Source organism: Musa acuminata, chromosome BXJ3-9 (assembly GCF_036884655.1).
Source record: "Musa acuminata AAA Group cultivar baxijiao chromosome BXJ3-9, Cavendish_Baxijiao_AAA, whole genome shotgun sequence".
NCBI lineage: Eukaryota > Viridiplantae > Streptophyta > Magnoliopsida > Zingiberales > Musaceae > Musa > Musa acuminata.
Window position 1 is genome coordinate 5,837,501 of NC_088357.1, and position 267,966 is coordinate 6,105,466.

A 267,966-nucleotide genomic window follows, 5' to 3' on the forward strand; every position below is an offset into this window, starting at 1 on the left:
ATCTCAAGTGTGTAAGGCTACACATACAATTGGGATCACGAAACTACTGTTTGACGATAAGGCATCATTAACCATATAACATTCCTTGAACGGATTATTCAGTGAACTCATTCTCCAATGAGCACCTGCATTATATTCTTAGCATCCCCACACAAGCAGCTATACGATCAATCGTCTCCATCATATGAATGGGTATACAGTATATTAGTCTATCCGACTATCTCAATGTCCCTCTCGAATAATCTATGACTAGAAATATTTAGGGTCTATATTTATAGACGAATTGATCTCATTACCATGATCTCATCATCATTTAATTTTCGTTATACAAATCCAATGACATCACAATATATCAAGTAGGCAATATAAAATGAAAAAATATCAATAATAATAATAAACAAAAATACTATATAGTATGTCACACATGCCATCACTCACATGATTGGCTTGTATGATGACTAGCATACACAAGTTAACACAAAGATCTAAGCAATGCATCTTCATCGAGTACTCCCTTGATTATAATATTTTTTAATGCTTTAATCCTTAAACTTACAATATCTTTGTATCACGTCATATTTTTTTTTGTTGAATCTATTTTTTCTTTTCAAAATCTTGCTTCTTCGGCAATGCTAATTGTTATAACAATCATTCATGATTAGGTTTACATGAACACATCTCAAACCTTCTCAAGCATATCTCTTACTATATTAACTAGTAATTCTCTTATAGACTTAGACTCTTATATTATTTCAATTAAGTAGCACGTCACCTCTTCTAAAACCTCTCTACCACTCACTATGCGACACCTAATAAAACAATACCTTCGGCACCACAAATGATGTCTTCGTTTTCTCCTTGGTCAAGTGATATCGAAGTACATCAGCTTGATTGATCAAATGTCACTAACTCTTTATTACCATCAACACAACTCGAGTTACACTACCACAAGCTCTCTACGGCATCATTGAATGACAGCATCATTGAATGACATCTGATCTATAATATAGTTGGTAAGTTTCAGGTTGAAATATATTAGGTGTCTTGTACATAGTTTAATATAACAAAAAATATTTTATATTGAAAAATTAATGGGATAGGCAGTAAACTTAGTTTAATATTATCTTTTGTTAGGAAAAGATACTATGAAAAAGTACATGAGAGCCCCCAATGGCAATGAATATAACCTTTAAATGTATCTCGGAGTCGTTCATGGCTTTGAGAATGTGAAGAAAAATTATAATTGTAAAAGAACATGTTACGAAGATTGATCTTTGATACAAGGAACTCAATTTAGTCCCATCGATATTTATGGATTTGAAAGAAACCGCACAGTAAAGAACAAGAAATAAGAGCTGAAGCTGAACGATAATTGGATGTAAAACCTGTATATCGGCTCTACAAGAATGAACATACAATAATGTTATTTTTGCATCTATCGTGCAGCATTTACAAATTTCCGCTTCACTTTGAGGCGCTTGCTATGATACAAAATGGATAAGGAAACTAAATTAGGAAGCACAAAATGAAAAGACAAGAATACAAGCAGAACTTGCTATGCAGCTAAAACTCGCATGTCAAGCGGTGCCGGTTATCAATCTCTCCTGCTGATCCAACTTTTTTATTTTGAGAATGCCAAAGAGGACTTGCGTCCCGAAAAAAGCACATAGTAGGTATGCAGCCACAGCAGGCACCTGCCCACTCAAAAGATTTATTACAAAAGAAAACGAGGAAAGCAAAAGAATAATTTTCAAATTAGCAAGTGTTCACTCGGGGATTTGCTTACTCGAATGGAATTGAAATATAAGATTGTTGCAAGGTTTACTAAACTTCCAGCAGCAACACCCTGTCATTTGCATACAGAGACATAAGCATTTCTTGTATAAGATAATCTTACAAATGCAGACACTGCAAGAGAAGAAAAGGAGTGCCAAACAATATAATAAAATTACATATAGAAGTCATCAGATTTGAGTAGTGCATATAAACACTGATCATTTTAAGCATAAACAGTAAGTGATAGTTAAAAATAGTAGAACAAGATCTCCAGAAAAAAGTATTAACTTCCTGCTGTGGTATTGTATGCTGATTTACTTGAGAGCACTTTTTTGGATTTGTTCCCCTACTTTTTTGGTTCATGTGGGTGATTCATTCTTTTCCACAGGAAGATCCTTATACAACCCACACAAATCAAAGACAATACCAATCATATATAACTCTACTTACAAGAATTCAAATGACATGCAGATTAGAATGCAATTTTTGGCCCCTTGTTTATGTCTAAGTGTACAAATTTTTTTCTTGAAATATTTCATTATTGTTCAACAATAGAAATCACATAATTTATATCACATGTGGACCTTAATGTTATGTGAAGATATACCAAATCTAAGCTATCACAGAGCCCTCTCTTGAAGCCATGGAAAAAAAAAAAAAAAAGATCCATGCATCAAGGATGCTGCTATTTAGGTGAAGTGATCACTCTTACAATCCATGCATGTAAATCCCTCATATCAGACTTGTGAGAGACCACATCATTGATGCAATTTTTCAGGGGTGATTTAGTCCACTTGAATAGTATTTTCCACATTTTGATAGAGGCTTAAACTATACCAAGTACCCTTTGGCTCATAATCCCTTTTCACTCGCAAGATTGTTTAATGGCAAATTATCGCTTGGAATTATTTTCATCTTAATGAATTTAGTATTATTATACTTAAGGATTGAAATCTCAAACGGATACAACTTTATGTGATTGGTCAGCTTTTCAGTATGGATATATTGGATGGTATAACAGCTTTTCGGTAATGGCTTTTCAGCATGAATCTGAAGGCTTACGTTTCCAATTGTTCTTTGGACAGCAGCGACTCTTTGAAATGCTCTTTCTGATTCCAGTGTTCGCACCCGAAGTTTGAGATCACCTTTCTCCTGTAAGATATCACAACATAGTAAATGGACTTCAAATTGTGAAAAATACTGCCTTGAAGCAACACAAAAGATGGAAAAACAACAAAACATCATGTTGAATACCAATCTTTGAATTATTTGTGCCAACTTTTCCACTCTGTCAGCCTGTCGAAACAAGTTATAGAAAGCACTCGACTGTCTTTCCCATCTTTTCTTAACATCCTATAAGAAAGAAAAAGTTATTAGTTCAAATGTAAAAGCATAACAGCTTTGAGGTACAATACATCAGGCAGTAAGAAGCTTGCCTTGACAATAACTTCGATACCAGCTTCTCGGAACCTAAGCAATTCCAAGGCATACCTGGTTATGAAGATGCAAATATAATCAGCTCTATATGATGCAAAAATCAGCAAATCACAAATTATAATCAAGCAGAACATAATTAAGAAAAATTATAAACCAGACTCACGGTTTGGCAATCTCAGTAATGTCAAATCTCGGATCAAGTCCCTTTCCTATTCCATCTAGTACTGTGCAGACGAGAGTCACAATTTTAGTAAAAGTTTAGCCCAAAAATGGTACAATTAGATAAAAGAATTGTTTCTTGTTTATTACACCTGAAAATGCTCTAACAACAAATGTGAAAGTAGCTGGAAAACGGAAAGGTTGATCAGCAGCAATGGCCAAAAGATCCTCCCCTGAAGATTTAGATCACATTTAAGCATAAAATTTGGCACATAAACCAACCTTTTAGAAATTATGTTCTCGACAATGGGTAATGAAAGCTAAAATTCCACACCCTACAAATTGAAACATCATATGTCTCACCTATTGCTGCCAGCCGTTGCTTCTTCTTCTCTAATCTTTCTTCTTTAGTCAATGCCTTTTTGAAGCCCAGTTCTGTTGTTGCCATCTCCCTCTCTTTAACTTGAGCTGCAAGGCGCTCTTCGAAACTGTGAATATAGAATAACAAAAGTAGGATTTACTTGAGAGTCACACTTTATATGGTTTAATATGCATTATATTTCCTGAAAATCACCTATTAAGAAAGAATTGAGCTGTTCGTCTGACAGCTGTCATATCCCCTGTAGGAACAAGAACACCCATTTGAATCATTGCTTGAAGCACCTGCACACAAGATATTTTCACGACTGACGTTAGAAGTTCAAACAGCTACTGAGCTGGAAGAACATAGAAAAGAAGAAAACACACTGAAGGACCAAGGATATAAACAGTTCATACAAATAAAAAAACTTAAAAAGATATAAAAAGCAATATTCTGCAGATTACCCAAATCTGGTCATTTATAATATACAACTACACATAAAAGCAGTTTTCACTGACAAGCAATGTTCATAATTTCACTGACAAGCAAGGCACCTTGGCTGCCTTGTTGGCTTGGAGTTCAAGGGAGGCGTATGATGCCACCAAGAAGTGATAAGCATCCACGAGAACAATGTCTCACATTAAAGTTTTTTTTCCCCAAACAAGTTGACTTGCAGGAATTGCATCTGTCCCTGGAAATCTATTTCTACAGCTTCGATGCCCCAAAACTTCCATATCTGATACCATAATATCATCTGAATAGACTGGCATCAAAAATTTGGATCTAATCAAGAACTTAGTGGTGAAATTTTCATTTAGAAACAGGTTTTCATCGTTTCATCCTAGAATTTTCTTTTAATATCAGAATGACACTACTCTCTATTCAATATTTTACTCAAACTTGTAACATATGTAAAATGAACAATGACCTAAACAGTCTTCAAAGTCAGAAATGAAATTATGAATACTATGTATATATAGAAAAAGACTACTAATTAGATTCAACAGAAGTTTCTCATGTGAAGCACTTGAGTGATGAGTCTGTCCTTTAAGAAAGATCAAGCTAGCTACTTAGTTGAATAAAAGAAAAATCAGTCATTGAAGGCACTAGAGGAAATTTAGCTTTATATGTATAACAAAATATTCAAGAAAAGATCAAGAGTCAAAGGAATTATATCCTTTTAACAAAAGTCAAAAGAAACTAACCCGGTCTGGGTCCTTCTCATAAATTCCATAGAATGCTTCAAGAAGCCCTTCCCTAATATTGGAGCTAATGCTGCAAAGGTTTGTAGAATGAATACTTGTTACTCAAATATGAGCATTTCAAAAGTATGATTTCTTTCCGTGAAGAGTGTAGAGGCAACAAGAGTTCAAGACACAACCTTCCCATCATTCCAAAGTCGTAAAAGATGAGCCTCCCACCATTTACATCATCCACAGCAATATTCCCAGGATGCTGAATGGGAAAATATTTATATCAATCATGACTATTTACAAAAAATAACAAGTTAACAAAAAATCACTGAAGTTCTATTTGTTTGTTGCATCTAGAAGAAAGAACTACAGCCACATTTCCTATTAAATATTTCACCTTTAGCATGGTCTTGATAGACAGTTATCTGTGAAAAATTTACTGGAAAAGTAAATATGTCAAAAGCACTTACATCTATTAGATCATCAGAAACTTTTCCAGCTTCACTGATCATTCAGTAATCATATTTACCTTTCTCTTAAATTTAGTGTTTTCAATTATCAGTGTCACTTCTGCTAGACAACTTTTGCATTTCATCTGCCACGTCTCAGGTTATGGGAGGATTTCAAATTCTTGGCACTCGAAGTTAAACAACATATTGGGTGGTTCAATCAATGAGGTCTTACTACCTTAGTTGTTGATTAGACCTGTTGAAATTTCGACATAAAATATTAAAAATTTACAGTCCCAAGATAATTATTTACTAACAATTGTATTTAAAATTTTCTCTACTCATCGTGTTTCTGTGTGACATTAAGATATTACAAATTTACCAACAGTCCCAGTATAATTGCAGGAAACTACCACAAAAGTATTCTAAATTTTATATCAATCCAGCTTGTTTTCTAAACTTATAGACCATTTTAGGTCGAATACAACAATTATGTGATAAGTATAATTTCAGCCAAGCGTACCGGGTCAGCATGGAAAAACCCATGGGACAAAATCTGTTCAAGGTAAGACTCAACAGCATATCGGCCCAACCTATAAAGAAAGGATGCCAATGTGAATCAAATCAGAGAATCATCTTGAAACTGCAATCAAGAAAGGGAAAACCTTTTTGGACTGATATCTAGACAAGAATTTCATATTGCACTACCTTTTTCGATCGACACCCAACTGATCTAATTGCTTTATCCTGTTTATCTTTATTCCTGGAACATATTCCATTGTGAGTACCTGCAACAACAAAAAAATATTCTGTTTAATCAGGAAACTAAAAAGAATTTCTCTGAAAATCCCAATGTCTCACAGGAACAATGAGATAACGAACCTGTGGTGTGGTGTATTCCCAGTAAATTTTAGGCACCTTTACGTAATCCATATCTTTGAAGTTTTCAGCAAACTTTTCTGCATTAGCTGCTTCTTCTGTATAATCTATTTCCTGAAGGAAGATACGGGACTATGAGATATATTTATAAGCAAGTTTGCTCTAAGGATAAGCCAGAAAAGTTGTACCAGTATATTATAAGCAGGCACATGAAGAGTGAATGGTATTTTATAAGAAGAGTTGCTCTAAGGATAAGCCAGAAAAAGTTGTACCAGTATATTATAAGCAGACACATGAAGAGTGAGTGGTATTTTATAAGCAGAGTTGTACCAGTATATAGAGTAGTTCTAGAAATGGCACATACCATAATTTGCATCAATCTGGTGAACATCGGCTGCTGCTGTCCCGAAACACCAGTTTCTTTTCCCTTTTTTCCTCATTTTTTGGTTATAAGGAATTCAAGGTCAAGGATTGGTAGAGCTTGGGCTGGATCAATTTGGATCAATGATCAACCCAAATCTCATTTAACTATGTTGGTGTCAGGCTCAAGTTCTGTAACACTCCAGTCAACATCACTTCCCATGAGAATCAAATCCGTGCCTGCTCACCCCACCTCAACCTAGTAGACTGTTGCCAATTGACTTTCCTATATTGGTAAATTATACTGGAGTTTGGCACCAGCTATTTAACAGATTAAAACTAACCGGGGAAAGGCAGAGGAGCATGAGGACCAAAAAAAAGAGATATTTCGTCTGGCTGCTGCTGGCATCTAATAGCCACCGAAAGTAGAACAAAAAGGATCAGGAATCAGAAAGATGAAGAGAAGAAGAAAAATATTAGCAGCTGGAAGGAGGATTGGAGAAGAATTACTCTTAATTTTTCTGTCACCCTGAATTTTTTGTCCTAATTTAATCATATCACTCTCTAACCTTTTAGGTTTTTTATTAAGATATTGATCCATAGGTCATATCTGCACAACCTAGTATGATCCTGATCTGAAATTTGTAATAGATCATGAAACCAATCCATATTCTTCAAACCATGCTGTATGAACAGATATTCAGACTGAAGGGGTTCAATATTTAACTGAACCATCTCGATGCAAATGGATGCACAGGCTCATCCACGTATGCAATAGTGTGGAAAGAATGCCACGGCATCCAAGGGACCAGTGCAATGACTGTTCTGAACTGGGAAGAGAGTATTGTTTTGAGATGGTCTCATATTACTAAACACTTTTGTGCCCAAAAGCTTGCTAACATAGCAAGAACTAGTGGAATTTCACACTGATTGTTAATGTTACGGAATTCTGTGACTATACAGCAGTTGCTCAATTGAATGATAATTCCTTATTTTAAGAAAAGAAAAGAAAAATCAACCATCGATAATACAGAATAGGCGCACGATGCTCCCGCCTAAATGGAACCTGAGGAGGTTCAACATACACAATGTTACCCCTACAAACAAAGAGCCCATTTTCAATGATAATATATAGGCACTAAAACATTAATTGGTATCGCATCATCATCCAGCCTCTTTCAACTAAAGAACTAGAAAGGTCCATAGAAATTTTGTTAATAATATAACTAATAATTATCCTAATATCAGCAAAGTTGGTGCTGAAGTTTACTTTCAACAACTGAGGATTTTAATTTAACTGTAAAACTATGCAAAGGTAAGTGAAAATGTAATTAATTGCTTGTGCTTTAAGCTAACACAACATGAAACCAACTCCAGAAATTCCACTATGTAAGAGTCTAGCAGCACTGTGGAACTTTTCTAATGAAAGTCATATTTAATCTCAAAGGCATGAATAAGGGTAGGCTTATTTGTTATACACTGACCACTTAACATCATTTTAGATGCTCATAAAACGTCACATTTGTCATTTAAAGTAATTGAGCTAAATATATTTCAAATTTGCTTGATATGATTCACCTCTAGAATTGGGAAAATCATAATGAGATAGTTCAGTAAAAGAGTTCCATGATAACTAATTCAACAGTAAAATAACCTGATAAAGGACACTGGCACATTCATCATATATAGCAACCCAATCTCTTCTGGCACCATCTGACTTGGGGTCCACCTTCTGAAGGTATTCAGCTATAACCTGTAACAACATAATATTTACATAAAAGAACAGTTGTGGCACTTTAGCAACTATGTTTAACTATATAGAGAGTCCTCTGGTTTTCCCAACATAGCAAATAAGCCATGACAAAGAGCAGCTCACTTTAAGTAAAAAAATTAGCATATATTTGTTATACGTAATGCGAGTATCAAATTTGTAAACCATTCGCTTTACCGCACTCATCATCGGCCATATGAAAGATAAAGCTGACCTTATTTTCATATATCACACCTATTCATAAATCATAATCACAATCTGGGAAAACTAAAACTTAAAAGTATACAAGCATCCCAAAGCTAAATATTTTAGCTGTATATGGAAACATGGAATCTATTTTTGGTCAATTGAGAAAATCATTCCCAGCAAACTTTCAGAAATTAAATATATACAAAAGTATCATCAAAGACAAAAGAGCATGTATATGTATGTACACACACACACACACACACATATATATATATATAGCCAAAGTGCCTGTTTTATTGTGTCCTAGACTCCTAGTTGCAAGTTGTCACTGTAACATTCAGATAAACAGTTGTCTCTTGTTTATAGTTTCACTTTCATGTGTGTATATATTTCCAGGAATATTTATTACTTTTGGATATTGAAGACAAATGTGTTATCTACCATGTTGGTTATCAATAAGGCATTAGATCCTTGAGCCATGCCCTAACTTCAATCTCATGCCATGCTGCCAGTATAAGCAGCATGTACTCAACAGCCAAGAAGACAAGACCAACTTCCTCGTACTGAGAACAGGCTTAGTAAAAGCATTTTACTCCGTTCTATGGAATACAATTGTTTTATCCAATCGTTTATGTGTTTTTTATTGTGAAATGGAATAGAAACTCTATTGGTAAAATAAGCTTGGAGAAGAAGCATCATCCTTGTTCAAATATTTGAGAGGAACAAATTTTCAGACATACGGACCCCTACGACCACTAGATCATGGATCTGCTATCCTCTAGACACGCAAAAAGAAATAACAATTATAGATCATCCAAAGGAAAATGAAAACATTTACCCTCTCTAACTCTCACTTTCTTGTCTCTTCCCGTACTTTTCCCATCCGTATTGCAAGGGAAGGTTCTAAATATCATACCGTACCGATGTACCGATCAGCTATCGGTATGATACGTACCAAGCTATACCGAACATACCAACATACAAGACACTAAGGTGTACCGATATACCACCCGTACCAGTCCTCTATCGGATCAGTACGTACCACCCGTACCGAGTGGTATGGTACGGTATTGCAAACCATACTGCAATGACAATAGTGTTGACACATAACAACCCAGTGCATGCCAACATCACAGCATTAATTAACAACATTACTATTTACATGTTATCTAGCAGAGTCCAGAATCTAATAATAACATCTAAAAAGGGCAATCCAGTTTATGAGAATTCCACCAGTGCAGGGTCTAGCAAGGGCCAATTGATACAGCCTTCCACTCTAAGCAGAAAGGTTGTTTCTGTGACTTGAACCTTAATCATCTAGATCACATATAAGCAACAGTACCATGACATCAAGGACCACCTTCTAAGAATTGAAAATCATATACTATATGATCTTACACTAGTAATGATGTTTCAAGTGTCAAAAACACATGTAGATTTTCTAATAAGTGATAAGCTGAAGATGAATATGCATCATAACGCTCAATAACAAGTCATAATTTAATAAACACAAAAGATGTTTATTATATTCCAATATGGTTTTAAGCATGGTTCATCTTACCACTCCGTACCGGTGTACCGACTAGTTATTGGTACGATACTGTACCGAGTCACACCGAACATACCGATACATAGTACATGAGGGCATACCGATGTATCGCCATACCGGTTCTCTGTCGGACCGGTACATACCGCCCATACCGAACGGTATGACAAACCTTAGTTTTAAATACTACAGTACAATAACTGAACCATACCAGTAAATTCATGTGCCTATTGTACCTACAGATCAAACATTTTTCAGTATTTTCCTTGTTTGTTTACTTGGTCATATCATACATGTTGGTTAATACATACTGATAATGATGTATTAAAATCTTGACAATGACACCAATGTTTTAAAACCTTGCTCTCAAGAGAGAAATGTGCAAGGAAGAATTTCACCTAAGAATAACTCTCTATGCAAGATATGATGGATATCATTCCCCAAAACATGACAAAACACCAATTCCAGGAAGAAAAAAAAATTGGTACCTTAAAACCTGATTGAAACTTAAAAAGAGTGTTACCAACACATAAGGCTAAAGTCTGATTGGTCTTAATGCGATTATATTAGTTCATAACTTCATATATGTCTAGAAGTTAAAACATGCTAGCATTTACTACATAAGCTGAATAAAATATAAAATTGACAAAAAAACAAAGGCAATGTTGGTGCATCAAGCTATTTCTATCACCTGCGAATAACCATCATATATCCACTATCCACTTATTTAGATGTCATTCCCTATTTATATCTACATAACTTTAAAGTGGATATATTTACAAATACTGAATGGTTGACATGGCTGATGGGGTCTACCATAGTTTATGCATCAAAAAGTGAAAATCGACTCAAACATGCAGTATAGGTGACAAGTTGTTTGTGTATTATCCTATTACAAGCCCTCATTAAATATCATATGCCTTACTGTGAAAGGCATTGAACAGGGATCTAAGTAATGACCAAATAATGTAAAGAATCAAGTATCAAGTAGAAGAATGTACTTTGAAGTTTGAAGTTTGAACAGTCACAAAGCACTAACCCTCAGATTCTTCAGATCAATATCAAATAGCTCCTTAAGGGCAGGTCTTTGCACTTTAATCACCACTTCTTGGCCATTCAAACTTGCACGATGCACCTGACCTGACAATGCAAGAGGAAGTGTATCATACGTTTTCATACCACTTATTCTACATGAATAGATTCCTTGCTTATTAGATGAAAATTGATTACCAAGACTTGCAGCAGCTATTGGCTCATAATCAAATCGATCAAAAATATCATCCAAAGAAGCTCCAAGTTCTTCTTCAATTATTGAGATGGCAGTTTCTGAAGGGAATGGTGGAACTTGGTCCTGCGTAATGCATAGATAGGTTTAGCCACTTGATATGAAGCACTGAAAATTCTTGTAATTCCACAGATTTAAACACCGAGCAAAGGCACAGTAACATATTGATATAACTGAAAGTAGCAGAATATTATCTGCATATATAGCGACACCAAAACATGTCATAGCCCTCTCTTAGAGGTCAGTCACAAAAAAAAAAACTGTACATTACTAGATAATTTGGTACTTCTATAACTAATACTGGGCTCCATACGGAAATTGCAAAATTAAATAAGCTCATAATTAATAAACTGAAAGTAACAAAGATAATGGCCAGAGTTGAACAAAATCAATCAAAAATAAATTGTAACAACACAAGCTCATTGGGATGAGCCAAATTGAAAACAATCAGCTTATTCTGACCAAAAAAGCCAATTCCATTGGATTGAGGCATAGAATCCCATCCAACGTGGCTGCAGACATACTCAGACATGATGAAAAGAGATTTAAAAAGGGAGACCATCTTACTGTGGTGTTTCCAGTGAGATGCACCTATGTACAAGAGAGGGAGGGTGGTAGAGAGAGGGTGGTGAACGCAGGTGAGTGGCATGTTAAAAGATGGAAAATCTTTTTGAGTTTCATTTTGAAGTAATTTGGGAAGTTCAATAATGTGATTGTTAACAATAAAAGTATAATCAAGGAAATATACACAATGCTCTACAAGGTCAAAATTAAAAAATGAACCCAAAACAAAAGAAACAAACATATGTGTGGTATATTTTTTTTCCCCTTCACTTGACAAGCATTGTAATCTATCACAAGCAATTTGTTGATGTTGAATTACAACATAAGTCAATTTAATAAAGCAACAGTACCTGAGAAACTAGATATCACCTACCACAGCTTTGTTTATAAATGGGATAATTAATCCATCCTTCACTACAAAAGGGGGGAAAATATTTTATGATATATGCAACAGAAGTTTGCAATGACCACTTGACTTCACTTTCTATATATCTTGCTTACATCCAACTGTTAACACTGTGTTGCAGGGGATTTAGAACCCCAGAAACAAAACCTCCTCACTAACAAAAGTATGCATTGCGAAAAGGTAAGTATGGTATTATCCAAGGTATGCAGTACCGAATGGTACCGCCCGATACGGGCGGTACGTACCGGTCCGATGGTATACTGGTACGCGGACCACTCGGTATGCCCTGGTGTACCACTCAATACGCCCTGATGTACCGCTCGATACACTGATACTGTATCGTACCAAGCCCGGGTCAAAACGTCGGTACGGTACGGTACGGTGAACCTTGGTATTATCCAATATCCACTATTTCTTTAGTCTAAATTTCTACATAAAGCTATAAAAGAATTGTAAAGTATATGAATGCTAATAACTCCATATCCATTCATGATTGAAAAAATCAAGAACAAAGCAAATTCATGACCATAAATTTGTCTACAGTCAAATATATGAGAGCAGATTACTCTAGTGGGCAATTAGAAACTTGACCTGAAGTTCAGACAATTGATCCACATACTCCTGTGGAAGAATATCCACCCTTGTGGAGAACTGTTGACCTGTTTTAATGAATGTGGGACCTAACCTCAGGATACTTTCCTTTAACCATTTAGCAAGGGCTTTTCGCCTTGAAACCTTTTTCTCCTCAGTCATTCCTCCTGCACATTGTCAAGACATAAATCTTAACATCCAAAAAACAGATGGTGTGTCATAATAACCTGATATCTTTTAATGTATGATCCTCAACACTCCTGTTTTACATGAATGCACCTACCAAAAAGTAGTGCTAAGTATTAAGTGAATTAACTGACAATGACTTGTAAAATTAAATAACATTAAAAAAATATTTATAATTGTTACACTTACACAATAATTTAGAGTGGAGATTCATTAAAGTTCAACTTCATTTTGATTATGCCCTTGATTGATGTGTCTTCTTATGGGCTATAATATCTGAAATCATGCATATATGATTGAAGCTGGCTGTCCTTAATGGGACATAGGCATGCCTCGAGGTTCCATGTAGGTGCTAGCTATAACCAATCTAAAGAACATAGATCTCGAAGACATGGAAGGTGCTAAACACCAATCATGTAGCTGGATTAAAGATAGAACATCTTAGGGTTGGAAGAACAAAAGTAGGAAAAAGGTTTATTGATTTAATTCATCAATATTTATGAATATCCTGGTTCATCTGTTATTTAGTATAGACAAGAAAAAGCTTTTCATCATGAATTACCACTTCAATAAACAATGCTTCGATGATCAAGGCACCAATTCACACCTTTTTAAAAAAATGGCACTGGCACAAGGCTCCTTCTACCCTAGAAGAGTATAGGGAGGGTCAATTTATGCAGTTTCACCATTACAACCAGACAAGCTCTTCCTGTGACTTAAACCAGCCCCTATAAACAACCCCATCTTTTGCTAGGCCATTATTAGACTGTATAAGTTGCTCAAAGAGCCAAATCTGTATTTACAATAACAAAAGAATTGATTTATCATGAGAGATTGGATGACTGCAAGATGATTCTAACATAAGATTCAGAAATTTACCTCGGTAAGAGAACTTCTGGTTGTTAAGCCAAGACTTAAAAAGAAATGCAAAAACAAAGCCCCATATTTCCAAGGTTCTTTGAATTGTAGAATAAGTTCTGAACCTATTCCAACGCCCTCCAGGAGTAACAGAGACCTGCAAGTGTGAGCAAATCATCAAGAATTGATAAACACAAAAAATTTTAATTGATATGTTAATTTTTAAAAATTTTAATTAGAAGCTAACATCCAAAAAGGTACAGATGTGAAGAGAGAAAAAGAAATGTAATTCAATCATTAATTAAGTGCAAATATGCATAATTTGATTGTAATATTAAAAAAAATCATGTTAGCCTATGAAGTTTATGATTGTTTCCTTTGAATACATATTGCCATAAATCTACTGACACCAACTTTCCCCCGAAGATTAAAATGCACCCAGTCATGTAAAAGTTTCATTACAGTATCAAATAGAAAAAGGAAATGTTATTGATGAAGTAAAAACATATAATGATAAGTTGATGTTTTCTTTTCTATAAATTTTTAAGTAAGAAGTATTTTGAAAATGTTGCCAACTAAGAACTTTCCATCATTATACTTGTCATGTTGATCAGAAGTTATATATAGCAGTAAGTCGAATTATCAAATGTTAGTTGGTGATTTCCTTCAGAGCATTCAAAAGGTTTTCTTCACAGCATGACCTGCAAATGGACCATGTATAAGAAGACTCAAAATACTTCAGCATTTTTTAAGAATTCAAATTATACTCATAGGCTCATAGCACATTTAACATATGCCACGATAATGCATTGCAGCTTGACAGATTACATGAGATTGACCATAGATATTCAGAAGTAGAAAGTTCTATACCACCTCATAAAGCTGGCCCATTATACATATAATATACCTCTTGACATCAGACAAATTAACTACATGTATGTCTACCACTCAACAGTAAAAATTAGAAAACCTAGTAGAAGTAGCTTCTGCATAGACATTCATTCTAATTCGCACTTTTTCAGATCTCCTTAAAATAACTTGTTATTTCTGTAGCTCAGAAGTTTTTTAAATCTAAGATTTGGGTGGCTAACAACTTTATTGAAGCTCTCAAATACAGCCCCAAGAATCATTATGGATACATATTAATTAGATGGTTATTGTTCTGCAATAAGATATAAAGATGTAACTAGAAGTCTATAAGGCCTCTTATATATTATCCTCTCTTTTTTATTATTTTTTGTGGCATTGAGCTATGTGGTCTTTGGAACCACCAAGTTACAGTTGATGGGGTTTATGACATTTATAAGCATGTAACATCTTTATATATTTCAAAATTTCAAGAAGGTATAGGTGAGTCAAATTACTTCTTTAGTATCCCAGCAAAAGCCATGGTCCCAAAATCCATTTGTTTGAACACCAGATGACCTTTATGTTCTTTCATTTTAGATTTTTCATTATTTATCATTCGTATCTATTTAAATGAAACCACCACATTGATGTATTTTTTCATTCCTGCCTATACCCTTCCACACATGCCTTCTTTTCTGAATGGTTGTTCTTTCATCTCACCTTGGAGCCTGACATTTAAGATTCAACGAGCCATAGCCTGGTCTTGGTAAAAGATGAGATTGTATTTATTATTAAGAAAAACCACAACATGAGGTTTCATTAATAAGTGAGGGTGAAGAATCATCTCAATTCACTCAATCAATATGATATAGCAGGGTATATGTATGAGAATTGGTGGGGCCCCGTATGTAAACAATTGAAAATGAAATTTAACTTCTATATAATCTCCTAACATCAAAAATAAAGTTATTAATATTAAGTAACTAATGCTAAAGAAATCATTAACCACAAATAACATTCAGATGGTTCAATATATTATACAGATGTATTTAGATTTTCTCTTCACAGCAACAATGACAAGCTTTTATTCCTCATTATGTTAGAAATAAACTATCTAGAAATATTCTTATAATATACAAACATACATGTATACATATATTATATCCTTCCATGTTGATGACTCTTTAGGTTTCAAACTTAGTTTACACCATAATAAAATAAAACAAGGTTCAATTACTTAAAACCTTCACCTGCAAAATCTATGCCAGATGGTACTCCAAAACACTGAAATTATGTTTAGAAACTTTAGTAACATAAATTCCAGCTTAAAGCCCAGTTATAAAGTAAAAGAAAATTGTTGTATTCACAAGCAGTCATAAAATTATGTTTTTCTTCCTAAATACAAACATGAACCCTTCAGATGATGTAGTCTAATTGTATGAAAGACCAGCAAGAAAAATTGAGGTCGCAGACATCTTTGAAGCACAATAGTGGGACTAAACTTTCTCCCAACTCACTACTTAAGCCATTAAACCCGCCTATCTTGAAACTCACATAGCAACACTTTTTTGTATAATTCTCTGGGAATCTGATTTCAAGAAGTCTGAGAGCCACAAAGCATTAAATATCATGTAAGCAAATTAATGGCACAATAACATATGCCAGCCAGCATGAGCAGGTTGAGTCATAAAGCTATTAGTGACCTGTAAATGAAATTGGATAATTTGAATATGTCATCGGTTTATATAATTACTTGATTCAGCACTAGTAGGACACAGTTTTCTCCTGTTCACACCACTAGTGACCAACACATCATCTAGATTGCCTCTTTTACGTGTATGTAACTATAATCCTCTGTCTATGCACCATGTCAAGGAGATGGATATCCTAAACTTTTACTTGTCCAGAGTAAAGGATGATTTTATTTCCTCCATCTCCACAGTTTATGTTATCCATATACAAATATGCAGAGTCTGGGCGTAAACCTACATTCCAAATTTGAAATCTCTGAAAATGAATTTATATTGATTCACTAGCAGGTCCACCTGCAGCAACTGAGAAAACGACTTCTTCTGTACGTGAGCATAAACCATTGCACTAGAATGAGCTAAGGTGATGATTCATTAAATACTTCGATTTCAATAAATTTACAAAACCACTAATGAAAGTGGTACGTACCTGCGGTTGTTCTCCACCCTTTTTGAACCAAGCATCCTCTTTTCCTATATCTTCAACCCTCTTTTTCCTCTTCGCCTCCTCAAAAACATCATCCACTTCCTTCGCTACCGCTCCATTCCCATCAGTGTACACCAAACTCGCACTGCCATTACTTGCCTCATTCCCATTAAGTATCACCTCGATTTTCCCATTCGCACTCCCGTTAACTACTTCCCTGAACCCGTATCCGCTGCCGCCACCGTTCCCATTCCCGTTCCCCACATACCTATCCAAGTCCCTGGAGACCTCAGTGACTGAAATTCTCTCATTGGAACCCGACTGAACAACGACTCGAGACGAGAGCCTCCGCAGTCGACGACTCTGCAACCGGCAGTACCCGGGAAGAGGGTGGAGGCGGCCGGCGGTGGGGCGGAGGAAGAGAAGGTCTTGGAGGATCCGCGGAGCAGATGAGAGAGAAGCTGACATCGATATACTGGTCGATGGATCTTTAGGGATTTGGTAGATCGCGTCGGCGGCAGGGGGCGAAGAGAAAGTGCCTCGGAGGAGACGGAAGAGTCGAGAAGCAGGAGAAGCACAAAGGTTGGTAGACAGCGGAGGTTGGAATCGGGCCACGTGGAAGAATGAGAGACAGGAAGTGCCTATGTCGCGTGCTCCTCGTTGGTTGCCGGATGACGCCTCGATGACCACAAAATTTCTTGTTTAAGAGAGACTCTGTTTCGCGAAACCCCAACGCTTCCCCTCACGGGAACCATGCGGGACCCAATGCGGGTCCCAACATATGGTGCATTAACCTACGAGAAAAGCAAATGCGACATTTTTTATATAGTTGGTTTGTTTCTTCTGTTGTTTGTGGTCGAGCGCGCATCCAACTTATACCGAGTTCAATTACCCTGTAATGTACGAAAAGTCCCTTCATAATCGCTCAGCCAATGCCTCTAACTTGAACTTATACTGAGTTCAATTACTCATCGTCAATTTCTCATGGGGTTTCATTGATACTTAGGCCTGGGTATGGCATTACTCTCATTGAAGACATGGATTTCACGCATAAGTGGGAGATCACTCATTATAACAATCATATCATCATCATATGAAAGGTTATGTATGGATAAGTGAATCAGTACATGTAAGTAATAATTGCTTCTCACTTTATTTATCATCATCCTATCCGACTATTTAATATAGAAGGGATCAACGCTGCCCATCCTTCTTCCATATCTTTCGTCTTTCACGACGCCGCCCATCATGACGCATTCCTACTGCTTGCACTCGTATCCTTTTGCTCCAGTTTTCTTGCTCTGGCATTCCATCCTCAAACACTACCATGCCATAACCCACACCCTCTGAACAGAGGAGAAGTTAAGCAGGTGGAGAACACATGAGCCCACACTCCAGAGAGTCCATCCAACCCAATGCAATCAAGAGAGAGAAGCACGTCTGTCTCAGCTAGCCTCGTGAACCAACCTTACATCAAGTGCCTGATATAATACATCCTCTCCTCTAAAGGACATAATGTCTCATTAAGTGGTTGTCAGTCTTTGAAGGACACACACATGGGACAAAAATCTTCCCCATCCCTGTCTCTCCCACAATGCATGCATGTATGACATCCAGTCACTGTTGGCGAATGTGATGATCAAAAGCTCAATCATGAAGCTGACAAAAATAAAGATGATACATTCATTTTTGGTAGTATCTACTTAGAGGCACCGGACCTAATCCAAGAAACCTGCAGCATTTCCTGCAATGCTGTCCAATATCTCTACTGCTCTCTCCTCCTAAGCTGGTTGGTAGTAGCACTTCAGTTGTGGATCGGAGGCTTCCTGTTGGCAGGAGAGTAGTCCATTCCTGCTATGTCTACGACGTCCGGGTAGGTCTGAGGTTGCCTTGAAACAGGCGGGGCCTTGTGGAGGTCGTCTTGGCTTCCGGTATCGTTCTGTGAATGGCCATGAGATGATGAGCAAAGAGGATGCAGGATCTACTGTTCGATGCTAACTAGAACACCAACCTTGGAAGTGGCCATCGCATCGGTCATGAGTTTCCTAGTCTTTCCTGCATCAACAGATAAGGAAGAACCTATCTCAGAGTCATGAAGTCTGTCCACGGACTTCATCAGAAAGACACAACTATTTTACAGTGTTCTCTCGGAAAAAACTTATTTTCATCAGAAAATAAAACTACATGTTTATGGTCAAGCTTCTTTTATGACGTTCAAATACAGAAAACAAAAGGAAAGCGAGAAGATTTGTGGAAGAGCGTGCATGAAGAATAATTTCAATGGTGCTCAGGCATGTGATTCCTAGGTCCAAGGTAATCTTCATGAAACCCTGGAAGCCTTTGATGGACTTCTCTAACATTGCTTATGGATCTCCTCTCCTTCACACTACCTGAACAATCCCCATGGCATCCACGTAGAAGCGCTCCTTCTTTCATCAAGCTCTTTTCTTCCTGGTATCAGCATGCAGTACAACAGTATTAGTGACCCGGAAGAAACCAACAAGTGTGGCCACTGTAGACGCAGTACTATCAAGAAGCTATCTACTGACATGCAGTTGGTTGCGTAAGGAAGCCACTGATTCTTCTTCCAACAATCTGATCCCTGAACGAGAGGAACAAATCAAAAACGAATACCTTATGGATTTAAATGATCAGCGATAAGGCCTTGAAGGTACCTGTAGTCCTGTTAGCTGCGAGGAGAACCAGAAAAAGGAGAAACATCACTGACACGATAGGCTTCATTGGAAGGAGCTTCTAATCCTAGAAAGACTACGATAGGAGAGATGTGTTTCACCTCCTCTATGCAAGATGTGGAAGGAGAGAAAATGGCAAGGAATGAGTGTGCAAACCTTTCTGACAGTGCTAATATATATATATAAGCTATTGGACCTGATCATCACTGTTCCATACCACGGACTATAGATGTTTGAAAGTCCAAAATCCAAGATATGTCTCGGCAAATAAATTATTGTGACTGACAATTCTGGTTTATGCCATGTTATCTTATTCTATGTTGTAACTGTCACTCATTGAGGAAGGATGTTCCCCAAATATTTGGACCTTGTTCATGTTTGGTCTTCTTATTACAAACATGCTTTTACTAGTCAGATCACAAGGTCTCTTAGACACTGTTCATAAGAGCAACTGGTTTGCTATTCCACATTACATGAAATCAAAACATGTACTTGCTACATAATGTCATAAGATTCTGCAACATACTGTCACGTACGCTTTAATCTGAAAAGATGGTGCACCCACGAATTTAATTTAATGAGGAAGATCTACAAAACCTTGGATCAAGATTTTAATTACCTCCTGCTCCTTGTTAGGTGGGCAAACTTGGTTTCAAGCACTGGATCTTATGCTTGAACATTTAGTTAGTACATGCCCAGCGGAGGTTCCCAATGGTTCCATATCTTGGATACGGTGGGAACGAGGAAGAGCGAGAGGTCAACCACTGGTTTTATTGTGTGAAGTATGAAAGGAGAGATGAAGAGGTGGTGGGGGAGGAGGCCACGCCGGTGTCCATATCGAGGAGGGGCCCCGGAAGGGAGGATGGAGGTGCAGGAGAGGCGCCACGTGTTCAGAGGATGGTCACGATGCATGTCTGTGCTTTGGGTGGCACCGAGACAGCGGTGGTGGCGACCATGTTGGGGATGGAAAATTGCAGCTCCTCTTACGATACAATGACAGCCATTCTTTCCTCTTCCTTCATCTTAATGAATCACATTATAATATAACAAAATAAGCTCAATCATCTTTGGGCTACGATCGATCAATCAATCTATCATCCAGGTTAATGGTTAGTATATGAAGGTTCTTTTCCCGGATGTCAGGAGTTTGATTACTCAGCGAAGCCATACACCCAATTATCTCGAATTGATTATATGGATCTCTTGTCACTCTTTAGAGAAAATATATGATGAATTAAATCAAAAGTATTTGAGTTTTCATCTATAGTTTCTAATAAGATCCTTTAAGGTTTTCCTATTAGGAACAGTAATTGTTTCCTCCATCTATTGAATCATACTTACCCAAATGCCGCAGAATTTCTACACTTATTATACTTTTTTGAGTGAAATAAATGCTACAAAATTATATATTTTCCTCAAAGGTACATCAATCGCCAACATAATTCTATGGGGCACAATATAATGTTGTGAATGGAGACATTTCATGAACTATTTCATGATTAAAAAGTCACAACAAGATTTAGAATTATCTGAAATTAACTCGAACAAGAAATCATCTAAAATTACATTTCAGCGGAACATATCCATGTTTTATACCTAAAATTAAGAACCATAATGTAACTATCTTGCCGACAACAACAAGATTATGATGGGTTTTCTCTGCGAGACAAGCCCTCTTGCTCTCCGAGAACGAAAGGACTGGATGAAGGGATTTGCCTGTCCGAATCTGCCGACATGCCAGGCTTTTGAGGATGGAAATATGGGCTTTCATCTCACCGTGCCGTCCATCTCCTCCTCGTGTGCATGCATGGAGTCAAAGATTCTCCTTTCGAGATCCTTCATCCCTAGCTATCTCCTTGCAACCAAGTACTACTCGACCGTGAAAGTCCCAAAAAGGTTTCAAGAGCTCCCACGCCCGAGTTCCGATGTCTTGGGCATGCTCGAAACAAGTCTTCGATGTCATTCGGACACCTTGTGCTCCAGTGTCCGAGTATGCTTTTGCTTTTAGATGGCTTCGGTTGGTGTTCCCTCCATGAGTTACAAGTTTCCATGTGTACGTGCATGGGAGTGTTCAAATCCCTGTCTTCCTCTCAGGAATGGATCGTAGCATACGTTAAGGACTACATGATATGGTGAGAAACAGCTTGCTGATCCATGTCATGCTCTTCAGCTTTCCAAGATAAATACGTTGCAAAAACAAAGCGATCTACGGAAACAGTGTGTCATTCAAATGGCTAACAAGATTGTTTTCATTTGATAGTCTCACTATCAAGTTGAAGATGGGATGGATGTACCATCCAAGCAGACAAAGTAACAATCTTTAGAAATTTGAACACACGGTTTCTTCAACGGTGAACCAAATGCCAAGAGACGAATAGATTTGAAGCAGCGGAAAACATGCTTGTCGGGGGCATGTTTGATCTTGGATGTTCATGTCCGATTCAATGATATCGACTCATGTTTCTGCGTCTTTTGATCACAAAACACAGCAACGCTACTTACTGTTTATCATCGACAAAACAAATGGTGGTGTGTCATCACAGGATAAAGACAATAATAAGGAAAGGCAGTTATAATTTCTCACCTATCTAACTAATTTTATGATGTACAATAAAATTTCAATGATTATATTAAAATCTCAGTTATAAAAAAATATTTTAAGGATTAATCCTCGTCCACCAATTGGATTTCATAAAGACACTGACATAAAAGAAAATAATCAAGTCATCTCCTCTTCGCCCACTAGACGATGACATGGGGAGATTATAATCTATCGGCTCCTATGGATAATAATCCATGAGAAATCATTTAAATCGATCATGTCAGTCTCCGTAGATTGCACTACATGAGAGGTTATTTGGGTCTATCGCCCCTTTATCGGTCTTTATGGATAAAAGCCCATAAGAGTTCATTTGGGTCTATCGTCCTTATGGATAAAATATCAAGAGGACATCGAGACCATTACAAAGAATCTCTTCGATTGGTTAGGTATATAAATAGACCGTCGATGTTCACCTAAAAGTCAAACCTCTTTTCAAAAATCTTTCACGCTAACTAACTTGAGTATTAGAGAAGTCGAGTCAGAAAATTCCTTCCAATATTGACCTTTATATGGGAACCCATTGAGGAATTGGATTCCACCTTGGTCTAACATTGGGACATATCGGACACTCAGAAACGACTCAAATACCACCACAAAACTATCTTTGATATCTCGATATTGTATCAACCATCTTGTAGGACTACTATATAGATTCATCGAATGTCTCTCCTCTCGAGTTCAAGCTGACCTGACTCAGTCAATATATATATATATATATATATAATGTTGATTCATGTTTAGATTTTGCATGACAAATTTTTCGAATAGAGAATATATGTGATCAAATATATATTGTTGTTTATTTATATTTTTTAGATGTTATGTAGATGAACATAATGGAATCCATTATATCTCAAATCTCAAGTCTGATAGTTTTAACATATACATGTTATGAAAAATATGGAAGAACCAAGGTCGAAGACTTCTATTATGCTTCCTTGGGCTTTGTTAAGCTATGCCCCTATCTCTTATTATTATTTTTTAAAAATATTATTAATAATGTATACTTTGAATTTTTCTAGCCAAAAAAGGTTTTGCGAAGTGCAAAACTCTATTATAACTAGATGTGTCTTTTTTGTCACATGATTATAACTAACTTAAAAGTAAATAAATTTTTATTGAGACATTTGAGCTTATTAGTGTTTTATTGCATAATTAATAGGTCTTAGATTCGAATTAATGTGTGAGGGTCATATATATATATATATATATATATATATATATATATATTAATTTAAGAAAAAACTTAAAAATATAACAAGAGCATAAATTATTCTAAAAAAATAAATATCTTAAACTAAATTAGATATTTATTTATATTAATCGGAAACATAATAATATCCATTTAGACCCCTTCTAACAGTAAAAATATGTTTACTTAAAAATCCACGTCAGTATGTTGATTATATCCATATTCCCAAAGCATCGACCAACAATGCTGAACGCACATTGTTACTTAATCTGTGGCGGGTTTCAGGTCGCGACCCGGATCCGATTCGAAACCAAGCCCGGGTACGAGTTCGGGTAAGACGGATGGACCCGTTTGGCAAGTCATGTCTCATAAATCCCAACAGGTATTCTCATAAGGGCTCTTCTGTGACCCAGCAAACCGTCTCGTTCTCCTCAATCGCCTCGTCGCCGCCGCGTTAGAAGGCCTATTGCCTATCTCCTACGCTCGATCGGTCATGGCGGAACAGGTTGGATTGCTTCTCGTTCGAATGACTCCCTTTCTCCCGATTTTTTGGGAATTTTTTTCCTCTTAGATTCGAAGTCTGCCGATCCACTGTCGCTTTGGGCTCTTCCGTGACCCAGCACGGTCGCAGATTCCTCAGGACCATTTGAAAGGGTTCTGTTTGATTAGAAGGTTTTTGTTTTTTGGTGAGAGTTTCTTCTGAAGTACACTGTCTGGCTGTGGTGTGTTTGGAACGCCGATAGCAATATTTGTGCGCTGTGAGGCTTTGTGTTTGTTTCCCTAAGATTTCTTGCGGTTAAACAATGTCTACTTTCCCCTTCTCTCCAATTGTCCCATAGTTAATTAGTCAGTTATTTTCCATTTTCTTTTTGCTATACTGACTTCTTTTGATTTTGTGTCATACCGTTATGCAGACGGAGAAGGCTTTTCTAAAGCAATCAAAGGTATTCCTTTGGTAAGACGGCCGAGTCGTTGGAGTTACTTAATCTTTGAGTATATTTTCAAATGGTGTTAATATAATAATTCTGGAAGAGCATTGGGCTAGGATTCAAGACACCCAGAGAAGCCATTGAAGGTCTAAAATCTACTTTTCTCGTTGCTTTGATTTAGAGCTGTCAGGCTTGTTTTCTTTATCTTGGTCTGAATTCATACGACAAAGCTCTAAAATAAATTATTCAAATGTGCAAAACATCTTGGTTACCATTTTATAGGAATTACTGTGTTTGACGGTCCGAGGGAAATTCGGTAAGGGGGCCACTCCGCGGGAAAAGGGGGAAAAGAGAGGCTTTTCTAAGGAATTTGTCCATTTTAAATTGAATCCTTTTGGTCTTTTCTAATTATTATTTTGGGGCTGAACAAGTTTGGTAACGACCAAAATCTTCTTTGTCATGCGACTATTTCTAGTTTCGATTGCTTGATGATCGAAAATGCTATTTGGTCATTTGGTTCATCACAAATACAAAGTAGGTGCTTAAGTTATGTGCATTATGGGCTACATTGGGTACTGCAATACTAAGCTTGTCAAAAGGTTATGATTAATAAAATTTAAATACCAAGTTTAAAATAAAGGTCTGGCCTTCTACTTTGGTAGAGGTCAATATATTTTTGGTGAGGCCCTTTGTATGTCGTAGATTCAATGTTATAGATATTGGTCACTGAGTATTTTATGTAGAGCGATCAGTACATGTTAGTATTAGCTTCTATTTAGTGGTTGTTGCCTAGTGTCTCATAGATAACTGTTTCCTTTTCATCTTTTATGAGGTCCATACTATCAAAAATAAAAATAAATACAATTTTCTTCTGAGTAGTTTGAGATCCACATACATTGAATGAGTTAGTTGGGTTTCTAAAAGCCCCGCAAATATGCATCTCGTATTTTGTTTTTCAAATAAATTCCTCGATTCTTGTTTATATCATATTCCTAATCTTGCCCCTATTTTGCACTTTAATCTCTCTGTCCAATTCTCTGTAGCTATATTCAGTTTCACTTTAGGAATGGAAAATCTTTTCTACTTCTGGCAACACAAGTCCAACTTGCGTTTATATTAAGGGTTTTTTCTTATTTTTTAGCCAAATCCTCTTGCTCCCCTTTCTACTCTCTTTCGTTTTTGGCTCTCCTAATGAGATCTGTTGTTGGCAAGGGTCTTCAGATTTTTGTTGACTTTTTGGGAGTAGGCTTTCTTGTTATTTTCTCAGAACTTCCTCACCAAATTTAACTTGAGGTATTGCTATGCACAGGATAATAAGAATGGAGGTACTATGAATAACTACAATTAAGGGAGTTGTACACATTAACAAAATTAAGGGGACTAAAGTGCAAAACATTCTGCTTCAGTTACTTTTTTTATATTAGAAAAAAAGTCAAAAGTAAATTATCTTCATACTATTTTGGTACCTACATAAACAGTTTGATCAATACATTTGTTTGATGTGTTTTTCCTTGGAGGATTCTATTGTTTGCCTAGTATTCTACATATAACAGAAAAACAGAACATTAAGACATGTACTTGCAGGTACTTACATTGATAAGAAATGCCCATTCACGGAATGTGTCAATTAGGGGTCGCATCTTAGCAGGCACATGCCATAGTGCCAACATGAACCGAACCATAATCATACGCAGAAACTACCTTTATTATGTGAAGAAATATCAAAGGCAAGCAATACTTGTTGGCTCTCTGTTTTCTTTTTCCAAATAAATTCCTATTTTAATTATTTTCATTTTTTTCTAGGTATGAGAAGAGACACTCTAATATACCAGCACACATCTCGCCCTGCTTCCGCGTTAAGGAAGGAGACCATGTTATCATAGGCCAGTGCAGGTAGGTCATCTTTTCTTACACTGTTGCCAAGATCCAAAATATAAGGAATTACAGAATCTTTGAAGTACATTCTTAAAACTTGTATGCTGTGATCCTACATCCTGTCAACCCACATAAGGCAAGAAAGATAATGATCAAACACCGAAAATATATTTTTGTATGAAGAAAATAAGATGCTTTTTTTAACCGGTTGCATTGGCCTGGTAAAAATATTATGATAGTCAATGCTGCTTGTTCTTACAACACTCAATGAAGTGATGATTATTAATTTTGTATAGGCTATTGGCAAAGACTGTGAGGTTCAATGTTTTGAAAGTTATACCAGCTGGGTCAACAAGCGGAGGCAGCAAAAAAGCTATTGCAGCTGTATGAGGATAAGGCTTGAAAAATAAGATACTGGCAGTTGGAAGTTTTAATTAGAAAGAGATATACCATTGAGGAACAAACTTTATCAAATTAGCGGAGTTTTGGAATATCCTCTTATTAAGTGTTTCATAATTGTTATGACATCAAGTTTTTGTTGTTGAACTACTTAAAAGAGTGAGGAAACTTATCTGATGAACATTCAGAGTACAGGACATTTAAATATGTATGTGAAGTTGGTTCAGTGGTTTTCTAAGAAATTTTGAAATTTCATTACGGGATGACAATATATCTTTATTGATACGGGATAGTATAAGTTGGTATCAGTTTGTTTTCGTTGTAATGCTAAATATTATACGTCTGTATATTTCAGGTCCCTGTTGTCATGATAAGTGCTTTACATATGTGTAACCTAGAAACATTATATAGTCTTTATGAACATTAAATTTAAAAGGCTTTGGTCAGATCGACATGCCTACTCGTAAGTCGATGAATCCCACAAAAGCTCCTCCATTATTCATTCATTAGATCGATAGTCCCAACCAAATGTTTAATAATCATTCATAAGATGGTAAAACAAAGCCCACCGTTTCAAATGATCACCCACTTTAATTTCTTGGCCACATTTGGATTTGGTGGGTGAGAACCACCAACGTGGCTGAGCACATCGTCCAACCCGAATCTAAGTGTATTAATCTATTCTTTTTGGAGCCCTCCTCCCTACCTTGTTTGGGATTGGGGAAATAATAAGCGTGCGCTTTTCAGTTGCAAATCGTAGAGTGGTATCCGATATACGTCATCGACAATGCGTGGCGGTTCGGCTGTCGGCAAACTTCACGAAGAAACCTACAAATGCCACATAGATATCGCCACGTGCCGCGCCGCTGCAGCGCGGATCGTTTCGTGTCACGTGTTTTGCGAAACGTGAATCGCGGCCTGCAACGTGTCTAGTTGCCCCGGATCGGGTACAAGCTGCTGCAACTCCTTTTCCGGAACCTCACCGATTAACGTGGCGACAAAGCGGCGGGCCCACGAATGCCGTACACAAGCCGCAGGGACCCACATGGAAGTGCCCGTTTCCCCTGGTATCGGATTCGCTTGGCTTGGCTTCCCGCGTTTGGATCCGCTGTGTGGGAATCATGGATTAGCCATTGGAGGTGGCCAAGAGCTGACTGGTTTCAACGGCCGGTCTCGCATTGTCCACCAACGGAAACGAAGGCGAAGAGATGGCTTATATGTGGTGGAGTACCGAGGATCCCGAATCCTTCGTCGTTTTCGCGCTGCTCTATCGCCGTCTCCAGCAAACCAAATCCAAACCAGATCATATTTCCCGGAAGACCCTTCTCGGGAGCGGAAGGAACAAAATCTCTGTCGTTTTCTTTGTGATTTAGTGACAATAATACCCTTTTGAGTTAGTGCGTTTCTGAATTATTCGCTATAAAGAAAAGATCATTGGTATCATCGATTTCATTATAAATCTCGATCAAATCAATTGCTGAAGTAGTATGAACTAATATATCATTCAAGCAAGGAAACATCTATCATTGGTTGTCTAAATATACTCACAGAAAAAGAAGGAAAGACAGAGTGAATACGCGCTATAAATATACTTACATTATGCCAAAATCTTGGGAAGAAAGATGCGATGGGATTTTTGCCTGAGATCTTTCATTGCTATGAAATCCAAGATGACAAGAGACCACTCAAACAAATACAAAATAAAAGCACGGTTGTAGCTTTCGAGATCACGCAATAGGAAGAGACAATTGTTGGTGGCAAACTGGCTCGACCTTATCTTAGATCATCACGCCATAGATTTCTCTTTATATTAAATTAAATCCACAATGTGGCAAAATAGATGTCTTATTCCGTTGGATTCGGCACTCAGCTGTGCCATCCTACTCCTGTCGACTTGTTGAGTGACGATGAAATGGCTTCTTCGGAAGATTTAGGTGTCTCAACATATGACAAGATATGTCGTGAAGAGAATATACTGCTGTCACATCTCCAATGCTGACTCCTTCGATCACTACTATCACATCACTTGTTTTTTTTTCCTAATATAATGTTGATCAACACTATGTTGCCTTTGTGAAAACTTTACCTAAATTTTGTCTCAACTGTTGGTAATATCTTTCTTTTATTGCCGGGAACGATATCTCATGCATAAGAAGAAAAATAAGAAATAAAATGAGAGAAGTGGATATAGAAAGAGAAAGATCAATGCATGATATCCTATGCACAAACTTTGGCGCATAAGACGAGAACAGTGGCAAATATGATGTTTTGAGGACAGTCTGGTGGCAGATATGTAACATGAAACGCTTATGAGTGACGGGTGTTCCGTAATTAAAGGGGAAAGCCACGAGCGGTGTTGCTGCATATGATCTTTTGTATGAAGTATGTTTCCTTCCAATTTCCACCTCCCTGGAAAGAATCGAACAGGAAGAGCTCGAAAGGGAAGGAATTCCTGCATAAAATCCCACACTTCGAGCACCCTGGAAGGGAGTGACCGAGCTCCGATGACCATGGCATTCTCTAGATTTCCAGCTTCTCTCCTCCTGTCCCCTATCGTCGTCCTCCTTTTCCTTCCTCACTCGATCTGCCACCCTTTTCTTGAGATCAAGAAAACGTCCTTACCAGGTATTATATTCTTTGCGATCTCGTTTTCCCAGCACGGTGCTGAATTTTATTGCAGCGATACCGCTGTTCTCAAGGAGAAGATTTGTTGTGCATGTGCCCTCTTTTTTATGCTGAAATAATGGGTTATCTTCTGCAGAATCCCCCTCTTTGCGCCCCTTTTTATTCTTTTTGAACAGATTACTTTTTCCTTGTCAGCGTTCAAGAGTCCATTGGAAAGTATATATTTGTGTGTTACGCATCCAGAGAACATGGTTCGTTTAGGAGTAGCTTGTTGTGTTCTGCAGAATCCCCCTCTTTTTGCACAGGAAGAAAAGAGATGATTTTTATGTAATTTTTTTTCTTTTTTTGAAGTTAGTATTTAAGACGCCATTCAAAAAAATCTGTCTTTTTTTGTTTGACAAGCGTTTTTGTGTGTTAAAGATGCGAGTGGTTCGAATAGGTGCAGGGCTTCAAGACGGCTTGGTTCTACCAAGGAGATTTGTTGCCGAGGTGCCACCTCCCGGCGATCTTACAGTGGATAATAGCTCCTTCATCCTGGCTGCGGCGAGGACACACAGAAAAGATCCTTTAAATGGATTCAAGCGTTACACCGGTGGTTGGAACATCAGTGAAAAACACTACTGGGCTGTAAGCCCTTTAGCTTCTCTTATACCTGTTCTCCTTCAGCTGCTTAATGGTTACTGAATCCTATATTTACTTTGTTTCTGATGGCAGTCTGTGGGTTTTACGGCTGCTCCCCTGTTCGCCATCGCCTTGGCATGGTTCCTGGGTTTTGGGTTGGCCTCGTTACTTATTTGTTGCTGTTACTTCTGTTGCCGCCGGCGGACTTACTCATATTCTCGCACGGCCTACGCCCTTTCGCTTATTCTGCTGATGCTATTCACATGTGCCGCAATGTAGGAAGACATTCTTTTTCTCTTGCTTTCTGATTGTTGCATTGTGATATGAGTTGTTTGTCATGACCTGGAAGTTCTTAAACTGAATTTTGAAATCTACTCAGCGTCGGATGCGTGGTTCTGTACCTAGGTCAGGGGAAGTTCCATAGCAGCACTTACAAAACTCTGGACTATGTTGTGGGTCAGGCGAACTTCACCGTGGACAACCTTAGGAACTTCTCAGAGACTTTGGCTGAAGCTAAAAAGGTTAAAGTCGACCAAGTCTTCCTTCCAACTAATGTCCAGGGTGAAATTGATGCCCTTGAAGCAAAGGTCAACTCTTCAGCAAATAATCTTGCCAGTCAGACATCGGACAATTCTAGGAAGATAAGCCGTGTACTAGATAGCGTGTATGATAATTGCCTTCTGTATTTGAATTGTAAATTTCATATTGTGGAGCTTGTAGTTGGGAAAGACTACATATTTTGATTCATTTTGTAATGCATTTTCACTTTGCTTTATTTTTGTGCCCTGCAGGAGATTGGATTTGATCATTGTTGCTGCTGTCATGCTCCTTTTGGCATTCCTTGGGCTCTGTAAGCATCTAAACTCGGAACAAAATCTTAAGAATTTTGTTTTGCCAACTTGCTGATCTTAGTGTGTTTTATCATGCAGTATTCTCTGCACTGGGACTACAGTTGCTTGTCTCCATGTATGTGAGATAATGTCACCTTCAGTCACTTCTCTCTTGTTCAATCCCTTATCTGCAAAGTTTTTGGATACTCTTTTAATAGTTACTTCCTGATTCCAAAGTCAAATTTTCTCATCTACTTCTCTGCTGATAATGTATGCAGTTTGGTGGTTATTGGGTGGATTCTAGTGACGGGCACATTTATCTTGTGTGGTGTTTTTCTTATTTTACACAAGTAAGTTCTACTATAACTATACTAGATTACTACACCCGCAAAGTTTGTTCATTTTAATTAGAATAATGTGATGTTGAACTTCCTCTTTTCTTGTTGGATGGAGCATTATGCGACATCATAGCATTAACAACTGGGACAGTTGAATGATTCATCTATTCTCCAATAAATGACTTTCGCTGCAGAAAGTATCACATAAGAACTTGTTATGTATGACAGAAAGCAACTTTGTTATCTAATTCTTTTCTTTTTAATTTTTTTACTCATTTGTGAAACCACATATGGATGCAACCTTTCACTTTTGCTTTGTGCATGCACCTTATTTGACACTTATAAACAATTTCTTATCATATTGCTGATTGCATAAGCCATAACAACCGATTGCACTTTGGAGTCATCATTGGTGTAACACCCCTCCCTAGTTAAGTTCCAAATAGGAAATGAGAGAAAAATTCAATTGGTTTATTGATTTGTGTTCAAGTATTTTGGACCACTAGTTCATGTTCATCAAGTAAACAGAGTCCATTATTTCATTGAGTTGAATCACGACAAATGACATCAAGTATGAAGAGGGGCTGATGAAGTGCTTCAGTAGGAAAGGGTTTACCCTATTAAGGGCCGAACACATGTGGCGAAATGGAGCCACCATTGAGCTAGACCTTATGTGCAGCATCTCCAGTTTAGTCTCACATGGGAATTGAGAGAGGACTATTACTAAATTGGTTATCAAGGCTTGACGTGAGCACTATTATTAATTTGGACTCAAGCATTTTGGGCCAATGGTTTAAGTTTATCGAGTCAATTGGTAACAACGAGTCGAGTCGCAACATTAGCATTAAAATATGAAACATATAATGTAGGCCTCATTTCATATCTCATCAGGTGTTACCGTTTGCTTTCTGTACTAGTTATGGCTTGTTTTTTTGATCTTTTGAGCTTAAAGCTCCTTTTGACCATAGGACTATCAAATATGTCACACCCTGTTCTATATGAATATTGGACTATCCTCATCACCTAATATGCTTTATGTGACTAATTGCTTCATTCTCTATGATTTTACCAGTGTGGTGGCTGACACATGTGTCGCAATGAGTGAATGGGTTGACCATCCTCATGCACATACAACTCTAGATGATATTCTTCCTTGTGTTGATGCTGCCACTGCCAATGAGTCTTTGTATCGAAGCAGGGAAGTTACCTTCCAGCTAGTTAGCGTTGTTAACAACGTGATCGTCAATATTTCCAACAGGAACTTCCCTCCGTCGGTGCCTCTGTATTATAATCAGTCTGGTCCACCGATGCCTACACTCTGCAATCCATACACACCTGACTTGAGTAACCGCACTTGCATTTCTGGAGAAGTGGATTTCAACAACGCCTCACAGGTAAAGTAACAATCATAGCAGAGCCTAATCATTTTGAAGCACAGAAAACTTTATCCCAAAGGAAGAAGGAAAAAATATAGAAGGAATTTTAGTATCAGTCACTGTTAACTTGTAGTAGTTACATTCCATATGAAAAACTAATTGGATATGTAAATTCTTTCTTTTACATTGCAGGTATGGAAAGGATACGTTTGCCAAACCGCTGTTGTCTCTGGGTCCGAAGTATGTACAACCATCGGACGTGTTACTCCAAGTATCTATAACCAAATGATGGCAGATGTAACTGTGAGCCGAGGATTATATTACTATGTGCCGTTCCTCACGGGACTGGAAGACTGCAGTTTTGTCCGAGAAACCTTTACTGCAATACACAAGAACAATTGCCCTGGCCTTGAGCAGAACAGCAAATTGGTCTACATTGGTCTTGTGATGGTATCGGCTGCAGTGATGTTATCGTTGGTTTTCTGGGTGATTTATGCCAGGGAGAGGAGCCGTCGCAAGTTTAACAAGCGGTTCTACCCGTAATAAAAGGAGCCTTGAGTTTTCGACAGCCTTATGATTATAAAGTTCTCATACTAATTTGAGTGTATCTGTAATGATATACGTAGTTGATTAAGATTCACGGTGTAAATCATACGATGCAACTTCTAGCTGTCCAAACATTTTCAAGCTGTACATAATAAATGTACATCTTAGTTTGTATAGAATTAGTGATGCTTTGGTCGATCGCGCTTTTTAGTCTGCAACATCTGTTGGTCGGATCTGCTAGAGCAATATGTGTCGAACTATTGAAATAGTCCATGAAGCAAGTTGAAGAAAGCAGGCACTCAGTTTTGATGCAGTAGGCTATCCTTTTGCTAAATTCAAAGAGCAATTCGCTAAACAGGTTCGTCGTGCCATGGAACAATCCTAGCTTTATTCACACTCATATGCAAAGTGTAAAACCCATTCATATGAACAAAGAATATTTTCCTTCACTGACGCAAAACAACAAACACTCTTTTGGTTACATGTGCACCGCCACCTCCTCGATGGTGCAATCGCCGTCCCTATTCGCCGTTCCGCCATGTCCATCCAAGCCCGGGACGTTGACCCGGTGGTGGATGTCGAGGCGAAGCCGCTGAAGCTCCTCGACCGCTGCACCAAGCTCAAAATCGCTATCGTTGGCTTCGGCAACTTCGGCCAGTTCCTTGGCCGCACTTTCACTGCCCAAGGTCATGAGTTGCTCGCCGACTCGCGCACCGACCACTCCGCCACCGCCCGCTCTCTCGGCGTTGTATTCTTCGATGACCAGCATGAACTCTGCAAGCAGCACCTGGACGTGGTCCTTGTCTCCACGCTTTCACCGCAGCACGCTTTTTGTTGACGTCCTCTCCGTCAAGGAGTTCCCGAGGAACCTCTTTCTGCAGCGCCCGCCGCGGCACTTTGACATCCTTTGCACGCATCCCATGTTCGGCCCCGAGAGCGGCAAGCACGGCTGGGCCGGCCTCCCTTTCGTCTACGACAGAGTCCGGATCGGCGACTCCGAAGACGGCGTCGAAACGCTGCTAAATCCACGCCCATCAACACGAAAGGTCACGAAACGCTGCTAAATCTGGTACAGAACACCTGCAGCGATAGCTGCGAGCTCTACAATGGGCTCTTCATATACAACAACCCCCCCACCGAGCTGATCGAGAAGCTGGACGTGGCCTTGCACGCCATGAAGAAGGAGCTATTTGGGCGCTTACATGGAATGCTCATGAAGCAGCTATTTGAGAACTCAGAAGCAAACGAGTCTATTGCGTAAAACTAGAGAACAAAAACTAAATCCGATTCAATTAATAAAATAAAAAAGTCTTAGAATTCATCTGAAATCGCTATCAATTATCCTAACGAATAATTTGGTGCGATGAATCCATTCCGAATGTAAGAAGGTTGATACAATAAATATCATACGGTGGGTTGCAGTGGAGCCAAGCGAATAGCTTCAGCTTTCTCGGGCTCAACCTTCCCGTATCCTTCTGCAAGCTGGGGAGCGTAGCCTGCCATCTTTCTTAACGCGACAATGGGACGACCGTACCCGACATGTACGATTACAGCTCAGGTTGTCGTCGTTCATCAGCCACTGCCATCGACATTCAATGGCATAGGAACACGAGCCCTCACGGCAAACCTCCTTCGTACGACCGTAGAGATGGATGCAGCCAGGCAATTGAAGAAGACTGGTGCGTACGAAGCCAGATATATTAACATAAAATAATCAGGAATATTATCATGATAACTAATTTGATATTTGATACATGAAATATTCGTTCCAATTAAGGTTTAATCTCTATCAGTACGTCAAGATAATTAAGGTTAATTACTAAACTCCATCCGATCATGATCTTTGTACAGATCGAAATATCGAAAACGATATTTTTGCCATTAACATCGCTAACAATGTTTCGATAATGCAGTGGGAATGATAAATTAAGGTGATGTGGGACACCTCATAATCCCAAGAATCACTCCGTATCAGTTGCATCACGGATGACTGTTAGTATGGAACCAACCGGGTGGCAATTAGGTGTGATTGTTGGGATCCGTGATGGCCACTATATCTCATACATTATTATTACCAGGGAATCCCTCCAACTAATCGTGGTCCATCGAGACAGCCTAACACAGCACGGCGGTCGCTGCACGTGTGAGCGGTTACGGATACGACACCTTCGTCGCTAAGCAATTGCGACTCGAGTTCGTGTTATTTTGACTTCGTGGACTGAGTGAGAAAACACGGGCCCAAGCGCGTTCTCACCCCATACGTGTACCTCACAAACGTGACACGTGGATGAGAATGGCAGATGCATCGCCTGGGGCCCACACGGAGGTAATGGGAAGAAGCGAAACCCTAAGTCCGGGTTAAGGAATCGGCCGGATCGGCCGCTACGCCGTCCATCAGAAAGATATGAAAGCAACAGAATAAAACTGTTCTGTTGGCTGGATGACCTGACTGCCACCTGTAACTGAAAGCGACATGACCAAATTGCGTTTGGACCCCTCTACAAGTGCCAATTCTCGTTTTGACCACAAACGATTCCCAAATTACATAAAAGAGACCATAATAAGATAAGGATTTCATGTATGCCCCCATTTAGAGTCAACGCAAATATTTTAATAATAATTTTATTTTAAAAAATAAAAAAAATATATAAATTAATTAAGAGAATATGAAAAAATCATGAGTTCCTCGCCCCACCTCATCTAAATGAGAAATTAGATGGAGATGGAGAATAAAAGATAATACAAGGATGGGAAAATATTCCCTACCTTTTTTGGTTGATATCCTAATCGATGATGATTATTCTTAGATTACTAATTCTAACAATAGTAAGTTTACCTTTGGTTTCTAATTCTAGCGATTGTGACTTTCACATATATATTTTACGGACAGATTGTACACAATCCTCATTTAATAAATAATTTTTTTGATTCAAAAGTGAATAGATCTATGTAGCGATAAGAAATAATATTATAATAAAAAAGTAATACTATGATTTAAATAATTAAATATCATAAATTAAAATAAATTATACATACATTATAAAGCCGAACATCATACCTCAAACATCGTAAAGCAATATATCATCGATATAGGAAGTGACATTATAAATATATAAGAAAGAACTAATTCTCATTCTCTTTCTTTTAGTATTTTTAACACGAACACTATTATCGATAGATAAACGATAAAAAGATGAACGAAACTTATTATTCTATAATGACTAGATCGCTAGACGATTTTACTATTATATATGGACGAGAGCATTTTTGATAATTAAAAAAGTTTGTCCTATCAAAATTACTTTTCTATTGGCTGATAATGACATTAACTAAAATCTAATTATATTTTTAATCTTAAGTTAATTAGATTGTATAATCATTAGTAAGTCAATAATTATATTAATAAATTTCTTTAAAAATCATAGTTGCAAATAATCTTAATGATAATAGTTTCCTAAGGTTTCAAAAATAAAAATTATTCTCAAAATGGAAGAGTATAAGTCCTTTATTAAAAACAAATGCAGAAACATGGTCAAGTGGAAGGAAGGATTTCTTCATAAATCAGAAAATGTCAAGGGGTTGTTTATAATATTTCCCCACATACGTTACCCCATTAATTAACTGCTAAATTCTCAGAATCATTCGCAGAATCTCCCGTCACTCCTCACTCGGACCCATTACAACTGTCAAAAAATATATGCATATTACAACTGTTGACGACCGCTGTGCCAGCTTGGCTTCTTCGACTCTCTCTCTCTCTCTCTCTCTTTCCCATTCCCAACCGTTGTTCCAAACATACCACGTTATACAAACGTCACCCTGCTTTCGTGTTCCTCTCGTCTGTTCGCCTCCCTACCTCTGAAGAGCTTCAAAGTGTCGGCGGAAGAAGGGCGGAGGCGCGAGGAGCCATGGCGGCGTCGGTGGCGCCGGCGCGGCGGTCCATACGTGAGCTGGTGATCCAGAGCGTGATGAGCAACCAGGCCCAGCAGCAGCAGCGGCGGCGGACGAGGAAGAGCCTCTCGTGGGGCGGCGGCGGCGACAGGGGCGGCGCCGCGGCTGTCGGGGACGACGGTGACACCGGTTTTTGGGAGGAGGAGGAGGGCACCATGGAGCTGGCCCAGATCGGGGCCGATCGGACCAAGAACGTACTCATCCTGATGAGCGACACAGGCGGGGGTCACCGGGCTTCCGCGGAGGCCATTCGTGAGGCCTTCCGTATCGAATTCGGCGATGAGTACAGGGTATTACTCGCTTTCCTTCTTGGTGGTTTGTGGTTTCTCCCCTTTCCTCGATCTCCCCTTCCGCTGAAAGATGCCTCCTTCTTCGATTAGGTGAACGGGTCTTTACCAAAGGTCTCACTTTTAGCCAGATCTGTTGTTGCCTATGTTCTTGCGATTGCGACCTCAATGTTTTCCTACTAAATGTCATTTCTTGTCTGATTAAATGTTTTCCTACTAACATACGATCTCAAGGAATCGTCAACCTCAGTATTATGAATCTATCTTTCCCCTCTTCATCTGCAGGTGTTCGTGAAAGATTTGTTTATGGAGCATGCGGGATGGCCTCTGAACGACATGGAGAGGTCGTACAAATTCATGGTGAAGCATGTACAGCTGTGGAAAGTGGCCTTTCACAGCACCTCTCCTCGTTGGGTCCATAACTTCTACCTTGCTGCCATCGCAGCCTTCTACGCCAAGTAAGAACTGTTGCCGTGTCCTCTCCTTTTCTTTCATGGGTTCTGATGACGCAGAAACAACTGCAGCCACCTGAAAACACCTTTCATGTTTACCACAAATCAATCAGTTGCATACAAGTATACGTCTGGGCCCGATTCTCATATCTCGTTGCATCATTCATTGCTTAGATATTGATTCTTGTCATTGTTCTCCAATTTTTTGCTTGTGGGATTTGAGCTTCTGCTGATGTTGGACTTCAGTTAATTAATTAGGATGTCACTTTCGGAAGAAGGCTTTCTTGCATTAGAGAAAAATGGTTGCCATACTAACTCAGGATTTGCTTATGAATGAAGAAAGGTGGAGGCCGGACTGAAGAAGTACAAGCCTGATATCATCATCAGCGTTCATCCTCTCATGCAGCACATCCCTTTATGGGTACTGAAATGGCAAAACCTTCAGAAACGAGTTGTTTTTGTTACCGTAATCACGGACCTCAACACCTGCCACCCGACATGGTGCGTTCAACTACATGTAATGGAATTCATATCACCATACGTTAATAATTGATGCAGGAATGGCACCTGATTCAGGTTCCGAACCGGCGTCAACAGATGCTATTGCCCCTCTGAGGAAGTAGCAACGAGAGCTTCAGTGGATGGGCTAAAACCATCACAGATCCGTGTGTTTGGTTTGCCCATCAGACCTTCCTTCTGTCGTGCTGTTCTTGTTAAGGTTTGTCCCCAGATCTCTCTACACCCTGTAAGTTTTCTCCTGAGAGTTAGTTTAGATGCCTTTGTTATTATTCCCTGACAGGAAGACCTGAGGAAGGAGCTTGAGATGGATCCGAAACTTCCTGCGGTCTTACTCATGGGAGGAGGTGAGGGAATGGGTCCAGTTAAGAAGACAGCAAGGGCCCTTGGTGAATCACTCTTTGACAAGGAGCTCAGCAAACCAATTGGGCAGCTTGTCGTCGTTTGTGGCCGTAACCAAACTCTAAGCTCCACATTACAGACCATTCAGTGGAAGATCCCTGTGAAGGTACCAAAATTCTTAAAGATCCAAGGAGGGATCCAGATTTAGTATTTTCTACCATCCACTTATAATTAATTGGTGATGACAGATAAAGGGATTTGTCACGCAAATGGAGAAATGGATGGGAGCTTGTGATTGCATTATAACAAAGGTATGATTCTCTTCTTGGTTTTGCATCTGTCATACATGACTTGTTCCGAATTCATGTTCCGGAATAATGTTTGGTGTGTTATCAGGCTGGACCTGGTACAATTGCTGAGGCTTTGATAAGGGGACTTCCTATTATCCTAAATGACTTCATTCCTGGACAGGTTTGTTGTTCAATATCAATGTTGATCAGAGTATAACTTGCGACTATTTAACATACTGTTCTGCTTTGCAGGAGGTTGGCAATGTCCCTTATGTGGTTAACAATGGAGCTGGGGTGTTCTCCAAAAGCTCGAAACAAACAGCGAGCCTCGTCGCTCAATGGTTCGGCCCCGAATCAGAGGAGCTGAAGAAAATGTCACAAAATGCCCTCAAATTGGCACAACCTGATGCAGTTTTCGACATAGTGAAGGATATCCATGAGCTGGCACAACAGCAGGGGCCTTTGTCTCAAATCTCTGATTCCCTGACTTCATCTTTTTTACAGCCAATATAACAGGTGATCATTTGTGCAAATCTAACTCAATGCCTTCCAAATTCCAACATCTGTTTAGTGTACAGACACCATTGACATTCTTTGGCCTTTAAGATGGCTTCATTTCCCGTTGGTTTAGGACAAAGATCACACTGTGTGCAGCTTTTAGTGGTTTAGGACAAGTCCTCTTCTGTTGTTCTAATTGGTGTCTATGGTATTCGTTTCTTCTTCTACATTTCTAGAGGTAAATTATATGTGAGACATTTAGTATAACATTGCTTGTTTGATTATTTTTATGTATAGTGAGGCAGCTGAACTTTTGCTCAAGTCAAATTGTTCTCAACTTATTAAGGTGTATTAGTGAGTTGGATTTGTTGCCAGGCGGCTTTGCAACAAAGGAATCCACCTTTGTGATCTTTGTTATGCTCCACAGTGTATAGATGTAATCTTATTCCACATTCAATTACACAGTCAAATAGAACTCCACAAATCCTTCCGGTCAAATTTGTGGGTGCAGAGAACATAACCATATTGGCACTCATTGATAAACCCAATTCCATGGGAAGTTCAATTGAACGATCTGTGCGATGAATACATTGTAAAGGTTTTCTTATATCATACTTTATTAGTTTCTAATTTGGTTCGGATTACTCAAATTCTAATGTGATAATAAATTCAAATAAAAGAAGATGATTTGAATGAGTATGATTTGACTGAATAAAAATTTTTCATACTATGACCAGTAGATGTGGATGACTTAAGAGCAGTGATATAGTTGAAGTTAATTAGGGGAGCTGATGAAGTCTTTCATTTTTCACATTAAAATCTCTCTTAGATGAAGTCCTAAAATGAAGTACAGATTTCTTTTATATGCGAACAATTCTTCTCCTTCCTGTACTACGTAGCTAGTCATTTTTACTTTTGTTCTTCTTCTTCTTCTTCTATTCGACATAGTAAATCGCGGTTGACTTAGAATCAAGTCTTTTTTTTATCTCGTCGAAGTTGGTAATAAAGCGAAGACTTCAGAAGTCCTTTCCGGCAGCACATCTTATCTACTTGTTTAGATGTTTGCTGCTCTGTGGTGCTTTGCCCCTTTCGGTCTCCCTCTCCTTCGTGTACTCGTAGATTTCGTAGGCGACGCATCGCCCAGATGTGCTTTCTGTCTTTCTTGCTGCCAACCTAGAGAAGGCCTTGGACTATTTAACTATTCTAAAAATAACCCCTTTTTTTTTCGCTTTTTCTTGATTAACACTCTATTTTTTAGTTATTCCTGCAGCTCCTTATTTCCTAAAAGAAGAAATTGCTTCTACTCTGGCCATCACCTCGATTGTACGTTTTAACTCTCGTCGTCGTATTTAATCGTGTGTTTGTGTCATCATCATTGTCTGTGTGTTCTTATTGTCGTCTTAATCGGTGTGTACTCACCGATGCCTTTACCTTACACCATCACTAATACCGATGTGATACAAAATTAGAGGGTAAAGTATAATAGGTTTTGAAAGAAAAACTGATGACACAATTTTTTTGATAGAAAACGAACAAATTCACAAGAAAAGTCGACATTACAATCGTATTTGTTAGAATGAGTTTTCCAGATAGAAAAGAAACGAACTCACAAAGCAATTTTGATAAAAACGAAAAAAAAAATAGCTCACCAGCAAGTTTAAAATCATAAAGGGATATATAAAGATCACTACCATAAGGATAATAAACAATGATATAGAACTGAAAGCAAAAGACTCACCACTCAAGGACGCATCCAAGAGATACAGAGTTTAAAAAAGCACTCCAAGAGAGCTTATGCCAATATCCTCGGTTTCTAAATTTTTTTCTAACCCCTAAACACCAAAATAAGTACTAGTGCATGAAACAACCCTTCATACATAGAGAATTTCGAAATTAAGTGTTTTATAGCTAGTAACCAACTTCTTTAATGTATTCCTTGGTTACGAAGACAAGCACCTTAAGACAACTATATCTTTGTGTATGGAATATGCTCATGAGCTGTCATAATTAAGTATACCGAGTTAAAAACTATGATGCACGATGAAAAATATACTATAGCATCAGCAAGGTCTATATGAGCATATTGTAACAAATTAAGCAATCCCGTGTTAATCACTCTCATCATTGTTTTCAATCATGCACTCTCACCCTCATGGTCGCAGTCATTGCCTCTACTCCTAATGTTAGCTCCATGCTCGGAGGCGACAAGAGTGAGAGTGCATGCAAGGTAGGGTGAAATCGATTGATAAAGAGGTTAAAGATAATTTTATATTTAAAAAAATTAAAAAAATATATATTTTTACAAGAATAACTAGAAAAGGGAGCCTTAATCGAGAAAAAAAAATAAAAAATAGGAGGTTTTTTCCTTGGAGAATTTGCTCAATATTTTTATCCACTAAGTTAATATGCAATTAATTTTGCAATATTTATGATTTACATAGGATGAATTATGGAGGCAGGTGGCTGAATTGGACGCAATTAGAAGCCCAATCCGATGTGATGCACCTAATTGATTTTGCTATCGCCGAAAACAAAACGATTCGGTGGCACGAGCAAACCATGCGTGTTTTCCGAACGTTGGTCAAAATTCATCAAGCCAACGTCGCATGCTTGATGAGAACATCGGCCATGATAGAGTTTAGAATCAATCCGCATATGGACGCAGCCAATAGTGTTCTCCTCCTGCATGCTGAGCTCATTCGCAATCTCGATCGATTATAGTCGTGCGACATCATAAACTATACCTGCAAACAAAAGATGAGTCTACTGTTAGCCTTATACGTGTTGTCGAAGCAACTATGAAAGATAAGATGGTTGATGAACGAACGTATGCAGACTACTATTGCAAGTTCATAAAGACTGAGTTGTATAATATTATTGGAAAGTAATTCTCGTGAATGGCGGATTGGTTTTGAAGAGCGTATTTGAAAAGGACAAATGAATAATTTAAATTGTAATCTGAAAAAACAAACGATAAGTTCCATGAAAATAGTTTATCAATTTTTTTTACTTTATATTTGATGGTTTGAAAGAATAATTTTGATATTTTATTATTTTGCATGGACATATATAAATTTCTCAAGAAAAATAAATGTCGCATGATTGAATATAAGAAAGGGCGAATCCCAAAAAAACAGCTTCAACATTTAAAAATTTTATGCAGTGCAAAAAAAATCTCACATAGTATTTTTTTTTACAAATAACTATTTTACCTCTATCTTTATTGGACCCGTCGCATACGTTACCCTCGTCATGCTCGCTCGTAACAGATGTGCGTGAAAGGAGGGGGTGCAAGAGCCGCCACGAACCTATGCTACCCCCCCTCACCTCTTCTTTCCCTTCTCTTTGCCCCGTCGAATATGTCGCTTACAACTCTTACGCGAGGAAGGAGGGGATACGAGGAACTCCACCCTTGTGCGCCTCACCTCGTGCAAGGATTGTCATTGCCTCCATGGACCCAATAGCCCTTGTCAAACCCGTTATTGCCTTCGTGCCCTTTCTTTCCTCGCAAGAGGGCTACGATGCAGGTGACAAATTCGGGGGGAGGAGAAGAATCAGATTGCCCTATCCATTCCTCCCCACTCCGATCATTTGATTTGATTGGCATTGACTCGTTCGATCTGATGATTAGGACGAGTAATGATTGTTTAGCCAACTATGTATAAAATTATTTGAAAAAATATGTACTCAATCATTGATAATATAATATAAATATTTTTGGACAAATTCTAAAAAGCATTTTATTTTTACTTTTTTCTAAAGTAACATCCTTTTCCATTTATTCCGATAGCCCCTTATTTCCTAAAAAAAAAATAATTGCTCGTTTGTCGCCTCCATAGTGCATCTCTCGTGTATCCTCATTATCATCGTTATTATCACCTGTGTGTCCTCATCACCATCTTTGCTTGTGTTCTCTCATCGGTTTCCTCGCTCATGTGCTCTCATTACTATCATTGCGTATGCACTCCCATACTCATTATCATCATTCTCGCCGTCGTTGTTATCCTTGCGTGTACACCTTTACCCTCATCGTCGTTTATCATCGCATCCGCTCATAATATTAACTTTGTGCTTAGAGGTGAAAAAGGTGAGAGCACATATATATAAGTAAGACGACCATGGTAATAGGTTGTGATTGAGATCATAATTTTATTTTTTAAAAAATAAAAAAAATTCTATAGAAATAAATGAAAAAAAGATAAGCTAATAGGAAAAAAAATAAAAATAAGGAATTTTTTAAAAAATAATTTGCTCAACATTTTTATAGTTAATATGAAATTAATTTTGAATTCCGATCCCAATATTTATGATTTAAATAGGATGAATTATCGAGACAGCTGTCTGGGAATTAACGGGCAAAGCCGCTTTATTAATTATTAAGACAACACGTACAATTTCGATCCCCAAACGGTCACCGCTCGAAGTCCTACCTCAGCGTCAGAACCTGCGCATTGTGGACCCCACGTTCTGAGGTGCGCTTGTTGAGTTGAGCGTCTCCACCACCCCAAGCCGCGCTGTCTCGCTGTGCCGTCCATCCTCGAAAGGCGGAAAACGAGACTAACCCATCGCGGCCTCCTCGACATTATTATTCTCGCAGGTTCATCTCTGGCCCATCGCGTCTCCTTTTCCCCCTTTCCCCTCCCTCTTTTTGTCGCCCCCCCCACCTCCCCTCCTCCTCTATTGAGATATTTCTATATAACTAATTATACATTTAGAGAGGCAGATCAAGGGAAGAGAGGGAGGGGGATGGCGATCCTCTACGCTCTGGTGGCGCGGGGGTCGGTAGTGCTGGTGGAGTTCAGCGGGGCGGCCACGAACGCGAGCGCCGTAGCGCGACAGATCCTGGAACGCATCCCCGGTGACCAAGACACGCACGTCTCCTACTCCCAGGACCGCTACGTCTTCCACGTCAAGCGCACCGACGGCATCACCGTCCTCTGCGTCGCCGACGACACAGCTGGCAGTGAGTCCTCCTTCCTCTCCTCCATACCCTTCCGACCCCTTCTTTTTATTGTTTGATTTCCATCGAGTTATTGCTTTTCTGAAGAGGCAAAAGAAGAATGAAAAGGAACCGAGCCTGCAGGATTTAAAATGGGTTGATCGGTCTCATTCCATCAAGATAATCTTTTTCTTGAAATAGGAAAAGAAGAAGAAGAACCGACCCCGGAGGGTCTAGAATGGGTTTCATCATTTTGATCGGATAAACTACGCTGATAATCTCATCATAAATTGGATTGAGAAACCAATACGAATCGATTTAAAGGTAACGGAAATTAGAGATAGATTTGATGACCCTGGCGAGAGATCTGAAGCAACAAGTAGAATACTAAACAAGTATATAAAAAAAAAGCTGTTTATTCTGTCCTTTTAAAAGTGCGCTCTTGTCCATCTAGCCATATCGACCAAAACAAACGTGGGTGTCTCTGTTATTTGTATGAGTCAGAAAGTGAATACATGTTACAACATATTCTGCCAATTTAACATAAAAATATACGTCATTGCCCTAGGAGTGAAACTCATAAAGCACACGTAAATTATTACTATACTATGAGCAGATGTCTCTTGCTTGCTTCTCACGTGAGGAATTGTCTTTAACTCTTCCACAAGAAATCATCATATCTGCATTTTGCGTCACTAACAATCAAATATCCCATAAGGATTTTAAAGTTTTTGATGCAAAAGATGATATTTCTAGATCGCTTTGGCAATAAATCTGATGATACAAATAAGTCTTAAATTTAGGGTGCTTTGATATAATCCTTCTGAAAATTATATTTGTCCATGAATTATTTTACAGGAGTATGCAAAATTAATTATTCAGACAAATGAAGGTAATAATCAAATAATTGGGCTGGGTGGGATCCGTTAAGGTTACATAGGTTTTGACTTGACACTAATTTCAGTTGGGTTAAGGTTGTCCAAAAACCAAGCTAAGACCCACCCAAATGTAACATATATCTATATAATCCAATTCAACCTGCAAAATCAATTTAGTTTTCTTTTATAGATTTTTATTTTTTTGCTGACTCTTGATTAGTTCTCAGAAATGTTTAGATCCCAGGGTGTTAACTACTTTGCTTTTGCTTAGTCTAATTCAAATTCAACATGATCAATGCATATATCATTTTTTATTGTATCCCTCAAAGTGGATATTGTCCTACAGTGATGTTTTTCACATTTGAAGGGGAAACTCGATAGTTTGAATTCTGCTGGGACACTGTTGCTTTCTGAAGTAAGTTGCTTCTTTAGACAATTTTCACTACATGTGACATTTTTATTTGTTGATGACCCATATAGGACGAATCCCTTTTGCATTTCTTGAGGATATTCATGGAAGATTTGTCAAGACATATGGTCGTGCTTGTCATATAGCTCCTGCTTATGGAATGAATGATGAGTTTTCCAGGGTTTTGGGTCAACAGATAGATTACTATACAAATGACCCTGATGCAGATAGGATGAATCGCATCAAGGGTGAGATGAGCCAGGTAGAGTACAACATATGATATTAATCAAGTTATAATCTATGTTATGCATTTTTCTTCACGTCTGTGTTAGTCAAACAGACATTGTTTTAACCGCACAATCTAGTTTGTTTGATCTGCTCAACAATGAATTTCTTGTATTTATCAAAAACTATTTACTTAATGTAGTTTGGTCTTTAATACTACACTATGTACTTAGTGGATAAGCTTAATGTAGTTCTTGTGTTTGTCAAATACTCTCACGTTATTGTTGTTTCTGTCAAAGGGAGTGAGAAAGAGGGAGAAAGGGGAGAGATAAAAGAAAGAATGCAAAGGAGTGAGAGTTATGAGTCAAGGGTTACCAAAATTTATGACTTGTGAGTTATAGTACCAAAAAGATAAGATAGCAGAAAGGTAGAAAAAGGAGTAGAAAGGAGAAAAGTGCAGAGTATAAAAGAAAAGAGGAATGAAAAAAGTTATAAATTTGTGATATAATTTTTTACGTATATTAAATTGGCTTTTAAATAATCTTGAACGCATTTATTCTTTTAATGCATATAACATTTCTAGATACAAGAATTTTGATCATATTGTATGTATGAGTTGTACATATATCAATGTTTAATATGGTGGCATAGGGTTGTGGTAAGTGAATGACCTAACATGACTCACATAATATGGTCGGCATGCTCCGAAAATTGGCTTTTAGTTTAATTAGTTACCATTGACATGGTGACATGGTTACTTAGCATAGCCTTGGCATGAACTATTCTCATGCTAGCTGAAATTTCAATCTTTGTCATATAGCATAATTTTCATCTTTAAGTATCTTGGACTTATTAGCATAAAATGAATCTGCATGGTTGTTTCTAAATATTGGAACGTTTTAAACTGCATCCCTTATTGTAGACTTTGAGTAAGAGCCATGTTACATGCTTGGATCCATATTCACACCCAACAGACATGGTTAGTTGCTATGTTAACCTCTGTCTGTTTGAAATTGAGTATATCACTTGGTGTCCTCATCTTTTTCATTTGTTCATTTTTGTTTTGAAGACCCCCCCCATATATGTTGGTGACTGATTTAGCTTTTCTTTTTCAATTTTCTTCTGTTTATTCTCCTTTCTGCTCTTTCTACCTCTCCTTTTCTCTTTCTTCTCCTCCTCCTCCTTTGCTTTCGCCTATATCTCCTCCACTTCTTCCTCAACCGTGGTGTTAGTGGAATTGTTTTCCTCATCTGCATCTTCCTTAGCCAATGATGCCTACCACTAGGTTTGGTTCAGATCACAATGTCATCCTTGCTTTCTGCCACCCCTTGCTCCTCACTCCGTAACGTCATCTCCATCGATAGGATTGTTGGCTTCACCATATTCTCCGATAGTGACCTCGCCTCCCTTTGTCATCACTAGAGCAAGTTATTCTCTCAAGATTTCATGCATTACATGTCTCTTCCCTCTTTTGCTCCCTTCTCTCTCTCTCCCTCTCTCTCTCTCTATATATATATACATGTATGTATGTATGTATGTATATACACACACACACACACACACACACACATATCTTTGCTTGTAGTGGTCCAGGCAGTGTTGACCAGTACAACATTATAACTAACACTTGGTACCTTGTAGGGTGTTGGTATCATACTAAGAAGTGAGGACAGATAAGATGAGTGTAATTTAGTTACGCAGGCCTGGCCTTTCACCTTGGAAAAGGATGGATAATTATGACCGATCATTCTCAACCCACTCAAAGTTAACCGAGGAAAGGAAATGAATAATTTGGTTCTCTCATCAAATCCTAGTTGTAATTGATTTAGAATTTTTTTCCTATTATTTTCATGTGTGTTTTGTCACTAGTTTTACTTGATGATTCAATGAGTTTCTCGAGTCCAATTTTCAGTTTATTTGGAGGCTGTGAATCTTAATATAATTATTATATATGTTAAATAACTTAACATGTTATTTATATTTGGAGTCATATTTGTAGAGTTCTAAAGGTCTCTTTTTGTGGGCTTTTGGGAATTGATGCAATACCAGAAAACTTCCCTTCTAAGTCATCTTTAGCACACACATATATGAAGTGTGCCTTCGCACATGAATTCACAGGAGTCAGCATGACATGCCAAAGCATCATGCTGGCTGGTGACTTCCGTAGGCCTGGCACGCTATATTTGATCAGGTTTATTAATTTTAATTTGCTAATTATATGCTATTATTTTTTACTGACAACAAAACATAGTGTGGCCCTGTATTGATTACTAGCAATGTCTAATCAGTTCTACCTCTCAGCTTAAATTCTTTGTCTAAATTACTTCTTTTCTTAATCTGAAATTTCAGCAGTGTCCGGTCAGATCTATCTCTTAATGTTTTGACCATTTAATAATTGCTAAATATGATGACTTTATATGAGGCAGGTACGCAACGTCATGATAGAGAATATTGACAAAGTACTAGAAAGAGGAGAACGATTGGAATTGCTGGTTGACAAAACTGCAAACATGCAAGGAAATACAGTTCGCTTTAGAAAACAAGCCCGTCGTTTTCGGAATACTGTCTGGTGGCGAAATGTTAAGCTCACGTATGCAATTTGCCCACCTAAATTTTTTGTTTCCCTGTGGTTTCCATGCATTTAATTTTATGATATCATTAGATTGACTTCTTTTGAACTTTACATTAGCTATGCAAAAATAGAAAGCTAGGGATGATGAGCATGCATTATGTAGATGGTTTTTATGTCACTTAATTGTTTTGAACTTTAAAGTAGAGTTTGTGTTTTCTTCTTCTACGAGAATATAAGACCTTTCCGCCAGACCCAGCACATTCATCACAAATGCTTTCTATGGTTTGAACTAGAAGGATTTGGAATATTCAATTTCTATGATTCTGGTTGATTGAGATTGCTGTTTTTCTGTCCCAGAGAAATGTTTAAATTGGGTCTTCAATTATTAAATCTGTTTTAGTGAAGATCAGCCATAACAACTATTATCAATACAGAGGTGAGATGACAATCATGATGATAAAAAGATGAATAACAACTCTTATTCAACATGTTCTTGATTTATCAGTGCCTCGAAGGACTCAAGTTTTTGGTGTAATAAAACCATATCCAACTTTCAATTTCTACCGCATGCCAAAATGTGCTTTATCAAAATCCCATCTCTTGACTACTGAATAATTTGTCAGTACAACTATTAACTCTCAATTGAATTATTTAACTTTTGAATAGACACTTTACCAACTGATTTCTTTTTACTTGTTTCATCAGCTCTTTCTTAATAAAATATGGTTGCATGAATTCCCCTCTAACATAATGGCTATGTGTGAGGCTACCTAAAAATCGAGTTGCTTCTATTTGGATAAAGTTCAAATGACACAACATACTTTCTTCAGTAACCTATGCATATTTGAAGATATGAGGTAACATTAAGCCATAGCATTGCAAAGTTTATTTTTTCTGCTACTTAACTATTGATTTTTTTATTGTTTTCTACTTCACTTGTATAGTCACCATAATAGTATTCACTTTATAGTAAATAGTTGGGCTAGGTCAAATGGTCTATAATTGATAATGTGACGCTCTATCATCCATAAGTTGTTATTTCATAGTCTTCCTGTTTCTGGCATTCATTCAAGTGCATAACTTGGTATTGTACAGATTATTATTCTTAAGATGCCTTCTTAATGTCTTTACATGTGTAACTAGTCTTTTGTTTATTCTTTCCCATAAGCTTTCAGCTTTTAGTTGATCATAAGTACATTGTCTTACTTTAACAGCTTTTACATCTTGCAGGGTTGCTCTGATATTACTTATCCTGGTTATAATTTACATCGTGCTTGCGTTTGTATGCCATGGCATCACTTTGCCATCCTGTATCAGGTAGAGCGCGTTGTGATTTTGTTTTTACCTTTTTCCATGATTGGTTTAATGTCGTGAACCAACAACTATTGAGCGTGCGCCATGCATTATATTGATTTGAGTTTCCCCACTTTGTGGACGTTGTTAGACAAATTTATTATTACGTGGTATGTGCCTCCGCTTGTGGCAAGATCTGTAACTAAGATGGTGCTCGATACTATTTATTATTTCAGTTCATCTCTACTGGATATGAATTGCAGAGATATCAGATGGGCCTTTTATTTGTGTATCTGAGAACTCTCAGAGCTCTTTCTTGGCTTTTAGATATATGTTTGTCATTATAATAGATAACTATAGCATGCCAATTTGAATAAGAATTGGGATCTTCTACAATCTGCCACCCCGATTCCTACGCCTCATGCACCATCCATACTTTGGCAAGAGTTCAGCAAGCTGTGCAGGCTTGCAAAAAGCTTCACTGGGCATATCTCTCCATCAAGATTGTTCTTTGGAAGCTGTTTATTACGTGGGCGATTGCTGAGCTTGATGCAAGTGCTTGCAAATTACTGGGGCAGGTTTTCACGAGGAAGAAAGAGGACAGAGAGAGAAAAAAATTCTTTGATCTGCCCAATCAGAGACCTGGAGATGGAGATGCGATTGCTTGTTCTTGGAAGCCGACAGGCACAAGCTACAAAAGCTCTGGGTGACATCATGGGGTGAGGCCAAGGCTTTGTTAAGATTAGGAGAATAATGGCCCAAAAAGGTTGCCTGCTGCAGTTTTACCACGGGAAAAAGGAAAAAGAAGAGTGTGGTGCTGAAGACAGCAGCCGGCAGCGGGACCATATCTGAAGGATTGCTCTGGTGGCAGCAATGATGAACCCTAAAACCGTGGATTTGGAAGCATCTAATTCCCATATTCAAATATGGGTGAGTGTTTGTGTGTTCATGGCTCAAGCATGGAAGTTCTTCTTTGTCAGCTAAATCCTCATTGTCTGAATTATGTTACTCATGAGAGAAAATTGGTATGATGAAATTTTGACCACAGCCATTTCCAAACCAATTTGAGGAAGCTGAACATTTTCTCACCTCTTTGGCAGATCACTTCCTCATGTAAAGCTTAGACTCCCTGCAGTATGTTCATTTCCATCATTTGATCGGATGCAGATAAGATAAAATATTTGCAGCTGAGTGCAATGCATCATCTCCTGCAGCCGAGGCCAGATGAGCAGACCACCACTCAGCTTGCACAAAAGCTGAACATGGATGGACATGATCAAACTAGCTAAGTTTAACATAGACCAGTTCTGTCCTCATCAAAGAATCCTATGTTTTTGTTTCTACTCAGCTGACCACAGACGACATCATTTTTTTCTGCCCAGGAAGAAGGTCAGCATCTCACATGGCTCATGCAAAGTGTGGACGGGAGGGAAGCAACATAACCATTAAGGGATGATATTTCCTAGAAACTAAGAAGAGCTTGAGTGGACATCACAACAGCTGCTGCAGTCTCTCTGTAAACTGAGAGGATATGGAATTGCTCAAATCATCCACAAACCTCAGCTTTCCAGAAAGTGGCTGCTGATCTCCCTCCAAAGTCCAGAGTGATTCTCTGATCACAAAAGAATGATGAAGGAAGACAAACCTGCAAATTTTCCTTCCCATACTAGTTCTTGATGGCCATGAAAGGGATAGATTTTGATCCTAGTTACTGTGAATTGGATGGTCATTGTGGCACAAGTTTTCTGATACATTATACAATCTTACGTTTCAATCAACAGAATAGCAAACATAAAAGAAAAAAAATATATATCCAACCATAAAATTAATGTCTTTTCCCATAGTCGAGTGAAGCAAAATTCTCATGGACCATATAGATTTTTTACCTTGTAAAGTCTGAGTAACTTGGAAGGATTTCGTCTTTGCTGATTCTGAATCTCCTTCTCGGAAATCAAGACTGCAGGAGCTCAAAATCAATAGATCTCTTTGGATGTCATGACACAAGAGTTTTCATGTAATGTGCACAAATCTTACTGAAACACAAACAAAGAAGAATTCATCGACTAATGCTGAAATTTCAAGGAGGAATTCACAAAATTCACCTACCCATGGGATGTGTCTGCTCCTGAAGAATGCTTGTGAGTGCTGAAGAGTGTTTCCTCTTTGAAAGAAGTCCTGAATTGCCATCCCTTCCCACAGCTTTCTTGACCCTCTTCTTCTCTCCCTCCTACCTGTGTTTTTGGAGGTTTTGTACAAGAGAAGTTCAAGAAAGCTGTGGAAGGGAATGGCATGGACTTGGAATGCAGCAACTCCAATCCTCCCCATTCTCATGGTTATTACAAGGAGCTACTCACTCCATGCTCAATGGTGTGACCAACAATACTTATAAGATCTCTGTGTGAGCTGTGTCCATTTGTTCTCTAGAAGTTATCATAAAAGTGATTTCAATGTGTGTCTGCTGGAGGTAAAAATAGAAATCAAATTTCCACATATATCCCTTTACATTTTAATTTGACATATATATATATATATATATATCTCCCTCCAAAAGCTAAAATTTGGTATATAATATTATGATTAATCTTCATTATCGACGCATTTAATTTATTAGATGAACTCTAATTTTACAAATGCATTATAATGCTAAATCATTAGTAATAAAGTAGATTTTTTTAACTCAAACAAACCAATATCGATCATAATTATAATATATATTTTTTTTTGAAAAGATAAGCGATAAAGATGAATTTTAGTCTCAAAATCTTGTACCGATCTAACAAAGTAAGCTAGTTAGCATCTTCAATTTAACATGCGGGATCTTAATATTCGGAGAATATAGATTTGAAATGCAATGTTGCCAAACTTGCAAGGATATATATGAAAAAAAATCAGAATAAACAGGAAAGAGTAGATGTGATCTGGAACTTTTGGTGGACCACATTGCATGAATGTCATCTCTGGCCTATCAGAAGCCTTCTCTGTCCTTGGCATGCTTTGCAGAGAGAGAGAAATAGAGAGAGAGAGAGAGAGAGAGAGAGAGTGAGAAGAGTGTCAGAAGAATAGGGGAAGAAAATAAAGGTGAATTATTTGAGGGCCCTAATTGGATCCCTATTGTCTTTGCCACCGAAGGTGTAGAGAAATGCCACAAATGCTTACTCGGTGATGTTTAGGTCTGGATCGACAAAAGGACAAATATTGTGCCGATCACATCAAATGTCAAGTGTCAGATTCGTAGAGTTTATCATCCAATCAAGTCTGCCTTGGGAACAATCCCAACTGTAAACGTGTAGCCACACTAAATCATACTGCTAAATCTATATTCATATTATATCTAATTTGCACCTCTAAACTTTAATTTAGCACGTTCTTGTGGAATCTAAATGCTTGCCGGTGTAATCAATTCTCATCAGTTGAACCTTAGCATAATGATGCTACAACAGCACAACAAAAGATATAAACTCTATTTTGTTTTATACGTCGTAGCTGATGAGTCAATACGGTTTGGTTTGAAGCATGTATGCAAGGTTGTCAAACATGACTTTCCGGTTGGAACAAGTCGATGTATGGTTTGGTTGCCCCAAGGAAGATCAAGTTGAGATGTGTTGCAAGATCAAGTTGAGATGTGTTTTGCAACGCTCCACCCTTTCGTGCATAACTCTGGTTTCTACACATAGGTTAGGGTTAGGAGTGGATTTTTCATCTCGACCACTTTGAAACTCATGTCACTAAGAAGAAGTGATGGTAAGATTAAATGTTCGAAGTATGACCTCTGGCATTGGCCTAGAGATTGACTTTTATATCTGCAATCGAAGGTTTACGATCAATTAATGTCCGTCGATATCTTAGGCTATTGGTCTGTATGCCCTATGTAAGCACTGATCGATTTGCTCAATCCTGTGTCATGCGACATTGCTTCACGCTTCTCAAGCTGCTCTCTACGGTGTAACGCCACCTCGTACAGCCTTAGTCGGCATGGGTGCAATCGGTAGGAGATGCAAGTGCAGACGACTGTCTCGTACAGGTTCGAGGTGTTGCATTGACGTAGCACATCATGTTAGCATGAAGCACCATGTCGGCTTTGACGTGACAGTTGATTGCAGTCACGGGGATAATACCGGAATATGCTCTATCAACTCCATTCTAAATTCCGTCGATATCTTAGGCTATTGGTCTGTATGCCCTATGCAAGCACTGATCGATCTGCTCAATCCTGTGTCATGCGACATTGCTTCACGCTTCTCAAGCTGCTCTCTACGGTGTAACGCCACCTCGTACAGCCTTAGTCGGCATGGGTGCAATCGGTAGGAGATGCAAGTGCAGACGACTGTCTCGTACGGGTTCGAGGTGTTGCATTGACGTAGCACATCATGTTAGCATGAAGCACCATGTCGGCTTTGACGTGACAGTTGATTGCAGTCACGGGGATAATACCGAAATATGCTCTATCAACTCCATTCTAAATCATATCATCGCATTATGTTGGTCGCACAAAATCATAATTGTGATATTGTATGATCAATTCTGTACGGAAAAGAAAAAGGCAAGGTAGGATTATAAAGTGGATGCAAGATGATGGATCACGTGGAAGAGATTCGTGTGGAGGAAGGGTACGACGGATTGCGTGCTTTTAACTGATGAGCCCTATGGAGCATTCAGAGAGCTGCCCATGGAGCAGACGAAGGAAGAGCGCGAGGGAGGGGGCAGACGCGGCCGCAGTGGTCACATGGAAGCATGTGATGGCACACCGCAATGTCCGTCGCGGAGTTAATACGTGAACGCGGGTGCGGGCTTCTGGTCCCCATGGCGGCGGCATGCCATCCCCCCGTCTCCAGTCGGTGGTGGCGGCACCCCAATAGGCCGTCCCTTCCTCTGCCGAACCGCACTACATGGCAGATTGAACGATGGAACGGTGACAGCCCATCTATTTGTTGAAGACCGGTAATGGACAATAATTGGGCCCGTTGGACTCGTTGATCCATTGTATTCGTGGGCCATTTCTTCAATCTGTAAACGATCGACTAAATCTAATTACATTCGAACACAGTTTACCCTTTTGGAGTTCACAATAATTTATGATCTTGCATAGAATACATCCCGATCCGGTGATTAATTTTGATTATGCGACTCTTAAGAGGATCGAAGCGTCCTAATCATTTTCTTTTTGGGTTGGGAGGCCCCCATTGTTCTTCGTGGGCCTCGATGGGCCTTAGGGGCATTTGGATCCTATGTCGTCTGGCACGGTTTTCGGAAGATGAGGAGGAGGTTCACGAATCTTGAAGAGAATCGGGCGGTTCTCTTTTCGCACGGCGCAAGTTTGGCCGGCTCAATGACGCAGCGGATCCCAACCCTCGTGCGAGGCAATGGATGGGCCGTTATTATGGTTTCACGCGGTTTCGTGGGATGCGTACTTCCTACCACGCGGAAAAAGGCGTATTAAAGTCTCTGTTCATCTCCCTCTTCCTCCTCGTCAAAGCCCTCCATTCCCCATGCCTTGTCCTCTCCATACCGAGCGGGAGGTAATGGAGTTCCTCCTCTTGTTTGCCATATTCGTCTTCACCTGCGGCCTCATCAACTGCCGCCGCTTCCTCCCCGGGTCTAAGCTAATAGCATGGCTTTGCTCATTTCTGCCCACTTCCTTCTCATCACCAAAGCTAGCAGAAAGAGCAGCGGAGGAGGAGGAGGAGGAGGAGGAGGAGGAGGTTGACGATGAGCTCGAAAGCATATTCTCGACCTTCGACAAGGACGGCGACGGCTTCATCACCGTGAAGGAGTTGGAGGAGTCGCTCGGGCGGTTGGGCCTCGCTGTCACAGACAACGAGGTGATGAGCATGATGGAAAGAGTCGATGCGAATGGAGATGGCCTCATAGACCTCGACGAATTCCGCGAGCTCTACGCCGAGCTGGGGAGAAACCAAGAAGGAGGCCATGAGAGGGGTTTGGTGGCGAGAGAAGAGGAAGAAGAGACGGATTTGAGAGAGGCTTTTGACGTCTTCGATGGGAACAGAGATGGGCTGATTACGGCGGAGGAGTTGGCCATGGTGCTGAAATCTCTGGGGCTGAAGCAAGGGGCAAAGTTGGAGGACTGCAGGGACATGATAGGGAGGGTGGACAGAGATGGGGATGGCAAGGTGAACTTTGATGAGTTCAAGAAAATGATGAAGATGAAAGGGGGGAAGCTCTTCTGATCCATTTGTCAGCTCCCTTCCGCTGCCATTACCAGAACAAAGCAGACATCTATGTACAGATGTGATCTATCGCTAACCCATGTTCATCTTCTTCTCTGTTCATCAATTTTCTTCTTTACTCCTTGTAATGAATGCTCACTTCTCTCAAGATACGAACAACTTGTTATTGCGACTTGAATGGAGAACGGATTAACATGCTTCTTCTTCAGAAACATGACAAGCTTTTAGTCTATCCAATATATTTTACATTTCAGAAATCATTTGTAGATTTCACATGACCCACGAATCATGTGCTGCGAGATCGATGGTTGGATTAACTTGACAAATTGAACTCAATGACTAAATCTTCTAAGCTTGTTGAAAAGCTGTTTGAGCTGACAGATCTGAGGTCAAGAGCTGGATACATTGAGGAGACTGCTCAAAACACAGGGTCTCTTTATTGTGTCAAGTAGTTTGTTTGATTAGTTCACTAGAACACTTGATGCTGCTGTGGCGACTAAATCATTGAATCAAAGTAGTCTATTAAAATGGTTTTATTCTGAAGTGGTCAGATTGATGTGGAGTTTATATAATGTTGCTGTCAGAAGACCATTTGTTGGCCATCAACCAATTCCCAGGCCTTGGCATTACCATGTCTATATCCTTTGCTTGACTTTGTCCAAGGTAGGGTCAAGGAGGCCGGCTTTTCTTTTGCTTTAGGAGAGAATTGATTCCTCCTCAGAGTGCGATACTTTTCTTCGGAAGATCAATCCATGGAATGAGTGAAGAATAGTTGCAAGTCCAGAAGAACATTGAAGGAAGTCACGTTCTTTGTTGAACTCAACGTGAAACCAGTGCTGTATTCTTGGAGAATCCATTCTAATTTGCTTGCTATACACTGATGGATGGATCACAATATAGCCTACGAGAATATCCAAGATCACAAGTTCAAGCTTATATAAAGCTTACAGATCTTTTGATACTAAAGTTAGGCTCTCCGAGTGGATTAGATGATACTAAGACGATAAAAAATGTTTATATCATACCCAAACCCTTTTTCCTCATAATAACTACAGAAAGAGATCTATTGGTGTGACAGGACTTTGGGAAGGTACAGCTGACAACAAGCATCCAGACCTAACAATCAACCTTGAGCTTGTTTTCCATGTTTAGCACGAGTTAGAACATGTCTTCGTCAAATTCCTTCTGAATACTTGAAAGTTTCCATTCCCATGTTGTCTTACATGATGACACCTTGACATCATTTTCGCAGTCGATATGTGATCATATCATGTACTTCACACGTAGAGACGGCATATCTGACATAGTTTGAAGGTACAACACAAGTCAATTTCGTGTCAAACAATCGAAAAGCAGCCTTATCGCATGTCATTTTAACTGTCACTGTGCTGTGATAAAGAGAGGAACTGCGGGAACGAAAGAATCATATTGTTAGCTCTTTGTTTCTTCCCAAAAAAAAGGGCAAAGAGATCATAATTATGCATCAAATGGTCAGTATCTGCATAGACTTCAGACCGATTCGTACATTGATTTGAAACGAGCCACCAGTTATCATTATGCCATGCAACAACAGCACCATGGAAACTTCTTTCTTTCCCAGCAAGTGAGCTGCTTTACTTTTATTGCACTCACGGTGGCGTAGGACATGGTTTCCATTGGGTCTCACACCTTTGTAAGATTACAGCTTATAAAACCATGGCCGTGTCACCCCTTAACGTAGCTTCCATTAGTTTGATGTGGTAGATACCACAAGCATGCTGTGGAAGAGGAAGAACATAGCTTGCTAGCACAATAGTCCACTTGTTATACTAAATGGTATGAGTAAGTACACTGATTCGCTGGTTTATTCTTAATGTATTGGGTACGAAACATTCCAACGAAGCAGACAACGTAGCCACAAAGTCACAGGCGGACATCATCCACCATGGGAGACTTGGTAGGCGACATTGGTTCCAAGGGATCTCCTCCACTGTGCTTTGAACAGGTCCCCTCGGTCATGTGAAGATGACCTTACCATCTCTTCGTGCACAAGAAATGTCACTAAGTTATTAGTGTAGGTTACGGCTTCACGTCTTCTGTATACAGAATCATTAAAGTTGATCCATAAGCATCAGAGAAAATTAAGAATCAAATTAAAGATCAAATCAACAATCAAACTACGAAGCTGTCGAGCTTCCTTTCGGTTAAATTCCTGGTTTTATTGCAACCACCGGTCTTCAATTAAAACTGAAAGCAACATTTCTTCTAAATTTACCAGTTTAAAGTTTTTTAGTTATCTATTTTAAATGATATTTATGTTTTTATTAATTTTTCATGTATATTTTTCATATTACTTTTATTATAAAACTTCAAACGAATGGATAGAATTAACAGTGACAAAATTTTAAGACAAAATATAATAGTGAATGAATAATTAAGATTCGTCGTTTTGACTGATCAAATGTGGTCCTCTCTGATTTATGTATTAATTGGTATCGATGTATCCATATATATGTGCATCAATATGTAACGGAGAAAAAAAAAATAAAGGAGGGGAAAAAGGAAAAAGAGATAATAGAGGAAGACAAGACAAGGAAAAAAAATAATAGAGTGGAGGAAAAAAAAATAATGGTAGGCAGTGATCCATTATAACAATGATTTTCGGGTGGCGCACTAATGGACTCACGTTAAATCTATTAAATTATTTTTATTTAGTTAGATCAGTTCAATCTTATTTTTGAATCGATGGAAATAGAAACGATGTTTATGTCTAAATTAGCATATATTATCAGTTTAGTACCAAGTCAAGTAAAAAAAATAGTTTGTAAACTGGAAATAGGAGAGATGTTTATGTCTAAACTGGAAATAGTTTGTAAGGAAGTCTCTTGACTAAAAAAAATATTTTTGATGTATTTTTGCTAATATAAAATTAATTACTGAATTATCATATATCTTAACTCAATCAATTAATGTAACAAAGGTTCGTAATTTTGTACCATACCGAAGTTTTGATGTTAGCTCAGTACGATATGATAATGTATACCGAACGATATACCAAATGATATACTGCTCATTATATATATATATAAACGGGACGACGCCTCAACGACGTCGCCCCGCGTGAGATGGAAAAGGCGACATAGTCTTATATATATATATATATATATATATATATATATATATATATATATATATATATATATAATTTCGTTTTGTTCGATAATGAGTGGTCCGTTTACCGATCAACTGATGGACCAGTACGTATTATCCGTATCGGACGGTATTATTCGAAATTGTATACGTTGAATGTAATACTTATATTTCTAAGAGGACTATATATGTATATATATATATGTTTGGCACAAATCTAAAAAAAAAATATTTTAGTTTACTTATTCCAAATTACTTAACCACGGACAAACGAGACCATACCACAGTTAAGTTTTGAGCGTAATGACTCGAGTGACCTCCAAAGCACCCGTAACCCCGCCTCCCCCCGCGCTCTGTGTTTGACCACCTGACTAAGAAATGACATATAATGACTCGTTCCTTTCTTCCCTCTCCATTACTCTATTCCAGTGTCGTTGGCCGCTAGCGCGGACCTCCGGGAGATCATCGGGCGACCACTGAAATTGGTGGTCGTGGCGAGCGAATTCGGCACCGACTCTTGGCGTAATCGGATCGGTGACGGTCCGCAAATCACCACTGCGCTACCCTCTCGCGAGCTCTCTGTCATGGAATTGGGGCCGGACGCCGGCGATGACGGCTACCGGGTTCAGTCATGACGATCGCATGTTTCCTTCTTCTGATTCTATTCGCGCAAGCATGCGGCCAGCAAGGTAATTGAGCATCACATCTTCTATCATACATCGATTTCCTTGCTTCCTTTGTGGTTATAGAGAGTCTTGGTGTCATGTAACTGAACGATGGTTCAACTTTCATGTGATTAACCTGTCGATCAAGTCCTGTTTGAGTTATGGGTAAGACGGATTTCAAATCTTTTGGGCAAGGTTTAGTTGAGTATTTATCAGTTTATGTTTTCTATAACAGCAACTTCACGATAATTTGGAGTTATCCTTTGATTGCAAATGAATATTTAGCAAGTTGGGCTGCTTCGTTGCTATATAGGTCTATGTAATCTGAATTGATGCATCTCGGGAGGTAAATCAGTCGCGTTAGCTATCTACATTTGCAATATGTACCTACTCTTGTTTGAGTTCGCTGCAACTGGAGCTTCAAGAGTCAAGACCTGTCATGTACTTGGGGCCAGGTTCAACATATCAAAAGCTACTGGCAGTACCATGTGCCAATTAGTTCCTAAGAACGTAGTTGTGGACGCCATATAAGGGGTACTTTCTTCATAGTTCATAATGACCTTCACAAATGAATTCTGTCATCATCCTGCTTCGCCTCAAGTTTCTCACTGCCATTAAGCAGGGGAAAATGTACAGGAAATGAAAAAATCCAAAAAATTTCCTGAAATGCCATAACATTTCGAAGAATGAGGAGTTTCTAGTTGTAATTTGAATGGTAATGCCAATATTACTTATTGTCCCAGAGTAACAAAATGTTTAGCTTTCAGAACTGCTTGTAACTCTCTCTACCGAGGACTGCCATTTCATGGCGGGGTGGTCTTCTGCCATAGCATGCTCTTGTATCAGCCAACACATGCAGATAACTGACTTGGCCATATTTTAACACCCGAAATCAGGTTGGTGTGAGGCATGCCTATGCATTTTTAGGGTGAAATATTTCACGACATGCCGACATGTGCTGATTGGCACCATATTCCTTGTTTTCTAGTGTTATGCAAAATAATGATTCAAACAGAGGATAATTGCATTCAGTTTTTACCTTTTCGATGGTGATCTAGATTATTATCTTCTGTTGCTAACTTCTTTTTTTCCAAGTCCCTGTGCTCGAATACTGATGTAATTTAACTCACAAGTTAGCTGCTAGTGCATCAATACATGCTTTCGATATAATGGATACATCATGACTAGAAGTCTGCACATACCCCTTCTATTGATCAAGACATGCTTGTTTTTCATATTTTGAAGATTTATCTTGTAAATTGTTGATACCATGTCATTAAATTATTTCAGGAACTTTCATTTTGAATATCGCAACCAATGAACTTTTGCAATTAGCAAATTCTAGGTCTGTTCCTAAGCTTTACCTTCTCTCTTCTTGCCACTTTGTAGATGATGTGAGAATGGATTTTTCAATAGTGGTTGTAGTGGAAAAGGTTAGAAATGAACTTCTGTTGTGGAATCAAGGAAACAAAATTTTTCAGAATTGGTCTGGTGACCCATGCTCTCCCTCTCCATGGGAAGGTTTTACTTGTCAAATGTTAAACCATACATTTACTATAACACACCTGTAAGTGCCTTCATCATTCCAATACCGCAAATGTCTTAATATTCTGTTCTTTCACTTATTTTGCTTCTTTACTGTTGATGCCTTCTTATCATTCTTGCTTCCATGCTGTTATAGTCAGCTTATACTTTCTTCATATTACACAATTTTAAGACATCTAAATTTTATTCAGGAATCTCTCATCAAATAATTTGCAAGGGTCAATTCCTACATCCATCGGTGACCTATCAGAGCTAAGAGAGCTGTATATCTCACTGCTTCCTGGAATCATGAGTTCATCACATAATTTTATTTGCCTTGTTCTCTGCTCTGAATCATCCGGTACTTTCTATATGCAGGTATTTGGAGGATAATAACTTTACAGGGTCTGTTCCAGAATATTTCGTGTCACTTCACCATTTGTCAAATCTGTATGTTTGTTAATATCTTTATTCTCTTGCTTCTTCTTATATTTACTTTGGGTGTTTGGTTCACCAATAATTGTCCTTACAGTTGCAACATGTCATGATGCTTCACCCATATGGTGCTTATCCTCTCTTTTTCTGGAGATACAATTATCAAATGAAAAGCTTGACTTTTTGCATTTTCCTTTTTTAGGTCCATAAAGTGCAACCCACACTTAGACAGTCAACTCCCTCCTGGTTTATCAAGAAGGAATCTTACCGTAAGGTATGAAAATCATGCTGATTTATGTTCATATTAATAAATTTGATGGTTGATGGTAATGTATCTTATATGTTCATCTCAACTGTGGTCTTCAGTTCCGGAAACTGTCTCAGGAAAAATGCTTCTGAAACAAGTTCTTCTCAACGAAGAATTTATCTGCTAGGAGCTGGAGGGTCTCTTACTTTCAGTCTTGCATTTGCTATTTGTTTCAACTGTTTCTACAAACGTGCCAATCACTCTGATAGAAGAGATCACCTGGACATTAAGAGTATGTCTGAATTCTTATCTTCTCAGAATTGCTGCAGAAATTATTATGTAATAGGCAAAAAAGTTGACCAACTATGCTTAGGGAAAGATGTCTTACCTTTAGTGTTAGGAAACTTTATTTGGCTTTTAAATTTTTTTCAGGATGTGTTTAAAATTGTCTACCTACTAATATTTTTTTAGGTAATATGTTTAACTACTAATAATTACCAATTGATAGGTGTCTTCTGAGACCAGGCACTGGATTAATACAAAGGGCCATTGGAATATAATTTCTTTGCTCAATAATGAATTGAGATATGTTTCTAAGACCCATTGTAAACCATATGTTAAGAAAAAATGTGAAAAATCTTTTAAATGACTAAAAGCCTCTTATGAAAGTTTTGTTTTTCTTATACTTGCATAGTTTGTGTATGATTTAAACAATTTTTGGAATGCAAAATTTGTAACATAAAGAGCTAAGTGGAATAACTCATTAGTAATTCAATTGTCTCTATTGTTCCAAAGAGTGTTAAATTTTTTATGATGTGAAACATAGGGTTTCTAATATGATTCGTCTTACCGGTCTGTACTGGTGTACCGATCGGCCATCGGTATGATATGTATCGATCCATACTAATATACAGACATATGGTACAGTGGGCCATACCGATAGACCGATATGTACCACCCATACCGGTCCTCTGTCAGACTGGTAAGTACTTCTCGGTGCGGTGACTCTTACTTCTATGTTGGGCATACACCAATGTTGATAGGATTTTCTTTACAGATAGCTGATTTCATAATCTCCTTATATTTGAGTTTTCCTTTTATAAATAGCTAATTTCATGGTTTCCTTTTATAAATGCAGATATAGTTTTCTCAGAATCAAGTGTTGATGATGTTTCAACAAACCTGGTAGTGCATCAGTTTTCTCTTAAATATATCGAAAGTGCCACATGCAACTACAAAACCTTGATTGGAGAGGGTGGATTTGGAACTGTTTACCGTGGTATTCTCCCTCATGGTCAAGAAGTGGCTGTAAAGGTTCGATCAGCTACATCAACTCAGGGAACCCGTGAATTTAATAATGAGGTAAAATAGCTGTCAGTTTCTTTCTTTTTCTTTTTTACTATAATCATTAATCTTATGTTTGTAATTCTCAAAAAATGCAAGTTTGTCTGAGCCTAGCTGCCACTTTTATGTTCATCATTCTCGTATACACTTAGTATGGATTGTAGTTGACTTGTCTCATAGCTTGGAAGTTCAGTTTTGGAAGATGCCACTACTATATGTGGAGCTCAGACTTTATTGCCTGAAATCAACTCCAATTAGCAACGCCAATAAATAATGTTATAGTCTTGTTAAAATCCACTGTATCAATAGTTTCTAACTTTCTATTATATCCTTAATGGATATCCAAACCAAAAGTAAGCCTCTCTACTCTCTAGTCATGTGTTGTTTCCACTTTTCGCAGGTGAACCTTCTTTCAACTATCATGCATGAAAATTTGGTGCCGCTTCTTGGCTACTGCTCTGAAAATGATCAACAAATACTTGTCTACCCCTTCATGTCAAATGGTTCTTTACAAGATCGACTATATGGTATCATTTTAATGAAAAACACTAAGTTCTCTGTTCTTTAATATATATATATATATATATATATATATATATATATATATATATATATATATTTCTTTTTTACTATTCTTATATCTCAATTTCTAGGGGCATCAGCAAAGAGGAAGATTCTCGATTGGCCAGCTAGGCTTTCTATTGTGCTTGGTGCTGCTAGAGGCAAGCATCATCCTCTGAATTTGCTTTCTATTAGATTGTTCATATTTGTTAGGAACTGTTATAAGCTATATATATTTTCATAATTTGCTACAATTTCCCAATTAAATGCCTACTGAACTGTAGAAAAAACAACTTATATGTTTAAAGTAATTTATTTCTTTTTTTTTCTTAACTTGAATTTGTGCATTGAAATATCATCTTGTGCCTGTTGGCGTGGATGCTAAGTAGCGCCAGTTGGCATGAACTGTAGAAAAGAGAACTATGTACCACACCAACAAGGGGATGTTACTCGGAAGACTGAAACCTATGATGTGTTTATCTACCAAGGACTTTGCCTTCCACTTGTTAGTTCCATATCAATCCCATGTTGGCTAATACAATACCAGTTTGATACCATGTTGACACATATGATGACCAGTGTATTGCTTTAGTGCAATTAGTTGTGCTTGACCAATAAAAAAGTTTCCACTTAATATTTGTCTAAGCAGGTCAATACATTGTTGATCATATTAAAAATAATATTAACCCAGTACGAAGTCATACGCACAAATAAAATCAACAAATTACAATTCAACTGTCCATTATCAAATAACCATTTATGCATTAATAATTTAATATGACTAACAAGTATAATATTATGCAAGGTTCACAACACTGGTCTATATTTAATAATGACCATACACTAGGCTAATATACTGATATAGTTATATTGACACCCAACACTGATCGGTGTTCATGGTATACTGGAAAGTTATAATGAAACCATTGATCATGGTATCAGTCATATCCAATATGATACTGATTCATATTGATATTTTCCAAGCCTTCAAGGTTGGTCCATTTTAGTTTATATCTCATACTTATAGTTAAAAACTGTTCAGAATTGGCTTCAATCAATCAATTGGATATTAGCAGATTTTAGACAATTTTAGCCATTGTTTGTAGTATTGACTGATCTTAATGCGGCACCCTGATGTGGTATAATCTAAAATCAATTTGATTTGGCTGTATTCTGGCCCATATAGCCAGAAATTGATCAGCATTTGCTATATTTGATCAAGCTCGACCATCATTGACCAATTTTACTAATTTAGGTGATTTGATAGATTCAGAAGAAAAGGTAAGAGATGTTGCTACCGGTGTTTTTGTTGTTCCATGCAAGGTTCTTTTTGTTGTTTTTTCAGTTTTTTTCCGGATTTTTTCAAAATTTGTGTTGGCACACTGACACCAGTCTATACTGATATGGTACAAGACTGAGCCCTGACCGAGACACTACTGACACAAAATTATGAACCTTGATTCCATGCTATAATATTATATAACATTGTTACAATTTTTGTATATTTCATATGTATATACTGAAATAAGAGTTCATAGGGACATTCTTTTTGTCAAATTATCCTAATATAGATCTGCAAAAATTTTGACTGTTTTGCATTTATCATGACTCTTATGCACACTGTCACTACTAAACTGCTCAACCTATACATAGCTCTGGTGTCAGATTCCCATTAAGCACCAAAAATAGAGTTGTGACATGTTTTATCTTTTGATATGTCTCAGGTTTAATGTATTTACACACTTTTTTTGAGCGATGCATCATTCATAGAGATGTGAAGTCCAGCAACATTCTTTTGGACCATAGCATGTGCGGTAAAGTGGCAGACTTAGGTTTCTCTAAATTTGCACCACAAGAGGAAGATAGTGGAGCTTCACTTGAAGTAAGAGGAACTGCTGGATATTTGGACCCAGAGTAAGTTTGCTAATGATGTCTTACATATACTGTTTATGCTTTTGCATGTTCAACTTCTAAGTGTTGTGATATTTCTAGTTCTTCCCTGACTGGATATACTTATTTGATGACTGCTTGTACAATTTTGGTATCAGAAAAATTACATGTATCTACTAAAGAAGGACATGCGAGAAAATTAGAAAGAATGCCAGATGATGTTTTGAGATGAAAATCAGGCAAAAAAGGAGTGACCAGGAAGAAATAAGATCTTAACTCACACGGTGAACCAATAAAACACCCACAGGATATTGGTACATATCATGCCAAAACATGATATGACATGGATGGCACAAAAAGGAAAATTTAGAAGAACAAAAAAAAGGCATGAAGAAAAAGAAGGTGGATGGTTTGTCATCTTTGAGAAAATAAGTAAAAGAACAAAACAGATCCATATCTATTTTGCAAATGTGGAACCCAGCCAGATGTTGAGCAAGAGAGACTGAGAGGGGAGATTGAGAGGGGAAGAAGGGGGATAGGGCTTGGGCAAGGGATGGATAGGAGAGAATACAAAACACATAGGAAGAAACTTACATGTTATTGGTTATGTTTCAATCAATACTGCTGGAATACTGCTTGTATAGGTAGAACTTACAAGTTATTGGTTATGTTTCAAACGGTACTGCTTAAATCCTGCTTGGTATAGGTGGTATAGAAAAGCACCAAGCTGTATGATTGGTGCATGGTGATACTGCCTGGAGTAGGCTGCTCCACATATCAGTACTAGCTTGGACCGGAAAATATTTGCTGTTATGGTTGATCTCCACATTCCAGAAGATATTTCTTGCTTTCTCATATATTAGTCAACAGAGACAGGTCTATAAAAATTTCTGGATTTAACTCTCCAAATAATGTTTATATTTTAGCATAACTGGTACTTAGAGCAAATATAATAATTAATGTATACCAATGCAAGAAGGCAAGAACTCAATGTCAACCCCGAATTTAGTGAATCTAAATTTGTGTTGTTTCTTCTTAACATTTATAGCTTGAGACAATGGGTTCCATATGTTCTTGTTTCGGTTATTAGTTAACTACAAACCCATAAACCCAAACATGGAATACCAGCACCTTGTTTTGCTATCAGAAACTTCACTAAGAGATTACTAGGCAACTGATTGTTCTGAAATGAATTCTTAGGAGAAAGGTTCAAATGGATGACAAAGTGACAGAGAGTATATGGTGCCATTGTGGCATTTGAATGGGCTATATGATTCCATTGAAAGGAGAATTCCATTTTATCTTAAAACTAAAAAACAGATTAGTGGGAACATTCCACATTGAATAATTATTAAGTGTAGTCATCAGCAATAACTTGTACATTTCAAAGGAAAGCAATGGCTCCATGACACTACTGTCCTATGTAATAAGTTGTAAGTGTCCAAAGTTGTCATTACAGAATTGTAAGCAAATATACAAGTGCATCATATTTTGTCACCAAACTATGTTCTTCTGTAAAGCAATTGAACTTTTGAAGTTTCTGTCGTTAATGTTAATTGAAACCGACTTGTTTTTCTTTATGTCTGGTGCCAACTTGCTTATGAAACATTCAGCTGACTTCTTTGTTGCATAAATCTCAAGCTTCTTCCTGGTCAACAATAACACATGAGCAATGACACATCATAATAGCATGACATTAGCAATTTAGCATATGGATCTTTTCTCATGGCACTTGAGATCATAACTGGGTTATTGCAGTTCTTTGCTAGATGGCATGCCCCTGATGTTTTGTTTAACTGGAATGTTGTATGCCAGTATTTTTTCTGTTGTTACTACTTACTAGTATTGTCATTATTATGACTTGCATTTTTTTGTTTCTTTCTGCTTTATCACTCTTTGCTGCTATCTTCTTGTTTCAATCATTTTTTTTGTTTCTATTGTATTACTTTTAATGTGATTGTATATTATGCTATTCTTTTTCTACTCGTACATTGATGTTGCCTTTAGGTTTCTTTTTTTTTTTTGTACAATTGGATTATTTTCTTTTGTACAATTTTTTATGTAATCGTGACCAATAATAATTATCTGTCATTCTAGTTTTCTAGTTATATTTTTTGCACTTGAAACTTTTTAGTCATTTCACTTAATTTTATCTGATTTCTTGAATTTTCACACCATTACAACTTTTGCTAATATCTAACATAGTATTTTGATCTGACTTTGATATTGTTTTTTCGTTATGTTTCTTGTTTGATCAACTATCTGTTAGATTATAAGAAAATTGTTCATTTATTTTTTATTTAGATATTCATGGGATTTTTTTATTTTTTAATGATATCTTAAATTCATCAGGCTTAGGCATGAATGCCTAGGTGGCCTAGTGTTGCCTAGCTGCCTTAACAATATTGAATAAAATCATATCATCTGCATACAATATCAGCCATAGAAGTTTATGAATATACCTAACATGTTTTCATGAGAAACTTAATAGACTTCATGTTTTGGGGCTTGGCGTCGCAGAGGATGTGCGAAGGTATCGGCCAGCTTAGCTGGTAATGACTTTGATAGTATATCGCAAGGTCCTGATCTTGAATCCTGCTTTCGCCACTTACTCTTTGACAAAAAAAAAAAAGTTTGCATGAGAAAGGCTAAAATTTCTTATTTCATATTGGATTCAATAAACTTTTGCATTGGCTATCAGCTACCTAAAATGACTCTCCCTTTTTGGATACTGAGACTGGGTGGAGCTGCTTGCAATCCACAAATTATTTAACTTAAATCTGAAGCCACATTCAAGTATTTCACTTGATTAAGTGTACATTATCTCACAACCTATCACATTCACTCATTATGCAGTGATGGAAAATGGAGTGCACCACAAGCTGAAACATTGATTTTTTCTTTTATTCCAGATATTACTCAACCCAGCAGTTATCATCTAAAAGTGACGTCTTTAGTTTTGGGGTGGTTCTTCTAGAGATTGTCACTGGAAGGGAGCCCCTGAACATTCACAGGCCAAGAAGCGAATGGAGCTTAGTTGAATGGGTAAGATCTCTCTATCGTGTCCTTGTTTTTTCATTATAGCATTGAAGTCAATATGACAAAGATACCTGGGAGGATCTAGATCAAGCTTGTAGAAAGTTTTATACTTATCCTGGATGGCCAGCAACAAGGAATGGAAATTAATCTTACTCAACATACAATTAGAATCTCTACTGACAAATCCCACAGGGTTTTTTGTCAAATGGTAAAACAAGGAAACTACATATGATTTTGATCTTGTTCTTGTGCCATTTCTTAGTCTCGACAAGTTTTTCTAGTCCTGAATTGATTTCTGAGTATTTTCTTTATTAATTAATTTTTAAATGTTGGGCTTAAAGGATAAATCTAATCTTATTATGGGCTTTTTTTCTTTTACGAGCACAAAAATATGGTAAGATAAGATCTTAAATTTATAGTTTTACATGAGTTTGAAATAGGAGAACGTGAAACAAAATCGTCAGAACCAATTTGAGTAGTAGTTGAATGGTTACTCTATAAACAAAGATTAGTGGAGTTAGTTATGTGTGGCAATAACACACATTTTGGATGAAAGAAACCACATTTCTTTAGGCTTTATGGTCTATCTTCTTTCTCTATGATGTAAAATATCTTTCAATTTCTAGCTGTTTTCTTTCAATCCATGGTCTGCTACCCCCTCATCTTCTCATTTTGATTCCATTACTTTAATTGTTATTTAGCTATTTGTTGCTTTAGTTTGCTACCATAGATTTATGGTTGATGCTATCAAATTAGAGCATTGTTGTGTATTATCATGCCACTTCGTTTTGCATAAATAATTTATTAATATTGCAAAGATCAGTTATTCTTGTGACCAAGGTACTGCAGTGCATAGCACATATAAAGCATATAGTGATATATGGAGGTATATATGGTTAGTTTGATATTGGTAAATCCAAAATTGTAAATAAGTAAAGAAACATGGCCATATGCTAAGATCCCATAAGAAACCTATGAGTGATATTTATACTCTTGCAAGAAGCAATTTGAGTGATAGCCGACGAGAAATGGGAAAAGGTGTATGCGACTAAAGTCATATTATCACCAAGCTAAGATATATGTTGTTATATGCAGCCATGAATTTATGCTTTTGAGGACTGCAAAAGTAATCGCATAGGTATATGTGACTGCATATTATGCAAACAAAGCAGTATTGCTTATTGCAGCCACATTCATCGCACACACTCGTCTGGCTGCATAAAGTGTTTTTTCCTTAAACATTGATGAAAGTCTTTACAGTCTTAAATAGTGTTGCAGAAAATGAAATTAGCTGTACAACTTTCTTGTCAATCTATACCAAAGGTCTTGTTACTCTTTTAGCTAACTAGAAAGACCATCACAGAGGTCCTATAGAGATTGTTGGCTCCTTGTAAGTGTTCTAATTTTTTTTATTTTTCATCAACAACAACAACACAACAAAGTCATATTTGGAATCTGCTACATGGATCTTTTGTCATCGAGATCTATACAAAATCATATATGTAATTAAGTTAAGAATATTTAAATTATTATTTATAGTTTCTATTAAGATTTTTTAGGTCTTCTTTGCCTTTCTACTTTTCCTTATACCACTACTAATTCTCATTTAATCTCTTCTAGTAAATAATATACATCTATAAATAACATACACCAGGGAATTTTTTTTATTTTTTCCTTATCGAAAAAATTTCCCTTCAAATCATTTCTTAATTACAATCCAAGTGCTCAACCTTATCTCATTAGATTCCATTGATGCCCCATATAGATAGTGAAAATAATCTGCTACTTTGGAAAAAATTAGAAAAACCATTAAACTGAAACTTTGATTGTATCATGGACCTATTTGATAAAATAAATGAATTCCTTGTGGTAACTATTATTCTGTTATTGTGTTCTCAGATATATCATCATATTAGAAAATCAAAATAGATCCTTGTACGATTGTATCTCTTGTCCACTTTGTCTACTTTGTGGTGAATAAGAAATTATTGACCGCATCAGTTCTTCATATCAGTCTTCTAGACAATGAAACCATTCTCAATAAATAATTCATTTTTTTATGCTTTCTGCTCACAAAAACTTTCTGTTGACTGATGACAGTTGCAAAAATCTTCTTAAACTTTTTGATTCTCATTCTAACCATCATGCACTGTTGATGTAGGCAAAACCATATATTAGAGAATCAAGGATTGAAGAAATTGTTGATCCTAGTATAAAAGGACAGTACCATCCGGAGGCGATGTGGCGGGTGGTTGAGACTGCATCATGTTGTGTTGAGCCCATCGGAAGCTACCGGCCGAATATGGTGGATGTCGTCCGTGAACTGGAGGATGCCCTGATAATTGAGAACAATGCATCAGAGTACATGAGGTCTATTGAAAGCATGGGAGGATCCAACCGCTACTTGTCACTCGAGAAAAAGATCATAATACCAAGCGCAGAACCAACTGGACCCTAATCAAGTTTTTAGCCAAGCAGTTGAAGCTACACTTCCAAAATAATTCCGCATGGATGGTAAGAAAACAAATGAACGTAAGGTCCCTCGGTCATCCTAAATTTGATAAAAGAACAGTTGTTCTATGGCCTATACCTCAGGAACAAGATCGGTAAGTTGACATCCTCATGTTGTTGCCCATTGAATGTATAAAGCATCATCTTAATTTTTCCTTTGACACTATTGCTCCAGCCACCTCACAATAATTTCTGTGTATGTTGGTACAAATTGAACTAAATGCCTGCTTCTAGGGGTGGACTTGATTCATTCAGTTGGGTTTTATTGGTTCTCAAACTGAACAAAACATATTTGGTTCCTGTTCCTAAACTGAGATGTAGCTGAACCAGACTTCTAGTTCAGTTCTTGATTTCTTAATATATGTTAACTCCAGCATATCTGGACTAAAAAGGCAGAAAAAATTAGCTTGATATTAACAAGGTCATTGCATGTCAAAGAAAAAGAGTATGCATAAGAAAGGGAAAGAGCAACAGAACAGAGGGAGTAGCTTTACATGCAGGTTTGTGCATCCCTCTCTTCCTCCTACAAGTGATTGTTACAATATATATATATATATATGTATATATATATGCCATTTTTTTTGTTAAATCAGAGTAATTCTTACCTAAAGACTTCACCAAATCACGAACCAAGTTCGTGGTCGGTCAATCTAAATCCGGTTCGGGTCGAGCCACATCGACCGTCTGATCCATCGGGCAGATAACTCGTCACTCACTCATTTAAAAATGCGCTCGATTCATATACCTGACTTTGTCGTTTACTCATTATCCGAGTCACCCACTTTTCACCCTGCTCGATGACCATAGAATACCGGGCCTATGTGGGACCCACATGTGGGGAACATGGGTGGCGACTGGACTAGTTGGGATATGAGTTTGGGGGGTGACGTTCGTTTGCGACAAAAAGGAGCTCGACTTTGCTAGGGTTTCAGGGGTGCTGAACTGTTAACAAAGGGGAGATATAATAATATAATACTCTCATCCTATCGTTCTCTCCTCTCCTCTGCTTCTCCTCGCTGCGACTCCACCTCAAAAATTTCCTGACCCACAAGTCCCAACTCTCCTCTCCGCTTCTTTCGTTCCCTCTTCACCTTTGCCGTCAATTTATATCTATCTATCGAGAGAGAGAGAGAGAGAGAGAGAGAGCGAGAGAGAGAGAGAGAGGAGGCGGCATTAAGGTAGTTGTCAAGTTCGCATCATGTGCTTCTTGATTTCTTGTTTTCATTATCGTTTCGATTTGCTATATATGGGTTATTTTCTTTCCCATTGTTCATATGCAATCTTTCTTTGGTCGTTTCGGCTCAGGCCTTGTAATTGGTGTATAAGAAGTCGAGGGTTATGAGATCCCCGGTGTTGTTGTGCCGCTCTCCCATCTTGCGAGGGAAATAGAAGATGCCATCGACCTACCCGCTGAACACCTCGTCGGAATTCCTGCGTGGCCGTGGGCGGAGCTTCTTGTTCGGCAACACCTGCTTCGTCCTCTCCGAACCCCTCTCCTTGCTTGGCTGCGGCGGCTCCCTTCTTCTCCCCAAGTCGTCCGTCGTCGCCGGCTCCTGCGACCGCCGCACGACGCTGTCCGGCCTCGCGACGATCCCGAGGAACGTCAATACCCAGCGTTCGTGGTCCACGCAGTGGTTTCCGTTTCGGCGGAGCATAATGTCTTCTAGCAGCGCGTTTCTGGGAGGGTCCGAGTTGAGCGCCAGGCGCGTCGCGACCAGTGATGCGAGATCTGGGCATGGTTTGAGCGGTATGATGCGGGTTGATATCTGTTATAGGTACAAGGGTTTTGATTACTGCAGGAGAGCAAGTGGGAGCTTGAAAAATAGGCAACCTTGGGGTACTAATATGATCTACAAGTGTTTCTGGTCTGATGCACATGCGACGAACTGGAGATCAAATTCTTCCATCGAGCCCAGGAGTCAAGATTTTCAGACGTCACATTCAGCATCGTTTTCTGCTGGGGCGGCTTCTGATGTTTCTTTCGATGCAGCCATGCAGGAGGAGCAGCTTCAGAATTCTGATGTATCCTCTGAACAGTATGTTACTTGACATCCTTTGTCTTCCCTTTTATATTTTAATTATCTTTACATTACGTTGCTTACTACTACTTCAGATTCTGTAAAGGAATTTGGTAATTATATGTTGTGATTCTATGGAAATGCAACACATTTTAGTCACTGATGCACATCATCCTACTGTTGTTGTGTCTTATATCAATCAGTAAGCTAGATTAAGTGGTTTTTGCATAATATAATGTTTTAAAGAGTAAAGACATATAATAACTGTAAGATATATAAACCTGTGTGATTAGATTATGTAGGACATTTTAGCTTGTATTATCACTAAAGTATCTTGGATTCTCAAATTTACTAGCATCGCCATGTTGGATCCATATCCACGTGTTAGACATGTCAGTATATTTGATTGTAAGTTTTGAAGATCATTATTATGATTCTTCAAAAAATATAACCAACGAAAATGATAATAATTTGTTATTCATAATCAATCGTTGTCTATTCTGTTAACTCTTGGTTTGGTTTTACCATCTTTTGGTTTTTCAGTTAAGACATGGATGGGTCTCCTCCTAAGTGATACATTATTATCATTTGATCTGAGGAGGACCTGAATTCTAATTTCATTAACTTATAATGAGTGGCCAACCCATCAAATGACAAATTAAATCGCATTGTAACTTTAAAAATGTCGTATCAATGAGCTATTTTAAGTAGCTTATTTTTGAAAGAAAGAAGCTATGAAGTATACCACTAATGTTGTATCTCTTGCAGGTAATTAATGTAAAATGAATCAAATAAACAGGAAGCAAATTACATTAAGCCTCATCTGCACATCTTCCATGGTTTATAACTAATCTGCCATTTACATTCCTTGCTTGTAGCTTGAAGGGCTTTTTTTTTTATGCGTGATCATGTTACTCTTTGTATATCAGCTCGAACTCACCTAGAATAGTGGTAAATTCTATTACATTGTCTAGCAATTTTGTAAAATATCAAAGGATGTAGAGTGTCTAATCAGTGTCATAGGTTGCTCCTCAAAATTCTTCATTTATGTTGGAACTCTGCACAAGTCTGCTTCATAGTTTAAAGTTGCCTTTATTTTTTCCAATATAGTTGGTGATCTTCATTATTGTCGGTCATCTTATGGGTTGGAATAGACAACCTTAAGAATTACTTCTCAGTTCCTATTATTTCAAATACTTTTTCTCACCTACTAGGGAAGTTCTTGTTCCATGTAGAATAACTTTTGGTGCAGATTAGGCCTCTACATAACATTAACCTTTTTTAGGAAACTTTTATTTGAAGTTTTATATTTTTATATTTATTTTGCAGCAAAATTTCAGGTGATAGGTCATTGAAGCTTCTTTCCGGATCTTTTTATCTACCACACCCTGACAAGGAGGAAACTGGAGGGGAGGATGCTCATTTTATCTGTGTTGATGAGCAAGCTATTGGTGTGGCAGATGGTGTTGGTGGATGGGCTGATCTTGGTGTTGATGCAGGACAATATGCCCGAGAACTTATGTCTAATTCAGTGAATGCAATACGGGAAGAGCCAAAGGGTTCTGTTGATCCAGCAAGGGTTCTTGAAAAAGCCTACACAATAACCAAAGCCAGGGGATCTTCAACAGCATGCATCATTGCACTCACTGATCAGGTTTTCAATTTTCTTATTTGATCTCTCTCCTTTTTATTTGTATTAATTATTAACATCTTATTTCAACAGATCTCAAGTTGTTTCTTGTTAGTGTTGATTTGTTTCTGTTAGAGTTCAAAGGATACATTAATGCAGATACACTTTCTGGACCCAAACTGTCGCCATACTCTTTTCAATTAGGTATCTTAGGTGTTAGGACTTGCCTTTGATTTGCTTTCCAACTTTTGCATTGTTGTTGCGTTGCAACATTAATTTGCACATGTTGCCTAGTTACATGCTCTTCCCTTTCCTAGTGGTAGTTCAATGAGTGGAAATTTGTTTCAATTTCTTACAAAATAGTTGGTCACCGTTATTGTGAATAACAATTTTGCCTAGGAGATCATCTTAAAACTTGGATGTCCCATTCAGGACCAAGTGTGGTCGCTTTAGATGGACTTTGAACCAAGGTTCATAATTTCGTATTGTATCGATATTTCAAGCTTTGCTCAGTACGGTACGGGCGTACTGAGCAGTACGCTAGGGTGTACCGCTCGGTATATATATATATATATATATATATATATATATGAGGTGTACACTGCCTCGACGACGTTGCCTCCTTTTCTTCTCCTCGTCGCATCGGACGAGGAGAAGAACGCGGTCTTCTCCTCATTTGCTGCATTTGGCGAAAACGTCGAAGGCCGTAGACGCCTCTGACCTTCGGTGAAGGTTGTAGGCGTCTTCGGTCTTCGACGAAGAATGCGGCGAAGGCCGCAAGCATCTTCGGCCTTTGGCGAAGAACGCGACGAAGGCTGCATGCATCTCCGGTCTTCGCTGAAGAAGAAGCCGAGCCGTCGTCTCTCCGTTACCTCTTGGATTGGGATTGTCGAGGGAGGGCGGTGCTGGATCGGAAAGCGTCGAGGTTCTCCCAATTCTCCCTCTTCTTCGAGTGCTTTCTCCCGCTTCTCCCTCGACGCTTCTTCCCTCACCGCAGCCAGGCTAATAGCTCTCGGTAACGGGCGGTCTGCGTATCGGTTTGTTGGCGGACTGATATGTACCGTTCGGTACGGGCAGTATCATTCGAAATTAAAATCGTTGTTTTGAACATTATGGGTATATGTTGTTAGCTGCTGATGTTTGCTTTTATGGAAGGCAACTTAATGTTCTTTACTTGGTAGCGGAAGCTGACTTATATAAAGGTCAAGGCATAGAAGAAAATTGCATAAAAGGAATGCCCTATTGCTCTCTAAATGTCCCTCCTTTTCTATTGGTCAAGCTTGGAGAACATGATACTTGAATAGGGTTTATCACATACTACATTTTTGGTGACCTCTAAGACCTAGACTCTCTAAGACTCGATTCAAACCTGAATTGGAGTTGTTGGACCTGACTAAACACCTACAGTGACTTTGACTTGCATCATTCATAGGTTACACTGCATTCGAATACTGCTTCAATTTCCAACGTATTAGAGTTATAATGGTCCTTCTGAAATCTTACTTGTTCATCAGAAGTCTTAGGTAGAAATCATCAAGAGACTCATTTGTCTTTTGAAGTGTCGGCTGATTTTGGTATGATAAGCTTCATTCATATAGATATCATTTATGATTGGTTTAGTTATGGTCGATCTTTTGACCTTATAATCTGAAATTGTTCTGTCTATCAGAGTTGGTTGATTTTTTCTTGGCCATTTGGCAGCCTCAAAAGGCAAAAGAATTAAAAAGGTGGAACAGTGGAAGGGAATGAGAAGAAGAGGAAAGTTTAAGATAAATGATTGTGAAATAGAGGAAGATGCTGTGTGCAATGCTTGTTATCCACTGTCGGAAACAGAGAAAAGAAGGGGAATGCCTGAAGATGACTTTTAAGGAAATAGCACAACAAAGGAGGGGGATATTGTAGGATTTGTGATAAATCTTGATTTTGAAGAAGAGGGAAGTTTAAGATAAATGATTGTGAAATAGAGGAAGATACAGTGTTTGCTATCCGCTATATGTCATTGCCAACTATTTTGCAATGCTTGTTATCCACTGTCAAAAACAGAGAAAAGAATAAGAAGAAAAGAAGGGGAATGTCTGAAGATGACTTTTAAGGAAATAGCATAACAAAGGAGAGGGATATTGTAGGATTCGTGATAAATATCAGTTTTTTTAGGCACTCTATGTTCAGGTTTTTTTTTTTGTGATATATAATAACCCACCTGTATGGTGATTAGAAAAGTTCCAGGGCTACAATGGGGTCCATCACAACCTTCAACACCTAAGTCTTTTGTATGAAACATATTAGTTATTAACTATATTAATATCTTTTTGTGATATGAATGATATATGTTTTTAAAATGGATAATAACTTTTTAAAGAACTTATTCTTCATTATTTTTTATTGTTATACAATTTTTTACCGTTTACAATTCAATTTCGTATCTATGTAGGATGTTGACATAGAGCATATGATGGTAACAGAATTTCTAATATATATTTATTATTTATCAAAATTTTATTGCATATTTTTAATATTTTGGTACTTCTATGATGTTCTGTATATTGTTGTTTTTATTATTTTCTAGTTGATTCTGATTTGTTAATTCTACTCCATCAGTTTACTAACTAATCTTGACGGTCCTGGACGAAATCGTCCCTAGCCGATACTGATACAATTACTGATTTCATGAACTACAAGATTCATCCATGTCTAACCCTCAAATGTAAGCTTATTACTAATGCAGTACAGTTAATATAATCAAGTTAATTGGAAGATTGCATTTGCAAGATATCTCTCTCTTTTACTTCCTTTTGATTATCATCTTTCTGTTTCACCTCCACTGTATGCTTTTCATCCCTTCTAGTTTGAACAGTCTACTTTCCTTTAACTTTTTGCTTGGGTGCCTAGCTTTATGGTATCTTTGTCGAACTACTTATTGCTTTGGTAGTTATAGTCAAGTTTCTGACGTTCTGTATTTTCCAGTTCAAAGCTGGCCAATGTGCAAAACAGACAATCTCTCTCTGTTTGATTTTAAATGGAGCTTAGTATCCAGTGATCTCATCACATTGGATAGTTAGCTATAAATGGTATTGAATTGTACTGGTGTAAGCCTATCATTTGGTACTAGTAGTGGATTTTTAAATATATTTTCAGGGATATGACAATGGTTGATAATTGTCTTATTTGTCTTATCTCTATGCTCTCTTTCTCTGTCCTTTGCCATCGTCTCCTTTTGCTCTACCTCTACCATTCCCCTACCTCCTCCTTAACCTCCTCCTCTTCTCCTCTTCAGCCTTCTCTTCCTTCTGCTTCTCCATCTCCTCCTCCATGTTGCTGCAGCCTTCTGAATCTGTTGTCTATCCTATCCGTACGTGTCTCCTTTGCCTCCTCATTTTCTCTTCTCTTTCTCTCTCTGTCTCCCCCTTTCTCTCTGGTCCAATTGGGAATCTCCAATATCAACCTGTGTTGCTTGTTGGTATAGGATTGCAATTGATCATAGATGGGATGGAACAATAACAAAGGAGAAGGAAACAACACGAGATGGTTTGGCGGCATTGGAAGAAGAGAACTTGGATAAGATGGTGGAAACAATGGTTCGGTGGAGCAGAATGAGCTAGGAGGGAAAATATACAAGGGATAGTATTTCTGTGGTTGAAAAATGAATCATGTCAAACTTTTTGCTAATGGGGCCACAATGCAGACGAGAATAGTGAATAGTCTGTATATAAAAGCAAGTTAAATGTATCGGTTAACTATGGAGAGGCTTCGAACCAACATACAACTATGACATTCATAATTTCATGTAACATTTATTGATCCATTCATTGTGGAAGAGATACGCTGGAGTTTGGACCTCTAGAATTCGTCGCTCATTGACTCAATATCTATTACCACTACCTGACCTAATCAAGTATCATCCCTTTCGAGATGTATGGGACTTTAATTGTACAAACTAATTATCCCATTGATTTATGAGGTTTCTATCTTCTAGTCTTGCACCCTAGTTCACCCTAGTTCATATCGTTCTGCTTATTCTGTTTGTAACAGGCAGTGGTGATCGAAATTTTATTTGGCTTTCCCACTTGTTTTCCTAGTAAATAGAACTAATTTACAATTACAGTGTAATTGTTGACTTAAACTAGAGGACAAAAGGGTTTTTTACTCATCACACATCTTAACTGATGATTTCAAACCCGAGGACAATAAAGAGAATGTGTGAGAAAGGTGTTCACTGTGATGACGGATCAAACCATATTGTGTAGAAGATGGATAGATAGTAGTGATAGATTTAGAGCACAGGATTTTTGGGCCTCGACATGGGTAGACAGCTGTTGGATAAATTTTGGTTGGATAAATGGAACAAAGGAGTAGTCATTAGAACTACATTAATTTTATCCTCGAGAATGGAATAATTATGATTTTCTTTTGGAGTGGTGGAGGATTAAAGGAAGATTGAAGGGGCAAAATTTTCATTGGCTCTATTCCTATTTGATGGATGCATTATCAAGATGCTAGATATCAAGCTTGCTTTAGATTCCCTTGGTGGAATGAGAAAAGGAGTGCTATTCTTGCATTCAAGGTTTGCATCAATTTAAGTCCATTTTACACAAAAATTATGAGACTCCAAATTAAAATCTGCACTCGTGATGCTTAATTCAGGACAAATAATTTCAAATGATGATAGAGCTATTACTTGCTACTGTTCTATTTTCATGCCCTTGGTACAAATAAGATGCCATATAATGGGAATATTGGTCAATATCTGTGCAGTTTTTTCATGAAAAGCATCCAAGTGTATGAACTTTCAAGTCTGTCTCTATATTACAATATGATCTGTCATGTTCATAGATAGAATGACTTTGCTATATAATATACAGTTCCTTTTTTAGAGACTCCTATGTATTCTTTGAGTAGCATGCAGCTATCATTCTTCTGCTGACATTTGGGTTGAAGTTATACATGAAGCCTATATTCTCTTGGTGTTACATCTGAACTGCCATTTTTCTGTGGTGTATAGCACATGTTCTTGAATTTGACATGCCTTGCTCATTGTCTCATGATTTTGTTATAATACACTATGAAGCTCGCTAGTAGATAACCACAATGACAAAATCATGATATATTTTTTTTGTTTTGTTATTTGCAGGGCATTCATGCAATCAATCTGGGAGATAGTGGCTTCATAGTTGTGAAAGATGGTTGCACAATCTTTAGGTCACCTGTACAACAACATGATTTCAATTTCACTTATCAACTTGAGAGTGGTAATGGCAGTGATCTCCCTAGTGCTGCCCAGGTCAGTTAGTTCCGATGGCTTCTCCTGTTATTTCTTCCTGCTGAATAAGTGCATATATGATAGGTCATATATCTCTTAGGTTCTGGAGCAGTTTTAATTAGCAATGAGTGCTTAGGTGTCATAAGTAGTCTATCATATTATGGTACTTACATTTTTCTTATGAAACCTTAAATTTTTTGAACAAGTGAAAAATTGAACAGTATGAAATTGAATGGTAAAATAATTTACTTATAAGTTCTGTCCAATGCCTACCTGATTTGATTAATTTTTCAGCATTGATTTTAAAATTAGCTGGAATAAGCTGTGATTAATCAAATTGTGAAGACAAAGAAAAGACAAAAAAAAGGAAGTTGTGACTGAACATGAAACGAAGAAGACATTACTATTGCATTTGCTATATGTTGCAACTATCACATTTGTCATTTACATCATTATTGTCATATTCATCATCCACCAATATGTAGGACAGGAAAGGATATGAGATTTACGTTCCTGATCACAAAAACAAAGAGCATCATCCTTAGCAATCATGATCATACAATCCTAAGCTGATCCCATTTTTCAGCACTGTGAAACAAACATTTCGTCTAATTTTGTATATATGTGTAAAAGCATTGTCCATTCCAACTATAAATCTTTGCTTCTAGATTACTGGCATGCAAAATTATTAATGTGCAAAACTAATTATTGCTTTATTGGCATTTTCTCAGGTATTTACTTTCCCTGTTTCATCTGGTGATGTAATCATTGCTGGAACAGATGGACTGTTTGATAACTTGTACAATAATGAAATTACGGCTGTTGTTGTCCATGCGACTAGAGCTGGCTTGGGGCCTCAGGTAACTGCTCAAAAGATAGCTGCGCTTGCACGGCAGAGAGCACAAGATAGGAACCGACAAACTCCTTTTTCAACTGCTGCCCAAGATGCTGGCTATCGGTACTATGGAGGCAAACTTGATGACATTACAGTTGTGGTATCCTATATCACTGCATCTGATGCTTAATAGGAGCAATTTAATCACTCAAATTGTACCGCTTCGGGTACTCGAGGCCAATATGGCATCTGCATAAGTTCCTCGTGGTTGCATCAAAATATAGACACAAAATGAAGGTAGAGTTTAATGGATACTGTTTCTTTACCTTTATCGTTTGGGCTCTATACAGAAATTCTTCAGGGCAATGCTTGGAAGAACCTGTAGTTGCAGCAGTACATGTTTTACAATAATAGACTACCTTGAAGATTCTGAAGGATATCTTTTCAACCTACGGACTGTTGTCACGATCTTGGTATCATATACATATGTTGTTGGTGTGAGTGACTACATGTACGTCTGAGGCAGGTATGAACCAAGGATCTGAGAGTTGGATGGAATCAGCTCTCAATCATCCGATCTCATGAATGCTCGACAGGAAGCCACATAAAGGCTGCACAACACATACCGAGGAACATCCACTGGCCAGTTTCTTTTATCGACTATGTGCTGCAAGGGAACTTGAATTTATTTTGTGATGTAGATTTGTTTAGACTTCAAATTCTCACCTATAAAGCCTACTTCATTTTGTTGAATAAAGAAACACACAAAGACAAACAGTTGTGTGTGGTTGCAATGAAGATTTGTGTTTAAAATCAGCTTTTCATGGTATGTTTGGCAATCAGTTGATCGAAGGACTCTTGTGAATGCTCGACAATCAGTTGATTGAAGAACTTGTGAATGCTTTGATTATGACTTATACCCTTTTTACTGAGTGAGTTCATATAGTCCATGAGAGGTTAATATTTGCTCCCAAAATAGTACCCAAATGCAGGAAATATTTGTTCAAGTGGTCAAGAAAATTTAGATTTTGCCAAGCTCCTATCCATAGTGTCATTTGGCATCTCAAATGCCTCGCATGGTTTAGTATATCAAATGTCTGTGAATAATGTCAATGATTCTCGCTGATAAATCAAACTGGAATCACTGGATGTCATAATGTGACATCATAACGTATTGGAATGGCATGTTCGTTTGCTATTGCTTCTGTGAAGGTGCCACAGCGTGTACATGACATGATTTCATGCTCATCCACGTTTGCCAAACAAACGCACACCATAAGATGTTCGATGATTACCCAAAATAAAGAATATGAATAAATTAAATGTAATCTTGACAAAGAATAAGATAATGTGCTTAGATTCAGATGAACCAATTAAAATTAGTGGTAAAACAAGAGGAGAAGGAAATTAGTGAGACACTATAAATTATAAAAAGAGATTTAATTACTGTTGACCTAACTAAAGATATTACTTGATATCAAACTTAAAGAAACCATATGTAGCTAATGCAAAACATTTTTTATTTTTTGACCAATATACATTTGTGTTCCAACTTCTCTAGAAATCAGTATATTGTTATTTTAGTGCATTGTGCATATAGATGACATAGACTATCTCATCCTGTGTGTATTATCATAATAGAACAAGTATGATATGTTTATGACTTACATAATTACTTTTATTGGTTTTAAAGTATTAGTTAATTATAGTATCACAAATATAATATAATATATTTTTAGTTAGCTCTTTAGTCAGTTACATAACTGATATTAAAGAACTGACTTATTAAATCAATTTCTTGAAATAAACTATTTAAATTGATTTCAGATCACCAAAATATTAATTATTATTATTTTCTTAAGTTACAATTTTTTAATAAAAATTATCTAATATATAGTTATATATATATATTATATTTTTATTAAAAAATATATCTTATGAATATATATATATATATATATATATATATATATATATATATAATTTAAGTTTTTTATATGATCGGTAGTGGAGATCCACTATTATTGCGGATTTTGCAACCTTCCCTTAGGGCTTCTCGTTTGCCGTCCTCCCCTTCTTCTTTTGGCGTCTCCCGTGAACGGCGTTCACCGGCGTCGACTGCTGCGCTTCGATGGCTACCGCCAGGATCGAGGAGGCTATCGCATCGATCCCGGAGAAGAAAGAAAGCCTCCGAAGGGCGTTGGAAGCCCTCCGGACCCACCTCTCCTCCTCCTCCCCCTCCCCCTCCCCCTTCTCCGTCCCGGAATGGAAGGACCTCGACGCCCACATCTCCTCCGTCGAGGCCTCCATCCGCCTCCGCTTCCACGCCCTCCTAGCCAAGGAGGCCGCCCAGCCCTCCTCCTCCCCCTCGGACTCCAAAGAAAAGCCCTCTAACGAGTGGCAGCCTCATGCCAACCCCGAGCCTGAGGCCGTCCCGAGGCCGCAGCTCACATCCCTCTGCGTCAACATGGACGGAAAGGACCTCGTCTCCTTCATCGCCCGGAACCGCAAGGACCTCGGGGCCATCCGCAGCGAGCTGAACCCCGCCCTTCGATCAGCCCCGGACCCTGCCAAGCTGGTCCTCGACGCCATGGACGGCTTCTTCTCGTCCCCTCCTCCCCCGCCCAAGGGCGACAAGAAGGGTGACAAGGACGCGGATGCGCTGGCGACCAGGAGGACCTGCATCAACCTCCTGGAGCGCATCCCGGTGATCGGCCCAGAGATTGGGCCGTCCGTGAGGGACCAGGCCAAGAAACTAGCGACCGAGTGGAAGGGGAAGGTGACGGATGGCGGGCGCGAGAACGGCCTCGAGGCCATGGGGTTGCTGCAGCTCCTCGTGTCATATGGGTTGGCATCGGAGTTTAAGGTGGATGAACTCTTGGATCTCCTCATTTTAGTTTCTCGTAGGAAGCAGGCTGTGGATCTCTGCAAGAGCTTGGGTCTCACCGAAAACGTTCCTGGTAATCTGGAATCTAATATTACCCACCTTTCATTTAGTTGTGGCAACATTTTATTGGAGCTTCATTATATTCTTGAATTTGTGTTCGTTTATTTCGATCATGCATCGTTTTCTTGCTGCAATAACATTACATGCCCCATTTGTTTCTTATATTTGCTGTAGTGTTTAACTTATTTTGGATCACTGCTTTGCTCAAGAATCTCTCGTCTTATTGTAACAGATTTTATATGTCAGAGTAATTAGCTGGAACACCTTGAACTACTTAGTTCATCATTCTTCACTTAGTGCTCACAGGAGTAGTTTTTCTTTGACCTTAAATGAATTGTATTCATTTGATTAGAGTGTTTTTTGTGTTTTGAAGCAGCCACAAGAATTCAAGCGTATATATTTTCAAATATTGGCCAGTTTGTAAGTTGTAATAATGTTTTCTGGCAAATGGAATGCAGAATATTAATTGAAGTGAAAAGAATATTTTGGGCTCATAATCTGCCAGATCTTGAGTAGGCTCGATAGTTCTGTAAAAATGTATAGGTGCAACCTAGCCTGGATACATAAATAGATCAAGCCTGGCCTATGTTTGGAATTGTAAGACCAGTCTCAACCTGCCCCATCTGTGATTCTCAACAATAACGGAAAGAAGAAAAAAGAAGTTTTCTTTTACCCAAACACCAGTCAGTAGAGACACAACCTCACTACCTAGGACCACATGCCTATGCTGCTGGGACTACAGAATGCACTTGTGTCAAATGGGAAGTCGGGATATTTGGAGAGGATGGTTGATGAGGGCGGGGTGTGGCATTGATGAAGCAGATGATTTAGTCTTATAATCATTGGAGGTGAGGTGTTGAAGGGTTTGTCATTGAGAGGTGAAACTACTAGAGAAGACAGGCTGCTGATAGGGTTAATCTTGGGCACATGGCATTAATGGAGAGAGAGAGGGTCGCTGGGGCTGAGGGGATTCCTATGAGAGTTGGCAGTATTAGCATAGAGGAGAACAAATTTGATAATTTTGGGCTGAGCAGAGTAGAAATGAGTAAATTAGGTAGTCTTATAATCACTATATTGCCTATCCTTGGGATTTTTGAAAATGAATAATTGTTGTCCAATTAGATTTTGAGGTCTCTTCCCCTATGCATCCAAATTGAGATCAAGGATAAGAAAAAAATCATCTAAAATATGTTTTAAACAACATATATTGACTCATTGAATTTAAACTAGAAAAATGATAACAAGCAAAAATTTCATATCTGTCTGATTGCACCATTTCAAAGCTTCAAGTAGGAGGAGATTATAAAGCTCAAATGTAATCCATGAAAAGTTAGAGATCAAGCATCTCAGTCATATCCAATAAAATCATTTCAAATTAAAAATAAATTATTGGTTTAGATCAACAAAATTTACACGGACAAACAGGAAACCCCAATATCTTAAACTAGAAAGCTAGTAACACACATATAACACAATTTACAGGACCTGCAAGACTTTCTGATCAGTCTGTTGAAAGTTGCAATATTTATGAGATCTTTTTGTCAGCTACCGACTTCTGTCTCTTCCTTCTTCATGGTATTTATAGAATTATAGCTTTATATTTAATAACTATTGTCATTTAAATTTTAATTATGCTCTTCTCCTGTAATTTATCTTGGCTTTATGTCCTCGATACAATCAATGGATATTGATTTAGGAATCATTATTTCTCTCAAGATCATATTTTCTCATCTCAAGCAGATTTTGATTTCACTACTATGTTTTTCAAAATAATTGTTACATATGTTGAACTCTTTTTTTAAATTCTTTTCATGTCCATCTCCATATTTTAGTTTGTTGACGACTTAATTATTATTCCCAGCCTGAAATATTTACCCTACAGGTCTGTCCTTACCTGAACCTTTGTTTGTTTCTCTGTCCACTCTTACGCCATTTGGATCTTTTAGTCTAGCTTCTTTCAGGAGATTTTACATGAAACAAGTTTACATGTCACTGTACTTCACATAACTAGTTTGCTAAGGTTGTGTTTCATTTTGGCAAGTTGTTATTCAGGACTGACAAATATGATTCTTAGGTGATTATATCCTTTCATGTAATGTATTCCTGTCTGATTGTCATGTAGAATGTACCCTTTTGCCGGTTCAACTGACTAGTTTTAGATGTTTGGATCCATTATCATACATGAAAATATTTCTCTTTGTGACAGAACTTATTGAAAGACTGAATAATAAAGGGAGGCAACTTGATGCTGTAAAGTTTGTGTATGCTTTCAATTTAGTGGAGAAATACCCACCTGTTCCTCTTCTGAAAGCGTATATAAAAGAAATTAAGAAGGCTGCCCAAGATGTCAGAAATAAGGGAAACAATTCATCTGAATCAGAGGTATACTCGAGTTGCAGTTTACAGTCCTCGTGATTAGGCTAACAAATTTGTATTCTTACATCCTACTGTATATTGTCTGAAACAGAATGTGGCTACCTCGAAAGAACTTGGTGCATTGCGATCTGTAATTAAAGCAGTTGAGGAATACAAGCTTGAGTCCCAGTATCCTCGTGAATTTCTTGAGAAGCAAGTTGCAAAACTGGAGAAACGGAAGGAAGAAAAAAAGCGGAATGTGGCAGCAGCAGCAGCTGCTTCAAATTTCAAGATTCAGAAGCAGCAACATCCTAATAAACGCCCCCGGCCAACTGCTACCACATCAAATGCCATCACTGGACAATCTTTGCCTCCAGGGATAACAAAACAGCCCCAATTTGGTTTAGCTGACCCATCTCCACATATGGGTTTGGCCGGGGCATATGGTTTTGCTTCTTCTGGTTCCTTGTACAACAATGCAAGCATTTCTGGATTTCGAAGTCCACCCAGGTCCTATCTTTACTCATCGGAGTCTCTGGCTGGCACAAGTGGTTTCTATGACAGGCCAGTGAATTATACTGGTTATCCCGGTTCTCGATTGCCTCCACCTTACAACTCATCTTTATATCCTTAAAATATCAACTTCTCTGATGGTTTCTGTAATTATACCCTGATCAAGTTTTTGTTAGGTGGAATCTTGCAGTGTTTTTAGCTTCGCAGTTAATATACTTCCAGAAAAGAAAAGTCTGTAGTGCACCAGCGTATGCAATATCCGCTAGTCTCTACATGATTCTCATCCACAACTTATTTGTAGCTACAAATTGTGTTTGTGAACTAAATAGTTGCATACATATGTGCTGTAGTGACATGCAATTCAAAGGATTTTGGTTGGAAGTTCCAAATAAACTTCCAACAATTCAAATGCCATCTGTGTGGCAACAAAGTGGGTGTAGGTTTACTTTTGGTGCTGTTTTACTTCGTCTGCATGGGCTGTGTGAGCAAAAATTTGGTGTAAACTTGAGTTGTTTTTGCTGATTGGAATGCAAGGAAATGATTCGAGGAGGAGATGGTTCTTCCTGGTTCTAGTGGATTAGCTCTAAAATCCTGTTCATTTGAACCGTTTGGTTGATTTGACTCCTTTGTCTATTTTGCATAAATCAGCAGCTTATACAGATCTAGACGTGATTATCGCAATTTGTGGCTCATCTTGACGGCACAAACTACTCTTTCTTGTGCCGTTTGGTGGGTTTGCATTGCTGCTTCGGCTAGTTTACCCTCTGGTGCATGATATACTTAGCAATTGAGGTGCGTGCAAGCTACTTCTGGTACCTACTGTGCTCCATTGCAGTATGTCACTCGATTTAAGCGTCCAATCATTGTGGTAAATGCTTGGATGATCCTAGTAATATCCTTTACTGCTTATGAAATGCTTGAACACCGATGTTTGATATTGGTTGCAGGCTTGTTCGATAAGGTATACTTGCTTATCATGTCATACAAGCATATTGGCCTTAAAAGGTGAACTATGAACTGTGGTACTCTTTATTTTGTAATCTCATATTCTCATAGAACACTTTGTATGTTCATTATACCTGTTGGATCGTCAATTGACTTAGAAGAGATATCCAGTGATTAATCATATGATGAAATTTGTGAGTAATAGATTTGTCACCGATCAACACGTGAAGAAGACTGAAATCTGGCAACTTTGTCATTAATCACAGAGAAGTATCATAGAAAGAGCTGCATTCACTCGTACTCATCATCAAGAAAGAGCTGCCTTTCAGACACGATGACCAAGTATCGTAGTCTGAGATTTCTCACAAGTTCACGCTGAGCTGTGTCAAGGAAGCGACTCGATCTGGCAAGCACCATGACCTGCGAGCAAGGACCGATGAGGTGAGTCCACAGCATTTCACTGACGAAACGTTCAATATGTTTAAAAGCTCTGAGACTTTTCTGCTTTGTGTTAGCAAACATGAGTTATCTCAACAATGCATTTCTTTTGCTCATTCATAGAGAAGCATGCGCTAGCTTACGATTTAGGAATTTTAATGCTGCTTCATGATTCATCATCTCGAGGATCTGCCTCATATACTAATTAGAACTCGTGCAAAACCAAATAACTCATACTTGGATTTAGGTCGGAAACCATAGCAGCAGCACCAAAGTAGCAAGAGCCTCCGTGATTTTTGTATCTCTGCCAGTAGCTGTTGAAGGCATAAGATGCATGGTCTTTTATGGTGTTGGGAAGATAGCAAGGCTTGTTTGGTTGGATCATCTTGCAGTCTGCACCCCCTGGTCCACATGCCCAATCAAGTGCTGCTTGTAGAATATCATCAGGTGTTTGTTCATCTGCTATGCACCATTGCTTCTCCAGATCATCCCCATCTATCATGCACCAAAATCCAGTTCAATTTTCTGTTTACGATTAGAAAAGCATCACAGCATCGGTAAGAGATATATTACTAAGACATTTGTAGCCTCATAACTCTATGGATTGAAAGTATAATGACAAAGACTTCGTGGTTGAAGCATCTTCAATTTCTGGAAAACAAACAACCATAATTCTTTAGAAAAGAACAACAACTACCATCATGGTAAAGAGACCTTTTCACAGGAAGATCGGAAGAAAATATTTCTGCAGATGGGCTGATAATTCAAGACACCATCATGAAACTCTCTCATCTAATCTTCTACTATCATAATAGTTGAGTGGATCCTAGATTGATCGAGGACCATGTATATGTTTCTTCATAATTGCTTGTACCTGTTCTGTTTGAGGTAAGACACTGACTCTGTTCTTAAATGTACAGGGTAAATAAAGAACTGGAGCAAGAGATCCTATCCAGACCATGGTTGTGTGTGTTACCTGATCCTGGCGTAAGCAGCACAAGTATCAGCACTGATGGCAGCAGCCTTCTTAGAGCAGTTCTCATGATCTTCTTGTTCCTCCTTTGCGTCAACCTGTATCCTCATTTGAAGAAGTTTGTGTTAATATTCTACCACTTGTTAAATCATCATTAGATTCTTTCCTTCAAGCTTTTGATATGTTGGAATCTTTACATGTTCTTCCTTTAGCGTGAAGTGTGGATCTTTTGCAGCTGGAATAACTGGCACTTCCTCAGTGACCAGATCCAACAAGGACATGGCTTAGAACTTGGAGAACACTCCAGTCTGCTGCTTTTGAGAGTAAGCATTGTGATCAACAAAGCCCAAAGTGTGTCGGATTCTTCAGACACTACATCTATTACTTTTGTTTTCTAATTCTATTCTTCAGGCCTTTAATAATAAGGATAAGCAATCGATGAAGCATAAAGTGTCTTATTCTTCAGGCCTTTAATAATAAGGATGCGCAATCGATGGAGTATAAAGTGCTTTATTCTTCAGGCTATAAATCCACGACAAAACTGCAGCATTTACTAGATATTGGTTCTTTTAGTTTATTTATGTTTTGAAGTAATATTGACACGTGTGTCTGTATGGGTAGAGCGGAAGATTCGCTTTTTAAAGTATAAATCTAATCAACCCAAATATTTATTGGTTATAAGTCATTTAAGAGGGTTCTTACTCCAAATAGCCCTACTTCGTTCTCGAATTTTCACTCGTTGTTAGAATTATGATTATTTCTTGTCTTTTAGTTTTTAGCCTTCCTCTTCGATACAATTTGATTCGAGACGATATATTTATACAAATTACAATCAATCTTAATATTTTTTTTTTGTTAGACTTTGATTTAAATTATTAAGATATTCATTATTTAAAATCAAAGTATTACATATTTAGGCAAACTTTTTAAAAATATCTTAAATTTTTATTTTTTTTTATAAATCACCTATTTTTTGTTTTATCCTTGTAGAACACCCCTTATTTTTTAAAAGATAAGATTATTCCTGACCTTTGTCGTACAGGTCATTGTCTTCATCCCATTATGTTTATCTATGTATTGTGGTTGCCTTTATCTCATCGTAGTCATTTCTAACCCTTATTTTTTAACAATAAAACTATGATTATCTCTTATCTTTTTTTTTTATAGCCCTTCTCTTCAATACAATTTGATAGAAGATGTTGTATTTATAGAAAAGACAGTCAACTGTAATATTTTTTTTTTATTAAAGTTTGATTTAAATTATTAAGATATCTATTATTTCAAAATCAATATATTATAGATTTAGCCAAATTTTTTAAAAATATCTTAAATTTTTATTTTTATTTTATAAATAATTTATTTTTCACTTTATTCTCGTGAAACATACTTTATTTTTTAAAAGATAAGATTATTCCTAACATTTGTCATATAGGCCATCACTTTCACTCCATTGTGGTCATCTTTATCACATCATGATCATTTTTATCTTGTTGTAAGGCCTTGTTATCCCATTATGTCCCCACCCTCTACTCTCTTTGCCTCCACACTATCCTATGCATCCTCACCATCAGACTAACCCTATGAATAAGTGATTTTTTTTTCCTCCCCCTAACACCTCCACTCTTATGATCTCTCGATTGATTAACTAAAGTAAAATTTCATTGTGCTACGAGCTAGAGGGGGTTGAGGGTAAGGGTGGAGAGAAATGTAAGGTGAGGTGTGGTGGGATGAATATGATGAGACTTTATAGTGGAACGTAAGTAGTAGGCAACGAGTGAGAGGCGGAGACATTGATGAAAGAACATGACAAAGGTTAAACTTATCTAGTTTATCATAAAATAAAAGATGAGAATAAGGTAAAAAAAAGAATGGAGATAAACAAGAAAGTGTAAAAACTTACGATCATATTATATATATATATATATATATATATATATATATATATATATATATATATATATATATATATATATATATATATATATATATATATATATATATATATATATATATATATATATAGCATTTTGTTTGAGAGCATTTTTAAAGTATTTAAGGGGATTGAAAAATAAACGAAGATGATTTGTTGGTTTTGAAATGCATATAATAAAGATTAAGAACAAGAGTTCTACATGGATGAACTCTGCAAAAGTGACATTGCCAAGGCCATGATGGGAGTTCCACCTATTATTAGTTGCCTTACGTTTGGCATGGGCTTGATATTGGCAAGGTCTTGATGATTTAAATTAGCTGTCACCGACTTGATTCGATGCTATATATCTTTTCCAATCCAATTACGGATTCACAGTGGAAAAGTTAAACCAAAATATTAAAAAAAGTTAATATATTAAAACGTAAATACATGACGACACCGCCTCCTCCGATAAAGCATCCGATAGATCCAACGATCAGGATTGGATAGTCGATCCAATCGATCACTGTCCCTCCCACGAGCGATCGTTACATCCCCCTCCGACTCGCTTACGTCACCTTCCAATGTAGCCCAGAGAACGCCGACGCTAACTCATCCCACGTGTAGCACTGCATGTCCATCGATATCCATCCCACCAACATTAGTCCCACCTTGGACAACGTCTTCCATGAACACTGACGTCACTTGAGTGGGCCCCATCATTGTTTCATCAAGCGCCGGGAACAGATGTCCCGTCGAGCGTCCCACGAGCTGTGGTCCCTGTTGGAGTCGAAGCAGCGGCGGCTCATCCTAGTAAAACCGGATCGGAATTAGATTTAAGGTCCGTATCCGTTCGAGTCGGACACGAATCGGACAAGAGAGAGCACCATATTTTACTATTTCCTTGCGAGGGAAGGAGGGGGTCTGGGCGAGTATGAATCGGTGCTTCCAAATTTCCGAGATTTAGTCGCTCAGAGCTCGTAGATCTTCCTCAGGTGCCACTTTCCGTCAATTTTTCATCTCGATAGTTGGGATTCTTGGTGTTCTTCTCGTGATCGGTTGTTCTTGAAGGAGGCCAACTCGTTTGATTCAGCTAGGGTTTTCGAAACTTTCTGCAGTAAGACTTCCTTCTGCCGTCTCGCCGCTCTCTTTATTGTCTCCGTGTTTTTGTTTCTAAAACCTGATAGAGCTGTAGCATCAAGGGTTTCGAACTCCGAAATATAGATATTTTGTATCGCAAAGTTGCTGTTTTGGAGCTTCGTTTGCTATTTTCTTTAACTTCAACTTTGTTCTCTGTAGCGTGGGTTTTAATCTTGCAGGTCACGCACCTATATCCCTTTGTATGAAAGTTGCAATCTTGCTTGGCTATGAATGAAAGTTGCACGGTGTGCTGCATCACAGAATTTGCCTTTAGTCCTCTCTTTATATAAACTGTACTAATGTGCACTATGGGAAACATTTTCCCCAAAGACTTTGCGATGAGCTTAGTGTACCATAGTTACAGAATCCGTGTCTCTATAGTTTCTCTATAGTTTTTTCTAGCTTGAAAGTCAGCCAATTCGTTTCATGCGTGTTTCCAGGTTGTGTAGGGTGAAGAACATTAGACTTGATACTAAACTCTGTACGGAGTCTAGCTTCTATAAATATTTGGATGGAAGAACATAATTCAACATTTGATGCGGAAGGAAGAAGAATGGCTAATGGATGCGGTCCGTCACCTGAGCATAAGATTAGTGTCGTCGTGGATTCTGAAAAGAAGGAAAATACAGGTAAAAATGATGAAGTGGAAGGAACCACAATGATGAATGGGTTTAGTCCGCCACCTGAAGATAAGAGTGTTGTGTCCGATTCTGGAAGGCATGCCGATGAAGGAAAAAGTGTAGAAGAAGAGAAGCATGGTGAACAAAAGATGAATTCTGTTGAAAAGGAGCATGATGTAGAAAATGGCACAACAAAATCAGAAGGTATGGAAGAAACAGAAGAAGACAGGAAGACTACAGACTTGAATTCTGCCAAAGCTGAGGATGTGAAAATGGCTGATACAGTGGTTGAGAAAGGTATGGAGGTGGAGGATGTAAAGATGGTCAACGCAGATGATCTCAAAGATGAGGAAGGAGAAAAAGATGAGGAAGCGGAGGGAGTTGAAAAAGAAGCAAAAGATGAGGAAGGAGGAATAGAAGGGGAAAGGGAAGGAGGGGAGGAAGGAGCAGAAGAGGAAGACAATGACATGGAAGAAGGAGACAATGGAAGTACTGAAAAGAAGGTTGATGAGGACAAGGAAGCTGAAAGGTTAAAGAAAAAAAGAACAAGGGGGCAAAAGACTTTCAAAAAAGGAGAAGGAAAGGAGGGTCTGACAAAGTCCAAGGATTTCTTTAGTCCTGGGACTTCATCTATTGAACGCCCTGTGCGTGAGAGAAAAACAGTAGAGAGGTTGGTAGAAGTTATTGAAAAGGAGTCATCAAGAGAGTTTCAAGTTGAGAAGGTGCTGTACTTATCATTTGATTGTTTGATATGATTGTCATCACTCTCTTACATGAATAATATATTTTTTAAGATCTGTTTGGTTGCAGGGCCGTGGCACTCCATTGAAGGACATACCAAACGGTACACTTTATAAACCATAATTCTCTTGTGATATATATAGGGATGATATGATGTCCATATTTTGAAATACGTTGACCTTGCTTACAGTTTGCTTTTCAATTTGTTCAACTTTTTGCTCTTCATCTTTTTTTCATCAGGAAATTTCATGCCTTATATGGAGTTGTTCATGGCATGGGCACATGAGTTGTTTTATTTGCTTGAACACAATTTTATCTTCCTAGTCATTGTTTTTCATTGTAACCAACGGTTCTTGAAGGTTTTGGTGGGAGTAACAGATACTTGCTTATCATGATGATTCGACTTATACTAAAACAATTTTTTGTGAATAAATTGGGGTTCATCATTGTGAATAAAGGACTGCAATGTCTAGATCCTTGAGGTTTATTTGTTAGTCAGTCCACTAATTTGCAGGTTTTTCTTCATCCATACTCTTGTTAAACATTTGGAACACTTGTATCATTGAATACATACAACCAGTATTTGAGTTTTTCTTTTTTAATCTCTAGACTTTCTTTTCCTTTCAAGTGATATGTAGCATTCATGTCTTAAGTGATGATGGCCAAATGAGGAGTTTAAAAGGATTTGTTATAGGCACAAGTTCACAGGGGCTAGGCAACAAGTGTTTTCATTAATATGTCTTGGAATTATATTTTGTAATTAGTATGTGTTGAAAGTTAAAAATACTGTTTGTGGTCTTGGAACTTAGGTTCGATTATTTGGTTTTGTTTTTTGTGTTATTGTTCAGGAACTTATGTTATTGGAATTGTGGGTTAAGTTATTGTCTTGTAACTTATGGATGGCCTGTTAGAAGTGTGGTTCGAGTTATTGTACCTGTTGGATTTATTTTGAGTTGAGCCTACAATTGCAGGCTTTCTAATGTCGGTCATAATAGCATGATCCTGGAATAAAATTCTTTCTCTTCTCTCTCTTCCCTTCTCCCATTAGTTCTACATCATAAAGGCTGTATCTAACTATAAATTCAACGTACTTCTTGATTTTGTTTCAGTGGCCCACAAACTAGCAAAGAAGAAACCTTCTGATATTAAATTGATTCATCAGACTCTTTTTGGAAGGAGAGGAAAGGTAGTTTCAAATGTTATGGATTTTTTTCCATATTTCTTGTTTGTGTAAATATATCAGTTATTTTCTAACTACTACGTTGCCATTGTTAATGTTTCTATTGGTCCAGGGATCGTGCAAATCTTCTGCTTTAATAGCTAAGATTATATGCCACCAGGAGTGTTTACTTCATTTCTCTCACTAATTGCTCGAGACCAAGTGAAATATCAGTCTATGCTTTTGTCTAAATTTTCTTTCTAAAGATCTGTTGTTTCTTTAAATCTAAGAAATTATATATGTGGATTGTTGGAGGACCACATGATCTTTTGGTGGTTCATTAGAACCATTCTGGATTTGTGGTTCTTGTTGTTAGAAATGGTTTAGTCTTGTTAATAATTTTAATATAAATCATAAATCTGGATCTTGTAAGAATCATTGTTGTATTGCCTTGTCTGAGTGTGTTCAAGAAATTCTGGAAGTGTTGTGTTTCAGAAATCATTATCTATGTGTAATTTCAAGCTGAGGAACAACATGGATCACTTAATTTACAGATTATGATATATTTGCAGTGCATTTTTTTTGCATCTCTGTCCATATCTGGGAGTTTGAATGAGTTACTAATTGGCTTTCACCCGGCATCAACTTTAGGACTTTTTCATTGACATTATTATTGTACTTGCTGAGTATTATCAAGGTCGAAGCAAGTATTTGCTAGCCCTAAACTAGATATCTTAAACATGTTGAAGTTGAAGTATTATGTGACAAACAATCCATCTTTTCCTCCATGATGTCCATTGACCATATTGAAGAGAAGAATTGTTGAATTCCTAACGATTGACTGTAGTGAAAGGAAGATGAAAATGAATTCAAAATTTTGTTTTCTCTTTCTAGTACCTAACTTCTTCTTTGAAAAAAGGCTTTAGGGCTGATTGCCGGCTCCAGGTCCTTTAAAATTCTAGACTCTGCAGTTATCTGTCAACTATTTTGAAAATATTATGACAGCATCTCTGTTATCTATCATCTTCTGAATGATGATTCTTGTGTTATGGAACAGGCTGTGAATTTCAAAAATCATATTCTACAGTTCTCTGGATTTGTATGGCATGAAAGTGATGTAAGTAATCTTGTAATACTTGAGAATAACTTGAATATTTTGTTTTCCCTATTTTTTTAAATCAAAATATTGTATTCTCCAGGAAAAGCAGAGAGCTAAGATGAAGGAAAGACTTGACAAATACGTGAAGGACACTCTGCTGGATCTGTGTGACTTGTTTGATTTACCTGCTTCCAAAGCAAATACTAAGAAGGTTAGTGGACTTTTCACTCTCAAGTTTGTGATCAACAATTAGTTAATGTCAGATTGAGTTTTTCTTTCAGTGTTTTCCCTTATCATGTTATATTGATGGTTTGGTTAATATATTATAGGAAGACCTTGTGGTGAAGCTATTAGACTTCTTGGCTGCTCCTCCTCATCCTACTAATGAAGGCATACTTTCTGAGGACAAGGTTTATCTTTACTGCATGAAATATTTTGTTTAGTGAAGTTATTTTGAAGTGGTATTAGCATTGGAACCTAATGTTGGTGGAGAAATTCTTTCTCTTTGTGTTGCTATACATGCACAAATGGGATTGTGCAATACTATATTCTTGTATATTTTTCACCACATTACTATCATTATGTTTGTTTACCGAGTGGTTATATTTTAGTTCAATTACATGTTCTCATTTTCATTTTTTATTCATTTGGAAGCAATCAACAAAATCTAGAAAGCGGAAGAGGGTGGCCCAAGGAAGTGGATCAAAGAGTATGGATCACACACACAGCAAGATATCTAGGAAGGTTAGTATGAGGATTTATACATATTCCACCAGTCAATATATAAGTTATCCGTTCTGTTTTTCTGCTTTAATTTATGTTTCTTTAATTTCTCTTGGTTCTTGTTGGTCCTCCCCTATACCCTGAATTGGCGAGAAGCCCGTGCACTGATTCACCCTTTTTGTTTTTCCTACTACTAAAAAATTGAACCCACTATTATTTTCATATTTTCAATTTTAATAAGCAGAAACAAACCAAAAGTGAGGAGACACTGAGTGAAGACGACAAAAGTGCACAAGAAATGGATAATGAGGATGACATTAAGAATAGTCCTTACAAGCGCAAAGCAGTCAAGCATTCGGAGAATGAGGGTGAGACAAGCGAATGTGAGGAAGCATCGGAAGAAGATGCCCATGATGAAGAGGACTCAGGAAAGGGCAAGCAGGATAAGAAGAAAACTTCCAAACAAGGTTCTGTTGGTAAGGAAAAGATAGGGTCCAGTTCCGAGAAGGTTCCAACACCAGCAACTACCAAGAGTCCTGCTCAATCATCTTCCAAATGCTCTAAAGCTGAATATGATGATGACATAGGCGCTAAGGTTTTCTCCAGGAAAAAGAGAACTGTTGATTCACCCATGAAAAAATCAGCCCCTAGGTCAGACAAGAAAGAAAAGGATACTGGTAAGCTGGTAATCATGAACTCTTCATGATATATAAATGAAGAGATGTATTGATTCTCTTGGATTATTTACAGCTTCTTTATTTAAGCATGCAATCATTATTTTAATTGTTTGGTAAAATTTACTCCTAGGCTAGGTATATAAGTATGGATCTAAATGATAGTCTGTCACCAGAGTGACTTCTTGAGACTAATGTTTTATATTTCAGTTTATTAATGTTCGAGCTCAGAAGCAACCCAGCATATAATCTATGAGTCAGTTTCTAGGTTTCGTCCATCAGCACTGTCGGCTTTTTAGGTTCCTTAATGTTGAAGTTCTTTGCTATCAAATGAGATTTCGTCATATCTCTCAATTAGTTTGGCAGCAATAGCATATTTATTATTTGATACTTGTTTATTCATTTCTAATGAGTAACATATGCGTACACAGTTTTCTTCTTTCCTAATACACTGGCTTTGTGATCTGGTGCAGCAGTCATTTACCTAATAGCTATTAACTATGTTTCCAGTATTTACTAGGTGATCTTTCCCATCATTCTGCTGTTTGAGCATCTTAGTTGTTAGATTTCTCTTATAGGGGCATATGTGAATGCCAGTTTTTGATGTTCAAGTTGATGCAAAATTTATTTGCTATTGATCAAGGTAAAAAGGTTGCTAAAAGTAAGACCAAATCAGAGGCAGAGCATCCAAGCAAGGAGGAACTCAGGGAAAAAATATGTGAAATTCTGAAGGAAGTTGACTTTAACACGGTGAGCTACTTTTTGTTTAATGTATTTAACCTATAAATTTATTCCATATGCTATTTAATTGTTCTTTACATTTATTGTCTCATGGCCCCATATTTGAGGGGTGCCTTATGTATGGGGTCACCGTTTTTGTGTTACCTTTGAACCTTTAGGTGATATTATAATTTTCTCTAAAAGATTTTAACAATAAGAAAAAGTTTACCCTAGATGGCCACAAGTTGTACTTAAGGTAGGTTTCCAGGCAGTCCTAGGTAAGTTTTGGGGATTACTGAAGCACTGCCTCCAGCATTATTCTTCCATCACAGATGACCAGCATGAGCTGTTCATGTAGTGGTTTTCCCGCATTGCAACACTAAATTTGTTCTATTCGTACTGTGTTTGACAATAGCCTATGGCTAATACTCACTTAGAGCTGTTTATGCTATTTTGTTTTACATTTCAATAGAAAACATGTTGCTCCTAGTATGGTTCGTCTTGTCGGTCTGTACTGGTGTACCAACCAATTGTCGGTACGGTACACATCGAGCTATACAGAGCATATCGACACACGACATATGGGACTGTGTCGATGTACCACACATACTAGTCCCCTGTCGGGTCAGTACATATCGCTCATACCGAGCGGTATGCCATAGTACGACGAACCTTTGCTCCTAGTTTCCTTTCTTCCGAATCAAGTGATTTTATTTGTTTTGTTAATTATTGCGGCATAGTAACGGCTCGTGTCCTGTTTTGCTTCAGGCAACTTTCACCGACATTTTGAAGCGGCTAGGTATGTGCTTTCTGAACTATTCTTGTTTCTTTTCTTCTACTTTGATCCACACCAGACAATTATGCAATTCACCTATCAGCCACCCACTACAAAGTGGATCTGACACCGCGAAAAGCATCTATAAAGCTCCTGATTCAAGAAGAGCTGACCAGACTAGCAGAAGCCACTGAAGAAGATGAGGCCGATGAAGATGAAGAAGATGCTGGATAGGAAGAAAATCCGCAACCCACAGGCAAGAAGGTGGAAGCTTGACTCAGGTGGAACTGGCATGTAACCGGCACTCCCCAGTTAGTCGGCTTTTAGGTTGGTTCTTGATTTCCCCTCAATGGAGTTCGGCACTAGTTTAATGTGGTGCCTTCTCTGAAGCAGAACACCTACTCCGGATACCATCTTTGAACTAGGCAATATTTATGGGTTTCATTCTGCATTTAGGAACGTTATGATAAATCTATTTCAACTCACTGTCCCATGATCAAAATTGTAGAGGCTACAATAATGTGAAAATGGTGTTCTTGAAGGGATGTGATGGTGTTGAATGCCACTAGCTTGCGAGCATGTGATGTGGTTGCTGGTCTCCTGCATTGTGTTCAGTGTGTTGTTGTGCTTACTGCATGCTGCATACTGCATACTGCATACTGTGATTGCACGCCCCATCACCATCTGCTTGAAAGAGTCTGCTCAGGTGGGCCTCATTCACATTAACCAATGAGGGGGCCCAATCGCCGCCGCCTACGGCATAGATCCGCTTCCGTAGAAGGTCATCAACGGCGCAAAAGGTCCTTAGCGGTTTTCTCTTATCGTGAAACGGACGGCCCTTGTTGTTCCACGTAGCTCTCCCTACGGCATATTTAGGCACCGACCCGAAGGACCGACACATCCCTCCCTCCTCTCCTCGTCGGTGCTCTTGCTCGTGCAAACGCAGGCGTCGCCCATGGTCGGAAGAATTCATCGGGAGGGAAGACCGTCCTTGACTCTTGTTCTTGCTTGCAGAAGTCTCTGTTCTCTTGGCCGTCGTAATCTGTGTACGTGAGAAAGAAGCGTTTTTTATCAGCTTATTATGCTCTGTTTCTCGGTCAGTCGAGAGAAAAAAGGAAGCTTTTTGATCACTGAGATTGTTATCAGAATCGAGCCAAAAAAAGGGTGCTTTTGGACTGTTGCATGGCGGATTCGGACAACGAGTCGGGCGGGCACAGCAACAGCAAAGGAGGGGCGGCGGCGCGGGAGCAGGACCGCTTTCTGCCGATTGCCAACGTGAGCCGTATCATGAAGAAGGCGCTCCCGGCGAACGCCAAGATCTCCAAAGACGCCAAGGAGACTGTGCAGGAGTGCGTCTCCGAGTTCATAAGCTTCGTCACCGGCGAGGCCTCCGACAAGTGCCAGCGCGAGAAGCGCAAGACCATCAACGGCGACGACCTCCTCTGGGCCATGACCACCCTCGGCTTCGAGAACTACGTCGAGCCTCTCAAGGTCTACCTCCAGAGGTTCCGCGAGATGGAGGGCGAGAAGGCCGGCGGCGGCGCCGCCGCCTCGTCCCAGTCACAGCCCAAGGACGGCAGCAATGCCGGCGGTGGTCCCAGCACCTCCGTGGGCGGAGGCGGTATGTATGGCGGTGGAATGATGATGATGGGCCAGCAGATGTATGGTACGGGGCCACCATCAGCACTACAGCCATTTCAACATCATCAGATGACTATGGGTGGAATAAACAGCCTGAGTGGTGGTGGCGGTGCCGACGGAGGCTCTCCGTCCTCAGGAAGCCGTCAAAGGCACGACAGAATATGATGCTCGTTGGCACTTCTCAGTCGATCAGATAAAACCAGAAGGCGATGCATGCCATCGATGTCGCTTCCATCCTCGACGTGTAATATCATAGACTGTATTATCGATTGGCGTTGCTCATAAATCTTCACTGTTTAATGACTACCGAAGTAGAAGAGTCGGTCGGGCACCGTATATGGCAAGAACTTGTCAGCTTCTTACAGGTCTCTCAAGTTTCCGAACTGAGAGAGAGCCATTGCATCTTCTTCGTCTGCAAAGCAGGTTGTTGCCTTTCCCTGTCATCGAATACAGAGATGATTCAGATTGGCATTTGGATAAGGTTACAAGGGAAAGAAATGCCCCGATGCCGAGGGCAGGAGCTCGTTCGAGCTGTCGCAATACTGAAAGCTTTCACGGAATCGAAGGCTCGCCTTTACTGAATCGAGCCCATGCCACTTGCCACTTGCTTTCATGGCATCATGTCAAGCACACATTCTGCTTCAGCCGAACATGTGCTCCCCGATCACACGCAAGAGGTTATCTGCACAAAATCCGGATCATGTTTGTCTTCTCTGCCGATCCTAATTCCAAAGGAAATAGAGCATGTAGATCTCCATCTCCAACGCCTGATGCAGGTTTGTAATAATGTCAGTTGATAGACCAACCATGCATGTTTTGTGGCAACGACATCTGATCGGCGCGCAGCGGCCCACCATGTCTCCTACTGAATCCAGTCAACAAGCAACTCGAACATGTCGCTGTAGAAGGTGTAGAATTCTTTAGGAAATGATGCCTGGGGGTGGGAAGAACTGTCCTTCCAAGTGCTATGGTTCTTTGTGCCACTTGTCTCGCAATCTACGTGAGACCACTCGAGCGTTGGTATGGGGCAGAAATGGACTGAAGTGGGGAAGCCGCCATCGCCACTAGGGGAGAAGCTTTCCTTTTGGACGAGAATTGTCCCTCATTCAGTGGCCTCTGAGGAATTGGGGTCCATTTGGTAACTCTCTTTTGACCCATAGATCGATCGAAAGCGCAACATCTCATCAGAACTGCTCAGCGCAAGTCATCAATGGATCTGCCTCATCGTCTCTTCGTCACTGCATGGAGATGAGAGAGCTAATGAAGACAGACACAAACTGATCCATTTATGATCCAATACCTCTGCAGAAGGCTACGGACACTGTGACTCCTGCTGCTTCCTTCAGGGAAATGTACTCCGAAGGGTTCACCTTTGCCTGCACAGTATAGATGAATCAACTATGATTGGAGTCTCTTCTTCTATCCTGTATGCCGACCATCTGGTTGACCAACCCTTTAATGGGCGTATCAATCTGCAGAATCATGCAAGGACTCCTTTCCGCTTGCCGGAGAACAGTCCAAGAACAGTCTTCTCTCTGGTGCATCAGCATCTACACAGCGACTCCTCTGAAACTTACGCTAGAATACATTAGATTTCAGATGCATTTCAAGGATAAGTTCTTAAATGTAATGCCAATGCAAAAAATATTACCCAACATCCTTCCTTGCTTGCAACAAGATAACCTATTATAATCAAAAAGATAACTTCATCGTATCAGAATTCTTTAAGATCGAAACCTGCTTTTGCCATTTATTCATCGCAAAAAAGGGGGAAAAAAACTGCAAAAGTTGAAGTATCTACTCGTATTGCTGACCAAAGATGTAATCATCAATCCAGAACTGGTTTTGATAATCTATTAGATCGACACGGTATCGTATATCAAATAAAACTAAAACAAAAAATAACTATACATTTCACATCTGTGTATCATTGGACCATTAAACATCAATCGGTTTGCATGTTTTTTTGCCTTCTCACAAGCAGCAGCTTGGCATCTTCTTGAATTATCTTTACCCATCTTGGTTCAGAGTCCTGTGGCAAAAAGGAGTGAATAGATTCAGGTGTTTATTACTTGAAGCTTCTATTAAATATCTTTGAGGAAAATTAGTTTAGGACTAAACAGGGGAATGCTGCAAATAGGACAGATCTTACGCAAGTGAAACATAGATCTCTGCATTTTACTAGGACTTGTAACATGATCATTCATTGTATTTGAGCACCGAGATCTCAGAGATCCCTGAAACTGCTATTAGTCCCTCAGTGAGCAAAGGTTAATTTCCAAGAATGACAGGTTTAAGATTCATGGCAAGATAGATAGCATCCTAAACTTGGATGACAAACAGTGGAAATTACATCAAAGGCAAAGGGAAAATGAGGCACCAAAAGACGCATGCCACCATTATTTTATGTCTTTTTTCTTCCCATCCAATAGCAACATGTTGTAAAGATCAAGCCAGAAGCATTGAATCATACACATTCTAAGACTAATCTTGTCATTCTTGTACCTCCAGCTTTTAAGATGGCTGCACAAAGTGTTGTTTCCTCGTATAAATGAACTCATAGATTAAATGGCTAACAGGCACATCTCAAGTGTATGCCACTTTGGTAGTATCAGAGAACTCTAGACTTTAATTACATTCATCCTACAATCGCAGCAAGAGAGCTCAAAATCTCCGACATGAGAGAGCAGATGTCAAATTAGCAGTTTCTCCTCTCCAAGTGTGAAGATTTTATCGCAAAAAGAAAAATCAGCATCATATATTAAATAATATACAAAATTTTAAATACCCTAAACACTCCAATTTTTTTCAGCATGTGTACCTCTCCTGACTAACTTCATCAGTAAGCAAGTGTCAGGGGTTCAAGCTTGCAGGGTCCAAGCAACAGGAATGTATTCACCTAGAAGCACATTCAGGATTGTCGTGTCTTGAAAACTTCTACGACGGTCTGATGCCCAGTACATCCAACGTATCAGCAGGCCAGTAAAGTCTGCTCAATATCTCCTGTTTCAATGAAAAATATGAGATCATATAAAAAAAATAAAAATTCCTATCTTTCCTGTTTGTAATATGAGACTATATCAAAAATCGATAGAAGTTCCTATACAAAATAAAGAGTGCTAAAAAGAGGCCATATTCTACCTTGCGGCCCAAGTACATAACTGAATGGCCAAGGGACATAACATATTTGAAATTTAAGGTATTCTTAACTGATTATGTGGGACAAGCAAATTGGAGCTTCTGCACTTTCTAATCACCAGGATTCACTCTAATGGAAGTCATCAACAAACCCAACTAAGAGAGTATCACGGAATTAAAATGATAGAATACATAGAGACTAGAATAATTTTAACAACCATGGGTGCACTTGATTATTATTCCATGAGAAACCGATTGGCAGAAGATCCTTGTGAAGTCTACAGGAATCTTTGACAATCGATTAGTTTACACAAAAAAAGGTTAATAGATAAGAAAATTAACTAACCATGATTCTTATGCTTCCAGCTTCTAAATCCTCGATCCTTTTCATGAGAATTTCATTCTTTGCTTTGAGTACATCATTCTCATTTTTCAATACGGCCATCATCCTTGCTGAGTCCTCGTATTCTTGCTAGTGAAAAAGGAAAAAATAGTTAAACCCAGGGAACGCATAGTCCATTCTATGTAAGACAGTTTAAAAGGCAAAAATGCATAAGAATTTATGAAAATCAGAATTAAAACTTTAATATATAGAAAGAAGTTTACAAACATTGACAAAAACATAAAAGAAAAAAAAAAAGGCATGGATGTTCTTATTCCGCATTACTCCTCCAAACCACATAAGCTTGTCCACCACTTGTTATACATGATTCAACATTGGCTAACTTGTAAGAAGAATCTACGTTTTGAAACCCAGCACCCCTATGAAATTTATGTTGCTGAGTCAGTTATAAACAATGAAAGCACAGTGAACCATTCTACCATCAAATGCTTATATCTGGCTGTTGAATTATCCATGCCACGTGGTGCAAGTGTTTGGATGGAAGGGTTCCAGGTGCCTCTACAGTCAAACAAGTTACTTGAATTAATGTCGTCTTTCTTCATCCTTAGAGAATGTTTCTCTTCTCCAAATTCTTTTTCCATTACCATCCAAATCTAATGACCATTTCCTTCTGTTCTCATCCTCATCAATTATCCCTCCTCCTCTCTATCCATCTTTATTAGGCAGATCAGAGAGGTTCAACTATGCCCAGATTTTTTTTTCCTATCTTCCTCTAGCCATTTCCCAGCCTATCTCTTAGTCTCACATAACTTTTGCACATTCTTTCACTATGATTTAGAGCATCCTAAATAATGGCACATTTGATTTCTATATTGTCCAAGAGAAATAAACCGCACCAATTCATCCCACTAATATTTACAAAGAAATCATGGAAAACAAGTGCTTTGCCTTCCTGGAAAATGCTCAAGGAAAAGAACAAAAAGAAGAGAACAAGAAAAGACAAAAAAGGATCCCACATATAATCCAAACAGCATCTCTAAGTTGCCTAAAAATGCATACCATTTTACGTATTCTTGACCTTCTTGCCGACTCCCTATTTGCCTGTTTTCTTCTCTCCCTGAATCCGTCGTCATCCTAGCAACAATTGCAATGGTCAGTGGGGTAACATGTTAAGAAACCAAAAATAGGAAACAGAAAAAGATAATCATGAAGGCTGAACATATCCTTGGTGTAATATAAACAATTAAGAGTGAAACCAGTAATATAATATGCAATATGAGCTTTGATGGGGTATAGCTCTTCAAATTACCTACAATCACTGCTGTTCATGCATGACAGGGTTCGTTTCATAGCAGCAATGGTGCAGACTTCATTTTGTTTGATGTTACTCTTGAAGGCACAGGTTCAATATGGGAAGAACTCCAAAGGTCTAATGTATAGTAAATGGCATTTAGTTTTCTTTTTCCGTTAAACTTTAGAATCACTCGATCTGTCATGTTTTGAAGGAGAGGAATGAAAACTGCCAGTGAATTGCAAATTATGGAAAGGCTTGAAGCTTTTTCTACTTTGACTGACCTTTTACGAAAAAGACTTTACCCATTTTGTGATCCATGCTGCACAGGTAATTTCATCCCATACATACATACATACATACATACATACATATATTACAGGCTTCAAATGAAATATATAACTTGTAACTTCAGACAAATATATATATATAATTTTTCTTATCTTAAACAACTACCTACAAGTGGTGACTAGTAAAGGATGGATAGAATGAAAAGACAACAAAATGATACCAGGCTACAATACTGATGACTCCAGATGACTAATCAACAGAAAGTCATGCCCACTACAAGGAAGAGGCAAGTTTTAAGCTCTACACTTGGCATCTCAATTCTCAAATAATTATCTACCTTGCAATCAGTTTTATCACAGTTCACCAGAAAGTCATCGACATCATTCACAATCAGACACTTTATCATCTCTCCACATGTCACTCAGTTTGAAGTTTTTTAGAGCATCCTCTTGTTTTCCTAGAATCACAAAGTAAGATGTCCCTAATTAATGATGCATTTGGTTTCCAGACTGTCCTAGAGAAGCAAACCACACCATTCCATCACACTAAATAGTTTCAAAGAAATCATAGAAGCCAATCCTCAAGAAACTTGATATCCGTGGTGTAAAGAAAGCATCAACATATCCTTGGTGCAAATAATTAAGAGTGAAAACCAGTAAAACAATATGCAACATGTGCTGTGATGGGGTATATTTCCCGAGAAATTACCTGCAACCGCTGTTGTTTATGCGCAACCGGGTCATTTCCTAGCAATGGTGATGGATAACTACATTGGTCGATCTCTGTGTTCAATTCAGTTTCAGAACCAGGTGGCAATGCCCTTAGCAGTAGTGATTCTGGTGAAACTGACAGCGTTTTGACAGAATGCTCCCCTCTAACATCAGATGCTTCGTTGTCGATACCATTATGTTGATCAGCAGTTAGCAGATGTAAAGCTTCACCTAAGCAATTACAAAGTAGAATTTTGCACTCACACACAAGCTACTGATCCATAAAAGCCAAAATCATACAAGTCAATGAACGGACCCTTGGTGACTATGTCTCCGTATCTTCTCTTTCTAGATGACAAGAAGCCCTAAATACCAAAGAAAGATTAGAATAAGCAAAAATCAATAGGTAACTACTTTACTCTATGCATATAAGTTGTGACAAGCAAGCACGCCAAAGAACGCCATCATGCATGCTTAAAGAAGAATAACAGCTTAAGAACAAACTAGTGATGTATATCAGCCTATCTGCTGAGTTTAAGGACAATGCTATCTCCATGACCACAAACAGAAATATGACACAGTAATCACCACACGTTAATTCATCAATGCAGCAAATAAATATTACCTTCCATTCATCGTGATCAACGCTGCAGTTGAAACATAAAATAAATGTTCATGACTGATTTAAACAACTGAAGAAAAGAAAAAACAAGAATCAAACTCACTAGCTAGAGCTAGAATTCTTTCCAGACGCAGAGGATTTTCTGTCAACACGTCCAGATTTCTCTGGAGATCCCTCTGCTTTGCTTGCGGGACTCTCGTTCCTCTCCTCCTCCTCCTGCGGCAGAGGCCTCTCCTGGATTGTAGGAGCCGGATAAGGCGTCATCTGAGTACAATTAAAACCATAACGTATTCAGCAATCAATCAAGAATCCAATGACATCGTACTAGCGACCACAAATCATGGAAGATTAACATGGGCAGGCACAGAGGAAGACACGAAATTGCGTTGTCATAGAGCGGCTGGAAGTTATCCGAAGAGAAAAAGCAATTAAAATCGATTGTTTCCTTAGTCAGTCGACTCGAAAGTAACACAAACAAAGTAAAGAAGAGAACGCAATTCTCTCTTTCCGGTCCCTGCCAACCTGGGCCCGCAGGAAGACAGGAGGCACTGCCCTCCCCTTGGCTGCCGCTGCCGCTGCGGTTTCCGGCGCCCACACCGGAGGCTGCACGTGCGGAGTTGGTGGAGACAGGTTCGATCTTCGTGGCATCAGCTGCAGTTCTTGAGGCGCCGCAGCTTCGGAGGTGGAGGCGAAAGCGGACTCCTTCGCAGGCGAACCCATCCCAGCTCACCAGAACTACGAAACACCGAAATAGCATCAAGATCAGTAACAAGAAGAAGAAAGCAAACGCCAACGACTTGCGATTGGAGAAAGAGAATGCATATGACGGTAATCGCGGAACCGGCGTCGGCGGCCAAGAAACTAGGTTGGGGCGAGGAGGGTGAATGGGCGGATTATATGGAGAGGAGTGTGGGGCATGGCTTGCCCAGTATGGCAAACTCTACTTGCAAACGGAGAGAGAGAGAGAGAGGAAGAGGAAGGAAGGTGAATGGACGGATTATATGGAGAGGAGTGGCGGGCAAGGCTTGCCCAGTATGGCAAACTCTACTTGCAAACAGAGAGAGAGAGAGAGAGAGAGAGAGGAAGAGGAAGGAAGGGTGACTGCGATCGCCGATTTTGGATCGGCGGAGGGATAGAATCCAAAAGAGGAAAGGAGTAAGAATCGCGATGGCGCATGGAAGGGTGACCGGCATTATAATTACATGAAGGTTTCTTGATGACGCAGCATCGCGTGCGGGCATTCAGGTGGACGGCCACGTCGTCATCTCGGAAGAAATTAATTCTTCATAATATTGAATAATTTCCCGGAAAAGAAAAGCCAATTGCGCATAGAGAGCCTATTTAAAATATGGTATGAATAATTCTTAATCTTCATCCAAGACTACTAAATTCTTCATATAAATTATTTTAGGAGACCACGAAATCTATATAAAGTTGATAATTAAGATAGGCAGGAATTAGAAGGAATAAAATTTGAATAAGATATTTTTAAATAATGTTATAACGTTTTGGTTCGATAATAAAACACATTATAAGTCCATCCAAATATATTACAACTTGATAGTGTGCTTTTTTGAGTATCTAACTTTAAGAATACTTGGAAAACAATTTAAAATAGCAACAATCCAAAGACATTAAGTTGTATTAATTTCTTCAATACATAATTTGAATATTTCCTCAATAAATGAGTGCATGAGATTCACATGAATAATTCTTCGAATGACATATTAGTTTAATAATTATTATAAGTGTCATTGTAAAAATTACAGTAAACAATTTAGTGGTTCTAAATACCAAAATTGTTACATGATTCACAAAAGTAAATTTCAAGTGACCTGTCACAAAAATAAATTTACATGACAACACAAATGTAGAATAAGAACATGCAGGTGCTCTTTTGGTCTCATCATGCTCGTCCATGGTGAGGTTCCAAGCATATAATCTCGAGTTCTCCAACAAATAGAAAAACAAGGAAATACAAGCTGTCAAATGAATCTAATGTATCAAACATTATTGCATCAACAACTAATCTCTTGAACATACAATTATCACTGCATTGTTTGTGTTACAATATATAAAGATGAGTAAAAAAAGCTGAATTCTTAACCTGTATGGCAGCACTGATCTGTGGTAGCTTCACCTAAAATATAGGTGTTTTAATATCTTGCAAAAGAAGTGACAGATTAAGATGGTGTAAGATCAAAGGAATCTATGTCAACTCCTTTTGAGTTCATCTGCATTAAATACTTTGTAACTTTATCGATCACAATTTGTTCAAGATAGATTATCAATAACAACTATATTACTTCCAAAAAAATTGTAAGTGGGCTAGATGATGAAGGAACAAAGCAAAGCATGATAAATCAAGTCGACCTTTCATCAAAAGATGGAAGTAAAAACGTATATTGAAAGGCATAACAAATAAAATGATTTTTTGCTCAATTCTGTGGATTCCTTCGACTCCAGATGAAGAAGAGTCCGCTCTCAAAGAGGTGAGATGAAGAAGGGCATCCAGCTCAAATGTACTTGAGAGCTCAAAATGAGTACGCTCTCAAGGAGGCATCATGTTTTTAGACACATAACAATCTAAATATAAACTAGGCCAAATCAACTTCGTCATGCCGAGTTGATGGGCATTTGTGACACGAACAAAAGTCCAATGCATTTTTCAATCATCTAAAATGAGACAAGGCTTACTAGTCTAACTCCTGTATCAGCTGCTTAACTATATTCTAGCAAAAGAATGTGATTAAGCCACCGATTTATTGGCATCTTCATGTAATATAAATGATATATTCTAAAGGCAGGCTCTTCCCCTTATTCTCAATGACCATAGGCCTAATCTCTCAGCTACAGGTATCCTCGTTGGCACAAAATAAGAAAAAAGACAAAACAGAATGACATTTAGCATGTACATTATCAACCATAAGTACAATATTATTCATAACTTGCAATTGATATAAAATTTGAATAAGAGTTAGAAACTTGGAATACTACCAGCATATAGAATCAATGTACAGATGCATCGGAAAACTACAATTTGAATTACATGCCAATAGTCAGAGTTATTTTGACAAGAATGAACGTACTAATTGTATACTACACTATGATGATACAAATAAAATAATAACAGACTTGAGATGTGCCCATGAGGAGAGATGTTCGAAACTACTTTAAAACAAATGAGAGCATTCACTATCAATGTTAAGCACCACAAGCAACTTGTACTACTTATCTAAATGCTGCTATAAGTAATCATGAAGGGCCTACTGGGTACATTTAAGAGTGGATATTTTTGAAAAGTATAATCAAATAAGAATTTACTATTACAAAAAATAAGAACCAAACAACCACATACAAAACAGTGACTGGAATATTTAAATATAGTATCAAGCAGCCTTCCCCAGATAGTCTTCAACTTGGTGATAAAGCCTTCTTCATGAAAACCTGTTCCTGCTCTAAATATATTAGGTGATTTCCAAAATATGAATCTCTATGTAACTCTATGAAAGAAAAACAAAAAAATAATAATAAGCCGCATAAGAATCGCTTCCTAAAATTAAATAAAAAGTTGAAACTGAACTAAACTGTCAAGATATGGAACTTCTCAAAAGTTGAAGGATTTAAATATTTCAAGTCAGCTAAACTTGCCACATTCACAGAGAAACCAGTTAAATTCAAGATCCAGTAAGTAGTAGTTTCCTTGGAAGCAAATCGACTTCCATAGTATAAATTACCTATGATCCAAATCAGTGAATGGCAATAGAAATCCTAATTTAAAATTTCCCTTTTTTTGCATAACCCGATGAAAAAACAAAGTACAATAACAAGGAGATGCTTGAAATGAACAGTAAATCTTAAATATAGAGTGCTGAATATTGAATCAATAAAACAAATCACCATATATAAGATTTTCAAACAAGAGAGGAAAGATCAAGATTCACAAGTAGTAAAAAAATTAAATTCGTTCAAAAACTTTAAATATTTTATTTGTAGAATATTAAGTGTGGAACTGTTACATGAGTCAGTCCTGGGAAGTGGCTTGCAACTGAACGAATCCCAGCAAGGAAGTCATTAAATACCTAAGCCAGAAGGGGGAAAACGCTTTCCGTTACACATTTCTCAATGAGGAATCAGTCACTGACCACCAGGATTATGGGTGATCATGAAAATTTAATTTATAGAAAAGATCAAATTGGCATGTATAGGCATATCTCTTAGCTAATTGATTTTTGTTGTTTAAGCATTGCATCACAGACCTTCGCAGCATCCAGACCATAGCCAACATTATGAACCCTGATGATATTAGCACCAGCCAAAATGCCAGCTGTGACGGCAGCAATGGTGGCAGGATCTCTCTCATCAGGACTTCTACGGTTGCAGATGTCACCCAAAAATCTTTTTCTAGATGGTCCAAGCAAGATTGGCACATGTGAAGCAGCCAAGCTTTTCTTACCAATTTCTCTCCGGATGTTTGATAGACCCATAATTAGTTCCAAGTTGTGTTCAGTTTTCTTTGAGAAGCCAATGCCAGGGTCAATTATTATCCGCCATATGGGAATTCCTGCTAATTCGGCTTCATGCAACCGGTTATATAATTCAGAAGCAACTTGCTCACAAACATCTTCATACTTCAAATTTTCATTACTTTGCATGGTAGTTGGATCACCTCTCATATGCATTGCAATATAAGGAACACCAAGGTCTCTTACTACACTCAAAATTTTAGGGTCAAGCTGTCCACCAGAGACGTCGTTAACAATATGAACCCCTCTGTTTACCGCTACAGATGCAACTTCTGCATAGAATGTATCGACTGACAATAGCTTCCCTTCCACCTCAGGCATTTTAACAACTGCATCTAATACTGGAATAAGCCTCTGAAGTTCTTCATCAACAGAAAGCCGACTTGCATTAGGGCGTGTAGATTGAGCACCAATATCAATAATATCTGCCCCTTCTGAGATCAACAACCTGACCTGAGAAACTGCAACGTTAACTTCCAAAAACTTCCCTCCATCACTAAAACTATCGGGAGTCAGATTTAGAACACCCATAACATGTGTCTTCTCTGACCAGTCCCATAAATGAGTTCCCATTGGTAAAACTCTTTTCAATCCTTTGCTCCCAATCAAGGATTCACCACCTAGTTTTTCCCACAATTCAAATATTCCACCTCTTCGTCCTACTAAAGAATGCCAACTTGCCACATTATCATTGTCAATAGATGATCCCAATAGATCGATAAGAGGTGCTACGACAAAAGCCCTTTCCCATATACGCTCATGAGGCACTATAAGATCTTCAGACTCAATTTTGCACTTCCCATAGAAAAGAATGTCCAGGTCAATTGGCCTTGGACCATATCTAATTCCATCCTGCCGCCCTAAGTCCCTCTCAATCTGTTTAAGTGCTTTCAATAACTCATGAGGCCCAAGTTTTGTGGTACCTCTGACAGCAGAATTCAGAAATAAAGGTTGCTCAGTTACATAAGCAGGCTCTGACTCGTATAAGCAGCCATGTCTTGTGATATTTACACCTAATTTCTTCATCATTTGCAATGCTTTATTGAAATTATGGATTCTGTCTCCAACATTGCTACCTAAAGCAATCACAACTTCCTCTTCTGAAGATTGAACCGAACATTCTGCAGAAGAATGGATCCGGTAACAAAATGGGATCGGGTGAAAGTAGGTGCATCTGGAAGTTCTAAAGTTCAATCCTGCAACACAGAGAGATGCGAATTCAGCCCAAAAAACCTAGCGCATGGGATGATTCTTTTTCTTGCGAAATTATCAGAAAATGCTTCAAAAAACAATACCTATGTGACTATTTGAATGGACAAAGCCTTTAAACCCATGCCTGAAGATGGGATACATATGCCTAAACATTTCCATGCCACGACAGAAAACTGGCAGTATTAATACAACGGCATCCGAGATCCACCGATTCGGAAAGGAGATGACGTACGACTTAGTTAAGATCAATGAGATTTAAATGCGGATCCATATGCTGTTCGAAATCTACCCATATAAATTTCTTTTAATTCCACGATTTTTCTGTAGGTCAGAGATAAGAAAAATAGTCAAGTTTCGCACAAATTTGCTTAATATCCGCTGAAGAAGCTATCAGCAGGCTCATTCTAATGAAAGTACTTGTAACAAAGAAGCAGCTTTAATATAGAAAAGGATGATACAAGAATGGACCACAAAAAAGACTAGCGAGTCAGCCAAAGCGACACATAAATGCGTAGCCGATGAGATGAAATCTAAATATTACGAGTTCCAACACACGATCCAGAAGAAAAAGACCATCACTTCAAGCCATATCCAAGGATTCGAAACACAAAATCTCAAAAATAGATGGTTGTAAGAGTTACTGATGGAGATCTTCAAATGCATGGACTTTCGATAATAATGAATATTAGGGACTAAATCCTACGGTCGTGTTCCAAGAATCTCCACCAAAAAGAAAGAAAGAAAGAACAACAGTAACAAGGAACCAGGATGGGGCATCAGTCACTGAACTCACAGTTGATGGCATCAAGATGTATTTTTGGCTGAACAAACAGGCAGACATGGTCATCTAGTTTCCGTCGGGGAGAAGCGAGGGGATGGGTGGATTAGATCTCGATGGGGTTGGTGGCAGACCACTTAGCGGATCTGATCCGTGTCGATCCGTACCCGATCCGGTACTGCAAAGATCCGAGAGAGAGAGAGAGAGAGAGAGAGAGAGAGAGAAGAGAAAGAGAGACCTGATGGGGCGGTGCGGTGCCGGATATCAATGGAACCGGCGCGAGATTCGGCAACCGCGTACGCGGGGCGGGCGCACGACCAGGCGGCGAGAGCTACCCTCGCACCGCCGCTCACCGATCCCATTCTCATCCCACTCCAGTCGTGCGGCGCCCAACACCGCCCACGCGGGGTGGAGCAGATTCCCATCCGCCCTGAAGCAGCACTCGTCCTGCTCTCGTCGCCGCGACCGCTACCCACAAGCCCTTCCTCGTGGGGTTTTAGGGTTTGAAACCTAAACAGCCCCTACAGCATCCCGGTCGTCCGCGCCCACTCCGGATTCTTCCCGGATAGAGTCCGAGTCCGAGTCCGAGTCCGATAGGGCACTAGTGCAGGAGATCAGCAAAATGTTAATTGCTTTTATTACTAATAGATAAAATATGTAAGGGCATATATGTGATTTTATAACCGGGCGATGGTTAATATGCAAACCTTCTTTATCAATAAAAGAACATTATTTTACGCTGTAATTATAGCTATAAGATAATATATTTCAGTTGTCCGCAATCAGCAATTACTGTTGTATTATATTGATGGTTATATAAGTGTTATATAGGTTCTCAAGGGAGGCCTCAATATACTGCGTATTTTCTTATAGCTATAATCGAAGAAAATACAATCAAACAAAAAGTCAAAGAATAATTTAACTGAAAAATGGTGGCACCGACACTTCTTCTTCTTCTTCTTCGACCGACTCTGTCTCTACTGTTTGATCTTAGTTTCTTTGGGAAAGCATATTTATGATCCTAATTAACCTGATAGCTTAAGCGTTTAGATTGCAACACTGCTGATTTCCACACACATAATTTCCTGGATTTCTTGGTACAATTCACATCATGTGTGATTAATCTGGATAGAAATCAAAGAACAAGGAGGAGTGGATGGTCACAAGATGAACAACTTCTGAAACAACACACACATTATACTGAGGTGCTTCCGACACACATTATTATTCCAAGCATTAGAGGCAGAAGAAAGAAATAAAGTTCTCCAGGATCATAGGTATCTCTCCTCAACTCTTGCAGTAGTACTGGGCTTGGCACCCGCGGGTGTATGCATTTCCACGTTGGGGAGCCTGCAATGGCACCCTATCCTTCTGCAGAGCTCCATAGCTTATGGAGGTTTGTAGAGACTGGAGGATCCTCCTTCCTATCTCTGATCCAAATGACCACTCCTCCGCTTCATGCATCTCCCCAATGGTGCCATTGAGTTGACGTAAGTGAGCTTCCTCCGCATCTCTACCACCAGCAGCAGCAGAAACTAGAAGCAGGAGTACTGCGGCGCACAAGCAATGAACTCTCCCCAGCTCGGTTGCCATCGCCCAAATCACTCCTTCTATCACCTTGCTTGCAGGAGCCAGAGGTGATCTCAAAGTCCTAAGATCAGGCACTCTATTTGTGTGTAGCAATGAGGGCAACGGATCACCAAACTCTTCGCATGAGCACCAGGAACCCGCTTGTTTCATAAAAGGAAAAAGCAATAGATCACCAAACTCTTCACATGAGCAGCAGGTACCAACTTGTTTCACAAAAGCAAAAAGGTAGAGATGCGCAGTTCTCCAATGACTGACATACAACTTTGTCCTGTGCTTTGGCTGACGGTGAGACCCCAGTCGTGGATGTGAAGTTAGGGACATGGAAGGCGGTCCACCATGTCATGTGAAGTAGGAAAACAAGACGTCCATTGTGACGGCCCTCAAACATGACCAGCATTCGCGTGTCCGCTTTGATGCGCAACTGCATGTACCATTGGCACCATCTAGGCCTTGTGTCTATGCGCCTTCCTCCTGAGACCACGTCGCTCGGCAGTTGACAGCAATCGGATGCAAAGCATTGCAGTGTTTTGTAGGCAATACCAAGACTTGCAGCATGAAGAGTTGGTGATGAAGAAGAAGTATGGAGGTGTATACACGAAAGAGGAGAGCGTAGATGGCAACAAAATGAAGGCATTTTTTGTATCGCCATCGTTCTTCCGTGATTCTATGGCGATGTGATGGAAAAAATCATGAGCTTACATAGGGGGAAAAGGGAGTCTATTGAATCATGTCCTTCAGGTCCATCGTTCCATCAATCCCAATCTTAACTCATCAATGATATAAATGCTCGTATTAGTCCTGTAGTTAGGATTTCTTGTCCAAAAAGATAATTAGATTATCCACACACACATGTTCTGTTTATTGTTTGGGTTGTCTATAATTAGTTTATTATATTTATTTTTTTGGGAATGATAGTACTATTTATGTTAGATTTGATTGGTGCATGCATAATAATGTAACGCAATATTTCATTTTTTTTATTCAGGTTTATGATCGACATTAATAATGTTCTCTGATACATACAGTCAGTCGAAAAAGAACAATTGAGTTTCATGAATCGAAACGTTTATGTTTTCCACGCAGAGAAGCGAAACAACAAACACAGGAAAAAGATAAGCAAGCCAAATGATAACATCATCAAGTCATACAAGCAAAGTAGGTTCTGCGACGACACATCGATCATGAGACTCCTATGGAAACGAAGAGACTTAAAAGGATCACTATCTGCAATAATGAGACTTCGTACACCCACGGGTGTAAGCCCCCCCCTTGGCAGACTTGGCCGCCGGTCGGCCGGCATTCAAGGCACCGTAGACTATGTGCTGGGCCGTCGCCATCTCTGGATCCAACCACCCAGTGCCGCCAGCGACGCCGTCGAACATGGTGGTGTTAGATGGCTGGACATAACCCACATCCATAGTACCTGCAGCAGCAGCAGAGAGTAGAATGAGGAGGGTCACGCACAAGAAGCAGTGGACACTTACCATCTCAGTAGCTCCCATTGCCTTCACCTACGCTATGGAAACATGCGACTCTATTTATTGCCGAAGACTGAAGGCAACAGCCCACCGAAACTCTGCATGCATGATCGATGATCGACATCTTGACAGGGCAGCATGTCTGACTGTATTATTGAGGGAGAACGAAAGCAACATGTCACCAAACAGAATCATTGGAGATCAATGATTAATTTATGGGGTGGATCGAGAAACTGTGTCTTATATAAATTGATGGTGTAAGAACTTTTAGAAGGATTACATCTGATCCAATTAAATTCAAGAAAATTACGATTGATAAACAACAACAATTGCCACAGAAGGAGCAGTGATAGAAACCCAAAAAAAAGAATGTAAACATCCTTTAAAAGGAATGAAAAACAATGCTTTAGAAATATCATATATCTTTAGTTAAGAAAATAGTTTTTCCAGTGTGTAAAAAATATATTCATGCATCATTAAATTATCACTGCATCCGTCCCCACGTCCTTCTCTTCCTTCTTTTTCTTCTGACCTAACCAACCATTCCTTATCTATTCAATATGCTTCTACCTCAACTTGGGCTCACAGTGGTAAACAAATGTGCAGACACAGATTTTAGTTGGGAGGTAACTAATATTCATCTTACCTGAAAACAAAACAAAAGAAAAAAAACATGATCCACATTAAGCTTTTAGGACTATTGGTTACCTAATTCAAAATATTTTTGATGGTATCAAAACAGATCATGATTTTTAATCTTTCTATGATATCTAACTAATATTTACATTTTTTTTTCTCTTAATTTAACTTCAAATTTTGAGATTATTGATCGCTCAATTCAAAATATTTATTAATTATGTTTATGTGGGATAAGGACTGTGATTCTCATCACACTGGCACATATCAACTTAATACTCCACACCACTTTCAAGCAAATACTTCATGAATAATCAATTTAAGGGATCAAAAGGAAGGGATAATATCTTACAGGTGGCCCTCAGCTTGTCCAGATCTTTCACTTCTAAGCCTTCCACAATCTGCTCTGTTTGGGGTACCTTCCAATTCCCTGCAAATACAAACACAAACAAACTTTTGCTCATAACTTGTGCTGCCTTATAAGAGAAAGTCATATGTATGGAGCACAACCAATGAAGAGATATCAAGTTCACCTTATGTATACCAGTAAACTCAGTAAACTAATTGATGTAATTAGCTTTACATGTTCATGAGAGACAAATCAACATGGTAATGGCAACGTAACAAATGTAAATATATTCCTGAACATCATAGACAAAAAAATTGACATTCCACACATCAGATACAATGTCACATAATCAGAAAAGGTACATAATGCATTTCTTTTGTGCAGGGGCCCTCTTACCACCATGGTGGGTATCAGTAGATTTGCAACTCCAGCAGCCTCTGACAGAAATTTTGAACACGTTGATGGCTTCAGTAATCAACCGAAGAGCATGAACACGACCAATCGGCATCGGCAGTGCCAATCGACGCCAAGGAAAAACATAAGCACCTTTCAGTCAGCATCGGCATCAGCAGTGGCCTTCCTGAACATCCCAGAAAAGCAGAGCTGATCTCACGATGGCAAATTGCAATACCCACTTTGATGAGTAATTCCAGGCACTTGCATAAAAACTCATGAAAATAATGTAATTAGATCAACATTCTGTACTGCAATGCATGGATCACAACAGTAATGCTGCTGAAATACACACTAGAAATAACAATTTCGGAGTATCAGAAACAGCTTTCAAAGAATCAATTATCTGCCATTATATATAGCACCAGGAGATCCTTGCCCCTCGTGTCAATGCGAATTTTAAGAAAATCATCAAGCCGTAGGAAAACACTCAAAGATACAGATGTTAGCTTGTGAAATTGCAATATCGAAATATTACCACCATGAGGTTCTTTGCTTTTGCAAAGAATTTTTAGAAACTGTCAGACAATCAAGCTGCAACAGACCATGTATTGTCTTATTAAATATAATATAAATGTTCTCAATTCACATAGCTACAGATAATAATCAGTTGTGATGGTACTCATGCATAAATCCCATCCATCCCCAGCTTGAGGACATAAAAATGACTAGTTAACTTCAGTCATCCTATTGAAAGCACACCGTAACCATGATTGGTGGACCTTGTCAATGGATGTTCTGAAGTGCTGGAGGTCAAAAATGACCTTGTCAATTCATCTAACAAAAGGCACAGTGACATTCTTTACTTCAAAGCATATCAAATGATAGACGAGAGTGCTCATAACTCGAATCTTTTTACACTAAGAAATAAGAAAACATTGTTATCACTAGGTTCTTAGCTATCTTAGAAGAACCCACAAAATTTAGAAGTAGCATAAGAAAAGTACATCTACATCAATTCTTCTACGATTCATTAATTTCCCAATTAGAAAAAAAAATAAAAATATCCATAAACATTGTGTTGTGGTTAGATATTCTAATTGTGAAAGATAAACTATAATTACACTGATCGGAGTTCAATTCTAAACCAAATTACACAACCCAATATCAAACCATAGCCACTCCATTTTTTAAGGATATATAAGGCTTTCTACAATCAGAGATTTTACATATCAGAGAATAGACTGTAGCAACAACGTGCAAGGCAAATATGCTGAGCGAACCATGCAAAAAGCTGATAGCAAGAGGATTCCGAAGACCATACAAATCAAAATCCAAAGTCTAAATGACAGAAGAAAGCGTCTCTAATAAGGTTCGATATTCAAATTATCACAAAGAATGATATTTAAGCAAAACAACCTTCCATAATGTAGGTTGTCCAGTAAAAGTAAAGTAAAAATGTAAAATACAATATACACAATTGTAGGATCCCATTATTACAGGAAAATTGAAGACAGTGAAAAAATACTAAAAGAAAAGCAAAGAAGAAAAAAGTTTAAAAGGCAACTCAAGGTTCTTTTAGATAAAGCAAAAGTGAACACAAGACTTTTCTTCTTTACTCTCAGAACACTACAAAATGATACAGGCAAGATGTTGAACAAGTTTAGTTGTTAAAAAAGGTATCAAATCTTACAGGAAATAATATAAAAAAAGAAGAAAAAAAATGGCAGACTAGTGTGAAGTCTGAGAAGAGTAGTCTTGCTCCTGTCATTCAAGCTGTTATTGTTCATGTCATGAAGGAACAAAAAAACTTTAAAAATAATGAATGTCAAGAAAGCAAGAATAAATACATAAGTTATCATGGGAGAAACAACATACTTATGTTCATAAAATGAGAAAAACACAAATATTATATATATATATATATATATATATATATATATATATATATATATATATATATATATATATATATATATATAGTGCAGCCTTTATGGGATCAGATTTAGTCGTCATGCCAAGTAGGATAAGAGCCAACCTAGATAACCTTGCTGAGGTAAATAATATGCAAGTGTACTGGCAAGGTGAATCAAACCAACACTAATCTTGCCAAGGTAATCTCGTATCCTTGTGTTGCTCCAAGTTCATGCTCAAAAAGGATCCTGCAAGAAGAGAAGGCACTATGGGCTGCCCAGTGGGACCCTCATCTAACACTCAAATTAGAATCTCTCAAGAAAGAAAGCTCAATAGTGAGCTCCAAGGTGAGAGAATAAGCATATGGAAACCTAAATGAAAACAGAGATGAAGGGATTGGAAAGATTTCACTTGTTCTTGAGGAAGTCTCTTTATATAATGGCCTGTAACAGACATTTGCTCAAATTGAGTATGTTACTTCAGATCTGATAGTTAACCAATAGCTGAGTCTTGATTCAATTGTAATCTACAAGAATGTGGTCTAATAGTTGTAACTACTTGCATGGCAATTTACTTGTAACCACCTTGAAGACTTTTGAGTCAGTAATAACTATCTCTGATAACGTGTAAAGAGTCCGCGTATCATGAACATAAAGCTGCTACATGCTGTTCACTAATATCCCTAAATTAATATGGTAAGGCCACTCACTGAACATATTTTTGAATTCATAATTGACTTTACCAAGAATCTTAGCTCAAATTCTAGTAGACCAGTCAGTTATCCTATTATGAAATAAGTCTGAAGGTTTTTTTTTTTTATAATTATGTATGAGCCATGCAGCAAAAACTCCATGGCATTAGATGAATTTCAACCTAATAAGATAGGATAGACAACACTTAAATAAGAAACACTTGCAATCCCTTGAATGGCTACTTGAGTATGATAACTTCATTTGACAACTAAAGCAACAGGTAACAAGCATGGATCAATTAGAGTTGAGTAAAAGATCTGACCTAATAGGATACAAGTGCTTGGCAGATTTAACAGTATCTAATCTAATATGAAATAAGGATCATACACATTGCCTATAAATATAGATTCTTCACCAATATAGTATCCTCGCATGACTACTTAAGTTTGATGGCCTTGATTGTAAATATATCAAGAATGCTAAATAATCATAATATAGCATCTTCACATGACTACACAAGTCTAATGACCTTGATTGTAAATATGTCAAGAACGTTAAAGAATCATAATACACACGATGCACAACAACAACAACAACAACAAAATAGTAAGTCCCAACTATTTAGAGTCATCTACGTAGATCTTTACCGTCAGTAATATCTAACAGACATGAAGCACATGAAACTAAAATCGGCACACTTTTTGATAATTTGAGAATCACTTTTACTATAAAAAATATGTAATTAGAGAGTCATTTTTACCACCAGAAACATAAGGGATGAAGAACATGATACTCAATTGTCACATGCAAAAACCTATGTCTGAACTAGTGCATCAACAAATTTTAGAAAATCAAACAGCACAAGAATTTACAATAATATTTAAGAGGATATTAAAAAAATACAATCCTTTGGATGTCTTGATTGGGGGCACCAACATCAACCAGGTCCAGAATAGGCTTGTATGGTTTCACATGAAAAAAACAATAAGAAAAGACAAGATTTAGCATTATGCTTTGTGTTCTTCTATTATCAAAAATAGAAACTTATAAATACTTGTAAAAAGATATATTAAGGTAAACTTGTTTTAGCTTGCAAGTTATCCAAAATTAATTGAAAGTTTTCAATTATGATACTTCTAAAGAAGAGAACATAGGCAGACCATCTAACCTTTTTTATTATGAAAGAAATTCATGGAATGTATGGAAAATCGAGAAATTCAATTCAATTTTTCTATTGGTGAATAGGGTGAAAAGGAATAAATTAGTTGCTGAACATCCCCGTTCAAGGGAATGAATGGTTATTCGTCGAACCTCTTGGATAAGGAAAATTGTCTTTCCATACTATGATTTTGAGATATCAAGAACTTCTCCCCTGTTAACATAATGTTTATAAAGGGTGACTAATGTACGAGGAGGCCACCAACACAGAATCTAAGGAGGGCCAATCTGTATAAACTTATCATTACATACGATAAGAAAATTTTTGTAACTCAAACTATGATCCCTAGTCCACAAATGAGTAATATTGAGTTAGTACCAAGACTCACCTATCCGTATACCATTCATATCATCTAATAATATCTAATAATAAAAGTCGTAATAACTTTGTCTGTATTTCCAATGTGTTCAACAAATGTTAATTATCTTTAATAATAATGACAAAAATATAAACATTTTTAGGTTGGTGCTTACTGGTAGGTTCTTTTACTTTTATTTTTAAACATCACTTACTGAATGGTGATCACCAAATAAATTTTCTGAAAATAGATAACAGGCAAAACATAAACACTTCTCATTGTTTTTCAATTGAAAAACATAAAGAAAACCTACGTTTTTATTTTCAAATTTAACATAGATAAGTTCAAACTCCTATTTCACATTGTGTGGCTATTAAATGTTCATTAAAAAAAAGGAAATAAGCCTAAAATTTTAGCATTCCTCAATCAGTTATAAATGGGTCAACGGTTTGGGGGCAGTTGATCCATATTCAAGTTGCTCTTCACCAAACACAAACCAACTTGTCTCAACGCCAGCCCTAATAAAAGGTTTGCACTTTGCTCTTAATATAGAAAAAATTAGAGAGAGGCGTGAAGGAGAAAAAGGACTTGTAGACAACATAAGTCACATACCTGAGATTTTTCACCATGCTCAGCTCACTGGGAAGAAAAAGTTGCATGTTCCATCAAATTTGATATGCCAAATAATTACTGTTACAGTTCAACACAGAAATCCTCTCGACAATGTATATTAAAGCTGAGCCAGATATCATGTGGTTTCTCCATAGCTTCTTTAAGAATTATCTCTGCTCTCCTTTTCTTGTCATCTTTCTCGTCATGCCTCAAAGGCCTAAGAATCGTTTCTAGCATCCAAGGCATCAGAAGAAAATGATGCTACTATAGATTTCTTGTCAACTGTAAGTTTGAAATGCACGATAGGCCTCCTTCCAGAAGAACCTTCTTCTCATTAGTCTCAAAGTCCACAGGCTCAATCTCTACGGACTCGGTGGCAGGGACAGAAGTCTCGAGCACATACAACCCGTCAACAGCATCAGCATCTCTTTCCCATGGATTAGCCATTACAGATACTTCTTTCTCTCCAAATGGCAAAGGGGGGCCAGAAATGGGTTGCTAACAACCATTTGCCGCTCTTTACCATAACTGGCATCATTCGTAGGTTGAAACCCAGTTGTACTATCATAGGCAAGTCGCTGCTGTAAGCTCAACAAAGAACTCTCGGCCTTCGTCCGCTGCCTCGTCTCTTCGACCTCGTCCATTTTAGTGTCGGTTGCCCCTTTGTTCCACTGTTCCATGCGGACATAGGTACGAGGATCAGGAAGCCTCGGAACCCAATCAGGTATGTGCTTTCCGCTTGATGTCTCTCCAACCTGAGCAAAGCTGGAAATGGGCTGCGCAAATGGGACTTCCTCTGTTGTAACGAACTGGGTGATCTCTCGAACAACACCTGAACCCAGCAGACACCGGTGAACAACAGATGCCCCAGAAAAGCCCCTTGACGAACTCAGATCCTCAAGCCCCTGGATGGATGATGTCAAACACATTGCAACTAGTTCTTCCAGCTAAACTAGCATAAAAAGTAGCACTTTTGATTAGATCACAGATGTATCGGACCATGACAGCCGCCATAGCATTAATTGAAGATACGTAATATTACAACCGGGCGATGGTAACATATGCAATGCAAACCTTCTTTATCAATAAATTTGATGAATCCAATAAAGGGAAGAAAAAGAACATTATTTTACGCTGTAATTATAGCTATAAGATAATATATTTCAGTTGTCCGCAATCGGCAATTACTGTTGTATTATATTGATGATTATATAAGTGTTATATAGGTTCTCAAGAGAGGCCTCAATATGCTGCATATTTTCTTATAGCTATATTTTCTTATAGCTATAATTTAACTGAAAAATGGTGGCACCGACACTTGTTCTTCTTCTTCTTCCATCGACTGTCTCTACTGTACGATCTTAAGCGTTTAGATCGCAACACTGCTGATTTCCACACACACATAATTTCCTGGATTTCTTGGTTCAATTCACATCATGTGTGATTAATCTGGATAGAAAGCAAAGAAAAAAAGGAGTGGATGGTCACAGGATGAACAACTTTTGAAACAACACACATTACTGTGAGGTGCTTCCGAGACACACATTATTATTCCAAGCATTAGAGGCAGAAGAAAGAAATAAAGTTCTCCAGGATCATAGGTATCTCTTCTCAACTCTTGCAGTAGTACTGGGCTTGGCACCCGCGGGTGTATGCATTTCCAGGTTGGGGAGCCTGCAATGGCACCCTATCCTTCTGCAGAGCTCCGTAGCTTATGGAGGTCTGTGTAGACTGGAGGATCCTCCTTCCTGTCTCTGATCCCAATGACCACTCCTCCGCTTCATGCATCTGCCCAATGGTGCCATTGAATTGACGTAAGTGAGCTTCCTCCACATCTCTACCAGCAGCAGCAGCAGAAACTAGAAGCAGGAGTACTGCGACGCACGAGCAATGAACTCTCCCCAGCTCGGTTGCCATCGCCCAAACCACTCCCTCTATCACCTTGCTTGCAGGAGCCAGAGGTGATCTCAAAGTCCTAAGATCAGGCACTCTATTTGTGTGTAGCAACGAGGGCAACGGATCACCAAATTCTTCGCATGAGCACCAGGAACCCGCTTGTTTCATAAAAGGAGAAAGCAATAGATCACCAAACTCTTCACATGAGCAGCAGGTACCTGATAGCAGATAAGATTTTCTTAATTATATGAGAAAATCTCTCTACTATGTTGAGAAAAATCTTTTATTATGTTGAGGAAAATCCTTCCTTATAAAGAGGAGACAGACATGTTAAAACTTCAATAAAACTTCCTCTTAATGTATTCAAGCCTCTTCAATAAAATTTCTTCAATAAAGCTTCTTATCTTCTATTCTTTCCAATATGGTATCAGAACAGTGAGAAAAGTGAAGCTTCGCCCCTGCCTCCGACTAGCGACCAACGCCACTACAGTCACATTCCTAAGAGGCTCCCGCAGTCAATCCTCATCTTCCTACGTGCATGAACTCAAGCCACCGTAGTCATCCATCTCTCACCTCCTTAATACTATTGTAACATCACTGCAACATCGCTGCAGCTTTCTCCTTTACTGCAGCTTCCTCCTCTACTACGGCTTCTTCCTCTGTTGTAGCATTCCTATAGCTTTCTCCATTGCTGTAACTTTCTCTTCTACTACAGCAGCCGTCATCGTCGCAGCCACAACAACAGCAACAGTAGCGATATGTTCTTGTTCTACTCACGAAACCTCTTGCTCATAAACTGTTTACTTTGCATTGATCTAAGATTGATATCCTTGATAGAAACACCATCTTACGGGGGCATGATAGTAGATAAGATTTCTCCAACTATATAAGAAAATCTTTTTACTCTATTGAGAAAAATCTTCTATTATGTTGAGGAAAATTCTCTCTCCTAATATATATAAATAAGAGAAGAACAAAATTAATACATTCAAGCCTCTTCAATAAAATTTTTTCAATAATTCTTCTTATTTACTATTCTTTTCAAACAGTATAATTTTGTTTCACAAAAGCAAAAAAGTAGAGATGCGCAGGTCACATGACTGACATACAACTTTGTCCTGTGCTTTGACTTAACGGTGAGACCCCAATCGTGGATGTCTAAGTTAGGGACATGGAAGGAGGTCCACCATGTCATGTGAAGTTGGAAAATAAGACGTCCATTATGAAGGCCCTCAAACATGACCAGCATTCGCGTGTCTGCTTTGATGAGCAACTGCATGTACCATTGGCACCATCTAGGCCTTGTGTCTTTGCGCCTTCCTCCTGAAACCACGTCGCTCGGCAGTTGACAGCAATCGGATGCAAAGCATTGCAGTGTTTTATGGGCAATACCAAGACTTGCAGCATGAAGAGATGGTGGTAAAGAAGAAGAAGTATGGAGGTGTATACACAAAAGAGGAGAGCGTAGATGGCAACAAAATGAAGGCATTTTTTGTATCACCATCGTTCTTCCGTGATTCTATGGCGATGTGATGGAAAAATTCATGAGCCTAAATAGGGGGAAAAGGGAGTCTACTGAATCATGGCCTTCAGGTCCATCATTCCATCAATCCCAATCTTAGCTCATCAATGATATAAATGCTCGTATTAGTCCTGTAGTTAGGATTTCTTGTCCAAAAAGATAATTAGATTATCCACACACACATGTTCTGTTTATTGTTTGGGTTGTCCATAATTAGTTTATTATATTTATTTTTTTTGGGAATGATAGTACTATTTATGTTAGATTTGATTGGTGCATACATAATAATCGAAGGAATAAATAAGAAAAAGTGTTTTGTAAAAATAGATTTTTTTGAGAATTAAGAGCAAAAAATTAAAAATAGCCAATGAAGTGTAATGATTGCCAAATGGTAATTTCCATGCTTGAGCAGTCATATTTACCCATCAGTATGTGCTTATTAGCAATATAAATTCACTTTATTTTAGGTAAGAATTATGTGCTCTTAACTAAATTGTACGCGGCCACCATTCAATGATTTGGTTAATCTAACGCAATATTTCATTTTTTTTATATTCAGGTTTATGATCGACATTAATAATGTTCTCTGATACATACAGTCAGTCGAAAAAGAACAGTTAAGTTTTTTATGTTTTCCACGCAGAGAAGTGAAACAACAAATACAGGAAAAAGATAAGCAAGCCAAATGATACCATCATCAAGTCATACAAGCAAAGTAGGTTCTGCGACGACACATCGATCATGATACTCCTATGGAAACGAAGAGACTTTAAAGAGTCGCTTTTGATTCCTGCAATAAGTAGAACCCGAACACCCCCGGCTGTAAGGCGCCCCCTTGGCAGGCATGGCCACCGGATGTTCACGCTTCAAGGCATCGTAGGCTATGTGCGGGTTCGTCGCCATCTCTGGATCCAACCACTCAATGCCGCCAGCGACGACGTCGAACATGGTGGTGTTAGATGGCTGGACATAACCCACATCCATAGTACCTGCAGCAGCAGCAGCAGCAGAAGAGAGTAGAATGAGGAGGGTCACGCACAAGAAGCAGTGGACTCTCACCATCTCAGTAGCGCCCATTGCCTTCACGCACGCTATGGAAACATGCGACTCTATTTATTGAAGAAGAGTGAAAGTAACAGATCACCGAACTCTGCATGCGTGGTTCATGATCGACATCTTGACAGGGAAGCATGTCTCACTGTATTATTGAGGGAGAACGAAAGCAACATATCACCAAACAGAATCATTGGAGGATTAATTTATGGGGTGAATCAAGAAACTGCATCTTGTATAAATTGATGGTGTAAGAACTTTTAGAAGGATTACATCTGATCCAATTAAATTCAAGAAAATTAAGATTGATAAACAACAACAATTGCCACAGAAGGAGCAGTGATAGAAACCCAAAAAACAGAATGCAAACATTCTTTAAAAGGAATGAAAAATAATGCTTTAGAAATATCATATATCTTTAGTTAACAAAATAGTTTTTCCAGTGTGTAAAAAATATATTCATGCATCATCAAATTATCACTGCATCCATCCCCACGTCCTTCTCTTTGTTCTTTTTCTGACCTAACCAACCATTCCTTATCTATTCAATATGCTTCTACCTCAACTTGGGCTCACAGTGGTAAACAAATGTGCAGACACAGATTTTAGTTGGGATGTAACTAATATTTCATCTCACCTGAAAACAAAACAAAAGAAAAAAAACATGATCCACATTAAGCTTTTAGGACTATTGGCTACCTAATTCAAAATATTTTTGATGGTATCAAAACAGATCATGAGTTTTAATCTTTCTATGATATCTAACTAATATTTACATTTTTTTCTCTTAATTTAACTTCAAATTTTGAGATTATTGATCGCTCAATTCAAAATATTTATTAATTATGTTTATGTGGGATGAGGACCGTGATTCTCATCACACTGGCACATATCAACTTAATACTCCACTCCACTTTCAAGCAAATACTGCATGAATAATCAATTTAAGGGACCAAAAGGAAGGGATAATATCTCACAAGAGGCTCTCAGCTTGTCCAGATCTTTCACTTCTAAGCCTTCCACAATCTGCTCTGTTTAGGGTACGTTCCAAGCCCCTGCAAATACAAACACAAACAAACTTTTGCTCATAACTTGTGCTGCCTTAGAAGAGAGTCATTTGTATGGAGCACAACCAATGAAGAGATAACAAGTTTACCCTATGTATTACCAGTAAACTAATTGATGTAATTAGCTTTACATGTTCATGAGAGACAAATCAATAACAAATCAACATGGTAATGGCAACATAATAAACATAAATATATTCCTGAACATCATAGACAAAAAAATTAATATTCCACACATCAGATACAATGTCATATAATCAGAAAAGGTCCATAATGCATTTCTTCTGCACAGGTAAAAGGCTAGGGGCCCCTCTTACTAGCATGATGGGTGTCAGCAGCCTCTGACGGAATGATTATGAACACATTGATGGCTTGAGTAATCAACCAAAGAGCATGAACACGACCAATCGGCAGCGCCAATCGATGCCAAGGAAACACGAAAGCACCTTTCAGGCACTGGCCTTCCTGAACATCCCAGAAAAGCAGAGCTGTTCTCATGACGGCAGATTGCAATACCCACTTTGATGAGTAATTCTGGGCACATGCATAAAAACTCATGAAAATAATGTAATTAGATCAACATTCTGTACTGCAATGCATGGATCACAACAGTAATGCTGCTGAAATACACACTAGAAATAACAATTTCGGAGTATCAGAAACAGCTTTCAAAGAATCAATTATCTGCCATTATATATAGCACCAGGAGATCCTTGCCCCTGTGTCAATGCGAATTTTAAGAAAATCATCAAGCCATAGGAAAACACTCAAAGATACTGATGTTAGCTTGCGAAATTGCAATATCGAAATATTACCACCATGAGGTTCTTTGCTTTTGCAAAGAATTTTTAGAAACCGTCAGACAATCAAGCTGCAACAGACCATGTATTGTCTTATTAAATATAATACAAATGTTCTCAATTCAGATAGCTACAGATAATAATCAGTTGTGATGGTACTCAAGCATAAATTCCATCCATCCCCAGCTCGAGGACATAAAAATTGACTAGTTAACTTCAGTCATCATATTGAAAGCACACCATAGCCGTGATTGGTGGACCTTGTCAATGGATGTTCTGAGGTGCACATGGAGGTCAAAAATGACCTTGTCAATTCATCTAACAAAAGGCACAGTGACATTCATTACTTCAAAGCATATCAAATGATAGACGAGAGTGCTCATAACTCTAATTTTTTTACACTAAGAAATAAGAAAACATTGTTATCGCTAGGTGCTTAGCTATCTTAGAAGAGCCCACAAAATTTAGGAGCATAAGAATAGTATATCTACATCAATTCTTCTACGATTCATTAATTTCCCAAATAGAAAAAAAAATAAAAATATCCACAAACATTATGCTGTGGTTAGATATTCTAATTGTGAAAGATAAAAGTAACTATAATTACACTGATCGGAGTTCAATTCTAAACCAAGTTACACAACCCAATATCAAACCATAGCCATACTATTTTTTAAGGATATATAAGGCTCTCTACATTCAGAGATTTTACATATCAGAGAATAGACTGTAGCAACAACGTGCAAGGAAAATATGCTGAGCGAACCATGCAAAAAGCTGATAGCAAAAGGATTCCAAAGACCATACAAAATCAAAATCCAAAGTCTAAATGACAGAAGAAAGCGTCTCTAATAAGGTTCAATATTCGAATTATCACAAAGAATGACATTTAAGTAAAACAACCTTCAATAATGTAGGTTGTCCAGAAAAAGTAAAGTAAAAATGTAAAATAGAGTCTACACAATTATAGGATCCCATTATTACAGGAAAATTGAAGACAGTGATAAAATACAAAAGAAAAGGAAAGCAGAAAAAAGTTTAAAAGGCAACTCAAGGTTCTTTTAGATAAAGCAAAAGTGAACACAAGACTTTTCTTCTTTACTCTCAGAACACTACAAAATGATACAGGCAAGATGTTGAACAAGTTAGTTGTTAAAAAAGGCATCAAATCTTACAGGAAATAATATAAAAAAAGAAAATAAATGGCAGACTAGTGTGTGTCTCTCTCGCTAATATGAAGTCTGAGAAGAGTAGTCTTGCCCATCATTCAAGCCATTATTGTTCATGTCATGAAGGAACAAAAAAACTTTAAAAATAATGAATGTCAAGAAAGCAAGAATAAATACAGAAGTTATCATGGGAAAAACAACATAATTATGTTCATAAAATGAGAAAAACACAAATATTATATATATATATATATATATATATATATATATATATATATATATATATATATATATATATATATATATATATATATATATATATATATATATATATATATAGTGCAGCCTTTGTGGGATCATATTTAGTCATCGTGCCAAGTAGGATCAAGAGCCAACCTAGGTAACCTTGCTGAGGTAAATAATATCCAAGTGTACTGGCAAGGTGAATCAAACCAATACTAATATTCTTGAGGTAATCTCGTATCCTTCTGTTGCTCCAAGTTCATGTTCAAAAAGGATCCTGCAAGAAGAGAAGGCACTGAGGGCTGCCCAGTGGGACCCTCATCTAACACTCAAATTAGAATCTCTAGTGAGCTCCAAGGTGAGAGAATGAGCATATCGAAACCTAAATGAAAACAATAAACAAGAGTTGAAGGGATTGGAAAGATTTCACTTACTCCTGAGGAAGTCTCTTCATATAATGGCATGTAACAGGCATTTGCTCAAATTGGGCATGCTACTTCAGATCTGACAGTTAGCCAATAGCTGAGTCTTGATTCAATTGTAATCTACAAGAATGTGATCTAATAGTTGTAACTACTTGCATGGCAATTTACCTGTAACCGCCTTGAAGACTTTTGTGTCTGCAATAACTATCTTTCATAATGTGTAAAGAGTCAACATGTCATGAACATATAGCTGCTACATGCAGTTCACTAATATTCCCACATCAATCCTAAATTCATATGGTAAGGCCACTCAATGAACAGATTTTTGAATCCATAATTGACTCTACCAAGAATCTTAGCCCAAATTCTAGTAGACCAACCAGTTATCCTATTATGAAATAAGTCAAAGATTTTTTTTACTTTTATCATTATGTATCAGCCATGCAGCAAAAACTCCATGGCATTAGATGGATTTCAACCTAATAAGATAGGATAGACAACACGTAAATAAGTAACACCTGCAATCCCTTGAATGGCTACTTGAATATGATAACTTCATTTGACAACTAAAGCACTAACTAACAAGCATGGATCAATTAGAGTTGTGTAAAAGATCTGACCTAATAGGATACAAGTGCTTGGCAGATTTAACAGTATCTAATCCAATATGAAATAAGGATCATACACATTGTCTATAAATATGGATTCTTCACTAATATGACATCCTCGCATGACTACGTAAGTCTGATGTCCTTGATTCTAAATATGTCAAGAATGCTAAAGAATCATAATATAGCATTCTTACATGACTACGCAAGTCCAATGGCCTTGATTGTAAATATGTCAAGAATGCTAAAGAATCATAATACACGTGATGCACAACAATAACAAAACCATAAGCCCCAATTATTTAGAATCGGTTACATAGATCTTTTACCGTCATTGAGATCTAACGACCATGATACATATCAAACTAAAATATACACATTTCTTGGCAATTTGAGAATCACTTTTACTAACAAAAACATATAATTTGAGAATCATTTTTACCACCAGAAACTTAAGGGATGTAGAATATGATACTCGATTATCCATGCAAAAGCCTATGTCTGAACTAGTGCACCAATAAATTTTAGAAAATCGACAAATAGATTGTCACATCCTGAATTTTTTTTTTTTTCATATATTTTTCCACACAGGCCAAATAAATAAACATCACTTTATTCATCATCTATAACCATTTATTACAATTCATTTATTCATCAAATTACAAATAGAAAGTAAACATAGTGATGTTAACTTCAAGAGTCATCCAAGTGGCTCTACCTAGCGGTAGAGGAAGGTCCGCTCTCCACTGGAATCTGATTTAGTAGTAGAGAGAGGCTGCTCTGAAAATCAAAAACAAAGAAAATTCAGCAACGCTGAGTAGGAACCCCAAAAGTCAAATCAAGATGAATACATGATCAAAATTCAATCAATCATCCCATTGGCGTATATCAAATACCCGAAGGAGCACTCCCCCAACAGCGGATGGAGAGGCTTTATCCTACGGGATGAGTTTGTGTTCTCCCAACAGCGGATGGAGGCAAACTCATATCACACTCCCAACAGCGGATGGAGTGGTGTCCCACACCCGCCAAAGTGGGGACACGTTCCTCCCAACAGCGGATGGAGGAACCATCCAGCCGCCACGTCTGACGGCCCGCTAATCCCCGAAGGGAATCGCCCTACCTGCTCTTGGCAGGAATATAATCTCACACTGGTCATATCCATTTCGGGATGAAATAACATATTTAAAACATCTCTTTCAAAAGTCATCAATATCAAATAATATAAATTAACCCTCAATTGACTTGAACTCTAGTTTAATCGATTCAATTGAACTCGATTTACTAGAGCCTAACTGAACTGATCTCTAATCCTTATTTAACTGGTCTGGAACCACCCTAGACTAGTATAATTTAGACTAGATTAAGTTCAATTTAGGTTAAACTAACTTGAATAAGTCAATCAATTCGGAATCACCCTGAATTGATCTAGACTAATCAAGTATAGTTTAATTCAATCAATATTTGGGCTCAAGTTCAACAATAATATTGGGCTAGATTGAGCCAGTCCATCTATTGGTCATGTGCATTATACATGATTGAGCATGCATTACATAAAACTGACCCAGCCTTGGCCCATGGACTAGTCATAACATATACCCATTAACAACATATATGAAAACATAATAATGCATTAAAAGATAGATGAGGAGAAAAGTTTTAATACAAAGAAATAACATTCTCAATTTGACTAGAAATCATAAGACATTAAAAGAGGGACTAGGAGATAAGTTTTAACACAAGGAAATAGCTTTCTAAATTCAAATAAAAATCATGTTTTCAACACATAAAATTTCAACATATTCTAGTCATATTTTATATCATTCAGAATAATATATTTTAAATTTCAGATCAAAGAATATCAAAAAGGGATTTTAGATAACATATTCTAGTCTAACAAGATTTTAATCCAGATAAGATTAAAGATAAACTGTAATACAGAAAATATATCATATAAAACATATACTTTTTTAACATATTTAATTCTACAATAAAAACCTTAATCATGGGTCAAAGAATATTTTGAAAACTTTAACTGATTACTTTAATACAAAAAAATTTGACATTTAAAGAATTGATACACATTTTTCAAATTATAAAATTTTCAACATTTAAAGAATCAAAATAAAAACTAAAACTTTTAAGAAAGGTAGGGAAACCTACCTCTTGTCAATAGGGTATAACTCCTCGTTCTCTTGTCAACATGGTGTAACTCCTCGTTCCTCCCGCTGCCAGGCTCGACTAGGTGAGGAACGAAGGAGAGAAATCCCTCTCCTTTAAATAGGAGGAGGTGAGCCTCTATTAAGGGAAATAAATTTTAATTTTCGTATTTATTTAATATAAATTATTTCCATTTAATATACTAACAAATATGATATCATCATATTTGGAATACTTAATAGTTACTTCCTTAATTCATATCAACAAACAAGGAAGTAGATTAAGATTTCCTAAATTATGATGGCAAGTAAGGAAAACAAAATTTAAATCTCAATCTCAAATATTTGATTTGATTACATAGATTATTTGTCAGAACTAGTAACAACACAAGAATTTACAATAATATTTAAGAGGGCATTACAAAAATACAATCCTTTGAATGTCTTGGTTGGGGGCACCAACACCAGCCAGGTCCAGAATAAGCTTGTATAGTTTCACATGAGGAAAACAATAAGAAAAGACAAGATTTACCCACTTTCGATGTGGGACTAATCAGGGGTGTTACATTCTTTGTGTTCTTCCACTATCAAAAATAGAAACTTATAAATACTTGTAAAAGGATATATTAGGTATACTTGCTTTAGCTTGCAAGTTTTCTGAAATTAGTTGAAAGTTTTCAATTATGAAACTTTGAAAGAAAAAAATACAGACTGACCATCTAACCTTTTTTTATGAAGGAAGAAATTCATGGAGTGCATGGAAAATTAAGAAATTCAATCTAATTTTCCTATGGGAAGGAGTAAATCAGTTGCACTATTGTTTGGACATCCCCATTCAAGGGAATGAACGGTTGTTCGTCGAACCTCTTGGACAAGGACAATTGTCTTTCCATACCAAGAATTTGAGATATCAAGAATGTCTCCCATGTTGATATAATGTTTATAAAGGGTGACCAATGTATGAGGAGGCCACTAACATGGAATCTAAGGAGGGTCAATCTGCATAACCTTATAGTTACAAACGACAAGGAAATTTCTATGACTCAAACTTTGGTCCCTAGTCCACAAAAGAGTAATCTTGTGTTAGTACGAAGACTTACCTATCTGTATGCAATTCATATCATCTAATAATAAAAGTCGTGATAATTTTGCCCGTATTTACAATGTGTTCAACAAATGTTAACTATCTTTAATAATGATGACAAAAAAATGAACATTTTTAGGTTGGTACTTACCCCTAGGTTCTTTTACTTTTATATTTAAACATCGCTTACTGAATGGTGACCACCAAATGAATTTTCTGAAAATTGAAAACAAACAAAACATAAACACTTCTCATTGTTTTTCAATTGATAAAACATAAAGAAAACCTATGTTTTTATTTTAAGATTTAACATAGATAAGTTCAAACTCTTATTTCACATTGTGTGGCTATTAAATGTTCATTAAAAAATAGGAAAGAAGCCTAAAGGTTTAGCATTTTTCAATCAGTTATAAATGGGTCAATGGTTTGGGGGCAGTTGATCCATATTCAAGTTGCTCTTGACCAAACACAAGCCAACTTGTCTCACTGCCAGCCCTGGTAAAAGGTTTGCCCTTTGTTCTTAATATAGAAAAAAATTAGAGAGAGGCGTGAAGGAAAAAGGACTTCTAGACAACATAAGTTACATACCTAAGATTTTTCACCATGCTCAACCCACTGGGAAGAAAAAGTTGCATGTTCCATCAAATTTGATATGCCAAATAATTACTGTTACAGTTCGACACAGAAATCCTCTCTACAATGTATTTTACAGCTGAGCCAGATCATGTGGTTTCTCCATAGCTTCTTTAAGAATTATCTCTGCTCTCCTTTTCTTGTCATCTTTCTCGTCATGCCTCAAAGGCCAAGAATCATTTTTAGCATCCAAGGCATCAGAAGAAAATGATGCTGCTATAGATTTCTTGTCAACTTTAAGTTTGAAATGGACGATAGGCCTCCTTCCAGGAAGAACCTTTTTCTCATTAGTCTCCAAGTCCACAGGCCCAACCTTTACGGACTCAGTGGCAGGGACAGAAGTCTCAAGCACACACAACCGGTTGCCAGCATCAGCATCTCTTTCCCATGGATTAGCAATTACAGATACTTCTTTCTCTCCAAATGGCAAAGGGGGGGACAGAAATGGGTTGCTAACAACCATTTGCCTCTCTTTACCATAACTGGCATCATTCGTAGGTTGAAACCCAGTTGTACTATTATAGGCAAGTCGCTGTTGTAAGCTCAACAAAGAACTCTCGGCGTTCGTCCGCTGCCTTGTCTCTTCGACCTTGTCCATTTTAGTGTCAGTTACCCCTTTGTTCCACTCTTCCATGCGGACATAGGCACGAGGATCAGGAAGACTCGGAACCCAATCAGGTATGTGCTTTCCGCTTGATGTCTCTCCAACCTGAGCAAAGGTAGGTGTCGCCTTAGGTGTTGTACAAACAGGGTATCCGGAAATGGGCTGTGCAAATGGGACTTCCTCTGTTGTAACAAACTGGGTGATCTCTCGAACAACACCTGAACCCACCAGACAATGGTGAACATCAGATGCCCCAGAAAAGCCCCTTGACGAACTCAAATCCTCAAGCCCCTGGATGATGTCAAACACATTGCAACTAGTTCTTCCAGCTAAATTAGCATAAAAATTAGCACTTTTGCCTAGATCACAGATGTATCGGACCATGATATCCGCCATAGCATTAATTGCAGTACGATTGGAACCGTGAAACCCAACCGACTCGCAAATCTGGCCGACGGCGATCTTGGCGACGGCGTGACTGAACTCATCACCTCGCGACGACAGCCGGCTCTTCTTCGAGGTTGTCCGTTGATTCCTTCCACTCTCCCTACCTCCATCGCTCATGTTCACCGGATCATATTATTGGCGCCAAATTAGGGACTTTGCCAATCTATACTACTCTCTGTCCATCCACTGCCGCTGCAAAGCTTGTGGTTACGGTAGAACAAGAAAACAAGCGCGTTCGGTCTGAGAAGCAAGTACCAAGATGTATCCGTCAAAAAACCCTACACTTCAGTAGCATTTGAACCAAAAGCCACCGCGAAGAATTGATGAAGCTGGTGAGGAACTCGCCGATGGCCGGTGGGGTTACGAGCAGGTTCTTCCATGGATCTCTGCAGCTTGAGTTCCGAAAAAGAACCTATTAAACGCAAGAGCCGCAACCTCAATAAACCCTAATTTCGAAAAGGGGGAGGCGAGGGAGGGAGAGAGGGAGATTGAGATCGAGAAGTGATGGGGGTGTCGAGATCGGGTCGACTGGGATCTTGACTTATTTATAGAGGCGAGGGTTTGGTGTGGTGGAGAGTAAGCGTTCGCCGATGGCGCATGCGCAGGCGGGGTTTTAGTGCTCCGGCGGAGCAGCGGACCACCGTCAAGCCTCGCCACCCTCGGTCCAGACTTTAATCCCGTGCACAGCCGTATTCAGCGAACAGGGTTTTGCGACACGTAGCGTATATGTGAACGCGGCGTCATGTGAATCGATCGCGCTGGTGTTCGGTGTTCGAGATAGCACGTGGCTCCGCTGGTGCCGCTTACTTTTCACGGCATGGGCTCCGCCGAAGGCGAGAAATCTTCGGTTGCGGGCTGCTTTTTTATCCGCACGAATCTCAACGACATTGGTCCCCCTCCTCGAATCTTAATCCACAGAAAACGGCGATCGTCCCGAATCACAAGTTTTGTAAGAATTATATATATATATATATATATATAGATATATATATATATATATATATATATATATATATATATATATATATATATATATATATATATATAGATAACATCATTAGAGACTATATGGGATTGCTGTGATTGTTTTTTTAATGCATGCTACCATTATTTGTGATCTAATTATGTTGAATTAGAAGAAATGCAATAAGTAGATGGACTAATTTCATATGAAAATTGAAATAAGAGGGGTTAATTATATATCCTGATTTCTACGCTTTAAAATGTATATATCTATAATTATAAAAGTGAAACATCTAGATTTATTTAACATAACATCATCAATTTTACTAATAAAAATATAAAAACAAATGATAAAAAAACAATTATAATGTTTCAATTTATGATGACAGATGATAGCATCATTCGGGCTATAGGCGATTGTTATAGATAAGAAGAGTGACAATGAGAGGTGAGGGCCGCTTTACATTTGCATCGACGTTAACGCAATTGTTGAGTGATGCCACTCTGCATTTGTGTTGGCGCCAATGTAATTATCGAGCGATGAAAGGGTCATCGATGCAGATGCTGAGTGGCCCTTTCGCCCCTCGATAATTGCAACAACGTTGATACAAATACAAAGCGACAAAAGGGTCGCTCAGCATTTACATCGACGACCCTTTCACCGCTTAACAATTACGTCGACATCCACAACAACCACCCACGACCCCCAACAATATCTCGTTAGCCACTACTAATATTCTCTGCCACCATCAATTGGAATGTTAAAATTATTTTTTTATTTTTTGTCTTTGTGTTTCTGTTAGTAAAACCGATGGCGTTTGGATAAATTGACTTAGATGTTTTATTGTTTTATTTTCATAACTATAAAAACGCAAATGTAACTTTTTAAGGTGTAAGGACTAGAATACTAAAGGTAGCTAAGGGGATAATACGTAATTATCCCAAATAAAAGCAAGAAAGAATATGTAATTGCTTTTCCATTGAAAATATTAATTAGAACAATTCCATCTCACTAATGACAATACTTCTTATGCAGTCTAATACTAATGACAATTCTTCAACCAGAAATCATATGGGATTTGATATCTTCACAGTTTGCCTGCCTTTTTCTCTTTTGGAGAAGTAAACAATACACAATTTGAGATAAGGAACTGCAACACGGTATCAATTGAGAATGGCGTTTATACAATTTGCCTGCCTTTTATTATAAGAAAGTCAACAAAATACAATTAGAGACAAATAGGAAAGTTCATCAGACACAACGGAGGATAGCAAAACTAGTAGTTCCAATGACACTTAAATCTCCATTCTGAGTGAATCTTAATTGGATTTCTGCAAGTTGGATACAAAATTTGATGCAGCAAATGCTGCTGATCCACCAACCACACAGACCAAAGCTACAATGATCTGCAAGGCCACTTCCCATGGATACTGCTCAGGCACAACAAATACACAAACAGGACCCAGGACAAGCAGTGCCAGGCTTATGCTCAGGAGTGTTCCAGGGGTTGCAGGGTCTGTTGCCGCAGAAAGAACTCCGAGTTCCTCTGCCTTTGAGAGGAGGCCCAACCTCTCCACCGTCGAGAGTGAGAGACCAAAGTTCTCAGCTGCGGTGAGTAATCCTGCTTTCTCTGCCTTAGTCAGGAGTCTAAGCTTCTCCACGTTTGTCAGCAGCTTGATGGGTTCTGAACCATTGTTGTTCATTTGTCTTGGGCCTGGCTCACCTAAAGGGAACACTGTTGATCCCTGCATTGCGAATTGATACTTTTTTCGGTCGGTTAATATTTATATGATCTCAGTAGCAAAAGATCAAAAGAAAGTAGCCGCATGATCAGTAGAACAAATGCTTACAACATTGTGCAACTTGAATGCAACACTTTTATGTTGTATATGGAAAAGAGACTACAAGTTAATTTCTAGGAGACAAAAATGAATTACTTTTGCTGTCGGTCACAATTCAGATGAACTCACACCAAAACTTTGGCAAATGAGATACACCTATTTATTTGATGAAGGCCTTTTGCTTATGATTATGTGGACCAAAGTGCAGGTCATCTAAACATGAGCATGATTTGGATTAGGTGACTGTCAAGGAAAGAGCACCATGTACACTGAACTCTAACATCTTATAGGCAAGTCAGATTAGATCTCAAAGGTAAGGTGCAAGCTAACTAGAGAGAAGAACACCAGTGACAAGCATTAATTAAACATCAGACGAAATGAAGAGGATAGATATAAGATTTAGACTCACAACATACTCCCTTACCATGTTGGATTGGATGACCAGTAATCCAAAAATATATCTTGTAGGAAAAAGGAAGCTAAATCATCAAATACCTTGGATATCACAAGTTAAAGAGAGATAAATGGTTATTCACAGACATCATGATGAAGCAACTGTATGTAATCAAATGACTTTAACAGAAAACAATTACATTCTATTCCGATAAACATTGATATGATACAAAGATAGATTGACTGAATCTAGTAAATATTTTAGTTATGGGAGACTTGCTTGCTAGACTTACAGTACACGAATCGAGTACATGACACTAAAGGAACCATAAACTCTCCTAATTATATATGCTACCTGTATCGGTCAAACCTTAAATCACAAATGAAGCATTATAAACCACGAATTCAACAAAATAGCAGTGGAACAGAATAAAGTAGAGCATAAAAAGATTTTATTCTTCAGCTTCTATTATCCGCTTCGAGATGATTGAGCTGCTCACCCTCCTGGTGGCTGATACTCTGGTTCCGGGCTTCGGGGTGGCCATCGACTTGATGAAGAGAGGGCAGCGAGGTATGGCAGGAGAAGATGAGAACATCATTCTGCTGCTGCAGATCCCCACAGCTTCCATGGACGCTCCTCTCCGTCTCTCTCTCTCTCTCTCTCTCTCTCTGGATGCTATCAGAGGCGATCGGCCTCTCGTTGGTGTGGATATTTCGGCAGTGGTCGAGGAGGAGCAATCCTCAGCAGTACACGCGTCATTAGACTAGTGGTGGAATGAAACCATATGCCCTAAGTTTTATTTAGAATATATAAAATAAAAATAGCCAATCACCAACATCGACTCCATGGCCCAATGGATAAGGCGCTGGTCTACGGAACCAGAGATTCTGGGTTCGATCCCCAGTGGAGTCGCTTTTCATTGACTTTTTTTTTCCTTTGTTTGAATAAATAAATGATATGTAACAAACCCCAATCCCCCTATAAAATACCAAATAATATGATTAAATATTTTTCAATAAATGAATGATATTATCTATTGTAACATAATTTAATACTTATGAACCCAACATACAATATATAAAATAAAAAAGAGAATGTAAAACAAATATATATATATATATATAATTAAAATGATACAAATATGTATTTTTATATCAATTATGATAATTGATATTAACATTGATTTTGACTTTAAATCCTATTTAATAGACACATAAATGAACCCTATCATTTTAGCTGTAGTTCTAACGTTGATACTAATAATATTATTATTATTTTCAACTAATCGAGACTCAACATGTTACCTTAGGTTCTTTGTAGATGGCAATCTCTTTCACATAAAGGTAATTTGGTTTGACTTCAATTGTCTTTACATGAACATGATATGAGTCTTATTTTATACAAGTAAAAGATGAACAAACATAGATCTCGACAATTGGTTTTCATTAGCTCTCGTCAATGTCCGAGCTTAAATCAGATTAGGGCAATAGTGTTCGGGCTTAGGTCAGATTAGGCCATCAATGGTCGAGCCATAGCCAAAGCCCTCCTTTAATTAAATATAATAATGATAATAAAGTGAGATTTTATTCCTCTCATTCGAGTATTAAACTTTGTTCTCTTTCTCCCTTTTACTACTACACTAATCACCCGTAATTATTAACTTAGAAAGCACATGTTTTCGCAAAGTATCTTATGATATATTCACTTTACTTAAATAAATAAAAAATACATATAATGTAACCAAAGTATATCTTTCCATACGATGCATCTATTCAGAACAAAAAAATTATCTAAAGCATCCAATATTGATAAAAATATATCTTATTTGTGCATAACATGTATGTCTAAAATACAAAGATATTCGAAGCATCTAATATTCCCAAAATATTCCATTTGAGAGTGATACATTCATATCGGATAAAAAGAATATATGAAGCATCAAACGTGACTAAAGTAGTCTAATCTATTCATATAGGATAAAAAAGAATCAAACACATTATGATATATTTGTTTGAGATAAAAAAAAATAAAATATTCTCTTTGTATATAATACATTCATTCAAGATAACGACAACATCAATTATAATTAGAGATGAGAAGACGACCAATATAATTAATACTTTCTCTTTACAAGTGATATGTCCATCCATTACGTGTCTCGCATGGCCTAAGATAAAAAAGTAATTAGAGTATCATTTATTATCTTTGAACATAAATAATAATCATCAATATCTTAAACAAATAACTTTATATCTTGATGCACAATAAGAGAACAAATGATATGATTCTTATATTTATATCCCTTTGGTTAAATCCTCACGTGTGCTATTGTTTTTGTTAAATTAATTTAGTTTAATAACTATTATTCATATTAATGACTATAAAAAAATTAAAATTAAAATATCTTTTAATATTTTTAACAAAAAAATATTATATGTAAAATTATCAATTTTATAAAAATATATAATCCTTTGATGGCATTAGTATTATTTAGTGTGTTAATAGTATTTTATATTAGTGATAAGAGAGTAACAAAAGTGATTTATATTTTGAGTTTTGCATCGAACATAAATATTTACATTATATATTCACACGATTTTATGGATCAAATATGTGATATTTCGATTCTAATTCCCATTATTATTCTATATTTTTATCGATATAAAAAAATTAAAATATAGCTTTTACATTCATGACTCGCACTCGAATCGCCCTAGAGCAATCTTGATGAGGAGATCATATCTCTTGAGAAGTTTAAGGACTTCTCGAGCTCTCATATTGACAATGAATCACAACTCAGATAAATTTCCTTTCTATTTCTTTTTAAGGTATTCGATTGATAATTTTTTTTCTTCACTTCAAAAAATTAGTGAAGAGGCATATCATTTTCTTTCTTCTCCCCTTTACAAATAAGATAAATTATCATGCTTGTTTCAATAAATAATGTATATTATTGGCAACTGATTAATTTCCTCTGTAAATTCTTCAATCATGATATTTTTTTCTCATAGAAATTGAAAGCTTCAGCCCAGCCATGTGGTTGATCACGAAGGATGAAATTAGAAAAAGGAAATGTTCTTATATTGAAGTTATAGTTCTTCTCATTGATTTGATATTATTATTATTATTATTATTATTATTATTATTATTATTTATACAAATAAGTTTCAAAGTGTTGGGATTTTAGATGGACATTCTTTCCACTACATTGGCTATCATTTGAGCACTTTAGATGTATCATATATTTTTCTTCTCAAGTGTTGGGATTTTTCTTCTTGGAATACCTCGAATGTATATTTTGAACCATCCCCTTGCTTGTAAATGCATTAGAACTCAAATGTTGTGTTTGGTTTGAGTTGGGAACGAATATTATGTTGATGGCCATCGATCTTGCCTTTCAAGCATTATTAAAAAATATAAATTAATTCATTTGGTAATAATTCTAATTTGGTTAGCCATCTAAGGATAATTTAGTTTTTGCCTTTTAGCACGGCCGAATCTAATGGTCATATTTGCGCCACTTACTCTGCACGTGGCCGTGGGCAGTTGTGTTCTCATCGCTCGACACGTGTATCCTCGGTCAGGCGAGCTAGTTGGCGCTTCCGACAGGGCTATGTTAGAACCCTTGCAGATTCTAAACTTGGGGTTGATCTCTTTAGGGGATCGGCCTCCTTGGAACTCTATAGGGGTTCCTCCCTCCAAGTTGCTGCTCAAAGGCTGCAGAAAAGATTCATCTATTGCTTATCAAAAGAGGATGAATACATAGCTATTTATAGGGTTTCTAAACCCTAACTCCTAATAGGACTCCTACTCAAGAGTCCTACTCAAGACTCCTAATAGGACTCCTACTCAAGAGTCCTACTCAATTAAGACTCCTACTCAAGACTCCTAATAGGACTCCTACTCAAGACTCCTATTCCCTTACAACTCCTAATTCTTCTCTAAGAAAAAACCTCCTACATGAATGTCCCTCTTAATTAGAACTCTCCTAGCTAGAGTCCTAACAGAATGTCCCTCTCAATTAGGACTCTCCTAGCTAAAGTTCTAACAGTTTTACATGAATGTCCCTCTCAATTAGGACTCTCCTAGCTAGAGTCCTAACAAACCCGCCCTCTTCAAATCAGCCTTGTCCTCGAGGCTGACGATTCATGAATTTTGGGAATTTGATCTTCAAGTCATCATAGTTCTCCAAAGTGGCATCTTCTGTTAGTAGGTTTGCCCACTGTATTAGCAATTCAGTAGTGGATCGTCGTCGTCGAATCATAATCCGTCGATCAATAATGGCACTTGGCTGAGTCTGAAGTCCTCCTTGGGTAGTCATATTTGGTGGGTGGCTTTGGGCTATCTCCAAGCACCTATTTACAACTTCTGTCTGGCCGTCGGTTTGTGAGTGATGCCATTCCATCTTAATATCCTCAAGGAAGTCGCTGGTCGGAAGTGAAATGGCCAAAACTTCAGCTTGCTCGGGTAGTTGCGAAAGCGCATCTGCAAGAACATTCTCTTTCCCCTTTTTGTAAGTGATTTCATAATCAAATCCAAGAAGTTTTGTTACCCAGTTTTGCTGCTCAGGGGATGATATCTTTCGTTCCAAAAAGTACTTGAGGCTTTTATGGTCGGTTTTAATTTGAAATCGTCGACCAATCAAGTAGGGTCTCCACCTCGTTGCTGCGCGCACAATAGCGAGCATCTCCTTATCATATGTTGACTTATTTTGATGGGAGGGAGATAATGCCTTGCTAGTGTATGCGAGTGGTCGACCATCTTGCATGAGAATTGCTCCAATTCCGACTCCAGATGCGTCGGCCTCAATAATGAAGGGTCGGTTGAAATCTGGTAGTGTTAGCACCGGCATCATCGTCATGGCTGCCTTAAGTTTGTCGAAGGCAACAGAGGCTCTATTCGACCATTGGAAGACATCTTTTTTCAGAAAGGAAGTAAGTGGTGCACTGATCTCTCCATAGTTTTTCACGAACTTGCAGTAGTAGCCTGTTAAACCGAGAAAGCCATGTAGCAATTTTATGTTCCTCGGGGTCAGCCAGTTTTGCATTGCTCCAATTTTGAAGGGGTCTACTACCACACCTTCCTCTGATATGATATGCCCAAATTATTCCACCTTCTTTTGAAAAAAGCAAAAATTCATAGTGGTTGTTGTGTATTCGAAAGGCGATTTTCGGTATGTCTTCTTCGCATACTCGTATTTGATGATACCCGGATCAAAGGTCCAGCTTTGTAAAGATTTGTGCTCCCTGTCATCTACTATTAGAATAGGGTATTTATCCTTGATGGTAATGCCATTGAGAGCTCGGTAATCAATGCATATTCGCCATGTTCCATCCTTCTTGTGTACAAGTAGCACCAGTGAAGAGTAGGGGCTGCAACTTGGCCGAATAACTCCTGTTTCGAGCATCTCTTTTATAATCCTTTCTATTTCATCCTTCTGGAGATGTGGATACTGATATGGCTGAGTATTTGCTGGAGATTTGCTTGGAAGAATCATTAAACAATGATCATGCCGATGGGTAAGAGGTAGATTGCACGGTTCCATAAATATATCTGAAAATTCAGCAAGCAAAGGAAGTAGGTTTGAATCATTAAATTCTATTAGCTCTCCCTTTGTTTGCTGCTCAAGTTGTACCAAGAATCCGCTGCATGCTTTATGCAAAACCTTCTCCATTTGTTGTGTGCAAATCATCGTTACGTCGCCCCCACGTTTCCCGTGCAGTATCACCTGTTTCTCTTTACTGCAAAATTTCATAATTAGTTGTATAAAATTCCAAGAAACATCACCTAATGTCATCAACCATTCAATTTTGAGCATGGTCTTATGATCATCAAGAGGGAGAAGGAAGAATTCTGCAATTATCTCTTGGTCCTGCAGCAATAGTTTCTCCTGCGGGCGCCTACGATCACACTTCAAAATCCGTCTGTCGGTGACCTTAACATCAAACCTGCTGCAATTCTCAATAGGTAAGTTCATATGGACAGCAACCTTACTGTTTAGGAAGTTATTAGTGCTGCCCGTGTCGATGAGAACAGTGATCGATTGTTGTTTGAGAAGGCCTCCAACTTTCATCGTTTGCGGGTTTGAGTAGCCAGCTAGTGTATGTACTGTAACTTCGGTCGGTTGTGGCTCTTCTTCTGCATCTTCTTCTTCATATTCAAGGCTCTCTTTTGGATGTTTAATAACCTCTTCTTCTATCGGTTCAATCATAAGAAGTCCCCCTTTACTACAGCGATGCTCATGGCTCCACGGCTCGTCACAATGCCAACATAACCCCTTCGCATATCGCTCCCGAAGCTCTTCTCTTGTTAGCCTCTTTGGTGTAGGGACTCGGTCGACAGTAGGGGGGGCTAAGGACTTCAATATTACTGGTTGAGGAGCAACCCTAGTCCTCCGAGCTTCATGGTTCAATTGCTCCTCTTGATGTCGTGCGAAAGAGATGGCTGCCATAAGCGTGTACGGTTGTCGCGCTTTAACTTCTCCTCGGATCTCCGGCTTCAAGCCCTCAATGAAGGTCCTCAATAGCTGTTTTTGAGACCAATCAAGAGTTTGATTAGATAACCTTTCAAACCTGGTTTGGTACTCTTGAATGGTGGAGGTTTGTCGGATCTTTGCTAGTTGTCCGTCAATATTCTTGTAATCGGTTGGTCTGAAGCGGATCAGCAGTCCTTCTTTGAATTGTTGCCATGAAAAGACTCCATAAGTATGTTCAAACCAGTCAAACCACTGTATAGCATCCCCTTCAAGATGTATAGCTGCAATTTTCACCATAGATGCATCCGTAGTTTTATGGTACCGAAAATATCGCTCCGCGCGCGAGATCCAACCAATTGGGTCTCCTTCTTCCCATCTAGGGAATTCCACTCTCATGCATGAATAGTTGGGGTTGGTCATAGAGCTTCCCCTCTCTTGGAAGTCATATCTTTGGGCTTGGTGTGATTGGGCAAAGCTCTTTCCTTGATGTGATTTCTTCGGGCTTAGTGGTCGGCCCAATCTGAGTTCGGTAAAGAGCATCCGAATCTTATCCTCCATTCGTGCCTCCAAGGCTTCGAATTTAGCATTGATTGCCTCCTTAGATACCATAGTATATATCTTCAAATCTGTGATGTTAAGATCTCTCTTTTGTTGTTGGGTTAAAGGCATGTATAGGTTGAGAGAAGTGATGGTCGAAAGGGTTGGTGGATTGGTGGATGTAGGCTGCGGTTTAGGCTTGTTTTGTTGCTGTTTTGGGTGCAGTTTGAGGGTGTGGTTTGGTAGAGTTTTAGGGCTATGGATGAAAGGTTTGGATCTGTGGTAGATGGTAGCAAAGGTTTGATAGAAATCAGTGGAAGTTTGCTACAAAATTGTATTGTCTTGTAAGAGCAGAATTGTCGTCGAAGAAACAGCGGTTTCTCGACGAAATTTCCACCAAAAACTTGAGAGATTTGATGAGGGAATTGATAGAAAAATCACAGTTTATATGATAGCAAGGATGTCCAATTTGATCAAGAAAATTTAGGCAGGAACAGCAAGAAAATTGATGCAAGTTGCGATAGCAGAAATCTCGTCGAAAAATTTCAGCGGTCTACGACGAAAATTTGCAGCAACCCAAAATCGTTTTTAGAGATAAATTCCTTAGTAGATCAATCTTAGATGGAAGCCAAGATGATCTATGAAGTGTATAAGAAATTTCATTCAAAAAAGATTGCAAATAGATGGGTTAAGGCAACAATATGCGGCTGAAATTTTCTGCAGCATAGATTTTCAAGTGTAGCAGATTGGACGTAAAAGATCAGTGGTTTATATTGAGAATTTTTCGACGAAACCAAAGGGAAATCCACTGTTAGGAAGTTTCAAAGCAATCATAAAAATTTCGTAGAGATTTGGACAGAAAAAAACATAGTATCAAGATCAAACAAATAGTGCTATGCGGCTGAAATTTTACGGTGCAGATTTTCAAGTATAGCAGATTAGACGTAAAAGATCAACGGTTTATATTGAGAATTTTTTGACAAAACCAAAGGAAAATCTGCTATTAGGAAGTGTCAAAGCTGTCATAAAAATTTCATAGAGATTTGGATAGAAAAAATATAGTAGCAAGATCAAACAATCTATGCTATGCGATTGGAATTTTGCAATGTATCTTTCGTCGTAGAGATGAAAACTTTGCGACGAAAAGTTTATGCAGCAATTTTGGAACAATTTTTTTTTTTTTTGGATTTTCGAATAAGATAACTAAATTGCAGCAGCAGTAAGGTAAGAAACCAGAACCTGTTGCAATTCACGGGGAGATCAAAGGATGATCTGCGGTGGTGGAGATGACGATGGAATTTGGTGACGATCTTTTAAGCAATTGTGGGAATTGCTTTGGGCGGCTGTGGAGGGCTGATGGATGGCTATGGAAGGGCAGCGAGACGCCAAGAACGCTGCTCTGATACCAGGTGTTAGAACCCTTGCAGATTCTAAACTTGGGGTTGATCTCTTTAGGGGATCGGCCTCCTTGGAACTCTATAGGGGTTCCTCCCTCCAAGTTGCTGCTCAAAGGCTGCAGAAAAGATTCATCTATTGCTTATCAAAAGAGGATGAATACATAGCTATTTATAGGGTTTCTAAACCCTAACTCCTAATAGGACTCCTACTCAAGAGTCCTACTCAAGACTCCTAATAGGACTCCTACTCAAGAGTCCTACTCAATTAAGACTCCTACTCAAGACTCCTAATAGGACTCCTACTCAAGACTCCTATTCCCTTACAACTCCTAATTCTTCTCTAAGAAAAAACCTCCTACATGAATGTCCCTCTTAATTAGAACTCTCCTAGCTAGAGTCCTAACAGAATGTCCCTCTCAATTAGGACTCTCCTAGCTAAAGTTCTAACAGTTTTACATGAATGTCCCTCTCAATTAGGACTCTCCTAGCTAGAGTCCTAACAGGCTATCCTAAGAAGATCCCGCCGGCCGAAACTGTCGCCCTCGCTGATGTCAAGCCGACCGAGAGGTGCCCACTGGTCGCTGACGCAGTGGGCCATTCTAATGGCCGCAACTTTCGACCAGTGACGGTTCGCCACGTTGCACTAACCGGCATTTGGCTCCGTGGGTAGCGACGAACGCGCCTCGCTTGCTTGTGATTGGAGAAAGGGTTGTGGAGACCACATGGGGCCCACCGAAAAGTTACAGAAAAGAAAGAGGGGTGGGCCGATGGGAGACGCGCGGGTGAGAAAGTAATGGTTGGTCGTTTTTCTGTAAAGCAGGCAAACACCGGACGTGGCGTTGGGCCTTCCACCCACGCAGGTCCTAACGATACACAGATTTTATACCTGCCTTGTTCCGCTACGCACGTACCATCGGGAAGGCCGTGTGGGACCTGAAGAGTCCATACGTCTCCTCTCGGCTCACAGCATGGGTCTGGGAGGAGGGTACTCGCCAAGGCGGTATGAAAAGCAGTGTACTATTGGACCGACGACATGACAGGGTCGACGCGCCCCCCACTGGCAGCCGGGGCCCGATATGACGTGGCAAAACACAGCCCACGTGATTGACCATTGACGCTGGGGCCCACAGAAGAGTCCTTGGACGACACCGTCGCCTGGTGTGGTAGGTGAACAGGATCTGTTCTTTTAAGTTAAAAGGTGGGCGTAGGGTCGCCCGCTGTTCCATCGCCCACGGTGTTCCCCACGACGAACAGAGACAAAAGAAATCCTGTTGCTACTCGTAAAGACCTACTACGCCGCCCACCTGCCATATCATGGAAATAGATTTAAGGTGGGCCCGACTAGTCTTCGTGGTTCGGAAAGCGGGTCGTCGACGTTTGGGTAGGCGAAGCACTGGTGGAACCAGAGAAGTGTGCCGGACAGGTGTCGGTACCTCTATTTGTCCCTGATAAAACCACGCCCTGTCCGACACGTGTCCATCCGACAGCGACACGAGCGATGGTACAGTTTTCCCCATCGTGCCGCCGGCCATCTCGGTGCGGCGCGACGCACCCTTTCGACACGATCGATCGTGTCAGTGCTCGACACGTACGATATAGCAGGAGACGATCGTCGCGTCAAAGATGATTAAGGGCGATTTAGGCATTGAAAGATAATTCCACGCCGTCCTCTCTGTCTCTGTCTCTGTCTCTCTCTCTAGGCTTTCATCTCCCTCCTCTCCTGCATCCACATGGGCGGATTGTAAATGGTTTCCCCTCGAGATCTTCGCTCCAAATCTTGCAACTCTACTTCCTAATATTTGTACGAGAGTTTAAGGGAGCAAATTGATTCTTTCGCCTTCCAAAAACCTGATTCTTTTCTCGGCTCCCTGCCTCTCATGGCGTACCGCGTCCTTCTCCGAATTCTTCCGCAAATTTTTGTTCTGATCACCAGCGATAACAAGATCCGTCGTCTCGGTGGGATAAAAGCCGTTTCTTGGTAGTCTTTTTGTGTGGCTCGATTCCTTTTACGAGGGTTTTTGAGCTTTAAGATCCTTCCGCCTACTAAAGATCCAAGTTTTCTTGTCTGCCTTCCTCCCTCTCGTGGCTTCCACGAGTTTTGCTCGTAAATTTTAGAACCGTGAGATAAAAATTGGATTTTGCGAGTGGTTCGTGTGGCTTGGCGATGGAAGAGAAGCTCTCTGTTCGGGCAGAGGGCTACCAGAAGGACTTCTTGAGGCGATTCGGAGCTGGCGGCGGCGGACAGGGGGAAGGGACGGAGGGAGGAGGGTCGGGGGAGATCGAGCTCAGCCTCGGTCTCTCCTTGGGCGGACGCTTCGGGGTGGAACCCAAGGAGAAGCGGCTCGTCCGGTCCTCATCGATCTCGACGTTGCCCGTGGAGCGCGACCTCGCCATGGTTCCTCCGCTCGCGAGGACGTGCTCCCTGCAGGCGGAGGCCCAGGAGGAGCTCCGGAAGAGGAAGGAGTTGCAGAGCTTGAAGCGGTTGGAGGCGAAGCGGAGGAGATCCGAGAAGTTGAGCTCCAAATCCAGGATCGCAGACCGGAAAGGCGACATCTTTGACGAGGAAACCGCAGGGTCGAGGAACCGGGTCGCCCCTCACGGGCTTCCGTTGTGGATAGCCGGAGCCGGCAGAGCAGCCGCTCAACCAACGGAGGCACCGAGACGCTTCGGGCTGGTATCGCAAGGCTCGATCGGATCACAAGGAAGTAGCTGCTCAAGCGTTTCTGACGTCGAGAGCCAACCAAAACAAGGTGAGAAATCTCGACCACAATGCCTTCTAATTGCTGAATCTTTTTTTTTTTTGGGGGGGTAATATTTTGCCGGAAATGACTGTTTAGTTCGTTTAATGTTGAGAATATAAAATCATAAATCATGTTTGACTGACATTAAATAACAATTTAGTAGCATCTGCAAAATAGCCTAAAGGACAAATGCCACTCGATGTCTAGCTAATTGGATGCAGCATTGGCATTTGACCAAGAACATCCAGAATTGGCATGTCATCAACTTCTCATGCTGTTCCTCAAAAGATGTATTGTTTTCTTGCCATGCCATCCAAACCCAAGCTAGAAGATCCCATTACAATCTATGACCTGTGTCTCAGGATCAAGAAACAGTCCCCGGGTCGGGAGTCCCATGACTGCTGCGTTGCTGTCACCCGAGCATGGCAGTCACAAGGCAGCATCTGATCATACGACAGCCGCGGCAGTAGGAAAACACGTTGCCGGTGTCACCGGGGAAGAGGGCCAATCAAGGAAGGCTACAGAAGGAGCATTGGACGACAGGGTGCGAGAAAAGGCTGGGAGGAACATGGTCGAAAGAATGCCTTGTGTGTCCACCAGGGGAGATGGACCTAATGGCAGAAGGATCGAAGGGTTTCTCTACAAATACAGGAAAGGGGAGGAAGTAAAGATCGTGTGCGTGTGCCATGGCAGCTTCTTCACTCCAGCTGAGTTTGTTAAGCATGCAGGAGGGGGTGAAGTGGCTCACCCACTTCGGCACATCGTCGTCGACACCCTGCCGTCGGCATTCTTGTGATGGCATGCATTTCTATAGGAATTAGCAGGCAACAGTTGTTGCATGTTAGAATCGTCTGGCTTTTGCGTTATTGGACATTGTGAGTTCTTTTTGTATTTCCGAACTCTCCTACCATTGTCTGTTCATGCAACCTTTTATTGCTTATTGGGAAAACCGCAGGAAAGCGTACCGGATAAACTGCAGAGGGAAGGATTTTTTGGTTCACAGATCACACACGCCGGTTCGCCAACCCAACTCATTCCCGGTTCACTTGATACACGCAGGTGCCGTAGTCGATCTGCCGTGTCACCCGCGTTCCATATGGCAGTCAGCTAAGAAAGAAAGTATTTGGCGGTGAAAGAGATTAATCACTTGATACAATACAAATAGGGGACGTAATAAATCACCTTAATCCATGTCCAGGAACAGAATCACTTGCACCAATTTGGCTCCAAGAATACCTGCTAATGGCAACGCGACAGGAATAAATTAGATAGTAGCACAAATAGGCAGACTCTTCTCTCCCTTGTTCAAGATGTCTTCCTTCTTTGCAACTAAAAAAATGCATGCTTGTGAAACATTTCAAATGCGTTGGATTTATGCTAGCATGTCTTGTTCTTGGAAAAATATTGATGTCAACAGAGTGTACTCGTGCATGTAATGTAAGCTAGCAAGTCCTTTCGTGGAGATTCAATAGGGAATACACAGAACTCAGTCCTCATCACTATCAAACACAATCGCCTTTCGTCGATTGACCGATGTCATCTTCCTCGGAGGAGATTCCCCATCTGAGTCGAACTCCTTGCGTTTCAGAGTACTGCTTCCCGTTTTCCCCCTTGGCTCCTGGAGTAGGTAAAGAGAGCAAAAACGTTTCAAAAATATAGGAAAGGACAAATAAGTCGCTTGAATCATTATATTCCCAAAAAAAATGTCACTCGGCTAAAATCCAAATAAGTCCATTTTCGAACAAGTTCATTTAGACTTATAAATAGCCAAGTCACATATAGCCACTTAAAATACAGCTCAGTCCGGATGATGTACATTTTCACACTACAGGGGTATGGTCCAGCCATCTTTCTAACATGTCGAATTCAAGTTCATTAAACTAAATCATGATGCTACTAAGTAAAATTAAACTGTAAAAATTTTGGCAATCCTAAACTGTAAAAGGAAAACTGACTCCTGCACGAAGTTCTTACGACTAACTGAATGTTTAAAAAATATATTCAACATACCATATCACTTGATGGATGGAAATCTAATTCAGCAGTTCTCATGCAAAAACTCATCCAACTACTATTTGGTGCAACTGTAAGCAACTGGCAATTGTAGTACAAACATAGTCAGCAAAATATAGATTGGGACAGGATAGGGGTGATACAATCTAGGTCGACAGGATCAGTCGGATTGGATAGGCAGGATTATTTCAATCGAGAACATATTTTAGAAATAAAAACTACAAAAAGACCCTAAAAATAACAAACATTAGCAATGAAAAATACCGTTTGATGATTAAAAAGTATATAACCAAACATTATTTAACCTTCATTTTTCATAAGATATCTAACTTCTCGAATATTAATCTGTGAAATCAGAATATAGAAGGTATAAAATTATCTTTAAAATTATGATGAAATAAGAGGATAATTTATTTAAATATAACTGACATGTTTATTAAACAATAAATATCTATTCATCTCATGTATAGATACAAAAAATGATTAATTATGCATACATCACAGAAAAGACCAAAAAACTTTGTAGCTTTGAGGAATAGCAATGTCACTAATGTGCACCCCATGCTTTTAAATCGCATTGCAGGTGAAGTGTAGATAGCACAAAGACAAACAGAGAGAACTTGACTTGAAGGGAGAAGCGGCCATGGAAATGGGATTAATCACAATTACCATGACATGCCCCTTCTCTTTGATGCATTCCCTTTGTCCTTTCACGGTTCAAGCCACCTTTAAATTCTCTCCTTTCTTTTCCTTAAATCCTTTACTTTCTTGTGCTACAATGGACCATGGATATTACAAGAATGCTAATAGATGTCAAAAGCAATGGTTGCTACAAACAGCAAACATAATAGTCACAAATCACTCTTTCTTTCTTCCATGTGGGCTTTCCTCTTCTTCTCCTACCATCCTTTTGCTACTTTTTCCTCTTTCAAAACTATCAAATTGGTCAAAATTGGACAAATTCAACGACTTCAAATTGAATTCAATCTATTCTAGCTGATGCTAACCAATTTCTACTGATTCAGCCTTGGTCCACATCAATAAGGACCATATATATTCATCAAAATAAACCGATTTTGAACTAAGAAACTCATGTAACCTGAGCCAGCTTAATTTGTTTCCTCTGTTAAGATTGAAAAGCTTCATTAATGTGAACACATTTTCTTATAAATTGAACTTCTAAGTTCCACCCGAGATATTTTTTTAACTACACATTTTCAATATTAGAATTTTTAGTTAACATACTTGTAGTCCTGATCTGCCCTTTTTTTTAAGAAGCACACTTAGCATACAACCAAAAAGTAGCGACTCATGGTTTTGCTTGTTAATCTTAGCATACAACCAAAACCTTGAACATCCTGGCCAACATAAACTCCACATCTTTCAAGTCAACTTATGTGATTTCATACTGAGATTATTTCTTAACTATAACATATAATCAAGATTTCTTCAGAAAGTATTTTAGTGACACTTTAACCCAATTTATGCCAAACTTCTTCGGAAAGTCTTTCAAGTAAACTTATGTGATTTCACAAACAGCTTTTATTTGTTAACTGTGACCACATCTATTCAGGACTTCTTCAGTCATTAACTATTTCAAGGACATTTTATCCCATTTCACACCAATCGTCTTCTAAAAGCCATCTCTTTCCAATGTTATTGCATATACATGGCAAGTGTGATTCTTATCTTCAACTAGTTTAACCATATTCTAAAACTCATAATACTAACCAAACAAAGTTGATACATCTAGTGGCAAAATTGAGAAATAAAGACATCGAGTTAATCAAGCTAAAACCATCAGCATGAAACCACATCCAGCCACTGTAAGAACTCATTATTATATATACGAAAGAAACGAGGCTGCAGGTGAAGTTAACAACTATACCTCATCTTCATCTTCCTCCGATGGAGATATTGCATCAGCAGCTTCATCAGCATCTTCTTCATATTCATCTTCATGGTCTGGCTCATCTTCCCTTGCATGTGGTGGGGAACGATCAACCTCCTCACCATCACTTTCATACTCAGATTCCTCCCTGTCGCTCTCAGAGTATTCCTCAAGTGGACGCCTCAGTGGGCGAGCAGCAGACACAGATGGCTTGTGTTGGACATTCCTATGTGAATTTGACTGTTGAACCATACAATAATTGGAAATATCAGGTCAAAGAGAAAAGACTGATAAATAATTTATCTATAAAAGTGTTACTGGACTCCTGGTTTTTTCAAGATACCATGGGAACAGTACATACTGATCACCAGTCTGGCCAAGTACCAGTGAGAAAGCATACAACTTAGTATTGTCTGGTATGTTGACCTTTTTATAAAATTCTTTTGGTGACACTGGGCAGTACAACTCCATATACCCCTTGTTATCTTAAAACTGCATCAGTCTGACAAATTATTAAACCTAGTATCAGTATGGTAATTATAACCTTAATTGGAGCAACCTTCTTTGCATTGATTATGCGTCTCTCAGCCCTTGCTTCTGCTTCCAAATCTTCCTCAAAACGATTTCGAGCTGAAGCCCGATGAGAACTGTAATAGTCATCTGCCTCATCTTCCTGCAATCAAGAAATGCAAACTTAAGTATGGAACAATTATTTCCTGCAGTAAATGACAAGACATGTAACCATAACTCAGTTCATCAAATTGTATAAAACATGTAAAGAGTTGAATGCCAACTAAGGACCAAATAGTTATCACTACTGTTTCCCATATTTAAAAATTTGGTGGCCATTAACTAGTTGGAAGATTTGAAGATGGAACAGTCATCAATGTTGTCATGATCATTGATTGATCATGAGGCCCAAAAGAGTCAAAAGTTGTTTTTAAAGAGAATAGAAGTATAAATTCCTACTTTCAAAAATTAAAAGTTGTGTAAAAGAGCTCTTGTAAACATTTTCTCTGATGGAAAACCAAATGTTTGTAAGTTACCAAATCCAATGAGCAAAACAATGATAAATCCATATGGCCATCTATGCTCCACCAAAGACTAGAAGGCCACAAATGCCTTTACAGGGGGAAATCACACATAAGCAGTAACCACTAAAGATTCATAAACAATAAAACAATGATAAATCCATATGTCCATCTATGCTCCACCAAGCAAGGACTAGGAAGGCCACAAACGTCCTTAAAGGGGAAGAACACACATAAGCAGTAACTACCAAAGACTCGTAAACAATATGCCACAAACGACAAAATAATTAAGTAGGGAGCAAAGCAAAGCAAGATAAGAAAAATTGCCCAGCACATTTGCCAAGTAAACAATCAAGAGATGACATGCATTTTATTTTATATTCCTCAGGAAGAAATGTCTTGGCTTCAAATCCTTTGGAGGTTCCAGCTCTCAAAATCGAGGAGGACAGAATTATTAAGATATAACTTATAACAAGCTAGCATTCTATGATATCTTAAAGCAAACGAAACAAAATAAGCCAGTATCTTTGGAAATTTTTAGGCAGCTTTACCCATGTTAATATGCAGTCAGTCAATTTTTGTAATAAACACAGACCTCATCAAGTGCATCCTCCAAAAACCCTGGAGAAAGTTGTCTTCGCCCTCTATGGACAGGTTGCGCATATTTGCGATTCACTTTTTCCCTTTTTCTGTGAAGAAGTTCATTGGCTCTAATAGTTTGACCTTCAACCTGCAATTATTCAACTAAGTATAAGCAAATAACCAGTCTAGCAGGAGGCTCAAAGCAATAAGATATGTCCAACAGAAAATTGTGCATTAGTTACTAATGTAATTAATCAAGTCATCCTTGGGTTACCATAGTGCCATGATGTTTGATTATATTAAAAAAAAATGTTTGATTATATTAAAAAAATGAGCAGATGCTGTGTTTTTACCCTTTCTTTTGCTTCCTTCTCTTTCTCTGGATCAATTTCTGTAATACAGTTCTTCACCTTATAAACTTTCTTATGACGTGAATCAACAAGAGCAGTTAATAAACGATGGGACTTTGACAATAATGAAGATGGCATAAACTTCATCTTTCGTAAAAGCCTCCCTTGAGATTGCAAAATTCCCTGCATCACCCATATGTAACTTAGGCTAAGAATTGTAGCTAAGATTAAAAATCATGGGAACAAAGAAATAAAACTGCAGATATGACAAGATTAAGGATTAGAAATAAATCTGCAAATTCTGCACCTTTCCATGACGAAGAAATAGGTGGCTTTGATCCTGACGTGCATCATGCACTGATATATCAAGAACTTCATTACCAATTAATAACTGTAGGCTTCCATCTTTCCATCTCACAAACCGTGCATTGCTTTCATACTGAAAAGGAAAGCATAAAATTGTTAGATATATGAACTAAAATAAGCCAGAATAGATAACAAGTTCTGTTAGTGTCAAAACTTCTCTACTTGGTTGCTAATCCACTGAATAAAAAAGATCCATACTACTTTTGAGGCCCTCAGATCTTCAAAGCATACCAATGAATTCAAAATTCAAAAAATAAAAGAAGGATCATAAAAACACACAAGAAAGACATCTAACACCAAAATATATGATATAAAAAAAAATTGTAGTTGATCGAAGAAAACTGGGAAAATCTTCAGTGATGCCAAGGAACAAAACAAAGAACAAAAAAGGGCAAAAGAAAAACATAGTCCCAATTCCAACTTTTCATGTATATCCTTAGTATTCACTACTAATAACTACATTCAGTTCAGCAGAGATCCTCATAATTCTTAATTCAAAACCTTAATAATGAATCACTCGATATCTTAACATGTAAGAAGGTGACTACTACGATCCAAAACTTAAATTACAAGTTAAATATCAATCTATAAATTTTCATATATTTTTTAAACCAGTACGTTAATACAATTATTCTAAACACCAAGGAGAATGAGGGGAAAAAAAGCTGCATGTAGCTAGCCAGTAGAAACAAATAGCAAAAGGCCAAGGCCACAAAGAAAGCTATAAATACCATTGTTTCAACAGATCACTTGACAAGTAGATGACCATAGATGGCAAACGTTCAATGCCACAAAGGCAGCAATCAAATTACTGATGTATACAAGATTATATCTTTTTACAAATAAACTACAACTGGAACCTTGAAATATTAACAAATTAAGGAAATACAGAAGTCAATATAATTCAGATGAAATCATTACTTACAGAGACTGTGCCATCACGATTCTTGACTGCTCTCCAGCGGACAATATTGTCCTCTAGACGAATCCGCTTCTTCACACCAGATTCATCAGTCACAAAAACATCTTCTTCCACGAATGTCTTAGGATCAAAGGGCTTTGGATCAATATTCATAATGTTAGACACTTTAATGACGTTCATCTGAAAAGAAAAAGCCTTCTCTTAGAAAAGACATGCTGTTATGCTATAAAAATCACAGAAGTTATAGAACCATATAACAGATCATCCATACATTGGCAGAACAACAAATGTCATTTTCATTCAATAAATCCATGTGACTCTATTCTCAAGAAAGAAATATTATTTACTTCTGTTTAGACAACAAGTCTACAAGGGAAGCAAAGTTACCGACTCTAGTTTTCCAATTCTAAATAGTTATGAAGTTGGCAATGCAGGTTTGTAAACACAATACGTCAACAAATGATAATTCGTGAGAAATAAAAAAAGAAATGGTTATGAGTAGCCCTACAGGGTGATCTTTGACCAGAAACTCATCAGACCAGACACAGGAAAAGAAGATAAAAGGCTTGAGTAAGTACAAAAGGATAAACCACAACCATTTCCATAAGTCATTGCATACAATATCGTGTACAAACTTAAGAGAAGAGGTATGTAGAGGAAGTAGCTGCCGTAATATAAATTAAAAAAATTAGCAAGCAAAATTGCTCACTCTATCAGGTCGACCTGGTGGAGCTCGTAATGGAACCTCCAAATCCAGTGGAGGGCCAACTGGTTTATCTTTAGGTTTTTCTTCAAAATTCTCATCCTCTGATGCATACTGCATATCTTCATCGGGCACTATATCTTCTGGTCTTAAATCTCTCTCGTAGTTTGTTTCCTCCTCCGCAGGAGATCTCTGGCACAGAAGAAAAACATATACACATATATTTTCTGTGATTGTAACAAACAAAACCAGTATAGAAAGAGCAACCACATTTACAATTTTATATAGGATAAATAATTCAAGTAAGAAACAATTTGTATACTGCAATGTTGTACACAAATCGACTTTTACATAATAGTCCTCAGATATTTGCTAAGAATGTAAATCGTATAGATAATTTTTCCTGACAATCTTACATTTTTTTACTCTTAGTTCAGCAAATGCTACATCTGGTTCATACTGTAAATCTATCACACAATAAAAAAACCCCATCTTCTTAAAGTTCACAGATAACAAGAGCACAAAACCTTTTAACAAAGGCATTTTTCTGTTACAATCTAATCTCAGGTCAACCACATGGTTTGTGTAATTTGGGTGTCTATTAAAGGTGTCCACCACTACCCTTTCCAGTTCAAGTATGTAAGTCAGAATTCTATCTCCATATTCCATTGGCTGGATGAACTAACCAATAACAGTATCTTCTATGCCAAGCAATTTAGTCCCTGTTTGGACATGAAAACATACATTACCTAACAACATAGACCAGAGAAATGTCTTAGATAACCTATTTCAATTAATTAAATTTGAAGAACCCTAACAAACATTTCCCTTTGTAGGAAGAAAGCAAATAGTGATTGTGTAACAGTCTCACATGTAAATCATCCTCAATTTCATCTTGACCACCATATTCAGCTGGTTCATCCTCATCAGAATCTCCAAATACATCACGAACAACTTCATTGTCTTTTTGCTCACTCGTCAGCCTGTCATAAATGTGGAGAAATTACCAGCACATGAAATTGAAGCGTCCCAAACAGAGTTATGTAAAGAAAACAAGCTAACCAATACTATAGAACAAAAGTAAAGTGGAATTAAGTGGATAATGCATGAGCATATAAGGTTTCCCCTTCTATTGCAAACCTGAACACGATTATGTCATTGTTACTTGGGAATTGAACTTTAACAGCTGGAAGAAGATGCCTGAACTACAAAAAGCACTATTCCTATAACATCAGTCACAAAGAATCCATTATAGATGCTTGGCCAGAGAACCCATCAAAATGAACTGTTTGAAAACATTCAAAACGGACTTATAGAAAACGTCAAAGTCATCCTCGAGATAGTGCTAAATCTTATTTGCTGAGTAGTGCACTTAACAAAGTCAGAACACAATAACTCAAAATAAGCATACATTTTACCATTATAGTAGAAGTTTTTTGTTCAACAAGAATTTAAGCAATGGATAACTATAACAAGTATCTCACAAGTTGACTACTAACTTGGAATTACAATAAGTCTATAACAAGTATCTCACCATTTGACGAATGACTTACTTTACTATAACAAATACCATACTATTTGACTAATGACTTGGATCTAATCATGGAACATGTGAGTGGAAACACAACTCATTGAAATTTCACCTTGGCTTCCGAGGTTGATCGGAGTCAATGTCTTCATCTTCATGATCAGCATAACGATTACCTTCAGATTCTTCAGACTCACTAGCCACCACTTCTCTTCTCCGGCTAGTAACTACCCGTTGCCCATAACCCTCCTCCTCACTCTCAGCATCTTTGGGTTCACTTTCCATCTTCTGGTCACTGACTTCTCTTTCGGCAGAACTCTGAACCCTTTCCCCATCACTCTCCCCTTGCTCAAGATCAACATCATATGCTTCAGCTTCACTTTCCACTTCAACCTCTCCTTGACCCTCAATTTCACCTTCACCTTCACCTTCACCCTCACCCTCACCCTCACCCTCACCCTCACCTTCACCTTCATCATTTTCAGCCTCACCTTCCCCTTCATCCTGAAACACACAAAAAGGGACGTTGATGAGAAAAACACTGATTAACCAAGCAAGGTTCCAAAAGTAACAATAACAGCGAGCAAAACAACGGCTCAGAAGACATATCTAATATTCAATGCCAGATAGGATCACTTTAGTGTAAAATATTCACTGTTTCAAACTTTAGCATTGCAACATTATATAGCACATTCAAGTACATTAGATTATACCATATGCCATTGGATCAAACAATCCAGAAAATAATATTCGACCAATTCAAACAACAACAGAAACAAAGAACATAATTGATCCTCAAATTCAAAGATTCTGGACCGTTCAAACAACAACCAAAATAAAGAACAATACAGCAGATGCTAAAGTTCAATGATTCTGAGAAACATACACAAAAACATCATTAACTACGCTGCACGCAAAAAGCCTTGTGAAAGTCTTTTTTATTATTATTATGAAACATTAGATGTCATTCTTCTAATTCGATTTCTTGATATCATAAGAAAATTAGAAGTCACAGTTTAACCATAAAGGAACGGTCCATCTTACAAAGACCCGTACCCATTTATCCTTACGTTTTTTCACAGAACAACTTCCTTCGAAACAAAAATACACAAAAGGAACAGGTCCACGGTCCTACAACCCCTACAGAGTTCATCTATTTATCGCCAAAACGAATAAAGAAGACGCGGACTTGCTTCTATCTTAAATTACGTTATTTCTACAATCAGAACATGCGTTAACAAAACAAATTCCAAAATTTAACCTTTTCCGTAAACAATTGAAAACGACAAAAACAAATAACACTTCGATTCTATAACCCTAATTCCTTAACCACGACAAGAAGCTGAAGAAAATGCTTCATTGCAATCAGGTACCCTTCTCACACTTTAAATTCGGATAAGATACCAGTCATGGACTCCGAAACATCAGAAATTAGGGCAAAAATAAGGGAGACGAAGAATATAACCTAAATCAAAGGGAAATTTCCAACCCTCTTTTTTTGTTCGTTGAAAGATAAAGAGGGATACCGATTGGTAATCGGAGTGGTTGGTGGCGTCGTGCTGCTCGGAATCGACCTCCTCCTCTTCTTCCTCTTCGTCCTCCGACTGCTCGCCGAAGAGGTTCTGCATCATCTGGTTCCTCGTCTCGTCCACCATCTCTCTTATCTCCTTCTATTCACCACTCCTTCCTTCCCTCTCTCACTTTCTCTCTCGATCTCCCTAGACCGATCAATCTCCCGCTCCTCCTCAGTCTCACTGGGTGTTCTCCGGATCCGCGCCGCAACCTTTTGCCGTCTCTGTCTGTGATTGCTCAGGCCTACCTTATACTCCGCTCCGTCACGTAAAAATTTTACGCTTTTTAATTACGTGATGAAATCAAATCATTCTCAGCCGTCAGATGAAGAAGTACGTGATGAAAAATATGTTTTACGCATATAACTTCTACTCTTTGTCTACCCGTTTGGTTATTGGGTGGAAAAACACCGTATGTGATGGTGAGAGAAAACAGGGTACGTTGGTTTTATGATATAACAAAAATCATCCAATACTTTTCGAGAAATATATTATATGATGATATATTATTTACATTATCATTTTATACCCCTAATAAAATGTCAAGCTTACCACCAATTATCAGACCACACAAATTCTCACGGTCAATTAATTCTATTTTTTCATAAAAATTAATTACATAATTTCTTCTAAATTATACACTTTAAAATGAATTTTGACGGTACTCTTCACGGGATCTACTAGTTACTTTTAGTTTATTTATTGAGGAATAACAAGGGAAAAATAAGATCAATTCATATCATATCACTAAATAGTCCTAAATATCTAAAGCATTATTATGCTAACTTACCAGGCCTTCATACCCCTATTGTCCAATAGCAAGCTTAGTAATTTTAATTGGACTTTTTCGTTTACCCATTGGTACTTGGTTTGGTCAAGTTTCTAAGTAGGACCCACACGAACTCATCTGATTTCCCAATCATCTAGCAGGTGCATAACGGGCAAGTCGAAGAATAGTGGGCGTAGTATTGTTGTTTAACAAGAGTGGGTGACCTGTTGGACCCTTACGGCCTAACAGGAGGCCCAACCCAAGAGTGTTCGGATAAGTGAGGGTAGTAAAGTAATTGCACATCCATGTCGGCTGCTATAAAATCGGGCGCATTGGCCATTACGAAAACCCTAGTTTGCGCGGATCGCCGTCTCGGTCTTGGGCGCTCAAAGCAGCGACGGAGGAGACGGCAACCACAAACATGGAGAACGCCGTGGCCAAGACCGTGAAAGACGTCTCGCCCCACGAGTTCGTCAAGGCCTACTCCGCCCACCTCAAGAGATCCGGCAAGGTCCGATCCATCTTCTCCTCCTCTATCGTTTGTGTTCTCACTCTTTCTACGTAATCGTGTTATTTTATCGTTTGTCGTGATCCTTTTAGGATTTATATCTCAGGTTTTGGTACCGTAGATCCACTTTTACTTTCTATCTGGTAGATCTGATTGCTTTGGAAGTGCGTCTTATGTAGACGTCGAACAATGGGTAGAGGACTTTCTGTTTCTTGACATGGAACGGTTTGATCCTGAGCTGTTGTCTCCTTGTTTTTCTGAACTCAGCACTTACGAATTGCGAGTGCTGATTCAAAAAAAAAAAATTATTTAATGTATTATGATTGGGGTTTGCAAATGGACTGGAAATGCCTTAAGCATAGATCATTGTGAATGAGGGATGGTTTTGATTTTTTAGGCTGCAGCATTCGAATTGAATGAGTAATCAGGCTTTTTGTAGAATGAGCTTGGTATTAGTGCTCTTTTAGTAGGTTTTTTTTTATTGTGTAGTATAATTTGGTCTACCTGTATTTGACAGATGTGCTATTTACTACCCTATAATGAAGTGAGACTTTGAAAATTCTATTGTGAATTATATATGAGATCCATAGAATCTGCAAAGAAAATTTAAATTGTTATTTTAATTAGATACAAAAAATGTCTAATATTAGGGGAAATTGTGTCAGAAGTGATGATGGCATAAAGGTTATGTCCAGGTTCTATAATAAATGGTGAATGTTTTTTTTAAGGTAGTCTATTTCCTTCATTTTTTGTTTTCTGTTATCTTATTTACTAATAAGAAGGCAAGGCAGAGTAAAACTTGGTCAAGGGAATCTATTTATATAAAAGCTTGACTGGAGTGCAAAAATCACAAATTTGTTTATCTTAGTGCATTCACATAGCTTGCTGTGTGATTTATGCTAATATTTCTGCTTGTATGTACTCTTTCTTGTACAATGCTTTGTGGTATAGCTGACCCCAACCAAGTGCTTTCAAGTACTTGAGGTTGCTTAGGTAATTAAGTAAAGAAGCTTAATCCTCCGTCAAAGCATTACTGGTGACTGTTGATTTTCTGTATTTCATTCTTCCACTTCCTGTCATTTGGCGCAGATGCCAGATATTCCTATGGTTGTTAATCTTCTGTTGCAGTAGGTATATTTGGTCCTTTTCTTCCATGTCTCTGAACCACCCCTTATCTAACGTGCGCCACTCATATAGTTGGTTTTGAAGCTAATTCTCTGTCATGCTCCAGTAGTTGTTTTCTTAAAGTAAATTTTCTGTGGTTGGCTATTATCTGAGGATTGAGAACTCAAGAAACGCAGAAAAAGCAACAATGTGATTTGCTGGAGATATCAGTCATACTCTATATGATTCTATCGTCACCTGAAAGAAGCACAATTGTTTTTGCACTTTGGATAAACCCTTCTCGATAATTATTCTGATTCTATTTTTCTCACCAATTTTATCGATAGATGGAGCTTCCTGAGTGGACGGACATTGTGAAGACTGGAAGGTTCAAGGAACTTGCTCCTTATGATCCTGATTGGTACTACATCAGGGCTGGTAATGTCACACTGATGATAACCTCCATAATAGCACTGATGTTGCTGGGAGAGATTATTGGTCACATCAGTTCCCATTTGATGCTAATGTCTTCCATTTAACTGCTGCAGCTTCAATGGCAAGAAAGATATACTTGAGGCAGGGCATTGGTGTAGGTGGCTTTCAGAAGATATATGGAGGTCGTAAGAGGAATGGAAGTCGCCCACCACATTTCTGCAAGAGCAGTGGGGCAATTGCTCGCCACATTTTGCAGCAGTTGGAGAGGATGAATATCATTGAAATTGAACCTAAAGGGTAAGGATTCCATGCATCATAATGTCATTTTGTTCTCGCTTTCTGGATGGTGTTCCTGATTACTTTACCCACTTTTTTTTTGTTCTCTAAATGAACACTGAAAGCTCCTGTTATTTCTATGGTATGATAATTCACATTGTGGCATTGCTAGTTCAAACAAACTTGAAATGCCTTTTGAGATTACTTGTTTTACATCTCGATAAATAATATATCTCTTGGCTACACGAGCAACAGTTGATAGTTGCTGCATCTTTTACGATGTCTGCATTCCATACTATCTTTTACAAGGGTAATTTATAGACATTTCAGGGCACCTGAAATAATGTTTATGTTATATTCAGACTAGAGCATGCTAATATCTTTATTCATTTTAATGTCCTGTACTATTTTCTATGATGATATATTAGATGAATGCCTCTGACTACTTGTTGCAAAATTTAGAACATTTCAGTTGCACCTAAAGACTATGTAGATGGGATGTAATACCTCCATATGTGAGAAGCCTGATAAATTAGAGCATGATAACATTATTTTTTTGCACCACCATGATTTTCTTTGTTCAGTTATACTAGATGGCATATTTCAGTAATGTTTTGTTTGCTTGTAATGGTTTTAGTGGGAGGAAGATTACGTCTCAGGGGCAGCGGGATCTCGATCAAGTTGCTGGTCGTGTCTAGATGCTGACTTTGATCATGCTTTGGTTTAAATCTCGTCTGTTATAAACGATATTGCTCAGAGCTTTAGCATCAAAGTTGTATTAATTACAAGTTGACGTGTTTGGTGATTTTGACATGATTTATTTCTTGTATTAGATGATTTTCCTGTTTGAGATAAATGTAGGATTTACTTTAAAGAGACTTTGTTTCATTTCAATGTTGCTTTGAGACGTTATACTGCATCTGCGTTCTTTTTTGTCCAATTAGTTGTGGGATTCTGTTACATTGTGGATTTGAAGGTAGTTATTTGGTGCCCATATGAAATTTTTTCTTTGAGAGAGGGAGGTATTTATTCTATCATTTTATATAAATTTTTTTCTTTGAGAGAGGGAGGTATTTATTCTATCATTTTTTCATTACTGAGGAGGTATTTATTCTATCATTTTATATAATTTTTTTTTCTTTGAGAGAGGACGTTAGTGTTGAAATTGCTGTCCAATTAGCTCAAACCGTGAAGACTCAAAACATCTCTCTGCTAAAAGTTGTGCTCAAGTCTCAAGTCTAGTTATGGTTATAGGTTAAATGTTCATAAAATCATCTTTCCATCAAGCAGGTCATGGTTCGTTCTGACAGAGATACTTATAGCCTCTAGAATGAGATATAGACAATTATAAAGCTAAATTGACACCACAAGTATTTATAGCCTCAAGAGTGAGACTTTTTTTTTAAAAAGAAGTTATTGTCCAAATACAAAAGAAATAAATAAAAGAGGACAAGTCGTGCAAAATTTGCATGGCACACATCAAAGAAATAAATAAAGAAAGAAAAAAAAATCATTCTAGGAGAGTTTTCTTGCATCTTTCCTACAACACACAACAATGCAATATGCCAAGAAACTCGTAACATAATTCCTCCTCGAATACACACTACACACCTGCAATTTCATAAAGAACCCCAGCGTCTAGAAGAACCTCAGATGTTGACTTCCAACAGCAATTAGAAACTCATACATCTTATTCTGATATCCAAACTTTATGTTGCCTTGTAAAACTGAAACATCAACTCATCTATACAAAGTGAATCATCTAAGCACACACATTCTGTACATAGGAAAATATTTTCTGAAATCCATGCAGTCGTAATCTTCCGAGCAAAGTTATGAAGGAACTCTAAATGGCTGGAAATCCTCTTAAGAATCGGATGTCTTTCTTACGGTTCCTTTAGGCGGCGGTGCATATGGAAATCTTGGCTCCTTCGGAACTGTCTGGGGTTTTGTTGATCTTCCTCATGCCAACAAAGTTTAATTTAGAAACAGGAGATCACAGAATGAATGAGTTGAATTTAGCTGCTGAATTTAAAGAGAATAATGGTAGCTGCTTACTTTCTTGGGACCGTTGGTTGATCAAAGCAAGGCATGGGTTGTTGAGCTTTTAGCACAAGTTCTTTTCCAAGCCTTCTTTTTTCCTCTTCTTCTTCCACCTAATCAGACAATGTTAATAGATGTAGCAAGAAATGACAATAAAAAAATCCAAGTACTTTCATGTTTTCTTAGACTCTATACGTCCATTTATAGTGAATGTAGAGTATGAACCTTCTTCTGCCGTTCTCTCTCCATTTTCATTTGCTCCACAAAGCTCATACTCTCAGCAACCTGGAAAAAACGATGCCACAAATAACTTCTACTTGGATGTTAAAATGTAGTGATGTTCTTGTGTCAAAATTTGTACTTTTAAATACTATAAAATCGTAAGTTTGATCAGAATAATCTCAATGAAACAAAATGGAGTTCCAGTGTTGTAAAGGATGTAGAAAGCTTACATGAAGATCAAACTCGGCACGTTCTGCTGCATGTGCGTCACTGTGAAGAATAAGATCAATTGGTTCTGTTGGTTCCTTTACGTGAGGCTTTATCAGAATCTGAGTTAAATTAAAATTTGGAAGGTCAGGTTTAGATCTAAAAAAGCAATCTATCCATTAAAGACAACAATGTTACTAGGAAAACTAAGAAAATTGAACTCTCAATCAGAATGAAAGCAACCAAAGTCTCAATTAGTGGAAATTTACTATCTACTGTAACAACAAACACATGAATATTCAGCAAAAATATTGGTTTTTTTCAGAGTTTTTTACCTGATAATTTTCTGTTGGACTGATACAGGATCTCGATAGTCTAATGTTAGAATATAAGTAATTAATTTCTATAAAAGAAAGGGTAAATTTTTGAGAAATGTTTCTCCTTTTGTGTTTTTTTCGGGAGATGTCCCATTTTCAGAATTTTCTGACAGTGATTTTTTTTACTGAATATTTGGAATAACCCAGCAACATACTCTTTTTTTCCTCTCTTTTCCTATGGACCGATCCATCAGGTGAACTGGTCCGGTTATAATGTTTTAAACAATATAGAAATACATTGTAACGTGGTAAAAAGAATTATAATGCATTATTTTTGTAATATGTTATAATGTTTTCTTAATATTGCTAAAAATATTATAACACAGTATTTTTGCACTGTGTTACCATGTTTTTCTGTACTGCGAAAAACATTGTAACTAGACCTGTTCATCCTATGGATCGATCCATAGCAAAAAGAAAGAAAAATGAATAGATGATTGATTGTCAAATTAAGAGCATTTTAGGTATTAGATAAAAATGAGGGCACTATTAGGAAATTCTAGAAATGAGTATTTTTTTAGAAAAGTTCAAAATGAAAACTCAATGTAGCATATGTTTCGCTTGAAATGAAATGTTGATTATTTTAATATACACAAAAGTAGAAGTGAAACAATTGAGTGGCCTGTCGGAAATATCTACGGTTTTTATGCACAAATATTATTCAATTGTCACTGACAGAATATCTCCACAAGCAAATATTGGTTGTCTTTTCTATATTATGTTCAACTTAAAGCACTTCAAAACATGGATTTTGCCCTTTCTATGTGATGCCAAAATCGAAAGATTTGGATGCAGTCTCTTTTAAGCTGTACTCTAACTGATGAAGAAGCAATGAACATTTGTGATAATCTTCAGATCTAATGAAATTGTCATCATATTGCATTTTCTATTCCCTCTGCTAGTTCTGTGCCTTAGCACAGTGAAAGAATTTGGTTTTCAGAATGGCAAAATTTTGTTAAATATCAAGCTAGATAAGATGCAAAAAATAATTATGTACCTCATGTTCATCTGTAGTCCAGGGAAGCCTCTGCGCAATTGGTGTGCATCTTTTCTTCTCCAAAAGCATTTCCTTCACCATCTTGATGAACTGCTCTTCTTTGAATCTTCCTCTTTGCTGCATAAAAAATAAAATTCATTCACAACAGTGAGGATCCAATTCATCAATCATGCACTTTCATTTTTATATTCATGACTATAACAGTCCCAATTATTTGGGATCGATTGCTCGAATCATTTTTTGTTGTTGAGCTTAATAACTACATAACATCGATCAACAATTTTTCTATAAGTTGATCAAGATAAATGCTAATGCACACAGACGGAGAAAGAAAAAGGTCATGTTTCACTTCATGATTCCTAAAAATTGGTGGCCTTGAATATAGTAACTACTATCCAGGAAATGACATGCCCACATATAATGAATGGTATTCATCCTCAATGGAGAAAACCACAAGACTATAGCTTTTCATTTTGACATCTTCTTGTTGAACTGAGACCAAATGTATTCCAGAAAACCAACAAAATCTGGACTGCAAACAAAATTTCAAGGTCCCTCGCCCCACAGAAAATCCAAGTCCTCCCAAAAGAAGTTCCAGCCAGACTACCAAATCAGTATAGTTGCAATAAAGGTTTGCAATACTCTGTTTGCATCCAGCTTAATTTCTTGAACTTTGAAAGAACTGCAGGGTCGTGTTCATCAACCAAGAAACATCATTCACTTGCCTATCAATTTTCCTTGAAACTCAAGGATCGGAGCATTTTGCTGCTTTGCATATCTTAAGGTGATTACCCAAACAAACTGAGTCATCTGTTAATCTTGCAAACATTTAGTCAAATATGTAATTTGCTGGTACCTCAGTCCTTAACTTGAAAGGCTGCTGGGTTTTCACTTTTAGCTTCTTGCTCCTACTCCTTCCAGAGGAACCAGTGCTCTGGAACAGAAAGAGAAACATGTATAACACATGTACTTCACATTCAAGAGATATCAAAGAGGAAAGAGTCAGTATAAAACAACAAGAGAGAGATAAACATCAAGTATCCTCGTACATTTTGTTGGTTCTTTCGCCCTACATCTGTTTCATCGCTCCCACAGCTCAATCTGCATGAATAAGATGAATGATCAGACACGACATTAGACAACAAAAAGTGAAGCAAAAAATGCTGTAATTGTATCGAATCTATTCGAGACTTCTTGATCTTATTACTGACCTTTCGTCCTTGTCGTCCTCCGTAGGTAGGAATTCTGTCGAACGTGTAACAGGCGAAGAGGAAAGCTCGGTTACCTTCGCTCTGGGCGGATGCTGCAAGCCAGGCAAGGCCCAATTCATCACCTTTCGCTTCATTTCTAAACTCCTTTCGCCCACTGTCTCCTTGGAGATGGAAAGAAGTCTCTCAAATGTCTTCACCAAATACATCACGCGCCCGGCCCCTGGCTCCGGCAGGCCTCTCATGGCCTCCTCCAGCATCAATCGCCTCATCATCCTCGCCTTCGAACTCCCATCCAAATCTTTAGCCTCCTCGTCTTCTACCACCATTCGCTTGCTGCCCTCCGGTGTCTTTGCATTCTCCTTCACAGGGGCAGGCGATGACGAGAGCGTCCGGACCGGGGTTTTAGGGGCTGCTTTCTTCGACTTTGCAAGGGTGGTTGCAGGAGACCTCATCCGCCGTCGGCAAGGAGTGGAAACAACAAGATTGGGGTCAAGGTTTTCAGAAAGCTTCAAGATTTCCGAGGTCGCCATTCTTGCTCTTTTGCTCTTAACAATTTGATCACGGAGATGACCAGAGGAGGGCGAAATGGTCGGAGGGGAGCAGAAGCAAAAGAAAACGGGGTTTTGAGAGAGAGAGAGAGAGAGAGAGAGAAGGTGAACTGGAACGTTGGGCGTAAGAGAGGAGAGGGGCACGTAACGGCTAGTTTCCATAGTGGGCGCGGGTAGCCAAACATAACTTAAATTAATGGAAACCACATCATTAGCCGTTAATTAATATTTATTAACCATAATTTTTTCAAAAAATATTTTTATTCAGAAAAATAAAAAAATCTCACTTATCATTCTAATATTTTTAATATTTATTAAAAATGAATATATATTTTTATTTAAATGAATAAGTAAACAAATAGAATAAATGAATGAATATATGCATGTAATCTTTTCAAAAATTATATAATAATAAATAATACAATCATATAAATAAATATATAATAAGTTAAAAAATAAATAAACAAAATTTTAACTTATAATAAACATAAATCATTTTTTTTTGTAAATCATATTGATAATTAATCTTATAATTTTAAATAAGATCATTGGATACTTAAGAAACTTGAAAACTTACATTATCATCTCACAAAAGTTGAAATGCTAATGTAATCTCCTAAGGTACTATCAGCATCCAAACGTTTGCAATGCAACATCCAAATTAAATTTTATTTTGAAAAAAATTATCAAACACTAATACATATTTGAAATGTAATATTTCAAATGTATTCTCAAACACACTCTTGTAGCATTGCTTTTATTTTTGTTTGACCATTTACTCAGGCAATTTTTAATTGTTTTCCCTTTGATTAGCATAGCACAACAACCATGCTATTTTGTTGGATTAATATTTTTATTATCCTCTCAGCAATGGCTTTGAAGGGCATTGAGTGATTTTTATTCTTATTTGTAACTCAGTTCTTCCCTCTATCCAAATCATTATCCTTCTTTTTGTCTTAATCCTCTATTCCTATTAGAAGTTATCACAAAGTTCATACATGGAACACCCTTCAACACTATGTTGCAGAACAGTGAAACAAGTAGAATACTTCACCTTAATCATAGCAGATTTAGTTGGTATGCCTCATATATTGTTTGGTTGCAGTGCTAAACAAAGAAGAGAGAAGATGGTTCTCCCCAGGACCATCTCATCCACCATGAAACAAGGAAAAGAGGATGGTCCCTCTTGCATAAAGATTCCAGTTTGGTTGACTCTTTTTTGAGTGTTCTCCAAGCACTGCTGGTGAGATATTGCTCAGCAACACATGCTCCATGATTACATAGACAAGAGGAACACATGCACCTGCATGATTGGGACCTATAATTTAAAGTGCTTACAGCCTTCATGCATCTCCTTCGTTTTAGCTTCTTGTATCAACTCCTAGGTAGGCATTTGAAGATTCATGCATGCAGAAACCTAGGTTCTCATGGCTTGTCTGGTTGATCACATTTGTCATTTAGTTCTATCATCCTGTTTGCAGAAACCTTGACATTTTTCAGCTTAATTCAGAACCAATCTCTCTCAGATAATCTTTGCATCCAGACACCCCATGATCCTTCCTCCCAGTTCAGTATAATGCTATATTTTGAGGGACCAGTTCAGTGTGGTTCTTAAAATAGAAGAAGGTGATAATCCTTTTCATATGCATCTTCTTACTATCATTGTTTTCCTCTCCAATTATTCGTGGTAATAAATGATGATCAAATTATTATTTTACATTGAAATTTTAACTAAAACACAACTCATTCAGTTGCTGCACTTGTAGGAAAGAAATATAGCTTTCTTCTAGAAAATTATGTGGTGGTTCTTTTCTTGCATTTGAAGTAAGGAAATTAGATCTAGTGAGCTCCCACTGAGGCTTGGATCACAATCTAGTAAAACAATGGTTGATAGAGATGGTCAGACTTAATTCTGTATCACCTCTGATCTAACTATAAATTCCATTGGCAAGTCTATTTCTTGAGCCATTAGGAAGATTATCACATCTAATATAGAACTTAAAAAGTACAAAGCCATGTTAGGCTGTGATTGATACAGGATAATGGAATGTGCAAAGAGTGCAGCCTGAGGCATTTCACAAGCAGGCCAGCACATGAAAGTGTTGGCCAGATATCATATAAATTGTTGAAAGACAGATTAATAATGATTTGCTTTGGTGTATCTAATTCCAGACATGTTTCCTACCTTCCAAGAAAGTCTGAGTAGAACCCAACCTGCTGAACTGTTCAAGAGAAGAATAGAGAAGAAAAGAAGATTCCTGCTACCTGAACTGATGATTGTGTCAGTAATAGCATTTATCTAAATTTAAGAAAACAATTATTCACAGGTTTGGATGATAAAAAAAGTTTGACTAGTGTCAAGTTTAGCAGCTCATTTCATTTACTCTTCTGATTCAAATCCCAAGCAGCAGGAGAACTTGTACAGCTATCCAATGATAAGAAGAGGAGGCCCAAAACACCAGAACTGCAATGGATTTTAGGTCACTCCAGATTAAGGCAATGGAGGGCAAACATCCTGTGCTACTTCCACTTTTTAGCCAATATGCAGAAGGATCCTCTGCTTTATTCATTGCTACACTCCCTCCCTCCCTTAATTCTCTTTCTAAAGTATAATACTTTTTAGATGAACATCATAATTGGAGTATAAAGGTCAGAACAAAGAAAAATGTTGCTCAATTTTGTTCCTGTAAATACTGTATGCAGTGCTATGTCATTGTCTAAAATATTAAATGTTTCTTGGTTGCACTGTGTTCTGTTTGGTATTTGTTTCATTCAATGTGAAACTTTGAGTATTATGGCATTGCTAATGTTTCTTCTTGACTTTCTTTTGCACTGTTTTGTTGAAATAGAGACACTTCCATTGAAACTATTTCCTCAGTGCTAAGAGAGGTGCCTACAGCAGACAAGACCTAAACCACCCACAGAATTTGCCCTCACCTGAGTCCAAGTTGACCTTTCACCAAGAGAAGAGCCCTTCTCTAACTCAGAGGCTTTGGATCATGCACAAGTTCTACAAAGAAGGGGTCCCACATTTGACCTTTTCCCAGCTCCTCAAAGGGCCATCCTAAGCTACAGGTAGTGACACCTGCAGGTTCACAAGAAGCACGGGAGTTTCAAAGGGAGGAGGAGGAGGAGGAATGGTGGTGGTTTTTGTATCATCCTTTCTTGTGTGCACATCCACTCGACAAGTGACACAGAAAGCAGAGAGTTCTCATCCAGCACAAAACCCCACCTTGGAAGAATACTTCCTTCCCCTTTTCCATTGTTCCCATGGGCCACCAGGTGGGGGAAGACAAAGGAACGGTGTCAGGGGCAGCTGGATTTTGGTGGAGGATCCGACCTCTTTCTTGCCATGATCACCGCCGTCTGATGAGAAATGACACAACATAGAAGCCTCGGTTGAGTACACGTGCTAGTTTTCTCTCTCTCTCTCTCTCTCTCTCTCTCTCTAACTTTGCTTCTATGCATGGATTTTCTCCTCCCCCTGCACCGCCCAATGGCTACCAAGGGGAGAAAAAGCTCGATGGAAGCTACCACCACTCTCCTTCCTCTTCTCCCTTTCTTTCTCTGTAACTGCTTGCACAGAAGCTAAAACCTCCCACAGCTGCTACAAGATATCTTCACACTCCGCGAGGAAGAAGAGAAAGCAGGGCAGTTGGAAGCAGAGAGAGAGAGAGAGAGAGAGAGAGAGAGAGAGAGAGAGAGAGAGAGCTGGGGCAATTAGATCTTGAGCCGAGAAATCAGGAAGCCTCAAAGATCTAGGGGAATTTCTTGAACCCATTTGAGCTCGTAAACTGTCCGTTCTTGATCTTGGCCAGTGCACGCACTCGGATGGAAGGAGATCGGCTGACGCCGGCGCCGGGGCTGCTGCCGTTGTCGAAGCACCGCTGCAAGGTGTGCAGCAGGAGCTTTCCGTCAGGGAGATCTTTGGGTGGCCACATGAGGTCTCACGTCAACGTGGCCGCCAAGTCGCCCTCGTCTGACGAGCGGCGGAGGGAGAACGCCAGGAAGACTCGGAAGCGATCGGATTCCGGCGGTGGAGGTGGAGAGGTGCAGTGCAAGGAGTGCGGGAAAGAGTTCCTGTCCTGGAGAGCGCTCTTTGGGCACATGAGGTGCCACTCCGAGAGACCTTACGAGGAGAGAGGAGAGCGTGACGGCTCCTGCAGCAATGCCGACCATTGCAATAGCCTCGAGAACAAATTCGACAGCGAGGCCGCAGCAGCAACCGTTTCACGGAAGATGCTCTCGAAGTGGATCGGTCTGGCCTCTGTTTGCTCCTCTTCAGCTTGCCAGTACGAGCCCGAGGACGAGGACGGCGCCATCAGCCTCGTGCTGCTCTCGAAGGGTGTCAGACACTGGAGCGGCAGCTGCAGTGAGTCTCCGAACAAGGATTCAGAGGTTCCTGAGAGCTCGGACTTTGTCTCAGATGGCAGTGAGAAGAAGGGATTCGAGTTAGATGATTTAAGAACCGAGTTCAAGAAGGTGGAATCTGATGCTTCCGATGCTGGGATTGTTAGGGATGACATGAATCCTGATTGCTCCAAGCAAGATCTGAGCTCTGCTGTTACCGAACCAAGCATGAAGCCTGGATTCGATGCAAGTGGTGTTCGACTCGGAAAGAATTCTTCAAGCACACTGGAGAGATCGGATGGTTGCTCGGACAAGGCCACCAAGAAGAGAAGCTGGTTCGACTGCAAGCCCTGCAACAAGGTTTTCCGCTCCTACCAAGCTCTCGGAGGCCACAGAGCAAGGCACAAGCGGATGAAAGGCTGCCATGGCCACAGGCTCCATGGCGTTGACAACAGCATGGAGACAGATGGTTCGATTAATGGAACAGCAACGGAGGAAACCTTCGGTCGCCATGGATCACCCAAGTCGAACAAGGGTCATCGGTGTCCGATCTGTAGTAAGTTCTTCAGCTCCGGCCAGGCTTTGGGCGGTCACAAGAGGTCTCACTTGGTGGCAAACACTGCTTGCCCCGTTGTGATTCCTCGCCAGCCATTCAAGATGTCCCAGTTGCTCGATCTCAACCTTCCTGCTAATGGAAGCGACGACTATGGTGGACGGGAGTCAACCTCAAGCACGAGCTACTGTTTCATCCACTAACAGGTCCAGTTGCTGCTGACAGTTGACCTTTGACCTCTGTTTTCTCAGTTGCTTCTCCTTTACATTGTTTTGTCCAATAAACCGATGTTGAGGTTATGACATCCTATGAATCAGTGGTTTGAAACTCCAAAGAAGCTCAGTGCTCGACAGTGTTCATCAGCAATGATCATTCTATTGAAATGTTGATTGCATGTTGAGTAAAGGTCATCTGTAAAACAGAGGTATCCTGAAAACTTCATTTAATCTGCAATTGTTGTAACTTCAGTTCTCATCAAAATGATGTAGTTTTCAATTTCTATTCCACTTGTTTTAGCAATTTAGTGTAAATTCTTTCTTGTTCCTGATTGAGGAGTCAATTTCCGGAGAAGATTTAGTTCATCTGACAATGGGAATTTTTCTTGGCATGTGAATTCACTTGATGAAGAAAACAAAGGAAAGTAAGTAATGACAAGATCTTAACAACTGTTCTTCAAGTGATCATTCATTGAATACAACTGCATCTTGTCACTATCTCTCTTGACCTCCTGCAAATAAGATACCAGCAAGAGTAGAAGCAGAGATCTTTTGATATCTACTATGTTGGTTTGCTATGACAATCTGCTGAACTGTATCTAAGTTGGGAACAAGTGACTTGTGAAATCTTCTATACTTCATCACTTTTTTATGGGAATTATTAATGATTAGTCAGTGGTTATATTTACCTAAACATTGAGAATTTAATTCTTGCTGATACTACAAATGAATGATATTATTATTCATCCATAATTGTTCTTGAACAAGATTTCAGACAGAACCTTTTGACTCCACACAATAGCCATGGACCAAAATGCTTACATCAAATCTGACTGGGAGCAATGGAAATTGGTTTCTACATCTCAAGAACAATAATTGGACGATCCATTTTCTCTGTTGACTTCTCTTTTTCCCTGAAAAAAAATCCTGTGGATGGCATACACAGAAACTTCATTCTTCACCTGTGTCTATCTATTACACCTCCGTCAAGAACAAAGCTCTTCCTCACCCACATTTGGTGTCTTTAGCTTTCCATGCTCTACTAAAGTAGGGTAGTGCTTGAACATATCTACTGCACTTCGACACTAACTTTTCTCAGTGTCATGTCTTCAACGTTGGACTGGTTAGCATTAGGTTAACTTTGACACCAACTGAGAAGACTTCTGTTCACTTTCCATCCACTTCCCCACTCTACTGTCACACACCAAGTGGATGTAGTACATGCATGATAATGACTAAATACATAGGACATGAAGATTCTTCTATTGGATAGGTAGCATATCCATAATGTCTACAAATTGATTCAACTTCATCTTTGTCCACTGGGAAGAGAGGGCTACATGTTGCTGAGTCTTCCTTCTCTCTTGCAAGTTTATTCTCCTGCACTGAATTAGGTTGGCTGCATCATTACTTGGAGAAAGCTCTGCAATCCTCTCCTGATTGATGGTAGTATTTACAACATGGAGAGTGATGGTCTTTGCTCTGACCTAATGACTGGTTCTGGAACTGTTTGTGTTCTATATTTTCTTTAGGATTGCATTTCTTGCTACAACTGCTGTTATTTCCTTTACCATTTTGTTCTTCTATATTGGACCTTAAGAGGCCTTCCCATTTGATTTTGGTGTTGTATTTTGACTCTTAAGGCTAGACTGTTAATTCTGATAATAGTAATAGAATTTTCTTGGTTTGGTGTCAAAATCATTGAGTTGAGCGATACTACCAACTCCAGATGAGATGAGTTGTGCAAAAACCCTATGGCAAGAATTTGGAGCTCCAATTCCATCAAGTCAAAATCATTAATGGTGATTCAAATTGGCAGCTCTGTTTGATATGATCTGTGATGCTTGGAAAGACTACAAAAAAAAAAAAAAGTTATTTTTTTATATTTGAGATATGTATGAAAAGAAGGAAAGATAAGAAGTTTAAATGAGTTTTTTTGTTGCAAAATAAATTCAAAAAAGTAGGATATTATAAGCATGGTGTATTTCATGAATCTGTGATGGTATATCAATCAATGGTGCTTAATTCACATATGTATAATTCTGCTACAATCTATCCTAATGAATGAAATCCTTTATGCAAATTATAATTGTGATAATATAGTATTCTACAATTATAATATATGTGGAGACAGAAATAAGAAACAAAACAAGATGGAATAACTTAATTCTTTATATAAATATATTTTTTTGCTTAGTTTTTCATTTAATTTAGCTAATTTATGAAGTATCAAATCAGCTGTATGTGCTATGTTTTTTTTTTTTTGGAAAAAAATATATTGCTTAAAAAATCTAATGCACTCAATGCTTTGTTCATCAGAGCACAAAACAAAGGATAAATCATCATACAATTTAGCTTCATATTTTTTTTGAAGGATATATTAAAGGGATAAATATAAAAATTATTTAATTTATTTCAAAGGTGTATATATGTGAACAAAACAGTGGTGGCAACAGAGCATTGGTTTGCATTACTATCCCCAGTCAATGAGATCAAACATCATAGGTTGATATGAGCTGCTAAATGTATCGAGTTGATGTCATGACCACTTCAATATGACACCTTAATTGAACTGTTGTGAGTGGATGAGTCTCTCCAAATGCCAGGATCAGATTGTGGTGTTGGATACCAACTTGTCAATCTTGAGGTAAATCTATGTCATGAGATTACAGTCCATGAGAAGGTTGATTTCCACGCACGGGAAGCTTCCTTGTTGTTTGCGCAGCCAAAGGAGATTTGGATTTGAAACCTCGAACAAAGGAGTTGTTGTTTGCGAAGATGGCGCTATCAGAGTGTTAGAACTGCAAGAAATCCTGCAGCTTTGCGCAAGGAAACAGTTAACCAGGGAGGGGAAGTGTTGTCATGGTTTAGCTGTTCAAGCTGGTCTGCTTGCGGATACTCTCACGTGTAACATCTTGATCAACTTCTACTCCAAATGTGGTCGTGTCGACTTTGCTCGTCGCCTGTTCGATGGAATGCCTGAACGGAGCCTGGTCACATGGAACACCATGATTGCCACGCATACTCAACATGGGGAAGACATGGAGGCTCTGCATCTTTTCTTGCAGATGCGTCGAGAAGGGTCTTTGCTCAGTGAATTCACGTTGTCAAGCGTGCTTTGTGCCTGTGCTGCCAGATGTGCTGTCACGGAAAGCCAGCAGTTGCACGCTTTGGCCCTCAAAACTGCTGCTGATTCCAATGTGTTTGTTGGGACTGCAGTGCTCGACGTGTATGCGAAGTGCAAGATGATTCGTGATGCGCGGCTGGTGTTTGACGCGATGCCAGAAAAATCGTCGGTGTCATGGAGTTCTATGGTCGCAGGCTACGTGCAAAATGATCTTTACGAGGAGGCGGTTTGGTTCTTCCGTCATGCTCACAAGATGGGAGTGGAAATGACGCAGTTCACACTTTCTGCTGCTCTCAGTGCATGTGCTAGCATAGCAGCAAGCACAGAAGGAAAGCAGCTGCATTCAGTGGCGATAAGAGCTGGTTTCGCCGCCAACCTATTTGTAGCTACCTCGCTGATCGATGTCTACTCAAAGTGCGGATGCATAAGGGAAGCTTACTTGGTCTTCTGTAACGTGGAAGACGAGAACATCGTCTTATGGAATGCGATGATCACAGGCTTCTCCAAACACGCTCGACCACACGAAGCCATGATGCTGTTTGAGAAAATGCGGCAGAGAGGGCTACAGCCCAATGAGGTCAGCTACGTATCTGTGCTGTCCGCATGCAGTCATGTGGGTTTGGTCGAAGAGGGTCGTGGATATTTTGACCTGCTGTCGAGAGATGCTGCCGTTCGACCAAATGTCCTTCACTATTCTTGCATGGTCGATGTTCTTGGCCGGGCTGGGAGGATCGATGAAGCTTGGGAATTGATCAGGAGTATGCCATTCAGGGCCAGTGCCTCCATGTGGGGATCTATGCTTAATTCCTGCCGTGTCCATGGCAATGTCGAACTGGCGAAAATTGCAGCTCAGCATCTGTTTGAGCTCGAACCTGATAACGCAGGAAACCATGTTTTGCTGTCGAACATATATGCTGCAAGCAAACAATGGGGAGAGGTTGCTGTGGCTCGGAAGTTTTTGAAGGATAGTGGCGCAAGAAAGGAGATAGGAAAGAGTTGGATTGATGTGAGAGGAAAAGTTCACAGCTTTGTCGTCGGAGAGAACAAGCATCCAAGAATCAGTGAGATTTATGCTAAGTTGGAGGATCTTAGGAGGGAGATGAACAGGTTAGCTTACAAGGTTGAGGTACATTACGACCTTCATGATGTAGGGGAAGGGCAAAAGGAGGAGCTACTAAGACACCACAGTGAGAGATTGGCACTTGCTTTTGGTCTTATTGAGTTGCCCAGCGGGACACCGATCAGGATATTTAAGAACCTAAGAGTGTGTGGGGACTGCCATTCGTTTATGAAAACGGCTTCGATGATCACTGACAGGGAAATCATTGCTAGAGATACAAATCGATTTCACCACTTCAGCAGAGGACATTGCTCCTGTGGGGATTTCTGGTAACAAAATGGTTCGATTTCATGGTTTATGGTTTGTTGATCAGTTCATCAAAGGTCCTAATTTTGGACTTCAAATGATGAGTTGCATGCATATTGGGAATGGTCCGTTTATGAAGCTCTATAAAGTGGAACAGTAGGTCCAATCATCTCTCGGTCGGTGACATCTTCACCTCCTTGACGCTCTTGCCGTACGAGGAGTACGCCGCCTGCCGCTTCGCTACCTCAAACTGCGAGATCCCGTCTGCAAAGGCGAAGGATCGCGGTGGTAGAAGAGTCACATTTTTTTTGGACTACAGTATTTTTTAATTCATTGATTTGGATCGTGATAAATGGTATCAGAATAAATTTAAAATGGAGTAGAGATGATCGAAGAGACATCATGTGCATTATACTATGATCATTTTGAGTTTTATGTGAATCTTGACGATGATATGAACTCTTTAAGCGGAGGAGATAGTAAAATTGGTGAACTGCCTGATAAAAGAAAGATGACAGTGACACAGGTTCACAATCCTCTTGCAAAACCTCTAAGCCTTGCAAACCAATTCACCTCTCTAAGTTTCTCCCTCTCAACATAATGCCTATATATAAACTTCACCAGGATCCACCACAGAGCCATTTGACTAATCTGAAAGGAGAGATTATAGGGAAGCAGCATCATACGCTATTGAAGCATCAGGAATCAGTCAGAGAACTGCAACTAGTGGAGCTACTTTGCTTTCTTGAAGAGATAAGACGGTCTCAAAGGCACCAACTAAGGCCCTCACCTTGCTCTTCCTAGACTCAACAAGCTTACTTGCAGTTTCCGCGATCACGTTATTGAACAGACCTTGGGTGTCTTTCTTATCATCAACATTTTGATGTCTCAGAGCAACATTAATAGCATTTGAGAGAGCAGTCCTTGGCCCTGCACCATCAGATTTCATCCTGTTTTTAGAGCCCTTTGTTTCTATTTCTTTAGGCTTCTGGTTGCCACCGACTGTTTTAACCTGCCTGAGTCTGAGTTTAATTGGAGCACTGTTATCAGACCGCAAGTCAACCACCTTCCTTCTGCTGAAATTTAACTTGCGAGATGTCTCAGTTTTATCTTCTGAGTTAGCACCAGAAATTCTTCCTGGTTTAATCTTCATTTCACTTTTAGGAACATCTCTGTAACTTCTCTGAGATACCCCTATGTGAATAGCAGTTTCACTGGCTCTAATCGGTTGAGTTCCGGATTCCTCATGCCCTCCTTGACTGTTTGGATGTAATCTGTGTTTCCTGAGTTTTTGCCTCAGGGTTCTGAGATCAACATGCTCCAGATTAGGCTCAGAGGCATGGACAGTTTTATCCTTGACACCAAAATTTCCAGCTTTCGCTTGATTGCTCGCTGTTAAAGAAGGGATGAACTTCCTGTATTTCCTCAGCTTCATGCTTGATACCCTGGTGAATTGACGCTTGGTGGATGGAGCTGACAGTGGTTTTGCTACCTTGATTATCTTCTCCTGATTCCTTCGGCCATATATCTCTGTTGAAGAAATGAATGGAGGTGAAGATTTTACCATCTTCTTCAGCTTTAAAGGCATCGCAGGCTCAGAAGATGAGTCGATTGTCTTAGAAGGGGATGAAGTTGCTTTCTTGATTGCTATAGATGTAACAGATGCAGTAGTGCTCTTGACACGCGATGGGCGTTCTTGCTCAGGCTCCAACTTGACTGATCTTGTTGTTTTCCTTAATGCAGAACTGTTCTTGACAAGTTTTGGTCCACCAGATATGTCACCTTTTCCTTGCTTTATGCCTTTATGCCTATCAGAGACTCCAGTAACCTCATTTCCACTGTTCAGCTTGTTCAGCTCTCTCTTTGTTTTGATACCTGTGCTCAAACTCTTCACCTGGAACTGTTCCTTGGAGAATCCTGCTTGAGTACTTGGTGTTTTGATAGTAGATATAGGGCTTATATAAACTGGAGTCTTTAGCTTCGTGTTAAATGCTTCTTTAGATGCTCTTTCTGCCCCACTAACAGGTCTGTGTTTAGTAGATGATTTGCTCTTAGGATTCATCAATTTCAAGCTTGATGGTCCTTCTTCACATGATTCCGGAAGAGTTTTCATCTTGATATCTATCAGCTTATTAGGTGATTCCTCTGCTCCATCAGCTTTTTGATAGTCAGCAGAAACAATGTTATCTTTGATGGGAGATGCAGTCAACAACTCTATGCTTGTTTGCTCCACTGATGATCCATCTGATGGATTTGATGCTTTATAATTGGTAGAAACATCATCTTCCTGAATAGTTGACGAAATCATGAACTTTATGCTAACAGGTTCCTCAGGTGATTCTCCTGCCTGTGTAATGGGTGCATGTTCTTCAATGGCAGAATCATTTTGCATTGTTGTTCTATCAAGTCCCATGGTTACAGATTCACAAAGTAATTTTCTGGAAAGGTTGCTCGATTTGTCCTCATCGGTTGAAATGTCCATAGATTCCTCTGATGATTTTTCATCTTGATCTACAGCTGACTGCTCGAGAAATGCATTATTTGCTTGATCATATGGTGCAGCATTAAACTTCATGCCTGAGGATTCATGAACAGATCTTGCTGCTATATCGGTAAGCGAATTAGAAGTCCGAATTATCTTCTCAGGTGGAAGATCCATCTGCTTACTGAATCTAGTCTTATCAGTGAATTCATCTGTCGTACAAATTGCCCTTGGCTTAAGTTCTGATTTCTTCTTTCTGTGTACTACCATGAAATTTGATTGATTGCATTCTCCATCAGGCATCTGGTTATGGGCCAAAAACCTTGCAAAAAAGTGATGCCTACTCTTGGCTTCATAATCATGCTTAATTCCATATTTACAGATATCATGGCACGATCCTATAGAAGGTCCTAAGTAACGAGAAAGAATCTTCTCATCACTGTTTGGAAGAGATAGTGGAATACTGGTGTTTCTTTTTACTGCTGCACTTATCCTTGGTGAACTTTTAGGCTTCACTTCCTCAAGGGATTCTGAGACAATAACTCTGTCTTCACTCATTTGAGTAAGAAATATAATGTGACTAGTATCTTGACTTCTGCAACATAAAAAGCAGGAAGGTAAGCACAAAATAAGCTTATAAACCAGAAACCAAATTAAAAGGCATACCTAACAAAGGCCTATAATGGCTAGATGAGTTACAGTATCAGTTTTTACCTACTTGATAAGACTGTTGATAAAAAAATCAATGTCTTTTTTTTCTTATTTAGAGGTAACACAGTAATTGCAAAACTTCATTTGAGTAAATGAATTATGATACCAGTAGATCTGAGAAAAAGGAATTATGTTAACAAGATTAATGTGCTTACAATTGATGATACTGCACAAGTTTTTGGTATAAAAAAGTAAAATAAATTGTGGAAGAGATAAATTTCATATATTATTAGAACTAGAACAAATTAATACATCAGATGATATAACTCAAATGGAGACCTATATTTTTTTTTGAACTTAAGGTTGTTAATTGGTTCTTATTCCAGTAATTTCATGTTGTCATTAAATAACATACCAACAGCATAGCAAGCTAGCTAAAAGAAAAACTCCATCCTTTGTTACCATAGAATCAGGAAGCAGAAGGGGCAACAACTTTATTCAAACACAAAAAAGAAAACATGAGATTTCTGTTAGATTCTATGATAGAGCATGTCATAGAAGCATAATACCATTGCTCCAAGATGATCAGACTATTACTGCTTTCACATAAGTCAATCTTATATATAAATACATATACGAGGTTAAAACAATTTCCCAACGATGTACTTGGATCGTCTTTTAATTTGTTTTTGATAGTGTGGTATCATGCTATTCATTGTTTGGTAATAGCATAATAACAAACGATCAAAAATAAATTAAAAAGCGATCCAATTGTACCATTGGGAAATTGTTTTCACCTCATATATGTATTTCTATGATTATTTGATCGACATGAAAGCAATTATTTGGTTCCACAAATCTTCTAACAATTTCAAGAACCAAACCTCACGCAAATCCTTTCACCATAAAAAACAAGAAATAAAAACGTAAACCTACAGAATCACAAAAGCACAAATCCTTTGACATTATATCGCCCTAGCCGAGAGCTCTGGGATGCATTTGATACGTGCGAATCCATAGACACAAGAAAGAGAAACAGCAGCAAATGGAACAGAGCACATGGAACCAAGCAAGCAATTCCCTCAGGATCAATAGGATCAAGAAATAAGCCGAGCAGGAACAATGGAGGAGTCAAGAAGGGCGAAGCAAAGGCGAGCCTTTCCAATCGTACGACGAATTGGTAGAGCGTCAAGATCGCAGCTTACGGGGATTCCCGGCCACCAGAGCGACGAGAAGGAGATCCGATCTCCCCTTTAGGCGAACTTGCGGAGAACGACGACCTCCGGCGATTTCTGGCGTCCTGGTGCTCCGTCTATCGCGCAGAGAGAGAGAGAGAGAGAGAGAGAGAGGGAGCCGGAAGGGGCTCGCCTGCACCAACCCCAGCTGGAGGTCCCACCAGTGACGAGGAGTATTTATTGGCACGGCGTGCTAATTAGGGACAAAGAGAACCATCAAGAGCGCCCAGAACAAACGGTCGTGGCAAATCGTTAATATGGTTGTTCTTCTATTTATTTATTTATTTATAAGCGAATTCACAGATAAAGCTCTTATTTTTATGGATTTTTTGGGTAGAGCATCTGAAATATTTTACTTTTATCTTCGTACCATGAAAATATAGTTTTACTTTTATTTTCATTAGACTTATTACTATTCTTGCATCGTTGTCTTGCATCACCTTTCTTATTATCATTACACCGTCGTAGTTCAAAATCAAGCATGTTTAGGTCCGACCAACTATGACATTACGATAATGTTTTTTAGAGTTCAAAATCAACGTATCGTAATCTTGTAGAAAAGAGTGAAGCATGAGCTCAAGCTTAAATTCTTATTTGAAATAAATCAACACCGTTTTACATAATTATTTATGAGTCTAAAAGATAAAATAAAAAATAACTCTACATACATATCAGCTATTTATTTATTAATAAACGGACTTTACTAACCTATAAATATAATTTGTTGCCGAGGTTATAGAATAACTTCTACCCAACCGGTTTAACGAGTCTTTGACGAGTTAGAACATCAAATAACCATACTGGGGTAGTAGCTCCCTCATAATTGCTTTGGAAACTAACAAGTTTAAATACTTAATGGAGAAACTAAAGGTAGCAAATGATCACTGCAAAAGCAACTTAATCAATTATTTCCATTCTAATCCTAGTTAATTTGGGCCACTAAATATCAATACAAAATGCTTGATTTCAACCATTTGATCTCAATCTAGTCATACAATTTGGACTCCATGTATATATATATATATATATATATATATATATATATATATATATATATATATATATATATATATATATACAAGCTTCAATTCATGGAGACAAGGAGAGACATCGATCGACAGAATTGAGTGTGGAGAAGGTCCCCTCTTATTAAAGATTTCCATATGGTATTACTAAGGCTTCGGTAGTACTGATCCGACAGTCTACTTATGACAGTGATATAACGATGAGCTGCAGTGTTAGCTGGAGACTCTATCATCTGTAGCATTGATCGACTTGAATGATTCATTTGGTTGTGCAGGGACGAAAAGATGATTTGAAGATTCAATGCTAGCTTTGAATCAGCGTGGAGCGACAGGAGGTTTTGTCCCCAGGCTTCTCAACCTTGCATTTGGAAGGGTGGACTCAGATTGCTTGGCAGCTGAAGGTCCACACTTTTGTTCTTGTCCTGCCAATAATTCAACCTCGTGTGTCCTCTTCCTGAGAAGAATGTGAAGCATGGAAGAGCTCAATTAAGACTGAGCACCCAAGTGGAGATCAGAACCAACTGCATCACGCAACAACTAAGTAGGAGTTTCTCACTATAAATATCATATTATATGTATTTCCATCTTGTAAAGATAAATATTGTGTCAAGAAATATTGTGAACGAAATATGACTAATCTACAGTAGTAATGCGAAGAGAAGGATATATTATTACTATTATTAACATATTACTTTGTCATTTTATGCTTAGCTTTAAACTGAGACCAGACAACTTTTGTCAGATAATTCTTTCATGTAATCGAATCTACACACACACACACTATATATTATATATATAGTGTGTGTGTGTGTGTGAATGGCACACGCATGCATGTGAATGGCACGTGAAGGGAAGGACGTGAGGCCGTCACGGGGGAAAGGCTTGGTGTTAAGCAACTGCAGCGTCCGGTAAGTCGTTTGTCTTGGTCTCCCCGAAAACTTATCCGGCCTACATGGCACTCTTTACGCGGAGAGAAATGTGGGGCCCTTAGGTGAAGATGATGTGGGCCTCACGTAGTTGGGAGAGTTCTAGGAATGAGTATTTTGTACGTACGTACCCGTCGGAGTATGGAGAAGTAGTACTACTCTTTGGGGCCGTTCGCACTGTGGCGTATGAGGCGAATCACGTCCTCTTCGGGACAACCGGTCTTTGGATGCATGCGTGTTAAGTTCAAGGATTCGCTCTTCCGCTTCGAACAGAGATCCGCTGTTACGGGCGATGGCTGCCTCCCAGCACGGTCTTGCCGCATTGAACGATGAGTGAACTGTGGCGTTTGATCTGTGTCCCTGTCTGAACGAAAAACAGCAGAGCCACATTTCGGCTCACCTGAATCGGGCCGACCACGGTTCCGGATTTTTCCTGTTGTAAGGGATGTGGATCCCATCACTTTGAAATCAGGGGTCCACTCGCACGTACTGTGATGATAGGTTGCGAATATGAGCCATGTCTGGATTAGAGATGAAATCCTTCCTTGCTACGGTTCGCATCCGTCCTCCGAGCGTCATTCCTGCCTCTGGTAATCGACAGGTGTCTGGTACCGTTCCCCAGTTGGCTCTCTCCATCGCTTCCTCTATTATCTTCTCCTAACAGCCGCCCCCATCATGTATTGAGAAATCATGGCCACATTAGTGTAGTAACCGCTCGTTCTTTCTACTCCTCCCTCTCATGGTTCCTGTCATTCGAGGAAGATGCCTCTGCCGGTCACTAAGCTCCTCCGTTCTTTCCTTTCCAGGTTAATTAGCTCTACCTATCTGTGCATTCCTTTGGTTCATCTCTAAGCTTATGATTCATGAGTGTTGTTCCATGGCAAACACTTGTAGGCACAGACTCAACGTTGTGGAATTGGTGATGTAACTTTCAGGTCGGCCGGACTGCTGTGGCGCCGGAAAGAGGTCGTGTCATCCGACACCGAGGATGGCGACTACGAGGGCGGCAACCGAACTCCGCCCTCAGTGGCGGCCGCGGAGTGTTATGCGTGCACCCAGCCGGGCGCGCCGGCCTTCCACTCCACCACCTGCGACCGCGCCCACTCGCCGGAGTGGGAGGCCAGCGCCGGGTCATCGCTGATCCCCATCCGGCCGAGCCAGACCAACGTGCTGCGAAGCCTCCGGCCGGGCAAGTCGGGGGCGTCGCTGCTCGGCGGCCAGGTGCTCGATCCGAGGAGCGAGAAGGTGCGACGGTGGAACCGGCTGATCCTGCTCGCCCGGGCGGTGGCAGTGGCGGTGGACCCACTGTTCTTCTACGTGCTGTCTATCGGGCGGCGAGGCGCGCCGTGCCTGTACATGAACGGCGGCCTATTGGCGATTGTGACGGCGCTGCGCACGGCGGCCGACGCCGTGCACCTGGTGCACGTGTGGCTGCAGTTCCGGGTGGCGTACGTTTCGAGGGAGTCGCTAGTGGTTGGGTGCGGGAAGCTGGTATGGGACGCCAGGATGGTCGCCGTCCATTACCTGCGGTCGCTCAGGGGCTTCTGGTTCGATGTCTTCGTCATCCTCCCGGTGCCTCAGGTCAGTGCTCCATTGAAGCTTCTTCTGAGATCATTGGGTCATGCGGGTTCTCCATAGTAACCTTATCACAGATTCATCAAGTTTTTCTTATTGGAATATGTAGGAACAGTGAGAACAGAGATGTCCAGAATCTAATTTCATATATATCCTCAATGAATGCAAGAACAAGTATCTCTTGGACATATAATTAGGATATCCGTACACAGATAGTTCATTTTTCCTCTTGTTTTTGTCTCCTACTCTCAACTACAGTGCCTCATAAAACTGGTTAGAAATGTCTACTGATAGATCGATAATTTGTAGAACTAATTCTGAAAGGGAGATGCAGTGACTTCCCTTCTACTCTGAAATTGTGCAGGCTGTCTTTTGGCTGGTCGTCCCCAAATTGATCAAAGAGGACAAGATAAAGCTTATGATGACTATACTTCTGCTCATCTTTGTGTTCCAGTTCCTCCCCAAGGTTTATCACAGCATCTGCGTGATGAGGAGGATGCAGAAGGTGACCGGCTACATCTTCGGAACAATCTGGTGGGGATTTGGTCTCAACCTCATCGCCTACTTCATCGCTTCTCATGTAAGTATATCTCAGATAATCACATTTCCTAATGCATGTTGGTTAGCTTGTATGTGCACCAAAGTGCAGTTGGAGATAGTGAATCAAGGAGCAACCTCTGAGTCTATCCTAGGCATTAGTAATTTACAGAGGTAAGAAAGAAATCATCATCACAGATGAGTAGGAATTATGTAGATGGAGTTAAACATGTAGTGGGTAGTACACTAGAAAGAAATAAAAGGGAGCTAATCTTGTCACACCTACAACCACAATTAAAAGTTAGAAATCAAGCATGAAAGTGCTATGGAATCCCCAAGAAAGATTGGATAGCATTTACAGTAGTCGAGTGGTATCATGCAGTAACCCACAATTTCTTAGTTATATATTTCATGATCTTAAATCCTTGGAATCCCCGAGAAAGATTGGATAGCATTTACAGAAGTTGAGTGGTATCATGCAGTAACCCACAATTTCTTGGTTATATATTTCATGATCTTAAGTCCTCGCAGCATGAGATTCTGATGCATGCATGTGATATCCTGCACTACACTACAAGACAATAGAATGCAATAATGGAGATAAACAGTTTAGTTGAAAATAACAAGAGATGGATATGTTACATATGAAGGCTGTGAATTGTTCTTTTGTGGAGACTTGTTATATGGATAGATACACATGCCAGTATTGTACCAGTAGCTACAGATTTACAGTATATATACTCCATCATATTGTTAAGCACTCGGAAAGGATTAAAACTAGATTCATCTTTTTCTATTTTGTTAACTTTAACAGTATCATAATAAGTCATAGATTAGAAAATAAGATAAATTGAGAATAGATATGTAATCTCAATAATGGGTATATCGTCCCGATAAGATGGTCTTGTCTTTTTATAATGAGAAGCAAAGGATATAGGATAATAATTAGAAGAGTCTTGTTCCTAAGGAATTCTATTATAATTGAATTTTCTTTCTATTGATCGATGATCATCATTAGAATTTAATAAGATATATAATATATTTTACTTAATTAAATAAAACTATATGATCCAATAATTTGACCTTGTCTTATAATTTTTAAAACTAAAACCATAATTAAGAGAACTAAAATTATTTATTTCAACTATTGTTTCCGACAATTCAGAAGGACTACTTATGCTTCCTCTTTGTAAGTCTTCAGGTAGCAGGTGGGTGTTGGTATGTTCTTGCAATCCAACGCGTGGCCTCCTGTCTTCAACAGCAGTGTGAGCAGAAGAACGATTGCGATCTTGTATCGCTGGCCTGCTCTAAGGAGGTCTGCTACCCCTTCACCCTGCGATCTGGCATGGCTGCTTCAGCTTGTGAGGGCAACTTGATGGCATCTACCGGAATGCAGAACACTTCGGTGTGCTTAAGTGGCAATGGTCCATTTCCATATGGAATCTACAATTGGGCTCTCCCTGTTGTGTCCAGCAGCTCACTTGCTGTCAAGATCCTCTATCCTATCTTTTGGGGCCTCATGACTCTGAGGTAAGAGTTGGTTGATCAGAAAGATCATATGCAAGAACCTGCAAATCCAGTAGAATAAGCATAAACCAGAGCTTCACCTCGTTTGTCTCTGACATAATTTTCACTCTGCTACAGCACTTTCGGCAATGATCTCGAGCCTACCAGCCACTGGCTAGAAGTCATATTCAGCATTGTTATCGTCCTAAGTGGCTTGATGCTCTTCACCCTGTTGATCGGTAACATTCAGGTGCTTGGCAATGCTGTCGTCTTCACTCCGATCAGACACAGCAATGTATACATTTCTAACAGATATGCCTTCCTGAGTAGGTATTCTTGCATGCTGTTATGGCGAGGAAGAGAAAGATGCAATTACGATCTCGGGACATGGAATGGTGGATGAAACGGAGACAGCTACCCTCGCGGCTAAGACAAAGAGTTCGTCAGTACGAGCGCCAGCGCTGGGCTGCAACCAGAGGGGAGGAAGAGATGGAGATGATCAAAGATTTCCCCGAAGGACTGCGGCGTGACATTAAGCGTGATCTCTGCGTTGATCTCATTAAGCAGGTAATGCAGAAGACTACATAGTGTGTGTTAAGATTACAGATGCACTTCCAGCCTTCGTTCTCACAAAGCTAATGATCATCTGTGAAATAGAAATTGCTGGAGAAAAATGCGAAGCTCATGAATATTTTCTTGCAGGTGCCTCTGTTCCACAATTTGGATGATCTCATCCTGGACAACATATGCGAAAGAGTTAAACCCCTCGTCTTTTCCAAGGGTGAAAAGGTATATGATTAATGTTAGCAAAGGAGGAGAAGTCTTGGAGCGTGCTGAGGGTACTGCTTTTATGATCAGGTGATCAGAGAAGGCGACCCGGTGCAGCGCATGGTGTTCGTCGTCCGAGGCCACCTGAAGAGCAGCCAGTGCCTCAGCAAAGGCATGGTGGCCACGTGCATGCTCGGGCCTGGCAACTTCCTCGGCGACGAGCTCCTCTCGTGGTGCTTGCGGCGGCCATTCGTCGACCGACTACCAGCTTCCTCCGCCACGTTCGAGTGCCTCGAGCCGGCAGAAGCCTTCGGCTTGGATGCGCCCGATCTCCGGTACATCACAGAGCACTTCAGGTACAAGTTCGCGAACGAGAGGCTCAAGCGAACGGCGAGGTTCTACTCGTCCAACTGGCGGACGTGGGCGGCTGTCAACATACAGCTCGCCTGGCGCCGCTACAAGACGAGGACGGGAGGCGCGGCGAATGGACCGCCGGAACAGCGCGACGGCGAACGCCGCCTGAGGATGTATGCTGCCATGTTCATGTCGCTGCGACCTCAAGACCATCTCGAGTAGAACAAGAGCAGTCATGTTGATCGGAGTTCAAAGGCCACTCGAGAAGAGAAGAAATTTAGAATTCAGCATGAGAAATAATTCAGTTTCTTGCATGAAAACTCTGGAGACTTGATCTCTCAGTCTCCGGTTGAAGCTTTAGAAGCGCCAAGGTTCTTTTCTCGCGCTCCGTGGTGCAATATGAAGAATTGCATGAAGGTAGTTCTTTTCACTTTATCATTGTGATTGAAGTTATAGAGATGCCAACATGTTGATCTTGAAGCACAAAAATTAGTGAGGAGGTACTTATTCTATCATTTTATATATAATCTTTTAACAAAAATAAATGATTTAATTTAAGGAATTAATTTTATGATTTTACAGTGATTCGATAAAATCTTTACACCCTCAGTTAGGTAACATCACCTTCTAAATATCATAATAAATTTAAATCTTCAAAATAAGAATATTAAGATCAATCAAGTCGACAAGGAATTTAATAAGGGGCGTATATATATATATATATATATATATATATATATATATATATATATATATATATATATATATATATATATATATATATATATATATATATATATATATATATATGCTAAACCAAAATTTAGAGGGTAAAGATAATAATAACTGGTTTGGAAGGGATATAAATGCAATTTTGGCTAAAGGAGGCCACTTCGACATCAATGAACGTTCGAATTCTAAACCCTAGCACGGAAATAAGCTTCAAGTTCGACGGCAATGGCGATGGAGATCGATTTGCCGAAGCCGGAAGTGCTCTTCCGAGCCGCGGAGGATGGGGACGCTTCTCTATTTGCCTCCCTCTCCAGGGAAGCCCTAGACAGGGCTCGATCGCTTAGGAACGAAGACGGCCGATCCCTCCTTCATGTCGCTGCATCCTTCGGCCGCTCCGAGGCGAGCCCTCACCGTTGTTTTGCAAATTGTGTAGCTTTAATCGTATTCGTCGATCTAGGGTTTGATATTTTGTTTCTCCAATTTTTATTTTCCTACGTCTCGTTTGAGAAGAGTAGTTGAGTAGTTGATTTGATTTGGTTTGATTTTATTGAAGGATTTTGGGATTTTTTTTTCTCTAATAGGTTGTTGATGTGATATCGGCTGCTGATCCATCGATTAATGGGGTCAACAGTAAGGATGAAGAAGGTTGGGCGCCCATTCACTCCGCTGCGAGCATCGGGAATGCTGAGATCGTCGAGATCTTGCTTAGTAGAGGTGAGTTTCGACTGATGCTTCTGTCAAGATTGAGCTTTCGGCCAGTTTGCCTTTGCTATAGGAAATTATATGTAGTCCTTTTTGTTATGTCATGGCTTGTTAGACTAACCAAAAAACAATTTATAAAATTCATTAGCTTTCCGTCAGATGTTTGGAAGGAAACAGAATTGAGATGCATGATCATGTGGTTGTAATACTACTTCAGTTTTGTAGTTTGATATCTATGTGAGAATCTAGAGATGGTAGAATTAATGGTAAAATGTAAATTGCAATGCATATATGCCATGCAATTTAAAGCATGTTTTTGTGACATGCAAGTGATGCTTGAAGAAATAAGTTCGGGTTCAACTGGTGCTTTAAGGTTGACAAGCAGCATACTACTGCTATGTAGCTATACTCTAATTCCAGGGAAGTTATCTTGGTAGCTTATTCAGCTACTTATCGATGAGATAAATTAACTCTTTTTTTAAAAAAATCAATTCTTTTGTGAGAAGTCTCGAACAAGCTCTGATTAATTAAAAATCTGTATTTTATTTATTTTTGTAATATTTTTTAAAACAATATTACAAAAAGGTAAACTGATTTAACATAAGCAAATAGTAGCAAAAACTTTGGTTTTTGATCTGAAAATTAAAAGGAATGTTTGAATTGATCCTCCAATCTGTATCTGCCCCATCCTTTAAACCATATTGTCCAATACAACTGATCCAATTCAAATAATTATATAAAAAACCAGTTCCTATCCTGATTTCATTTTTTAAAACCTCGAGTAGGATCTTCTCACACATAAATAGAACCTGTCACAGGAAGAAGGTATAGCTAATCTAGTCGACCTAACAAAATGAATAGCTCTAGCTACTGCCACTCTCCAAATACCAGACTTGACGGAAGAAGGTATGTTTGTGCTTGGGTCATGTTAAACACATTAATATTAAGATTCTGTATGACTCAAATAAGTCTATTATGATTATTCTAGTGAATATTTGACTAAACCAACCAGTTTAGTTTGATCCAATCCAGTTGTTTACTGCATGGTTGTCATTGAGCAATTGGCATATAATGTCTGGTTCTCTTAGACTTGTATGTTGAGATCATGAATTGACATGATACGTATCTTGCCAGACTGTCCTGTTTCGACCCTTCACATTTTTTTGCTTCCCAAGGAAAATTCTTTATATGTTATTCATCAAGTGAAATGCCTAGTATGATTTCCCATCACTAAGTAGAAATCTGATAACAGTTGCATATGCTATATCTATTTAGAAGATAAAATGCTGCATTGTTTGGCTTTTTAATAATTCAAGAATTTTTTTGTTTGTTTGAAGCTGTATCTTGTTTTGGGTAATGTTTTTGCACAAACAGGAGGTGATGTCAATTTGATTAATGATGGTGGACGCACTGCCCTCCATTATGCTGCTAGTAAGGGATGGTTAAAAGTAGCTGAAGTTCTAATATCCCACGGTGCAAAGATAAATAAGAAAGACAAGGTCTATACTGTTTTGCACAACTATATCTCACAATTTCTCTTCCAGTTATTTCTTCTTCATGCTAAGTTTTTTTCTCTTGTTTATGCATATTTCTGCTGTTGATGTTTTAAAGTGCATTTACTTCAGGTTGGTTGCACCCCACTGCACAGGGCGGCAAGTACAGGAAAGTCAGAGTTGTGTGAGCTGTTGATTGAGGAAGGAGCAGATGTTGATGTTGTTGATAAAGCAGGCCAAACACCAATTATGCATGCAGTGATATGCCAGAACCAACAGGTCACTGAAATTAGAACTCAACCATGCTATTTTTCCTTTTATTAATTTTTTTGGCCATTACAAAGTGTCAAATTAGAGTACCCTTAAGAGTGGCTTTATCTTATATAAGTTAGCAATATCTTTTGCTTCTCATCAATCAGAAGTTGTGCTTGATCCCTCATGTAATCCACATTACTGAAGTGGATGAAGTTCCTAAGTAATGTGTTGCCCCATTTTCTCCCTCTGTGACCTTGAACCTTAGTGAACCTGTAAAAATTTATGAAGATAACATGAACCAGAACCAATAGAGCAAGTATTTTAGAATTTTTTACCTCTTAAATGCATTCTCTTTGGTGTATGTACTGTGTTTATGCACACAGCAGAGTGTGGATGTGAATTTGGCTGAGCATGTATTTTAGATGCATTCACTATGTACTAGTCAAGATGTTTGAATTGTAGGATCGAACTTAATAAAAATTGTATATACTCTAGAATAAACTAGTAATCGACATAAGCCATGTATCGACATATGGAGAACAACATAGATGCTTAAAGAACATGAAGGAATGTAATAACATGTAATACTCTAAATTCGAAAACTATAATCAATTGGATACAATCATAACAAAGAGAAACTCATGATTCACATATGATTAAACTGGCTTAATATAGAGTGGAATCAATTAAATAGTGAAAGATACATAAAAATTTTGCAGTATTAGAATCTGGAACCATAAAAATTTTTTAGGGGTAAGGAACCATTTCATGTTTATTTCAAGCCATATGCCTAACCAAACAATTTTGCAGTGTTACGGGTGAGTTCTCTGCCAATGAGAAGAGAGGGTCAAGTAGAGAACTTACATATACCTATGCACATTGTGTGTCCTTGTGTGTGCATCTCTCCACTTACGTGGGTCTTGTGCCTCACCATCGTCAATATAATTCGCTGCTTTGATGTTCATTATAGCCCTTTCCTCCACCCATGTACAAGTGCTAATATGTAGAAATGGTAGCACATATAAAGATCATCTTTTTGCCAAGCATTATTTAACACTCTGAATGGTAGAATCCCTGTGGCTTTAATGAATCCAATCAGTATGCTTACATGAGCTCACGTGGTTACGAGCCTTATTGCTTTGAATAGGTTGCTCTTCTTTTGATAAGGCATGGTGCGGACCTCGATGTGGAAGACAAGGAAGGATATACCGCGTTAGGCAGAGCATCAGATGACTTCAGACGGATACTGATTGATGCTGCCAAGGCAATGCTTGAAGGTTAGATGACAGAGATACAGTCTCTAGAACTGAGCTTCCTCCAGTAGATCACAATCAAGTGCTTCAAGAAGTATGGCTAATCAGAGGACTCTAGAGATGGATGGATAGTGACACCGGCATTCAGTTTGTATTCGGCATGCATGTGCTGTGTTAAGAATCTGAAACAAGTTCGGCATGCTGTTCTCAGCAGTAATGAAACTTAGAACTGCAGTAGTCTAACAGTGGTTCGACTCGTCTGCTTGCCTTTTGTGTGTATCTTGCAGAGAAGTAATGGTATTTCGAAGTATAGACTTTCCGAGACTTCTTATTCTACTGATTTGTTGGATTGTTTTAAGTCTATTTAGAGAGAGGAATTCTGCATGCTGAGCGAGTAGGGATTTTACATAAATACACGATGGCATATCTGATTCTAACTAAAAGACCAGCTGATTATGATAATGTTCTCTACTCACGTTTACTTGTTTTGATGAAGTCAGTGGGATTGAGATTGTCCATAGAAGATAACTGAAGTATCAAAGTAACAATCTTTCCATTGTTGTAACCCGTAAACTCCACATCTGAGCTCAAGAAATCTTTTCCACATTTGAGCTCAAGAAATATTTTCATGAGCATATTAGCATAAAATCTGTAATTATGTTATCTGTAATACGAAAAAAAATTTATGTTAAGATTGAAATTAAATAAATTGGATCTAACAATATTACGATGCATACCTTTCTTTGTTAATCTACAAGCACATCCCATCATCGGATTTGAGATATCAATTTACAATGAGAACTATATTATTTTCATCTTTTCCTATCTTTTCAAGGGAACTTGAGAGAAAAAACTTTAATCTCTAAAATTTATAGGTGAGAGCAGAAGGTCTAAGATAAACTATTAGGAGAACTCCTCTCATCAAAATTATCTCTTAATTAAATAGAATCACATAATTTAACAGAGCTAACTGTTGCAGAGACTGTCGTCCTCCAATCCATCCTTTTCTATTTCGATGGATGTGCTTTAAACAAGAGTGCTTACTTCGACTTTGATGCGACCATTCGTTTCGTTCACATGTTTCTTTGACACAATAGAAATGGTGGGGGATTCCTCGTTGACAAGCAACAGGCAAAATAGCACAACAGCCAAAGGATGAACAAAGACGAAGACCTCAAGGGTGCGTAAGCTGGTGCTTCTCGAACCGGACAGTGATGGACATGACGGTCATGTTTTCTTGTGCACTCAGGCATCGACGTGCGGAGAAGCCGTAGCACAGCCATGTTTACAGATCTCCTGAGCCATTTCGCGATGAGGTTCTCCAAATGTTCTGAAGCCATGTCATGATGGGACGAACATGCGACGCTCACCCTCTCCGGTCCACAGATGCAGGTGGCTGCGGTGGTCGGGAGCTCCGTGAGTGGCCAAGACATGTCTCTACAGCACCTGCACTTGCGCCCACAGATCATCTGAATCCAGTTGTTTATGCCTGTGGTGACACAGTAATGCACGGCCTAAACCCAAGAACATGTCTACTGCATGCAGAAAAACTTGCTTGGTGAAGATGGAACTGTTTCATTTGTTGATGTTTCATGTGTTGTTGTCCATTCCATCATTTCCTTCACAGGCTGAGCTCCACAACTCTATAATAGCCTGTTAGAACTTGTCAACCCATGCACACTCCGTTTTTCTTCCTCTGAAGGTAAAAACGTACTATTTGAATACTTTGAAATGATTGACATGTAAATATTTTGTAATATATATCTTGTGGAATGCGGACTCATTTGTGGAACATGAGACAACATTGTTTCTGTTCTGGTGGAATCTCATGGCCCGTGATGTCTTTGGAGACTTTGACTAGTTAGTGACCCTTTAGGACACAATCATAGTGGCCTGCCGAACCAAAGCCCAGTAGACAAAGCCAAGAAATCTTAACCTATTTACCGCCACCGACACTTCTCCAAGTGGGGGGACAAGTGGGTCCAAACATTTACCCTTTTTTCCACCTTTGATTTAAGAGGGCAAGCTTTCCATATAAATCTTTCTATCAATAAATTATAATATATTATTTAGTGATTGGCTTTCAATTTTGATTTACCATTTTTCTCAAAATTTTAAGATTGATTTGGTAAGAAAAGGACTTCTAAACAAGCAAATTAAACACTTAATGAAGCATAATCCAAGTTAATTGTGGGAGCCTAAGAGTTCTTGCGACATAGAAGTGCGACGTAAATAGCTCTCACCTAAAAATATTGGACCCTCGTCGTTCTTTCACGAATCATCCCACGAATTAGAGGGGAAAGAACAGTGAGTCTCGCAATGGACAGAGGTCTAAGTCGTGTCCTGAGTCGTATGGTCTGCTCCCAAGATCCTTCACCTGTGTGTGCCCTGCTCGGACAAAGGCGCTACCAGCACACACCAGGCTGGCCTCCACGTGCTGTCGCTTTCCGTGTTCTTCTTCTTCCCAACCCAAAAGATTACTGGAACAGACAGCGAGAGAGAGAGAGAGAGAGAGAGAGAGAGAGGAAATGATCCTAGCAAACAAATCAGAGAAGAAGCTACAACACATCGCACACAAACTCTCACACAAATCTCAAAGTGACGCACGGAATCACCAAATACATAGGAACGAAATGAAGAAGAGGAGGAAAACAAATCAAGAAATGCTTGTCTTTTTTTGTTCTTTGAACACTGATCAGAGCACCCGGAAAAGAGCGGCGGCGAGCAGAGTGGCGGCGAGAGAGGCAGTGGAGGTGAGCGACCCGGGCGGGGCGGCGGAGGCGGAGGACTTCTTCTTGGCGGAGAGCGGGGCGGAGGGGGAAGTGAGGGGCTCGACCAGGATGGACAGCTTCATCCCGTCGTAGCAGTAGCCGTAGCTGCAGATGAAGTAGTAGCGACCGGTGTGGTTGAGCTCGAACGCGTAGTTCCGCCCCTTGCTGTAGTTGGAGATGGGGTTGGAGGCGTCGCACTTGTCGTACGCGTCCTCGTCCACCCGCACCACGTCCGCCGTCCGCGGCTGGTAGTAGAACACTGCGCTCACAGGCCATGCATAAGGATCTCACAACGACAGCGGAAGAGAGGACTGTAGGAGAGTCCAGAGATCAGAGAAGAAGAGCGAAGACACATTAGGTACCGAGCCAGTCGCCGACGTGAAAGGGGCGGTGCTTCTTCTCCCAGATGGTGTAGTTGACGCCCGGAATCCACCCCTTCTCGTCTCCCACCGAGAACCTGTTAAATGCCGCAGCGCAGCTCAGGTGGTACGAAACGCAGACCAAGACGAGAAGCAAGGCTTTGCCCATCGCTCTCTCTCTCTCTCTCTCTCTCGTCCCCTTCAGAACCAACAAGGAGCAACGACGAAGTTAGCGGAGAGTGCACGGGACTGTCTCCCTCTGTGTCCGCTCGCCTTTAATGCTCTCACTCTCGCTCAAAAGACTCTTCGGCTCTCTCGCTGTTCTCTCTCGTCTTTTGAGGAGGGTTACAAGGGATGGATAGTAACAGGTAAAAGAAGGGAGACTGTAGCATGCCACATGGGATGGCAGGCGCTGCTTTATACGGTCGAGAGAAGAGTCACATGAGAAGATGCTGCCTTTTGTCTTCGTAGATAACTGCAGCAGTAAATTTGCTGTCGATCCACAGGTGGAGTTTTTATTTATCTAAAATTATATTTATTTTTTAACTTTAATACTTTTAATATATATTTTTTTTATATTAAACATACGATCAGTATATTTACTCTCTGAGTTCGATCGGATTTCTATAATTTTTAAAATTATATTAAGATATTTATATTTACAAAAGTAAAATATATTTTAAAATTTTAATTCTACAAATTTATTTTTTTAATCTTATATAAAAAAATTAATGTTTCATTCTCGTAAATATAAAGAGTTTTAATATATATTTTTTAAATCAATCAACTTCAATTATACGAATCATAAAGAAAACACTGATTTGAAAGACGAAACGAGTGAGAAAGAGTTGGAGCTAAATATGCATCTTTCAATGGGGCCAATCCGATTGATTCTATCATGCCGACGGAAAACCGAAGAAGTAAAGCTGCAACTCGAGCTGAGTTGTACATTTGCAGCAGCAATCATGGCGGCCGACACGATCGCTTCTCACGGCAATTCTCATCACCCCATCATGCTCCTAAATCAAATGCATCCAACTGACAACGCAGATCTCTCCATGATTGATTGCATGTTTTCTCTGTAAATATATCTTAACTCTCAAATACATTATACCGTATATCTAATTTGTGACGTCATATATGGCATACGATTCTCGTATATTAGACTACAATCAAAATAAGGTGAAGGATTATATTGGGAAAAATCACCCATTATTTGTGTACATATTGCTGGACTACAAGAACTGAAAACGAGGTGTTGGCAAACTCCGACGAGGCCAAGATGTCCCCCACCACTCCCAGCTCCGGTGACTCGCTCCAGTCATCCATTCCTTCGCTGAGCAACGAGTTCCAGGCCTGCCGCCGGCCCACGATCACGAGGTCGTAGTCCTTCTCGAAGTACTTGATGACCGCGACTGCCTCCTCGACGTCGCTCACCGCCACCTCCTCCACCGCCACGCGCTTGTTCCCCGCGTGCTCGGTCTTGAACTCGTTGAAGAGATCTTCATCCTGGAGAAAGTCCTCGTCCATCTCGCGATCGACGGCCGGGAGGAAGCGGAGGACTACGGTGGTGACGGCTACATGCCGCGCCATGCGCGCGCCAAAAGACAGTGCTTCCCGGTCATCGGCGCCACCCCAGAACAGGATCTTGATGTGGTATCGGTACTGCCGCGGCACGGTTTGCCCGAAGCCGGTGATCGGGTGGTGGACGAGGATACCGACCGAGCAGGGAGCCTACAGATGCAAATCTCAGTAATCATGTAAATCCTTTTAGTTTCCTGCCACAATCTCTGACAGCCACCCACAAATCCAATCAATCGCCGTACGTAGACGAGGAACATATCCGCACCTGAGACAGTACATTGGGGATGATGCTACGAGCCGCCCGATGGACCTCAACGTTGGCCCCAGTCTCCTTCCTCGGAAATGGGACGATGACGAGGTGGACGTTCTTCTCGATGACGAGCGAGCAGATGTCGTGGTGCATGGTCTTGTAGGGAGAGATCGCAGTGAACGGCTGGACGACGACCATCCCCTCCTTCAGTTGCTCGTAGTTGATGAAGACGCTGTGGAGGCGGTCCATCTGCCGCGCGTCGATGCTGCCCTTCTTGTTCTTGTGAGCGATGAGGCTGGAGCTCGCCCGTCCCATGATCTCCGTCAGGTGAAGGACGTAGACGCACATCGGGCTCTGCTCGTCGCCGCGCGACGCCTCCACGAGGTCGAGCAAGAGCGCCACAGGCTCCTCGTCAAGCAGCGATGCCACCAGGCGGAACTCGGCCTGCGGCTCCAGGTGCTGCACCGTTCGACACCCCATCACATGCCTGGCGTTCAGGGGATCGTAGAAGATGGCCACCAGCGTCGAGCTAATCACCGTCATAGTCATGCAAGAAAGTATGGCCGCCACATAGGCCTGAGGCAACAGCAACTGCGACATAAATTGACCACATAAGCGTTCATTGACTTGCTGACTGGGCTGCTGCAATAGATGCACGGTGGAAGTGGTTTGTCTTGACCGAAGACAATGCTGAGAGAAAAGAGCGTTAATGGGTGTCCGGCACCACACGTACAGCTTTTTCGGAATATTGATCGGCGTAGGTCATGTAGCTGGCGATCTGCCCGAGGCCATTAAAGTTGAGCATGAGGCCCAGCATGGCAGCGTTGCGAACCGATATGTTCCAGTATATGGCCGGCACCATCACGGCGAGGACCTTCGCGGCGTACCCTGCAAACATGTACAGCACCAGCCCCACAAACACCGTAGGGTGGTTGATCATCGTGAAATCGATCCACCTGCCGGCGTTCAAGAAGATGAGCGGAAGCAGCAGCTCCGTGGGGACGAAGTTTGCCCGATCCAAGAGCGCCGTCCCCAGCGGCGGCCCGTCGGGCATGAGGAGCCCCATGTAGACTGGCCCTTCCCAGTGTGATAACAGGAAGGCGTCGCTGAAAGCGCCCATGGCGCACGCGGCGAGCATTATCATCAAGATGTGCCCCTCCCAGACGCGGCCACCCTTCGGGGTGCGACTCACGATCAACCGTGCCCATGGATCGAACACGAAGACGAGGAGCACTACCAAGAAGATGTAGCCCGTCATCTTCTGTGCTGCTTCCAGAAAACTGAGGTGCATTCGTAGGCACTTCCTCACTAACGCCCTGATGATTAAGCAAGCGCTGGTGCCGATGTCGTTGATCATGGACGCGGCAATGGTGAGGCGGCCAAGCTCGGTGTTAAGCAGTCGGAGCTCAGAGAGGATGTCGGCCACCACAGGAAACGTGGTCATGCTCACCGCCATGCTGATATAGTCGAGGGCTAGGCGTGAGCCGATGCCCTCTATGACAATGCCTCGCTGAACCTTGAACAAGCTTTTCATTTGGGAGAGGATGAACAAAGGCACGACCACCGCAGAGACGGCGATGACAAAGGCCTTCTTCCCGAACTGCAGCATCTGGCGCGGGTTCGTCTTGACACAGATCATGAAGAAATGCAGGTCGAGGCCGAGATACGCTACGGTGCGCAGCAAGGAAACCCCTTCATCCCGGAAAACGACATCCAAATACCCTGCTTTGACGTCCTCGTAGTTGGGTGCCGCGCCACCGAGGGCGAATATATAATGAGACAAGGTAAACGCTCGAGTTAGTAGATACGGAAATGTTGGTCCTAAAAGTATTCCACCCTGCAACAATGATCGAGATTACGAGTATAAGACAAAAGTTAATCGAAAGTACGCATTAGCGAGAGAGAGAGAGAGAGAGAGAGAGAGAGATGGAGGATTACAATCATGTAAGAAACGACGCGAGGTTGCTTGAGGGGGCGCAGGACGAGGTGGATGGCGTGGGACGTGAAGACGATGAGGACTATCTGGAGTAAGAAAAGGGGGAAGACATGGCCGACGGGATTATCTTGGTAGAAGACGCCATTGGAGAAGAGAGCGGGTAGCTGTTTACATCCCTCGTCACCGAAAATGTGAACGTCCGCCATTCCCCTGCTCCTCAAACCTGAAGGAGCCCAGTTTCTGAGATCCCACCTCAAGCAACATGGGAGGCAGAAGAGGTGAAGAAAGGTGGAATTTAAGATTTGGGACGAGCGAAGGGGAGAAAAAGTTGGTCAACAGTCTGGCAAAAGTCCCTTGGCACCTATTGGTCTAATGACAAGTAAAATCCAACACCGTCAATCCGACTTGGTAATGGTTTCCCATTAATATTGATTTCCTGAAAATTAGAATGTAATCAATCCTATTGGCCCAGAAAATAACGTATACATCGCACGTTATATTACATAAAACTCTGTTACAAAATAACGTTATAATGAACTTGTAAATATTAGCTTTACGCTGGTCTCCCCGAACCGCTCATGACTAGTCCGGTTTAATTACCGATGGCGTTTCGGACCGGTCCGGTTTTAATTCAGAGTGGAAAAGGTTTTGGCGGGAAGAGTGAGCCATCGCGTCGGTCCCAAATGCAAATCTAGGGTTTCTTCTCTTTGGAGCCGGTGGCACCGCGGCGAATGAAGCAATTGGGTCCGGGAATTCGCGTAGAAGCGTGCTGATCCCATGGACGGAGCTCGCGTGCAGCTGGGGGAGCCGATCGGGGATGCCGTCTCCAGGATCCGGTTCGCTCCGGGATCCAACAACCTCTTGATCTCTTCCTGGGACTCCGTCCGTTACTACTACGCTGCCGTCATATGGCCACCCCCCTCTCGATTCGATCTAACTTACCGGGCTCTTTTTTGGGTTTGTGTTGGGTGCAGGTTCTTAGGCTGTTTGATGTGGATGGATGCGTGCTCAGAGTGAGAGCTCCTTCAGATGGAGCACTTCTTGATTGCTGTTTTGAGGACGAAAAGGCTGCCCTTTCGGCCAGTTCCGACGGCTGCATTCGGAGGTGAGCCTGCAATTTGTCTGTTTGAATCCGCTATGTTTCTTTCATATGAATGCATATACTTGTTGGTTAAATTGCAAGTTATTTCACGAGACATAGAGGCGTTGAGGAAAATTTGAATTTTTATCCAACAAGAGGCTTTGCATAGATCTATTAAGTTGGTATCTTTGTTTCACTTATCAAGGACTTTGTTTATACATAGACATCTAAGGATATGAAATCTTCACAACCATTTATTTTGTGGAAAGGAGAAAATGCCAGGGGTGACTGACCATTCCTTCTATCAGTTATTTTTTACCTAATCGAGTGATGATTCGTATTCAATTGATATATGTTTTTTCGAAAAACATCCTCAGGTATGACTTCTGTTCAGAGACCCAAACCATAGTGGGAAATCATGATGATTCAGTCACTTTCATTGATCATTCCAAGGAAACTGGTAAGCTACTGTTTATTTGCCATTTTTATGCTCTAGAAACTCTAATTTTATTACTTGATATTTCATCATGGATAAAAAAGAAGCAGAGTTTTAGACAGTAGCTATACAGCTGTTCAATGATCCATGTGAAGAAACAAGCAAAAACTTGCTGCCTACTAGTTAAACATTAAAGAGCAGATCAACTTGACTTATGGGTTTGAACATAACATTCATCACTTGAATAAATAATAACCCAACAATACTTGACTTGCAACCTGATTTAAGCATAAATTGCACATGTTTCTCGAGCACGACTTGCAACCTGATTTAAGCATTACATGGTTGCTTTTTTTTTTCTTCCTTATATCATTCAAAGATCATCATGTTTTTGATTGACAGTCACAAGGCTACCATATGAATTATAAATTTGGTCTTTTGGATTGACTTATTTATACTCATATCCATTTATGTTATGCAACCACCAGTTGTTATTACAGTTGTTGATGACAATTTGGTGAAGGGATTCCATTTGTTATCTAAGATAATGCTGTTTTATATAATATCATTTAAGTTTTACATTCTCATGAATATAAGTTGATTTATTCTTTGCTATATTGGAAGAAATAAATTATCTAAGTTTTTATCTGTAAGAAATTTCCTTGAGACACTTTTCTAAACTATATGTATTCAAGCATCTGATTTATGGGTATTGAAGAAAAAAAAATTTAACCTGGAAATTTATGATTACCTACAGTGAAGTTTCAGAAACTTTCACCAAGTTTGTTGCAGTTACTGGTATTATCAAATGTTTAAAAGTTCTGGTTTAATTATATTTCTCTCAAGTATCAGTCAACAATTTGTAGTCAATTTTGTGGCTTCCAGGTCAATTTATTTCAGCTGGTTTAGATAAGAAGTTGATGTTCTGGGACTTGCATATGAAAAATGGACATGCTGGATGCACACAAGTGGTATATTCAGACATATGGTCTATTTCGCTTTGCCAGACTTATCTAGTAGCTGTTGTTGGTAAACAGATAAATGTCTATGACTTGCGAAACTTAAGGGTGCCAGTTCAAATAAAAGAATCCTCTATGAGTTATCAAATAAGATGTGTCCGCTCATTTTCTAGCTGTGAAGGTACTTAATCTATTTGTTCTTTCTGGTGGTATCTAAAATAGCAACTTTTATCTTAATGCCTCCTCCTCTATGGGAAAAATAATGACTTGATTATTGAAAGTAGTATTAAACATCATCTTCTCCTCGTGAATGCTAAAATAATTATTCAATTTTCTTATTTGAGTCGTATGCTAGAGTTCTCATCAAATTTCTTTTCTGATATTGACAACTGAAAGTTAATTATTATCTTCAGGATATGCATCTGGTTCAGTTGATGGATGTGTTGCGCTAGAGTATTTTGATCCTTCAAAGTCACATGAGATGGGGTTAGTTTCCAGTTCTTGCTTATCCATTTGTTTGTATGTCATGGTAGCCTTCTGTCAGCACCCAAAACCTCTCATTGCTTAGTCATGAGTAAGTTGTTTCACATGTTATTGTTGACTTTAGTACGATGCCAGGTTGGCATCTCTGCAGTTGGGAGTTCAATAAACTGCTGGATGTTAAAAGCTTAAGAAGTCTTGGCTTTTCTGATGCAATAGTTTTAACATAGGAATACTCCCTTCTAAATGAAAGAACACAGGGATGCCGAGTTGCTGAATTCTATTTGTTGACTCTATTAACTTCTGTCCCATTTCAAGTAGGTGTGTATTCCGCTGTCATCCAAAATCAAAAAGTGGAAGATGCCACTTGGTTACAGTAAATGACATTGGATTCCATCCATGGTACATATACAATTTCCTGCTTGTTCAAGTCAGTGATATTCACATATATTTGATTAGTTGACTGATTTCTTGCTTCTCCAGCTCTGATACCTTTGTGACAGGTGATAATGAAGGATATGCTATTATTTGGGACATCCAAAGCAAGAAAAGACTCTATGAGGTAAGCCTTTTATTTTAATAATTTAATTGCAGGTTCATCTGTGGTGCCAGTTACATTAACAACCTCAACATTAATTATTAATGGAACTTTGCTTTGTCTTTTGGAGTATTTTGCTTTGCTATTTACATGTCCTTCAGATATAGTTTTGAAGATTTGAAAGTGTTTTACCACCTTATAATATCTCAAATAACACATGCCAGCATATATATATTTTAGGTGCATTGAACTGTTTGGTTTCACTTCTATCAACAATTACCTAAGAATATCAATTGAACTATTGAAATGATAAATGTTGTCATGTTCTGCCTAGACTCCTAGGCAGATGCACCTTGGTATATGAGCTACTTCACAGAGGTACTTGCCGTGATGGATTTTAGGTTAGGCAATTGCTTAAGTGTCCAAACTGTTGATTCAGCCCTTAACCTAGACCCAATTTTCTCTTAGTGGCCATTTAGTTTTGACAAATAGTTATTAGTAAAAAATACGTATCGTCTAGAGTAATGCGACATTAATAAAATTGTTTTTTCTCCCCTGCTTTTGTGATTTACTATGGAACTAGTTGTTCAATAAATTTCTGCATGTAATTCTTCCATGGTGCATGATATGTATGTTAACTCCTATAATCAAAACTTTAGCTGTAGTTTTGTTTCTATTTCATTGTATTTTAGTTTCTTAAGAGTTCAGAGGCAACTTCCAATAGAACCTCTTGAAGGTTCATCAGCATGAAATTCAACATGTATTCGGTTTTTGATTGGAGTGCCAATGTGATGAGTGATAAGAATCGCCTTATTTTATCTAATGGAAAGTCAAGAAATGCATATGTTATATCATACACTGTATATGAACTTGCATACTATAATAAATGTATGGATTTTTTATATGTATATTTTAGATTATATACTATAAAGGTATTTTCTCTACCCGCATGTGCACCAAGGCCTTCCAACCTATGCTTTTTGAGGTATTGCTGCCTATGCTCACCTTTAGCATTTTAACAACTGTGGAACTGATCAGTTTCTGACAACTTGTGGAATGTTTTTTTTTTTCTTCATTCTTGTGCCTTGAGCCTCAGATAAGTTGAATTAGACTGCAGGAAAAAACAAGAATGTATCCTCTGGAAATATATATTTGCATTTGCATTATCCCATTACATCTAGAAAGTTTCTTATGGTTATCTTATCGAGATCTTCATCTGATAATATGTGCCCTTATCAAGTAGCAGTAGTACAAGTATTTAATAATATTCCTTTTGATCAACCTGCACAAATGAAGTGTCTTGGATTTCTCTAAGGACCAGGACATGCTACATACACAAAACTATCCTTCTGTCCTGTTATTTTATGTCAGACTAGGTTTCGTCCTTTTCTTTTTGAAGTGGCCTAATTTTGTTTTTGGTTTTTTCAGCTTCCAAGATATCCATGTAGTGTTGCATCTTTATCATATAACCACAGCGGCCAGCTTTTGGCTGTATCATCTAGCTGCATATACCAAGAAGCACGTGAAGTGTTAGTTTCCGTATCTCATTACTTCTTGTGATTTGTTCATTTTACTAACTTTCACTACAATCAATGCATGATTTACTTATTCAAATATTCGCCTGATATTATTTTATAAGAGGCTTCTTTTTTTAATATATTTTGATTTCAGGTTTTAAGTTCTTATCTCATATTGTTACTCATCCAAAAAGTCAAATTCTTTGTTAAAAATTTGTATACACTGTGGGAAACTTTCTCTTTGTTAGTTTTGCCCGATGAATAATTTAATAGACCAAGTAGAGGAATGATGTGATTTAGGTCCTTGATGTAGAAAGTTAATCATTCTCTCTGAAAGCTTTGCTAGATGAGGTAGACCATCCAGTCTAATCACTCTACTGGAGGATTGTCAACTAATTGATTTCAGTTGTTACAGTGCATTCAATAATTCACATCCTTATGGCCTGCATGCATATGGATATTTAGTGTGTTTGCCGCCGATAGAAATCAGATATGAGTCTGAACCTAAAACTCAAATATCAGAAAGGAATAAAACGATTGGAGAAAGCTTTGCTAGATTCCTGTCTAGAGAACATTTATTTAAGAACCCCGAACATCATAGATTTGTTGGTACATCTTATGATGCAGATTTACTCAATGTTTGTCTATAATAAATATGTTGAGCTCACTAGAAGTTTGTTGCGTTACATTTTTTCTGACAAGTGTTATTTACAGTATCATTTCCCCCAATGCATGAGAAAATTGTAAAGCATGTGATGGTGTTTACTCAGATAGCAATCTATTTTTGTTATTTTGATAGTTAGTCTTCACTATAGAAATCATCTTTAACTTGACCTTTATTTACCAGAGAAGAGGCTCCTCAAATATTCATTCACGCGATGGAGAACATTGCAAAACCATCTCGTCTATCTTAGATGGCAGCAATGTGCACATGTTGTATGTCTTCAGGTCGAGTTACAGTGAGGGGATTGTTGTATGTTTCCATGTCTGTCTTATTTCAGAACAGACACTTCTGTGTCAAGTATGTGATGCAAGAACACTAACCCTTGTCCTCTTTGTTGGAGTCTCTGTCTGGGCCGGCAAAGCAATTGGAGGCTGCTTCTGTTGTATTAACTGTATACTGTTCCAATTCTTTCAGATGACTTGGTGCTTGAATAGCCGAAGTACCACTCATCCTTCTCTCCAGTTTGTTGATGTATGCTACAGGTTTAAGAGTACATTCAATTGGCTTAACCTTTTAGAATGTGTTTAATCAAAAGATTTGATGCTTGCGTCAGTAGACTTCCAAGTATTGTTTGTAGAATCACATTGAGCCAAGTCACTGAATTAAGATTGGGGACCAAAAAATGCTGCTTTTTTGTTGCTGACTCCATTTCAATTTCAAGGTTAATGTTTTACACTTTTATGGTATACATGGCTTAAGAACCCAAAAAATAATAATTCTCAATTAACATTTGGAAAATGCTTTCTTTACACTGTCAATTGCTTGGTTTCAGCATCTAACAAGGTCTGGTGGACATGAAAAAAAAGATACTAGAACTGAGAGTTAATCTCCTCTTTCCAGAACAAAAGAAAAAGAAAGAAAAAAGTTGCAGTTCAGACCATATGTACATCATAAGGATGAAATTTTCTAGTTTCAACAGAGATAATCTTATAAAAAACACTCCCTTTCGGGTTTTCTTATCCTACGTCCCTGACTAATTTTAAGTGCATTTTTAGCTCAGTTCTCATCTCAATGTGATTGTAGAGAACATATGCCACAGCCAATCTGAATGAATCAAAGGCCTGCTGAAACTATCATCCTTCTTCAAAATGTCTGCTGTGGATCAATTGTAATTGACCAATTATACAAGTTTTCGCACAGCTTAATCGGCTCCTACATGTCATGGTCAACCGTCATGAGTGCTGGCATCTGCCCGATGTCCACGAAATCGATCCTGTTTAACCTCACACAGCAGAGGACATGCTCTGGTAGCTCCTCCTGCTTCTGTGCCTGCATCGGTTTCTTTTGATCAGTTGAACTTTTTTTAAGTTTAGAATATTGCAAATAACCAAGCTGCAAGTTTCACATCAATTGAAGCTGGAAGTATGTATATGTCATACCTGGATGGTTAAACCCAGATGAAGAATTCCATGCTTCAATCGCTCTCTAAATGCTTCGAATCCCTTTCTCGATAGGTAGCTAAAGCGGTGAACATCCAGGTCAATTTCAAAGTAATTTGAACCCTGTGCGTAGAAAACATTTCGTGAAAAGTTCTATACCTGTCTATACCCATAAAACTCATATATTACCCAGTCATGGTTGAAAAAGTTCATGACAGTCGAAACCATATCACTTTTAGATGGGATAACAGCAAGTCTCGAATGCATCATTACAAGAAATTACTCTCTTTCAACTAGGAAATATGCTTGGAATCACAAATCTAGCATATGCAGGCACCACATACTGCAAAGAAAAAAAAAAGCCTAGTATGTCATCAGTTACCTGGTAAAAATTGTGTTGAGGGCGTGAAAGCACTGGCTTTTCATTGTAAGCCTGCACAAGCTTCTTTTCTGCACTATTCAAGTGTAGATCCTCGGGATTTACTAATCCAGCAAGTATCTTAAGTCTTTCTCTATAGGGAACGGTTGAGTCCATTGCAAACCCTTTAACCTTTTCTACTTCATCGTCTACTAGTCGCTGCAGAGGAGCGTACAATAATATCATAATTAGGATCCGATGAACACTTCCTAACAACGATATTAATGCAAGAAATAAATTCGAAGCAGCTTACCCTAATGCTATCCTGAAATTGGGTAGAAATCTCTTTGTCAAAATTGTCTGATACCTTGAAGTATAGTACAAGGCTCATCCCTTCCCCATCGCTATCACCAAGAAATATAGCAGCAGGATAAGTCGGGAGCTGTCAATTTGAAGGAAAGTTTCAACATACTAACTCATCGAACATCTCTTTTGAAAAGAAACAAGAGACCAAGTTAGTCATCAAAGATGTGAAAAGATACCTGGATGTTGACAATTAGCAGGGAGGGAACTTTCTCGTGCGCCTTCATAGAAGGAAGCTCAATGTGCTGAGCAATGTGGTTCACTTTACGTGGGCACAAAAACAAATCGACACCAATCGGAGTGTATGGAGTATGTCGTGGAGCAGGGGATTTTTTCTTGTCTCTGCTAAAGAACATTATGAGTTAACAAAAACAAAAATGATTAGAAACATTGGTTGCTCGAATGCAACCTGAAGTAGCTCTCCCCACGAAGCTTAAAGGACGATGGCTCAAGAATTGACCAGCATCCTTGCAATGGCTTTTCTCCAGTTGAGCATGGAACTGATAGTCCTGCCATTGGACGATATAGGCATTTCTTGGAAGCACCTATGAAAAAAGTTGCCATAATAATCATCATTTTGAATTCTGAAGGAGTTACCAAGTACAATTGAACTACGTGCTGTCATATGCTGTCATGAACTTAAAGATGTCTACATGCAAATTATTATTCAACAATTGACAAATATGACAAAAGAAATAACATGTTCGTACCCAAATATCAGCCAGTAATAGTTATTTTTTTCAACAAGACGAAATGAATTAACAAGAAACAGCATGAGTCCACTTACAGAATTCAGTAGCATCTTTTGATCTTCTCTTAAATGAAAGCCTGATCACTGCCGACCTCCTTTTCAGACACTGTGGGCTAGCACTAGGAAACTGTTTTTCTTTATCGTTAAAGCTAATCGAAGGAACCAACTGAGGTGCACAAGATGAAGTCAACTGCTTCAATGTGCTTTCACGAAATTTTTCCTCTGTGTCGTGTATTATTTCTTTCAAGCCTTTAAAGCTACCACGTATATCCTCTAAGACCTTTTTCACTTTGCTGGAACTTTCGATCTGGTTCCTAAGCTTTCCTTCATTAACCTTTTCCAACTGAGATTCAGAGCCTTGCGGGTTAATAATCTTGAGTCTATCTGCATCTTCGAACTCATCTTTGCTTGAGAGCTTAGAACTTCTGATTCCATCTGCTTCAGTGTGCTGTTCAAATCCCAAAGAGATTGATGTGCTGTCGTGAAATTCCTCAAACTTGCATGCCTCGTCCACTACGAGTGAAGCATTTTCATGCTGCAGCATTTGGGTCCCAATCGTACCGTTTACCGAGGGAAGACAATCTACAGCAAATAACAAGTACTTAGAAATATTGCTCATTTGAAGTTACCACTGTTTGATCAAGATGAAGAATGCAAATCCATACCTCCACTAACACTACTAAAGTCATCATCAGATTCAGATTCTAAAACACTGACAGAGTCAAACCATACTTCTTCTGGGCATAACCCTGCAAAAATATCATGACCCTGTCGGTTGCAATTATATTCCCAATCAAAGAAGAGTGAGTCGAAAATTTGATGGCAGATTCAGCATATATATATATATATATATATATATATATATATATATATATATATATATAAGCAAAATCTAAATTCAATGGATGAGTGTACAAACAACAAGAATAAGGTGAAAACTGAAATAACAGAAGAATGACAAGCTCGAAACCATCTGAAGCAATCCCGTACCATTTTTCTCCATCTGACTGTGATGCCATTGCAACTGAGTAAGATGAAACGCGAGATTTGAAACCTCAGATTTCCGGCGAGTTGTTGCAGCAGTCTTAACATGAACGAAGTGACTGTGAGGAAGATGATTTGCTATATCGCATTTCCTAGTTACGGGTGCATCAGGAACTGATGCTGAAATCTTTCCACGGCATTTTCTCCACCGAATAGAATACTTCCGTGACCTAGATCTTCTGTTCGATGTTGACATACAGGTACCCATGACGACGAATTAGTACTATGTGGCCTAGTAACAACGATGAGTGCTTATCAGATTGTGTCACCCTCCTTGAAGAAATATACAATTTTTATGCATGCGAGAGAAAAGGTAATTTCTCAAAATTGCAGGATCTTGTAAGATGAAGTACACAAAACATATTAACTTTATTCACATGTTTTGGTGATCCATATCAGCATGTGACACTGAATGATAAGCAACAAATATCAGGATAAAATACACATTGGTAAAACACACACACACAGAGACAACCTTGATCAAGCTTGATAGTGATCGCAGGAGATTCTAACCATAAGAGAAGCAGGGGAAAAACATCAGCCATCTCAGCCCTATCCTCAACCAATGAAAGCACATCACAGACACAGAAGGAAGCCTTATCCTATAGGGGTATTCACGGGACCTTCCAAGAAAAAAGAGGGATAGTGACAAATTAAGAGTCACATGTTGAGTAGTAAAAGCAAAATCATGCCCAAGTTAAAACCAAACTACAAGAAGGCCGTAGATCAAATCACAAAATAGAAGGCATTTAGCTTCCATCGCCCAAGTCTCAGGTCAACACTAGTAACAAGAGAAATGACACTAAAATCAAGTAATATATTCAATAATCTTTACCAGCAGACATCTAATTAATGCAAAATAATCATGTTCAATGCACAAGACAGATCCACAAGAACACAAATTTTCCAGGTTATACGTAATTCTCTACTAGAATAAGGGAAGCAGCAGAAAGACTCTACCTTGAACAATCAGGAGAAGCCAACGGGAAAACAGAGCTGGTATAGTCTGTGAAGAGATCTAATACGACATCTCGAGAGCTAGAGAAGCTGCAAAATCCACATCCTTAATGTCAGTCTACTCCAGGAAAGCAATTAAAGTCCGGAGACACTCGATGCGGTACGCATCGACAACCAAATAATGTCCCAACCATTTATTGGGGTCTGCGACGTATAACCGAGTAGATGTGAATCCGCGTGCTAAACTACTCGGAATATTTTGGGAAAAGCAAAACAAAAGGAATGGCAATGTCAAAGATCTGGAAAATATCCTAATAAAATTCACAACGGATAGACGAACAACTAAGAAAACCAACCAAAAAAAGAAAAGAGAAGTAAAGATCCAGTTTTTAGACAAAGAAACATTCCGAGCGTATCAGTTCGACGAATTAGTTGTTGGATTGGATCAAGAAGTTGACTTGGCCCTTGCCACTACTATTTTTGACAGAAACATCAGAACTGCAAGACAACTTGACAAAGATTGACTCATGGCCCAGTTCGGAGATGGCAATGGGAAGAGAGAAAACATGGAAGGGATGTGCGGAACGGAAGGATACGAACAACGAAATCACACATCAAGAACAGCTGCATCAAACACAATAGAAGAACAAGAAACAACCGCAAGATCCCTGGTAGAGGAAAAGGGAAACCGTATCTTGAATCGAAAGACAGATCGGCAACAAAAATCTCAATGGAAACAGAAAAACAAAGAGCTTCTTGATTCCATTCGTACGACGAAGCCCAAAAAATGATTACGAATGGAAAGAAAAGGAGAGATTTTGAAGGACACGCAGAGACAAAGACGAGACCTTGAAGCCTTCGGGTTGCAGCCTGCATCCCAACATTTGGCATGGAAGACCGCCGGCGGGTGCCGCCCTTCCGTCGGAGACGAGAGGGAGACGAGGAAGGGCCAAGCTCAAGCCCGCCGCAATTTATAGCGGTCCGCCAATGGCGTCTTCCGTTTCACGTGGGAGCGACTGGGAAAGGGCAGGAAAGCTTCCACCTTGTTACCTTTTTTTATGTCACATTTTACAGAGAGAGAGAGAGAGAGAGAGAGAACAAGTTTTGGTGGTAAGGAAGAAGATTTTTACTGTGTTACAAACACATCACATCACATCAATCTGCACCTACCCATTCAGAGGGAGAACAGAACTTGTTTGATACTCTGCTTCATGGATTGAACTCCCTACTTTCATTCTTTATTTTAGTCTAGAGAGAGAGAGAGACACTTGCGAATCTGCGATCCTCCTCATGTGGGCACTTAAACTGCTTTGGGACTTGTTGTTTTCGATCATGTATATGAGGTGTTTATAGCCAAACTATACTTCTCTGCAATGGCTTTGACTATTTGAGTTTAATTTTGCACAGCCAGAAAATATTGCCAGAAAAGTAGGAGAAGAACACATTTGAAAAAAGAAGGCATTTTTTTATAAATAAAAAAAAAAAGGGATTTTGCATTGACCATATTTTCTCTCAAAAATTAAGATTTACATGTATATATAATCAAGATTAACATTGGACTTATTTAATATCCTTGATTTGGTCGAGGAGTATTAAGTATGAGTTTATTTTGAGTTAATTTAGTATTTCGATTTATATATTTTTAAAAAATTATATTAAGATATTTATATTTACGAAATTTTTAATTTTATAAAATTATTTTTTTAATCCTTATAATGATCATAATAATTTATTTTCATCCCAATATAACTAACTTTCGAAAGTATAAGAATAAAAAATTAAAAATAATTAATTAAAAAATTAATATATAATTAAGTTATTTATTTCATCATAATGAATAAGGAGTAGGGTAAATGGGTTGAAAGAAAATTAATCTAGATAACTAAAACGCCCAATCAAACTACATATCAATATAAACTTTGATGAGATGCTTGGTCATGGCAATATAAACTCTGGTTTATCCGAACACCCGAGGTTGGGTTAGTGTGGCCAGAGAGAGAAAGAGCAAATAGCTCGCTCACCTGTACAACTCATCTGCAGTTAATGTTTTGCCATCATTATGAATCAGGTGATCATCCCAATTGCATTACCTCGCAAATTGACAAAAGGTGTGCATTGAGAGGTGAGACAGCCAACATCACCTTTAAATGAATGTATAAAAAACTGAGACATGCCAGCTCAAAAGCTTCCCATGAAGGAGATGGCGAAGCCTATGAGCAGAGACATGCGATGTCCCATCAGCTGGGAAAGATCCATAATTCTTTTTTTTTATTTGGTGCTGATGGTTGCACTGGGAGGATGCAAGCTTTAATGCAATGCCATGCACTCCATTTTCCTTTTTCTTATTCCTAAGGTATTTTTTTAAAAAAATATTTTTTTATTAACAAATTATCTAAAAAGGGTTTTTATTTTTAATTTTCAGTTAATACCTCGTTTTATTTATTTAACATCTCTTATTTTAAAAAAATAAAATTATTCTTTTGTCTCAACGTTCTCAACTTTTTTTTTTCTTTTACTTTATCTTCTATCTCTTCTCTCCTTTTCTTTCATCATCCTCGTCCTCATAATTATCATTACTCATGTGTCATTGTCATTATCCTCACTTGTGCCCCATCACTAATAAAAAAAAATAGACGATGAAACAAGTGTATATAAAAAGAGGGACAACAGGGTAAAGAACATCACGAGTGATAGGTAGACGAGAAACACTCTACGAGAATAAATAAAAAAAATATTTTCTGAGGAAATTATTATTTCTTTTTTAATTATTTTAACTTAGGTATCTCTTTTCATATCTCTCAAAAATATATCTTTATTTATCACAAATTAAAAAAAATGGAACAGACTATCGATGAATCTAAGTGATATTGTGACCAGCCAATGCCAAACACATCTATCAAAATATTATAAATCTATTAAAAACATTGCTATTGAAGTGAATAGACTCAAAACTCATAATAAATCAATTCATATACAAAAATAGAATAAATATTATTATTAACTTAAAAATAACAATAAATAATATTTTTTATTATACTTATAATGTTTTGAAAAAAATGTTATAATCAAGAAATTGAACAAAAGATTAAAATTAATATTATAAAAATATAATAAATATATTATTATTATTATTTTTAATTTAAATACTTTGATGAATGATTTGGATTTGTCGAAGTTGATAGCTTAGTCGTGACTCGTTATGTTATCATGGAGACATTTCAAAGATAGTAAAAAACATAGAATTCGTTCTATTTAGAACCTCCATATGGATTCAATAATTTTATTTTATTTTTCTTAATTTAAAAATAATATAATATTCTCTCCCATTCTCTTTTCCGAGTGCAGAATCCCATGCATCCAACCTCTGCTCTTCGTTCAAAAACTACAGCAAATGCAGTCCCATGATATGATATAAGGTGGTGGTACCTGCAGCTTTGTTTTCCGGGCTTCTTGGCCTTCTCTTCCGGTTCACAGGAACATAGTCTTTCCTTTTCTCACGATTTTGGTGTACCGTTCGAGGAATGGAAGTGACCTTTCGATGGCATTCCGAGTTGCTGTACTTCTCCTCTCTTTTACGTCCCTGCATCAGATTAACATTACGGACTCGCTAAACCTTAGTGTCGTGCTTTTGAAGAAGTCACCAATGTGCACCGAATTGATTGGCTTCATGTTCTGGGGAAGGGGGAAGAGGGAAGAGAAAACAATGTGTTTGGGTGCAGAAGATACGATCACATAGCTTAGAATAGAAAACTCAGATGATTGTGTCACACATGTGCAGAGATTACTTCAGCAGTAAAGAACAGCTTGACTGATTGATCTGTGAGGTATAACTACAGTTCCAGGTGCACAGAGAGCTTAAAACAGCTTCCAGGCTGCAACTGCAGACAATACAATGAGAGTGGGGCAATTGGCAGAAGATACCAAGATGGAGAGAGGTGCTTCCTTTGACCATGAAAGAGAGAGAGGTTCATGCATGAGGTGGTCCATGTGGACTCTTGGAAACTTCCAGGGAAAGTCTCCCTCATCATATTAATTTGATGATTCCTTTGTTTATCCCATCCAATAACTAAGCACATACTATTATTATTGTTATTATTGTAGCAGTTGATTCCTTTGTTTATCTCCAGGTTTGCCTTTCGACCCAGGACACTGTGACAGAGAGAAGAAGATGTGACTCTGTTCAAAGAGATGACCAAGTCCATATTTTAGCAGGTCCAAAAAGATGGATTATACTTGCATGCATGCTCTAAGGATCAATACTTTGCCAAACTGATGAATTTATAATGTCATGTTAGTTTATGCAAAACTAATTGCTTGTTGATCTTTGATACATTTCATTCCCTTGACTCCTACCTATCATGTCACCTTCAAAGGGAGCAGACCTCTCAAGAATCATCAAAACCCAGTTGAGGTGAGAGAGTAGAAGACTGCAAACAGATTATAGATCTGCTAATATTTAGATGAGCATTAGAGGGAAGTTTAAGGAAACAAAATTAAAGAGAGGATTGGGTCTTTGATCCTTTAATTAAAACTGAAGTGGCTCCTGAGATTCTAAATTGGATTACTTAACAGAAAAGAGCTCAATTTATATATAAACCTCTAATCTCTGTATGTATATTTTTGTAGAAAAATTAAACCTCTCTTTTTATAAATATATAAACCTCCAATTTGTACTTAAAGTTTGAGATCAAATCAACAATTAGGCCTCTATTAGAACCATAATGGAAGCTTCCTCTGTTCTTCTGGTTGCTTTAACACCTGGCCAACCAATACTTGCCATGGCAATTATTGAGCTTTAATAGGTGGGCAGCTCACTAAAGACATGTTTCCACCTTTAAGATTTTGTCTCTCTGTTTTTATATAAACTCACTCATTGATGGCCTTCTACATGTGAAGGTGGTCAACAAGAAGCTCATTTCATGTGCCACCTCCTTCAGGAATGGATTGGTAGAACAATGCCAAGTACAAGAAGATGGCATTTTGAGCATTAGTTTTAGCATAATGTTAACATTTGAACCATCACAGTCTCTCAAGCTGCACTTAATCTTGTATCACAGAGGCCATCTGATATGGACCTAATCAAGCTTAGATATGTGATATTATGGGCCTCTAATCGAATGTATTCAACCATCATGTGTGGCAATGAGATATGGGTCTTTTTTGCAGAACTAAACCCCCAAATGGGGTATTATGATTCACTTGGAATCAAACACTAACAAAGAAGTGGTTTGAATCAGCATAAGCAGGGAAATTTTTTTGACTTGTTGATCACAATTTCCGAAGAACTGTGCCAAATGACTTGTTCTTCACTAAAAATTAAACTCAACATGTAGATAAGGAGTCCTGTCACAGATCAGAGCATCTCCTCTGTTCATGAGATGATGCGCATGCTAAGCAACCACACCCAATGGATCTGATTCAAACAAACACGACTGTTAATGTGAAAAATGTTGCATGATGTTCTTCAGTTTCGATCAATAACATTGCAATGTGGAAAGTGTGTGACCTGTTCTGGATTGTGCAGTGGCAGTGGCAAGCATATTCTATCAGCAGTAAGTATTTAGTGATTTCAACTTTTTTTTCCAGCCAAGCCACAGGTCATCAAAGTTTAGATTAATATAATGAATATCAAGAAGCATTCTTTACAAATGATATGGAGATTAGTCAATTAGATTACGAGTACATATTAAGCTTCTCTCTAACTTTGTGAAGAGCTCATTCATCTTTAAATCCTACTATGATCTTTCATTGGATTCCTTGCCGCAAGGCTCTGTTACTGGTGTAGTTTGCTACGCAGAAATTTAAAGACGAATCCGACATCTGCCATAGAGCAACCTTCATCTTCTAAATCCAACTATGTTCTGGGTTTTATACTGTCATTGTTGCTTCTTTTCTGATTGCTGGAGACTCCATGGCTTGGTGATCCAAGAACAGGGCAAGCTTCTTTTCTATCCACATGGACTATGTGGTGATTACAGAGTATATGCAAGTTGTTGGGTTCGATCAATCCAGTCTTCCTTGTCTCAACCCTGATGCTACGGAACTCTGAGTTGCTCTAACAAGTCAGGCTTGGCATTCAGGATTCCAGGGTATCAAGCACACTAGTACAAACAGGAGTTTTGTAGGATTGCTGAGCCGTTCACAACATCTGCGCCCTGAGCTGCTTTGCTATTTCATGTAATCCAACCAAAAGCAGTTGTATCACGAGGGAAGTGCTTACAGAGTTCTGTTTAGTTCTTTATTTCAAGAGGTGTTTACAAACGATGAGTGCAGGAAACTATGAAATATATGAGAAAATAGTGCATGAGCTCACCTGTTTCCATTAAATGTCTCGAGCTGACACCTTATGAACAGGAAAAAACATATGGAACATCAATTCCTTTGAGGCAAACTATCGCTTAACCATTACGGGAATTTGATCTTAGCTTGACAACATTTATTCCAAAGCATGGGAATCATAAGCTCTCTTCTGGTTCTAACTTTTCTTGACGGTCATACCCATTCTTCCAGTTGGAGCAGCAATCTGTTTGACAGCTCTTGAAGAACATGCAGTTCATGATCACCTCGAGTGCAACAAGGAGAGCATGGACGTAAGAGATGTAGAGTGCCTCCCAGAGAAGAGATGAATTCAGTTTCCCCGAAAGACCGTATTGCCTCACCACCCTATACTGAAACAAAGCTTCAACTGCGGCCACTCCCAGGTTGGCAGACAAGGCCAGGGATAACGCAGTCTTGACCCTTCCCCTGATGAGCATGCAGGCCTTGAGGACTGGGATGTAGCCGCGGCAGTTGTCCGTCGCAGAGACGACGATCGCCAGGCTGCAGATCACCGTCGTGTTGGCAACGGCGATGGAGTAGAGAACAGCACCAGCGGCAGAGAGAACAAGCATGGAGTTGCTCGTCGAGAGGCCGAGAAGGTCCACTGCGTTGGACACGACGGACAAGAAGGCGAAAACGCTGGCGTTGGCGGACAGAACGAGGCAGGAGTTGAAGAGGTGCGTCGGGAGGATCGAGCGGTAGAGGCGGAGGGAAGAAGAGAGGCGAGGCGGGGCTCGTTTGCGGCGAGGGCCGCCGCAGACGTTGTGAATTATGGATGCTTTGGCGAGGAGCAAGAAGGTGAGGACGAACGGCAGCGTGAAGACGAAGGAGAAGCCCGTTTGTGCGAGCTTCACGTTGAGAAGGGAGAAGAATGTAGAGGTGACGGGAAACCTCGCGGCCTGGAACAGCGACCGCAGGCGGGACGAGATGGTCTCGAGGACTGTCGTGGAGTAAGGGATTGGTGCCTGGGAAAGGAGGAGGGAGGCTGAAGCAGGGAAGACAAGAAGAACAGCAATGGAGGTGAAACAGTGGTAGTCATGGAAGAAGGCATTGATGGATCTCCTCATGATCCTAATGGCAACTCCCATGGCTCTCTTTGGACTGTATCTCCACCTCGAAAGATGGATGTTGGCAGTGTTTGGAAATGGCGGGGAGGGTTGGAGTAATATAAGTTGGGTGTTCTACGCATCTCATGGTTTTGGCAGATGCATTAAGATAATCTTTTAATGCTTGTGTTTTGCATTGAAAGAACCCAAATTGCTTGATAAATGCTACTCAAATCATGAAGTAAACAGCTCTATTTGAAGAATAGATTAATCTGCCTTCTAAGTGCCCCATATAATCTTAACAATGCATGAGGTTAACAACAGTGTAGTAATAAAGATCATGAACTGGAAATTGGATGTGAAGCATTTTGAGGAGTTGGTGACATGTAACAAGCAGCAATGATTTGATAGGTACACTCAATCTGGAAATTATATCTTAAAAATGGTTGGTATATTGTCTTGAACACCGACAATAGCAAGTCACTGCACATGAGATTCCCAGCTCTTCTAGCAGAAAGATAGCTGGAGATCCATTGTCTTATATTTTTTTGCCTCTGTTATGCCATGAAAGGGAGGGGTAGTTTGCACAATGATAGGTTTGGCTTGAATTGATTTGCCTCATGCATGGATGGCATGGCATCATCCTTTGCTACATTGAGTTATATGAGTTATGATCATCTTGTTGAATGATGTCAAGAAGAGAGAAGTCTTCTTCGAGATAAGACTTGTCTGAAGGAATATATGGTGGCTAAGGCAGCTAATCAATGGTGTAGGCACATACCAACAGATTGAGACCTTTGCCCACTCCATTTTGTTCAAGCTGGGAACTCATTTCTCCTGTATTAGTTCATCATTCCATTATTAGCTCTGGAAAGCAAAGAAAGTTTGGAACTTTGAATAAAGGCACAAATTGTTCTCATTGATCAGTCAGTAATTCAGGAACTAACAAGAACAATAAATTTCATTTTTGTTTCTTGTGTACATCTTAGCTTATAGGTATTACTGTTTTCTTGTTTCTTATATTCTTGACACTAAATCCTCTGTATGCAATCAAGCAAACAGATAGAATCCTTGCATTATGAAATGTGCTTTGGCAGCAGACACAATCTCTGGCCTACTGCATGTTCATATAACTGCAAGCAGTGCAGCAATCTAAAACAAGGAGATGGGTAAATTGTTTCTATCAGATGCCCTTTTCTTTTTTTCTTTTCAGGAAACTTGAGGGCATAAGTGCACCATTAAATCTATCATATGTCAAGCTAAAATAACTGCAGTTATGGCTAAAACACTTGTTATAAGGATTGTAGTCCTTGAGAAACACAACCAGATCTTCAAACTGTACTTAAGTCATCATTGTACTTTTTCCATACTTAATGCTATCATATCAAATAATTATTGATGGAGACAACTTTAGTCTTTTTGGCTGGCTTGATTTAAACCTACTTAATGCTTAGCAGCACAGGATAAATCTTTTCCTAATTTTTTTTTGAAGGACTTGACATATATATTGTTTTTATTTACTTCATAGTTTTGTATGTTCTTATTGCCTTACTGACAACCTAATTGATGAATGACAAACTCAAATTGTTCTCCAGGATTTATAACTGGTTTTGATGGTGTTATAGGTTAGAACAGGTAGCCATTTTATCTGTAGCTATTTAGGGACAACAAAGATGCCAATTTGTGGCACTGCCAAGATAGATATATATATATATATATATATATATATATATAATTTACTTTAAAAAGTCACATTTTTTCTAAAAAGTGCTTTCTGTTTTTTTTTTCAAATAATATTCATCGTCCACCGCCTCCGTATGTGGTTTTATTGAATGCTCTTCTTCATTCGCTGTATTTTCACCTCATTTCATCCTTGAAGTTTTTTCTATCATTAGATACATTAATTATTATATTAATAAAGCTAATGTAGATAGCCATCCTTAAACACCTCTATGCTCTCAATGTTAAGTTTTATTGTCGCACTTTCAAAAAGAAAAGAAAAAAAAAGATAAAATCTCATGGTGATAACGTTGCAAAGGTAATATGATCGATAACGAAAGCGGTGAGCAACGGACGACAACAATGGGCATTCGTGATATTACAAGAAATAAGAGGATCATCTGAAAAATTCGAAAAATGGGACGCCTTCCTAAAATTGTTGAACTGAAATCATGAAATATACAATAACGGACGCTATAACAGAAAATGTTGGATTGCAACGAGCGTTATCTTCTCAGCCCGTTAATAAATCCGAAACCGTGATAATGACCGTCACAAAGCCCGTTATTTCACGCATTTTGTTTTAAACCCACGTATTCGTTTCTTTCCCTCCCTCGCCGCCGAAAGATCCCCGTGCTTTAGGGTTTCTCTTAGCGGGAATCGGCGACTGCAGCGTCTGAGAGAAGAGGAGGCGAGGAAGGGAGCGATTCGATTCCAGCCATGGCGGGCGACGAAGGAACCCCACAAACCCCTGCTCGACGAGTCACCAGATCCTCCTCCGCCACACCCTTAAAACCCTCGCTCGTCACCCCGAATCTACTACCACCGCCAACGCATCCTCCTCCTCTGGAATCACTCTGTACGGAGCCCATGTCTACGGACGATCTATTGGCCCTTCTCCCGGGCCGAAAATCCCAAATCCTCGAGTTCTTGCGCGTGATCGGGCCCCCGAACTCCCCGATGCTCCCGGCCCTCCTGTACGGCGGTCCTTCGACTGGCAAGACCATCACGATTCTCCACGTGTTCCGGCTTTTGCGCCGGCGTTTTGTGTACGCCAGCTGCCGATCCTGTTACAGCCCTCGGATCTTGTTCGAGACCGTGTTGAACCAGTTGCTGTGCCATAGGAGGAGTCGGGAGAATGGGTATTCCAGTGCCAAGCGCTGCGAGAGGGCGTCCGATTTCGTGAATCTTCTCAGAGATGCTCTGACCCGGGCGATAACTGCTCCCAGAGATGAAAGGAAGAAATCTTGCTCCAAGGAGGGTCACGGCGATGGAATTGGTGAGATGATTTATCTGGTATTCGACAATGTGGAGCTTATCAGGTCGTGGGACAAGGGATCTGAAATCCTCCCGTTGCTGTTCAGAATGGCCGATGTGTTGAAGACTCCTGCAGTCGGTCTGATTTATATAAGTAGGGCAATGCCTGATGCTTATTACTCGATGACTGGATCAGTGGAGCCAATTAGCATTTACTTCCCTGATTACACTGTCGATGATCTCCATACCATATTCATGAGAAACCAAGTCAATCAGAAGTTATATTCTTCTTTCTTAAGGTAATTCATATCATCTCATTTTGTAGAATGGATTATTGGTTTTAACTTTTTCCCATTTGATATTTACCCAATTCATCTGTTAATGCTTTGTGAACAACAGCATAGTTTTGAAGCCATTTTCCAGAGTTACTAAACGTGTTGATGAGCTAGCAACTGCGTTCGACCCATTGTTTAAGAAATATTGTGAACCACTAACTGATGTGAGCCTGGTTCCCGATGAGGCCATGAAGCGAAAGTTATTTGATCACCTGCAGCCACACTTGACAGCTTCACTGAATGAGATATTCACGGTTACTCCTTGGTCACTTGTTGAAGTTGCCAAGGAGCGTACTTCCAAGAGGGGACATATAAGGAAACTATATGGGAAGGAGGTTTTCAGTGAGTTGGATATTCATATGTCAACCTCTACTAAATACCTCCTCATTTCTGCATTTCTTGCTTCGAGGAACCCAGCTACTCTTGATGCAGCACTGTTTGACTCTACTGGAGGTTCCAATAATCGTAAGCGAAAGAGGAAGTATGTGTAATTATTTTCAGCACTTGATGATGTTAATTTTTCACTCTGAATCTTGCTACAAAATCTCCTTGAGGTCTCTTATGTTCTTAATTGTTGATTTGTAGGAGCACACATACGTCCTTGGACCAACAAGAGGATATGGCAGAAGAAGTTCTCATGAAGGGACCTGGAACCTTTCCTTTAGAGAGGTTGTTGGCTATATTTCAGTGTATCACATCAGTGATGGATTGTTCCGTTGAGGAAGATCAGTTCGAAGATGGAGTGCTGACAGAAGGTTCAAATGTCTGGCTAATGTCTGATGCTCTATTGCAGTTGTCTACTCTATGCAATGCCAATTTTATATGTAAAAGTGGCAACTTCCAGTTAGAAGGTTCAACACGTTATCGATCTATGATAGACGAAGATATGGCCTTGAAGGTAGTGTGAGCTTATACTATGCTGCATTGGAATTCTCCAAAAGATTTTGAGCATAATTACTCCATCCGGTATATGTTTCTTGTGCTAAATCTTTGTCAAATGCCTTCTAGGTGGCAAGGAGTATAAACTTTCCACTGTCGAAGTACATATATAGAAGATAGGTTTCCCATTTGCCATCATGGTTTTGGCGGCCTCAAATGTAATATTATATATAAGAATTGGGACCTGATCAGATAAAAATGCAGAGGCAAGCATCATATGCATAACTCCTCTTTTTGTTTCTTATTTTTATTTTAGCTTTCATGTGAACGTGAAATTATTTCGTTTCCAGTTACAGGTAATAATTGGACAAATGGTAGCCAGCTTCTGAAGCTAGAGAAATGAGTCATCTTTCAAGGGCTTCATTACTTTACATGTCATAGTTACACCCATAGTATGTGTCATATGCACCTCTGACTGATAATTTGTCGAAGCAGGATTGATGACTTAATGAAGGATTACACACAATTCATTAATTGGGAGTTGCATAAGTAGTTGCTATGCATGCTGAATAGAATTGTGTAATTGTTATATATTGGTTGCAGTTGATCTTGTCAATTCAAACATTTTTATGGATTTTAGTATGCTCTGCTTTATGTACTGGATATGATGCACTGAAGGATCTTTGTTGTGAATATAATCATGTACAGAAGATCTTATGCAAGCATTTGTATTATCCATCTAACAAAACTGTATCTATCTTTGCTATTTTTCTGTTCATAGAAATTGTCTTTTTCTTGTTTAAACTTGATGGTTCTGGAGAATAATTTTCTGACATACACTTTGAGCTCAATCTTGAATATATATTTCAGCCAGATAAGCAAGTACATTAGAAACCCAGAATTTCCCTTTGAAATGACTTGATGGATGTGAATAGCTGATCTGGTGATAATTTTCTTGGTCTCCATCTCTGCATAAGGTGAAGTGCTTGCCAAGACCAAAGGTTCCTCCAGAAAGAAGATTGTCGTATTTCTATTTGTGGAATTTGAATTGATTCCTAAAGCTTCTGAGCGTTAAAGTGATTACTAAAGCTTCACTTGCTGTGGCTTCACATAGATCAAGACAGGTTCATGTAGAACGGGAGGAACCAAGATGATGTGCAATTCATTCTATTAATCACTTTGCGGTATCTTTCCTCCATCCATAGTACCAGTGCAATTACTTACTTTATAAGCTCGATTCAGGCACAAGTTTACCAGCATGGTTCCTGATTTCAAAGTCATGATACATCAATGGAGAGTCTAGTGTCCAAACTTCTGCGAGAAATTTCATCTTCACATCATTAAGACCTGATGGGGATGGCATTTGGAGCTCCAGGGATGGAATTTGATATGATGTGCCATAATGGCCCTTGTGATGGATGTCTTATTAACTACAAATTGTGGAGTTTGAAGCTGGAGAACCCCATTAAACCATTCAACAACACATTGAAGTACAGGTATCATCTGACTAAAGCATGCTAATCAGGTATGACAAGAAACTTGCAGTTTGTTAAGTTTAGTTCAGTGGTACCAAATTAGTCCTTTCATCTGCACTTACGAAAAACCATGCTATCTTATTCTTCTGGTTATCTTGCCAACATCCTTGACATTTATTAATTGGTCTTGCCATTTTCCTGAGCCCTGCCATTCAAGCGCTTGTTTATTTTCATGATCCCCCTTTTTTACACAGACATTGATGAGCAAGAATTTTCAATCCATGTAGACGTTTATGTGATCTGTTGAAGTCCTGTGAATAGATTGATGCATCTCAATCTTCATATGCTGCTGTTGCAAGGCTTTAAATAATTTGCATACTCATACTCATCTGTTGGCCTGATCTCGTAAAATAGATGCATAAAAAGGTTATGCTAATAATCTGACGGTAACAACATATCCTTGTGTTATATGGTAACCAAGGTATCATTGGTATCAGAACTGTAAGATAGATGTATGCTTTAGCTTTTGCATATGAACTACTACGGAACATATGATAAGCCAGGATGCATATACCTCCATCAAATCTTAATCTGGTATCAGTAGTTTCCACATGATCTAGTTCCCATTAATCTGTGACTCGTAGGAAGAACGCTTTCCTTCTGATTGAAGAAGGCAACTATTTCATGTTAAATGGGAAATGCATAGTTATGACCTCTTAGTTTCTTCCACATGATCTATTACCGTGTTGGGTAGATAAAACATGCACTTTTTTTTACTAATTGACATATACCTAGTTGACTATTAAAACCTTATCTATACTTTAATAAACATTGGTTTGGTATATCAGATCTACCTATCAAATGTTGAGGGCTCGAGACCTCAAGTTTAGGGTTTGAGACTTCGATTCTATCTTTGCAAAAACCTTTCGAGATCGGAATATATTATCTACTATTTTTTGAAATTATTAGATTTTGTTTATGATCATGCACTCGTGCATCATAACATCGTAATATATGATGTCAAGAAGAGGTTAAATATAATTCTGTTCTCAGTGGGCGATTCCAACATTGGCCTTCTGGATTCCTCCACGTTGATCATAAAGGATAGCTGGACTATCATTAACATTTCTTGATCATACAAAGCCAAGTTCTGATGAACAATCTCAATATAATGCAACATAATTGATTCATAGCATATTACATTTACTTCACCCTTCACATGCATGGTAAACGATGACAAATCCAAGTATCAATCAAACACAATGGATCATAGATAGATGCCAATTCAACCAATCCAACCCGGAAGAAGAGCCCAATCCTTGTGAAACAACAAGCACACCAATCAAACACACAATATGCCCCGAGTACCGACTCGCAAGCATTGATTCAGATCAGAGTTCGGGGTTTCCTCACAGAGGTGGTTTAGCTGTTGGGGGCGGCAGTGGAGGCCGCGGCCCTCGCCTTGGCAGACTCGACCATTCGCCGGCTGATCTCCTGGGAGTACACGTTGAGGACCTCGATCCCGTCATCGTCGACTCCGCCGCCGACTGACGCCGCGGAGGCGGCGGAAAAGGCCTCCTCCTCGATGGTGCCGGCGACGGCGGCGGCCTCGTCTCCGGGGAGGGAGCCGTAGCGCTTGGAGAGGACAGATTGGGAGGTGAGCGTCTCCACGAGGCGGTGGAGCACCGCCTCCCGCGTCCGCTGCGTCGGAGGCCAGATCTTGAGGACGAGGGACGGGTAGCCGCCGCCCGCCGCCGTATTCTTCTCGATTTCGCCCTTGGCCTCCGCCGCGGCGCCTTCGGCCATGGAGGGCGAGGGGGCGGTCGACCGGATCGCGAGGGGAGAAGCAAAAGGGGCGAGGTGAGAAGGCTGGCGGCTTTTGTGTTGGGGTCGAAGTGGAACCGAACCGTGTCGGCCCAATCGAAGTCAGCCGTGTCAGGATCGTCAAATCTGGATCGAAGCCCAAACTTGTGTCCGGTCCAGGTCAATCCGGACGCAGTTCGACCCAGACCGAGCCCGGTCTGGGTCTGGATCGAACTGCAGCAACACCAGAACAGCCCAGGTCGTCTTCCCGCTTCGTCTGTTCCTCCGCTTCGATCTCTGGCTCCATCCGGAGAAAGAAACGCCGGACAAGAAAGGAGCATGGCCACTTCCAGGCGCTCGAGAGGTTTGCTAAGCGATCCGAGCTTATGCAACTATAGAGATGACCCCATCGGTTATCATCGCGTGACTTCCTCCTGCTTGGGCGAGAGGGGAAAAAACCCCATCGTCCTCTTCAGATCCTCCTCCTCAAGCTGGTCCTTGTTCCTCTCCTGCTGTTGCTGCTGCTCCGTCTTCTGGGGCGGGAACCTCGGCCCCTGCAGTCTCCTCCGGTGGTACTATCTGGTCGTGCGGGTTCTTCTGGTGATAGTTCGTGTTTTCCTTGGGATCGTTTTGATCGAATTAAGAACTCAACGGAGGAGTTTGCAGTATTCTCTACAGATGAACTCTCTGAATGGTATAAGCCTTGGGAGCCTTCTCTGGTGGGTCATTTTTTGCTCCGACCGCCTCCGGCGGAGGTTATTCGGGCTATTGTCAGCCGGCTCTGGAACCTATCTTCCTCATCGCAGGTTCTCGACATGGCCCGAGGTTTTTTCTTGTTCAGATTTGAGTCAAAATCGGATGCCATGAAAATGCGTTTACGCTGATGGATGGCTCTTCTAAACCGGAGGAGGCCGGAGGGGCTGGTTGCTTGCTGCGATCCAGTACTGGAAAATGCGTTTGGGCCGGTGGCTCCTTTTGCCGGATGTTGATGGCTGGGAGGCAGAGATGATGACCTTTTAAGTTTGGGATGGAAGCTGCACCGAATGAGGGAGGGGATTACTCACTTGGTGGTGGAATCGGACTGTGAGTTTTTTTTTCTTCTTCTTATTTTATGAGTTATAAATCTGATCATATTTCTAACTCATCATCACATCTTGCGGCATGTTGTAGATTTCTATAGTAATATGTAGTTTGATATTTTTGAAGAAAAAAAAGGATCGATCTGTTTCCGAGCCTTGAATTGACGACGGAGTTAGAATCAACCCTTAATGCATTATCCCAATAATCGATCAAAGCCTTTCACGACCTCTCTGTAAATGCAATAATTGACCATGGTCGGGGTTTACCCTAACTAGATAGTAGGTTTTCGTTAAACAAAAGAAAGTACGAGTCTGAAGGACATTTTATTTGTAGTTGGTGTTCCTAACTACTGCGATAAATAAAATATATCTCGAAAATCTACTTGTAATTAATAAATTAATGTTTGAATAACTTTTTATTTGAAGAATATTTTTCACTGTGATCGATGCTGGCATAGTGAATCTTGCATACCACAAATTAATTATACATAGTGATAAGGGATAAATTCTTGGTTAATCATTTGATACGTCATCGTCATTTTACTAGGCACAGAGAGGGAGAGGGAGGAGAAGACGTCGAAGCTTCCTTCTTATTATGTATGATCAAAAAAGTAATTATAAATTTTTTATCATTTATGACTAGAAAGATAATTGTAAATTTCCTTCTTATCATTCATGACCAAAAAAATCAGGTAGTCCAAGACGGAACATATTACATTACATGATAATAAAAGGTATGACGTCGTCGAAAATGTGGCACATTACGAATTCAAAAATGTTTTACCACTAAGGCCTCCCTAAGGGCACCAATTATTGAGTGTATCTTCAAGATACTACTGTTACAAATTAAGAATTTTTTTTATTATTTAAGAAAAATTACATCAGTTAGATTAAGTCTCTACATTCAAAATGAGACACCAACCTATTAAAATAAAGGATTAATGTGGCAAATACACCCGACATAAGTAACAAGTCGACTAGACTAACCCGACAACTCAAAAACAAAATACCAACACAATGAAAGGCTAGGAGTTAAGACATGGTGGTAGGTCAAGACTATCGTCAAAGAGCACCTCGATCGCCATCGAGATTTTTTGATCCTCGGGGTAATCAGTGAATGGGTCCTCCTCGAGCTTTTGCTTGGGATACCTCACCTTGAAACGAGCTAAGATAATTTGGTACCTGAACTAAATATGAGACGATCCCCATCCTCTCTAAACCCCTTTTAAACTTGGCATATGCCTTGTAATTGATGGTCGCCTCCTCTCGATATTTCGGTATCATGCGTCACTTGGCCTCCAACGCATCCCTCAGATCCCTCATCGAATCCAGCTCTTGGGTGAGCTACAACAAATTGTCCTCCATGACCTAGTTATTGCGTTAGACTTCCTTCGATTGCTTAGCGAGGCACAGCTCGACTTCCCTAAGTTGTTGTGCCAGCTTGGCCCCTCAAGTCTCCACCTCGGCAACAGTAGCAAGAGCTTCCCGCCCCCACACCCCCCCCCCCCCCCCCCCCCCTTTCGGCATGCTGGTGGATGATAGAGCCAACATCATGTACACGGTCGATCAGGGCCATTACGTAGTGATGGTGCTGCAAATAAAAAATGAATGGATGAGTGAAGTGAACCTAACTTACCAGTACTTGTTGCAAAAGTGAGTGTTGATCAAAACCTTCAAATGGGAATGATAGATCTATTTCACCACCCCGGACATAAGGATATACGATAGTACTGCTCTAAGACCATGCCATCGCTCGGCACCTTATGCTCCTCATGTAAACCCTCCCATCTTGGTTGTAGCGGTACTCCCAAGGTTGAGTCTAACAGGTCGGCTATTTGTATAGTCGCAAAGTGCAAGGGTTTGCTCTTGCATAAGTCGAACATCGACTTTAGTCTATCCCCTCTTTTTCTCGAAGAGGACCGAGGACTTCGAGAACCCTTTGAAGGCATCGATGTTGCGAAGGTAGGAGGCTCCTTCTCGGGAATTGACTCCTCGGGTTCCCGACCCCTTCGACGGTGAGGCATCTTCCTCACGATAACTTGGTGGTTGGATCGAGTCAAGCCCAATGGCTCGCAGACAGTGGTCGGAGCCGAAGAGGCCACCACCATGCTCGAAGAGGAGCCAAACACTTTCCTCTTCAAGAAATACATATTCATGTCTATAAAGGATCACAATCATAAGGCCAAATATACCCAAGATGCGTGAGTTGGGAAAACCCAACCCACATGAAGAGAAATTTGTCATGACTAAGACGCAAGGTCAAATATGTTCGAGGCTTGTGAGTCAGAAAAACCCAACCCACGTGAAGAGAAATTCGTCACTATGGAGGCGCAAGACCAAATGTGCTCGAGGTGCAAGTTAGGAAAACTCAATCTTTATGAAGAGAAATTTGTCACGATAGAGGTGCAAGGCCAAATGTGTCTAAAGCACATGAGTCAGGAAAACCTGACATGCGTGAAGAGAAATTCGATACAACAGAGGCGCAAGGCCAAATGTGACCGAGGCACGTGAATTAGGAAAATCCAACCCACATAAAAAGAAATCCACCATGACGGAGGTACAAGGCAAATGTGCCCAAGGCACGTGAGTCGGAAAAACTCGATATACATGAAGATAAATCCATCACGGTAGAGGTGCAAGGTCAAATATATTTGAGGCACGTGAGTCAAGATAATCCGACCCGCGTGAAGAGAAATCAGCCATGGTGGAAACGTAGTGAAAAACGTGCTCAAATCACGTGAGTTGGGAAAACCGAACACGTGAGAGAATCTCAAACACTCTCATATCAGATGAATTAAAAGCTGCACTTCAAGCCGCTCTTGCAAGAGCCCCAAAGCACGCCTTCAAAGGGGGACAAATGATAGGGAATATATTATCGGCTAATCATTCAACACATCACCACCACGTGATGCCTAAAGAGGGAGGAGAAGACGAAGGAATACATTATCGGTTAATTACTGACACGTTACTACCACGTGATGCCTAAAGAGGGAGGAGAAGACGAAGGTTTCTTTGTCATTTATGACCAGAAAGACAATCACAAGCTTCCTTCTTGGCATTTATGATCACAAACTTCTTTTTTGTCCTTTACGATCATGTATAAAAGCTCACACAGAGAAAAAAAACTAAGAATTACTTGCACTCGCACTTGTACACCTCGAGTTACTAACTTAAACGTCAAACGAATCGGATCAACAAATCTCTTTCCCCTGGATTGCTTGAATCGGATCAACAAATCTCTTTCCCCTGGATTGCTTCAAGCCCTGTAGAAAACAAATCGGGAAGTGTTGCCAACCCTATAATTGAACCCGTGGAGTGATGACTTGAATCAAGTTGACGGATTGATTTTACTCTCTACAACACAACACAGCAATGACAGAACTCGCACTCAGATAACACTCTTGGATTTGGTCTAGTAAACAAAAATAGTTTAACCTGATAATTCAAAATAACTTTTACATGGCCTATAAAACGACAATAAAATCCTTAGCTTAATTAATCGTACACATTAGATATCCAACCCAAATTACATCTTAAATATGAACCCTCGTTACTCGGTTCTGCTGTAAGCATTGTCCGCCGACGACGTGTCCATGTCATTTAAACCCAGCTCCTCGTTCTGCTCCCAGGTTCTCTCGTACTCCTCAACTGTCATCGCCGAACATCAAAGGATAAGAAAAGCATGTCATAGTCATCAATACATGTTACAGTACATTCTATGATGTAACGCAAGTGATTTCGGGGTATCAATGGTAATGCAGAATCTTATTGTTGAGAGATTGGTCCTATCAACACATATAAACCAAGACAGTACTGTTAAGACCGAAAATAAATGAATTCGATAAAGTAATTTGTTATTGACAAATTTACTACCATTAGCATATTCTAAAAAAAATGACTGTTTACAGATGAAAAATATGAAACAATTTCAGATGGAAGGATACATATAAAGTTCGAACCACTGGTTAGCCATTTATATGCTGCTTTATTCTTAGATTATATTTTAAATGTTTTTTCAGAGTTGACAGTGGTGTGGTAAAGTGTTGTTATTTTCCTTTAATTAAATTTTTTATTATACGAGCGAGAACTTACCAACAAGCCGCTTGTCATCCTCCACAGAGTCTGTGGTAAAGGAAACAAAAGAACTAGCCAATGCATCATCAATTATCAATGTCCAGGGTTCCTCTAAACTCGTAAGCTGCATGAGAAGCAACATATACATCAAGCCAAAAATGAAGGTTGGCCAATGTTTCTTCACAAATTCTACCATACGTTAAAAAAGAAGGCTAACTGAAATAGATATCAGATCTGTATACCAGAGAATAACAAAGAAATAATTAGCGAAAAAACGTATATTCTTTCATGTAGACTTGTCATGATATGTGCACAAATAGATGGAGCATAGATTTTTTCACTACTTTACAACAAAGTAAAATTCAAATACCTTTGCGAGACTCGACTTGAAATCCAGCCATTTTTTCCTTTTCCAGTCATCACTGCTATCACCCAAAGAAAATCCATGTACTCTCTCAAGATCTGCAAGCAATAACAGTGTTATTATTTCTTCCAAGATTACAAGAGATTTTGCTATTTGTAATTAGTAAAAGATCCCAAAAGATGAAGTAAAAAAGGAAAACCCTGAAACATCCAACATACAAGATCTGCACGAGGCCTATATGCTTCATTTGAAGTTCTATATTTGTAAATATGCCTTTATAGACTTTGTATGGTGTAGAAACCAACTCAAAAAAAAAAAAGAAGCTGGAAACATTAAGATATCTACTTGTGATAAGGTAATTAAAGAGGTGTAACAGAAAAAATTTAGCAACATATGTAATTATTCTGATGATAGAGAGATTAACATGCTTAAGGAGGTGAAAAAGTAAAACTTACTTTCGCTAATTTTAGTAATTAGACCTTCGACTGTTGTGACAATTCCACCTAAAGTGCCACTTGCAAGCTCCAAATCAAGCTCAGGAACTTTTACACTAGCCATGTCCGACTGGGGAAAATTTGAAAGCAGCAACAAGAAGACAAACACTAGTGTTAGGAAATATTGCAGCTCTGCTACAAATGAGAACACTGATGCTTTCGAAAAATAATGTTGTGCATATTATCACATTATCTACTTCAAGACAAACTTAAAAGAATTAGATTCTATAGTGATTTTCGAAGCTTGACGACTACCACCACAGATTTAAACATCAGTCTGTTGTGATGGCACCAGGGACATGGAAACCTCTCGAAGATAATAATTCATATGCAGATGAAGATTGTTTTAATCCTAATAAATAATAATCTTCGATGCATATTTTGAATTAATTGGTTTCTATATAATGTTTTTGAAAAGTTCAATGCTGATATGGGTTTCATTGCAGAGTGCAAGTTATACCAAAATTATGAGTAGATCAAAGCATAGAAGTTCTATTATGATGGTTGCACATCCAAGTCATAGAGAAATGCAGACAAACCTTTATCACATCGCGGCTAAGATCTTCTATGTTCTGCACATACACTGTGATTCTCTTTCCTTTTTCAGGGATCTCACCACCAGCCTTTAACTATTCAGGGCAGCAGCAACAAGTTTAACAAACAAAATTCAGAACTCTCCAACGGTTAAAAACACACAAGAGTTCACGAAAACCTTGAAAATAAAAAAAGGATGAATAAATTTCCTAATATATACAATTTAAGGTAACATCAAACCTCGGAGCTACGATAACCACACATATCACATGTGGTTGCCATCACAACAACTTCTCGAAAGTATGGAATTTCTGCATGTTGTTCAGGAACACAAAATCACGAAACATAATTTAATCAAACATTAATTAGTGTCAGAACAGAAGTTTAATTACAAAGAAAAAAATTACAAATTCACAAAGACTATCACAAACGACAACTTGACACTTTATTTTCCAAGTACCTTTTTCTATTGTACTAGGTAAAGTCCAAAAGCATAAGAAACAAGTTGCTGATTTACTTGAAAAACAAGTTTCAGAACTCTTTCTCATTACTCTTTTATCATTTCTAAAATGTTACTAAAAGAATTCATGATATGTGACGAAAATACCATTCAATGTCATCACTCTATGTAGGAATCTGTTGGCCTTCAAGGATTGTCTGCAAACTCACTAGCAGCCCAACAGGCAATGGGAAAGCAATGGCATATACTAAATAGCTTGAAAAATCTTGCTAGAATACTGATATGTGACTGTCTCCATGCCATTTTTTTCATGTGTTGGAAACCCTAGTCTAGATAGCTCAGTTATCCATTTCAGAATGTAAATAGTGGTTATATGTAATTTATATATTAGCACTTAAACATTATGACAACATAAATAGAACATCGACACAATAAAAAAGGCACGAAGGATATTATGATGAACTAAAAGAAGGATACTAGTAGAATAGAAGCGAGTAACACATCCAGCTGCGCAAGCCCCACATGTTGACGGTAGAGTGTCAACCTGAGAAAAAAAAGAAACAATTAAGATAAAGGAAAGATTACAAGTAACCTTAAAAGAAAAACGTGTCAATCAAACAGAAAAATTTTACCTCTTCTGGTGCTGAGTATCTACACAAGGCTGCTGCAACATCCTCAGCTTTACCCTGGGCAATTGCACGACGGCCAGCAAGAGCTCCAACAGAGCCATGTGGCTCCCTCTGCACTACATTAACATTATTTTCCTCCGCCAAAGCATCCCTATCAACCTGTCTTTCAGGCTCTTCTTCTGGAGATGATTCAACAAGAAAACCCAATGATGCTTGTTGCTCCTTGGTCCTTTCATAAAATTTAATAGACAGCAAAGGGTCCAGAGATGGAGCTAACCTACAATGAATATATAAAATCAAATGGACAACAAGAAACTTTACATGAGACCATTTATAAGGCATAAATCCCAGATCTATCTGTGAAAAAGATACCATGACAAAACCATGACACAGCTTATCTGGCTCATCCTTAGATCCAAAAAAAAATCTCCACAAGCGGGTTATGATCTCTACATCTCTACCTAAAACCTAATATCTACTTTTTTTTTTTTGCTTGCAAAAGTCATGCATTATGTAATAACCAGAAACATCAAAGAGTACTAGAGACATCCATATACTGCAGGAAACTAAGCAACTTTTTTGGACATCGAATGGAATAACAAAACCATTAATGTCATATAACTAAGGCAGCAATGTTAATAGGAGAACTCTTACGGGTTCTCAATGAAACTATTTCCAGCAGGATCATCAAGTATGAAAGTAAAAGCAGCATTTCCTGATACAAGGGATCTCAGTTTTGTCAAGAATTCATCGATAGCTTCAGCAGTGACGGGATCCACTTTCTGCATAAGATGAACTACATACACTGAGATGAATGCAGAATAGTGTAAGCTCAACAAATAGGGAAACAGTGGAAATCCTTGATGTACCTTTCGTTCCTCTTGTAGGGACTCCAGTTCATCTGCAGCATGAACTAGTATCCCTTCTACCTAATAGCATGACAACAAGGCTGGTAAAGTTAGGGACAAACTGAATGTGTACGACCATTACTTAAACAATGCAACATTATACATGGTCGATATGTCTTCAACTCAAGAAAGAGTTTAACATATTCGAATGGATGAATTTTCAGTAATTTTATATTGGAAAATGGTTGCTGCACCATCTTTACTTTTATGTTTAGTTCTCTTGTACATATTCTCAACTAATGTCAAGAACAGAAAAATAATGTCCTCAAGAGCTAGAAGTATAAGGCACATTGCATAATAAAATTTTAATCAGGCATTAGATACACCTGTGACTGGCAACTTATGAATAAGATACTAATTACTTTTCCATTTTAGAAATTTCCACTAATCTTCTATATTTAAACAATCATCCCCTTTTATGCAGGTCACTTGAGTCATGCCTTGTTGAAGCAGAAAAAATTCTATAGAAAATTGCTCCTACAAAAGTTTCTAGAAAATTATCATGGTTTATTCCTTCTGTCCTAACCATCATATTAGATCTTTAAGGTGAAAGGAAAATGACTAATGAGACTAGTTATGAGACACAAACAACCATGTCAACAAAAGATTAAAACAGAAGAGTTATCAATATAAAGAACAACAACAATAATATCATAAGTCCCAATTATTTGGGGTCAGCTACATCAATCTTTTGCCATCATAGAGATATGTAAAAAATCATATGCCTAGTTAAATTCAGAGTACTTAAATCTTTATTTATAGTTTCTATTAAAGTCTTATAGATCTTCCTCTACCTCCCCTCGTATCACTAACATTAATCATTTCACTTTCTTTGACTACCGCATCTAGAGGTCTTTTAAACAAGAATATTATCATTTGGAAAGAGAATTACTGTAGAGAGTCTTCCACGTTGAGATTCAGGAGGAATCTCAAAATCCAGTTCTGGAACCTGTAAATATAGGGCAAGTAAATGTCATTATGTCAATCAGTAACTAAAGAAACAGGATGCACAACTATGCATGCCTAGATACTATGAGATGCAGACCCAGAAGCCATGTATTAGATATAACAATTGCTTGGGTCATTGAAGCTGCTCTACCTAATCCATGGTTGCCATGGAACGAAATTTGTGGGAAATTATGGTATAAACTGGGTTCAGATAGAAAGATAAGTGGCCATAAGTTGATCCTTATGTTAATGCAACTCATGGCACATACTAAGTATTATAATTCTTTTAAGTGCAAATAACTTATAAACCCACTAGAACTACAGTGCAAGCTTTACAAAATCTCACAATTAACAATATGAAGAAAGAGCAAAAAGTTACCCTGATAGTTGCAGAATCAGACTTCACCACTTGCCGATTAAGTATCTACAAAAACAATAATCCAGCTAAGAGTTTTACTAGTTGCAGAAGTAAAATGAGGTTCAAATGGATTTGGTGCATTCCTACTGTACTAGTGTAGCACAATACTATCGAAATTTCAAACCTAACTTGACCATCACATGCAAAATAATCAGATGCATTGAATTTAAATTTGACAATACCTTAACCAATAAACAAAATTTAAGTTTAGCGAGGAAATATCTATTATGAGTATCATGCTAGACAATGAAAAGAAGATACATGATAGAAATATTCTCAGACTAAAGTAAGGGCATCAATCAAACATTTCAAAACATCAATGATGTGCTAAATTGAAAAGGGAAAAAAAAGATGCTAGTGGTACAAAGACAGAGTCAGATGAGCTTCACAATGCTTACAAATGATATAATACACAAATGAGCCATAAATTCAAGGCGAAGAAACCCTATAATAGATGGACTAGGTTCTCCTCATCAGAAGAAAGAAATTTGCAACCATTTTAAAATCATTTAGAAGAAAATCTTGACGAATATAAAAGGTTCTAATTGTTTATGATGCCTAAACAGAAAAAATTATATATTATGACACTTTGGAACATGATCTACAGACCTGAATGAAATTGTGACATCTAAGGTAGCACGTCTCGAAGAACAAAACTAAAGATAACTGAGGGAATAGAAGATGAAGAATAAAAAAACATAGAGGTAAAACTTCAGAAGGCAAGTTGTTGCAATATCATCATAACAAGTTAACAATATAAAACAATAACACAGGATAGAATTCCCTATAACCATACATCAAGGTGTCAGATAACTAAAAGATTATCTTGAGAAACAACAGAAGGAAGAAGCCAAAATCATCATATCATTTAAACTGCAAGTAGAGAAATCGATGCCTGAAGTAGCTAAACTATGATGACACAAAGACTGTTTACAACCTACCAAGTAATAATCACAATAGACAATACAAGCATAAAACTATAATTGTGTTGGTAAGAAGAACAAAGAATAAGTATGAAGTCAATTGTTGTTTTCAACCACTTCTTTTTAAGTTTTAAGATAAATAATTCTGAAATGTCAAAATGTACCTTTTTATCCATTCTTCAATGTCAACAATGTAAAACAATATATACCCCTGAACTCCGAAAACAAATTCACAAGAGCTACTTCCTCAATAGTCAGCATCAGATTAAAACTATTTATATAATTCTGCACCAAAATTAACATTATGGATGCTTGAGAATTTCCTGTCACTATTATTTTCATTTAAAGGATAATACGGTTAAATAACATTTGATTGTTAGGAAGGAGAGATGTTAACTCAAAAGTGACATCTAAAGTAGCCCATTCAACAACAAAAAGATCACCTAAATAATTAACTAGTGTACTTAAGGAAAAAAGACTTTCTAGGAAATCACCAAACATGAACTGAATACCAAAGTTCAAAAATAAAAGGCGCCAATGCATAGCCTCAAGAGAGTAAACATAAGTAGCCATATTCCTATAGGCAAAGAGATAATTTCTATGATTCAAACGCTCATCCAGGTCGCAAAAGAACAATCCTACCATGTCACTAAGACCCACCCTCAACAGAATAACAAAGTGAGAGAATCTAAGTTGAAACTTGTCCCGGAATATCTTAGTTCAGCGAAAGCAAACCTCACTACGCCCTGCAGGCACCTCCAAGCGATAGCAGCATCCTCGAGGCTGGAGCTCACCAGCAAACTGAACCTCATTATTCCTAATGACGATTACAAAAATCAAGAAATAACTCAGTTCACCAAATTTTAATTGAAAAGAACATCTGAAATAATTGTGCAGCGACCATCTCTCTTTCCGAAAAAAATCGTGCAGTACCTCTCGTTGCAGTGTGGGCACTCAAAAGCCATCAACACAATCTGCATAGAAGATCAGAAGCAAAATCTTGCAATAATTTCTCTATCAATATATGAAAATTTCTAGTAAGAATATCTTTTTTTGTCTTTATTCTACCTCTCTAAAGTGCGGAATCCGAGTGAGTAGAAGCCTCGTCGTGCCCTGAATCGAAGACAACGCATGTAACAATCAAAAAATTCCAAGCTACGAGAACAGTAACATCAAAGACAGCATCGGATTCTGTGAACCGTGAAGATAAGAATTATTCAATCTCGACACCAAGATAATGGGGCTCAAGGAGATTACGTTCTCGCCGCAGCGCATGCAGAGGGACTCAATCTGGTGAAGCGGCGCGACCGAGGCCACCTCCTCCTCCTCCACCGCTGCGACCGTCTCCGCGGCGGATCCGATGTCGACGAGCGTACCGCCGTTCTCCATCTCAGTTCCGGGCGCAAACTTTCGTCTCCGCTCTTCCGCGTCTTCTTTCACCCTCGCCCACTTCGATTCGCCTCCCCGCTTCGCAACGATAAAAACCTAGTAGCTTCCAGAACCGGACCAGGATATCCCGGTCCGGCTCGACATCTCCAGATTTCTCAGTCGAACCGAACCGAACCGAACCGTCTTAAACGGAAACCATATGCGCTCGCTGTCCGAACCGCTTAGCTAATTCTCAATAATAGCTTATTTTAATTTTCTTCGAACAAAACATTGTAGCAGCACTCGTTGTTTCTCGGTTTCCTGTAGACATATAATCTCGCAGCTGTTGATGACTATCAAATAGGCAAAGTTATAGCTTGATATTTAATTGAGCCATCCACAACAAGATAGACTTACGACAGCGTGGTTGCAAAGGCAGACTTGCTGCTAAAGAACAAAAGTAAGAATTTTGACCTGTACAAAATTAAGCACAATTATCATATCATATATATTGATAAGATGAGAAATTAGTTGGATGCCGAATGCACCTACGAATCTCATGGAACTAAACAAATTTGAAACAGTACAATCAAAGCAGTGATAGCAATGAGAAACATTTTCCTTTTTCATCAAGATGAACAAAAGGACCAGAATTTATGAGCAACAATTCAACTTGTATGACCAGCTTCAGCACAACAAAGTAGAAAACAAGCCTGTGAAGGACATAGGATGCACGACGTTGATTTAATATAGTTGAAGCTTAAGCCCACATCAACCATGTAGCTATTGTTCATTAGACACTGTAATCATCAAATTGAAGCATCCTCTCAGGCTTCAAGCCCACAATACCAGATGGTGAACATGGAAGCCTAACACCTGAAAACACTATGTTGCTTGCATAAAGAAGCACAACATTGAGGATGAATCCCAGCTTTGAGAGCAACCTCGAGTTTGGCACTAAAAGATCATTCTGAATCACTTAATGGCTGACAAACAGGAAGGTAATATGTGTCGAGCTGCCAGTATTTCCGTTTCACACCTTCCCATACCTCCTCTGTCAAGCAATCTTTTACAGGCAAGGGAATAAATTGAGTAGAATAACCTAAATTTCCAAGTTCTAATGCAACTAACTGACAGTAAACTACATGGAAAAATGCATTATCACCGCACAGCCCATTGAAGTATGAGTATACACCTCCGGGCTTCAGTAGTCTAGGAAGATGTTGGTGAAATTGCCTCAAGTCCTCATAATATTCTCCGTAAGTGTCAAAAAATACTCCTGCAGGATAAGAATATTATAGCATTGAAACGAAACCAATAGTACGTTGCACAATCAACCAAAGCCTCGGAACATAGAGCGATATGCCAAGTCACAGACATTAAAAATTTTCCACAGATATTTCTCCAAATAGAACCAAATGAATGTCATAGTAAAACAACACATAAAATATTTTTATATCTATTTCAATGGCATAAGTACCGTACTGATGTATATTACAGTCAAGTGCAAGTCTATATACTGTTTTTAAATCCTTGATTTCAACTTTATTGTTTGAGACTTAGGAAGTGATTAAGATGGGACTCTGAAGATTATGGAAAACCATGAGTATCTCCTGTGGACATGAAAACCAAACCAAGACATCAATAAGTGGTGTTAGACTTAGCTGCTCATGGACTAGCCAAACTTCTGGGTAGAACCCATGCCTTTTTATTAGGCTGCTCAGTTTTTATTAGGCCCACCTTTTTATTATAGAATACATATTTATATTGAGAAGATATAACATTATACAATTACATATTATATTCTTAACACAGGCCGTCCATGGCATGGCACAAACTGGCTTAACATTGGTTGGCAACCTGCATTATAGAACCATGACTCCTATTTAACCTCTACATCCACATAGAGAAATACTATGGAATCCATCCCATGCAGAGTTAGGCTAGTTTGAACAATTTAGACTTGATTATGTAGTGGAGTAAAATTAGTTCCTAAGAAATCAAAATTCCTGAAAGTCTAGGAAATTGCTAGAAAAATTGGAGACAAAAGGTTCATGATTTAAGTGGTACAAAGCTTTTTACCTAAAAGACTACACATGAAGGGGTTCATATAGGGCCAACATTAAAGTATAACCAACAGGTAGTGCACAGTCTGAAACAAGTATATCCTCTGGTTCCAGGCATTACATTCCATCCATAAGGAGCTCAGAACGAAAGGTTGTATCAACAACATCAAAATCAGGCAAGTTCAAGTCCAAGCAAACGGTTTGGTTTTGCTTCTTTGCCAACAGCCACAGTAACATGCTCTTGCAGAGGAGAAAGTTCATCAAATTTTAGTGCTATCCAATAGCCAAATGAGGATACTTCAGTAAAGATGAAACATCAACAATCATTCAGAATTACATATGTTGGTACTTGGCAATGGTGTTCTACTACTCTGGTGAAATCCTTGTTTTTTCCTATTTATTCTATGAAGAATTCAGTTCTGTTTATAGTTACAATCACACAAAACAAAGCAAAACTTTTTTCTGCTAATTTTACTACTTACCATTCACCACCACTTGCAAGATAACATAAGAAATACTTTTTTTAACAATCCTATGAGAAAGCATGTACTTGGTGATGGTGTTCTTGTATTATAATAAAAACTAATTTTCCCATTGATTATTGAAATAACAAACGCAGTGACTCTTCTTTCATAGGGTGCAAATATTAATGATTTATGATCATATAAACAAAGTAGAGCTTACCTTTTTGCACAATATTAGTATTAAAAGATAATATAAGAAACATTTTGCAGCACAAATTTAGAACTCAATGAAGATATTACCATCATAAGACTCAAGCTGCGGAAGAACATCCTGCCACCGTCCAAAAACAATCTTCACATTCTCCTTCTTCCCCCAGCCTGAACGCAGCATCCGCTCATACACTTCCGGATGCGCCTCCACAATCGTGTGCTCGACCGGCCCGTACCTCTGAATTGCCTCGTCCACAAGCCCCATCCCAAACCCCACGTTGAGCACCTTCCCACCGCCGCCGCATACGGCCCTCGCGTGTGCCTCCATCAGCGGTCTTTCCCACTCCATCATCACCGCCTTGCTCTCCGAGTCCATCAGCTTGTCCTCGCTGAAGGACACCCTGTCCTCCAGGTAGTTCAAGCCGCCTCCTTCCTTCTCGCCGTTGCGCTCCGCCACGCGGGCGATGGTCCCGAGAACGAGCTCAGCCTGGATGCCGGCGTTGAGGAGAACGTCGAAGGCCTCCTGATGGGCGTGCTCCATGGCAAGGTCACCGGCGGAAATGTTTGATGGCGAGAGGGCATTCCACGGTGCACCGGCGGAAAGGAGGAGTCGAGCGGAGTCGGCGTGGCCGTGGCGCGCGGCGTACATGAGGGGCGTCATCCCGCTTGCGTCGAAGTAGGTGGGGTCGGCACCGGCAGAGAGGAGGTCGCCGATCTTGGCGCAGTCGCCTTCAACAGCCGCCTCGCAGAGCTGTTCCTCCGCCGACTTCGCCATAGCGTGGTTGCGAGGCTACTCTCTCTTCCTCGTGGGCGAAGCTGATGGAAGCTGGATTAGGGCGGCAAAGATGTCAGGCCGATTCCGGACCGGCCGAACCATACGATCATAATTTGTGGAATCGGGCAGCTGACAACGGGTCGGATTTTTCCGGGCATGCAGATTTATCCGACCCAATTAATGGAGTTGGATTCGGTTCCTAATGTACGGCAATTCACGGAGGGTTAAAGGATGACAATATAAATTATTTTTCTTTTATTACGGGAAGATACTTCGATAATTCAAATCCATATGCATACTATGATTGTCTGAGCTACATCTGAAATAAAAATATCTCAAGGAGATTGTTCGATATGTCTCCCAAGTAAAAATGTTGAGTTTTCATAAAAATTATTTAAAGTAAAAATATTTATATATTAATCCGAGTTGATCTTCAATGCTAAAAAGATGAACTTCTATACACTATAATAAAGGAATAATATATTATGAGAAATATTTTTTAAGAAACAACTTTTAGCTATCTTGACTTTTTTTTTTTCGCGGAGACAATTTATAATTGTCTGATTTGAACTAATATCTATACGGACAGACCAACGAGGGATAATTTTTCTCTTTAATTTCATCGATGGAAGACACATGTTGGATGGTGATTAATCGATAATATCTTTTTATATTAATTTTAATTAATACTTAACTTATAATAATTAGTAGAGATTAATTATGATCAAAATAATATAATTTAAATTTCCTAATTATTGATATTCTCTTGTTATTGAATCATTAATAGGTGGGTCGATTAATCAAATCATATATTAATATATAAAAAAAATTATATTTATGTACTATATTAACCATGATATATATATATATATATATAGTAAGCCCGACAAAACCGATTCTAGTCAAAGGGATGATCCACGTACACAAGATGCATTAAAATCAAAACATTACCAAATTCTTCATGATGTATACAATTGTCTCATAAATCCATGCGTATTTAGCTTTTTTTTTTTTCCCAAACTTCTGTTCTCCGTTTAATGCGTACACTTTCCCACCATTTGAACCATTAATTAAATCACTACCCTCAAGGAGCCTAAACACATCGAATCAAGCATTGGGCAGTCCTTAATAAGCATATTTTTCATTTAATAGTATATACAATAAGCTTAGCTTATTGTCGTTCCATCCACAATAATGTTAATAATCTAAACAGCAACGAGTAATAAAACACGACACAGTATACCTTCACTTGTTTTCTAAGACAAGCCGCCATCGGACGGTCTCGGTGTTGTCATCCTTACGCCATCTTTAGGTCCATGAGAAGGCCAGGGGGCTCGCGACCACGTGCCGGGCGTCGGACCACTCGAGGCGGCCGAACGCGGTCGATCCCGACGGCTGCGACGCCGTTGAGAAAGTCACGGTATAGTTCTTCTTCTCCCCCAGCGCCTCGAAGGTCAGAGCCGTTGGCTCCACCACCACCTTAACGTCCTCCGGCGCCGACACGGTCGCCTTGTACGTCCCAGGTGCCCCGACGTTGGTCAGCGTTCTTGTGTGCTTCACCGTCGTCGACGCCGTTGCGAACGCCACCGCGAAGGAGGGGTAGTTGAGGTCCGATACCTCGTAGGCCTTTTGTCTATCGCAGGTGTAGTTGGTCAGCCGGGAGAGTCGCGCGATCTGGAGGGGGGTGTAGTTAAGGGCGCAGAGGAAGTCGAGGTAGTCTTCGGTGGTTAGGTCGTAGACGAGGCCGGGGTCCAGGGCCTTCGGCGGGTCCACGTGGCCGGCGCCGAAGTCGAAGGGAGTGGCGGCGCGGCCGGTGGCCACGTCGAGGATCCCACCGTCGCCGGGGTAAGCGGCGTAAGCGGTGGTCATGAGGGCGGACTTGATGGCGCCGGGGCTCCAGTCCGGGTGCGCTCCCTTGAGGAGCGCCAGCAGGCCGCTGACGTGGGGGCACGACATGGACGTGCCGGAGATGATGTTGAACTCCGTCCGCCGCGGGTCCGCCGCCTGCCCCGTGGGCCCAACCGAGCCCGTCCAGGCGGCGAGGATGTTCACCCCCGGGGCGATCAGGTCCGGCTTCAAGATGTCCGGAGTGATGGCGCTCGGCCCGCGGGAGGAGAACGCCGCAACCACCGGCGACGGCTTGACACCGACCTTCGTACCCCTGAACGCAATGGTAGCCGTTGGGTTCGGATCGGAGAAGAGGTAGGACTTGATGGCGTCCCCGGCTATTTCCCCGACGGCGGTGGCGGGGAGGAGGTGCGCGTCGGCCACAAGCTCTTCCCCGTTGGCGTCGGTGTTGGCCAGGATCATGCCCGCCCCTCCAGCGTCACGCACGGCCAACCCCTTTTGTACCCGGGCGTTGATCCCGCGGTCGCAGAGGACGATCTTTCCGGCGACCTTGTCGGGCAGGAGGGTCCCCGTCATGCAGAGGTTCCCGTTGGTAGTGTTGGTGGCGTTCCCGGCGTAAATGAATGGGAGCGGCGAGGAGGGAAGTGGCTTCCCGCTGTAGAGCGAGACGCCGGTGTAGTTCTTACCGTTGCTGAGCAGGACGTTGGCGGGGAAGTCGCGGTCGAGCGTGCCGGCACCGACGGTGGTGATCCACGGCGCTACGTTGGAGAGGGTAGAAGCCCCGGGGCCGGCATTGCCGGCGGAGCAGGAGACCACGACCCCCATCGCCATGGCGCTGAAAGCCCCGACGGCGATGTTGTCGCGATAGTAGTCCGACATCCCGCCGCCCAGGGACAGGGACAGGACGCCACAGCCGTCCTCGATGGCCTTGTCCATGGCAGCGAGGATGTCGGAGCCGAAGCACCCACCGAGCCAGCAGACCTTGTACACGGCGATGCGCGCGCGGGTGGACATGCCGCGGGCGGTGCCGGCGGCGTAGCCAAGAAAGTCGACGTCGGGGACGGCTGAGCCAGCGACGGTGGAAGAGGTATGGGTGCCGTGGCCGTCGTTGTCCCGGGGGGATCTCGACTCCCTGGTCAAGTTGATAGGGCCCATGCGCGCTTCATACCCCTTTGAGAAGAATCGCGCGCCGACCAGCTTCCGGTTGCACGCGTTCGCGGCCTTGAAGTCCTTTCCCTCCTCACACGCGCCCTTCCAGCTCGCCGGGACCGGCCCGAGCCCAGTGTCGTCGTAGCTCTTGCGCTCCGGCCACACGCCCGTGTCGAGCACCCCGACGACGACGTCGCTCGTGGTGTTCGATTGGGGGATGAACCCCTCGGTGCGGTCGAGGCCGAGGAACTCCGGGGTGCGCGTCGTGTGGAGCTCGTACCGAGCCTCGGCCATGACGCCCAGCACGCCCGGGCGGCGCTCCATGGCGCGGGCCTCCGCCGGCGTGAGCCGCGCGGAGAAGCCGTGGGCGACCGTGTCGTAGGCGTAGAGGATCTCGGCGGTGTCGGAGACGGACCTCAGCGAGGCGTCGTACCAGTGGCGGTGCTCCGCGAACGCAGGCGGCATCTGCGACTTGGCCATGTGGACAATATACGTCCGCTTCTTGGCGGCCGCCACCGCCGCGGTGCTGCTGCAGCATATCACCAGCAGCAGTAACATCAATGACGACGACCTCAGTGGCTCCATCGATCCTCTCACCACCCTTCACCAGTAGCACACACTCGTACAATGCACGCGCTTGAGCAAGAATTTAAAGCAAATAGTTGTGGGCAAGAAAGAAGAGATTGCGGTGAAGTTTCGGATCAAGCAATGATTGCTTGCACAGAACAACAAAAGAAGTTGCGGGCAAGAAACAGAGTAGCCACTGATGGTGGTAGTGGTGGCGGTGAAGCAGAACCACAAGCCACAGGATAGAAGAGAAAAAGGAAGCATATGCGATCACATGGATTGCGTCTCTGTTTGTGTTTGATGCCATGTTTCTTGGCATAGCAGGGAAGAGAGTCTAACCAAATCAGGTTCATGTGAGCTAAAGGTTATTCATGGTCTTATTCCTTCAAACAAAAAATGTTATCTTATAACTTAAATCATAATCGTTCAGATTGTAAGAGATCAATTTCATCATGGTATTAGAACTTACCATCATGATTACTGTAGGTAAAGATATTAGGTAAAGATAATGGAGAGAAAGAAGGGAAACGCTGGATAAGGATAAAATGTGCCATGACGATCATGGGATAGTGGGTGGGAAGCGAAAAAGGAAAAGGTGGCCTAAGTGGCATATGAAATATGGTGATGATACTGATGGCAATTGGGGATGTAAAGTGTATGTTGAAATACCAAACATGGAAACTGAGCATGTAACACGTAATTGGCTTACTAGACAAATTCATTTTTAAGTCCGATTATAAAATACTTGAATCGGATTTAAGCAAGTTTAGTAGACGTATACACTACAATATATATATATATATATATATATATATATATATATATATATATATGCCCGCGGCCGTGATAGGCCGCAACAGCTATGGCCGAGTCTTCACATCGCCGCATCGCCATTGACAGGTACATGAGTGCACCGAATGAGGAATGGAAGAAGCGGGAGCGGCGCTTGCATCACGTCCTGGCTGCCAAACGCCGCGCAAGAAGCAGGGGTCGGCGGCCGATGTTAGCGAGGAGCACGCGGCGTTGGAGCTCGAGGAGCTGCTGGAGGCGGAGGCTGATTGGGAGTGATACATCGACGGCATGTCGAGGGAGGAAAGGCAGAACGTGCTGAGGTCGGTGGAGGCGAGCTTGGCGGTCTGCCGCAACGAGATTATTCTACGTCAACAAGGTGGCGGCGGCCTGAGCGTGCAAAGTTGTGACGCCGGGGTAGACGTTGTAGAAAATTCGAGGGAAATCATTTCTTTAATGTATCGAATCATTTTTCATTTATTCAAAAAAACTTCTTCACTTCTTTAATAAAGTTTCTTCGGTAATTATTTTTATCTTCTATTCTTTTTATCATAGTACCAGAGCAATGAGAAAATCGAAGTTTCGCCCTTGTCTTCGGCCAGCGACCAACGCCGCTGCAACCACATTCCTAAGAGGCTCCACAGTCAATCCTCATCTTCCTCACCGTGGTAGCCTCACAACAACAACAATCAATGAAGTCTATCGTCATTCTTTGTATCGATCCAAGATTGGTATTCTTATCAGGAGCATCATCATTTATTCTGTTGAGAGAAATCATTTCTCCTAATCTGTATAAATAGGAGAGGGAACATGTTAATGTATTGAAGCATTTTTCATTTATTCAATAAAGTTTCCTCACTTCTTCGTTAATTGTTCTTATCTTCTGTTCTTTTCATCTCACGAGTCACAATCCAATAATTTTAAGTTTTTTCGATTTAATTGGTATTTAACCCAATATATCCAAAATTTGATGAGTGAAATTGATACATCACCGGTATACCCGTACTTTATGCATCGAAAAATATGCATATTTATGGCCCAACTCCCTCATCTCTATCCTCACATCCTAGCCGTCCATATACGTTGGACCCGATCACCCTCAATGTCTACCGTCCATATATGGAGGGTAGAGATTGAGAACTGCCAGGAGAATTATGTCCGTGGTACCTGAACTGACCCACGACGCACACTCAACCATAACGCCTCTTCTATAGGCTCTCTTACTTTTTCTAGTGGGGCCCGTAAGCTGGACCACTGTTTCTTCCAAAGGATATTCAGGTAGGGCAGTGAGTAAACTTTTGGGGTATATCGGGAAATATCTAAACCCGTAACGGCTAGTTTCAAATTTGGAATTTAACAGCCTTCAGATGGTTCGTGGAACCCTTCCCTTTGCGCCTCCCAGGGTTTCAGAGGAAGACGATACCAAGCTCTCGCTCCCGTTCGATTTTTGAGCTCCCTCCGCCATGGAGTCCGGCAGCGATCTCTCGCCTGATGAGCCCGTGACGAAGCCTTCCACCGATTTCGAGAAGAAGGGTTCGGTTATTGAAGCTCCGACGTCAACCACCAGCGGCTGCGGCAGAAAGGTTTTCTGGAAACCCGAACCTGTCGAATCGCATTTTATACTTCCATATTTTTCCTCTCATGAATCTATTTAGGTATCTTCTTTGTCTTTATCTACTGGTGTAGTTAAAATTTCGAGTCAAAACACTCAGTTGTGCTCATTTGCTTGGGGCATTCTTGATCGTCTCGGTCACTATTTGATGGATGCCTGGTGTTCTTCGCATTAAGTTCCCGTAATTATATATCTGTTCTTATAGGAGATACTTGCTTTAGAGTCTAATCACAGTCTTGGTTGTCCTGTCCATCTCCCCAAAAGCTTGATTTTTTTGAGTACTAATTTAAGATCGATGTACAGAGAGGGAATTTTTTTACAACCATTGCTGAATTGTATGTAATATCTGACTTTAGCTAAAGCATAAATAGCTTTGGTTGCTTGTTTAAATTAAATCAATAAGTGCTGCCGATTCTCCTCTATTGCTAGGTAATTTGATAATCCATTGTTTGATATTCTTCTGTTTTAACTATCAAGTATACATACTATGTTATCCATTTGTTTTACCTTCCCCAAAGTTGGATCCATGTGCACTGGACTGCCCTTTGGTGGAAAAAACATCAGTGGAGCCTTTGTTGTGAGTAGTCCATAAATATGGTGCATAAATACATTAGTAGTACTATCAAAGTTGGAAACTGACTGAAGGCAAAAGGGAATAACTGACTTGTTGACATAGGCTATGTTCACGACCAAACTATGTTCATATAGGCTATGTTTCTTATGTGCTCTTTCAGGTGATGAAGGGATAACACCTTGTTGAAATGCTATCTTTCTGTCATCCATAGTTGACTTTCCAGTAACTATCAAAGTTGGAAACTGATTGAAGGCAAAAGAGAATAATTATTTGCGAGCAAACTATGTTCACATAGACTATGTTTCTTATGTGCTCTTTTAGGTAATGAAGGTATAACACCTTGTTGAAATGCCATCTCTTTGTCATCCATAGTTGACTTTCCAGTAATTTGGCAAATATGGCTTAGTTGATTTTCAAAGAGGCAGTAGGTTATAGCACTACCAAACTTGGAAGAAGGTCAAAGGCAGAAGTGAATAGTCATTGGCAAGGAAGATAAACATACATTATAGAGTCTTATGTATGCTGCTTTTAGGAAATGAAGGCTATATCTTCCTATTTCTTCATATATGTGTTACCATGGACGTCTATTATTTTCCACATGATTTGTGCATGAGCTTGCAACCAAAATATCAATTGCCTCCATGTTCACCAACGTACTGAACAGGTAGCTTTGTTGATAGCAAACAGTCGATCAATGATTTTTAGGTGCTATGAGTTGCATGTGCATGAGGCAATGTCAAGATATTTTCTTGATTTTACATTAATGTGGATAAATTCACCAGAACTGTCGTGTCTACAAAATTATGAATGGCAAATCAAACACACTGGCTAGAGCTGGATGTCAAGCCCCAAGGTATTCTGGAATACAATCAGAAGCAGGATCATGTCACTCAAGGGCATTATGTCTTTCAAATTTTGTAAAGATAGCATGCAGAAAATTCCTGTGAGATTTTCAATTTTTGAAGTAGCACTTGGAAAATGTTTTTGTCATTAATAAAAAACCTTGGTTTTTATTTAATGTTAAGGAAGATAAGCTTCTACCAATGTTGATGATCTATGTACAACTGAAAACTGTTATTGACAGCTGAGAGCTCTCATGCAGATTGGTGGATCCAAAGACAGTGGACATTCGATTTTGAATACTGTTAATAAGTCCACATCACAGATCAAGAAGCCCCCACATCGAAAAAATGTTTCTCCCCTGAACTGGTTTCCTAGAAAAAAGACTGATTCATTCTTGAAGAGAAAAATCAAGCATCTACAGGTAGTGTCATTGCCATCTATTCTATCTGTTTCAACATAATTTTGGTGTGGTACTTGCACGTCTACATACTTTAAGTTTTAGGTTAGGATAATGTATCTTTGTGCTTTCTTTAGGAGATTGAAGGAATGAACCTTTCTCTTGATGAAACGCTTGGAAATGCCAACCCTCATTATACTAGGATAGCAAGGGAAAAGATTGCAGCTCATGAGGCAGCTCAGAAGGCCATGGAAGCTCGCAAATCTGCTATGGTTGAAGCCTCCTGGTGTCGAATACTAGGAGCAGCTAGGCAATACCTTATCTAAATCTCATAATTGTGTGCAGGATGTACTAATTGAAGTGATTAAAAAAATCCTTTTTATAGCAGGATTAAAAGTAAAGAAGCAGAGGCACGGTTGGAGAAAGCTGAGAAATGCGCAGAAGAAGCCTTTGAAGCAGCAAGAGCTTTGGGAGTAATGATGTATGATAGGCCAGATTGTCAAAGGAGAACATGCGAAATAGAAACATCTTTGGGTATTGGAGGACGGTCCACTCATACAGTGACTGCTTCTTTTGAAACTGCCTTCGAGGTAGATAAAGAGGTGGCAGCAACGGTTAAAAAGGCATTCATACAGCTTGCAAATTGCCCCTCTTCTTTGGAAAAAGAAGAATTTAGAGATTTACTTTATAAAATCACTCAAAATCCTGATGGCAATCGTACCATGGAGGATGTACCAGAAATAACTTCTGAATGTGACACTGGTCATGGGGCAGAACGTGAGAAAGTCTCACATATTAGTGGTGACACAGACATGAAGCATGCCACCAAAATGAAACAACGAAAAAGCAAGAACAGTTTGCTTCCAACTGATAGTGGCAGCAGTATCTCTATGTCACCAACAGAGCTCATTGACAGGATGCTTGAAAGACTAAAAAGTTTGCATGAGGATGAGCTTGCTTCTCTGGCTGTTATTGTTGCAACTTGTGGCCTGAATGCTGCACTTTGCGAAATGGAGCACGACAAAGATAATGATCTTGAAGCCATTAGCAGTTGCACTTCTAAACTAAGAACAGGAATGAGAAGAGATTCCAGCATTACATCCATCGTGGGTCACACTGTGCAAGAGAAAGAAGCTCTGACTGAAATACCCAGTCTGGACAAGTCTCTGGTGAAGCATGTCTCGAAACTTGAAAGGGAAGTTCAAGAAGCAAGGAAAAATAATAGAGATTTGATTAATCAGAGAACTTCAGAAACATCTGAGACCCATGTTGTTGTTGAAAGTAAGCCATCAAACAAAAATGAAAGACATGTAGACTCGACTTTGGACTTGGGAAGTGTTCTCATGAAGCATGTCACTAAACTTGAAAGAGATGTCCTAGAATTCAAGAAGCACAATTACAGGAGCAACTCACTAGTGGAGGATAGGAAAGGTGTGGAACGGAATGTTGAAAGTGAATTTCAATCTGAAATTGCAGAGACTAAATGCAATGTTGATGCACCTACATGTGACAGTATCCCAACTCTGAAAGGAAAGCGATCCAACACCACAGATGAATTGTTAGGAGGAAAATATGGAATATCAATTAACAATGTATGTAGACAGTTGAGTAGTTCTCAAGGACTGACTGAAGATATTGAACATCATGGCGTAATGGTAATACATGAAGAAGTTCCAAGACCACCTTCTGCTTGTAGACAACAAGGCAAAGAGAATATAGATTTCAATCCTGTTGATGAGATGCATCAAGCTAGTAAACGCATGTCTCGTGTTGAAAGAGCTAAGATCGAAGTGTTGAAAACCTTTTCTTATCAGGAAAGAAATAGGGGTGGTGGCGACGCACTTGAAACAATGGGCCTTGATAAGATTTTAGTCAAACCAATTCATAGGTTGGAGAAGGAGAAAATGCAAGCTTTGGAACAAAGGAGGGATGAGATTTCCCTAAGAGACCAGAAGAACCAAACAACCGATGTCAAGGATACAGAGAGTTTAGACATGATCTTGGTGAAGCATGTCTCTAGACTTGAGAAGGAGAAACTGATGCTTGCAGCAGATGAAGGTGCAAGGACAGTGAAAAGAAGCAAACAGCAGCCTAAAGCATGTGCACAAAGTTTAGATGAAATCCTGGTGAAGCATCAGTCCAAACTGGAGAAGGCCAAGCTGGCTACAACTCAACAATCAGCAGACTATATCAAGCATGAATCTCGTAGAGAAGCCAGGGAAAGGGAGTTGCAAGAAGCATGGAGAGGCATGAGTTTAGGGAATTCAATGAAACCCCATCTATCAAGGATTGAACGAGACAAGGTTAGCATTAATTCAGTCTCTTTTGTTTCCTTTTTGAAAGTAACAGAGAACCTTATGGCGCATCTGATGCTTCTTTCAGGCTGCTTGGAGGAAGGCTGAGGAAGAGGAACACAACCGAGAAATGCAACTATGAAGCAAATCCAATTACTTCTCCTGCTCTGATTTCCGTGTACAATTTTCTTCGGGCATCCTTCTGATAAGTTCCATTTTGTTGAACATCTGAAATCTATGTTCAGTCTCTTGGCGTGCATATAGAACCAATAGGATTCATACTAGTGAAATGGTTCTGCTGTACTTAGTCGTCATTTTCCATGGTTTATATTAGGTGGAATAAGGAGGATATACTATCCTCAATGACATCTGCCATGAAGTACTTATGAGATATCAAATGACAGGAAATACTTCATAACGAAGTCATTCATTCATTTCTTCGCCTTTCTCAGCATATATGGCACCGTCGATATATGGCTTTGAATGTATTTGATCTGACTCAATATTCAAGTTAGAACAACAAAAAGAAAATGACTATGAATGGATCTGATCTGACTCGATCTGTTTCGAGATGTGACCTAATTCGATGACCAAAGGGAAAGTGAAAGAACCGATATGGTCTGATTCGATCAAAATCTGACATTTTGATCCAATTAGAAGCGGACATAAAGCCAATGTCCGTTCACCGATAGGCCATAGATTTTGTGCCACGAAGTCCACCAACTTGAACGCGGTTAATTGACGACGGCGCGGAAGCTGCCGACGAGATCATACCGCATTTATTCATCGCTCATCTCCTCTCACGCTTTTTGATGCCACGCGCTTCTTTCTCCCTCGCACCGCGTGCTTGGCCGTCTTAATGGGAAAAGTTTCATAAACGCCCCTATAAACTCACTGTTTTAAGTATTTTTCCTCTAAAATTTAACATATATGTCCCTGGGAAACATAAAACCTGACATATGTATATTCTCTTATAATTTATATTCTTTAGTTACCATCAATTGACTGTTTGTTGGAACCTTTAATAATATCAATATTTCTTACAAATTATATATATTCTATGTATAAAGATCTTATGGGGCGCTACATATAAAAAAAAATTGTAAGGGTACATATGATATTATAAACTTTATAAGAATTGATATGTAAACTTCCCTGTTGTATTGCCTTAATCTCTTCCCTGTCCTGCCGCATCGCCCCATCCTTCCTCGATCCGATCGCAAGGAGGAGAAGGGAGAAGTGGGAAGAGGAAGAGAGATCGGAGATGGGTGGCGGAAATGGGCAGAAGTCCAAGATGGCCCGCGAGAGGAACATAGAGAAGAACAAAGCCGCCAAGGGTATTCCTACTCCTTTCCAGATCTTTGATCTTTTTCTTTGATTTTTGGGGGAACTTCGTGGAATCTCATGATTTGATCGGTTTTCCTTATCTCTTGTGGGTGCAGGCAGCCAGCTGGAATCGAACAAGAAAGCCATGACCATTCAGGTTACCTCCTTGCTTCGACTTCTCGTCTTCCCTCCTCTTCTTTTTTGTTGGTCTTCTTGCTCTCCTGTTGCTCTTTTTACTGGAAAATGGCGATCTCGGTATCAGATCGGAGCGACCGATTGGATTCGTGTTCGTGGATTGCCTTGTATGGATACGTGTTGATAACTCCGTACGATTTTAGAGTGGAAGGGCATGGGTAGATGATTCGGAAAGCTAGGGTTTTTGTTTTTCGATCTGACCCTTTTCTTTCGAACAGAAGAATTGACTGGCTTTCGTCTTTTAGATGATAGGGAACGATTGGCGTGTTTTTTTTTTAATATTATTATTGATTTTGTTGTGCTTAGTTAGCTGATGATTCGATTGGGACAAAAGTATGATTCTTTGGAAGAATTTGATGGTGATAACGATAGGAAATCATGTGTCCTTTTGAAAGATTTGGTTCCAAGTTCCACTTGGATGGAGGTATCCCTCTTGATGGTCTTATTTTGTATAGATGAACTTGAGGGGATAACACAACCTTCATGGATATGCTGATGCTATCTTAGTTAGGCATCTGTTTTTATTGGGTCCTTATGTATGCATTTGTATGCAAATAACATTCCCTTTGTGTCCGACACCATTTGTTAGGTGCACTTAGGATTTTTTTTTTTTTCATGGAACTTTTTGCTCCTTATTCTTCACTTTATCACCTGATTCTTGCACTGATGCTAATTTGTAATAGGGCGTGCCTCAGAATTTGTAGGAGATGTACTGCACTACGGCTACCATGAAGCATAGTTCTGGCACTTTAAATTAGCATTTTGTTGTCAGCAAGCAATTTCTGGTCACGAAGTTGGTGGGCTATACGTGTCCTGACTTTTTTGGGTAAATTGTTTAAGGTTTTCTTATGGAACTTTTGTGACAGCAGTCTAAATAGTCTGATTGTTTTCTGTGTTTTTTTCATATGGAACTTCCCAATGTAAAATTGGAAAATATATAGGTAAATAATTGCTTTTCCATTCATCAATTGCATTTGCATTAGGCAATGACCTCGGTAAAAGTTCTACACAAATTTGGCTAAGTTGCCTTTGCTGGCCTTAGATCTAATTGATTTTTATTACATTTTGTTGTATATAAACAGCGCTAACTAAAATACGCAAACTCTAAAAAGGATTTGGACCTGGAGTTTTTTGTTGGGATGGAATTGGGAGTGGAATGGATCTATTGGATCAGGGGGTTAGCATTTTAAAAAAAAATGAATTAGAAGGAAAAATTAAAAAAATCACAAATAATTTGCCATCATTTAGAGAACTTTAGAAATATATGTGCAATATGAGAAAGAATCTTTTTCTTTTTCTTCACTTCATCTCCTCTTGTATGGCGACAGCATTAATGCAGGTTGCCTTGTTGACAAACTAGTGCTTGTCCTCTGCTTTGTCTTTTTCTCCTCCTCCTCTTCTATTCTGTTTGGCAACACTCTGTGTTCAGAGGGCCTCAAGACTTGAAGGTCCTGATGGATGGAAGTTGGGATCAGTGGTCAAAGAGCCATGTTGAAGAAGGCAACTCATGAACTAGCTTAAGGGTAGACCCAAAAGATATAGCACACATTTTTCTTGAAGAGAGATATATAGATATAGATAAGAATAAGGCACATATTGAGGGGATGAGGAGGGAGGGGGAGGCCAATGGCCATTTTCCTCTTAATTTTTAGTAAACCAAATGCAAAAGCTGGCTTATTCCAGCAACTAAAGAGGCCCTTTTTTGGCAGTTTTATTCAATCGCTAAACCACAAGAATAATTACTCTTGAGTTGGAGAGAATGAAGCTTTCTGTCCTTTGTCACTTCTTGCTGTGCAAGAAATATGCTTTGTTTTTTCCTGTCAATTTATGTTAAGTTTACAGTATCTGTGCCAAAAAAAATGATTTGGTAAATGTCATTGCTAGATATATGGAATATGGAAGGCTATTGCAAAGCAAGGAAGCAATAACAAAGCTAGGCATTTGGTCATCATTCAAAGTATATTTGGCACTAATAAACCAATTTGCTGATTGATTAAGAAGAACAATTTCAGTAGGCTTCCTAAATATATAGACCTTATCAAATTATAGGTTCTTAGTTTTTTGCTTATTATGTTAATGGTCAAAATTCTCAGGGATGAAGGCTTTCTTTCCTTCCAACTCAGGTGAATTTTCTGATATCTGTGAATTTTTACTGCTAATTTAGCCCAATGTTAGAATGATTTTTAGCTATTGGCTTGCAGATATTTGAGTGCATGGCTTTGCAGACCACAAACTCCTCATTGCAGGGGTTAAAATTGAATTACATCAGGATTTTTTTTCTAACTTTTTTGCGTAATGCATGATCAGCTTTTGATGTTAAAAGTGCTATCATGCCATTCATATGGTATTTGTTGATTGACTTTGTTTTTGTTGCTGTAAATCCAGTGCAAGGTATGCATGCAAACATTTATATGCACCACATCGGAAGTCAAGTGCAGAGAACATGCTGAAGCAAAGCATCCCAAGTCTGATGTTTCTCAGTGCTTCCCCCACCTTAAGTAGTAAGCAAGCCACAAGGAAGCCTATCAAGTGTGGTTGAAATAGGTATGGGTAAAATACCTCTGTATGGTAATATAAAGGTTGCAGACTTTATTGATCTGAACTATTTGTGTCTTTCATCTTTATATCACCATCACATATGTTGTGTGTTTTAAACTAATTAATAAAGTGTGTGTGCTTCTTTCCGGACCAAAATTTTCTTCTTCTCTTTCTGATACTACCGTAGTGTGTGGTCTACGTTTCTCTGTTGTATGACAGTCATCACATATTTACTTGTATGTGAAACTCAAATTTGTGTTTGTGCTTGTAAAGGAGGTTTAATCTAAACAATGACTGATGTCAAACGTTTTGGTGGATATATTTAATGCCTCAGAAGCAGTAACTGACCTTCACCTGACTGGGAAGGGTGAAATGAGATTATTGTGCTCCTGAGATTATTGTGTTCCTTTAGCACCTGACAGGAACTTTCTGTAGCTTGAAATCATTAATGTTTCTTGCTAATGTGGATCGGTTGTGGGATTATATTTCTGAAAAATGTGATATAAATCAAATCCAAGGATGACAGAACAAAAACCATCTTGGAAACTTATTTTCTTTGGTAGCAAAAGATGGGTCATGCAATATTATTTTGCAGTAAAACACTGTTTTTGTTGCTTGCTAATCATGACATCATTAAATTGCTCTCATAGCTCATGTAGATAGATCATCTTGCTCTGGTGTGCTTTGAACCACTGAATCAACTTCCAGATTGAATTTTGTGCATCAAAAGAAAACCAACTTTGGTTTGATGCACTTGAAGAAAACCAACTTTTATCTTCCATTTGTTATCCGTATGGAGTTCGGAGATTACAATACATCTTTCATGTCAGAATTTGCACAAGTTGATGCTGTCGTTGATTTCATGATTCGGAGATGTCCATAGCTAGAGCTACATTTATCTCGCAGTTATGATTTTGGAAGACTTTTATACGATCCTCCATATCATTCATAGTGTACATCATCATTTACAACAGGAACGAGATAAATAGCAATCACATTTGGTGAGAGCATTTCCACAGTTAGAACAACAAAAATAGCTTGTGGCCATCTCCGTAAGTATCAAGATACATACATGATCGACAAACTTTTCCTTGCCAATTTTTACAGCTTCAATTCCCTCATTGACAAGTCGACAGCAAATGAAGCATTGAAACGTGTCTTGGAAACTACTACAAGTTGGGAAAGAAATGAGTGTGAATAATTTGTGTAATAACAATCCACAAGGATTCGATACAGGGAAACAACGCCGCTTTTGTTAGTATTGATGAAAAAAGGGTTGAGGAAGCAATGCTTGAGCCAACCGGAACGTGCAGGCGGATTGTGCAATCAACATTCTTGTTGGCAACACCATGGTGAATCAACCTCTTTGTTTTTGTTTCCCTTTTCTCTGGAAAATGGAAAACATCATTAATTAGTCACCAAGATTACCAAAATAAAAGAAAGCAAAAAATTTCAGAGAATCTAACGAGTGACAGAATGTATTCTGCAGCTCTTCTTTGTTTTCCCATCTCCGATTAGCTAAAGGTAGTACAATTGCATAGCATATGAAGCTACCTGCACCTAAATAAATTCAGTTGCTTTTAGTAAGAGTACAAGACAAATTCTAATTATGTTCTTTAATGGTGCAACAACAATATGGATAGCATGGTCTGGATAAAAGTATGTCCAAGAAATAGATCTTTACTCAGAAAATGTGAAAATAGAATTTTTCTCTTAGCTAACACATTGCACAGTGATCCACCATGATAACTCACCGACGTAAGAATACCACCTGTTCCGGTTGGTACAGGGAAAGCCAAGGTGTGGGCCAAGTGATTGTCTGGTTCCAACCGGTATGGATTGTGCGACCCATTAAGTTCACCGTGCCAGACTTACTACACAATAAGTAGACTGGTACTGTACCTATTATCCTTTTCTTTTCTTTTTTTCTCTCTCTTTCTCTCATATTCTCAATCCCCTCAATTGCTCCATCTTCCTAGCCACACCACCACCACCACGTCCTCCTTGTTCAGATGGCCACCTCCTCCTACCAGTGCTTCCACCCCCTCTGCCTTATCCTCCTCCTCTGCCAGTCCTCTCCAGCTTCCTCACCCTTCCGGTCCAGACACCCAATGGTATTGGCACCAGATCAATCTTTTAAACCTTGATCCTAATAATAATATTTGGTTAATGAAAAAGCCATCAAAAGCAAGAATATGGTGCTTACTGTTTACCAAAACAAAACCTAGCAATTGTCTGCACTGGTATTGAATATACTCTTAGGTACTTTTCCATATCCTAAATCTCACTCTTATCCAACAAAATACCAGAAACAATAATCAGTCATTCTCATTCCAATTTCAGTAATCAAATCCTGTTACTCAATGAAAAATGACTAAATTGGTCACACATCAATTTGATCTCTGAACCAGTCTCGAAGAAAGTGTGTTGTCCGCCAAACAAGACACTGTATGCATCTACTGAAGTAGCAGCATACAGAAACTTACATCTGGAGTCTGCAGGACAAATTTGTTTGATTAAACCAAAAGTTATCAGACAAACTTTTCTACCAAGCTATCATCAACAATATTTTGGTAATAAAACATGGCAAACATGGAATCTCATATGACACAAGAAAATAATACACTTTAGTGAGTTCAAATTTTGGAACATTAACCTGGACCAGCTTTTTCTTATACTCATTTGCTAATTGGACAAATATGTGCAGTTTCTATGGCCAAATTTAGTATTTGAAAAGAAGCAGAACCATTTTGCCAACACCATATACCATAAGGACTAGTACCATGGCAGGATATTTGAACTAATTTCAAGATCCTTCACAATAATTTCCACGACATCAAATCATTTAATGGCGTAACCAAAAAATCCATATCGCTTTAAACCAAATGCAGAAAGAGACGCTTGCTTCAACCAAGACAACCTAAGTTTTAACTATCTCTATAATGACTAAAAGTTACTGTCAGTAAGGAAGTTCACAGAATAACCCTAGTATATAAGGTATATAAGATAATAATTGCAACCCAAAGAAGTCTACACAAAGCATTTCTTATAGGCACAGAAATGACTTACCTACAACACAAGATTCTGAGGCTTTATAAAGGAGGAAGACCCTTGCAAGATATATAAATGCACAATGAAAACAATGATGCTGAATATGCAGATATCAAACAACTTCATAATGAACAAGCATGGGATTAGCAGCAACAAGAAGATCTGAGTTGACTGAAGCATAGAAAACAAATAATGTTAGGAAGTAAATCACTTTAACATCCCTCGTGCCGGGAAAAACAAAAAAGAGATGCATAAACATTAGAACCAACAATACAACCTGAATTAATTAAACGAAACACAACAAATCAAACAGTTAAAATTACAGCCTTCAAGCTAACTTGTAGTGATTATGAGACTTGGACAAACACTCAAAATTCAATCATCAAGATAATCCTAAAAACATGTGAATGTAATATGCCAGAGAAAGCTGAGAAGGTTGGTGGCTGAAATAAGAATAGATAGTTACAACATATGAGAGGTTCTATTTATGCTTCGAATGATGATATCTACAGTTGAGATTTATCAGTTTACATCATGATTTCAAGATGCGATTGATCCACAAAATTGTGAATGCTCCATTATATATCGAGCATATCTCATGCCAATCAAGTCAAGGTGGCTATTTTTTCTAATTTTGCCAACTAATGTATAACCACCATCACTGCAAAATTGCATACCAAAAAGAACTACCAGTACTAATTGAACAAAAGATTGAAAAAGGAAAAATGGATAGACCAAAAAGACATGGGGTGAGAGGGTGATACCTCTGGGTGCCCTTCGTCTTCCACCTCTCTTGCAGCCTCAGCTACAATCAGTTGCAGGCTATCACATACAAGGTTGGAGAGCACTTCACATACAGATGTATATGTATGTATATAACAATTTTTTAATTGACTAAAACCAGTCATTAAATTTTCATTTACTGAAGTTCCCTGTAACAGGGATGGTCACCATTGGCATTCATTTCTACTCACTGTCATTTTCCTGTAGTGAACACATGAAGCTACTAATATTAACTGAACATGTTACTAAAAATCAAGACAGAAGATTTCTGATCGTTGGAAAAACAATGTTACTTGACAATTTAAATAACAATTAGTCTTGCCATTGAAGTATCATGTCTACGTGTTCTCTTTAATTTTGTATATATGTTGGCTGATAATATAGAAGGATTAATCGGTGAATTGTGTCCCAATAATGCATATGTCTATTGTGTAACCACTAACAACATGAGAAAGCACTGCGTTTTACAAAGCACACAAACCAGCAATATGAACAACCTAGGGAATTGAATAAAACAAGATTCTAACAGTGGTAGGTTTCCCATAAATTTAGCCATCGGGAATGCAGTAGTAGACATAAATCGAAAGCATGTCCTTCAAAATCTTTTTTATGTTAGTTGTCAGTAGCAATGCTCCTAATCTTTTCAAAGTCCAATTTCCAATTCATAATGAGAGCCATCACATGGTTATCCCATCTTAGGTACAACGCTTTGGTATTTTCTAACAATACAGCAACTACTAGCTTATCAAGTATACATGTCAAAGATTTTGCTCAAATTTACAGAAGACAACGATTTGGCTAGAACAAAGCTCTTTGACAAGCATCATATTTGCAACTATGATATCCTAAGAACCTAAGCCAATTATAATATTCAACATTCATCATTAGCCAGCTTATCTTAACCAACAGAGACTGCATATAAAGAATAAAGAGATCCAAGAAAACAGATGACCTCTGGAGGCAAGTAGGAAATTATTATGGCCATTAAATATTAACATGGTATGCTTCCACTTATAAGTACTGACAGGGATATTTTCTAGACATCTCTTAGCGACCAGAAACTCCATTCAGTTTACTTACTTTCACATAATGTGATATGATGAAAAATTTATTAAAGGAGTAATAAGCTTTCCACACATTTGACAACTATAGAAAATACTGTAACTTAGATTAAGAGATCCTAAAATTATACTTTACTACCCTAAAAAAGGATATGTTTAATCTTCCGCATCTTCATAACTTTATGGGTTACATAGCCAAGCTAGAATGCTTAGTATAGATAGTTCAAAATGCTTGCCTAACCCTATGGAGAACATGTTAGATATAGATACTCGTTGAAGCCTTCTTGGGCATGTATTTGATGGTTCCTTAAATTATAGTTCTATAACGCAGTTGGTGCACCTGATTATGTGTCCACATTACAAATATGCAGTGTGCCTGAGTATGAACATGTATGCGGTCCACACATATGTAACACGGGAGCATGTGCCGTTTAATTGCTCAACTTAATGGGCTGAGCCTATTGGTCCAGCTGGTTCAATCAAACAGAACAAGTCCATCATCGGGTCATCTCTAACCATCATTATTCTATACATAGGAAGTTGATCATAGTACCCCAAAGACTTCAGTAAAATGCACCATGATCCAAATGCAAACGTTATCCATGATTCACAATCCTTAGTAGCATGGTCAGAATAACAAAGTTTATCAATTGGTTCCCTCATTGTGGTAAGATACATTGCTTGACCGCATGACTCATGATATGTTTAATATGACATGAGTCTCGTGAACTAAAAACATGAGATGGCAAGTTAAATTTAGAAATTAGAGGAGTCTGCAACTGAATAGGGAATGAACATAGGGTTTATGTTAGATTGTTCTAATCTAAATTATATGTTTTTATGTTTTCTTAATGGATCCCGGATACGCATAGGGAAAATGCATTTTGTGGTCTGCATAATGCTTCTGCTTCTCAAAGCCTTGCCTTTAATTATTTCATTCCTTGGCATCAAGCCCCACATCGGAGAAGAAAATTTGTCACATAGGGCAAAGAGTAACTAACACACAAAGCAGTAAGGCACCACAGCAAGGAATAGCAGATGCACAAGGTGCCATATAGAAAGGATTCAAATCCTCGACCTAAGGTAAAAGGCTTGGGTACATTACCATCGGGTTACCTGGTGGTGTGTTATAACTACATTTATTAATACTCTTGATAGATACAAAGGTCTGTTATTGATTTCATTCCGTATCATTTCCTATATCTTCAAGATTAGGCATATTGATCTATCCATAATATGTTATAAAGTTTTCTGATATCTGTATCCAAGATTATTTGAATCAAATTTAATGCTTAAAGCAATGATGATATCTAGACATGCTATCGTTAAATGGGGCAAATATATGGCTTTGGCAGTATGAGATTTTAGAATTAAATATGAATCGAAGGTACAATAAGAAACCATAAGCAACTAAGATTCTGATAAAGCATAAAAGGATAATGAATTGTATCCCACTTCTATGATGTTGATTGTCGAGAAAAGAGAACATTGTCATAGTAGTAAAAAAGACACAACAGGGTGGAGAATTAATACCTCTTTTACGAGCACAAATCAAATATTCAAAAATGACTATGAACTTATAATTTCTTTAAGCTGCAAAGTTGCAAATTTGAAATTTTTACATCTAATAACTAGGACACGGATCCATCACAAGAAATCAGCACCTTGAGAATTGACTGAACCTATCAAGAAGGAAGTGTGTCTTGTTCTCTATGTCATATTTTGGAAGATGCTTGGTGTGTAAGTTTAAATGTCTTGAAACTGAAAAAGGCCTTTTCATTATAAATTCTTCAGATAACAATAATTGCATATTATTGCATCAACAGTATTGAAAGCTCACAGGATCCTTTAATTTGCATCAACTCTGGAATCACCACAGAAGAGGGACTAAGACCATACACAGGTCACTTTTCATTCTTCCGATAAATGTGAGCATATCTTCTCGAGCAGTAGAGGCCAATCACCTCCAAGTATTTTATGATTCAATTCCACTGCCGACTGAAAATCGAGTAAAGAAGCATAGTAGGACTCATTCGATGTTTGCACTTGACCCACTTGCCACAAACCTTTCATATTGGGGAAAATCTTTCCATCCCCTTGACTCATCCTATTAAAACTGTGTCTTGCTCTAGCTAAATCCATACAGGGTTTTATCAGCCTCCTTAGAAATGCATCCAATCCATGATTTAACACATTAGTACAGTCAACCGACAGACCAAGGCCCTCAACCACCAACTTACGCTCCAACCGACCCCTCAAAGACCTTGTATCTGGCAGTTGAGAAGTACGAAGACAACTGTCAAGAACATTTGGCTCGATAAGTTTTAATCTTGATGTAAAACCAGTACGAAAAAATTTACTAGGAGGATCACCAAGTGTCACTGGAATGCCAAGAGGAGGCCTTAAAGGACTTCTACTTTGAACACTTGGGCTACATCTATATTGTTCAACCTCTTCCCCATCTTCGACGGATGCTAGAGCTTTGCTACCAATAGATATCAACTCTGGAGCACTTTGTTGCTCCCGTGACCTCTGAAGATCACAAGAATTTGTGACTTCTTGAACGTGTCCAGGAGGAATTTTACCATATGGCCCAAGGAGTCTTGCTCGGTCAGCTGATCTACGGTCCTTGCTGTTTATAGACCTTCCCCTCCGAGGGGATGCTGGGAAGGTTTCACCGAAGCTCGACATCTTACTAGTCCGTGAATTTCCTGTGATTGTCTCTCTGCTAGGTGGTGCAAGCGCAAGACACGCATTGCTAAGGATCGATCTGATGAACAAATTATGAAGGGCAAGATTTTCCTTTCCGATAATCCCATAGCACAGCTTCTCGAACTCCAACTTGCTGAGTTTCAAGTTCAGTAATCTCTTGAGGATATAAAAGTACCTCTCGGCTTTTCGGCGCCCAAGCTTCTTAAACAACTGAGCCTTGAGCTCAGCGGTATCAATTCGTGACAACTGCCGGAAAGATGACATTTTTCACCTCTAAAACTTTATGCAAACACCAAATTGCAGCTCATAAAGCCTGATGAGAACCAAAACGGGTGTGCGCAGGAAGTGCATAAGATTAGGAAATCCAAACAAAAACACATCAAGTAAAGCAGATTAGGTAAGAAAAGCAAAAACAAGCCCAAAATGAGGACCATCAAGAAACACAAACAAAATTTTTCGACAAACCCACCGACCGACCAAGCAAACAGCGATCGATCTCGAATGCAGAGAGGAAATGCGGTATTAAGCAACATCAGCTACTTCAGGTTACTCGAAACAGACTAATAACTCGAAGTACGAAAGATGGAAGCCGGATTGGAAAAAGAACCCTACAAGAAAGAGACGGAGAAACGGATCGTGCAAACAAGGATCGGGCTAAGAAAAACAACAGTCGATCGAAGTCAATTGGCGAGAAGAAGAGAAATGGGAGTAGAAAAATCTGACCTTGTTGACGAAAATGTCGCGCATGTCGCGCTGAATCGCCGAAATCAGGGTAAGAAAGTTCCAGATTTTGCCCCCTTTCGCGGTTCTCTATTTATTTACCAGTTTCAACATACTTTTTCACAAAAACCCCTCTCTTATTACTTTTAAATATCATAACCTCCTCCCTTTGGATTTTTTACGTTTCGATCCTCTTCTTATCTAGTAATTAGTTTCCGAACCCTGTTATGGTAAGTCAAATAGGGTAAGCACATTGTGTCTTCTTTCAATTTTGGACTCTTCTTTTCTTTGTGGAAAATGAGAAGGATATATATATATATATATATATATATATATATATATATATATATATATATATAATTAATTAATTAATTAAATTTATACAACATGATATACCAGCCAACTATTCTATACCCCTCCTTGAATATATGTAAAACCTTAGAATACATTAAAAAAAATCTTTAAAATATGTATAATTACATCTAGAATATTTCAAGGTGGACAAGTATTCCGAATTTATAGAGTATAATTCAACATGTATTTTATGTAATCTCTATTATCTAAAATATTTAAGTCTTTAATTGGCTCGTTAACTTTACTAAGTCGACATCATTGGATCAGAATTTTTTAACTTTAGCTAATAACAATATATTCTCATAAAATCAATCCAAATTTTTATTCGGGATATACTTAAATTCTACGATGTACCTAAATAAAAATTATAATAACTTATGATATATCTAGCAATTTTTTTATTTCAAAATCCATCACAATGTTACTAATGATAGCAGTTAAAATGATTTTTTGAATACTAAATAATAAAAAGCTATTGATTTAATGGGGAATTAATTGTATATGGCTATCTATTCAACCACAACTAGTTGTTGTGATGTTTGTTTGATATGCGTTAGGTATGCCATTCTAATTGGTTGCTGCCTAATTGTGGTGTTTCCACCGTGGTTATCATCAGAGTGTGAAGGTTAAGCTTCATCAAGTCTTGTAGGGTTTCTTAATCTTCCATCAATGTGGATGATTAGCGCACGTCTTAGCACATTATCTTCAACATGATGAATTATCTCTGAGAAGATATTTGCATGCTTACACATTATCTTCCATCCCATGAAGAAAAACAGATGGGAAAAATAGGAAAAAAAGCCATAGCAAATCAAATGTTTAATCAAAATTTATTTACTAGTTAATCGAGTTGGAGTTTGGATAGGATAAAATTTACGATTATGCATCCATTAATCGAGCATGAAAGTACTATAGCTGGGAATAAAAGATATATAATTCGGATGAATACTGGTTTTTCTTATTCATTAGCATTTGATGTTTTCCTTCATGATCAACATTTTACCCAATAAATGGGTGATATCTTTTTTTTATTTATGTTCATTAGAAAAACATGATGCATTACATGTCACACCACCACATCATTTTTCCAATCTGTTCAATCATAGCTATCATGTCTAACCCAGCAAAAAAATGGCATTGTTGCATATGCCACACCACCGAAGCCATCATCAAAAGGTTTCTTTCCTCTCAAGGTTTAATGTTCATCATGTTTGGCTTACTTGTCTCCTCCCCTTTGCTTCCATTCCATGAAGCCCACCACCGTTCCAATATCCACTGCATGTTTCCGATGACAAGTGCGGTGTGTCCTCTTTCGACCGAGCATTAATGGATCGGATGGTTCCAAACCTCGATTTGGAGAAGCAGCCACTGTTCATCTTCATCATCATCACCATTGTCATCGTCAGTTATCATCCATCACTGGATGATCGAGTGTTCGATCATGAGGAAGCCTTTTCAGTACGATGCATCGATCAAGCTAATATGCTTGTGCTGCAGGCGCCCATGCATCATGCACCACGCATCTCGAAGGCCCTGCAAACCCATCATGGACCGTTGGGAGTTGGCCATCCCAAAAGCTGATAGTAATGTTGTGTTAATAGTTTATGATATGTAATGTTTCTCGTTAAGGATAGATATCAGATGATAGAGTGGGATATCATCGCCTCGACGTATCTTTTTTGTGAACTGACCGAAACAAGATGCCAAAAATATGTGTATTTGTTGCATTGAGACTGAAATGAAATACGAAATACAAGATATGAATTAACCCTTTGAATAAATGTATGCATTTAATCTTGATAGATTCTAAAGAAAGATTTCATAAAGGACAAAAGACCAGATCCAGAAATACG

At 39.0% G+C, this 267,966-nt stretch overlaps 40 protein-coding genes, 2 long non-coding RNA genes, 1 other non-coding gene and 2 pseudogenes across 63 annotated transcripts; 23 read left to right on the forward strand and 22 right to left on the reverse strand.

The window, feature by feature from the left end:
• Positions 1-1,349: 1,349 nt before the first annotated feature.
• On the reverse strand, positions 1,350-17,607 carry LOC103997387 (protein ACTIVITY OF BC1 COMPLEX KINASE 8, chloroplastic). Its single transcript, XM_009418585.3, has 20 exons — positions 17,038-17,607; positions 14,032-14,167; positions 12,967-13,133; positions 11,351-11,471; positions 11,160-11,260; positions 8,269-8,367; positions 6,258-6,368; positions 6,084-6,163; positions 5,899-5,968; positions 5,115-5,188; positions 4,939-5,008; positions 3,947-4,035; positions 3,736-3,860; positions 3,525-3,605; positions 3,377-3,437; positions 3,213-3,267; positions 3,031-3,129; positions 2,839-2,928; positions 1,787-1,846; positions 1,350-1,694 (listed from the first exon to the last, which is right to left on the reverse strand). The coding sequence occupies exons 1-20, from the start codon at positions 17,500-17,502 to the stop codon at positions 1,578-1,580; spliced, it is 2,271 nt and encodes a 756-aa protein (XP_009416860.2). The 5' UTR covers positions 17,503-17,607; the 3' UTR covers positions 1,350-1,577.
• Positions 17,608-18,702: 1,095 nt separating this feature from the next.
• Positions 18,703-19,881, reverse strand: LOC103997386 (uncharacterized). The gene is made up of 5 exons (XM_065166270.1): positions 19,710-19,881; positions 19,584-19,636; positions 19,425-19,485; positions 19,046-19,089; positions 18,703-18,973 (listed from the first exon to the last, which is right to left on the reverse strand). The coding sequence occupies exons 1-5, from the start codon at positions 19,774-19,776 to the stop codon at positions 18,839-18,841; spliced, it is 360 nt and encodes a 119-aa protein (XP_065022342.1). The 5' UTR covers positions 19,777-19,881; the 3' UTR covers positions 18,703-18,838.
• Positions 19,882-24,014: 4,133 nt separating this feature from the next.
• Positions 24,015-27,009, forward strand: LOC135648514 (small ribosomal subunit protein uS17-like; annotated as a pseudogene).
• Positions 27,010-29,063: 2,054 nt separating this feature from the next.
• Positions 29,064-33,258, forward strand: LOC135648544 (uncharacterized). Of its 3 annotated transcripts, none has more exons than XM_065166315.1 (9): positions 29,064-29,349; positions 29,795-29,976; positions 30,064-30,245; positions 30,350-30,634; positions 30,762-30,820; positions 30,900-30,936; positions 31,079-31,150; positions 32,211-32,532; positions 32,707-33,258. In XM_065166315.1, the coding sequence occupies exons 1-9, from the start codon at positions 29,109-29,111 to the stop codon at positions 33,055-33,057; spliced, it is 1,731 nt and encodes a 576-aa protein (XP_065022387.1). In that variant the 5' UTR covers positions 29,064-29,108; the 3' UTR covers positions 33,058-33,258. The 3 variants fall into 3 exon arrangements, with proteins under 3 accessions (XP_065022387.1, XP_065022388.1, XP_065022386.1); XM_065166316.1 differs by having other exon boundaries at positions 29,065-29,349; positions 29,770-29,976; XM_065166314.1 differs by having other exon boundaries at positions 29,065-29,349; positions 29,789-29,976.
• A 231-nt stretch (positions 33,259-33,489) lies between these two features.
• On the forward strand, positions 33,490-34,631 carry LOC135648545 (arogenate dehydrogenase 2, chloroplastic-like; annotated as a pseudogene).
• A 2,171-nt stretch (positions 34,632-36,802) lies between these two features.
• LOC135649190 (probable monogalactosyldiacylglycerol synthase 3, chloroplastic) lies at positions 36,803-39,733 on the forward strand. The gene is made up of 8 exons (XM_065167358.1): positions 36,803-37,301; positions 37,584-37,756; positions 38,090-38,251; positions 38,327-38,468; positions 38,550-38,774; positions 38,857-38,919; positions 39,005-39,079; positions 39,151-39,733. Exons 1-8 carry the CDS (start codon positions 36,969-36,971, stop codon positions 39,409-39,411), a joined length of 1,434 nt encoding a protein of 477 aa, XP_065023430.1. The 5' UTR covers positions 36,803-36,968; the 3' UTR covers positions 39,412-39,733.
• A 4,216-nt stretch (positions 39,734-43,949) lies between these two features.
• Positions 43,950-50,004, forward strand: LOC103997382 (vesicle-associated membrane protein 711). Of its 2 annotated transcripts, XM_009418581.3 has the most exons (5): positions 43,950-43,993; positions 44,120-44,359; positions 45,694-45,884; positions 48,274-48,437; positions 49,650-50,004. In XM_009418581.3, exons 2-5 carry the CDS (start codon positions 44,143-44,145, stop codon positions 49,738-49,740), a joined length of 663 nt encoding a protein of 220 aa, XP_009416856.1. In that variant the 5' UTR covers positions 43,950-43,993; positions 44,120-44,142; the 3' UTR covers positions 49,741-50,004. The 2 variants fall into 2 exon arrangements, with proteins under 2 accessions (XP_009416856.1, XP_009416855.1); XM_009418580.3 differs by lacking the exon at positions 43,950-43,993 and having other exon boundaries at positions 44,002-44,359.
• A 5,164-nt stretch (positions 50,005-55,168) lies between these two features.
• Positions 55,169-56,242, forward strand: LOC135648532 (calmodulin-like protein 7). Its single transcript, XM_065166290.1, has one exon. The coding sequence runs from the start codon at positions 55,199-55,201 to the stop codon at positions 55,895-55,897; it is 699 nt and encodes a 232-aa protein (XP_065022362.1). The 5' UTR covers positions 55,169-55,198; the 3' UTR covers positions 55,898-56,242.
• Positions 56,243-59,440: 3,198 nt separating this feature from the next.
• On the forward strand, positions 59,441-71,496 carry LOC135582605 (nodulation receptor kinase-like). 3 transcript variants are annotated; one of them, XM_065168389.1, is made up of 12 exons: positions 59,441-59,715; positions 61,081-61,258; positions 61,428-61,499; positions 61,594-61,665; positions 61,853-61,924; positions 62,017-62,189; positions 63,036-63,259; positions 63,642-63,768; positions 63,895-63,963; positions 65,527-65,716; positions 68,605-68,737; positions 70,893-71,496. In XM_065168389.1, the coding sequence occupies exons 1-12, from the start codon at positions 59,658-59,660 to the stop codon at positions 71,187-71,189; spliced, it is 1,665 nt and encodes a 554-aa protein (XP_065024461.1). In that variant the 5' UTR covers positions 59,441-59,657; the 3' UTR covers positions 71,190-71,496. The 3 variants fall into 3 exon arrangements, with proteins under 3 accessions (XP_065024461.1, XP_065024462.1, XP_065024463.1); XM_065168390.1 differs by having other exon boundaries at positions 63,904-63,963; XM_065168391.1 differs by lacking the exon at positions 61,081-61,258.
• A 739-nt stretch (positions 71,497-72,235) lies between these two features.
• On the forward strand, positions 72,236-81,798 carry LOC135649712 (probable protein phosphatase 2C 55). Its single transcript, XM_065168392.1, has 5 exons — positions 72,236-72,420; positions 72,548-73,278; positions 74,590-74,914; positions 80,019-80,168; positions 80,879-81,798. Exons 2-5 carry the CDS (start codon positions 72,635-72,637, stop codon positions 81,170-81,172), a joined length of 1,413 nt encoding a protein of 470 aa, XP_065024464.1. The 5' UTR covers positions 72,236-72,420; positions 72,548-72,634; the 3' UTR covers positions 81,173-81,798.
• Positions 81,799-82,997: 1,199 nt separating this feature from the next.
• LOC135648313 (truncated FRIGIDA-like protein 1) lies at positions 82,998-87,346 on the forward strand. Its single transcript, XM_065165861.1, has 3 exons — positions 82,998-83,942; positions 86,136-86,311; positions 86,397-87,346. The coding sequence occupies exons 1-3, from the start codon at positions 83,114-83,116 to the stop codon at positions 86,916-86,918; spliced, it is 1,527 nt and encodes a 508-aa protein (XP_065021933.1). The 5' UTR covers positions 82,998-83,113; the 3' UTR covers positions 86,919-87,346.
• Positions 87,347-87,967: 621 nt separating this feature from the next.
• On the reverse strand, positions 87,968-89,486 carry LOC103997376 (glucan endo-1,3-beta-glucosidase 1). Its single transcript, XM_009418570.3, has 4 exons — positions 89,351-89,486; positions 89,157-89,251; positions 88,418-88,675; positions 87,968-88,162 (listed from the first exon to the last, which is right to left on the reverse strand). Coding segments are annotated over exons 1-4 (390 nt in total). The 5' UTR covers positions 89,353-89,486; the 3' UTR covers positions 87,968-88,127.
• A 2,445-nt stretch (positions 89,487-91,931) lies between these two features.
• LOC135649829 (DEK domain-containing chromatin-associated protein 4-like) lies at positions 91,932-99,171 on the forward strand. Of its 3 annotated transcripts, XM_065168696.1 has the most exons (13): positions 91,949-92,182; positions 92,385-92,450; positions 92,646-93,547; positions 93,636-93,669; positions 94,676-94,752; positions 95,783-95,842; positions 95,925-96,035; positions 96,154-96,234; positions 96,479-96,568; positions 96,792-97,224; positions 97,865-97,971; positions 98,710-98,740; positions 98,820-99,171. In XM_065168696.1, exons 3-13 carry the CDS (start codon positions 92,717-92,719, stop codon positions 98,948-98,950), a joined length of 1,986 nt encoding a protein of 661 aa, XP_065024768.1. In that variant the 5' UTR covers positions 91,949-92,182; positions 92,385-92,450; positions 92,646-92,716; the 3' UTR covers positions 98,951-99,171. The 3 variants fall into 3 exon arrangements, with proteins under 3 accessions (XP_065024769.1, XP_065024768.1, XP_065024770.1); XM_065168697.1 differs by lacking the exon at positions 92,385-92,450 and having other exon boundaries at positions 91,932-92,182; XM_065168698.1 differs by lacking the exon at positions 92,385-92,450 and having other exon boundaries at positions 91,949-92,060.
• A 452-nt stretch (positions 99,172-99,623) lies between these two features.
• Positions 99,624-100,660, forward strand: LOC135649830 (nuclear transcription factor Y subunit B-3-like). The gene is made up of 2 exons (XM_065168699.1): positions 99,624-99,762; positions 99,863-100,660. The coding sequence occupies exon 2, from the start codon at positions 99,899-99,901 to the stop codon at positions 100,520-100,522; it is 624 nt and encodes a 207-aa protein (XP_065024771.1). The 5' UTR covers positions 99,624-99,762; positions 99,863-99,898; the 3' UTR covers positions 100,523-100,660.
• Positions 100,661-102,254: 1,594 nt separating this feature from the next.
• LOC135648778 (transcriptional activator TAF-1-like) lies at positions 102,255-107,828 on the reverse strand. Of its 2 annotated transcripts, XR_010501095.1 has the most exons (9): positions 107,275-107,620; positions 106,856-107,016; positions 106,756-106,777; positions 106,447-106,495; positions 106,129-106,361; positions 104,898-104,972; positions 103,842-103,967; positions 103,179-103,360; positions 102,255-102,389 (listed from the first exon to the last, which is right to left on the reverse strand). XR_010501095.1 is itself a non-coding variant. In XM_065166715.1 (8 exons), the coding sequence occupies exons 1-8, from the start codon at positions 107,470-107,472 to the stop codon at positions 103,295-103,297; spliced, it is 930 nt and encodes a 309-aa protein (XP_065022787.1). In that variant the 5' UTR covers positions 107,473-107,828; the 3' UTR covers positions 102,893-103,294. The 2 variants fall into 2 exon arrangements, 1 of the variants encoding a protein (XP_065022787.1); XM_065166715.1 differs by lacking the exon at positions 102,255-102,389 and having other exon boundaries at positions 102,893-103,360; positions 107,275-107,828.
• Positions 107,829-110,710: 2,882 nt separating this feature from the next.
• On the reverse strand, positions 110,711-113,840 carry LOC135582622 (folate synthesis bifunctional protein, mitochondrial-like). Of its 4 annotated transcripts, none has more exons than XM_065166433.1 (3): positions 113,507-113,646; positions 112,574-112,811; positions 110,711-112,474 (listed from the first exon to the last, which is right to left on the reverse strand). In XM_065166433.1, the coding sequence occupies exons 2-3, from the start codon at positions 112,647-112,649 to the stop codon at positions 110,970-110,972; spliced, it is 1,581 nt and encodes a 526-aa protein (XP_065022505.1). In that variant the 5' UTR covers positions 112,650-112,811; positions 113,507-113,646; the 3' UTR covers positions 110,711-110,969. The 4 variants fall into 4 exon arrangements, with proteins under 4 accessions (XP_065022505.1, XP_065022504.1, XP_065022506.1 ...); XM_065166432.1 differs by lacking the exon at positions 113,507-113,646 and adding an exon at positions 113,284-113,393; XM_065166434.1 differs by lacking the exon at positions 113,507-113,646 and adding an exon at positions 113,275-113,331.
• Positions 113,841-114,555: 715 nt separating this feature from the next.
• On the reverse strand, positions 114,556-114,861 carry LOC135650011 (rapid alkalinization factor-like). The gene has a single exon (XM_065169059.1). It carries the CDS (start codon positions 114,859-114,861, stop codon positions 114,556-114,558), a length of 306 nt encoding a protein of 101 aa, XP_065025131.1.
• A 1,029-nt stretch (positions 114,862-115,890) lies between these two features.
• LOC135648509 (uncharacterized) lies at positions 115,891-119,634 on the reverse strand. Its single transcript, XR_010500979.1, has 3 exons — positions 117,718-119,634; positions 117,325-117,402; positions 115,891-116,482 (listed from the first exon to the last, which is right to left on the reverse strand). It is a non-coding gene; the product is annotated as an uncharacterized LOC135648509 (long non-coding RNA).
• Positions 119,635-126,470: 6,836 nt separating this feature from the next.
• On the reverse strand, positions 126,471-136,798 carry LOC135650205 (transcription initiation factor TFIID subunit 8-like). Of its 4 annotated transcripts, none has more exons than XM_065169433.1 (5): positions 135,064-136,798; positions 130,353-132,012; positions 128,305-129,105; positions 127,898-127,975; positions 126,471-127,065 (listed from the first exon to the last, which is right to left on the reverse strand). In XM_065169433.1, exon 1 carries the CDS (start codon positions 136,274-136,276, stop codon positions 135,182-135,184), a length of 1,095 nt encoding a protein of 364 aa, XP_065025505.1. In that variant the 5' UTR covers positions 136,277-136,798; the 3' UTR covers positions 126,471-127,065; positions 127,898-127,975; positions 128,305-129,105; positions 130,353-132,012; positions 135,064-135,181. The 4 variants fall into 4 exon arrangements, with proteins under 4 accessions (XP_065025505.1, XP_065025504.1, XP_065025506.1 ...); XM_065169432.1 differs by having other exon boundaries at positions 130,353-134,691; XM_065169434.1 differs by lacking the exon at positions 130,353-132,012.
• A 1,492-nt stretch (positions 136,799-138,290) lies between these two features.
• Positions 138,291-140,062, reverse strand: LOC135648512 (uncharacterized). Its single transcript, XM_065166268.1, has 2 exons — positions 139,858-140,062; positions 138,291-138,868 (listed from the first exon to the last, which is right to left on the reverse strand). Exons 1-2 carry the CDS (start codon positions 139,984-139,986, stop codon positions 138,443-138,445), a joined length of 555 nt encoding a protein of 184 aa, XP_065022340.1. The 5' UTR covers positions 139,987-140,062; the 3' UTR covers positions 138,291-138,442.
• A 135-nt stretch (positions 140,063-140,197) lies between these two features.
• On the forward strand, positions 140,198-140,270 carry TRNAR-ACG (transfer RNA arginine (anticodon ACG)). The gene has a single exon. It is a non-coding gene; the product is annotated as a tRNA-Arg (tRNA).
• Positions 140,271-149,378: 9,108 nt separating this feature from the next.
• On the forward strand, positions 149,379-151,418 carry LOC103997368 (ninja-family protein AFP3). Its single transcript, XM_009418557.3, has 2 exons — positions 149,379-150,517; positions 150,871-151,418. The coding sequence occupies exons 1-2, from the start codon at positions 149,932-149,934 to the stop codon at positions 151,302-151,304; spliced, it is 1,020 nt and encodes a 339-aa protein (XP_009416832.2). The 5' UTR covers positions 149,379-149,931; the 3' UTR covers positions 151,305-151,418.
• A 391-nt stretch (positions 151,419-151,809) lies between these two features.
• On the reverse strand, positions 151,810-161,700 carry LOC103997367 (protein LEO1 homolog). Of its 4 annotated transcripts, none has more exons than XM_065168228.1 (12): positions 161,421-161,699; positions 160,359-160,398; positions 160,010-160,310; positions 159,238-159,349; positions 158,373-158,558; positions 157,667-157,843; positions 156,683-156,814; positions 156,379-156,558; positions 156,039-156,173; positions 154,957-155,085; positions 154,410-154,652; positions 151,810-152,126 (listed from the first exon to the last, which is right to left on the reverse strand). In XM_065168228.1, the coding sequence occupies exons 1-12, from the start codon at positions 161,547-161,549 to the stop codon at positions 151,995-151,997; spliced, it is 1,896 nt and encodes a 631-aa protein (XP_065024300.1). In that variant the 5' UTR covers positions 161,550-161,699; the 3' UTR covers positions 151,810-151,994. The 4 variants fall into 4 exon arrangements, with proteins under 4 accessions (XP_065024300.1, XP_065024299.1, XP_065024298.1 ...); XM_065168227.1 differs by having other exon boundaries at positions 160,010-160,316; XM_065168226.1 differs by having other exon boundaries at positions 160,010-160,322.
• An 869-nt stretch (positions 161,701-162,569) lies between these two features.
• Positions 162,570-165,476, forward strand: LOC103997366 (small ribosomal subunit protein eS19). The gene is made up of 4 exons (XM_009418554.3): positions 162,570-162,745; positions 164,194-164,284; positions 164,395-164,578; positions 165,195-165,476. Exons 1-4 carry the CDS (start codon positions 162,656-162,658, stop codon positions 165,253-165,255), a joined length of 426 nt encoding a protein of 141 aa, XP_009416829.1. The 5' UTR covers positions 162,570-162,655; the 3' UTR covers positions 165,256-165,476.
• An 812-nt stretch (positions 165,477-166,288) lies between these two features.
• On the reverse strand, positions 166,289-170,267 carry LOC135648999 (microtubule-destabilizing protein 60-like). The gene is made up of 8 exons (XM_065167081.1): positions 169,615-170,267; positions 169,453-169,504; positions 169,260-169,337; positions 168,404-168,520; positions 167,053-167,151; positions 166,826-166,885; positions 166,616-166,713; positions 166,289-166,514 (listed from the first exon to the last, which is right to left on the reverse strand). Exons 1-8 carry the CDS (start codon positions 170,142-170,144, stop codon positions 166,424-166,426), a joined length of 1,125 nt encoding a protein of 374 aa, XP_065023153.1. The 5' UTR covers positions 170,145-170,267; the 3' UTR covers positions 166,289-166,423.
• A 2,998-nt stretch (positions 170,268-173,265) lies between these two features.
• On the forward strand, positions 173,266-175,606 carry LOC103997364 (zinc finger protein ZAT9). Its single transcript, XM_009418551.3, has one exon. It carries the CDS (start codon positions 173,994-173,996, stop codon positions 175,266-175,268), a length of 1,275 nt encoding a protein of 424 aa, XP_009416826.2. The 5' UTR covers positions 173,266-173,993; the 3' UTR covers positions 175,269-175,606.
• Positions 175,607-177,797: 2,191 nt separating this feature from the next.
• On the forward strand, positions 177,798-179,945 carry LOC135648686 (pentatricopeptide repeat-containing protein At5g04780, mitochondrial-like). The gene has a single exon (XM_065166577.1). The coding sequence runs from the start codon at positions 177,941-177,943 to the stop codon at positions 179,798-179,800; it is 1,860 nt and encodes a 619-aa protein (XP_065022649.1). The 5' UTR covers positions 177,798-177,940; the 3' UTR covers positions 179,801-179,945.
• A 305-nt stretch (positions 179,946-180,250) lies between these two features.
• On the reverse strand, positions 180,251-184,248 carry LOC135648685 (uncharacterized). Its single transcript, XM_065166575.1, has 2 exons — positions 184,112-184,248; positions 180,251-182,850 (listed from the first exon to the last, which is right to left on the reverse strand). The coding sequence occupies exon 2, from the start codon at positions 182,811-182,813 to the stop codon at positions 180,483-180,485; it is 2,331 nt and encodes a 776-aa protein (XP_065022647.1). The 5' UTR covers positions 182,814-182,850; positions 184,112-184,248; the 3' UTR covers positions 180,251-180,482.
• A 2,493-nt stretch (positions 184,249-186,741) lies between these two features.
• On the forward strand, positions 186,742-191,248 carry LOC135649715 (cyclic nucleotide-gated ion channel 2-like). The gene is made up of 8 exons (XM_065168401.1): positions 186,742-186,898; positions 187,028-187,673; positions 188,032-188,247; positions 189,406-189,734; positions 189,849-189,960; positions 190,041-190,277; positions 190,413-190,499; positions 190,569-191,248. The coding sequence occupies exons 1-8, from the start codon at positions 186,855-186,857 to the stop codon at positions 191,052-191,054; spliced, it is 2,157 nt and encodes a 718-aa protein (XP_065024473.1). The 5' UTR covers positions 186,742-186,854; the 3' UTR covers positions 191,055-191,248.
• Positions 191,249-191,716: 468 nt separating this feature from the next.
• LOC103997360 (uncharacterized) lies at positions 191,717-195,591 on the forward strand. Its single transcript, XM_009418546.3, has 5 exons — positions 191,717-191,963; positions 192,146-192,278; positions 193,641-193,765; positions 193,892-194,038; positions 195,162-195,591. The coding sequence occupies exons 1-5, from the start codon at positions 191,790-191,792 to the stop codon at positions 195,294-195,296; spliced, it is 714 nt and encodes a 237-aa protein (XP_009416821.1). The 5' UTR covers positions 191,717-191,789; the 3' UTR covers positions 195,297-195,591.
• A 2,196-nt stretch (positions 195,592-197,787) lies between these two features.
• On the reverse strand, positions 197,788-198,699 carry LOC135650224 (mavicyanin-like). The gene is made up of 2 exons (XM_065169467.1): positions 198,401-198,699; positions 197,788-198,297 (listed from the first exon to the last, which is right to left on the reverse strand). Exons 1-2 carry the CDS (start codon positions 198,564-198,566, stop codon positions 197,963-197,965), a joined length of 501 nt encoding a protein of 166 aa, XP_065025539.1. The 5' UTR covers positions 198,567-198,699; the 3' UTR covers positions 197,788-197,962.
• An 884-nt stretch (positions 198,700-199,583) lies between these two features.
• Positions 199,584-200,831, reverse strand: LOC103997510 (cation/H(+) antiporter 15-like). The gene is made up of 2 exons (XM_018818089.2): positions 200,247-200,831; positions 199,584-200,131 (listed from the first exon to the last, which is right to left on the reverse strand). The coding sequence occupies exons 1-2, from the start codon at positions 200,829-200,831 to the stop codon at positions 199,610-199,612; spliced, it is 1,107 nt and encodes a 368-aa protein (XP_018673634.1). The 3' UTR covers positions 199,584-199,609.
• A 106-nt stretch (positions 200,832-200,937) lies between these two features.
• Positions 200,938-202,373, reverse strand: LOC135650013 (cation/H(+) antiporter 15-like). The gene is made up of 2 exons (XM_065169063.1): positions 202,170-202,373; positions 200,938-202,068 (listed from the first exon to the last, which is right to left on the reverse strand). The coding sequence occupies exons 1-2, from the start codon at positions 202,371-202,373 to the stop codon at positions 200,938-200,940; spliced, it is 1,335 nt and encodes a 444-aa protein (XP_065025135.1).
• Positions 202,374-202,824: 451 nt separating this feature from the next.
• Positions 202,825-208,266, forward strand: LOC135648765 (mitotic checkpoint protein BUB3.3-like). The gene is made up of 9 exons (XM_065166698.1): positions 202,825-203,049; positions 203,142-203,272; positions 203,626-203,708; positions 204,570-204,824; positions 205,057-205,129; positions 205,445-205,525; positions 205,607-205,685; positions 207,090-207,190; positions 208,026-208,266. The coding sequence occupies exons 1-9, from the start codon at positions 202,945-202,947 to the stop codon at positions 208,090-208,092; spliced, it is 975 nt and encodes a 324-aa protein (XP_065022770.1). The 5' UTR covers positions 202,825-202,944; the 3' UTR covers positions 208,093-208,266.
• A 452-nt stretch (positions 208,267-208,718) lies between these two features.
• LOC103997509 (uncharacterized) lies at positions 208,719-213,760 on the reverse strand. Of its 3 annotated transcripts, XM_018818625.2 has the most exons (11): positions 213,603-213,760; positions 212,758-212,844; positions 211,744-212,029; positions 211,419-211,502; positions 210,790-211,335; positions 210,412-210,547; positions 210,182-210,344; positions 209,953-210,081; positions 209,664-209,858; positions 209,282-209,404; positions 208,719-209,171 (listed from the first exon to the last, which is right to left on the reverse strand). In XM_018818625.2, the coding sequence occupies exons 3-11, from the start codon at positions 212,003-212,005 to the stop codon at positions 209,055-209,057; spliced, it is 1,755 nt and encodes a 584-aa protein (XP_018674170.2). In that variant the 5' UTR covers positions 212,006-212,029; positions 212,758-212,844; positions 213,603-213,760; the 3' UTR covers positions 208,719-209,054. The 3 variants fall into 3 exon arrangements, with proteins under 3 accessions (XP_018674170.2, XP_018674171.2, XP_018674172.2); XM_018818626.2 differs by lacking the exon at positions 212,758-212,844 and having other exon boundaries at positions 213,603-213,752; XM_018818627.2 differs by lacking the exons at positions 212,758-212,844; positions 213,603-213,760 and adding an exon at positions 212,273-212,420.
• Positions 213,761-219,041: 5,281 nt separating this feature from the next.
• LOC135648423 (uncharacterized) lies at positions 219,042-220,280 on the reverse strand. Its single transcript, XM_065166114.1, has one exon. The coding sequence runs from the start codon at positions 220,158-220,160 to the stop codon at positions 219,210-219,212; it is 951 nt and encodes a 316-aa protein (XP_065022186.1). The 5' UTR covers positions 220,161-220,280; the 3' UTR covers positions 219,042-219,209.
• Positions 220,281-222,463: 2,183 nt separating this feature from the next.
• Positions 222,464-226,961, forward strand: LOC135648431 (origin of replication complex subunit 5-like). Its single transcript, XM_065166127.1, has 6 exons — positions 222,464-223,393; positions 223,494-223,910; positions 224,015-224,327; positions 224,438-224,574; positions 224,659-225,833; positions 226,837-226,961. Exons 1-4 carry the CDS (start codon positions 222,558-222,560, stop codon positions 224,486-224,488), a joined length of 1,617 nt encoding a protein of 538 aa, XP_065022199.1. The 5' UTR covers positions 222,464-222,557; the 3' UTR covers positions 224,489-224,574; positions 224,659-225,833; positions 226,837-226,961.
• On the reverse strand, positions 226,947-227,647 carry LOC135648432 (WPP domain-containing protein 1-like). The gene has a single exon (XM_065166128.1). The coding sequence runs from the start codon at positions 227,587-227,589 to the stop codon at positions 227,206-227,208; it is 384 nt and encodes a 127-aa protein (XP_065022200.1). The 5' UTR covers positions 227,590-227,647; the 3' UTR covers positions 226,947-227,205.
• Positions 227,648-232,038: 4,391 nt separating this feature from the next.
• Positions 232,039-239,900, reverse strand: LOC103997355 (uncharacterized). The gene is made up of 16 exons (XM_009418539.3): positions 239,675-239,900; positions 239,486-239,530; positions 239,351-239,391; positions 239,153-239,234; positions 237,456-237,500; positions 237,021-237,077; positions 236,090-236,149; positions 235,875-236,002; positions 235,224-235,497; positions 235,069-235,135; positions 234,372-234,442; positions 234,137-234,226; positions 233,559-233,667; positions 233,110-233,201; positions 232,758-232,863; positions 232,039-232,313 (listed from the first exon to the last, which is right to left on the reverse strand). Exons 1-16 carry the CDS (start codon positions 239,804-239,806, stop codon positions 232,216-232,218), a joined length of 1,497 nt encoding a protein of 498 aa, XP_009416814.2. The 5' UTR covers positions 239,807-239,900; the 3' UTR covers positions 232,039-232,215.
• A 20-nt stretch (positions 239,901-239,920) lies between these two features.
• On the reverse strand, positions 239,921-243,397 carry LOC103997354 (protein arginine N-methyltransferase 2). Of its 2 annotated transcripts, XM_065168726.1 has the most exons (4): positions 242,616-243,397; positions 240,981-241,064; positions 240,203-240,259; positions 239,921-240,106 (listed from the first exon to the last, which is right to left on the reverse strand). In XM_065168726.1, exons 1-4 carry the CDS (start codon positions 243,298-243,300, stop codon positions 240,039-240,041), a joined length of 894 nt encoding a protein of 297 aa, XP_065024798.1. In that variant the 5' UTR covers positions 243,301-243,397; the 3' UTR covers positions 239,921-240,038. The 2 variants fall into 2 exon arrangements, with proteins under 2 accessions (XP_065024798.1, XP_009416813.1); XM_009418538.3 differs by lacking the exons at positions 239,921-240,106; positions 240,203-240,259 and having other exon boundaries at positions 240,487-241,064.
• Positions 243,398-244,425: 1,028 nt separating this feature from the next.
• On the reverse strand, positions 244,426-246,932 carry LOC135650094 (subtilisin-like protease SBT1.7). Its single transcript, XM_065169218.1, has one exon. The coding sequence runs from the start codon at positions 246,880-246,882 to the stop codon at positions 244,609-244,611; it is 2,274 nt and encodes a 757-aa protein (XP_065025290.1). The 5' UTR covers positions 246,883-246,932; the 3' UTR covers positions 244,426-244,608.
• A 2,124-nt stretch (positions 246,933-249,056) lies between these two features.
• Positions 249,057-253,765, forward strand: LOC135650093 (uncharacterized). The gene is made up of 5 exons (XM_065169217.1): positions 249,057-249,236; positions 250,942-251,103; positions 251,217-251,389; positions 251,468-253,382; positions 253,462-253,765. The coding sequence occupies exons 1-5, from the start codon at positions 249,117-249,119 to the stop codon at positions 253,513-253,515; spliced, it is 2,424 nt and encodes an 807-aa protein (XP_065025289.1). The 5' UTR covers positions 249,057-249,116; the 3' UTR covers positions 253,516-253,765.
• Positions 253,766-254,550: 785 nt separating this feature from the next.
• On the forward strand, positions 254,551-257,588 carry LOC135649410 (uncharacterized protein At2g23090-like). The gene is made up of 3 exons (XM_065167723.1): positions 254,551-254,710; positions 254,816-254,856; positions 257,280-257,588. The coding sequence occupies exons 1-3, from the start codon at positions 254,638-254,640 to the stop codon at positions 257,394-257,396; spliced, it is 231 nt and encodes a 76-aa protein (XP_065023795.1). The 5' UTR covers positions 254,551-254,637; the 3' UTR covers positions 257,397-257,588.
• On the forward strand, positions 254,863-257,273 carry LOC135649411 (uncharacterized). Its single transcript, XR_010501256.1, has 3 exons — positions 254,863-255,720; positions 256,988-257,017; positions 257,096-257,273. It is a non-coding gene; the product is annotated as an uncharacterized LOC135649411 (long non-coding RNA).
• Positions 257,589-264,082: 6,494 nt separating the features above from the next.
• On the reverse strand, positions 264,083-265,868 carry LOC135649409 (uncharacterized). The gene is made up of 2 exons (XM_065167722.1): positions 265,763-265,868; positions 264,083-265,352 (listed from the first exon to the last, which is right to left on the reverse strand). The coding sequence occupies exon 2, from the start codon at positions 265,301-265,303 to the stop codon at positions 264,239-264,241; it is 1,065 nt and encodes a 354-aa protein (XP_065023794.1). The 5' UTR covers positions 265,304-265,352; positions 265,763-265,868; the 3' UTR covers positions 264,083-264,238.
• Between the last annotated feature and the right edge of the window lie 2,098 nt (positions 265,869-267,966).

What these genes read in the sequence shown, in the direction of transcription:
- LOC103997387 (XM_009418585.3), bottom strand. Translation starts at nt 17,502, where the DNA reads ATGTCAGCTTCTCTCTCATCTGCTCCGCGGATCCTCCAAGACCTTCTC. An exon ending in ATCAATTGTCTGAACTTCAG is followed by an intron (nt 11,472 to 12,966) that starts GTCAAGTTTCTA and finishes TGCATTACGCAG; the next exon opens with GACCAAGTTCCACCATTCCC. An exon ending in GACTTTGGAATGATGGGAAG is followed by an intron (nt 5,009 to 5,114) that starts GTTGTGTCTTGA and finishes AAACCTTTGCAG; the next exon opens with CATTAGCTCCAATATTAGGG.
- LOC103997366 (XM_009418554.3), top strand. Translation starts at nt 162,656, where the DNA reads ATGGAGAACGCCGTGGCCAAGACCGTGAAAGACGTCTCGCCCCACGAG. An exon ending in ACCTCAAGAGATCCGGCAAG is followed by an intron (nt 162,746 to 164,193) that starts GTCCGATCCATC and finishes TTTTATCGATAG; the next exon opens with ATGGAGCTTCCTGAGTGGAC. An exon ending in TTGGTACTACATCAGGGCTG is followed by an intron (nt 164,285 to 164,394) that starts GTAATGTCACAC and finishes TAACTGCTGCAG; the next exon opens with CTTCAATGGCAAGAAAGATA.
- LOC103997376 (XM_009418570.3), bottom strand. An exon ending in GCTGCTTACGCCAGGATCAG is followed by an intron (nt 88,676 to 89,156) that starts GTAACACACACA and finishes GGTGCATGATAG; the next exon opens with ATGGGGATGATCTGGAGAAG. An exon ending in GGTTTCCGACCTAAATCCAA is followed by an intron (nt 88,163 to 88,417) that starts GTATGAGTTATT and finishes CCTTGCTCGCAG; the next exon opens with GTCATGGTGCTTGCCAGATC.
- LOC135648532 (XM_065166290.1), top strand. Translation starts at nt 55,199, where the DNA reads ATGCCTTGTCCTCTCCATACCGAGCGGGAGGTAATGGAGTTCCTCCTC.
- LOC135648431 (XM_065166127.1), top strand. Translation starts at nt 222,558, where the DNA reads ATGGCGGGCGACGAAGGAACCCCACAAACCCCTGCTCGACGAGTCACC. An exon ending in TTATATTCTTCTTTCTTAAG is followed by an intron (nt 223,394 to 223,493) that starts GTAATTCATATC and finishes TGTGAACAACAG; the next exon opens with CATAGTTTTGAAGCCATTTT. An exon ending in AATCGTAAGCGAAAGAGGAA is followed by an intron (nt 223,911 to 224,014) that starts GTATGTGTAATT and finishes GTTGATTTGTAG; the next exon opens with GAGCACACATACGTCCTTGG.
- LOC103997355 (XM_009418539.3), bottom strand. Translation starts at nt 239,806, where the DNA reads ATGGAGAACGGCGGTACGCTCGTCGACATCGGATCCGCCGCGGAGACG. An exon ending in TCAAGTCGAGTCTCGCAAAG is followed by an intron (nt 232,864 to 233,109) that starts GTATTTGAATTT and finishes CTTCTCATGCAG; the next exon opens with CTTACGAGTTTAGAGGAACC. An exon ending in GGATGACAAGCGGCTTGTTG is followed by an intron (nt 232,314 to 232,757) that starts GTAAGTTCTCGC and finishes CGGCGATGACAG; the next exon opens with TTGAGGAGTACGAGAGAACC.
- LOC135648685 (XM_065166575.1), bottom strand. Translation starts at nt 182,813, where the DNA reads ATGAGTGAAGACAGAGTTATTGTCTCAGAATCCCTTGAGGAAGTGAAG.
- LOC135650094 (XM_065169218.1), bottom strand. Translation starts at nt 246,882, where the DNA reads ATGGAGCCACTGAGGTCGTCGTCATTGATGTTACTGCTGCTGGTGATA.
- LOC103997364 (XM_009418551.3), top strand. Translation starts at nt 173,994, where the DNA reads ATGGAAGGAGATCGGCTGACGCCGGCGCCGGGGCTGCTGCCGTTGTCG.
- LOC135649829 (XM_065168697.1), top strand. Translation starts at nt 92,717, where the DNA reads ATGGAAGAACATAATTCAACATTTGATGCGGAAGGAAGAAGAATGGCT. An exon ending in CAAGAAAGAAAAGGATACTG is followed by an intron (nt 97,225 to 97,864) that starts GTAAGCTGGTAA and finishes CTATTGATCAAG; the next exon opens with GTAAAAAGGTTGCTAAAAGT. An exon ending in AGGAAGTTGACTTTAACACG is followed by an intron (nt 97,972 to 98,709) that starts GTGAGCTACTTT and finishes GTTTTGCTTCAG; the next exon opens with GCAACTTTCACCGACATTTT.
- LOC135582605 (XM_065168389.1), top strand. Translation starts at nt 59,658, where the DNA reads ATGACGATCGCATGTTTCCTTCTTCTGATTCTATTCGCGCAAGCATGC. An exon ending in CTTCACCATTTGTCAAATCT is followed by an intron (nt 61,666 to 61,852) that starts GTATGTTTGTTA and finishes TTCCTTTTTTAG; the next exon opens with GTCCATAAAGTGCAACCCAC. An exon ending in TTTACAAGATCGACTATATG is followed by an intron (nt 63,769 to 63,894) that starts GTATCATTTTAA and finishes CTCAATTTCTAG; the next exon opens with GGGCATCAGCAAAGAGGAAG.
- LOC135649830 (XM_065168699.1), top strand. Translation starts at nt 99,899, where the DNA reads ATGGCGGATTCGGACAACGAGTCGGGCGGGCACAGCAACAGCAAAGGA.
- LOC135648999 (XM_065167081.1), bottom strand. Translation starts at nt 170,144, where the DNA reads ATGGCGACCTCGGAAATCTTGAAGCTTTCTGAAAACCTTGACCCCAAT. An exon ending in GAGGACGACAAGGACGAAAG is followed by an intron (nt 169,505 to 169,614) that starts GTCAGTAATAAG and finishes TTATTCATGCAG; the next exon opens with ATTGAGCTGTGGGAGCGATG. An exon ending in AGAGAGAACGGCAGAAGAAG is followed by an intron (nt 166,714 to 166,825) that starts GTTCATACTCTA and finishes TTGTCTGATTAG; the next exon opens with GTGGAAGAAGAAGAGGAAAA.
- LOC135648432 (XM_065166128.1), bottom strand. Translation starts at nt 227,589, where the DNA reads ATGGCCGAAGGCGCCGCGGCGGAGGCCAAGGGCGAAATCGAGAAGAAT.
- LOC135649410 (XM_065167723.1), top strand. Translation starts at nt 254,638, where the DNA reads ATGGGTGGCGGAAATGGGCAGAAGTCCAAGATGGCCCGCGAGAGGAAC. An exon ending in GAAGAACAAAGCCGCCAAGG is followed by an intron (nt 254,711 to 254,815) that starts GTATTCCTACTC and finishes TTGTGGGTGCAG; the next exon opens with GCAGCCAGCTGGAATCGAAC. An exon ending in AGAAAGCCATGACCATTCAG is followed by an intron (nt 254,857 to 257,279) that starts GTTACCTCCTTG and finishes CTGTAAATCCAG; the next exon opens with TGCAAGGTATGCATGCAAAC.
- LOC135649409 (XM_065167722.1), bottom strand. Translation starts at nt 265,303, where the DNA reads ATGTCATCTTTCCGGCAGTTGTCACGAATTGATACCGCTGAGCTCAAG.
- LOC103997386 (XM_065166270.1), bottom strand. Translation starts at nt 19,776, where the DNA reads ATGAAGCCTATCGTGTCAGTGATGTTTCTCCTTTTTCTGGTTCTCCTC. An exon ending in CGCAGCTAACAGGACTACAG is followed by an intron (nt 19,637 to 19,709) that starts GTACCTTCAAGG and finishes CCTCTCGTTCAG; the next exon opens with GGATCAGATTGTTGGAAGAA. An exon ending in CCTTACGCAACCAACTGCAT is followed by an intron (nt 19,486 to 19,583) that starts GTCAGTAGATAG and finishes TGCTGATACCAG; the next exon opens with GAAGAAAAGAGCTTGATGAA.
- LOC135650205 (XM_065169434.1), bottom strand. Translation starts at nt 136,276, where the DNA reads ATGAGCGATGGAGGTAGGGAGAGTGGAAGGAATCAACGGACAACCTCG.
- LOC135648512 (XM_065166268.1), bottom strand. Translation starts at nt 139,986, where the DNA reads ATGGAAGCTGTGGGGATCTGCAGCAGCAGAATGATGTTCTCATCTTCT. An exon ending in GAGTATCAGCCACCAGGAGG is followed by an intron (nt 138,869 to 139,857) that starts GTGAGCAGCTCA and finishes TTCGCAATGCAG; the next exon opens with GGATCAACAGTGTTCCCTTT.
- LOC135650093 (XM_065169217.1), top strand. Translation starts at nt 249,117, where the DNA reads ATGGAGTCCGGCAGCGATCTCTCGCCTGATGAGCCCGTGACGAAGCCT. An exon ending in CGAATACTAGGAGCAGCTAG is followed by an intron (nt 251,390 to 251,467) that starts GCAATACCTTAT and finishes TTTTTATAGCAG; the next exon opens with GATTAAAAGTAAAGAAGCAG. An exon ending in CAAGGATTGAACGAGACAAG is followed by an intron (nt 253,383 to 253,461) that starts GTTAGCATTAAT and finishes TGCTTCTTTCAG; the next exon opens with GCTGCTTGGAGGAAGGCTGA.
- LOC135648778 (XM_065166715.1), bottom strand. Translation starts at nt 107,472, where the DNA reads ATGGGTTCGCCTGCGAAGGAGTCCGCTTTCGCCTCCACCTCCGAAGCT. An exon ending in ATAAACAACAGCGGTTGCAG is followed by an intron (nt 104,973 to 106,128) that starts GTAATTTCTCGG and finishes AATTGTTGCTAG; the next exon opens with GATGACGACGGATTCAGGGA. An exon ending in GGTCAAGAATACGTAAAATG is followed by an intron (nt 103,968 to 104,897) that starts GTATGCATTTTT and finishes CTTTTTCACTAG; the next exon opens with CAAGAATACGAGGACTCAGC.
- LOC135648686 (XM_065166577.1), top strand. Translation starts at nt 177,941, where the DNA reads ATGAGATTACAGTCCATGAGAAGGTTGATTTCCACGCACGGGAAGCTT.
- LOC135649712 (XM_065168392.1), top strand. Translation starts at nt 72,635, where the DNA reads ATGCCATCGACCTACCCGCTGAACACCTCGTCGGAATTCCTGCGTGGC. An exon ending in TCATTGCACTCACTGATCAG is followed by an intron (nt 74,915 to 80,018) that starts GTTTTCAATTTT and finishes TGTTATTTGCAG; the next exon opens with GGCATTCATGCAATCAATCT. An exon ending in ATCTCCCTAGTGCTGCCCAG is followed by an intron (nt 80,169 to 80,878) that starts GTCAGTTAGTTC and finishes GCATTTTCTCAG; the next exon opens with GTATTTACTTTCCCTGTTTC.
- LOC135650013 (XM_065169063.1), bottom strand. Translation starts at nt 202,373, where the DNA reads ATGGCGGACGTTCACATTTTCGGTGACGAGGGATGTAAACAGCTACCC. An exon ending in GCGTCGTTTCTTACATGATT is followed by an intron (nt 202,069 to 202,169) that starts GTAATCCTCCAT and finishes TCATTGTTGCAG; the next exon opens with GGTGGAATACTTTTAGGACC.
- LOC135582622 (XM_065166431.1), bottom strand. Translation starts at nt 113,693, where the DNA reads ATGGGAATCTGCTCCACCCCGCGTGGGCGGTGTTGGGCGCCGCACGAC. An exon ending in GCACCGCACCGCCCCATCAG is followed by an intron (nt 112,475 to 113,506) that starts GTCTCTCTTTCT and finishes TCTGTGTTGCAG; the next exon opens with GATTGAACTTTAGAACTTCC.
- LOC135648313 (XM_065165861.1), top strand. Translation starts at nt 83,114, where the DNA reads ATGGCTACCGCCAGGATCGAGGAGGCTATCGCATCGATCCCGGAGAAG. An exon ending in TCTCACCGAAAACGTTCCTG is followed by an intron (nt 83,943 to 86,135) that starts GTAATCTGGAAT and finishes TCTTTGTGACAG; the next exon opens with AACTTATTGAAAGACTGAAT. An exon ending in ACAATTCATCTGAATCAGAG is followed by an intron (nt 86,312 to 86,396) that starts GTATACTCGAGT and finishes TGTCTGAAACAG; the next exon opens with AATGTGGCTACCTCGAAAGA.
- LOC103997368 (XM_009418557.3), top strand. Translation starts at nt 149,932, where the DNA reads ATGGAAGAGAAGCTCTCTGTTCGGGCAGAGGGCTACCAGAAGGACTTC. An exon ending in CGAGAGCCAACCAAAACAAG is followed by an intron (nt 150,518 to 150,870) that starts GTGAGAAATCTC and finishes CCTGTGTCTCAG; the next exon opens with GATCAAGAAACAGTCCCCGG.
- LOC135648765 (XM_065166698.1), top strand. Translation starts at nt 202,945, where the DNA reads ATGGACGGAGCTCGCGTGCAGCTGGGGGAGCCGATCGGGGATGCCGTC. An exon ending in TGATCATTCCAAGGAAACTG is followed by an intron (nt 203,709 to 204,569) that starts GTAAGCTACTGT and finishes TGTGGCTTCCAG; the next exon opens with GTCAATTTATTTCAGCTGGT. An exon ending in CTCATTTTCTAGCTGTGAAG is followed by an intron (nt 204,825 to 205,056) that starts GTACTTAATCTA and finishes TATTATCTTCAG; the next exon opens with GATATGCATCTGGTTCAGTT.
- LOC135648544 (XM_065166314.1), top strand. Translation starts at nt 29,109, where the DNA reads ATGTTTCCTTCCAATTTCCACCTCCCTGGAAAGAATCGAACAGGAAGA. An exon ending in CTATTCACATGTGCCGCAAT is followed by an intron (nt 30,246 to 30,349) that starts GTAGGAAGACAT and finishes AAATCTACTCAG; the next exon opens with CGTCGGATGCGTGGTTCTGT. An exon ending in CTACAGTTGCTTGTCTCCAT is followed by an intron (nt 30,937 to 31,078) that starts GTATGTGAGATA and finishes TAATGTATGCAG; the next exon opens with TTTGGTGGTTATTGGGTGGA.
- LOC103997510 (XM_018818089.2), bottom strand. Translation starts at nt 200,831, where the DNA reads ATGTCGCAGTTGCTGTTGCCTCAGGCCTATGTGGCGGCCATACTTTCT. An exon ending in TCCCCAATGTACTGTCTCAG is followed by an intron (nt 200,132 to 200,246) that starts GTGCGGATATGT and finishes TTGCATCTGTAG; the next exon opens with GCTCCCTGCTCGGTCGGTAT.
- LOC103997509 (XM_018818625.2), bottom strand. Translation starts at nt 212,005, where the DNA reads ATGGGTACCTGTATGTCAACATCGAACAGAAGATCTAGGTCACGGAAG. An exon ending in CAGTCAGATGGAGAAAAATG is followed by an intron (nt 211,503 to 211,743) that starts GTACGGGATTGC and finishes ATATTTTTGCAG; the next exon opens with GGTTATGCCCAGAAGAAGTA. An exon ending in TGCTAATTGTCAACATCCAG is followed by an intron (nt 210,082 to 210,181) that starts GTATCTTTTCAC and finishes TCAAATTGACAG; the next exon opens with CTCCCGACTTATCCTGCTGC.
- LOC135648423 (XM_065166114.1), bottom strand. Translation starts at nt 220,160, where the DNA reads ATGGGAGTTGCCATTAGGATCATGAGGAGATCCATCAATGCCTTCTTC.
- LOC135649190 (XM_065167358.1), top strand. Translation starts at nt 36,969, where the DNA reads ATGGCGGCGTCGGTGGCGCCGGCGCGGCGGTCCATACGTGAGCTGGTG. An exon ending in AACACCTGCCACCCGACATG is followed by an intron (nt 38,252 to 38,326) that starts GTGCGTTCAACT and finishes CACCTGATTCAG; the next exon opens with GTTCCGAACCGGCGTCAACA. An exon ending in GTCGTGCTGTTCTTGTTAAG is followed by an intron (nt 38,469 to 38,549) that starts GTTTGTCCCCAG and finishes ATTCCCTGACAG; the next exon opens with GAAGACCTGAGGAAGGAGCT.
- LOC135650224 (XM_065169467.1), bottom strand. Translation starts at nt 198,566, where the DNA reads ATGGGCAAAGCCTTGCTTCTCGTCTTGGTCTGCGTTTCGTACCACCTG. An exon ending in TCACGTCGGCGACTGGCTCG is followed by an intron (nt 198,298 to 198,400) that starts GTACCTAATGTG and finishes CTGTGAGCGCAG; the next exon opens with TGTTCTACTACCAGCCGCGG.
- LOC103997367 (XM_009418556.3), bottom strand. Translation starts at nt 161,549, where the DNA reads ATGGTGGACGAGACGAGGAACCAGATGATGCAGAACCTCTTCGGCGAG. An exon ending in ACCACTCCGATTACCAATCG is followed by an intron (nt 160,399 to 161,420) that starts GTATCCCTCTTT and finishes TGTGTGTTTCAG; the next exon opens with GATGAAGGGGAAGGTGAGGC. An exon ending in AAATTGAGGATGATTTACAT is followed by an intron (nt 158,559 to 159,237) that starts GTGAGACTGTTA and finishes CTTCTGTGCCAG; the next exon opens with AGATCTCCTGCGGAGGAGGA.
- LOC135649715 (XM_065168401.1), top strand. Translation starts at nt 186,855, where the DNA reads ATGCCTCTGCCGGTCACTAAGCTCCTCCGTTCTTTCCTTTCCAG. An exon ending in GCGTTGATCTCATTAAGCAG is followed by an intron (nt 190,278 to 190,412) that starts GTAATGCAGAAG and finishes ATTTTCTTGCAG; the next exon opens with GTGCCTCTGTTCCACAATTT. An exon ending in TCTTTTCCAAGGGTGAAAAG is followed by an intron (nt 190,500 to 190,568) that starts GTATATGATTAA and finishes TTTTATGATCAG; the next exon opens with GTGATCAGAGAAGGCGACCC.
- LOC135650011 (XM_065169059.1), bottom strand. Translation starts at nt 114,861, where the DNA reads ATGGCAACCGAGCTGGGGAGAGTTCATTGCTTGTGCGCCGCAGTACTC.
- LOC103997360 (XM_009418546.3), top strand. Translation starts at nt 191,790, where the DNA reads ATGGCGATGGAGATCGATTTGCCGAAGCCGGAAGTGCTCTTCCGAGCC. An exon ending in CATCCTTCGGCCGCTCCGAG is followed by an intron (nt 191,964 to 192,145) that starts GCGAGCCCTCAC and finishes TTTCTCTAATAG; the next exon opens with GTTGTTGATGTGATATCGGC. An exon ending in AGATAAATAAGAAAGACAAG is followed by an intron (nt 193,766 to 193,891) that starts GTCTATACTGTT and finishes CATTTACTTCAG; the next exon opens with GTTGGTTGCACCCCACTGCA.
- LOC103997382 (XM_009418581.3), top strand. Translation starts at nt 44,143, where the DNA reads ATGGCGATCCTCTACGCTCTGGTGGCGCGGGGGTCGGTAGTGCTGGTG. An exon ending in CGCCGACGACACAGCTGGCA is followed by an intron (nt 44,360 to 45,693) that starts GTGAGTCCTCCT and finishes TGACCCATATAG; the next exon opens with GACGAATCCCTTTTGCATTT. An exon ending in TGGCGAAATGTTAAGCTCAC is followed by an intron (nt 48,438 to 49,649) that starts GTATGCAATTTG and finishes TACATCTTGCAG; the next exon opens with GGTTGCTCTGATATTACTTA.
- LOC103997354 (XM_009418538.3), bottom strand. Translation starts at nt 243,300, where the DNA reads ATGGCGAAGTCGGCGGAGGAACAGCTCTGCGAGGCGGCTGTTGAAGGC. An exon ending in GCAGCTTGAGTCTTATGATG is followed by an intron (nt 241,065 to 242,615) that starts GTAATATCTTCA and finishes CTTATCCTGCAG; the next exon opens with GAGTATTTTTTGACACTTAC.